This window comes from Typopeltis vanoorti, chromosome 6 (assembly GCF_054136105.1).
Source record: "Typopeltis vanoorti isolate ZY-2024b chromosome 6, IOZ_Tvanoo_1.0, whole genome shotgun sequence".
NCBI lineage: Eukaryota > Metazoa > Arthropoda > Arachnida > Uropygi > Thelyphonidae > Typopeltis > Typopeltis vanoorti.
The window spans coordinates 73,668,985-73,957,342 of NC_143554.1; the positions used below are offsets into that span (position 1 = coordinate 73,668,985).

Consider the following 288,358-nt stretch of genomic DNA (forward strand, 5'->3'; position numbering starts at 1 on the left):
ATGAATTTGTTGATTTAAAAGATGAGATTAGTAGTTAGTTTGTTGACGTAGTCTTATTGTACTCGTATCTTTGGTAAACAGATCAACTGGGAATTATGCAGTACTACTTTTTGGGAATGGGATGTTCTTGGTAATATCCTTGCTTGATTGCAAGATCATATAACGCAGTTATTGGAAATACTAACATAAGAGCAACACAACTAGTTTGGCCACTGTGTGTGTGTGTGTGTGTATATATATATATATATATATATATATATATATATATATGTTTCAATGTCCTCTATCACTTTATGATGGTACATATTCTAGTATTATATGAAACAGGAATGGAGGCTGTTGGTAAACCGTAATTTCCTCTTCTAAAAACTTCATATACGGCATGAACTTTAAACTAGATATCTAAAATCATAAAATTTTATCATAAATCGTACACATTATGTATATTTAGAAGAAAAACGGAAAGATATCGCTACCAAAAGAGGTGGATAGATATAGATCAAGAGGGGGGGGGGGACCAGCTGCAAGATGGAAAGACCAGTGAAACCGGAACGGGCAAATGTTTAATCCTTGAAAAGAAAAAAAAAGAAGAAGAAAATAATATATATTTCATTGCGCTAAGAAAATTAAAACAATAAAATTACTGAAATAAATAATTTTCTAAAATTAGAATTTAACCAACTAGGAAAATAATCAAGTGTAGATAAATTTACATATCATAAATGCTGAATAATGATGGATGGTATACTCGCAGTTCACTTTCAATATGACTGTTTATGCGTAATTTCGATTTGCAGCTGGTAATTAAATCATGTTTCAGAATATCTTCAAACAGGATAACAACGCGAACTCCGATACTTACATGAAATTGCATTAATTTGTGAATACATCCATTTGTTTAAGTCGATGAAAGTAGCGACAAGCAAAGATAAGGTATACTCGCTGCTGAGCATCCAGTTTACCCAAACTACAGTTCACACTTGCAGATTAGAGATAAGTAGTTCGTGACCGATTACTTTAAAAGAATGAATAACGAACTTTTGAACAGAAGTACTTCATAGATGAAAGTGAACCTGACGCCGATCGGCACAAAATGAAACTCAATGGTGCCGATCATCCCGATACAGTTCATACAGTTGTTTATATTTCCATATGTCAATAACCTCCTTATATGTTTCTTTCGTTCTATGAACAAGGTTTGAATTTCAACTGAGGTAATGTTCCTAATCTTTCCACGCTTTTTTGTTTTATCTATATATTGTTCACAGTTATTTTCTCCATTTCCATATTCCATAAAGTATACTGATCTACTCTCTCATAGGAGGTTGCACGGATTTTTTTTTCCCTTCTTTTCCGGAAACTCGAGTTTTTCATCTCGGAAGGGAAAAATCCAAAAGAACCAAAAGATCACAGGCAATTTATTGACATAAAAACATTGTTTTTACAACCTTAGGTGGCCTTCGGTCTAATTCCAACAGCAAAGCAACAATTATTGGTTTACTAGGTGTGAGGGCCCTAGTCGTCTTCTATTGCAAATCAAAAACAAATAGTTCAGGTATGTGTCAGCTTTGCTTTTGGAATCTTGAGTTTTCAGACTTCAATTTGATTAATCAAGTACCGGTATTTATCAGCTTTGCTTTTGGAATCTTGAGTTTTCAGACTTCAATTTGATTAATCAAGTACCGGTATTTATCTACGATTTTTTCAGACATTGTAGTTACTCTTTCCTCGTAAACCCTCAGTGTGTTGCATTCAAAAACGAATAGTTCAGGTATATTTGAGCTTTGTTTTTGTTGTTTTGAGTTTTCAGAATCACGTTTGATTTACCGGTGGTTACCTATGATTTTTTATGGCATTATCGATATATTTCCCAGTAAACTCTCAGTGACTGCATAATTTAATAACCATTGTGTAGAACTAAGTGAAGTATCCGTATAACGTTCAGATGAACGGCTCATGCACTCCGGTTTGGAAAGACGTTTGAATCCCATCGAGAAAGAGAAATTATATAAAACTACAATCAACCAATCTTTGGGATTAAAAAAGAATAAAAGCAAAGTTACGACCTAATTATAGGAAATTAATTTAAATATGTATAAAATATAAAATAAATTAATGATCAAGAAATGTTATGAAAATTGTAATTTTAATAATAACTCTTTTAAAAAAAAACTTCGGGTGGATTCTATTCTTCAAAATTTTTACGTAGGGGGAAGACTCCGTTTCTTTCTTTCTAGACACCACCTGTGTGTGACTAATAGACATATACTACAATATGCACACTGTTCAAAATATATTCGTGTCATTATGAGTACTCGCGACGATACTACACCATACTACTCCTCGCACCTACTAGATCACGTGGGCTTTCCATGACTAATCCGTTTTTGACAAACTCACTGAAACGGCGGCCCACACTAATCTTGCCTCCTCTGGCTAATTAACGATCACGTGTATGTTCTGCGGAATCATATGTGATGTCATGGCAGAAATATTCTGAACAGAGTACAGATGTATAATCTCTGATCTGAACAGCAATAACACAAAAGTAATTCTGTGTTTTTGCTGTACAGGATTTCTTTCAAATCTGCAACTAGCGAGTTCGCCTTTCACCTCATTAATGCATATATGATTTTTTTTCCCTTCGCTAATGGCATTTGATCACTAAAATCTGTAACTCAATAACAAAAAGTGAAAAATGAAAGAAAAAGAAAAGATTTGAATACCAATAAGAATTTTAAAAGAAATTAACTTACAAAATTAACGCTTAACTGAAAATAAAAGAAACCATTTGTGAGAGCTTATAAAATTAATCCTGAAAAATAAACATTCAGAGAGAGTACCGTAAGATATTGCAAATAAAGAATTCGTTTCAAAAAGTATGAGTTAAAAAAAAAAAAAGGAAACCAGTGTTGACAATTTTAACTTATACAAGACCATAACAGAAAAATCCTAATCTATAATTTATATAATTATATAATCACTAATAATGTTTAAATCTCGGTTTTTACATACCGTATGATGAATATATATATATATTAATTGAATGGCGGCGGCGGCGGCGCACGCACGCACGCACGCACGCGCACACACACACACACACACACACACACACACACACACACACACACACACACACACACACATTATTTCACATGCTTCATTCTGTCTTTCCATCGACTTCTTTGACTCCCACAAATTGGCATTCCTTTCAGTTCTAATTCCCAAAATCTTCTTGACATCATTTGATTTCTCTCTATTTTTTTAACATAGAGAAAACTCGAAGGTGGTTCTTTTAAATATTAAAACCTAACAAACTTTTCAATTATCTTCTCGTGTCTTATGAAGTTCTTCCTATTTTTTAATAGCCCTGTCCATTAAAATTTCAAAGCTTGCGTCTTTGATTTTTACTTTTAAGTTTTCAGATAGAAGACTCGGGTATGCATATGGTATGAATTATCTAAAAGATACTTCCATTTAAGCAACGCATCTTTAGACACAGATTTATGATAGAATGGCAAAATGATCATGATTGGCTCCATGTGTTAGATTATCTGTATATATTGCCATTCATTTCTTTATATGTACGTCCCAGATAGTTCAAGGCACTTCCTTCTTTATTTTTGTTTCCTATCTCATCAGGTATACATATTTGATTTATTAGCTTTTCTTGAAAGTGCGAATTCTATTTTATTATTATTATTTATTCATATTTAGGCATATTTATTTATTATGGCTTTTCATATTTATAAACTATTTTTAATTTTCCCCCCTTCCTTAATATACTGTCCGTTTCAATTTTAAGTAAAAGTAAAGTATAAATAAAAGTGAACTTGTTTGAAGTGTGACAGACTGGTTTGTTGAATTCAATTAAAATTATGAAATGTTGAATGCTAATCGTATACAATTAAAATTCAGTTGCCTTACAATTAAAAGCTTAGAAGTTGCTAAAGATAATTCATTTATTACTATTTGTATTATCTGCTATGAGTTAGGACTGTGCAAAAGAATGTAATATCATGGCCAGCTAGTGGGCGGTGTAGTTAGCGTATCCGCTGTTCTAACCAAACTGTGAGTTCGAATGATATCGTGGCCACGGAATGCTGTCTTACTCGCCGTGCACATAGTTACCAAATTTGTGTTTTGGTTGCTTAGTTTACCACTGCTACGCAACTTTTTTGGATTGTGATAGTTTTGACTAATTTTCAGAAGTTAAGAAAAGAAAGTCGAGAAAACAGTCAAACAACAACAATAAAAAAAAAGGCTAATTCGCTCTTTGCTTAATGGCGATGTTTAATGCATTTTGTTTCCTGAAAAATTTCAGCAAAGAGAGCAACTGCATTCTTGGTACATTGTACTAAGTTTAGTCCTTCATAGAGGTGATATAATTGTCTGTTTTGTGTCAAATTACAAATAGCAGAAACGTACAGAGCATATATAAGCAACATTAGATGTCAATCTCTCGCATTCAACACACGCATGCACGTACTCCGAATTCACAGCTCGGGTGACGAGTCCCCAGTTATTGCAGTGACGTGCAATTTCTGTCAAACAGTAGAACCTGTATTTCTGTTTCAGAGACATTGTGTTCAGCATAACTTATACTTACACTGGTACGTTGCAGACAATGCGTTTGTGGAATTTCTGTAAACGCGTCCGTAGTACGCCATTTGCATAGAAAGATTTGGAGATTCAAATTCCGTGAACTCGAGAAACTTTTTCAAACCGACGTCACCTTAGTTAATCTGAGACGATTATAATGGAATTTCCTCCATCAGTGCGGGATTGAGTTTGGTTTGAATTCCGTCGAAACAACTACGATCATGAGATGAGTGAATGAACTGTTTTCTAAATAGAACACTTTTATGTATAAAGCCTTTATAAATGTTCCTATCTCATGCTGAATTCGAACCTGGGTATCTTTCTAAACCAAAAAGAATGTCGTTCTTTAGGTCTATGAAAGTTTTCATCTGCGGAAAATCTAGTACTGTTCCTGAAAATAGATAAATCAGTTCAAAATGACGTAAAACTAACAGATACATATTCTGAAGATTACAATATTCTAGTTGCTGCGTCACTAATCTGATTATCAATGCTTAAGGCTAGATCTTCTCTATTTCATGAAATACCGTGAAAGAGCAGAATTATTGGTTGAAGTCTTTGAGGCTGTAAAATTAGAATTTAAAACTAATGATTCAGTATATACCCAACACAACACTTAGTGAATTGTCCGACACACAAGAGTGCATCATTAATGATACAAATAACAGCCTAAAGTGCTAAATCATGTCAGCAAAATCTCGTGTCCAAAATAGCAATCTCGAATCCAAATATTAAAGAGAATAAGACAACTGCTCTAGTATTCCCACGAAAGAACCCGTCGTAGTGCTCATATCTTAGGGAATTGCACTTATATACATATAACATATCCAGCAGTCGAGTTAATTTCGGTAAATTGATATGCGGCAATTTTTTAACTATGTTTTCTGTAAATTCTTTGCAGTTTTTTAGATTCCTTTACCAAACATTTAGACAATTAATTATTTTTGTGTAGTGCGAAATTCCTACGTAACATTCTTTTGGCGATAATTACAGAAAATATACAAAAAATAGCGTATCCTCAGCGCAGATGAAAAGGCTGAATATTTGGCAAAAAAAAAAAAAAAAAAAGCACAAGTGATAACATAAATCGACAGCATAAAAGAAAGGGAATGATAATCTAAAAATAGAGAAAAATATTCCAATTATAAGACTGAATTCACCTAAAGAAGTCAGCCAATAAAATTTATGAAAGAGGTGAACAACGAAAATTGCAACACTAAGAGAAGGAAACTATATTTCGCGAATGCAGATCAGAACATTTGGTAATGCCAACCGAAGAAAAAGTGGTTATCTATTTCAAGGAAGACGTTTCTATTACAGCGTGAATACATAATCGGAAAAATAATGAACTGAAATAACCAGTACAAGAAAGGTATACTGCTGTTAATGAAATAATTATCGTAAATACTGTAACGTCTTTTAAACAAAACTGATTTTTACAACGGCACTGTCACCGATGCTCTGGATTTAATTTTAATAATAATAAAAAATTGCTAACTACATATCCAGTTACATTTTTTGAACATTTAGTCTTTCTTCTTATCGTATTAGATTTCTTTTTATGCGAATTCGTTACTATATATTCTATACCTACGTGAAATAAACCTAATGTAACAAAAATATTCACTTTCTCGAGAAGACAAAGACAATAATCATCAAAGGATAAAAACATAAAGACAATATTCACTAGAGGAAAATATATAAAGACAATACTTATTAAAGAAGGAAACTGACTACAACTTATACTGACATCGACTACAAGGACACTGCTCCTGGCAGTCAACAGTCTTATGCTAACATACAATGAAAATAATTTAGGTGATAAGCGCTAGGTTTTAGCAAACAAGAAGCCTTTGCAAAATAAAATTTTACTGTTGGGATGAAAATGTAAATGGTAATAGCCTGATTTTATTTTTATTTATTTTATTTACGAGAGATGGATTCTGTCAGTTTGTGAATATTATAAAATAAGTACGATAAAATATTTTAGAACTCTTTCCAAAAACTTTGGTCAAATAAATGTTCTTTTATTTAAAAGTCTGCTTTAGTCTGCGTTACAAATTTTAAACTTTACATTTCACTTTATATTTCACATTTTTTAAATATAAATCAAGTTCTTTTTTTTTTTTTTAAACCAAAAACTGAAACGACCGGTCTCCTATCTATGCATGCATACTTTATATATACATTGCAGAACTCCTAGCATGGACTTTTCGAACTAGCCTATCAGGATTAAAGATTTATTACCAAGATAATGGTTTTGAAAGTCAAAGCTTCAGTCTCTCCCAGAATTCTTATCTTATCTTATCTGCAAGTACGCTGTTGCTAGCATTCAATTCCATAAGGCTAATGTTGCACATGTTCAATGATATTTTATACTATTGCTTAGATATGTTTTATTCAATGAGGTAAATGAATATCAGAATTTTTTTAATTAATCAATTTATTTTTAAAATACCCTTTTCATACCAGTATTCGCATCTCTAACATTATACATAGTTATTTCTTTAAACAATTTATCAATGTGCCAAAATAAAACTTATATGCTAATACATGTGATGAAAAATAAACTAATGGAAATTTTTTGCAGTTAAGCATAAGAAAAGCAAGCAGTCTTTCACCTCAATAACAGGGACAAGAACGATTAAAATTAAAGCGAAAATTATTATAGAAAAGGAGAGGAGAAGTTAAACGTAAAAAAAAATTTTTTTTTTAATTGAATCATTTAAATTTGGATATCCAGCCATTTTAACTAAATATCTCCATATCAATACGAGGCTAGCCTGTATTGATAGTCTTACAATGTCACAAATGGCAACAGTCCATTTGGCATTTTTAAATGATTCTACTCGTGAAAAGTTGAAAACCTGAAGCGAATTTAACACGAGGGGACTAAGGGTTAAATAATGCAAAACCTTGCTTATAGACTAAACGTGATACTTTCTCAGACCACTTCACGCCTCTAGTAAGTACGTGGAGGGTTAACACCGGACTATGAAAATCGTCTAGAACCTAAAGATTTTTATAGCACAGTGAAAGTCGAATCTAATAAAGAGAAAATTTTGTTAGCAAAAAACGGTTCGATTCTCGTCAAGAGCTTTGCCACTACAGGTGAGTTCACCATTCTCATGCACTGAGGAAAGGATGTTTCTTTCACGGAAAGTCTGGTTTTTCATCCCATATGGCATGTATAATGGCTAGAGAGCATGTACTGTACAAATCCACTCGCTTTATAGCTGTTCTTGCTTGGTCGTAATCTAAATAACCAATTAGTCTAAGTGGTATGAATAATAATTAACATTTGCACGAGGATATGCATTGCTACAAATATACAGCATTTCCTTTTTTTTTTCCTTTAAAAAAAAAAAAAAAAAAAAAACTCATTCATATCCATTCTCGAATCTTCACTCCAGTCTCTTACACTCAAAAATCTTATGATGTCCTAATTTGTTATTCTTAGAATACTTATTCTTACGAATGAAAGCTTTTAAAATACGAAAATATGTAATCGTCATTAATATCGTCTTAAGTTCCAAAAAAAACTAGGTTTAAGTTAAAAAAAAACACAGTTTAAGAGAGGGGAGGAGATGAAAAACTGACACAAAATAAAAAAACTTCGGCAGCTAAAAAGTTTTCTTTGACACAAGATTTATTTTTTTATTTGGTTACTTCAGTCAAACCTCATTTTCTTGTATAGGGACGTTAATGTATTCAGCAACCTTCAAAGATTGTACAGTACTATAAAATGTTAACACGCAACCGTTGTGGCATGTAGCAGCTGCAGCAATCACACTAAACTGCCACAGAGCAAAATCGTGAGCATGCATTTGTTTGTAGTTTGCAGCCAGTCGGACAACAAGTCATTTACATTAATAAGAGAACAAGTAAGTTGTCGGAGCCAATCGCATATGATAATACACAAGATATTTTGCCTTAAGAAAGAAACAACATTCCAATATACGTAGGTATACATATAAAAGGAGCAGTGACAGAAAGCAAGCTAAATTTCCTTGTTACTATTTGAAATGATGTCACTTCCCTGTGGTGTTATCTGTTATATATGGTTTCTAAAGGTTTTCAAGAAGTTTGCAAAACGCCACATGAAATACGTACAGTAAAATGGAACAAAAGCAGCATAAATCTCAACGCACGGTTAGAATAAATGTTGACCTCAAAAATAATTTATCGCGAATATTCAGAAAATAATACATTATGATATTTACATTAATTTTATATGGCAAGAACTTCAAGATTTCATTATAATGAATACTCAAATGATTTTGAAGTAATCATTCAACACAGGTTAATGTTCGGTTTCGTTCTCACATATGAGGACGAAAATTCAATATCAATATCAGAATACCATTCCATATTCTAATTAAAGAAACTGTAGCGCCAGACAACAAAGAAGCACAAGGATAACACCAATATGAATTTAAATAATCTTTATATTATTTCATTGCTGCAACCAGTCAATCAACTAGTAGGCTACTAACTGGCTGACTTGTGCCTGGAATTACCTAGTATGAGACAATTAAGGCTACTCACGGCTATGTCTGTTAATTGCATATATCCTCTGTGGCCTTCCACTCGTAAATACTGAGAGTGGATACAGTGTTCTCGTCCTTGAATCCAATTCTGTTCTATCCAAATGAGATGCGTGTATTCCATCCATCAATGCATGAAAATATGAACAAACCGATAATTGTGGCGAAATGCATGTTCGAAACCAAGATGTCAAAATTTTTTGCTTACAAATTACACTAACGTTTTCATGTTAGTCGGGGGAATAATAAGTGCTCTTTGGGTGGAAAGTCTTTAGAATCGTTCTTCTCATCTAAGACGAGAGGAATATTTCTAAGGACTTTTCAACTTTTGTATGTGACAAACGAGTTACCATCAGGTAACTCGTTTGTCACATACAAAAGTTGCAGTTTTTTCTTTTCTTTTCTTCCAAAAATATGGACAAATTGTCCAGAGACCAAGTATTATACTCGTGACTGTTTGTAATACTAAATAGTAACAGCACGTTAAACGCAGCATATTTTATGAATGTGTTCCTAAGGAAATGTATCGTATCATTCTCAGAAACTACACTTTATGAAAGTGATACTTTGGAAAAGTCTGCCACCCGATTAATATGCATATCGTATGTAACAATCGCTTATTTTCAAACAGCAAATTTACCTAAATAATGCAGTAAACTATTCTGAAACGATAAACAATACAACACGAAAACGTAAAAGATTGAATAATGCAATAAAAATATCGTATTTCTTCTAAGTCGAACTACGAAGACAGAAAGATGGAAACTGCTACTAGAGAAGCCATATGAACCGGAAGAGATGGAGAGAGAGAGAGAGAACTGACTTTGTTGTCTTTTCTCTTCGTTCTGTTGAATCATAAATATGAGAGGCAGAGACCGGACTGCATCTGTCATTAATCCGAGCCGCTATGGTGACAGTGTAACTTAACCCTGTAATCTCTGCTATGTTTGCAAATTGCGTGTATTATCTGGAACAGTTTGTACGTTTACGCGATGTAAAAACTCGAGATTTAGAGAAGAATTCTACAAACACAATATGAGAACAGCTAACTCACCACTAGCCAAAAAAAAAGCTCTCGATAAAAGTTCTCCTAATGCGTTAACGGGAATCAAGCCTGCCTTTTGAGGCAAAGGATCGTTGGTACTATGAGTTACTGAAGTTTACGCAAAACTGATTATAATAATATAACTGTATATCTAACAAACACATACGGCTAGCTATGAGAAAATAAAAAAACAATGACAATGTATTTATATGCTAATTAGCATCCGATCCTCGAGAATAAAAGAAGTTAACCAACTGGCTTACTTGTCGGAAAATTTTAGATGATCCTATTATAACGATAACAGAATATTTTTCCTTCACTGTTCTCAAGGTTTCTGAAGTGACAGAATATATTGCATTTATTTATTTATTTATTTTTAATCGCATGAAACAAAATTTGGTATTAGGAAAATAAATCATGAATGTAAATTCTAGCGTTTTGTTCAGCGTTTTAATTTTTATTTAGCTCCCCACTTTTTTCGTTTTTGAATATGCATCAAAGTCATATTTTAAAGTTCAGAAGGTGTAGTGCAAACATATAACATTTTGTTGAGATTATTATGGACTACTTTTAACAGTTTTTGACTATTTATTTTTTTCTTTGTGAAACAAAAATACATTTTTTTTAATGTACTTATGGAGCAAATTACTAACACAATGATACACAGATACTAACTTGGTTATATGCTCAATGTACAAGTTTCATGTATAACGCGTACTTTTGTATAGGGCCAGCCTGGTTGGCCAAGTGGTTAGCGTATCCAATCTCCAGCAAAGAGGCCGCGGTTTCGAATCCCGCGTGAACCGGGAATGAACGTGAGTATCCAACTTTTACCACATGTGCTGCTGTACAATATGACCTTTGATGTCTGTGCACAATAAATATTCAAAAATAACTAACTTTTGTATAGAACACATCACGTTCGGAGAATGTTCTTAGGTTACCAAATTCTCTTGTATAATGTGTAGCGTGTTAACCTTCACGTAGCCGATGTTATTCCTAGCCACTTACTATCTGTTTTAACCAAAACACAAATGATATAACTTCCTCGCATTTGTGGTTTGTTTTGCTAAACCTCAGTTCGAATCACGTTTAGGACACGAGAAACTTTTATATGGTATTTTTCAGCTGAATGAATTAGCTGGTTTAATAAGGACATGTCAATTTTTTTCCTCCTGGAAATCCGGGTGTGTCTTTTCGCCAAAGAGGTAAATTGGCTGCCTTCGTTACTTTGGCTAATAATTCCGCCCAACATAACCCACCAACAGTCATGATCTGAACTCAGCTTTTAAATGAGGAGTGAAAATGATTCGGCTACGTAAGTATTATCATAGACACATTCAGTAGCTTAGGATAATAATTACGTAGCCAAATCATTTTCACTCCTCACTAAAAAGCTGAGTTCAAATCATACAAACTGGATTAATACTTCTAAATTCCAACCTTCTTCTAAGTTTTGCCTAAGATTTCATTTAGTTTAATTATATTAAGCAAGTGGTTCTAGAATAGTAGTATATTGTAGGTACTAATTTTTGATTATCTGACTAGCATCCTTGCTAAACTTTGTCATTTCTTCGATTCCGTTTTCTGTTTATGTTATTTTTGAGCACATTGGATTCAAGAGCGATTCTGTGACCCTAGGTTTAAGAAACGCAATACAGATTCGCAAAGCGTGCGATTTTTCACAGTATGTGATAAATTTTTGGAAACATGAAATTAATATTTTGTAAAAGAAGTTTCGAGCAAGGAACTATAGAGTTCGTGAATGCTGTTTAATTTCGATTTTTTTTTTTTTTTAAACATACAGCAGTCACTGGTTAACTCATGGGAGACCATTTATCCATCATTGAAGTATCCGAGAGCTAGGCGTTGAACTACAAAAAATAAAATAAAATAAAATTTTTCGTTTATGAAAAACAAATCGATCATTAAGTGCCGCTATCGTCTTAATGATTTTTTTTTATTCATAAAAGATGCAAGTAAATAACTTAATTTTTCTGCCAGCAAAATCTTGGTTTTTGTCTTATAGTTTTTGAAAACTTAATGAGCATCGTAATTCTAGATAATACGACAAACAGATTTCATTCTTTATTTTGTAGAAATCATAAAAACGACGACAAAACTGTTCACGTATTGCCGACATATTCAAGTCCTGTTTTTTTTTTTTTTTTGTCGATAATGCACAGACTTTTCAAGTATTTCTCACGAATTTCTACATTCGGTGAATCCATCTTTTCGTTGTAGTATTCAATCACTAGAACTTTATAGTCTGGTTTTAATTCTTAAGTATATTAAAATAAAATGACATGAGAAAAGATATCATAACCGTGAATGTTCCTTTGAGTTTTATTTTTCTAAGAATATTTATTTTACGTATTTTATTCATGTATTACTATTTATCTTTTGTAAGATATTTCTTTATGTTTCCAATAATGCAGAAAAATCTAACTCACGTCCTTCCTACAAAATTCAGAACAGGTTCTTTTGTATAGTCACAAAGTTATTAGTATATTTCATTTATCCTTGAACTAACTGAAACTTATAAGTAGAATTGGAAATGCAAATTCTTCTCTTTTCACTTCCAAAACTCAAGTGTGAAGCAAGTCGTAACTCTTTTGTATTAAATGTGATATATTTGGATGAAATTTGGGATTGGATATCCGAGCCAAAATTTGTCGATTCATTTCAGCCTTAATTTAAACAGGACAACTTTTATCGAAGTAGAGCGAAAAGTACCGCCTTCTTGCTCTTCGATCTTGTTGAAATAAACAATGGCTATCATGTTGTATATCCTACAAACTACCTGTAAATATAAAACGATTCTCTCTCTCTCTCTCTCTCTCTGTGTGTGTGTGTGTGTGTGTGTGTGTGTGTGTGTGTGTGTGTGTGTGTGTGTGTGTGTGTGTGTGTTTGGTCTTTTTGTTTACGCCATTCTCCACAAATATTTTATTGTTCATGGTAGTAAATACTGCATCAAATTACCAAACTCAACATGCAATAATTATAAACACTCACCCTATCCACATCACACACCTCGAAAATGATTTTGCGAAGCCACTTTGTAAAGTCGATTTCAACTGCATTATATTTCAAGTATTTACGATTTATTCCGCACTTGCTGTCAAATAGTACACCGTGTTAAGTATGCGAATTGCAGTTTGATAATACGGAATGCCTGGACATCTTTTCTTTATTTAAATACTCCGAAACAAACATTTTATGCATTTGTCTAACCGAATAATGACGTGACGTACCCAAAAGTAAAAGTTAATAAACTTAGAAGCTGGAAAGAATATATAAATCTCTGTCTCTCTCTCTCTCTCTCTCTCTTCCAATGTGTTTTCTACAGTATACTCCCCAACTTATGTAGAATGAAATTATGGTTTCTACATGCAGACAAGCTAGTTAAGGTATGTAAATATATATATCGTAAATAGACAATCAGTCCAAAAAGCAAGTGATACAATGAAAATAATGCCACTCCTATAATGTTTTCTGTTTTGAAGAAGAAGAAAAAAGAAATAAAGAAAAAATTGCAGTTAACCGATACTAAATCATTAAACCATTTCCGTACTGTTATATATAACTCGAATAAACTCTACATGCAATTAGTTCTATACTGAAAACAGTGTATAGAACTGAAAATACATGCCTAAAGTAATTGTTCACACTGACAAGATTCGAGATACGTTGGGGTCTTGTTCAAGTGAATACTTGACTTCATCGCGTTCGCATGGCACAATACGATAATGTAGCAAAGCAATTTTCGATCCCCTCCCTAAAAATCAGGCAAGGAACATTTCTGAAGGCAAATTCTGCAAATATTAAAATATATTAAAATCTAATTTTTACACAAACAAGAGGAAAGTCAAAATTCAATAATGCAAACCTGTGTGCATGTTAAGTTATAAAATGCCTCGAAAATGACTGAACTAAAGATATTTCATGGTTTCGATTCTCTGCGACACGTCAGAACACCGCACATCATTTCACTGGAAAGATTGTAACTTAAATTATACCTCGGACGCTTTTTTATGTCAATCCCGATCACAAAATATTGGAAACCTATAGGAGTCTGTAGCGTGGATAGGAGGATCAAAATTTAGATTACTGAACTCTGTTTTAAAGGCGACCCATATAGTCTTTTCAAGCTACTAATTCAGATAAATAAGAAGTGATTTCTATCGGGGAAGGGCAAATCATCATCATCATCTAAAAGAACTATCACAAACTATCCATCTCACAGTGGGATCGAAGCCACAGCTTGTTGATGGAATAGTCTATCCATGTGGCTGTCAACAAATCTTAGGTCTTTTCAATGTATTTTAAGGTAACCAGCGTCAAGCAGTGGAGTGAGTGAGAGAGAGAGAGAGAAGGAGGAGGCTCTAATCGATAGCCTGATTTTTTATTAATGCAAATCAGGCAAATTAGTCGAAGACCATTCACGAATATCAACATACGCGTGCGTCCAATACGGTCCAATTACTATCTTAGGCCAAATACCTTACTGATTAATTTTAACTAATCTACACACACATACAGGTCTAAATATTATATATGTCAAACAAGGCGGACATCACTCTACGTTGCCTAACTAGTTTAGCATACTCGACAACGTAATTATATATCTATTAGTGTAAACATTCTGATATGAAACAAACAAAAATAAAGAACTGCATTGTGAAAATATAAGTAACTACTTTTTATACATTAGTAATATAATTAACAATCTAAAAAATAAAAAATAAGCAGTTTTCATGAGGCAACGTACGATAAAAGTAACTTTGTCTCCAGTCTTATGCAAATCTCTTTTTAAGGCTTGCATAACGAGAGAGAGAGAGAGAGAAGAATTACGGAATATAATAATCCTCAGTAATCAGTGATGTGGTGTTCTATGAATATTACATCACATGTCTGAAGTACGCAACCATTTAATACAAATCTCTGCAGAGAAAATAAAATACTGTTAGACACATGCACAAAGAGGTAGGTTACACCTTAGTAGTATAATCGCAGTCCTCTACGCGCACGCACACACGCAAATCAGGTACAGAAAAAAAAAACAGAAATAAATAAATAAACGGCTTTAAAAAAGGTAGAACTTACGGTGTTATTATCATTATATGAAGTGAAATGAATGTTGTTTTCTCTCCTAAAATACTCAATAAAATTAAAACTCAAAGTCAAAAACCGAGTAAAAAGCAACAAAGCTAACCTTGTTGAATTTTGTACTCGATTTTTTTTTTGACCTACGTTTTAATTATAGCGATAACAGTTCTAATTATTGTTAACTAATGTTAATTTAGTATTCGATTGCCTATTAGCAAGTTTTAAAAACCTGTTGCTTTTTATTTATTTTTTTTAACAAAGAAATTCCATTTGAAAAGACGGAGCATTGTTTAGTCTGGAAACCGGAGAAAACTATTTGTTTATTTATGTTCCCTATATCGTGTGCCAGGCAGGTCGGTGTTAGTCGCGACTTATTGGCCGGGGATACATGACTCGCACTTGCATGACCCTTCAAAGGTCATGAAAGCACGACTCGCCTGACTTGAACTAACATATCCAGTAGAAACCTGAAGGAATTAATCGATCATCGAAATAAGACTAAAGCTCAATTTAATGAGAGAGGGGGGGGGGGGAAGATGTCCTAAAATTCTGTATGCACTCAATTTTATAATACTTTCAGTTATCACATGTATTCCGTTCAACGTTGCTGTGTATCGACTATAGCCTATTAGAATTTTCTAGCGCAAGAATCCGCTAACCAATAATTTTCGGTATAAACCATTTCGAGGATTTTTGAAAAGTACGAAATTAAAATTATTTTGCTATTTCGTTTGGTAAACAACACGAATAATTGATTCTATGTCTACCTGACATTTTTAGAAGATTGGCGTAAATAATACACCGTAATACTTACCCTGTATCATACGTCGTAGTATATAATAGAGGGTTTCCTCAAAAGAACTTTTAAATGAAACTATATGTACATGTAATTTGCTTCAATAACAAGGAAACTCAATCAGGCAAACGATATACATTTTAAAGCCATTTATAGTAAAAGCCTCTCAACACAGAAGTTGCTACATCGTCCTATGTAGTCAGATAGAACTATCTGACATAAAAGTAGTGGCTGTAAACGATTTTTTTTTCTCCCTTTATATTTTTGATTCATACATCTAAAAAATCAGTGGGTTGCCGAAAAGAATTCAAAATGATAATGAAAAAATATATCAAGGTTGCAAATTCATGAACAAAATAGCACTACTTTTCTTGATCTATCTGTCTATAGCTAATCATGATACAGTTTCTGAATGCCAATGTGGTTCAAGAAATGAAATGTGACAGGAGGTCTATCACCTGCGGTTTTACTTAGGGTTATAATATACGAGAATTACATACGCAGTATTATCAGTTTTGGCCAACAATAGTCTGAATCCATTTAAGTTAAGAAGGCATTTGAGTTAAAAAAAAAAAAATACTGGACTAAAACGCTGATGATGTTCATTCTTTAAACAATAAATATTGTCGACGTTCGTTTAAAATGAAATAAGAAATATAAAAAATAGTACGTAGTTCCATAAACGGATTTGCCGACATGAACAAGTTCGCGTTCGTTTATTTGAAATCGCTGTCTTAAAAAAAAAAAAATGCAATTCTTCAATATTAATTTTTACTGGAATCTTGCACATTGTTATTTCTAGATGCAAAAATTGTCATGTAAGTTTTCACTTAGAGTACTTTTATTTATTTTTGCCCTGTAAGACATACTCTTCTTCTTCACTCAAAGAGTGAAGAAGAGTATGTCATTTTTTCAAGATGAAGTAATCCTCCCGCTTCTGTAAAAGTGAATTAAAAGTTATACATTTTTTTAAGAAAGTAAGAGGAAGTAATTACATTTTTTTACAGATAATATACAAGGGTCACATAAATATTGTGTGACATATGGCCATTTTAATAAAAAGTGCAAAAGTGCTCTTGCCACCAAGAAACATTATCTTGCAGTTAATGGAATTTTTTGGATTGCCGTTTGGCGTACTTCTAGCAGTGAAAGTGACATCCTATCCTAATTTACGCACAAGCGTAGACCTACACATTTTACCGTGTAGGTATTTGGAACCGAAATCCTATGGAATAGGTTGACTACTCCTTATTCCTGGAGGTGTCCAATGTCTGTAGAAGCATGTATTCACGGGACCGATTTGCCCTGTTCTGGGGGGACGAAAAACTCGAGTTTCTGGGTGAAAAAACTCCCTACCTCCGTATAAGACCATCTCATTCACCTTTAGTCGAAAGAGACCAGATGAAGGTTCCTCACGTCACTGACGGGAATCGAACCCAGGTCTTTCCGACCGAAGGGCTTCGTCTATACTGACTGAGCTACTACGGAGATTCGAAAGTGACATAGGATAATTAATTTGCTATGTAGGAGCCACAGATCATTAAGTTGATATTTAGCTCACTCGGCTTTAACGATGTCCTTTGCTTAGAAAACCCTCGGTTCGAATTCCGTCTAGGGCGCAAAGATTCTTAATCAGAACTTCTCAAGTGAAAGTGAATTGGCGGTCTCATATAGTGTACGGAGTTTTTCTTCTTGGAAATCTGGGTTTACTTGGTTTCAAGGAGGACAAGTTACTTGGCTATCAGAGATCACTGAGTCTAACAAGCAAGGGGAGGAAATGGGAACTGTAATTTGATATTTATAATATTAAGTGATCACCGAAAAACAAAAGTCACTAAGAAATAGATAAAAACAGAAAATAACTCCTGGGAAATACCAGCCTCGTATATCGAATAACCTCAAATATCACATCAAAATGTAAGCAAAAAATGTTTTGTTGTTTCACAGTTTTAATGTTCTCTCTTTCTTTGTGGGTTAATCTGAAAGCTGCTACATTCTTGGTCTAAATTCGCATAACTTCAATTTCAGTTTGTGAGAAAATTAATAGAATATGACAGATGCATTTTTTGCACTGGTTCACAATATGATTTCATCATATTCCAGTTCTCAAATTATAAGAACTCATCTTTAAAAGAAAGCCATGAGTATTTGAATTAAACAGTGAGTAAATTTACACTGCATAACAAAATAAGAAAAGAGTTGCAGCCAATAATTTCTAATAATTTGTCAACATTAATAATTACTAATTATATGAAAAGCCAAAGGCTTCAATTCGGCGACATGAACTTATTTAAGTTAAGGGATATTACATCCCATATTGTTTCTTAGCCGAATAAGAAACTCAAAGAGTTTCATGCCGAATATAGAAACTATATAAAGTTCGGCGATATAGATAAACTTTATATAGTTTCTATATTCGGCATGAAACTCTTTGAGTTTCTTATTCGGCTACGAAATAATATGGGATGTAATATCCCTTAACTTAAACATTAATAATATTTTTTATTACGAAGGCAATAGGTAAACCAAGATAAAGTATTATAAGAGCGCTGAATATCAACTAAGAATAGTCATTTCCATATGAGAATAATATTCAAAATGTGTTTTTGTATCAATACCGATGATTAAAAATATACTGTGTTGTATTTCATATAGCAATGTTCAAATGTAATGATAAATGGATGTGAAAAATTTCATAAGTTTTCTAGCGTCCCACTGAACTTTAACTTCGTGTATAAGCAAACAGGTAGCATGTAAACGAACAGATACGCATTTCCAAGAAAGAAGAGATTTGAATTCATTTTTAAAAGGTATCTTGTTGAACATAACTGATTTCTAGATCACGTATTTTAAAACTATTACTGTTTCATTCCTTTTTACAGTGTATTTTTCTTACACTACACATTTCTTTCATACGGATTTTAGCCCGAAAGTAAAAGACTGCGTTTTTAGGTTATGATAGACTGTTCTCAGTTCTCTAAAACAATCATTTATCATCAAACTTAATATGAACTGCTGGTCGCTGAAAATAAATCTAAAATATTCAAAATCGTAGAAAATGTACATGTATAATGCATGCACATTTCTATTGAAGATACCATTCTTATGTCGCATGAACCTGAAAAAATTGTCTTTTCTTGCTTCATTCATTAATGAAGCAAGAAGCAAGCATTCTGAATGGATTTTATGCTAATTAATCGGAGCAGGGAAAAATTATTAACACTACATGTGTGTGTGTGTGAGAGAGAGAGAGAGAGAGAGAGAGAGAGAGAGAGAGAGAGAGAGAAGTAATTAGTAATTATTAATTTAAAATAACATGAGGACAGAATAAGCAGCCATCCCTTTTAAGGGAATTAAGTATTTCAAAAACAAAAAAAAAGTTCGAAATATGATTTTGATTTTTTGAAAGTTTTTTTTTTTAAGTTGAAGACTTGTTGATTCAGTATTTCCTACATACTTGATAGACAGAAAAATGAATACATAAAATAATAAAAAATAATAATTTACTAATTTCTTCATTATGACTACACGTACAATCAAATAACATTATGCATATTTCGAACTTTTTTCCCCCATGTGCAATTTCAGAGTATTCGTCTCATAAAAATAACGGGGGGAAAGTTGCATACTTTTAATATATCCTTTATAAGCATTTAAGTCAGTGGCGCCACTCGGCTCGATTCAATGGTGCGAGAAACGTCCATTCACCGATGGCAACACGATCAAGACCAAGCTCAACAATCCCCCACTTTCTATCTCCCCCCCTCTCATCGCCGCACGCCTGTACACATACCTCCTGCGTGCTTGTCCCCTACTCTGGCCTCCCTGTGCAAGCAGGAAGCTTGGATATAACCAGACGCTGAGCGCAGCTCTCAGAGCCTTCGATTTGTCGACTCCCCCTGAACAAAAGCAATCCGGGTATTTGGTCACATGACAAGCGCGAGCCAGCCAGCTTGCGCTAGCCCAGAGACGCTGGAACGAAGAAGGCGGACGACGGTGAAGACTACCCGACATTCACTGCATTTTTTGCATCTTTGCAGCCAAAGCAGGGATCCCGAGCCAAACCAACAGGTAAGTGAGATACCTTGAACTTTCTAGTATTAGACTTCGTAATAGCACACAGTCGGGAGATCGCCTGCGTTGCGCTATCAGCTGATTAAAATAACCTCTACCCTCAGGTAGAGCAGACGAGAAACCCAACATGGCGACGACTTATCGCTGACACGACTTACCGCCAAAAAATGCCCCATTCTCCTTAACGTAAAAGGTTTAAAAACTGCGCATGAGTGTTGGCATTTTCTACAATGTTCAGAGTATTTCCGCATGTGCTCCGATGCTTATGTATACCAAACATTATCAAAGTAGAGGTCTTTTCTGTGCACACATACCAATGTACTGTCAGCTGTAGTTCCGTACTAAAATGGAGGCGGAGGATGAAGTCCCGACACCCGATTGATCGTCCTTTTCAAGTTCGCAGCATCAAACTGGTTCATCGCAGGGCCTTCAAACTTTACTAGTTAATCATCCAAACTGTTTGCCACTTACTCATATAACTGTATTGGTTGTAAGAGTTCGAGATGTTGATTTTTCGCTCTACCTCGGTGGGAAGTCGGGTATCAGAGAAAACTAAATTCCGATCGCGGCATCATCGTCATCTTTTGAAGGATTATATTGTTAAATGAGTTGCTAATACGACTTGTGAAACATTATAGACGGGATCGCTACTCTTTTCTAAATTAATTGCGCATAGTGGCTTGAGTTGGACATGCTTTGTTTAGCTGTGGCGAACTTAAATTCGGAACCATGTACAGAAGTCGGCAAGTGACCGACATTGACAGCCATGACTAGAAGCTCGCCGTTGGTATTTTCGTACAAGTCTCCGATGTGGTTGTGATGACGTCGTTCGCCGTAACACCCGACGTCACTGGATACGGGTCTTTACTTGGAATGTCATGGAAAGTAAAGTATCCAGAGTTTGATTGGAAACAGCAATGCCAGAGACACACAACTGCTTTTATATGTCGTCCCTCCGTGAGTCTGCTTGCGCCGTTCCTGTCAGACGGAGTGACACTTTTTTTTTTGAAAGGAATTAATTTAATACTTTCACTATTAATAAATAAGATGGTGCATAATCTTATTTATTATTATTTTTTTTGTTTCCCGGTTTTGTGTACGAACGATATAATCACACATCTGTCTACGAAGGTTGAGGAGCAAACCATAATCGACTTCTGTATAACCCCAGTAAACTATTCGTAACGTGTCACAAAATTTCTTATTTCTGTGACTAAATGCTTCGCCCATCTCCATTGAAAGTGGATTATGTGGTTATTTGCAATCATGAAACTGTTTAAGGATAGAGTTCGATATCTAATGATTAATGCTTGAAAAGAGAGGAGAAAAGGAAAGGGAAATCAGATGCTTTCACCAGTGCTTTCACAGAGTGAAAAAAAGACGAGCTAGAAAAGGAAGTGTAATGGTTCCAACAAATTAGCAGTAGTACAAGGGAGACAGACCTGAGAGAGAGAGAGAAATTGTGGGATGCTGTGATGAGCCTTCCTGTCAAACTTCATGTCGAGCTGTTTATACTTCATTTATCGTCTCTAAACCTGAGTAGATTAAATGTATTTCCGAGACATTTCAAATTCATGTTTTAGGATTAAAAAAAAGCTCACAGTTTAAAAATTATAGCAGAAGACTCTCAGCTTATAAGCTCTCTCTTTTATAAAGGAGTACAAAAAAAAAGTTATATAAATTAAGCCATGAAACTGAGCATGAAGCTGAACAAGTTCAATAAAGAATAAATTACAGAATAACGATGAATACCTATCTGCAAACAGTCTGTTGAAAAATTTTTTTTGGGGGGGGGGGTAGACAAAACTAAATGAAAGTTTTATGTTTCTGCAATGAAAAACCAAGTCATACAAGTGAGCGAAGGGAAATAATATCTCAATGCCTTACACATTCATTTCAAAATATCAGCGTTTCATTCCTGAAGATCGAGTTCTATGTCTATTGAAACAGATGAATTGAAGCTGTTCACTTCCTGTAAAGTTGCAAGTATTTTAATTGTATTTATAATAAAGGTTTTATGAAAAAAAAAAGTTGTTGGTTTTTCTTTATGAGATGTTATATGTTGCGTCTCAAATAACTTTGTATAAGTTTATTGCAGTGTCATCCTATCTGCTGCGGACCACACTTAATCTTATACAGTGCGTATGCGTATTATGATATGCTGGCTGATTTTTTTTTTTTTTTTTTTTTTTATTAAATTCCAGATATTACTAATCAAAATTTGGATTATTAACACCTGAGAGAGGTTTAAATTTTTTTTTTTTTCTAAACCTGGTCACTGCAAGGGTTGTACAAGATCACAAATAACAAGTAAATGTGTGACCCTTGAAAATAGTAGATTTGTAATATTGCCAGCTAGACTGCCTCTGCTTTGTTATTATCATGTTGTTTGCCACGGTAGCATAGATATTTGTGAGTCTTTAGGTAAATGGTTTTCATCACCCGATGTGTGCAACCACCACCAACCTGATCACTGGAATCATAAAAAAAAAGCCACATATTTGGTTTCTAGGGAAGATTATTGCTAACTAATCTAATATCTGTCCCATAGACGGCATTAATGTATTAGACATTTCACAGATGGCAGTCATAAAAAAAATTTATATATATATATATATATATAAACAAAGTAAATAAGAAAGCCAAAATTAAGAAAAGAAGGGCCTATTCGGTATGGATTCGATCGTAATTTAAAAGCTTATAGTAGTTATCGTAGTACGTATTTTACGGCATTACAACGTTATCAAATCAGCCACAGCCAACCAGAATTAAATTAACAGTCGTTCATTACAATTTTGAAAGTTTGACACAGCTGGCAGTTCTCGCTACTTCTTATCAGCCAAAAGGTAAGTGTATTTGGACAAGCCGTTCATCAGTTATAGTTACGTTAAATATACTAGTTTCACAATTAGAGTAGCAAAATATGAATTGGGAATGATTATCGTGGTTAATAACTATATGATAGTTGTCATTCACCCAGTATATATAATTTCCATATGGAAATAAACATATTTCTTATATACACTGCATTAACTGAGTGACGGTAGTAAATAAGATGATAAGTTGTGTCAGTGAATAATGCTGTACTCATTATATGATCAAGATCTTCAGCAATGAATATAGAATAATTCATTCAGTAAAAGACTGAATATCTTCAACAACGAATCAGTACTTCATACAGTTATCAAGCTTGATATATACCCCGTGTTATATATTTTCCTTTTTTTTTTTTTTTCTTTTCCGGATGACATTCGCCTATTTCAAAATTATTTCTTTCAGTTTTATCTCTTACGAATCTTTAATTCGGAGCACAATACGTTCCCTATATATACATATCATAGACTTAAATCACTAGCCCCCCCCCCATAGTCTCAACTTATGAAAAAGTAACTGTGAAACCAGTTGTCCCAACACAGATTTATGTATAATACTCGTAGGCACTCGAACTAACTTATAATGTATTATCTTTCGTTAATTTCATCATTATTGTGTTGACTGGAACGGACCTGATTACACTCAAATCCTGTATGCGATATTCGCATCCTATCACTTATACATCCTATCCTATCCTATCGCTTCACTTTACCGATTCGTTTTTTTTCCTCCTTTTACTGTCATTCTTTCACGCAGGAGTTACTTTTTTTTCCTGAAATGGCAGGCTAAATTTCTGAAAAAGACTGAAACGAGGGTGTGTGTCTGTCTGTGCCAATGACTAGTCTATACTAAGTGCTACATCACTATTGGTTCCGTAATCAAAATCCTCAGCCGAACCTTAAATGCTTAAAAAGAGGTAACGTGTACAAGTATATAATATGAATAAATCGAAAATTCTGTTGAGCAGAACTGTAATTCTAGAGTCTCATGGAGAGAACCGGTCGAAAGCTCGTGCAGTAAATGATATGTTCTATATCAGTTATATGCATGCATTTCAGAGTCAGATGATTGAGTGATTATGTGTATGGTTCGTTTTACATAAGTCTGTTTTACATATAATTTTGCAAACGTTTGTGCCTCTTCTTGCTGAATATTTACAGTTTGAGAGAAATAGATATCAAAGGAAAATAAGTTGGATAGAATAATTCATTGCACTTTAGATTGCAGAATAAATGACATAAATGTAGATTCCTGGTTACCTGAGTAGATATTCATGATCTAATGGAATATTTGTATTCCATTATATCGTAAAATGAATGTCTTTCTTTAAAATATAAATATTTTAAAGAAGAACATTCACATAATATTTTCTTTTGTCTATGTTAATTTTCTATCTTTCGCATAAGAAAAATTAGCGCCTTCAAAAAAAAAAAAAAAAAACTCTCGCGAGAAAATCGAAAGGCTTAATTTTGTCCAAAGGCTGTGGACATCTGAGAGAAACTTTAAATTTGGTTGTACATATTTATAAGCACGTGCTCACTAACCGACATATTCATTTATGATAACAGCGCAAGCGATTTGAAAGATAAAAATAGTAGATAATGGTTGCCATAACAACCATATTGTCAGGAATGAAAAAAAAAAAAATGACGAAGTTAAATTCATTTGCTGTTGATGTGTGCAAACTGCAGCTTTAGCGAGTAGTTATTTTAAAGTAATTCCAGGAGTATCCTTGTCAGTTGAGGCTGGTGGAAATCTGATATCGTGGTCCCTTGAGGCATACCTCGATGGCTTTCTCGAGAAATAAAACTAGAACAAAGGTTGTCACACGTCATCACAGTACGATATCTTGTTTCTTTGAGAACTGCACATGAGGTTGAGATGTTTTGTTTTAAGTAAAGCGAATACATGCACATCATCAATGTACGAGTGCTAAAGCAGGAAAATGATAATACAAATCGACGTACTCTGCGCATTTTTTGGCAGAAAAATCAGCGAAATCGGCCCATGTTTGGCATTCGTTTCAGAGCAACTGTACTCTAAAGGAGAAAAACAATTTTTATAATCGCTAATCCTTACTTAATGTACAGTACTTGTTAAGTTATAGCGTGATTCTGCCCAATATATTGGCAATGATTGTCAAGTGGGTCGAATAGAGCAACACTAGCGATGACGTCTGCGTAACTGACAAGTGGAAAATTTGCTCAGGTGTTATTATCAAGGTCTCCTGACGAGGGATCCAGAATAAACACCTGTTCTTTTTTTAATTCAACATCTGTTGGGAATGACGTTTATTTTGTAGTAGGTCATCCAAACTATACTAATTATAAAAGATAGTGTAGACTGAGTTTATTCACTTGGTTTTTCGTAAAAGCAAAACTTAGCGTTTATCTGTCGTGCAGAGTGCGTGCTTATGGATCTAAAATGTAATGTTTACTTCCACAATTAAAGATTTAATATATGTGTCGAAATGTAGACTTTGAAGCGAATTTCTGGATTAAGAGAGCAGGTAATTATATTTAAATTCAAACTTGCGTTCTCTAGGAGTGAGCATGAACTATGGTTTGATTTCAATAAATCAAATCGAAAGTTATCAATTTGCCAAAGTTGTTTATTTGACCATTGGATGCTTAAAGTTGTATCACACTACATTAAAAAAAAAAAAAAAAAAAGAAATAACAAATGAACACATTTTGTTTTCACCACAACATACGCCTCCCAAACTCCATGTAAGTTCACTGAGATCTTGCGTTAATAAAAGAATTCTGGACAGTATGTGCTCTCTTTTTAAAAAAACAGTTACAAGCAATCGTTTATATATAACAATCTTTCTTCATTTATTTATACCTTGCGAAGAAGTGCAACACATTTGTCACTCGAAAGATTTCGGTATTTTCTAAGAAAATACCGAAATCTTTCGAGGCGAATGGTAGTAAACTGCGTTGTTTCAAAATGATAATCCAAGGAAAACATGACAAAGTCTACAGATAACAATGTATAATTTCGGTATTTTCTTAGAAAATACAGAAATCTTTCGAGTGACAAATGTGTTGCACTTCTTCGCAAAGTATAAATAAATGAAAAAAGACTGTTATGTATAAACGATTGATGGTAACTTTTTTTTTTTAAAAAAAAAGAGAGCATATACTGTCCAGAATTCTTTTATATATACTTCCGCTCTCTTTTCTCACTCTCGCTCTGAATAGCAATTTTGAAAGTGGTATGTTGTGGTTACAGTAAATGAGATATCTCCAGAGAAATACAATTCCCATAACAACTCCACCCATATAAGAGAGAATACAAGCAATTACGACGCGTTTAAAAGCCAGTTCATTTTAGCAAGGCTAATACAAGTCCAACGAATTCCTAGAAGACACAGGATATACCAGGAATTATGAAGAACAAGTTTTTAACAACAATGGTGATATGACAAGAACAAGGAGTTGATTTAACAATCCTTCAAGGCGAAATTTCTAAAGACTATGAGAAAACGATAATTATTGAAGCGAACGGTAGTAAACTGCGTTGTTTCAAAATGATAATCCAAGGAAAACATGATAAAGTCTACAGGATAACACAATGTACAATTAATCAAGAATGTTCCATCTTTAGCTTTAGTTCTAGTGAAGAATGTAGAAAACTGATCATTTTAGTTAAGAGTGAAACAGACATAAGCAGACGTCTTTGTGGGTTCACCGGAGTGTCACTGAGAAGGAAACCTCAGTTGAAACTGTAACGAGAGACTTATTCGTAGTGTTTTTTCAAAAAGAGCTAAGTTAGCGGGTGAGGGACAGAAAGATGGGAATGTTTTCTTTCTTTTTTCTCTCCTGGTGAAGGGGAAGAAAGAAACCCAGTTCGTGAAACTGTCTGATTTTGCAAAATTAGGTCTCGGAAGTTAATTATCTTGAATGTAGCAGGTAACTGTGGTAGGAAGGATAATGATATATATATATCAGAGAGAGAGAGAGAAATAATATGTCGCTGAAGTTCTACTTTAGTAAGTGAGCATAAAGATTCATTAGATGCGCTACGTTTTTCTTATTTTTTTATTCGTTAGGCTGTTCGATAATCATGACTATATCATATCAGCTATGAAGAAAACACAGCTTCTTTACATAGTTAATAATGGAACTAAATGTAATCTCTTTTGGCTTCATGTTAAACGAATCTTGTTAACTACAGATCACTTAATCAGAGAATGCAGATTTTGGATTCAGGATATTAGTATATATGCGAACAAATACTGAGAGGAAGAACATCACTGTCTTTTGTTTTGGTCGATATATTTATTAATGAATTGTCCTATATATTAATATATGTATAATATTTAATGAAATCCACTTTGCTGACTTATATAGTTAATCCGTGAAAAGTGGAACTGACTGTATTACTTTTGCTTTAGCTCTCAACAGTAATAGTACTGGTGCATAATATAAAAATCTAGTGGTTTATTTGTCTCTTCAACTCACGAAAGGTTGTCAACCTATAGAACATTAGTACCATGCGAGGGATAGTTAGGTAAGCATAATGTGGTCTTATAGCAAACATTCAGTGCCACGCCATTTATTCATAAGAAATTCGCAACTTATTGTTGAGTTTCCAAAACGTGTTAATCGGACTTGTGTTAGTGCTTATCCATTTTTTTTAAAAACGTATTTCTTTTTTGGAATAATGTGTGTAATCACATTAATTTGTACTTACTTTTTGGCAAACTTAGAGACAAATACAGTGTACTGAATGAATGAATAATGCAATTAGGCTAAAATTCCGATTTCAGCTTATATTTTGAACAATCAGTACATAGCTTTTAAAGCTGTAGGATATTTCCTCTGTGAGGATAGCGGCTTGTTTCGTGTTGGTCGGCGATATGGTGGTTAAAAGTTTAAAACTCCTGTGATCCACCAACTCTTATGTCGTTTGGTACGGAAGTCACTCGCACCTCACTAGTGGTGGCATCATCATGTAATTATACAGGCAGAATAACAGTAGTTTGGGTTCAATGACATATCAGTGGAACAGTTTTACACCCTAGAGTTGTGCATAGTACAATGTTCTTGTGTTGAGCAGCTTGTCATTAATTTAGATTTCAACTAAGTGGACATCATTAATAGTTAATTCTCACACGAAGAATGAACACCTAAAAATCCTGTGCGCAAACAATCGCTTTGTCCCATCATATTTAATTTTGCTAGTATTAGCGCACTGAAACTATACTGTGGAGGCGTTTTGCAAGACAGACAGAGAGCTTCTTTTAAATAGGCTTTCTGAATAGTTTCATTTAATGTAAATTTCTTTATAATAAACATTCATTTACATTTAGTGCGATTGGTATATAAATATGAGAAATAGCAAACAACTTCAATTTTACTCACAATTAATTAGTATATTTTTATGTATATGCCAAATAGTTAAGTTCCTGCTAACACGAATCGATAAAGATGGAAGGGACGAAAGTAATGTGTGCCGCTAAACATTAGCTTAGTATTTTATATTATCCTCTACAACCCGATTAACATGTAATAAGTATAAAAATACCCAGATACCAATACCTTTTGAAACAACTAGGAAAAAAAAACAAACATTCGGTTTGATTAGGATCATTCTGGTAAAATTTGGGATTTGCAATGTTTACTAAACTTTATGGATAAAACTATTGGCTTAAACTGGACAGTTTTTTATATATAAACATGGAAGCGCTTCATACAGAACCATATTTAGTATTAGCCACCGTATAAACCATGCGTACATCTTGAAATCAGTATAAATTGACTTTTTGTGTTTTTGAAGTGATAAAGTTACAGAAGTATAGTGATGGTGCCGTTAAACTGTGGCTGATATAGAGGTGGTCAAAGAGCTTAAATGTGCTGCGATAATAAATTACGTTACGATGCATAATAACTTTTTCAACGATTGCAGTAGCAATTAAATACGGATCATAGGTGGACATATCGTTTTTCATTCTTGCTTAATTCAGAATTTCGAATTTGCTTTTGTATTCACAGGAAAGTATATTCTATATATAGAATATACTTTTTTTTTTTTCTCTATAGCTATCAGAGCATGTCAGCTCGTCGGAGCGAAAGAAGAATTTTCAATTAATGACACTCCATAGTTGGTAAACGGTTCAGACTCAGAAGGTATGTAGCATATTTTTGTTGTTAAAGGATATAACAAAGGATGATAACAAAGGGTTTTCGTTTAAAATGTAAAACTATTTATATTTGCTTAAAATGTCAATATTTTAAAATCCTTCCTCCGTTTCATATGTGTTCCGATTTCTGATATACGACTATTTCAAATATATACATTTCGATATCTAAAGGAATCAAAATATTTTCACTTTTAAACATTACGAAACAAATAAATTACAACTATTTTCATTTATATTTCACAGAGCTACCCCCTACTTTAAAAACACTGTTTTCACTGTCTAAATAAAAGTTGTAATCAAATGTTTTATCTGATTATATCTGCAATGGGTTCACATTAACACCTGAACCTTTTAAACAGCCGTCATCGTTTGTCTCCACACCAGAACGAGGCGTTCTGATTGGGTTCAAACAACGGCCCATCCCCGGAGAGGCTATCTGTGCTTATACTGTGGGTGGCATTACCCCCTTAGCCGCAGCGGGACGCCATCAATCAGACGCTTGTCTATCTATTGTATTGTCGCGGCACACAGGAAACATATGTTTGCCGTGCGGGAGGGTATTGGCGCGTGTGCTAGTGTGGAGTTTAGAGAATGTAATTGACATGTTTCAAGCGCAGATTGTACAGAAGAGAATTTCCAAAAAAAAATAGCAAAATAAAACAATTCGACACAAGAATAATGGAATACAAATACACAAAAAAGAGTAAGAAAATAACGTAGAAAACAGTTTTAAATTAGAATGCTCATCTTATTTTCTTAACTCAAATTAATAATATATCTCATAAAAATACATTATTATTACTATCATTATTAACGCGGATGGGGTAGCTTGCAGTAACGCTTGGAGCAGACGTGGATTTTTTTTTTTTTTTTTTTAACTGACTAAGGTCATACAAGGAAGTGTTAGTGCCTTTTGGATTGCATTAATGATCGCAGTTGCAACTAATTATTCAATAAGTTATTTCCGACAAAGAAATTAAAACAGTCCTAAAAAGTTAAAAAAGCGATATATATTGTAAAAAAATCTTCCTACGTAATAAACGAATGAATTAAAACTGATTTTTTATAATATAATAATAACAAGCTGAATGAAAATGCATTTTGTTTTGTCTTTTTGTGACCTGATAATTTTATTATAATTATCCACGGATCGCTAACATCTTAGCGATCTTGAACGTATATATGTACATTACAGGAATTGTCTGATATTTTGTTTTTGTTGGGCTGTAGAGCCGAAAGTTGAGCACCTCTTATAACTAAAGCTTCTCAAACGCGTAGGCCAATAGCTCTCAAAAACTTATTTTGCACTCTGGTATTCTTTTTATCTTTTTAAAATTTTACATAATATTACATTTATGCATACGTCATATTTGTAATTGCTATGTTTCTTTTGTAATTATTTTTGAAGTCGCTTATGCGATAAATCAAATATAGAAAATATTTCATCCTGAGTTCACTAATAATGTTTGTTCTATTTCTTTTTTGGTCATACAACCGGTTATGCGACCTAAGTCGTATAGAACAATATAATGGACAAAACTGAATTTTGTGTTTCAAAAATTGAACGGAGGAAACAAAATTTTAGTAAAAGTAACAGGTGCAGCCCGCGTGAATATTCAAGTTAGGGTGTGTGTCCAATGATTTGTTTGAATCTGCGATCGCTTTCTCCCCTTCCTGTGCAGTTTTTACAGAGTGGTCTAAACAGCTTCTCGGAAAAGGAAATACCATCGATTACGCATTAACCGAATTGCTGCAGAAATTGCAACTTATAAACTGATGCTCATGTTATATCAGGACCTTTTTTTTTTTTTTTTCAATTGTCAAATGATTTGTTATGACAGCTTTGCCATTATTATTGAACTTTCAAGCAGTTTGTCCTTTACGAATTGCTGACAACTATACTGCTTCTGGCGATTCATTCTGCAAGAATCCCTTTAATTATAATCCGACAGCTAAAGAGGATTAAGCTGAAGAATGTTATCTGAAATTCTTTCCTGAGAGAGAGAGAGAGAGAGAGAGAGAGAGAGAGAGACCAGCCGGAATTACGATTGGCCGCATTTTATGTTTAGTGCTAACTGTTGCGGACACTGCGAAGTAAGAAACACTAACAATGCATACGCTAGTTATCAGTTAAGATTCAGATGCTTAAGCTTAATTTTCCAAGATACATATAGAATAATATGTAAATATAAGCTGAGCAAGACAGTCGTGCACAGTCTTCAGCAAAAGAATATCAAACAAGAATTTGAAGATAAATGTGGCACTGAAGAGATTCTGAAACATGTTTATCATCAAACTTCTGTAAGATAAATTTTAGAAAACTGAATGCCTCAGAAAAACCGAGATCAACTTGTGGAAGAATCTGTATTAATTTTTTCAAATCAGTTGATCAACAAAGGAGCATTGTATTGCGATTGTTCAAACTGCAAACATCTATCTATTATCTATCTATCTATCTATATACTGTACATATACTTTCTTAAGCGTCTACATTTATTATTGTCTATTTATTAACGTCATTCGTTAGGTTTTTTTTTTTATTCTAGTTTTTGACAGAACCGCGAAGCCATTGGTCTTCGTTATATGCAATATTTGGGAATTATATATGTTCCATATATCAGTTCAGTAGGGTATACAATAGTATGCTCTATCCTCCTGGTGTCACAGATACTAAATCTGCTCTACATCTTACTAAACTCGACCTATTTTCACAACATAATTCATTACAGTTTATTTCCCCTACCCTCCCAAGCTTTGATAACAGTTGGGCAATACTTTTACGTTTCTTTAGTTGGCAGCGACATTTTTTAAAAAAACATAGCTTGGTAGGAAATGGTTAAACGAGCGTGCGCCTTACATTGCTTCCGACTTCGTAGCCGCAAATCATAAATGTAATTCAGTTGTAAAAATTATTTTTGTTATTTATTATTATTATTTACGGAGCTATTTTGAAGTCTTAATTACGTTATCACAATGAAAAGCAAGCTAAGCAGAGTTTTGACTATTTCAGCTATAAGTTGCTAGAGCTGGGATTTTTCATCTAAGAATGCGTGATAAATTATTAGGAATACATAAGCAAAAAGAATTTTTGAGAAAAAGTTGACAAGATTCCTAGCATAAGGTAGATTTGCAAGACTGCTTTTTGTCAGAAAAATAAGAGCGAACTGCATTATAGCAAATCTATTTAGATTTTTTATAACAGACTGTGCTACATTTAACAGAATGAAATGTGTTTTCGCATTAAATATTACAGAACCTTTCATAACAATAATTCGAAAGTAATATAACTTCTTCCTATTTTATACACGACTTTGTATAATTTGTGCTATCTTGGTTTGAAACAAAGTTTCTGATAATTATTAATAAGGAATTAATAATTTAAAATTGTATTACCTTTACAATCTTACTAATATACAGCAATCAAATTATTTTTGGTATAGAACAGCTTAATTATAAGTTGATCTATTATAAATCAGAATATATTGTAAATGTATATAATAATAAAATTATTATTATATTAACTTACAGCAGCGTGAAGTAATGCACGTTAACCGCGAAACTGATTAGTATTCCGATTAAAAAAAAATAGCTTTTCAGAAAAAGGTATTTATTTTGTCGCTTTTTGCATAGTCTCTAAATTTTTTTATTCAATTTTAATTTAATTTTTTTTTTTCAATTTTCATTTTTAATTTTTTCGTCTATAAGAACTATCTGAGTAGTGCTAAAAATAAAGTGTATTATGTGTGGACAGTTACCTGCAAATAGTCATACGAAAACATCTCGTTTGTGAATTCAGATTCAGGAAAATGTGCTTGAAGTTGGGGTAGTGTAAATCTGGGGAATATCATATGACTGAAGGGGAGAAAGGGAAGATAATAAAATCACACTCAAAGAGACTCTGTGAAATAACTGATCAGTGAAAGAGTATAGAAAAACATTTGTACCTTTTCTTTACCCGATGATATTATGGCACAGCATATTTGGAAAATATCAGATGCACGAAAAACGGTGATGAGCTTGAAAGGTTCTTGGTTTGAAAAAGGTTAGAAAACTGCGCTAAGATTTTCTTGGGTAATGATCGGCCTTACACTACTTCGCCCTTGTGGCGGAACAGATCTTTTCTGCTTTAGCTTAAGTTGTTGCGCTTCAACTTCAATGTAGACTGCCTGTTCATCTATTTTTAGTTTCTGCCAATTGATCTTTTCTGTACCCAACTTCCAATTTTTTTCTCTCTAATTTAAGTATTCTTTTAAGTCCATTCCATAAATATGCTCATTCCATTCTATTTTTTATCCATTCATGTATTCATCGTAACCTGACAATCTTCGTAATTTTTTTTTCATTTTTTTCTTCTAATTTTGTATGATTTTAGATTTAATTTTAGAAGAAAAACGCACAACGCACACGTTGTATTTATTTGTTACATACGCATACTAATATTGGTTGTACCATAGATTTATAGATAATCTTATTTTCGTTTTTCTCTTGTTTAAATCTTTATTTTTCCATATAGTTGCATTTAAACACTGTAATATTGTACTAGTATTTTAATTTTTTATTAGCATCACCAGGTTCTAATATAGCAATAAAACTGCTTTTTAGAGAACATCTTCATTCACTGCGAGTAATATTTTATCATCTATGCCTAACCAACCAAATCTAGATCCTTTTTCTTGCGTATTTGTATATTGATTTTATTACATATTCATTTTTTGTGTATATATCTTTATTCATTTCAGTAATTTGAAGTAATGTATCTCTTGATGCTTTTACTTTAGAAATATCTGAAAGTCTTTTATAAGTAAGTGAAACGCAAACATCGGATACTAGGAAATCCAATTCAGTTTAGGTGAACTGACTTTTGTCAGTCTCTCTATCTCAAATTAGTCTTTTTTCTTCTACTACTTGATTTTATCAATTTTTCAGTAGAATCATCTTCACGAATTGTCTTCATCTTCACGCACGTATAGCATCAGATAAATGATAAATTCTGCATTTACCGTATCGTTATCTTTTGTGTCCGCGCAGTTATTCGAGTGGCTATGTGCTTCGCAACCACATGCCTGGGAAAGCAGTGTCCTGGGTTCGATTCTCTTCGCTGACGTGAGCAGTTTAGGATCGTTCTCAGTCATAGCCAAGTTAGCCGGTTTTGGACGTGGAGTGCAGGGTTTTTTCCTCCCGCAAACAGGCAAACCGACCTTGAGAACATAACTCTTCTACAGACATAGGATACACTGGGAGGCATAGGGCTAACCACCTTATCCTTGTATAAAGGTTGCAGTTATAAGGAATAGAAACCTTCGACACCGTAAAGGTAAAAGAGGGAAAGATTAAGAAAGAAAGTTATCTTTTGTAGGGGAATAAAAACATTTGAAACTTACGATCTCAGTAAGATGACATAGTAAACATGCTATGAAATTTATGATATCACCTCTCTTATTTTCACATGACATAAATGGTGACATTGGGATGACTTGTTACGGAGTGTCTTAAAACGACGGCAACTGACTTAGAAGATCATTGAAAACCATGGGGGGAATAACTGCAACTGTGGAACTCATAGAACATAAATTATATAGGATCGCTATATTTTGAGAGCCATAATTCCGCTAATTAAGGATGGCTGCACAAGGTGTACTAGAAGAAGCAACCGAGACATGCAAAATTAATGAGAAGAATGAATTTAACATAAATTAAAAGGTGGCTAAAACTAGAATAGTGTGGCTTCTTTGGCGTTCTTACACTTCTACACAGTAAAATCAGCAGATGAGTAAGTTGCACAAAAAGATGCAACAATAGACGAGGAACGGCAATCATCCCATTGTGAAGATGGCGAAAATTTTGTAATAGTATATTTGAATGGACATTTGACGGACAATTCCTGTACATGTGACAAAAAATGTACAAGAAGAAATTGCTAGGCATATGAGTATCCATATGTGTCATATTGAACTAAATAATTTATTTGATTCATTCACGAGAAGGATTTTCTATATCTGTCCAGAACATCCACACAGTTTTTCTTCCGATTCCTCTGAGTTTTGAGATGCATTTCGGAAGTCCACGTGATAAATCAGTCTGAACACTTTAAAACATTTATAAAATGTCATACGTGGAATAACGTAAAGTAACACTGAGCGCAGAGTCACAGCTTTTTTCCCCTCTCCTCTCATTGAAAAACAAAAAGAAAAGAAAAGATTAAAAAAAAAAAGAAAATCTCATCAGGAGAAAAATGTATCGTATAAACTCGACCGCCGAATAACTGTTGAGTAGGACACCTAAAATCTAAATTACTGGCCCTTTGACTATTTCTAATGTTCGCTTCCAAATACTTGGGATGACAAACAACCGATTTTTAGTTGCTGACAAATTGTTATAATCGAAACATTTTAAAGCTGTTTTAAGTTGTCTGTTGCCGTAAATAGAAAAACCGCCAGCAATGAGCGGTAAGTAAATATATTGTATATACATATGTGTATGTTGCAGCTATCTGGATAAATGGTTCCATTTATCCAGATAGGTTTTCAAATAATTTGTGAAAACAGAAACAATGAATAACTGGTAAATACTGCTCGTAGTAAACAAATACATTATAAAATAGATAATTTCATAGATAATTGCATAAATAGCACACAGACAATACGAAAGTTTTTCCGAGACGTGCGGAAACTACCTAATGACTGCAAGATTATTATTATTATTTAGAAAATGTGCTTCTTTCTTTGTTCTTTATTTTCTATTTGCGAAACAAAAATTATATTTTATCCTCAGTAATCAGGAGGATGATATTAAATATGCATTCTGACGGTCCAAATTTCTGAAATTTTTTTGGGAAAAAATATTTTCATAAACCAATAGGCTTAAGATAAAATTAAAAAAATACTGTCGGAACTGCATTGTAAGTAGTAAAGCCACTTTGGGCATATAATTATTTATACAGTATATCTAATGGGCATACCACAGGCTTCGGTAACATCGTTGGGCAACAATGAGCACGTGCTGTTGCAGGCGTGTGAACGTCTGCAAGAAAAATTTTCCAACGAGATGGGCAAAATGACGCTGGTGTTTATGTATGTGTGTGGATCGATTTACAGGCCTCGTTGACCGCCTCTAATTATTAACATGCTTGCCGTTAGAGACGTCTGTCGTTACTTGTAACCAACGTTCCACAGCGTTGGTAACCTAGTGACACTAATATTAAACAGGTTCCACTTCTAGGTGCAAATACGAAAAGCAGACGAGGAAAATCATACATAGCATTAGGAACCGGAAAACCGAAAAGTGGTATGGTTACTGAGATGATAAAGAAGGAACATCCAAAAATGATTTTTTTTTTTAATTTTCGCAAAGTAACAAACATTTCATAACAATTATACACGAGATATGGTGTTCGTTTCCTCAATTTTCTCCTTTGTTTAGAATATTAGCTGGCCTTTCATTTAACAGCTCGTAACACATGAGCGGCACCATAGCATAAATAGTTTTTTTTCTTTTTTTTCAAGCAGAGCATTTCTATTTTATTATGTTCTACCTTTCATTAGAACCCTGGGGCAGTAGCAAACATTTTCATTTCGGCTGAACAGACCTAGGTTCAGATCCAATCTTTTAAAAAAATTCTTAGAAAGGATTTTTCAAAAGAAAATTCTTCCTCAAACTTAAGTTTTTTGATTTACCGAAAACAAGCATAGCGACCGAAGATGTAATACATGTCTGCATGTAATTAACGGACACTAATTCATGACTTCACAACTTTTTTGTTTCAGTCGTAATTATAAGCAAACCAATCTACATTTCGCTAGTATGGAAACTAATCACAAAGTTCGTTCTATGTGGAAAAAGAAGACACAAGAAAGTTTAATAGCTCTTCAGAGTCTTCTTAGAAATCTATACACTTAAACTCAGCAGTATTCAAAAAAAAAAAAAATAATAATAATAATAATAAAATAAAAAATTAACAACATAAATCAAAAGCAGAAGGAAAAATAAAGATACACTTTTTATTACGTAAATTTATTACGTATTTTTATTAGTAAATCCGATATTTTACAGTTTCACCCCCCCCCCCCCCCCCTCAAGAAAACAACTCAATAATAACAGTGGCATAAAAGCTCTCTAGGCGTCCAAGATATCCAATTTTCGCAGAATCAAATAAAAAATTATTATTATTATTATTTGTATTCTATCAGTATGCTATAATTTAATAACAAAAATTCAATGCAACAATGAAATCTCCAAAATGACAAGGATAAATCGGTACAACATTCGCTATTTTGGTCTGAACTGACCTTACCGTTGAGTACATCACTATATACGCACATATGCTGAGTGTTCTTCAAAAGTCCACGTGCGTGCACGGCTGACAGTACGACTTATCGCCGCTAGGCAATATCCACAGTGTCGCTAAACATTATAGTTTGCAGTGTGTTGTTCGCGTAGATGCTATTTAACTGCTTGATGCTATTATGTTCTACAATTTTCGAAACAAATGACGTGCACGAGCAGAGAGTATGTGCCAAGGTTTGTCATAAATTCTAAAATTTAAGAGTTTTCAGAGATCCTTAATATTGGCTATCACTACCAATATCTTTGAAGAACATCAGGCTAACATAGTGAGATATCAAGGAGATAATGCTATTTTTTCGTTGATTGTGAAGGAGATGTACATTAGGAATTCATTCTCATATGCTGAAATGTTGATGGAAGTATTGCTTACGTGTTTTTAGACATTACGAGAAGAACGTTTATAGAATAAAACAGAAAAGTGGCACAAGCGGAACTGGTTTTTTTGCCAAGAAAATATACGGCAACACGCTAGTTTATCTGTGAAAAGATTTGTATAAGAACACCCTGTGTACAGTGTCTCACATTTCGTACTACCTCGATGTAACTTCTGCGACTTACTTTTCTTCCCAAAAATTATGCTGCATCTCAGAGGCCCGAAATTTGAAACCGTACAGCAGATATAAGCAACAACAGATATTCAAACCGAAATACAGGGTGCTAAACAAGAGATTATCAGAAGTAGTTTCACCAATAACAAAACGACTGCACTAGGTACATAAATTCGTAACAGCTCTGCAGATAACAAAGATTTGTAACTAAGTTCACTTAGTTTTATTACATCTAGTCCCAGAGTTTTTTTACGTATTATTTCGTATACTGCATTTCATGCTATGAATATTTTAGTTGATTAAAAGGGATTTCAAGGGTGTTTTAAGACTTTTAGCGTATTCTTTAAAATTACAGTAGTCCCGAAAGTGGTGAATTTTGTGTATTTCTGTTTTTATGTATTTATTTCATGTTTTTCCTAATTTTTTGTATCACATCTTAAATGGTCATCGAGGATTAACTGTACTGATTTTTTCCCCCAAATGTTTTGATCCGTTTATATGTGTCTTTTTAGGAAAAGGACAGCTACACCTAGGCTCGACAAATTATTCAAAATCGTACTAGTCAAGAAAAAACTGTATTCGCCCATGACATTAAGTCAATAGAAATTCGATAAAGTGATTACTAGAGTTGTATCGTTGTTTAGAGATAATTTCCTTTGTGGGAGAACCATTCGAAAAAAGGAGAAGTCAATAAATAATAAGAATAGGAAGGACAGTCAAAACAACATTGATTTTTTGGAAAATATAATTTGTTACATTAACTGTTGTTACTGTCTGCAGATACTCGCCACGGGCGAACGTATTTTTCGAGCCCTGGTATACACTAATGTTGAAATAAGTATGACACCTCTTGTTTCAGAACGAAACATACTAATATGTAGATCCTTTCGTCACAAGTGGCCTATTGCTCTGTAAGGTAAACAACTATATATATTGTATGCTGTCAATGGAACTTTAAGAATTTACGGACTTCGAATGAGGAGTAATCATAATAATAATCTATCCATTCGAGATAATGATGAAAGACTGCAAATCAAAGATTGCCTAGAATCATCTTAGGCAAGATTATCAGCCGATAAAAATGAGAGAGGACTATTTGAACCAGAAACGCAAAGGAAGATCCAGAAAGGATCAAAGGGCGCAAGAATAGATATCAAGGATGTAAGGAGGGTAAGGAAATCTCAGCAAGCCGATGTGAAAATGGAGTTCACATTAGTAGCAGAACACTACGAAAAGAACTGCATGCTGCATAGTCTCCGGTTTTGACGAAAAGGCAGTTGCACGTGTGTGTGTGTGTGTGTGTGTGTGTGTGAGAGAGAGAGAGAGAGAGAGAGAGAGGTTAAGAACATTGCGACCGGTCCATAGAGAGTTGGTGCGATATTGAGAGACGAATCAAAACACCCATTTACTTTCGGATTGATGAGATGTGCGTGTGGCGGATATCCATGGGGAACACATAATACCTGAATACATCCTCCTAACTGTGAAGTTTGACGGCAGAAATGTAATGGTTTATAGCTGTTTTCTTCTAGCACAGCTAGAAGAAAACAGACTACAAACAGACGCTAGAAGACAAGCGCGTCCACCACTAACACGAAGTACATGGACTAGCTGTCATGTTGAAGAAAATTCATATTATCACATTGCATATCTATAAGTGTGGTCGTGGGCAAAGACCCGCATATTATTGAGGTGTATACAGTTTAGATTTCTTTGAAAAAGTTCTGTCCAAATACTTTTCAAGCAAAGTGTGTTTTGATGATGATGAACGTACATGGATATCAAGGTGTAAATTTTCGTTACACTGGTTCAGTATTTATAGTGGTCTGTTATTCATAGTCGTCGGTGTTGTGAGATAAATCTAGTGATTAGAAGTTTTAATTCCTATTGATTGCTTACTGATTTTTAATTGCTACTGTTTTAATTTTAGTTGTATATATGTCTCGTTATCAGTGTATAATGAAAAAGTTTGTTATTTACTAAAAAAGTTATTCTTCTTCTTCTGTTTGTTAAATTGTCGAAATTCTCTAGGTGTATTAATTAAGCACCACTCAAAATCTCATCTCAAGAGAACTAGAATTAAAAATCATTCTTTTATTCACGTGTGAGGAACCGAACAGTTGAATTTTTGTTTGCAGATATAATGAGGAACCTTCGTAGCTCAGTCGGTTTTGATCTAGCCCTTAGGTGGAAAGACTAAGATTCGATATAAAAAAAAAAAAAAAACTTTATAAGGATTTTCAATGAAAGTTGAGTTAGCTGATCTGAGAGCGGTGGCAAGGATTTTCCCCCCCAAAACTCAGTTTTTCATCCCCAAACCAAGCAAACCGGGAAAGGAAACACACGCGCACGCACAAATATATATTTAGCAAAAGTCTAAACCACTTTATCCTAAAAATGATGATTATGATAGCTAATGAGGTAGCGGGGCTTAAGGATTTGTAAGTACCATGGATTATGAATCGTATGACATTTCCATCCTATTAAAAAAAAGTCAATTAATTAATATCATAAAAATATAGTACGTCAAAACCCGACTTTTCGATTTTCTGCTGTGATTTGGAAATCATGAGTAGTAAGCCTGTGATTATATATCTGTGATCAAAGTTTTAGAAGGTGATTAGCAACAAAAATCATATCTAATTGTAACTCTATTGTTTCCATCACCAGTAGAAAGCTGATTCGTTACTTAGAAATACTCCGAAGTATTTCTAAGTAACGAAAAAATATACAACTAAGAAATATTTCGTGATTAAATATGTTTACTTTTTAAGGATTCTGGCATATCAATTATCAGTGCACGTCTTCAACCGGTATAAATATGTATCAAATAATTACACGAAGTGATTGTGTCCAAGACTTTTCTAAAAATATTTCGTTGTATGTAAGTCGGGACTTTTTTCACCTGCGTATGGTTGGGTAAGTTCCCCGAGACAAATTAGGCTTCCTTGTTAAGCAACTAATAATTTGCATACGTTTTCAGCGTGGGGTAAGAAAAAAACAAAACAAGTTTATGTGAGAAAAATACACTGCAACTTTACCAGAGAGTTTCATTATATTAATTTAAGAATATAACTCAATTTACCGTTTTTCAACCGATGTGCGTGCGTGCGCGTGTGTGTGTGTAAAATTACTAGCTGCATGTTACTAAATGCAAATTACTAGCTTCTTAATAGGGAAGCCTGATCGAATAATTTGTCTCAGGTACTTATACAACCATACGCAGGGAAAAAAGTCCCGACTTACATATAACGAAATTTTTTTATAAAAGCCACTGTCTTGGACACAATCACTTCGTGGAATTATTTGATTTTAGCAAGTGGTTAAGAAGGAAGAGAACACTAATTAATGTTTCTTGAACTGCTGGACGTTGTATCATTTCTTGGGGAGAGGAGGAGGAGAAGTTGTTGGTCTCAAGATGGGCTATGTATGAAGATTGACCATCAGCAAACTACATGTAGACGTCGAATTTTTTTAAGAGAATCTTATTCACGAAAGGTTGTAAACCTATAGCACATTAGTTCTGAATGATCTAGGTATCAGATAACCTGGGAACCTTATTCTAGAATCAGGCATCCAAATAGCACACCAATTATAAAACGGATTTCAATTTCAAAGAACTTATGTTTAAACTTTGTCAACAATTATACTTGTCGATCTATTATACAGGCCTGGACCTGACGTGTTACTGCTGCCAACTCCAGCAAGACCTGATCTTTAGTTGTATAATCTACAACTTTGACTGTTCAATATTTATTAAACAGTCAAAGTTAAAATATTGATTGTTCAATATTTTATAATAAAGAGACTAGTGATTACATGAAGAAAAAAAAAATATTGATCTCATCTTTGGAGATACGTTCAACGAAAGTCGTCTGAAGGGAAACATTTAACTTAGCAGCAAAGAAACGCAAAATGATAGCATGAAGAAAATTCCAAGAATTCTAAATAAAAAGTTATCCCATTTGTTCGTTTAAAGGAAATAGCTTAGTTGAATGTTCAGGAATGCAGTTATGTGGATTAAAGAGAGAGGCTTACTTATGGTACAGCATTGTAAAATATTTTAAACGGAACAATTTACAACTTAATATTGTTTATTGAAGGAAATTTTCAGTTATGTTTCATGACTTCAGCGCAAATTAAAACTAATGATTACAATCGAGTAGAGCAGAATAACGATTAAAATGAATTGATATTAAATTTATATTAAATGATTTAATATGAATATATTCAGGAATGTATCCTGAAAAAAAAAAAGCAAGATATTTTAGGAAAAACTGCGAACAGATGACATTCTACTTTTGTTCCCGAAGAAAATGAGGAGAAAGAAAACGATAAGGAAAAAAAAACTGTACTGATCTGGTTTAATCTCATTTTATATTCCACAATGAAATGGTAATTTCGACTTGCCCGTTCATTCTTTACAAAACGCAGACAGTACGACGTGAAGGTAAACTATCATTTTTCACTGAAAAACTATTTTTCAGCGATTGAACCATCTGAAGCTAAACACAAAAATACAAGTACATTTAAATTTTGTCAACATATGGGTTATTAAATATAACTCTCTAGCTTTATTGGACTCTGTAACGGAGTTTAATAACAATAGCTAATTAGAGATATAAATGGATTTATCACAATATGTGAATAGAATGTTACTAAACAGACCACTAAAAAACTAAAATATATTTTAATTTAATTTTTAAGTTTGTTTATTTATTTTGGTTTAGAAGCCAAAAGGAAAAACAGAGGAGAATCCTTAAAGACATAGTGCGAGAAGATCACACAAGACCCGAAACTCGTGAAAGAAAGACAACGACACGGTGTTTATTTAAATAACTTGTAAAAATATATTACAGGTGTGAATAAAACTATCACTTTTATATGACACACAAAGCAGCAAAACATAGATTTTTTTTTTCTTCGTCAAAACGTGGCAACTTTCCCCACGAAAAGATATTAGATATTATAAGAAATATGGTAATTAAGGATGGCCTCTCAATTGTCATTTATCGGTGGAATTGATTTCATAAGTACAATGAATTATGTAACCCAGGTACATAATGCTCCATATGCGAACAGAAAACTAGAATTCTAAAAATGTATCAAGAAAGAAAGGAAAATTTAAAGTGCGTTCTTAAAGGACAAACTGTGAACTTACTGCTGATCATTGGACTTTGATGGTAAATGATCTGTTCATCACAGTAACATGTCATTACATCAATGATGAATGAGAACTGAAAGCTTACGTGACGACAACCAACAAAAGCACTTCACAGAGAGCATACAAATGCGCGTGACTTTCAGTATTGTGCATATGACTGGAGCTAGAAGTTTGTGCCATTGTTCGTGATAATGCTAGAAATATAGTTAGCACTACTGAAATGCAAGAAAATAACGTCATAGCATTATAGGAAGAAATAATATATGATATGAGCGCGCTTTGGATGGAAAAGAACACTGTGTGAACCTTATAAAGATGTGATGAGGCTTTATAAATACTTTTTTCAACTGGGAATGAGTTAGCCGGTCTCAAACAAAGATAGGCAAGTTTCGGAACATTCTTCTGCCAAACAGAAAAACCGGCTGGCGAACATACGCAACTAATAGACAAAACCACATCTGATGGGAGTCCAGCAGACTAGAGTGGCATTTCGAGATAAGTCCTGACAATCCACGCTTGCTAAATTTATTTAAACAAGAATGAGTTCTTCAACTGCAGCGTTCAGAGTGCTGGCTGCTCGTTAAATGCAAACTGAATGAGCTTGGGTTGTATGGAATTATGGTCGAAGCAAAAGAAACTCTGAGACCCGTATAATTATGTCTCTGAAATTACATATATATTCTTCTGGTTTTGCCTGTTTTATGGGATCAGAAATCTAAGTTTCCGTGAAGCAAACCAAGATCATCTCCACTGAATGATTAAAACTTTGTATTATTCAAGTGTCAATATTCGCTCTTTGAATATTTACAGAGAGAATTTTCTGTTAGTTATTCCTGATCATGTAATATACATCGTTTTAATTATACTCTTTCAGATCTTAAGATGACTTTTACGAGACAATATTTTTCTCGCTTTTAAAACTTATAAACACGTTTTTTTTTTTTTTTTTTTTTTTTACTAATTAAAAAAAAAAGGATTTTAGTATTGCATTTCAAGAATTTCCATAGAAAAGAAAAATGCGAATCTTCTTCATTTTTAATCATTCTGTTAACTATTGTCTTATAACTGTCAATATCAGCTGTCCTTAATAAACTACACTAAGAACAAACTTTTTTTTTTCACAAAGATTTTCTTTCTTGTGCTGAATCTTCTAACACAGTTATATCCAAAGATACTTCTCCTAGGAACGCTTTTTTCGCGTGACTATGAGGAACAAATGTTTTGGTCAGTAGACTATAACTTTTCAAGAAAACGACTTTGCGAATTTTTATTTTCTAATGATGTGAACAGTTTTACACATTCCAGTAATGAATGCACTTCTTTTCTTTAACAATGTACTTGAGATATGCAGGTCGTTGTTAATAAAACTTTGTTTGCATTGTTTGCTATAAACTTTGGTCTTTTCCCCCACGTTGTTGTATCCCCCCCTCTCTCCAACAAGCTAGAAGCTTTCTTTGTGGCTTGAAATGTCATGCAAAGGTACGAAAGATAAAAACGATAATAACAAGAAAAAAAAAAAACTTGATCTGTCAGTCGCAGTAAGTATTACATATTTACTAGGTCGCACGCACATATTCATCAATCATTTTTAGGGTTATAGTTCAGAACGATGCTGTAGGATGCAAACATTATTTTGCTGCGAGTTTCTGCAAGATATGATAAAGGACATTGTTTCAGTATTTCTGTGATAAATTAATTTATTGATATACAATCATTTTCGAAATATAAAAAATATAGTTTGCTGATTGTAAACTGGGGGAAGGGGGAACGGATGAATTCGCTATTGAATTGTGGGGCAAGTTCATCGAAGAAATATTATTTAGTAAGTCTGACAAGTAACATTTTATTTTCAACAGTGTTATTTTCAACATTTTTTTTAAAATTGGAAATAACATTTTAAATAAGCCAAAACGATGAAGGAGATAAATGAAGCTCCTATGTCACTACACTCTTTCTCACCACTGACCTTAAAATGACCCTAAAATGTAATTCAGAGCATTCTAAGGTCTTGCTGTGCATTCATACAGCATGAAAACTAGAAAACTCTGAAAACTAGAATCAGGTTGTTCCTTCAAATCAGCTTGAAGTTATTGTTCGACCCATTACTGTAAGTAAACGGAGTGCAGAATCTAGTTAATGCCATCATCTGCATGCACCTCAGCTGCTCTGAAAACCGATCCTGTGGAGTTGCTAAACAAATGCGTTGTGTTCGGCGGTATACAGCGGTATATCCTTTCAAGAAATTCCATTAAAGGACGAGATTCAAAAGAAATTACAAATGTCACACTGTTTTGAGATACATCTAGAAGGTGAGTATGTGTATGGGATTATTTTTTTACAATGCTGAATTTAGGAAAAAAAACAAATGCTATTTTCAAATATACAAGAGAATGAAAATCTAACAGGATTTTCATAAGCTATTGCGAATTACACAATAAGTTAAGGTGTCTTATAATAAACAAAATTAATAATTAGCTGACTGTGATAAATTACAAGTATGTTTCAAACAGTGAGTAGGGTGGTTACAGTTAATATTTGGATACCTTCCAGCTGCTATCGAAAAGTTTAAATATTTCAGTTTAAAGCCAAACATTTTGTCGGAACAAAGTTAGAACTCGTACATGCTGGTTTGAATGTAAACTCATTATACTGTATCTGGTACTGATGGCCAAAATTTATCTAATAAAATATATATCTAATATCTCGTATGTTTTACAGGGGATAATATGAAATTATGCGGACGTGAACTAAGTAATATACTGATACAGATCGAAACAACTGAATATGCAATGTTTATTTCTGTAGGCTTTATATAATGAACTATTTTCTGAATGGTTCATGTTTCTTGCTTCACTTTATAGAGTAAAAGACCTTCACATTTCCAACGTTTTCCCACTTTAAACAATTTTAGGAGTATCATGATTTTTCAGAAATTTTTCAGTATCTTCATATTTCTTTCCGACAGACATGCTATTTTCAAATTTCAATATTATAAAAACGTTATTACTTAGTGCAGTGTGGTACAACACCGTGAATAGTTTACGAATCTGTTTTTGACATGACGAATATTATTTAACTGAACATGACAAGAGTTAAGTATATTAGATAATAATTTATTAAAACACATATTTCGTGTCAGTGTAACAGTAACGAAATATTACATTAATAAATTGTTTATTATTTACTGTATTATCTTTGCGCGAGCATTCTCCGTTAAATAATACTCATCCTGATGCTAGTACTATTCCATAATTTCTGTCTCTACCACTTGGTGGCAGCCGTAACGCTCGTTATATGTTTAACCTATGGATGATCAAGTGCATGTCTAATGGTAGGTTGTAAAGCGATCCCCAGAACTCGTCATCACGAAGTGTCCACGAAGATTATCTTTGTCATAACTGAAAGGAAATATCAGAGAATGATGACAGCGTAACCATGGAAACAGGATAATTTCGTATTAGGTAAAAGCAGCAGTTGGCGTATTTGGGAGGAAGGACCGTTAAACACTTCGAAGAGAGTTCAAAAGTTGCTCCACAAGAAATATTTGATAAACTGCACATACAGCTAAAATAAAAGTTGCCTGTCTATGAAGATTTTAATTTATTTTTTGTTTTTATTTATTTATTTGATATAAATGATTGCGTGTGCTAATTTAGTGCGTCATTGTATTTTTTTTTTAATTACTCTGACTAGTTAGGCAGATAAATAAGAAAAAGGATAAAGAAAATGTTGTTAGAGGAGAATATAATAAGAACAAGGAAAAAAATGAACGGACGGTCAAAGAACGAGAGAGATTTTCGATTATTATTAAGCAACAATCATACTGAACTGCAAATCATTGAATTAGTTATGCTTATATCACATGATAAAAATGTGCTTGCCTAAATTTAGCTTGAAAATGGAATTCCTATCCATCCAAACCAAACCAAAGTGCTGTATACGTAGGTATATTTACTAGGAATAAAGTTGTAGACTACATCGTACAACACAGAGTGCATCGCATGTGCTTGTGTGTATACACTTCTACCATGCTTCCAGCTTTTTGACAATACCAATACCAATATCCTTTCGATTCGCAAAATGTCCCGCTTTATAACTTCTACTCTCTTTCATGCTTAAATCAATATAGGTTTGCTAAAGTTAATTTTTTTTTTCGAAAAACAATTTTTTTTTTAAATGGTGAATACATTGGCGAAAAAACACACGTAACCTACCACGTTGTATGCATATCTGTATGACTTTTTTTTTTTCCAGTTTTTCTAGGTGTGTTAGTTAGGTTTTGATGAGTGTGGTTCTAGAATATGTGAGAATTTGATGGTCGCTCTGTGTTGGAAATTCTGTGCAAGCAAAACAGCTCTGAACTTTTCAATATGCAAAACGGCATTCGTTCGGAATTTCAAATTCACTTTTAATTTTATAGCGTAGTAAAGTTATCCAATTTGTAGTCCTCAGGTATACATATATATCTCCCGTTCGTATAGAAATGCTACTAGATTTCTTTAATTCTCTCTCTTCGTAATTATCTACCAAACAGGCAAGACTAGCTTTCTGTGATTATGTAACGACAGTGGGTTACGTGTCATGCCCTGAAATCCTAAAATGTGAGGAGAAAGAGAATCAAAACTATATTTGGGTCCAATGAGTGCTGTGGAACTTTACAATGGGGAAAACTAAAATGCTTTATAGGAATTTTAGTTTTTCTCGTTACGGTTTATTTTAGTTTGCATCTACCACCATCACCACCGAACAGGATGGTCTCATTAACGTTTGGGGGATAGATGATATACTCGTTTATCTGACTGCTTAAAATATGGAGCATATTTCTTGATTTCGTTAAGTTTTTGTATAGTTTCTTCGCGTAAGTTACACAAAAGTTTTATAAGCATTATTTTATTTATTTGTTTGTTTTACGAATTACACACAAACAAAAAAAAAATGAAAAAATTTCGCGATTAACATTAAATGAAACGTCTGTTCTCTACAGGGACATCATATATAGTGGTCCGTCATAAGTAAGACTTAAAAGCGTAGAAAAGTTTTAAAATATCCATACCTAAATCAAGATCGAATTCGATTATTTTGCATGAATCGTATACAAAATATGCACTATCTTTTGAAAATTTATTTTCAAATCCCGCTCCCCCCCCCCTTCATTGACACATTTTCTTAACTTCTAACTCATTTACAGTATTATCTATCTAAATAACCATTAGAAGAATAGGAATAACGTATCCAAATAACCTTTTTTAGTATACTTTCCCTGTAAAGGAAAAGGAAAATACTGAAAATAAGAAAATATTACCTGAAAGAAAAGTACAAATATTATACATAATCAGAATAAAATTTACGTAAGGTTTCTTTCAAATTTTATAAACGCATGGTTTTTCATTAATGCGCTAAGCATGCAAGATTAACGTTTTCTGGTTAAGAAGACACATTGTACATAAATGCAATGTCGTTACATAATGACACATCTCTGAAAAGTAAAATTCCAAATTTTGTTTTGCAGGCTGGAATGTGTGTGTTTTAAAAGATCTTTTATGGCATCTTTCTTATAAGATAATCCAAATCTCATTTTCTAAAATGTGGAGAAACACTTCCCGCACACTCATCGAACTGCTATTTTACACTTTTCCCTATCTGACATTTTCTTATAACTTCATACAGTATGCTTTATCACCTTGTTGTTAATTAAAAAACAGAGTACTTGTCGCTGTCGACAGCAAGTTTTCGTTTGGTCTCCGTTAATTTAGCTTTCCTTGCTTGCGTCATCAGTCTGTTCGGTGGTGGTGGTAGATGTCGCTGAACTATAATTAAGTTCACAAGCAAGCGGTGGTGTCAGTGAACTGTATTAAGTTCACGACCGTAGCGCACAAAGTAAAATTACTTTTGTTTAACCATTTCACTTCAAGTACCTCCTCATTACTGAAACCAGAAGTGATTAAATTTTCAATTAGCTTGCGTCGAAAGGCATGTTAAAAAAAAGAGTGTAAATAACAGTATAACTGTTCAGCATGTATTTACGTCTACAGCAGTTGACGGAAATATTCCCTATGATGGCATTATCGCCAAATAATAATAATAATAACCCACTGTTTACGTTCTATCTCATGACGTCTTTATAAATGTTACAAGTATCCAAATACGAAGTCGACTAATTGTTTGGGTCATATGACATAATAAACTTAAGAATAAACACAGTAGTCCGTCTTATTTCCTAATATACCTAATATAATAACTCTGATTACGCATTGATATACGTGTATCGTCATCCAAATACATGCCTTTAAACTGTAAAGGCATGATGCATTTGGATTTTCAATTTGAATCGGCAAATTCTGTATATTAAAACAAAAGAGTTCATTTTTTTTTGTAAAATCAAATCGAAAATTACGTTTTTATCACTGTTTAAATAATAACGAAATAATATATCAGCTTATAACAGTAATAATAATTATTAAGCTGTTCACGAACAAGGAGTTTCTTTTTTTCTTCAAATATAAACGTCCTTAAACATTGCACTAAAAATCACTTGTTGACACTCAATGCGAAGAGGTCTGGCTACAAAAGAGAGCTATCTTATATCGGTTTCCAAGGGTTAAAAAAAAAAAAAAAAAGGATTCTTTTAAAATTTACTCCTTACAAGAATGAGTGGTATATGTTTTTTTTTTTTTCCCCTGTTACAACAAGTTGTTTCAGCTTGGGCTTTTCTTACCATCTTTATTTATTAAGTCTTGCAAGAAATGCAGTATAATGTTTAAGATGATTTATTAATTTAGGTATGCAGTTTAATAGCAACATAATTGCAATATACATACACCCTATACACGGCACCACTGGAAGGTATTTTTGAAATAAGAGAAACAGTATAAAAGAGGAGTAAGAGAATGTAAATAAATGGGATGCAGGGATCCTAAATAACTGTTCTATAACAGAAAATAAGTCAAAAGAATAATAATAAAATCAAATAACAAAAAAGGAGTATGATAATATTAATAGATGGGATCATGGGATGCAGAATCCCAAATAACAGTCAACTGTCATTGCAGCTGAACAACTTGGGTGAGAGCTTCACGTATACAAGACCGACTCTGACTGGGTGTATCATCTATCTATTTACAATAATGAAAGCATGACAAAAATGAGAAGAGAAGGAAAGGGACAGAGGATCGATAATAGTTCTGACAAACTTAAATGAATCTTCAGGACTCTAGTTTACTGTAAAATGACAATATAAATACCAACGAAGCAAACATTCACGATGAAAGCGTTTAATTTTTCTACTAGAAAGGCTAGCTATGAAATAAAGATTAGTACTATCAGCACTAAAATAAACGCACACAGAATGCATACAAACACATTAAAAAGTTCAAAAGTCAATACAATGATAGATGATTTTGTAATATAATCAAGAATCGAGCATTTGATAATTCATAATACAGCATTTTAAGCATATTCCTTAAACTGGTGTTTAATGATGAATATGACGGACTTGTTTCCTTAACACTTTAACTAGGTAGTTTGTTCTTTCGTGTTAACTTACAGGTGCGTATGACAGATACTCTAGAAAAGAGATAATATTCTACAATCGTAGTTAATTTGCAACTGATCTGTTTTGTACAACCTTACTCGCACTTCGTTTTATGCGTCAACGAAGAACAACTTCTATAACGAAGGTCGTGTCCCGTCTCGAGTATACATATTCCGTGACCTCTCCCAGTCCTGGTGTGTTGTATAGGGCGCGGCGTTGTATGCCGCGGCGAAACACAGGGGGTTATATATGGCGCCACATATGATGTGGCTGAGTGCCTGGGCGGACGTGACTCAATGGATTGTATTAGAGGATGGGCCTTTTAAAAATCTCAAGAGACCTGGTTCCAGATAAGAAACAATTGATACTGATTATTTTGATTTTGATTTTATGTGACCGAACTCTCTCTCTCTCTCTCTCTCTCTCTCTCTCTCGATAGTGCATCTAGTAGGTCAGAAAGTACTCTAATAGAGACCAAAGAAGCACTTTATAGACTAATTTCTTCAATGTCTTTTCTAGACACAATAGAAGAGATGACACACCTTGTTCAGTTTCATATCTGATATTAATAATAGCAATAACCCATGGTATTTATAGGCCCATGATCCGCCCCAGACTGGCTTTCGTAATCATAATTTAGGATAAGGTAGGTAAGCATTCTTATACCTAAATATATATTTTTTGTGTGTAATTTGGATGCGTTCTCCTGGCCGCAAAGAAACTGGATCAATAACACAAAATTAATGTATGTGCTAATTACAATGAATTCTTGAGACATAGTACGCACAAGTTTCAAAACATAAATTAACTCGACGTTAATACGAAACCAACTAACCATAACTCTTTCTCTCTCTCTCTTTCTCATTTATATTTCGTTTTCTTTTCAACAGGTTTTCTCCTCCTTTTTGTATAAAAGCGAAAGAAAATATGACATAAATGTCATTTTATTACCATATAAAGATTCTGCGAAGTAGCAATATACGCCTTCTGAATGAAGTTGCAAAATTTGCAATGATATTACTCCCTTTAAAATCACATCCAAGGAGTAATAAATTAATAATTAATATTAGTTCCCTCAGAAAGTAAAATTTTCTCTTAATTTTTCTTGTTTCTTCTAAGTAACTTAACATCTATATTAATTATACGCCAGTTAATGCTTTGTTAATATTTTTGAAGGCTAATCGAATATTTCTGAAATTTTCTATATTTAGTGACGTATCAATGAATATGACGCTTCCACATATTTCGAAGAATAAGAGTTTCTTGTTTTTGTAAATCACTGGAATTCTAATTAGAGTTAGGTATTTCATTAGAGAACATCTTTCAATGCTCCTAAAGTAACTATTTAGATAGCTGCAATAGTAAACATTTTTTCCTCATCGAGATTTAAAGAAACTTAAAGTTTTTTTTATTTATTTAATCTTTTAGGAAAAGTTTATAAGTAGTCGAAACAGATTCTTAAACAAAATTTTAAGGATGTTAGAGATGGAAAACGTTTAGTACTGTTATATATAGCATTATACCATACTGTATAAAGTGCAACCAATAGGATTTTTCTTCTCTAGCAGACGCTTCTTCTAGTTAAACCCCCCCCCCCCCAAAAAAAAAATCCCGGGCCGTTTCCTTAAGCTCTGGAGAGGAAAGTTAATTAGATCTCAATTCTGTAATTATCCGTTCCCGTTTGGATATGTGTCTTAGTTGGAATGAATGATGGCATATTATATTTAGATAAAATTGCGACATCCATTTAGTAAGACACATGCCATATTAAGAGAAAACTGTATGGGGGGGGGGGAAGAAGGAAAAAAGAAAGCACATTTCAAACTCAGATGCATGTTGGTATCGCAGTCTGTAATAAACAAGTATATATATATATATATATATCATCGAATCCAGAGAAATTTCACTAGATTCATCACATATTAACAACAGCCTTAGTTTCAATCTCTCTGACGCACACATTGCCACTGTTCAATATTGGCGCACTCGTGGCAGCTCACGCACATACTCAACTTTAATTGGAACTCAAGCTTGCATTCCTGTTTTTAAATGTACTATTGTCTTTTATACTAGATCTGTTGATGTAATTTTATCATATTTCTGTCATTTTTTGTATAATTCTTTGCCGGTGATACCTGAAGAAGTTGAATCATTCAACGAAACTAGTTGTATCTTAATATTAAACCTTGTTGTTTTTTCATTTTCGGTATATAGTCATTTAAACTAATTTTTTATAATATTTCTACCGAGTAAAGATGAACAATAATATATATATATATATATATATATATATATATATATATATATATATATTATATATATATATATATATATATATATATATATATATATATATATATATATATCGGACACTTATATTGATGTCTGCATGAACAAAACAATAACTTTTAAGGGAAAAGAAAGCTACCGTTTCGCCATTTCTTCTGCATACATCTGAGTCTCGGTATGCGAAGTGAAAAGCAAGCAATCCCTCTACGTTAATGTTCAAGGTCATAGCAGCTAAAAATACTTTGCTTTATTTAGAGTCGAGATATTTTAGTGGAACAAAACCATTCCAATATATCCTGTAGTTCATTCCACTAACATTTTTCATAATATTTGTCTGTAAAGTAACATGAACAATGGAATTAGAAAGTTATATAGAGGAATCACTTTATTACTAAGAGTGTATCCATTCATTCGATTTGATAAAAAAAGTTTGTTTTCAAGTGTTTTTTATATCTTTATACTGAACTATGACGTTAATTTTTTTTTAAAGATTCATAACAAGGGTAACAAAGAAAATCATTATACATCTATATGCTATTTGATGTAAATTCCGTCACCTACAATGTTCCTTTTTTTTAAAAAAAAAAAATATGATAGAGTTTAATTGCATCTAAAGCACGCTGTAATAACAGTTAAGTTTATTTATTTATCCATTATTCTTAGGTTTAATCACGCACATTCGTTTTAAGGTGTGTGTGTGTGTGTATTTACACGTATAAAGATTAATAATCCACATTTAACCCTATTTGTATATTTAGCTCTATTGAGCAACTGAAATACTTATTATTCAATTTTCTGAAGGGTGAAACTCTGAAGGCGCATGAACAAGTCATGAAAGAATGAAGTTTAAGGCAATTATCCCATAAAGTTATCGCTCATTAAAGTCACGGGTCACGAATTTAGAGATTGTAATCTCCCCCCCCCCCCCCTCTCTCTTATCAAGGTGACTTTTAAGTCTCCTGCCTATCTTAATCCAATTTATGAGAAGAAACTGCATTGGTTTCGAGATTATCGACACTCCTGATTTTCACAGATGTGCTAGGTGGTCAGGTGAGTCAGTAAACCACTGTCCGTCACACCTGAAATGTGTTGCGGTAAAAATAGGGGAGACTGATGAACGCTTGTATCCCCAGTGTTGGGAGCTGCCCAAGCGTAAAGTGCGCACAATCACAAAACCAATCTGTCTGTTGGATGAATGAGCTTTTGATCAAACCGGCGTAACACTCTGACAGAGGTCGTAGTGGTTGTGATAGTTTCTCTTTAGTGCGAAAAAATAAAACGACATATCATGGTAATGAGTTCATAACAAATATTTCTGCAGTTATTCGATATTAATTGTGTTATTTTTGTCACGGAAACGTCAAATAGATCATTTCATATTAAAAGCCTGAAAAGGTTAAGTTTGTCTGTAGAGTAGGGTTCCTGCACTGTAATTCTTAGTCCCCTCCACAGTACTAATGCACCATAGAAATAAGTACTCGCAAAAGTGAAACAAGCAAAAGAAAAGGTGTTTTTTTTTTCATACTTTGGAATAACTTAGAACACATCAGCAGATTCTGCTGTTTTATACAGAATAACAAAATATTATTATTTGACACCTCCAGGGAGTCCAAAGACTCATCGAGGGAGGGTAGCCTCGCTTTATAGTACTCTATTAGCTTTACTGTATTGATATTTTTAACAGAATGTGTTAAAAACCGTTTTCAAAACTACGACAGCTTAGTTTTAAACACAATTTTCGTATTTTGATTTTGTGGGAACAGGCAAACAGATGGGATTGTGCGAAGCGTGCAAGGCCGAATTCCCTCTTGGTTATGTTTTTGTCTTAAAGCACAGATTTAACTACACATGCATTTCATTTGTTAGCGATTTTGATTTTTAGCATGTCTCTCTCTCTCTCTTTATCTTTGGTAAAGCAGCTATTCTTCATGATCCCTTCGGTTTTAGAACATCTGTTGTATTATTCCGTTATTGTTTTGTTAAAGAAAAGTGAATTGCCTTTAAAAGAAATCAGATTTCAGACTCTAACATTAGATTTCTGAATATGTGAAAAGTAATAACTGAATTTCAAATCAAAGAAAATAAACACCCGATTATTAAACAACAAACATCCGATATTGTTTAACAGCAAATCAGAAAGCAATGTTTGCTTTTAAACTTAAAAAAATTTCGAATGCGACGAAGAGCATACAAGAATACAACTATCGAAAATCTAGCGTTGTTATCGCACTGTTTAAAAGATAGCAACCCTTATAAAGGGTTCTTCGAATGTAAGCAGTATTCGAATCCAGATCTTTCTTACAAAAGGGCATATTTGTTACCAGCTGAGTTATGAAGGCTCCTCGGCAGCGTTCGTCACTTTTAAGTAATAAAATAACACGACACTCATATCAGGTAGTATTCAAGAGTAAGCAAACAGCCACTTAAATTTCAAATACAGACTTTTTTTTTTTTGCTATAAAAAGATACTGAATATTTTATTATATTTAAAGAAACTTATTTTTAAAAGCCAAAATGAAACCTTTCATAGCTCTTTTCTTTAATACATTTAAAACATTCGATGATTTTGTGTTCAATTAACTGTGTTCAGTTAGGCTACATTTTTATGTAGCCTGAAATATTCACACTATTTATTATACCCGGATTGTTAAAAATGGAATTATTAGTTTATCAGTCCGTACCGACAATTAACAAGATTTGCATACAGAAAATTAATAAAATTTTACAATCTATACATTAAAAAGTAGTTAATAAAAAGCTTAAAAATTTGCTCTCAGGATAAATAAGAAATACGTATTTATCACAATTATTGCTGCAGTATTTCTGCCTAATGAGAGCATAAGAATATATATATATATATATATATATATATATATATATATATATATATATATATATATATATATATATATATATATGTATATATATATATATATATATATATATATATATATATATATATATATATATATATATATATGTGTATATATATATATATATGTATGTATATGGAGTCAATTCATATATAAAGGAACTGTCATTCCTTTGTGTAAGAAACTACTGACCTTGAGGCAACATTTCAGTTATAGTTTTACTCAATGGGAATGGCTGATATCGTTGGAGATTGGCCAAAAATGTTAATAAAGTAATCTGGATGATCCACCTTCCTGTCTGACTTTTCTAATAAAGAAATCAAGATATCAAACGGACGTAATCCTGTTAGCACTACAACATATTCCGACATTTATGTCGCTGTATTTTATATTTGGACAGTACTTACGACCACTAGTCTGTTGAGATCTACATAAGTATTTGGGAAGAAGCAAATAAAATCGACTTGCCCACCCATTGAAAGTTTTGGTTAAACAAACCCCTTCTTTGTATATCACTTTTCACATAATTTATTATTATTATTATTATTATTTGAAGCTCGTCCGTCTTCAAGAATATTTTTTGTTTGTTTTATTCTTGTCAGTATTTTTAATATATCATTTGTGCTTTTTAAAAATGATTTCAATTACTTCTTTTCAGCGATTTCGGAAATTTTATATAATCTGATAATGGAATTTATATATCGTTACTTAAAAGCTGAAGGGTGAAGTAAGAAATTGCGAATCATATTAAATTGGACAACAAGGTAGGTGGTATTATATTTTCTTGAAGTAAATTGCATTTATAGTCCTTTGTATATAGTATTTGGTATTTTAACATTTATTTACAATAATATTTGTATAATCTGTATATTGCAGCATGATCCTGAAGATGGTAATAATATTACAAGACACACTGAATACCGAATTAACAAAAATAAAAATATTATTGCCTACTTACTGCATTCTTATGAATTAAATAATTTTGATTTAGTATCTTGAAAAAGAACAGGTAATCACATGTTCAGCTGCACATTTGGTTACCTATCGTTCCCATCCATTCCATTCCTTGTCAGTCCGAGTCCCATAACTAGTTTTTTTTTTTTAGGTAATTAACACAGAGGATTTGATCCTCCTTTGCTGTATCGCGTGTGTGTATATATATATATATATATATATACAGGGTGTTCGGGATAAATTTGACAGTTTCGTAAGGAAAAAGAAAATCTTCTTTGTATCTATTAAATTTAATGAATTGACAAAAAAACATTACAGGCAGAGTTAATTACAATACTATCAACAAGATTTACTCAAAATAACCACCATTAGCATCGATCACAGCTTCAATTCTGCTTCGGAACCTCGAACAAGCTGATGCTACAGTCTCCCTGGGAAGGGCCGCAAAAACTGTTTTAATTTTATCCATTAACTGGGCTTTTGTATTACTGGAAGTGCGATTGGTGTCTTTTTCAACTGCGCCCCATACAAAATAATCCATGGGGTTAAGGTCTGGGGAGTTTGGAGGCCAAACATTTGGACTGGTGAAGTCGTAGAAATTTTCAGACAACCATTTTTGACTTTTCCCAGAGGTGTGGCAAGGGGCCGAATCCTGCTGCCATACATACGGCCTACCATTGGCTACCCTTGTTATCCAGGGCTTGACTACAGTTAGCAACTCCACGAACAAAGCCCGAATTCCAATGCCAGGGTTCTTCAACACCTGTTCCTGCAGATTTGCGAGGAATTCTGCTGTACGAACGCAATCAGATCGTCTGCTAGGGATCTTTCTTCTTGCTACATCCTCGTAGTCACCATTGCAAGTCTCTAGTTCATGCCTGATTGTTTTTACTGTATTCAGGGAGCATTGGGCAGCAGTCGTAATATCCTTATTTTGATGGCGGGCACGAATCATCATGATACAAGTTATTCTCTTCCATGATTCAGGTGGGTTCCAGCTATCCATCCTTTCTGACATCTTGTATATGAATGAAGAAGGGTCCAAACTTTTAAATGAAGAGAAGTGTGTGTTAATACATGTAACTTACGGAAAAATATAATTAATTATAAATATATCAAATTTATCCCGAACACCCTGTATATATATGTGTGTGTGTGTTTTCACAGGGCCGGTTTTGAGGTGAGTTTCCAAGGGGAAAACTCTTCACGTCAGTTGAAACCGTCTGACTCACCTTCAATTTTAAAGCCCTGATAAAGGCTTTTCGCGCCATAGACGAGATTCGAACCCACGTCTTTCCAACCAAAGAGCATTTGAGCTACGAAGATCTCAAATGATCTTCATAAATCATAAAACAAAAATTCTATGATTTTTTTTAATACTAATTAACTAGTGAATGCCCAACGATAATAAAAATATGCATGTACTTACAGATCTATAGTGCTTTAAGGCGACATTTCCGATGTTGCCTTGTTGGGTGATGCCTTGACGATTCATGAAATTTCCATTTCGCTAATTCATGATATGATCTTGAACCCTCTTTCCACTCGATAAAATTCAGTTTGTACTGTGAGCGATCACAAGAATAAATTTAAATCACTCTGAATAATTTTACTATAGGAAGTGTGCAATTAAGGGAAAGAATAAGCGAAATAATTGCATTCCGGATTAAATTTTCCGATATACCAATAAATAAATAAACATAAATTAATTAATTAAATAAATAAATTACGGAATTTCTTGATAATATATTTATTTCTTGTGGTATCATTTTTATACTAGAATGGGTAGAGATATTTTACCGGTTTTTACACATATTATATACTGTAAAAATAAAACTGCGAACAGATCAAAGCCGTTTAATAACTTAATTTGATATTATCATAAGAACTACAAGGAATTTTTGTAGTTCTTATGATAATATCAAACCATCAAAATTTGGTAAACCTATTAGTACCGTGGGTGGACTAAAATTTTTTTTATTATTTTTAACTACGTGTATATATATTTTAGATAATCCGGAAACCCCGCTCTATAGACAAACTCTTTTCAAGTTACTTTAGGCTTTCGAATAAGCGTGGCTGTAGTTTCACACAATGGTAAATGTTCGCAGGCAGGGATGTTTTTGAGATTGTCTGATTTGGTACAATTTTTAGGACCAAATTTATAAATGTTAGTAAGGCTATACAAGATATATATTCTAAATTTGCCTTATTTGTTGCTTTATTCATACTGGAGTGAATATTATTTTCTCTTCATAGGAAAGTGTATTTCTAATTATATAACTGAAATTAACGAGAAATGATCTGTAACTCTATACAGAAAATATAGTAAAAGTGTCGTCGTCGTCCGGTAGCATCCTCTAGCAAGAGGGTTGCAGCAAATGAGCAGCTCTTCTCCATTTCTCTCTGTCTGCCGCCTCCGTCATTCTTAAACCAGTCCATTCCACGATGTCATTGAACCACTCTCTAGTTGATCTTTCACGTCTTCTCTTCCTCCTCAACTTTCCCTTGTAATATAGTTCTTGTCAGGTGTCCCGAAGAACCTCTCAGAAGATGTCCTGCAAATCTGGTCTTTCTTTGCATAATATTCTTGAGCAGTGTTCTTTCCATCCCAACTTTTCTTAAAACTTCTTGATTTGATATTCTCTCTGCATAGCTAATCTTTTCCATCTTTCTATAACACTACATTTCCAATGCATTAATTCTTTCCATAATCTCTCTTTCTGAGCAAGAGTGTACCATATATAAATTAAAGATGCCAAGAAATTATATTCTTGGTTTCATCCTTTATCCAAGTGTAAATAAAGAAAGTTTGTGCGTGAAGTCACTTCACGACTGGGCTACTTGAATATAGAGGTTAGCCCCCCCCCCCCCTAATGAATTCATTTCCAGTTTCGATCTTTATTGAGGTCTTATCGGTGGGAGCCAGACCAAGAAGTGATACCAATGTTAAGTAATACAGAATTCATATTTCCATATACAAATAGCCGAAAGGTGTCAAAGCCCCTTCCCATAATGCATAGCATTATACATGCCAATAAGAATATGTAATTTGTAATACGGGATGCTAAAGCAATCGATGTGAAGTCATTAGCCTCTATATACAAGTAGTCCAGTCGTGAAGTGATTTCACGCACAAACTTTCTTTGCTTAAATAAAGGATGAAACCAAGAATATAATTTCTTGGCATCTTTAATTTATAGTATAATCAAGTGGAAAAACTTTCATCACTGTACCATGTAGTACAAGATAATATAACGGATTCATACTATATATTTTAGGACAGGCGCGATTCTGCCTCAGCATTTTGCATTTAATGGCGTGCCCCAGTCGCTAAGAACTATTATTTTTGATTAAATTTTACCGCTACTATGAGTGACAAATCACACTTAATATGCTTGGTGCCAAGCGGACACTAAGCATATTATTGCAGTGAAAAGGGTTGCTCTACCAATGCTTATTTATCGTATTGTTATACCTTGTCTCCCCCTCTGTCATGCAATATATAATGCAATGTATTCTAACCAAAAAAATCACTCTTCAGCCACATTACCCAGTCCCATTAGGTAGTGGCATGGTTTTTTATTTATTTTTTATTGCTCTTTTAAATTTAGTATTTTCATCCTGTAAACATGAAAAGTCAGCCAGAAAAACACAAGCAGCATATTAAAACCGGCCTTAAGAGGCTCAGCAGGTAATCACGATGGCTACTGGATGGAAGACCTAAATTCGTATCCCATTCTTATTACGCGAAGACTCTTTTATAAGGGCTTTTCAACTGAAGATAAGTTACTCGATCTCTGACGGTAGTGTAAGGTTTTCCATCCAGAAACGGATTCTTCATCAAACAAAACAAGCTGATCAGCCAGAAGAACAAATTCAATTAACAGACATAATATGCTGATCTCATAGCGTTAGCTGCTTCATCCATAATCACAACCAATATACCAAACCCTTCTGCCAACAGAAGTCGTTACATAATCAGTGAATAAGCTCGAATAGCAACAATGCCCTGTTTTGTAAGCTCGCTTGCACACATATATATGCACTTTTTACTTTTAACGTTATACTTCTCGCTTTACACAAAAGCTTTCTATGTATCCACCATAAATGCCGGATCGTACCAAGCAGTTCAACGTATTTCTCAGGAGTAACGAAAATGATATAATGCTGAAATTTGCTCCTCCTATTAACATTACGCGATTGCTTCAGTTCTTATGATATTATCGTTATGTACTCGTATGTAGAACCTAATGGCGAATAGCTGAAGAGATTTTCGGAAACTTTGACTTCGGTACTGAATCAAATTTATCAAACTTATCTTCTCCTACCCGTCTATACATTAGGAAAATAATATATCGACAGGTAGGCGAAGTAATGCAGCCAGAATGCCACTTATCTACTGCATCCCCCTAAGGGCAAGTATTTATGCCTGTAGATTTGTGTGATCACGTGCGCGATTTGCCTGTTTTCAGGGATGAAACACCCGAGTTTCCTGGGGAAAAGAAAACTCTCTACCTCCGTGATGAGACTAGCTAACTCATAATTTGATTGAAAAAGACTTCATAAAAGTTGCTCACGTCATCGACGGGATTCGAACCCAGGTCTTTTCAACAACTGAGCTACAGAAGCTCTTAGCACACATAGTAAACAGATAATAAAATAATAAGCATGTTTATTAATTACGCAATGCTTGAGAGATAAATAAAGAACAGCCTGAAGTTGGAGAATTGGGTGCTTCCCCCCCCCCCCCTCCCGTATTTTTCACGCAATCCTATTAATTATTCAATATTATCCAAAGCAATCAATTATTTACAGTATTACTTTGGGCAGCGGTCGAATTTAAAATCGGCCAAGTGCAAACAATAATGGAATACACAGAATTTTCAAAAATAATTCTTATTGCAAGTTTCACACACACACACGAAGAAAATAGTCTGGAAAAGATCAATTTTAATTATTATATTAGTATTAATTAATAATGTAGAAATATATTTGAGGGGGCTGAGGACGAGGATTTTTCCTGCTGGTATATTTTTTATTCGTCACTGTAACGTAAAAGTTATTTATTTTTGACTAATTTCCATAATTAATGCATTAAGTTATATCACATTTTTCTAAATTATCTGAAAGGTGTCGTGTTATAATGAATGAAAAAGACAGGTGTATATATATATATATATATATATATATATATATATATATATATATATATATATATATATATATATATATATATATATAAATGAAAATAGCAATGCTATGTAGAAAGATTACTGACATTAATTATTACAGATTTCTTCACTTTCATGCAAAGACTAAGCATAAATTTTTAATGTACGATTATTACTTAAATGTGAGAATTTAAAAAAAAAATCGGAATTAAATTTCGTTAAGCGGATAGTGATGCGGTTTCCTCTGCTCAAGAAGCGGGAAGATAGGGATGTGAAACAGAAGAATATATAAAGAGAAATATAAACATAACAGAAGAATGCAACTGAATGAACCGAAGAAAATATAATAGGAACAAAATTAGAGAGAGAAAGGGCTAATGAGAATTAAGATTAAATATTTTAATTCTTATACTATTCTGAAAATTTTCAGAATGTTACTGTAATTCAATACATTCTGTATGTTTTCTTAACGATAGTTCATTCGTAGTGGAAACACTCATCTCATGATCGAACACAATCCTTTTACATCGCGAGCGTGTTGTGTAGCATGCGCCATCTCATAAAAGCAATGTTTGTTTCATCACGTTTCCGGTGTATTTCAGCACGTTTACGTGCTACGAGTGATTGTTGGAAATGTTTGATGGCAGGGTACTTTTCTACACTATAAAATGCACTATTAATTCATATACGCATCTGAAACTATTCATCCATTGGACCTGTGGATTATAATACAGAACTTGTACAAGTGATCTTTAGGTTTCAAATTCCTCCCTGCAACCAGGCAGCACTCAAACTGAGAACGTTGTTTAATTCAGAGTTCACAGTGCAAGCCGCACCTGCACTTTAGGAGAACGTTAAGAATATTATTATTTCACCAATGACATCTTTAAAAATCAGGACAATTCAACTAACACACGTCATCGTTTCTACATTTGAGATTGTTTCTAATCTTTAGAAGGGCTTGAAGAAACGTGTGGTTAGCAAGTCCTTTGGTAGCTCACCTTCCAATTTTTGTAACTGAGTGGACATTTCTTCCTCAGAGAGGTAGATATGCCTTTTGTTTCTGACTTGCTTGTGGTCTGATATCGGTGTTCTTGATTCGCGAGATGTGAAACCCAAGCTTCTATGATGAAAAGATGCCATTTTTGTTTGAGACTGGTTAACTTATCTTTAGTTGGAAACCCCCTTCATAAAGGTTTGAAGTCAGTAAGAGATGGTCATTTGTAGGAAGAGAATCCTTGGCCATCGTATTAAATGGCTTCTTCTACCAGCGAAGTAGATAGTTTCCTCTACACGGGACACTTTTTCTGAGTGACACAGGACTCTAAACTTTCGTCCCCACTCTTCCTTCTATATACAAATGACCTTCTCTTGTTGACCTGAAATGTTTATAAAGGATTTTCAAATAAAGGTGAGCTAACCGGTCTCATACGAAGATGGCAGTATTTTCATCAAGGGACTTTTTTTTCCCCACATTTCATGAAACCTACTGAACATCTTCTCTTTCATTCCATTATCCTCCGTTGTGTGAAAGCGACTTTTTCCCGCAGTGTTTCTCAAGAACTACAAGCTCTAGCTGTTCATGAAAAACATCCATAGGATTCTTCCTCTCTCTCTTCTCAATCCTCACTCAGCATGTGCCATTTTTTTGCGTGTGTGCGTATATGAACAGAAATTATATAGAGTACTGAGAGCACGTAACCAAGAGAGCAATTCACTAATCGGAATATCTCTAACTAATAATTAGTTAATGACATATTCAGGGTAACATCGTTCTTGTTCTAGGACTCAGCTATTCATCTTCAGAAGTTGCTCATCATTGTAATAGATTTTCTCTGGGAACTTTCACCAAGCAATGCAATTATTCCTTTCTCAGAATCCGAAATTAAGTGAAAATAGGCTCCATCACATGACTATTCAGGAATAGATAAGCTGAGTATGTGCTATAAATTTCTTGCTTGACGAACTCATTCCGCTTTAATTTTCTCCTCCCTTACAAGATTCCAAATATTTTATAAAGATTCATTCCGAACGGATTCATGTTTTAGGACACTTAAGAAAATCCACAGTGACTGACTGGTTAAAATTACAACAGAAGTAACTACGGTTATGAAGTCATTGTATTATGTCTGTTAAGTGCGTGCGTGCGTGTGTGTGTGTGTGTGTGCGCGCGTATTTACGCAGGTCAGTTCACAGTTTTGGAAATGGAAACCTCGGATTTCCAAAGGGGAAAACACTCCCGATTTCGTATGGTAATTTATAAGATGTTCAGTTGAAAAGCCTTATAAATGCCGCGTTAAATCTGCAGACGTTATTATCCCAGAAAAAAAAGTTAATGACAGAGGAATAATTGCATTTCTGTTTATCCAATCGTATAAATATTACTGTAAAAATAACTGCCCCCAAACCTTTGTTTCTGAATTCTGAGATCATGAGTATTTACATGCGCTTTCTTAATATTCTCAGAGGGAAATAAAATAAAACAGAAACCTGCAAAAGTGATTAATTGCTCAAATGGAATAGATAACAAAAATAAATAGAAGCTCAATTACACATATTATTCATTATAATCAAAGTTGTGCTAGAGGTAGGTTTATTAATCAGTGAATTTCTTTTATAATTCTTTAAGTGTTCAGTAATATATAACTGATAATGTTAATTTTTAAACAAAAACCAAGAGATAAGTAATTCAAAGGTAGAAATGAAAACTTACTAATAACAGAAATGTCTGACTCAGCGATGACGATACAGGAATAAATATTTTCATTTTATTATAAATGGCTTTTACTTCACGCTACAATACAACATACAGATAGACCTAGCAAGCTATATCCAAGAAAACTCGCATGATGAATAAAGAATTCCAGTGAATTTGTATAGTTATAACATGTACAGTGAGTATAACTATATTAACTCACTGCTTCAACATACAAAGAACACTTTTCCAGTAGTTGTAGTCGGCAATATTGCAGGTTATAATAATTTAATTCGAGACTAATCATTTTTCTCTCTCTTCCAGTTTTCATAAACTAATAAATTCAATTGCTTTTTTTTTTTTTCATTACATTCTAACATATTAGCCACCTGTTTTATTTGCAAAACAAACTAACATACAATCTGATATCTTATTTAAGAGGGGACAAATTTCAATGGCTCTGCCCGATAGATTTTCATTTTGATCAGCTGCTATACCTTCCTATTGCTGTTAATTAACAATTCATTTTTCGGGAAAAGTTTTTCTCGTAAAGTTTTTAATATTTCCCCTAAGATAAGTTTCAATTGGCATTGGGGTTTCAGTTATAAATTAATAGTTAGTGAAATCACGACATTAAGGTTTCAAGGTTCTGAAACATTTGCACCTCAGGAATTTTTAAATAGGCGTGGCCTATTTAAGCGAATATTTTAATTATTTATTTCTCAGCAAGGTTGCGATACTGTGGGTGGTCTCCAGACCTTAAATAAACCATTGGCGATATTAGTGTTTAGCGTTCTCTGGATGCAAAACACTGGTATCGTTGTTCTGTATTTACTTTGCATTTACTATATTATTATTATTATTTACGTCGTCCAAGAACTGCAACTGTGTACAGTACACGGTTTGGTTTTGATTTAGGGCCGAAATCACTGGCAATAGCTAGTTTATCATGTTTGTTATTGCCTGTATTCTTCAGCCGCTCTGTCTGGTTTACGGGATGCAAAACTCTGCAACCCGCATATAAATACTAGCTAATTCGCTTTTAGCTGAAAAGTTTCTTGAGTCCTAGACAACATTCTACCCATCTCTTTTCATCTGAAGTGCAACAGTCACCGTCTTGTGTTCTCGCGAGTGCGCAATGAATGCGTGTTATATTAATTAAATACCTGGTGCCAAGTATTATGTACATACGTTACATCATGGATTTGTATTTCGCCATTACCAGAAGCACAAACTACATAATTATACTCAGAAAATAAAAGGCAAAATTTATTTCATTTTATTATTATACAAGCAAATTAGTGCAACCTCTAGAAAGGCTTTCCGTTATTTTTTTGTTACTTAGGAGAAACTAGTAAACATATCAACTTTCAAATGCTATTTAATCAGAAGAGCGATATTAGATAAACAGTCTCGTATCTACCTAGTGAGTTGCTTATACGCAATATTAAATGTTTAAGTAGACTTATTATTTTCATGTTTTTAATTCATTTCTGAAGCATCCAGCTGATTCTAAAAGCTTTGAACTGATATTATTCATAAAGAATGAAAAAAAAGTGTGCATATCATCTTTATTATTCAGCTACGAATTGCTCGTATGTGAATACGTAGACACAATTACTAGAGATTACTACTGCGTTCTTCATTTGCATCAAGCTGTCCTCTTTTTTTTTTATTCTACTGTCCGCCTGAAGCAAAGAGCCTCTTTCGCGCGAGCGTCGGCTCCTGCTTGATGCTCTTATCAATGCCGACAGCCTCTGGAAACGTCCCCACCCCCCAAGCTGCAGCCGGCTATGTCTCGCGCTGTTAGACGCTAGACGCGTCCGTGCACACACGTACACACACAGACACACGTTTCTCACGCCCGTCCTTCCGACCCTCCTATCCTTCCATGTCAAGAAGAAGCCTTTTTATCTGCCTCTCCCCTCTTGTAGGGAAATGGAACGTTCCATTGCGTGCAGCATTCCTCCGGCTGATGTAAGGGTACACTATCGCAGCAGGTTCCTGTATTCTGCTCATTTGTGAGCTGAGTTAGTCGTGTGCGCGTGTGTTCGCTCTCCGTGTGCCATGCCCTTGGCGGTCGTCGGGTAACGTATTCCCGAAGATCGGCTGGTGCTATTTGCCAGGTTGCTGCTGTGCAGGGAGGTGTTTGTACTTTTTTTTTTCCCTTTCGTGTTTTTGTTTTTGCCCACGCTTTAGCAGCCAACTCGCTCTTAGTATATTGCTTCGCAACGTTTCCGTCCAAAGGGCACACGTACTTGTAGCCAAATTGTATTCCAAGGCTCGTAACATCTTTCGGCATTTATTGCCAGGCAACATTTTATGGAATGGAATACTGTCTCCTGCATGGTGATGGTTACTTAAACAAAGCTTTTGTGACCCACTGTTTGACCAACAGTGGCATTTCTGCGTGGACGATGTGCGTTTGGATTTGCTTCTGCCCTGTTCCGTGAAGTGTTCTCATCACGAGGATGTACGCAGAAGAGAGAAATCCCCTTTCTTAAATGTGTGAAGGTGTTTAGTGTGTGTTCTTGTGTTCAATATGAAAAAAATGTGCTACTGGATATTACAACAGGAGAGCGTGGACTAAGGAATACGACTGTGAAACAAAACTCAAGGTAGGTGGCTTTGAAGCCGGTATCTTAAGAGAATGGCGCTGCTGTATTCTGCTTTGCTGAAAAGGCATGCGCCTGCGTTGAATCGGGTTTGTTGATTGCGTTTCGTTTTATGCATGTGCAGAACAATGACCCTAGGATTAAAAATAAAAAAAAATCCGAGATATTTTCCTGACTTTTTAGATCTAGGATAGACTGAAGTGCTGAATTTTGAACACGCGTTTCTTCATCATCATCTCCTTCTTTTAAAAAATACTTAAATAGGAAACAAAATCTTCGATGTGTAAGCATCAAAACGGGATCCAGACACCCCACAGCGCACCCTCTCTCCCTCTTATGCACACATATACACACAAAGAAAGATCGGGCTGGTAGCACTATAGCCATGCTCCCGTAATGGCGAGGTTCCCAACAAGGCGGGAGAATGCAGCTAGCTACCACTTATCCAGGCGAGTTTAATGTGTGCGTGATTCAGCGACCGATAGTTTAAAAACATTCTTGAAGAATAGCATAGATACAATCTCCTGATGCCTAGAATCAGGAGAATAAAGAAATCCAATTTTTAGATCCTGCTACTATTATAAACAAAATGACCTAAAGATTTTTTTTTTTGCCATTAAAAATAAACTCATCGAGAAGCAGCCTTTGGAAACGCGTAAATTACTCTTTCCTCCCCTCCTCCTTTTTCTCTTCGTAATTTTTTTTTTATCATTAATATCCACCCGGCTAACTCCACCTTCCATTATATCTCCAGGCAAGAAAGGTCGTATAATTTGTTCACGCTGGAGGAAATAACAGTTGAGTGAATGCACCTTGTTCCCTCTTCTCTCCCTTTGTTGGAGAGGCACAGTTAAGGATGTTCCTTCCGGTTATGTACATCTTTGTGTTGCTATTTTTAAGCAGTAATACAAAGAAATTTTAGATAGCTTCATTCATTATGACCATTGGGTTAGCAGTTGTTATCCACGTGATAATTATTTCCATCATTAATACAAAAAACTCCTGGTATAAGAACAAGTGTCGTTCTTGATATGTTCAGCAAGATATATTTTTCAGGAATAACTACGATATTCGAATAATTAATGCACTGACCAACATTAATCAGTTTCTAGGAGATAAACGTTGGAATAGTATTCCGAGTGTAGGTAACATGTAAGTAAACCATTCAGTATAGGGAGGCATAATAAAAAGAAAAGAGTTTTGAAAAATGGGAGAGAGAATTAACGTACAAAATTAATATTATGAAATGACAGCGAAAAATGAAAGAATAAAGAAATAAAACAAATTGTTAATAATAGAAAATAAAAATAGGAAATACGCAGAATATATTAGAAAGACATACGAAATAAAAAAAGATGAACTTGTGTATTAAACATGGGAAGAAGTGGTAAGATGATGTAAGTAACTCTCTCTGTCTCTCTCCTCCTCACACTTTTCAATTGCACTAACATTTGAAAAGTTCATGCGAGAGAAAGAACCCTCGGAAAGATATTTCGGAAAGTACTTGACTACAATTTCAATAACACAGCAAAGTGCAAGTGAGAAAAATGCTTATTACATGATATCTGAAAAATGGAAATCAGAAAATCAAAATCAACGATTTTCTTCATTTATTAATGAATTTTATAGAGAAATTCCATTATATTCCTCACACTGTATCAAAAGTCTAAATCATGATAAATGCATCCTACATGTGTAAAATATATATAATTCACATATAAGTAGGCCAGTGCTAGTTACTAAATTACATATTTAGGTATGCCAATGCTGGTTGCCTTCTTTGCTGACGTAAATTATTTGCGTGCAGGAGTCCAGCCTTTCCTGGTTTCTGTAATCTCGTTTCAGCAGCTCAACATCCATTTGTATTACAATAAGTTCATTAACCTTTCGTTCTTATAATTAACATAAATCAAAAGTATTGTCACAATTTACTTGAAATAAGGAATTGTTTTTGGGTGTTAATTTTTATTTTTGGTATGTTTCATATTTTTGTATATATCTTGTACATTAACAAGATATATGCTATTGAAACTACACCGTTGATAGATCGAAGAGTGATTGAAAAATCAGAAAAGAGAACTATTGAATTGCGAAAGTATTAGTGATACAAATAGTCTATTAAATTAGAATTATCACATCATATTACTCGGTTATCTCACATTTATCATAGCTCTGATAAATCTGAGGCTACTGGATACTGGTGAGCAACAATATCAAATAGAAAAATTGAATTTTATTCGAATTACTGAATAAAACTCCAATGAAAAAAAAAAGTTTTGGATGGCGATATAGAAATATTTTACACAATTTCATGATGCGCTTAAGGAATTCTCAAGTCAGTAGAATTAATAACAATTAATTATACACTTCCCTAGATAAAACATTAAATGATATACAGGACATCAATTAATATTTTTGTCCTATATATCATAACCTAACCTAACCTAACCTCAGAAAAAAAAAAAAAAACTTTAGAAGAAAATAAAGGTCTGTTAACTGTGTTACTACACTCAGTTTTTACTTCACTTACTTAACAGATTTATTTTACATATGATTCAGTTTCTGTAAGATTCTGTATAATATTTTTATCGTATACTTCTATTCAGTTTTATTTTCGGTCATCTTTCTCTAAAGTTAATTGCATTATCCCTGTCTGACTTACTGACTACTAACATTTTCCCTTGCCTCCTTTTCTTCATATAAAACTTTACAATGTTCTGTTCTTTTTAATTTGTTTGATTTGTTGACTATGAAGAATATGAAAATATTCTTAGTTGAGTTAAATTGTATAGCCATTTAATTAATTAATTCTGCATCTCACAAGACGTTTTCTGCAAGAATCATAAATTAAAATTCAAAAATAATTTCTAAGTATAATGTCTATACATAAAGCATTGCATTATTCTTGAATGGGAAAATAAATAAAAAAATGCGTGGTAAGCAGTTAAATGAACATCTTTTCAAATTTATGTTATAAGCAGAGTCTCCGATAGGTATAAGCAGTAGTAAAAATTGTAATTTCCGATGCTCCAGTTTCCTCTATTCATAGCTATTTCTACCCCCCCCCCCCCCCACACACCACCACCCCAGGATATACCTAGACGCTTGGCACTGATTTATCAGTCGTTTCCCTCTCCCTTCTCCCTCACAGTGCAATCCAATCCAGAGAGACGTCACGACCAATTGGATTGCAGTAGTGCCCAAGGCTTCTGAACCTCCCCACGAACCTATCAATTTTCTGCTCTCTGCGGACCTCCCAAAAATAGAATTGCCCTGGCTCGATTCCATGAGCGGTCTCTTTAGAAAGCAATAAAAAGCAGGGGCACGTGAAATTTGTGCAGCTGTGATTGGGTGAAATGGTGCAAGCAGGTTGGAACTAATGAAGAAATATATTTGCTTTTCTTCGCCTTGATTTTTCATTAAAAAAAAAAAAATCGCTTTTCGCTTGTCGGATAAAGAGGGGTAATTTGCTGAAAAACCGATGCGAGAACACAATGAAAGTTAAATACCGACATTGCGATACCAGCGACAGCGACAGAAACTAATTGTCTAACTTGATATGCATTTTGACAGAACAATGGACCATAAGAGACGTTGCATAACAGCATCCACGGTACAAACCTGAACAACTTCAGATCAGTAGTAGCGGAGATTGTTAAATTATATGGAAATAAAATTCAAACTGCTTAATTTGTGACACAAGTATTTATTTATTTTAATATCTAATTTTCTTAGATCGGAATATGTAGAATTACCTAGTGTGTACAACACGCACGTGATTGTACACACTAGGTACGTTTTGTGTTCCTGCAGAACAATATAAGCTTCCAATATTTTTATGACATCAATTACTACAATTTTAAACAACAGCGAAACGACTTCTCACTTATTTTGTCCATATAGTTTTATTACTAGTCTGTAATTTATAAATTGATCTGTTGTTATTGGGCCAGTGATTTTGTTGCGGATTGAATATAAGGCTCGAAAGGAAAGCAGGAAGGCGGAAATTGAAAACAGGAGTCAAACACCAAACGTAATTACTCAATATCCATCCCCCTATCACTTTTTCCAAGTAAATAAACATTGCATATTTTAAAACGCAGTTATTTTTCACCAACCAAGCAGCAATTATTGACGCAAACAACATCTAGGAGCATGATCATTTTAAGTACGTTCCTTTCCTTGACGTGAAAGCAGTTTTAATTCGATAAATATTCTTATGACGTTGAATAAATTATAACTTTTTTTGTTATTATACTTGCTATGAATAAACCAACAATAACAGAAGGGATATGCGATATACTTTTATTCAAAACTAGTAAATTATACGGAGTTGCTTGAGTTCTTTAATCACTTCAAATCTGACGTATAGCTTACTGTCAAATCCGAAACCACACAATATTTCTGGGTTATGATTTTGTTGTCATGGCTGTTTTGCAAGACTATCTTCTGACAGTTTCTTTTTCTTCTTTAAAAACTTAATGGACCATTTAGGTCACATGCTGCTATCACCAGGTTTCACCATCTTCCTATCGTAGACTGCCTGTGGAGTAAGATGTTCATCCAGTTGTCCTAGGTTATTCATTACCACATCCATCCATCCATCCATCTTGCGTTTTTTTTTCCCCTCTCAATTCCATTTGTAAGTACTCGTTTGATCAACTGTTAATCCACTCTTCAGACATGATCAAACCATTTAATTCTCTTACTTCTTATAAATGATATGTGTTTTCGATACTTTACAGTTTTGATAAGTTTAGTCCTGATTTCTTATTTAATTCAAATTATTGTCGTAGAGATTATATCAAGGAACACATCGTCTAAATCTGAGTCGTAAGTCGGCATTTAGAATCGAGGAAGGAGGTACAGAAAATATTTTGATGGGGAATCAGGTATGAGACAAGGGTCCACAATATTTCGTTGTCATCCATCATCTACGTGAAGGATCACATTATGAAGGAAATTTGCATTAAATCTGATATCAAAATTGAAGGTGTTAATTTCAACTCTTTATGCATAAATAAATTCAGTACAAATCTGCAGGATTTATTAACTAAAACGAAAAACTGTAGTAACAAACTCAGCATTAAAAATACAAAAACTATAAAAATAGCCGACATCAACTGCATCCTGAATAGAAAACCTATAGATCAAGTAAAGCATTTCATTTAGTCATAGCTTTTAGTGGATATAGAAAAATAAATATGGAAATAAGCAAAACTGGTATGAAGGGGGGTCAGCTGAGTAAAATTATATGTAATAGGAGAGAAATTAGTCAAAATACTAAACGAGCTGTATACAAAAAAAGGCATTCAAACCAATTTTAACTTATAGGTCTGAGTGCAGGGTTATAAATAAAATAGCTGATCGACTTTAGAACAGATGTTGGAAAAAATCCTATTAAAAATTAAAATATTAGGAAGGAACTCGACATTGTTAGCATTCAAGAATGTATGAGCAGAGCTAATCTTAAACAGAAGAAGAAAGATTAACAGAGCAGGTATTTGATGCGAGCACGGTAAGAAGAACTCAGAGGAGCAAGGACTTACTGGAGGACTGAGGGTGCTTGAAAATTTCGAAGTTTGGCCTCTAGAACAAGGTTTCCGGATGTACTAGGCTACCAGCTTTTCGTGAGTCGGATTTATATTAAAAAATATCCAGGTGATTGATGCAGCAGTTAGAAGTGCCTTAGATTGAAATATAAGATTTGACAACGGACTTATCCGGAGGGAAATTGTCGAGAGAAATTAGTTAGTAATGATGTCATAGAATGACATCATTACTAATGTTAATGATGTCATAGAATTCCTTTCTTTTTTCTTTCTTCACCCAGTATGAAAACCATCTCGCTTATTGGAGGACTGAAGGTGCTTGAAAATTTTCCATGTTTGTCCTCTGGAACAACGTTTCCGGATTATAATTCTTAGCCTATGTACGGTATACAAATACAAATGCACTATAGGCTAACAGCTTTTCATGAATCGGATTTATATTAAAAAAAAAAAGAAAAAAAGAAATGAACTCTACACCTATATGCATATGAAGAAACAACAGTTGCGCTTTATTTTCTTGTCATGCTGGCTTACTGTTTCTCTTACTGTTACGATGCTCCTCGGAGGGCTAGTTACCTCATCTCGTCGTCGAAGACTAGAGAATCTATGTTTGAAGATACCTAGAAGCCATAATCATTCCCATAAGTGTTTCTATGACTTGTAGAGATACATGTAATGAATCTTCACGGGGAAATGCAGCCTACAAGCCTTTGCTAACAATAACGAATACACAATCTGGACTGTGGAGTGATGGAAGCGAAGCCTCATCTTATAAGTTCTTTCTGTCTTATATTGAGGATGCCCAGAGAACGCTTTTTATGAGTTTTTTTTTTGCTGAGTAATGTACACTTTTAGATTGGAAGTGCAATGATAGAAAGTTGCTTTTCGTTGTGTAAACTAGACAGACTTTTAGTGCATTAAATCATGATTGCTGGATCCTACTTCTGAACAATTTATGTGTCCTGTAATGGCAGTTTTATGAAATGGTCCCTCAAACTTTCAAACAAGATAATACTTTATGTCGCAGAGCATCTTTTGTAAACATATAGTTCGGAAAGAAGAACAACAGCACATTGCAGTAGCCAGCATACCTGACCTGACCTGAACTAGACATACGATCCATAGGCTGAACTAGAATGCAGAATCGGGACACAGCCAAGACGCCTTTTTCATTACTGAAACGTATTAATCCTTTAAGAATGGAGTATACAACATTTGAGTACCAACTTTTTACGAGATATTTTTAGATAGCCAATACTTTAATTTCGGTTAATAAAGACATTTTATTTAATGCCTTCATGTGTTTCGGCTGGATAGTGTATATAAGTTGTTAGTATACATTAGCGATTTTCCTAGAAAGAGCGTTTCTCGACACAATCTAAATTTACATAAGTGTTAAAAAAAGTCACTGAATGAAGTGGCCTTTTTATCACGACTTGGAGCGTCGTGATAAAGTCTGGCGGTAATGCATGTAGAGCATCTTCCACAATTCTGACTTTTTGCACCGATTTTTCCTTTCTTCTTAATAATGAATTTCTTCCCGCAACTCAGTTCTCCCTCTTGGATCAGGATTAATAACAATGATGTTAAAAATTGTATGTGATCAAGCCACGAGTGCTTTATTCTTCACTTATGCCTTAATTCTTTTAACAATTCCATTAACGAATAATGACCTTGAAATAGCTATAAAAACAACACCAATGGTGTTGTTTTTTATATTTCAATTCCCTGATAGTATTCCCTTTAAGATATATTTCAATTCCCTTTAAGATTTCATTTCCCTGATAGTATTTCGACTATTCAAGTTGCTCTGTCATAATTCTACCAACTGGATGACAGTCGAACTTCATTTCCGTATACTTTCCACTGCTAAATTTGCCGTTTGTAAATATCATATTACAACTACATGGTTGTCCCTCAGTTGACATGTACGATACGCTTGTTTTCATTCGACGGGGGAGAAAATAGAAAATTAACACTGTTGGCTAATATCATATCATATGATTAATATAATAAAATATTAATCGACTTAATTGTTCAATGTATTATCTAGCAAGAGTGGAAACAATTGGATTTTATTTTCATTAACCACTGTGTGTTCCTAATGAACAATAAATAAAATGTACATTATCCGTTAAAAACATGGCCAACACGTAATAGATACCACTGAATTATGTAGTAACTATAAATACATAAATATTATTATGCAAAATTAAAATCTTCCAATCAGAGAGAGAGAGAGAGAAAATGAGAAATGCAAAATTATAAAATTCGTGAAAATTATGACATTTGTTTACGTATCTTTCTCTTTATATTCCGCTTCCACCAACCAATAAGCTTCCCGACGTTATCACAACAGAAATACCTCTCACTGCTTTCCTTGTTAATGAACGAAGAGGAAGGGGAAGAGGAGGAACTTTTAATAAGCCCCGCTCCACGACGACAGTGTTATTAATTTTCCGCTTGAACACTAGGAATGACTCTGTATCGCTCGTCCTGTGCAACGGTTTCCCCAAGACACCACAGGCCTGATAATACTCTGTCACTATCAAAACTGTCTATCGTTGTCTCGAGTACCCTTGTATTATCCATCAGGAAATAGCGATAAACTGTACGGAACCCTAAATGCGACTGTTAATTTGATTTTGGTATTCCATTTGATTCCCTCACCCAAACCTCTTTACATACTGCTCCTGTTAAAGACCCATTTCTTTTTTTATCGATTTTTCCACCCATCGTTGTTCCTCTTCTTTTGCCGAAGAAATGGCAAATGGAGCATAATTCGGATTTTAGCTTTATGTTCATTATGAGTAATACTGCAAAAAATTGTAGGAGGGATCCATAAGGAAAACATTCTTCTCACTGTTAACGATACATATTTATAGTAGTAAACCCTACCATAATTTTTTTAAAATAATTTAATTTCATAACCAAATAAAAAGGATATAGGCTATATGCCAGATGAAGATTTGTAGTGAAAATATTCTTCCTTCCTCTCTCGCTTTCTCTCTAAACTGGAATATGCAATTATAGATCAATATTTATTTTCAAACTAGAGCATCAGAACGTCCCCGCGAGAAAAAAAAAATTATAACATCCTAACAATCGCGGTCTGCATATAGACTCGAATACAGAACATTTGAAGTAATGAAATGCATTCAATAGATGCAGACATCTATTTCTTTCTCCGCGATATAAACTTCCACATGAAGCAAGCTGATTTCTGATATGAAAACATGGTAACAAGTGTCGCACTCGTTTAATCAGTAAACGATTATTTTATTATATGCAGAGATAAATCCTTACTCAATAAATATTTTCATTTATACTGCATGTGAAGAACGATACCAAATTATTTTAATCCATCTATAATGGCGGGATGAATCCAGCATTAATTCGCTCATACTCCATTACACGAAGTATGAACATAACGTATATTTTTCATAGAGCACAAACAGGTCGCCCGCATGAAACTGTCAACGGCCTGTCGTATCATCGTAAAACATCATTTAGAAACCTGAGAACGTTGTAAATGATATTTTGCTGCCCAGTTCTACGCATGTTCTAATGACACAGTTAATACTCTCACCGTAAGAGTATTGACACAGTTAATACTCTTACGGTGAAATAAGTATTGGGACAGCAATATATTTTAGACGCACCTCAATATCGTAAGTCTTTCTTCGGCCCGGTTCACTTTCCACTATTCTAAATACTCCACCGATTTCTTTTATTAATGAGCACCGGTATCTGAATATTCTTCTTTGAACGCGATTACCGTGTGTCCCATTGCTGGTCGCAGTTGGTCTGGTCCACCCATTGTTCTAGGTTAGTCTCAAGAACATCGTTAGGCTGAAATCGGTACTCTGTAGGCTAGTCAAGATTTCTACATAATTTTTCTTAACCATATCACAATAGTACATACAATGTGACATTATTCACTGTGGTGTTGATACGTAAAACTGCCAAGATGTAAGACGCAATGCACATCTGTCGGTACTGTGATCAACGGTACAATCTATACCAGGAGAAACAACTTCAGAAAATCACAACTTTCGCCAACAAGTTCACAGTTGAGATGTTGTCGACTTAAGCACAAAACGTTCCCGGGATCCGTCACATCCACACTCGCTCATTCTAACCAAAAAAGAGTGAGCATGATTCGTCTGCGCTGTTAAATGCCATGCCTGATGTTTGGAGTATGCACAGATAGTTTTCTGAAGAAACCCAAAGTGTGTGGCGCTTCACTAGTGCCCTACTACTACCATGAAACCACCCCCCCACAGACTCTGAATTCCTGGATGATCGCTTCCACACTAGATTGCAGAGATTTTCATAATGTCCTTTCTTGCATATATTTAAAACCGTTAGTCTTGTTCAGCTTCCTGGGTCTTCCAGTCATGTTATGTCATAGTTGGTCCGATGACAACTTCATCTCTCTCTCTCTCTCTCTCTATCGGCTAATAATGTCTACAGATGAATTTTTAGGGATGCATCTTTACCAAAGTTAAGAATACACAGACCACGTGTAACGACAGGAATATAAATATTAGTATTTTTTATTCTTAAACACTATACCCGCGCTAATTAGTGGATGTCCATAATGCTCAACTAGAATAAATGACCTGGATAAGAAGGTACATGTTGATAGAACTCCGCGTAAATCTGTAACGAAACGATCTACAAATGATGACAAATACAGTGCCTGTTGGAATATAAATGAACTCAACATATTTGTAATAATTTCAAATTTAAGAAAAAATACTCCCCGCTGTTAAAAATTTCTCCTACAATATATATAACAAAGCATGCCTTCTGTAACTCTTTCTTCAATTCCAGCGCGTGTATTTCTAGGAACTGACATCTTGAATGGCGCCTGGCTATGCATTCTAGATGGTTTTTTTTTTTTTTTTTTTTTTTTGTTTACTCGTTTAGATTTATCTCTCTCTCACTCTCTCTCCCCCTCCCTCCCCATGAAAACAGTAGTAAAGGAGGGATTCGAGTAAATATGGCGAAAGAATTCAGACACTTTATGACTAGCAAATTACCAAGACCTCATGGTTCATAAGGCAAGGTTGCTTCATGAAAATAAATTTATTCATAATTTGAATAAAACACTGAAAATGAATAGCTCCCTTGGTAGACTACTCCAAACATAAACACCGACTGTCCAAAGCGTTAATCATAATGACCATCTCATTTTCTATCCGCTTCTACGCACAGAGAAAGTCCTCTCATTCCCAAAGCTATTTAGTGGACTTGCAGACGATCGCGCACACACTTCTCACCGACATACTTCAGTGCTCTCTCTCTCTCTCTCTCCACACATACTCAACTGGAAGATCGATTGCCTAATGACATACTGCTCCCAGAGAGCATCGCTTTGCTGAGATTGTCATTCCGGGCATTCGTCCCGGAAGAGCACATTTTCGAAGCTGCTGATGACGTGCAATCCACGGGTTACGGGGACGACTGTCTCTTGGGGTTTTTGAGACGGAGTGTGTCGAATGAGGAGACATAATGTAAAAGCAGGGCAGTTTACGGCGAAAAGTTATGGTGTCGTTAGCATTAGTGTGGCTCGAGATAGTCGTAGGTTCTGTTGGCTCATGATGGTCTGATGTTCTTTCATGTACGGTTTTTTTTCTTTCTTTCTTTTTTAAGAAATGGGCTTCAGCGTTTACGTCTGCTTCTGCGACAACCTCGTGATAGCGTTTATAGCTGTATTGTCCCTTGTTTCTTGTACGCACGCACGCACACATACACACAGTTTATATACATTCCTAATACTATAATTTACACATTGACAGCATACTTTTCTTCTGTTTTTCCCCATATTTCAGTACAATTCGCTGTTTACTCGACCCAATAGTGTTTTTTTTTTAAATATAATTTTAATATAATGTCCATCTATCCTCTGGAAAGACAGTGAATTCTAAATATATGATTATCACTCGATATTCATAGAAAAAATAATTTTTTTCGTCTTAATTTTAAAAATTAATTTAATTTAATTTAAAAAATTAAAAAGGATTAAATATTTAAAATTCTCCATTTTTTGTTTGATATCATCCAAACACTCAATAAATATAAAAAAAAAAACTAACAGGGAGAGAAGGAAATTTCTCTTCTGGTAGTTTTTCTTATTTATGATTTAACTACGCTGTGTAAAATATTCAAGATTTTGTAGGACAGTTTGAAAATATTGTGCAGAAATCCGTATTTCTCAAGCGCTTTAAATAACTGTAAAAATGGTTATTCTGTCTTGATCCGTGATTTATATTATCCTGTTAGTGCAGCTGTAAGAAGAGTGACAATAACAATATACCGAAGTATACGTTAGGATTCTACAGAAATTTTGGCATAACAAAATTTTGTACGATGAGTATATGAGAAGCCATCTCATTTCCTTTCAATAAGGTAATGAGCTCTCTCTCTCTCTCCCATTTTAAGTATGGCAATAACTATTTGTTCAACAAACATCTGCTTAAAATGTACAAAATATGTTATAAATAATAATCATGTTTTAACTAATAGAATCACATGTGTTTGTGAAGTAAATGTTAAACATTTATTGTATGAAAAGTAGCAAAGAACTTAAAACAAGATTCGACCAGATTCATTAGAGTACACAAAATTTTCAGCGGCTTCTTTATAATAAAACCAATATGATGCATTAATTAGTCAGTTAAATTTCATATTTTCACAATGCCTTTTAGAAAATATTTCCTGTCATATTTCACCAAAATTAATGCCTTAATATTTGGTCATCGATGAAGCCTACAAAAACAGCAAATAGCATAAACAGCAAGACTTGAATAGCATAAATATAATGTTTTTCTTTTTCAAATAAATTTAGTACTTGTGCTTTCTATCTTTATTGCAACCTACACAGTAGTTTAGGTCCCGATTTTCCTCCTGAATAAAAATAGCATTTATTAAATGTGCACTTCGTTGCTGAATTGTAAACTTTAGATATTTCGTAGCATGCACTGCTTATTGAGCACGATATAAAATGAAGTTGATGGGTACAGTACGAAACACAGCGCCTATCATTGATTAAGAAGGTTCTCGGATTCTTTCAAATTAATCAGCATGTGTGGAAATGATACATTCTTCTGTCCTTAGATATACATGCTTTCTCTGTGAGTGTTTCAGATGTCTTAAAAATATGCAGTTCTTGTATTGTGTGCGTGGGCAGGTTCCACATCCAAGAGAACTAATAAAACATTAATGTTTTGAAAGCACTTTGAACTAGACATGCTCTTAAACTAAAGGGGCTTCGATATATCAAAACACTTCATTCGTATGGGGGAGGCACTGTCGAGGCAACATTATGACATGAAGACCGGATGCTCTCTGTAGGGGCATGTCTAAAAGTCTGTACAGAACGATCCTTTCTCGCTGACCTCAATCCCTATTCACAATTTTGCTTGTGCAGCACTCGACATTTCTCCTACTCATATCACAAACCTTGTAGTGCTCAAACATCTCATGCTTCAAGATCATCTATTATCATTGCCCTAAACAATGATCTCCACACCATCCTACAAAGGGACAATAACAACCTGGTCACTGTTAATACTTTCGAAACACAAGTTTGTCTTTTTTTCTTGCAAGACTGATCTTGGCAAAACCACATCTCTTCTCGAACTCCTAACGCTTATTCCTAGCCTTTCCTAACCACATCATTTCCAGCTTTCATGGCTCTGTCTAGCTGTTAACTCTCTACCATACGCCCCAATCTTGGAATACTGCTCTCACATTCTGGTGATTCAACCTTAAGACTCCTTAAAAATACTTGACGCTGTTCAGAAGACGACAGTAAGATTGTCAACTTCCTCTTTCACAGACCAGACTCTCTACAGCCAGCGTCTCTGAGATGGTCAGTTTCTTCATTGTGTCGTTTCTACGGGTATTTCCATGGGTACTGTTCAGCAGAATTGGCATCCATCATGCCGTTCATTTCTGCTAAACCAACAATAACACGAGCAACAACTACTCAGCATCTTTTATTCGAAATAGACGACTGTGGTTAAATGACCATCCCGTTTTTTTTTTTTTTAAAGAATGAAAACGCATAATGAAATATTTCAGAATCCGCTTGCTTTCCATATAAAATGAAATGTCACTGGCGCCTCTAAATAGCAGCTTCATAATATAGGACTATGAGTGTTGAAAAAGGAAGGGACACCTGAGATAATAAAAAATTCAATAATTCCGTTTCAGTAAGGAAATACCGTCAGTAGATATATTAATTAAAATTATAATAATGGAATTAACTCACGTAAAATATTATTTATTAGAAGAATTTTCGCCGGAGTATCACAGGCATCTTCAGTACATGTAAAAAGCTAATTAACACGTTCATTGCCAATCACGCGATATCGCGCGATGCGAGTTCTCACCAAACGGCCGATTACGCGTTATCGCGTGGACGTCGTTAACTAAATAAAAAAATAAAAAAAATTTGGCCACCACACGAAATTCCAATTTTCAACTTGGCAATGAAAGTGTTAAACAATAACTGATAATTCCAAAAGGCGCCACCTAAGTAGCTAATGTAAGATAACTAAAAATGGTCAATAAATTTCTTAACTTATTTACAAAAAAAAAACAGATAAATAAATAAATAAATTATATATATATCTAGAATTAAAAAAAGTTAAGAAAGATTAGCTGATTTATAAAGTACTATCGCCCACAAAGGGGATAGACGTAGACCATCGGATCTGTTTAAGTTAGGAGATGAAGTAAAGTTTCACCTGTTTCTTTATAAAGCGTTTCATGAGGAACCGACTTATGTGAAGGACTCTTCTTGTTCCAATGAACTCTATGTCTAGTGTTGATGGCATGCTCTGCAAGTCCAGACTGTTCAGGTTCAATGTATTAAATATACGACTTGTGTTCTTCTAGCCGAATAAAAGTAGATCTTCTTGTTTGTCCGAAATATGATAACCCACAAGAGCAAGTAATCTGGTAGACACCCGGATAACTGAGATGTGGAAGCTTGTCCTTTGGAGAAGTGATTGGTCGAAAGGCAACAAAAATATTTAGTGGTTTTAAAACTTTTGCTATGCATTCACTAATGCCTTGCACATAAAGGATAAGAATACGCGTTATTTCTTCTGTATTTGAAGAGGAAGATATATCAAAACTACTCAAAGCTCTTTTGATGAAGGAATTCTTATATCCATTAGTTAAAAAAGAGGAAATAATATAATGCAATTCTTTCTTGAAGAACAAAAGGAGTGGGCCCAATGAACCAGTGTTTTAATAGTTTCCTAAGTTTTAAGTGTTTCCTATCCCTTATGTGCAAGGCATTAGTGAACGCATAGCAAAAGTTTTAAAACCACTGCATATTTTTGTTGCCTTTCGATCAATCAGAAAAATCTCTGCCTTTCCTCACTTCTCCAAAGGACAAGCTTCCACATCTCAGTTATCGATTTGTCTACCAGATTTCTTGCTCTTGTGGGTTATCTTATTCCGGACAAACAAGAAGATCTGCTTTTATTCGGCAAGAAGAACACCAGTCTTATATTCAATACCTTACACTTGAACAGTCTGGACTTACAGAGCATGCCTTCAACACTAGACAGAGTTCATTGGAACAAGACAAGAGTCCTTCACAAAAGTCGGTTCCGCATGGAACAGTTTTATAAAGAAACACGTGAAACTTTACTTCACTCTCCTAACTTAAACAGATCCGATGGTCTATCTGCTTTGTGGGAGATAGTACTTTATAAATCAGCTAATCTACAATTAAACTTTTTTAATTGTGTGTGTGTATATATATATATATATATATATATATATAATTTATTTATTTATTCATCTGTTTTTTTTTATAAATAAGTTAGGAAATGATTGACCTTTTTTAGTTATCTTACATTAGTTACTTCGGTGGCGCCTTTTGGAATTATCAGTTATTGTTTAATTAGCTTTTTACATGTACTGAAGATTCCTGTGATACTGAGGCGAAAATTCTACTAATAAATCATATTTTACGTTTATTCCGTTACTACACTTTTAATTCATTAATTCCATCGTCTAATTTTATCTCTTTTCCTGAAACACAGAGTTTACACTTTTTTCTTTTCAATGGGCCATCATTTCATGCTGAAAAAGTGGAAAAGGTCAGTCAATTAGTTTTCTGATGCAGTCCGGGAACTTTCATCGCATGATTACGGCTGCAGAAATTGGTCTCCTATGGGACGTCTTTTACAACCTTGGCGGTGTAAAAACGGGCGTACTAACTCATGTTAACGCGTGCCCGCCACCAGCAATAAACACTTGGTACGAGTAGACAGCATGGACCACACTTTTTTTGTACGTTTTTTTTTTTTTTGAGAATTTCTATTCGAAGTATTCTACATAATTCGAGACAGTTTAAACAACTGCAAGGTAATATTAACATACGAATGCGTTAGTTTTTTAATGGTAACTACATGTCGTCTCATTACATATGAACTGTTCTTTAGTTGTTATCAGCTTTGAAAAGAAGGGAGATAGTTAAAAAAAAATCACGTAGCAAGAGATAAAAACATAAAATATACATTGTTTCTTGGTTGGCGATTACACGATGGAAGCTTTTCAAATAGCTTTCGCAAATACTACTTTCCATTTGGTTTGATGTATCATTACTCGTATCATATGTACTAAAATATATGTACTACTTAAATATTCCAAAGGTATTTTACTGTTACTTAGCGCATTGGCTAAAATGGCGATAAAAACATGACATAACTTATACTATCACAGAGTATCTGCACAGTTAAAATGAATCCAGTTTTAGCAGTATTATATAAAAAAAAATTCCGAAATATACCAACTGTATGGTAGTACACAGCGAAAACACTTAGTAGTCTATCCTTTTTGAGCTAGACCGACTGTGATTTTTATTATTATTATCTGTCACCTACAGTGCATGCCATGATGGCAACTAGAAAAATCGCATTGTCTTGCATCTGGATACCTATTAAGGAACATACTTTATATATTCATCGTATAAGTTCTGCACAAACCTGGTGCAAATGAGCAAGTGTATTCTCTGATATAAATGTCTTTATTCCTTTCTGTCTAGAAAAAAACTTTCACTGATGAAGAAATCATTCATACAAGTGTGCATTTTAAAGAAAATATGCTTATTTTTCATAGAAACGAAAGGAGAAATGCTTCCGGAGGAAGTTATTATTTGTATTATTTTAAAAAATTGTCAGTCTCAGTGTTCTATTATTAACCTACGAAGTCTCAATTTACTAATAGAAGTGCACAGAGTTTTGTAAAGTTAAAATCTCTAATCTATTGAAAATCAATGTCGTGCAGTCAGATATGTATCTCTTCAACAGTTGTAGTCATCGGAGAAAATAGTATGAGGAAGGTTATTCCAAAGTATAGAGGTAAATGGCATGAAAAAACAGAACAGGAAGCTCAATAGGTTTGGAGATTGACAGTGAATGGATGTTGACTAGCAGTTACTCGTAATCATTGAAAGCTTCAGGGAAATGAAAGGATAACAGCAGCTAATTCAGTGGACCACGGTGCTTGAATATACTTATAGAAAATGCACGGGATAGAAACGTGAGAAAGTGACTGGAAGGAATCTGTAAGAGACTGGTTATTGATTAAATCTAAGTGCCTTTTGGATGCCATTAAGCTTATCTGAGGTGAATTTGGCATTTTTATAGTTAGAATTTGTACAGGTAAGTAATAGGCTTGCGAAGAAAATAATAATAATTAGCGATACTTATAGGCCCTTAAGGCTCACTAGTTGTCAGATATCATTGATTTTCATATCTTATAATTTTAGGAGAGGACCTTAGTCTTATGTCTAAACAGATATTTTTGTGTGTAAATTGCATATGTTCCTCTGGCGCAAACCTTCGTATGAGAAGATGGAAGGATTTCCATCTTCGTATGAGACTTGCTGAATCACCTTCAACTGAAAAGCTTTGATAATGGGTTCTTCGCGTCCTAGCCGGATTTCGAACGCAGGTCTTTATAACGACTGGCTGTGGAGATTGTTGCGGCGAAAAGTACACCAAGCTTTTTGGTGGCTTAAGATGCTATGGATGTGATGTAAATTGGTATGTTTGTACTATGTAGGCTAGAGATATAAGCCAGGCCAAGAAGAGAACCTGATTTAGTCTGGAGATATGGGTATTATCGAGCGTGAGTTTCCGGAAGAGAAGCGCTCTATTTATGAGAAATAAAACAAGACTGCATTTTGTTAACACAAATTCACAAGTGTTGTCCTAGTTTAAGACGTCCGTAATGGAAGAGAGGAATGCGCTAAATCGTCATCAGCAAACCATGAATATATATGAAAATACAGACCATGAGAAAGTCTGGGAATGGTAAAATCTGTTCTCTCTCTCTCCATCTATTATGACACACAGAGAAAAACCAAGGATAAAACTGGTTGCCCTGTTGCGAATGACAGAAGGAAACACCACAAAGTGAAAATTAGTGAGCAGGCCTCTGTGCCAACCCGATCCAATGCCTTTTCAAATAGCAAGAATGATGATAAGAGTTTCTCCATAACTTTCATGAATTGTGTCCAAAGGTGGTGGGTGGCTGGGAGACTGCATTGGATCGAGAGTGGTGGATCGGTAAGGCTGGTCGCTAATTAGCTAGTGGGTCTTCGAATAGTGAAGTTGGTTGTTGATCTTTTCCATGATTTTTGAGAGAACCGAAGTGAGGGCCATCTACGTAAAACGAAAGATAGATAGTTGACTTTTACTGCCTCTTATTCCTACAGAGCAAAAGCGATGAACACAGAGTTACTTCCATGTTGTAGGGTAGATGTCAAAAACAAATGTGAAAGAAAAATTAAATAGAATGAGTGTATAATTCTAGATCTCAGGTGAGGGACAAATGGGATACGATCTGGGCTAAACTAGAAAACACTGATATTTAAGCTGTTCAGGATATTTCAGATTTTTTTTTTTTTCTTGATGAATGACTAGAGAAGGTATAGGGGTTGAGCGAATGAGTAGAGTGGGGGGTAAGGAAATTTGACATGGCTTTCTGAGGAATTGGTGAAGAGAATGATGCCAAGAGGTCAGCCATCTTTAGTGAAGTTAAGTTTAGTGTCACTGAATGAGAGATGTAAGAATTGGAAAGACAAAAATTGCGCCCAACAGCCCTGCGAGGAACCAAAAGGTTCAACTGCATTTCGAGCAAAAATGCAGTTTCTGCACGTGGCTCATTCCAAGTGAGATTTGGATTTCATGATTGCTTTTGAAAACTGCGATGCAGAGAGCGAGAAGCTCGAGTTTATGCCTCGAGTAACTTGTGAGAAGCCTAAATTTTTTCTCACCGTGCACTGGCATATATTTTGGAGAACCATAGCGTGTAGAGCGGTCAGGAATTTTGAGTGGAACGGAAGGAGAGAAGAGCTTTATTCCAGCTAGAAATAATTCTATTATTCTATCCAAACACCTTGCTCCGATCGAATAATATTTCTGTTATTTGATCGGAGCGGGATTTTGGATCAACAGATTGGAAATGATGTAAGACGGATAGTGGCTAGATGAAAGATATTCCATAGGAAAGGAAAAACTGAAAGAAGTTGTTGTGTGAGTTACCAAGAGGATATCTGATATATGCAGTACATGTGGAAGGACAACTGGAACTTATTCTTAAAAGTGTCCTACATCGGTAATTTCAATATTTGGTTATCTGGAAAGATAACCAAATACTGAAAGGATATTTATTGAAAGGATCATCAATTTATTACAAAATACCGCAACGCATTTTTTTAGCCACAGTTAGTTGTTGAGGCTAGTTGAAGTTTTTCGTTAGAAATAAGTCGCGTTTGGATGAATGTAAGTGATTATGAACATTGTATAAATTGGTACAGAGGTCACTTCCACATCCAATTCAACAACATTCGTGTTATTCTGGTTAGATTTTTGTTACTTGTAATAAGGAATTCTGTGTTTTTTAACGATTTTTTGCATTGTTTTTGTGGGAGATGTCTTTCAAGTTAGTGAGGAAGAAGATTAAAGAGAGGAGACATACAATGTAAGTGGCAACTGGATTCATTCGCTAGCTGGTAGGGATGTCTCGTGATTCGTTATCATCAGGTTCAGTCCCGTGTACTATTCTAGCAACTAGCTTGCGAAACAGCTTTACTGATGTACAGGGGGAGGTTTTTTTTTCTTCTTTTTTCTCCACATTATGTTTGGCACTCGAAGGGTATCACCACATTTCATATAAAGGGGGGACGGAAAATATCTAAAGATTCTATATAGAAAGTATCCAAATCACAAGCTCTTCAATTCTCGCCAAGGAAAAGTGATGATAGATTTCAAGATAGTTCAACATATTTAGGTAAGTTGGACCAGTAATGGGTAACCAATTGTTTAAGAAACTCACTTGCATATAATAATTATTATTATGATTCTGTATGTAGGATGTTATGGTTATGTAATTTTTTTTTTACTATATAACATATAGTAAACAAATATTCAACCACTTAAAAAAAACAACAAAAAAACAGATTATTAGGTTATTACTAATGCTGTTACTATTACTATTAAGTTATTACAGATTAATACTAAAACATTATTAGGCTCTATTCGCAACGATCGGCATCAACTATATATCACAATTCTGTTTGAAACTGATGTGATGTGTAAGGAAAGACCGGATTCAGTATTTGATACTCAAAGACTAAACTCTTGACAAGTTGTTATTTTAGTGTGGCTTTATGAATGCTGTATTTCTATATTGCACCGAATAGTTTACTACGAAAACTGCAGCAGAAAATTAATGCTTATACACTCGTCTAAAATCTATGGATGAACGCTATTTCTGAAGATTACAACCAGAAATTCGGACGAATCACTTGTGGTAATTTGCATAACTGACGATTTCGAGTAGAAAGCGGGTACGCATTCAAAATTTCAAATTCCGCGTAAATGAATCATGGTAGCACTCAACAGGATAAAGGGCAAAAGGTTACGCTAAGCGAATTGTATTCGAAGGAAGCTCTTTTCGTGAAAGTTGCAAACTTGGACGTCTTATAATGTCTCAAAGACATCATCTAGATGATTTTCACGAGAAGAATTATTGGAAAGCTTGAAGAAGGCCACAGAATAACTGATATTGCCAAAGAGTTTGGAATCTCAAATAGCGTTATATCCAGGCTCTGGGCAGCGTTTCAAACTAACTGAATGTGTTTTAGACTTTTGCTAAGAGGTCGCCCTCGCTCTGCCACGGAGCATGAAGACAGATTTTTGGTTATAACAGCAAAATGTAATCGACGCAACACTACAGGTCATCTTGCAAATCGGCTCCATTCAAGCGGATATCTCGACAAACTATGGCAAGACGTCTGCGACAAGTAGGCATATACGCCCGAAGGCCTGTAGTTTGCTTCTTTTTATCCACAGCTCATCGTAGAGCACGTTTTCAGTGGTGTTGTATCCATAAAATTGAATAAGACACCAATGAGCTAATGTACTCTACAGATGACAGTAGTTTTAGTCTTTCCACTGATTCTAGACTACATGATTTGACGTGAAAGTGGCACTGCTTGCCATTGCGAGAACGTTCTTGAAAGGGATAGATAGGTGTTGGGATCATGGTGTGTGTGTGGGGAGGTATTATGCTTAATGGACGCACCGAGCTTAAAGTGCTGGAAAAAGGGACTATCACTGGTGAACGATATTTCAACGAAGTTCTTCAACGTCATGTTTGATTGTTCCGTGGTGCTGTAAGCGAAGAATTCATTTTTATGGATTGCAGTGCCACACCGCATCATACACTAGTAGCGGAGATACTTCTGAGACCGAGGATGTTAATTGAATCGAGTGGCCAGTACGCTCCCCAGATCTCAACCCCATAGAACACGTTTGGGACGCAATAAGAAGACGCACTGCTGCCTCGAAATTCCCTGCCAGAAAAAAAAACAAATTTTATCTATGCTCTGAAGGAGGAAGAGTGGGTCAGTTTGTCTTAAGAACTCCTGAATCACTTGGTGTTAAGCATGGTACGATGTTGTGAAAGTAGCATCACAGTTTGCGGTGAACATATTCCTTACTGAAATGTCTCTCCGCATAGTTTTCTGTAAACACTGTACATTAATTCCTTAACTACGTCCTTAGGAAATTTGTAACTTTTGCCAAAAACGTATTGCAATTTAATTTGTACGAAATTTATAACACATTTTTTTGTGTAATAGAATTTATTAGTATGCCATGCAGCAATAAATGCATGTCCACATTTGGCTGTAGTGATGAAAATTTTTTGATATACAAGTAAAAATGTAGTTCGTCCTTAGCTTTTGGATACCAGTATAATAATGCATTTATCAATGAAATGTGAACATGATAATTCTGTAAATCACTTCTAATAATTTTTAGCGATCTGGTTATAGTAGCCTACTGTCTAGCATTCTCTGGTAATCATCTTAAAATACGAGTATCTTATTATTTCCAATACATTACTATCTTAGTTTATTACATTTATATCTTATTACGCGCTTATTATCTTAAAATACTGTAAAATATTACATTTCTCTACTATATACACTTAACTAAATTATCCGATTATAAAACAAACCAATTAATTGTAAAAAGAATGTGTGAAACGATAAGTGCAAATAGGAATAATAATTTGTTCTTTTTAATTCAGTTCTAATTTTTTAAGATTCTTTTATTATGAGGTTACATAGAATCGTAAATAAGAGATTGGAATGGAAATGGATTGGGGGGGGGGGGGGTTATACGTGGTTATCGTAATAGAGAGAAGGACACGTTAATTAGATATGATTATGGAGAATCACTTGATTGTAGCAGGAGACCCCCCAAACATCGAAGCTTGTAATTGGCACATTCCTAGCACGTTGTTATGTGCACGTGACTAGACCTGCGTTGTCAGTAGCTCGTGAGGAGCACGCACTGTAATCACTACTGTGTGACAGGCTAGGGGGAGAGGAGTTAATGAACAGCTGCCACGTTAAGGAAGATTGAAACGCTTTCATTCTCTGCCTTTTTCTTCTTCCCCCCCCCTCCACATCTCTCCGTTTAATTTCTCTGCACTCTTTCAGCAAATTAATATGATAGACCGCAAGAATAAACCACAGGTAGGTGGTTCCTTCAAATGTTTGATGGAAAGGTTTCTTATCCAGGCACATTCTTTTGGATTACTGCATCGCTTTTATTTTCTTGTTTGTCATGAGTGAATATATCGATAAAAATAATACAGATGTACATATTAAGCAATTAGCCTTTCCCATAGTTAAGAAATTACGAATGACTTTCGAAAAGCTGCAGTTGCTGGGATGGAAGTTAAGAATATTTCGGTAAGTACGTGGAACATCATTTACTGATACAAAAGAAGGAAGAGCGAAATGATTCGGACATTTATAAACAAGCTTAAACTACTTTCATGTGCATTATTTTTAACAAGCAAGAGCTTGTCACTTACTAAATTGGTTAACGATTATGGTGTAATTCGAGAAACTAAATATAATCAAGATAGATTTACATTCATTTTAGATTTAGAATATTAAAATAATTAACATACTGAAAATATTATTCCTCGTGAAATTAAGATAAGTTACAAAGTGTACATATTAATCATAGAGAGTATGCGATTTTTTTATTACCCACAGAGGAAAAAAGAAGCCTGTTTGTTATGATGTTGAAGATTTCAATAATAACATTTCGAAGCAATGTTTCTTTCATGCTAGCTTTGGGCACTGTTTATTGTTTTATTTTTGTTAAACCACATACAGGATGTCCATCGATATTTGATCTCTACGTCATTATTTTATTCTCGAAGCTATTTGTGAAGAAAAATGTTATATGAATATAGGGTCCGAGATTTCCAACAGTTAGACAGATATAGGTATTTGAAATGCAGTATATGAGTTGGGATACCAGCGCATCAATTACACTTCGTGCACACAGTGGTGGAGTTAGGTTGTGTTATCACATAAGATTGTTATGCCATTTTTGAAAATAACTATGTGAACATGGTTACAACTTCGGATAGTATATGCATCATTGTACCGATTTTGCAACGCAAAAATTGCTGCCGTTCAGGAATTTTGGCTAGGATTTCCATGACGAAAAATTCCACATTGATGTGTGTTCACTAATGTTTATCGACCTCTACTAAAAAGTAGATGACTTATTTTCGGTATGTTATCGGCTGACATCCAGTATGACAATGCGGATGAGGAGGAAAAAATATTCAAATAGGGCAACACAGAATATATATTAGTATACGAAGAGTTTCTACTTACCTTTCATGTTCTGAGCATGGGGGTTACACAAAGAAGACTGTAAATGTTACATGATGAAGTATCTGTAACAGCTCCAGTGTTCAACAATGGAGAACATTGTTACAGATTCAACACCTTGAACATAGATTGTACTTGTCTGGAATGACGGTCAAAGCAACAAGACACCGTGAAAGCAGTGTATTATTTGTGTGAAGTGCTTCTTCTGACTGGTTTACCTATTTTGCGCGATGAAAAACTACCTCTCTATGAAACTGTCTAACTCATCTTCAAATGAATAAACCCATAGAAAGGTTCTCCGAGTCTTAGACGAGATTCAAACCCAGATGTTTTCAACCAAAGAGCATCAACCCTTTCACCTGTGTAAGCAGTTAGAATTCTGCCATTGATTTGAGAACAGTCCCGCTTGCATCGCTGCAGAGAAGTTGAATAACAGAAACTTCCATTTCTGGAGATGGATTTAAGACAAATCCACAAGGAAAAGTCGAAAGTAATTTATAGAAATTACCTTCGATTTTCTGTAAACATACAATAACGTCGAATTTTCCGTAAACAAATAATACAGTGCGCACTGGATTTTTGCTTACTTGGCTTTATTCCTCTGTGAACAGGAATAAAGATATACTATCCGCGTGACAAGGCTAATAATTTCACTAGGATAGTCCTCAGTCAGTATCTGGATAAGAAAATTGACTCACTGATAGATTAGCCTCGGATAATCCACAGAAATGGGAATCGTAGTAATTGGATTTCATCTGTTGAGGTTATTGTTTCTGAAAAACAATGGTGTATGAAAGTAAGATGGATACAAGTGAGGATCCAATCAAGATCCGTTAATGAGCTGGAGTTTATTTGTAACGTTACACTTCCAACAGAGAAGTCAGGATCGGCATCCAACTGACGATGACAATTTTCACCAATTATTAAAACTATTCTTGTATGTATAATGCATATTTTAAAAATTAATTATGTTTACTAAACTAACTCAAGCTACATTTTAAATTCTTTATAGTTCTCTAACCTATGAAAAATGGACTATGCCCATATCACATTATTGGTTAGAAATGACTTCAAGAATAAGATCTTGAAGCTGTGAATAAAGTTACCGGCCATTCTGTATATAAATACAGTACTCGATTTTATCATGGAGGATGGAAGCAATGCGAATGGTATTGTTATAAGTTAAAACCAGTAGGACAAAACACCAAGAAAAACAGAAAATTGAATCGGTGTAGGAAATGAGAAAAAGTTCACTTTCCAAGGCATTAATTATCTCTCACACACACACACACACACACACACACTCATTGGGATATGCTTTTAAAAGCATATCCTAATGGGGGTATTATGTAGTCTTTCTTCATTGTTTTTCTTATTACTCTAATCGTTTCCCCTTTTCCAAAACTTAAAAAGAAAAAAAATTAAAACGTGCGCGCGCGCGCGCGCGCACACACATACACAATGTAACAGGTTGGTTTAATCTCCAATATAAAGAAGAGTGAGCTTCTATTGGACACTGTTTTACATACACGGTATCTTTGAAGGCCAAACACAATAATCGCATGCTCAAGCTCTTTGTTACGTGAGTAGCAAGGAAAACAGCTACGGACATCTCTTGAGCCCAAAGCTATCCAAAGCACATGTTACCAGGTCACCGTATGGCACTACTGACGTCAGCACTGTTTGTCCTAGCACCAGCTGTTGTCAAGTAGGCGGGGCAAACGAAACAGGTCTCGTGCGTTCCGTGTTCCACGATCACTTAAGCGTGTGAACATACTGTGACCCTCAAGGACGTTTTTTTTTAAAGCTTGATTCTTAGGTTTTTCGAAATAATAAATAGTGATAGAACTCTACAAAGTTGTAGAGGATGATAGTATCGCGCACAACTTATATATTTCTAACGAGCAGTTTAGAAATGCTCCCCCCCCCATCCTTTTGGTTGGAAAGGCCTTAGTCTGAATAACGTCTAGGACGAGAAAAATCTGTATAAAAATCTATTTATCTGAAGGTGAGTTATTCAGATTCAAATAGTAGCAACAGGGTGTTTCCTCCCACGAAACATGCAAACTGGTCAGAGATTACAGATATATTTCACTGGTGTCACAGCTTCAGATCTAATTGTAAGGAACAACCCCTTTCCATTATCAATCCACCGCTTTGTGGGAGACGGTGTTATGCATTTCAGACTAAGACATTGGAACCTCCGTAACTCAGTTGGTATAGTAGACAAGCCCTCTGGTGGAAAAGATACGACTTTTCAAACCCGTCTAAGGCTTGAGAAACATCTATAAGGTGTTTTTCAATCAAATAGTCTCATACGCAGGGAGAGTTTTCCCGTGAGGGGAAACTTTTTCTATTTCTGTTCCTCAAAACAGGCAAACAGGCCAGAAGAATACAGGCAATATATAGACATAAGGCACTACAGAATAAGGATTCACTCTATTCTGTCGGATTTGGTTACGAATGCCTGCACGGTAAAGTGTGGATCTACGCGTGAACGTAAATAGAAAGGAAGACAGGTAAACAAATAAAAGGCTGTGTGTGTGTGTGTGTGTGTGTGTGTGTGTGTGTGTGTGTGTGTGTGTGTGTGTGTGTAATTCAAGGCAATAATCATCCAATCCAATAATCTAAGTAAATGTCAGTTAGTTGTTTGGAATTACGATCGAAGCAGTTAAGGATAAAAAGTTAGTTTATTGAACTGTTGTTGTTTGCCTCAAGTCAGAAAAAAAGTAGCTACTGACCACAAAAACAGAGGGATAAGAGGAAAAGATTACTGATCAGACAAATCTCGCTTTCCGGATTAGTTAAGGCGACAACAATAGTTTGAATCAATGAACCACCGTGCTAGGAGGCCAGACTATAAACTGGTAGAATGATAGTCTGGCCTTCTAGCACCGTAGTTGCATTGATTGGTTGCAGAGCAATCAATCAATGCATCCTCTTTGATTGATCTACAATCTTTTTGCAAACATGGGAACACTTTCACCTCGCAGTGTATGCCCTGGTGAGTTTTAAACTGAAAAAGCCGATTTAAGATAAGAATATCATAAAAATTACCTTTCATAAAACAAATGAAACACTCACATTTTGTTAATGGCATTCATCCTGGGAGACTATTCTATGGAGGTAGGGGTGGAGGGATGGGTTACCATCTTATGCTGCAAACATTGTTCTTCCCAGCAAAAGAAAATCTCCATGATACGCAGTAAAACACATATCTGAGCATGCAATTTCTATACTATCGATCGTTATTCACCATCTATTTTCTACTCACAATATTAATGTTAAAAACGTATTTATCGTGTTATTCAGAAAATTTCGTTATGTAAAAAAGCGTTGCGTTACGTTACATGCGTTAATATGTTGTGTGTCCGCATAGCAACGGGAGCTCGGTGATAAAGATATTTTAACGCTTGCTGCGACACAATAATCAACTTCGAAAACTTCTGAATATAAAGCAGGACATATTATAATAAATAATAATAATTATTATTATTATTTATTATAATATTTCTCACCACGATGGTTAAATAATAAATGTCAATCTAGAATAGCAACAGCATTAACTCTAAGCATGTGTTAGAGACCGATTTTATGTTTTTCGAGGAAATCAGGGTACCCGGGAAAAAAAAATAATCCTAATAATACCACGACTCGAGATATTAATGTCGGAGATAAAAATAATAATAACATAAATGATTAAGTAGTAAGTGAACCATATATCATTTACAACTGTGGAGATTGTTTAGTACACGATGGTAGCCAACAAAATCGATATATGGTACTCTGGAAGCAGAAGCCAATCTTCAAATATGGATTGGCTTGTGCTTACATTCATAACCACTTTCTTCTTTCGTTTTACTCTCAACTTTTTTTAAATTGGGAGTAAAATGAAATTAACTTAATATTTTTTAAAATTATTACCTTAATATATACAGAAAATAACCGACATGATCAATACTGCTTATAGTTCCACCAAAGTGAATCCTACAAATTAGTTAACCAATTGACTTTTATAACTATTATGATACAATCACTCAACATACTTAACGAAACTTAATACCTGAGATTCTCTTTAGCACACATTTAAAATTTCCAAGTGATTAAAATGCAGAGTAGTAATCTAATACTGGCTTGTCCTGATAACTACATAAAGGTTATTATAAGATCCTTCCTCTTGCATGTGAAACTTTTTAAAAGTAGATGAACGTTCTTCTGACCTTTGCTAGTTGTCCTACCAACACAGTCCCTGCCTTTAACTACTTTATCAACCAGAACACCCCCAATCATTTTATATACTACATACTTACAAAATTTTGCATTCAATTTGTATCCGACTACCTTCGTGCTAAATCACATATACTACATTTCTCTTCTGTAAATTTTTATCTCTACTTTCATATCTATTTTTTCCCGATATTTTAAGATCATCCCGAAAAATTTTTCATGTCATCGTACGCAGTCTTGCCTTTTCACTCGCAAAAGGGGATCTCGGCTCACCTACCCTTACCCCCAGTAATACACAACTCACCAGATAGGTTCAGGTCTCTGCTTGGATTAGCATTTACCTCCACCTTTCCTCGCATACACACATCACATTAATTGCTTCCTCGGGATGCTATTTTTCACCCACGAACTCTATAAAAATCCTAAATCCGCCCACCCTAAGAATACTACTCACGTTTCGGGTGGTGCACCTAAAACATCCCTAAAAATTCTCGGTGCTGTACAGAGAAGAGTAATTCGGCTCACAGATTCACTTCAACCTCTCACGCAATGTTTCAGCGCTGTGTCTATTCAAGTACTTTCCATGGTTAATGCTCCACTGCATTGGCAGCCATAATTCCTCCACTTTTTGTTGGGCCTGTTAAAACAAGAGTGGCAATTGTTCAGAATCCCTTTTCAGTGCAAATTCAAAAGCGATCCTGCTTTTCCTCTTCCTCTTTTATTCCATCTACACCTGTCTTCTGAAACAGTCTTCCTCGTGAAGTATTTCCAAACAACTTAAACCTGCAACTCTTCAAAAACTTTCACTAAACGTCTTCTTTCTTAATCCTAACTAGTACCCTCCACATGGCAATGATGGGCTTATAGATTTTCGATTTCTCGTGTATAGGATGAATGCATGTATGTGTATGCTGCTTGCAGAGAGGTTAACGGACACCCCTATGGGCAAGATGCATCGTACCATGTAACAAGTCACGTATGTAACCGGTATAAATCAGAGGAATATGATGCTCCCAAGTCAGTGCAACTGTGTTCGGGTGAAATGGCTGCGAGAAGGGAACTGGCGGGGGTTTGAAAGAGGCGCTGTGATAGGATGGCATGTTGCAGGCATCCTATCACAACGGTTATAGGAAGATATATATATATATATATATACACACACGTTCTTCGACATTTCGTACATGCTTCATCTTGTCTCGTCTTAAGCTTTTCACGAACCATTGAGGTTCTTTAGCTGTTCGGCAAACTGTTGAGAAATTGGGTCATCTCAGGTAAACAATCAGTGATACCATAATGAAATGGCAGGGAGTAAAATGCAAGTGCTACCCACAGTGCACGTCCCACCACATTCGCCGAACACGACCGTAGGAATGCTACAAAGTATAATATGCAAAATCCGCCATTCGTCGGCCGACACGTTAAATATGGCGTTCCAAACATCGACTGAAACACAAATCTGCGCAAAAACATTCAGAATCGAGGCTCACAAAATAGGTTTTCATGGTAGGACCGCAATATGCAGGCCCCACATTACCCGAACCAGCATGCAGCGTCGTCTTCAGTGATGCAAAGAGCGTGCATTCCATATGTTATTATATGGAGTATGGAATATTATATGAGACGCGGAAGCTTGGAAAGTTGTGTTATGGAGCGACGAATAACGCTACCCCCCCCCCCCCCCGTCTACCGAGCAGGTGGACAGGTGCGGGTGTGGCGGATGCCCGGTGAACGTCTCTTACCGGAGTGCGTAACCCCAACTATGAAATTCAGTGGTTGCGATGTGAGAGTATGGTCCTGGTTTAGTCTCGGACCTCTGTTTATGGTGCCACGAACATTCTGGACAATGCAACAATGCAGTGCTTCTTACTTTGTGGCGTCTCTATGGAACTGACCATTGTGTCTTTCAACAAAATAGTGTCTATTCAAATACATAAGGCTGCAGCTGTAACTGCGTGGTTTGTGAACATGAATCTCATCCCACTGGCCTCTGCACAGCCCTGATCTCACCCTTATTGAATATCTATGGGATGAACCAGAGCGGCGGGTGAGGTCAACGGATGTTTGCCCCACAATAGTCCAGCACCTCATTGCATGCCTACAAAAATAATGGTTCAAAATTCCCATTGATCGCTGTCGTACGCTTGTGGAAAGTATTACCCACTAGAATTGCTGCAGTAGGATCTCCTTTCGCAGCGAAAGGAGGTCCTACATCTTATTAAGGTGTAGGCAGTTGCATGTCTGCATGTCTACAGGACTGCATGTCTGTTTGTTCCTCACACTGTAGTATCTACTGACTTCTTTCCAAGCAGTGTGTGTGTGTACACACACACACACAAATATGATATATATACATACACGTTCTTCGACATTTCGTACATGCTTCGTCTTGTCTTAAACTTTTCACGAACCGTTGAGGTTCTTTAACTGTGGACTTCACAACCGCGACCGTCTCGAGGATAAAGTGGTTGGCCCTATGCCACCAGGTGTGTCCTATGTCTGTAGATTCGTGTGTTCACAAGGCCAGTTTGCCTGTTCTAGGGAACGAAAAACCCCTAGTTTCCAGTGAAATAAACCCCCTACCTCCGTATGAGGCCAGCTAACTCACCTTTAGTCGAGAGACCAAATAAAGGTTTCTCACGTCTTGGACGGGAATCGAACCTGGGTCTTTCCGACCAAAGGGCTTCGCTTATACCGACTGAGCTACGGAGGCTCTATAAATGTGTCTCTATATATATGATACAACTGCCTTCAAATGTTAATGTTGGCGTTATAATTTATAGCTATTCTCTCTCTCCAATGTTTGTATGTATTTCTCTTTTATTCATGTAATTTGTGCGGTTTATTTAAATAAAATATAATGTTTCTGTATTTTTTTTATCAGTTGGCTTCCAGTAATTTAATCTACTTCATATATATTTGCAAATTTTACAACAGTTCATTCATAACAGAGGTTCGTCATACAATATGAAGGGGTTATCTCAGGATTCAGTTTTAGGAACTTTATGTTTTTTTAATATATTCATCAGTAATTTGGGTTAACACACACACACACATCTCCTACATACCTCTGTTATGAACATCTCTCATGTATGAACCGTTGTAAAATTTGCAAATTTGAACTAAAGGTGGCTAGTTTGATCGATGAGTGAATATAAACTTTTGTTTATATCAACATTGATCCTATTCTGGATGAGAAGGAGATACGGTCTTTTTATGATTCAACCGTTAGTAACTGTAGCATTATCCAACTATGCATATTGTGTTTAGTAATGTACTTGAGTTCTCGCGAGGTGTCTAGGAACTTCTTAATAGTCTGAAGCGGCTTGAAAAAGTTCTGTTTTGTCTCCAGCGCAGGATAACCAGATTATCTAACTCTTGGTGCACTCAAACTAATATACCATAGGCTTACTGCCTTTGAAGGGAAGGATTTGAATCACATTAAAAAAACTTTGCTATATGAAGACATTGAGCTTAATTAGTGAAATCCTGTATCAATTTCGCTCGCTCCATAGCATATCTCCTAATCAGCCTTATCTTCCTTCGGATACAAGCCATGGAACGGTCTGGGAAAAATCCCGCGGTTGCTCTTGACATTTCAAAAAATTTAATCTAGTCTGTCATGAAGGTCTACTTACCAAGCTACTATCTTATGATCTGCTTTCTGCTATTTCAAACTGCGTCGCCAGTTTTTTCTCTCGTCGTTCACTTCGTGACATGGCAGGTCTTTTCCTCTCTTAAGATTTCACCATCAATACTTGAAAATAACTTTGAGTATCCCAGTGCTTTTGTACTTTCATACGAAGTGTGAAAGAGATCATTAATTTATAAAAATGATCGTCTCTAGTTATCGTCAAATCCTATGGATTAGTGCTGCTGATGACATTTTCTCCTCCTCTTCAGTAGACAAGCCTTGTATTGCTTAAATCAGCCGAGCTTCAAGTTCTTGGAATCTTCAGGTTCCTGTGTTTAACACTGATTATAACAAATCCTAACCACAGTTCTCCTTGAATTCTCAACTTTAGTGTTGCCAAAATACAGTCCTGATTTTTTTTTCATCATAAAACTTCAATCACTTCCTCAGAGACGTTTCTGTTATGCCTCTTTTCTACAGATATTTTCATGTTCCTTGTTCTGTCGAACTGGCCGACATCGTTCCTCTACTTTCCTGTAAGCATGTAAAAATAAGAGCAACTACTATCGCTGTTCACACATAGTTCAGCTGCAAATTTATCCAACCTCGCGTCCTCCTCCTCCTCCTCCTCTTCCATTTCATATATCCCTGTTCTTCGAGACAGCTTTCCTCACACCATTTTTCTTAGGAACTTGGAGGGCCAGCGCTTCAAGAGAAGCACATCAGCAAATTCATACTTTCTCTTTGCCCATACATGGAGGTGTTGTGTTAAAAGTTTTGCGACCTCTTGTTATCGAGTGTTGAGATAATATGCATATATAAATTAGAAATTCATGAAAAACAGTTGGAAATTGAATTAAGAAAAATAATTAAATGCATGCCTTTATACATTGATAAGGTGACTAAAGTTATGTTTACATTATGATCGATGAGAGATAAGCATGGCTAGTTTAATTTGCATTATGTGAAGTGCCTTGTCGTATCACGGTTTATATATATTATGCGAAATATATATACGATGAATTTTGACTTAGAGGTTAGCATAACGCCCAATCAAAAGAAGACACGTTTAGTAATGATTAGTGTTATTGAGGAAGCTAAGAGTATGAGGCGAATGTGTTATATACGCGAAAGGTCTGTGCACCTGGTCGTTTATCTATTTAGTGTGGAGAAAAATTCAAAGTTCGAAAGACAGAACCTTCCACATCTGATGCTGGATAATTCCGCATCTGTTAAAATAAAATTAAGATTAGTTTATTTCTTCATGTAAAATGCTTGATCATTATCAATGTACTGTACACATTTATTTCATAAATTCCGGATTGCTTTTATAGTGATACAGAAAACTTTAGCGACGTAACTAATTATACACGGTTTATCTACTTATGTACTCTCCATTCCTCACCTAGCTTATTCCGTCAATCATTCCCATACATAACCTCATACAGAGTTAGTGCAGTATATTTTATTTTATTTTTTTCTGTAATCCATTCATTACTGCTAAAAGGTATATTCTGTAATCAGATATGGTACGTTACCTATGTTTCAAAAAAAAAAAAAAAGTAATTAATGTTCTGAGATCGTACAGAACAAAGAGGGCTTGGTGTCATTTGTAATATGGCATGCACTTTTCTTATCATAAAGGTAAACGACAGAAGAATGATTTCATACACTAAATTAAATGTGAATGAATGCTGCGATCAACAGCTAAAAACCTGTTAATTTTTTTAAAAATAAATGTTGAAGCGAAAATTTAAGCCAAGGAATCCAAAGAAAAGATCTGCTGTTAAGAGACAAATTTGCTTGAAACCACGTGACCGAAAGACTGGCAAAAGACTCACTGTAAACATTAAACCCTAAATTTAAACCTAGTGGCGTTTCCCTCCCTCCTTGTTCGTACGTTGTCATTTCACCACCCCGTGTCTCGTGTAGCGTGATGGCGTGTCTGTATGCTCCAGGGAAAATTACTGCCGATGTCGGTCGTTATCTGACCACCGCAGATGGCGGAGTCTCACGTTCTCGTCAGGCCTACCGGGCGGAGGTTATTAATGGACCCCATTTCGGTGGCCGTATTAGTGAAGAGGTAGTGCTTTTAGGGAGTATGTAAGTGTATGTGTGTGCGCGCGCTAGCAGTGTTGGTGCTGGCGGTGAATGCAACGATAACAGGAAATGACGATGGATCTCAAAGCGTGAATGGAAGTGGTGCTTAAGGTCAACAGGATAGACACTGAAAAAAAAAAAAAATCTAAGAAAGCCGCGTGCACTTAAAAGTATAAATATACCTAAATTCCTTTCCTTAAGATATTTCTTTAATGGAGTTGTCATGCATGCCAGCATATGACTTCCAACAACTTGCCATTTTGTTTAGTTCCATTTTTCCACAAAGCACATTGAGGCAAAATTATTCGTATATTGCCAATCACAGTAATGGGTTTCAAGTAGGTTTGGGTTAAAGGGGTTATTGCCCCCCCCCCCCAAAAAAAAAAACATCATACTGTATTTTGTATTGGCCTGTTGTCATGTACATATACATTTTTTTATTATTATAACTAACACGAAAATAGAGTAAATTCTATTTATTGTTAATAAAGACACAACTAGTCCCTTTCCCACGGAGCATCTGATACACAAAAATGCAGAAAACAAACAAAAAAAGGGCTACAAAAATTAGAAATATAGTAATTGTCATTACATTAAACATAAATCGCTGTTTGTTTGAATCTATTCCATTTAATTATCATATAGTGATATTCATAACGACTATACACATTTTTACACTAGAAACCATCATAGTCATTTCAATAAGTACCATGTAATATTTTATAAGGAATTCAAATTTTCAATGAAAACACAGTTTTCATTAATATAACAATTGCCTAAAGATGTTCACAAGTATTTGGGCCATAGTAAGATTTGAAGAAATGGCCTGTGAGACTGGAGACCCTTTCACTTGGCGAACCAGGCGCTTTTCATGTCAACGAGTGAATATTTCCCCCTTTCTTTCTTTCTTTCTTTTTAATAAATGTGCGTTATTAAATAAACATTGCTTTATTAAAGTATCCTGATCTTCATTTGGAAATACTTTGTCATCAATTTCCAAGTTTCAGATTTTTATTCGAGTGATAAAGATTAAAATGTGGATATTATTAAGTTCTTACTATATTAAACAGTGTGCACCCCAACATCAGCCAAATAAAAATTAAAATATAGCATTAAAAATAAAGATATATTTACAATGAAAAGAGAAATATATACCTGCATAAATATATACCTGCATTCCGTAAAGATAAAGAAACACGTGAGAGATAATTTACTTTACTTGCGCTACTTTAATTATAAAATCCACATGACTTTTCTTAAAATCAGTCCCACCATGCATAATGAACAAACCTAGCTTTCAAAAAAGCCATAAAGAAATTAAGGTAAGCATTTCTCCCGAAGAAAATGAATATTCAAAATAGAAACGTCAGCTGATATCTTGAATAAACTTTGCTATTATTTGATTAATTTATCATTTCATCAGTTCCTTACTTTTCGATCTTCAAAAGCATTCTGGAGTAAATCACTAGTCTATATCATGGTTTCGGTTCTTTTTCTTCACATTTTTGCTTTGTCATCCGATGAATATATATTTATAGTATGCTAACTGGATCATAATTTATTATAAATCATTATGAATAGTATAAAATCAATATGATATTTTTCATATTGGTTAAAAGACCATTCGAAAGCAGTATTTGAGGAGAGGATTTGCTTATGTATGCTGATTTGTGATGGGGAGGGAGTATAAAAAAATCAAGCCAAAAAATATCTTTTTCTGGTGTACGTCCCGAAATCATGTATTGTCGCATATTATGACAGTCTAACGCAATGTCTCATAACTAGTTTCCTGTCATCAATTTTCTCCAAGATTACATATTTTAAGTCCTCTGATTTGATTAGCTCTTGCATTTCGATCACCTAAGATACCCCGACTGCATCAACCCATCTATATTCTGGTGTTTTTTCTTAGAGTCTTTTTTCCTGACATTTGTGTCAAGTACCTATTTTTTAAATCTTTCGTCTCTTATTGTGTTTAAATGTCTATGTCGTCTTAAGATTAGCTTTGCTTACTTATTAATACGAAAAAATAGGGTTACATAATTTATGAACGAAGGCTTATTGTGATAATGACGATAGCTTTATCGAACAGCACATAGCTTTCATCACCTTTGAGTTGCTTTGGTGAGTATTGTACTATTTGAAAAATTCAATTCCTAATGGGAAATAGAGAATTGCATGTAACATTTCATTAGTGCATTTTTCTACTTCTAACAAATCATCTCATACTGACACGCATGCGACACTTTAGCCACAGCTGTTCTACGACATGATTTTGGCCAGGAATTTATTTTTTAAACATTTCAAAAAATGTTCGTATTTCATATTTTTATGTAAATAAATGCCACTCTTCTTGTTTATTTTTTCCATAAACAAAGCGCATACAATATCAAGATTATTAAAGCTCATTAAAATAATAATAAATCAATTTTCATTTCATTTGCATTTCGTGTATATCGAAATGCAAATGAACTGAGATAGTGGGGAAATCCTCGATTTCCCTCTATCTTTGCATCATCAGCAAATAATTGAACATCTCTTGTCAGATCCTTAAATATCATAAATGTATAGATTGAACAATGGTATAGTTCGCCCACCGTTTGTAGGTCCCTGCTTCGCGTCTTTCCAAGAATAGTTGATTCATACTGAAGGGGAGAAAGAAATGAAGGACGTCCAAATTGGTCGCCAACACGCGAAATCACGTGCTTTATAGGTAAAATTTTCCAACTGTTATACAAGCAACATAGTTAACTACAATAATCATAAAAGAGAAGTTAATTTTCCGACCGGTAATAATAAACAACTCATCCAACAATACGGACTGATTACCCTATTATCGGAATGGATTCTCCTTTTTCTAAGATGCGCAGAAGTGTCCAAGGATCTCTAATCGGTGGGCGAACTATACAAGGACTGATTCTTGGGGTACACCACTGGTAATCTTAAATTTGGCAGATTCACAGCTACCATATAATATTTTTTTCTGATACTTGCCTGCCAACCACCCACTTATCCAAGTCAATAGTTTATATTCCATTCCCACATTCTCTAGTTTATGCAACAGTCTTTTGGTGTTCTATCAGATTCCTTACCAAAGTCCAACAGTAACATAGTGTAGCCATTCCCTTTACCCAAGTTTGCTGTAACATTATTATAAAATATAAACAAATTCCTAAATATATCTCTAGTAAACTCACTGTTGTTCCCTATAAAGTATGGCTTGTCTCTCAACCCATTTCTGTATACGAGTTCTTACTTACCAACTTCTCTAAAATCTTCACTACGACTCCAGATACTGACAGATCGATTGTCAGACAATCGGTTTTAACACAACCCTTATACAATGGAACTATCATAACATTATTTCCATTTCTGTGGTATCTTTCCTGAGCTCAGACTCGTGTTATACAAATATGTCAAGGGTCAAGCCAATTCGGATGAACATTCCTTTAGCGTACGTGATGAGATCACACCTATCCATATTGCAGAATTCTTATCCAGATTATGCAACAGCTCTTGAACTTCATTCTCATGCACTTCTATCTCTTCGTCCAATGCAGTGGCAGAAATGTGCACTATGTTACATACACCCGGTTGATTAAAAAATCTTAGCGAAGTGAGCACTCATTATCTGAACAATCTCATCAACTTCTGACAAAAGGGTACCATTTACATTCGGTAAAGTGATTAAGGTCAATTTTTCTACATTCATTCTTTTTTTTTTTTACTTGCGGTAATAAAATTCTTTCGGATTGCCTGCAGTGGTAGAAATGTGCACTATGTTTACATATAGTTTCTTTCGTACTCCGATTTAACTTTCCGTATAATGCTCGTAACTTTTCTGGCAAGCGTTTTATATATTTCAAACTCCTCTCACCTTAATTCACATACTATTCCTTCCACATCTTCGTCTTCTTATCGATCTTTTGTTTAATAAGGTTACACATCTATTTCACTTCCACCATGTTTGGTCTTCGAACTCTATTGACACATTCAGATACTGCCTCATTTAAGTATCTTTACTAAGCTTCTCATGCATTGCTGATATCTTTCCCATTCAGTAATTGATATTATGGGACCAAAGATAGTATTCTCCTAAGTTTGTCATAATTTTTTATTCAGCATGTACTCCCTAATTGGAACATCCATATGGTTTGCTACCTCTAAGGTCAGTATACAGTCGCATTCTTAACTGAGATTCCTTCTAATGCTATGATTAAATCTAAAAGCTCTTGGACCTCGATTTCCTTCTTTCACATGATGCTTGAGAAAGATGTCTCACAACAACCAGTAAATTCTCCTTCATTCTTATCACAAGTTTTGTCTGTTACCCAGTCAATGTTCGGATAATTTAAGTCATCCATAATGAATTACTTGCGTAGTATCCATCAGGGTAACTTGGCAATACATTTCGTTGCCGCCAGCAACTGAACTACCAGGTCTAGTAACACTCCACCATATATTTCATCCTGTTAGCCTCTACTTCAGTCCAGATAGCCTGAAACTCACTGCTACATGAGACATTATTACTATTATTGCTTTCATAATAGTAATGATGCATTTCTTTCATGCATTTCTATCCTAACGACTCAAATCAGCGGCTGTCATTAGTAATACCCCCCCCCCCCTTTTATCCTATTCTGTACTTCCTAAAAATACTAGACAGCTATGTTTCACTGATGCCAACAATCACAACGTGTTCACCATAGCAACAAACTCGATCTCTTTGTTCCTGATGTTCCTGGCATTTGCGTATAGACATAGCCAAGTTACCACGTTGCTTTTCCTCATCCTTACATTTATCGTCTGCTTGGCCCAGTTGGTCAACTTTCTCTTCCCCTATACACTCAAAACCTCGAATTCAAAGCGTACATTTCCGATCCTTTGCCATATACATAACTGAGTGTATATATAACCTAGTTTAGCTAAAACTAAAAAAAAAAAAGGGGGGGGGGAAAGAGAAAAGTTTCACTTAAAGCAATTTTTAAAAAAAATGTTATTTTATTTTTTTTAGCATTTATTTTAGAAGATGACCCTTGTTTTTATTAAGCCACAGCTGATTCTCTATTAATATAGAGCCAATGAAGTTCGCAGCATGTGTAAAAGCACGACAACGTCATTTTTTTTTTTTTTTCTAAAAGGGCATTTTCCCAAGTGAATAGTAGACACGATATCAGTCGAGGGAAGCGTCTGCCTCAGAACTCCGAAGGTCAGCGCCCGGCCTTGGATCGATGCATCACTCACGTGGCTGTGTAGTGTCCTCCTTCCTTCCCTACCCACAACGCGCTAGTAATTGCTCTTATTACTTTTTATTAATTACAAACGTGCTTTAAGTCGACATAAAACATAAACAACTATGAGCACGCAGATAGAGAGAGAGAATACTGATATACTGTTTAAGTGTTACGCACACTCACGTGCCATGTTTATGCAATAAAGCAGTTCATGGAGTCTATCTTGGCATTGTAAATAATATTCTACGACTGATTATCGTGAGATATACCAGGAATGGATAATTCCATGTTGGATTCCTCCCCCCCCTCCTATGTTTTATCCACTAATTATGCATTAAACTTTGTACTTGCTCTTTCCCAGTCAAGCAAGGAAGAAAAATAACGATGTACTTTACCATTAGACTATCTCATACCAAGCTGCATATATTTACCTTGAGTTAATATTGTTTCTTAGGGTAAGAAATACTCCATAAATCAATGTCAAAGAAATAAGTTCCTCATGGAGAAAAGATCAACTTGGCCTAGGCAATGTTAGAACTGTGGAATCTTTTGCTCAATCTGAGTATAAAGGACTTGTTTTCATATTGAGAGATTAATGACAGATCCCATAAAGGATAGTCATCGATATCTGGGGTAGAAGGTGTGCAATAGAAGCATGAATGAAGTGTACTGTTGTAATGAACTTTGACAAATGCTGTTAATTTTTGTTTAGTATTACGTGGGTAATTAATTAAGGCTGTGAACAATGTGTATCATATTTGTCAATTCTCTGACTGGTTTTCTTTCTTTCCTTTTTTTACTCTTCTTAATGAATATACAATGTTGCGTACAGTTTCTTTGGTATTCCAATTTAACTTTCCGTACAATGCTCGTAATTTACTTTATATTCAAACTCCTCTCACCCTTATTCACATGCTAGTATAAGGTGCTAGTTGGAAAAATTATTAATGGAAAATTTTCCATTATGAGACCTAACTTCAGTTGCAAAGCGCTTACAAACGTTACTTGCGTCTAGATAGAATCGCACCGCTCCATTTAGGATTAAGAAAAAAAAAATGTCCTATATTTCCATCTAGGACATTATTCCTCAACCACAGACAGAACACAATTCATATATATGCCTCCTTTCTGTTGCCACACACCCAAATATATCCATCTAATTAGAATGAGAGCACATCATGACTGTGTCATTTCATTCCATAGCTTTTTCACTTATATAGTCTCTATTCTCTCTGTCTCCACTACACGTTTCAATCTTTTAATAGAGTTACTACAGTTGATCTCGGATGCTTATACCATAATCATGTTGTATTTATACTACTTGATTGATCATACTATAGCGGTTTGTGATAACCTCATTGAAAGCGGTGATAAACCACGTCTTCGTGGTTTAACTTATACTACGAACATTTTTAACACGGTACACAAATACGGTCATTTCAGGGTTCATTCCTTGCCTTTATATCATGCTGTACAGGATCGAAATATTAAAACAGAATATTTCATTTAATCACTTCATGTAACTACTAAATTATAAGATAAAATTTCGGGTATAATAAAACTCACTGCAAAGACCATTTTAAGATATATAAACTTTAATTAGGCACATTAACAAGTGCTATTATTTCTGGAAGGACACAGTTTTTCATGTCTCTCAAGGCATAATAAATATGCTGAAGATATTGCTTTTAAGTACTTTCGGAAAGTAATAAGTTGAATGATAATGATCAGCGACTGTTGCGTGATGAAAACTCAAAAGAAAACATTGCATGGTTACATGCTGAAATTAATTTTGTAAAAGGGAAGGGAGATCTTAATGATTGAATTCGTAAGCAAGTACTTTGTGTTTAACTGAGACGTTACTTGACATTATGGAAGTTAATGATTTTAATTACTTATGTAAAATATTTATTTATTGGTAAAATTTTCATTTAATGTGTCGTGAGCATTTTTATTAATGACATGAAAAACGGAACAACAGCACAAGCATAAATAGCAGAAAGATTAAGAAATACGGAATCATAATATGGTAGAGCAACACTGCACTATATAATTATAATTAGTCAGTTATAATTTAAAGTAAGTTAATATAAGCAAAAAGAAGGGGGTAAGCAAGTTAAAAATCTAACATTAAGCACCACCATTACTTTCCACAATGGGAGAGATGAATAATCCATCGAATCAGTTCTGATCAGGACGATGCGGTAATGTTTCCCAGCTTTTAAATAGTATTTCCACTGCACGCGCGCGCACACATTTTCTAATTATGTTTTCATTTCTCATGCTGTGTGTCTAATACCGTTATTCCTTTCATCAACCACAACTCTGGAATGAAGGCTTTACATTCATTACAAGTGTAATACCAGATCAAGAGTTGTCGCAATGCCTCTAAGCTAAGTACTGTAGCGAGTCATGAGTACACTTATTACAAAAATGATTTAGGGTCAAAATTCGACCTGCTTTAACTCCGGTTGTCAGTTGGATTTTATCGATCCTTCACGTTCATTTTGCAGAGACAGACTGCAGGACATGGCCGACCATACTTGATGCATTAAATCCAATTAATAAAAACTAGAACATTTTGAATGGCGAAAATCTCCCCACCCCAATTTTTTTTTTTTTTCTTATCCTCATCTAGAGACGCTTCTACATATCTGATCAGTCAACAGACCGCTGCCAAATTTCGAAAATATATACAGGGTGGTTCAAAATTACACGTACAAACTTTGAGGGGAGGTAGAAAACATCAAAATCAACCATGTTCACATAGGAAAGCATGACCCGAAACGCCACCGGAAGGTACTAACAGGGACACAAAGATACAGAAGTAGTAAGTAGTGTAAAAAACTTTATTAGGCGTAACTGAACAGTTCAATAGTAGTTGGATACATAATATGGTAAACGAGGTGCATGTCTGCCATCTCAGCGTTCGTAAAACGACGCATGTTCTTCGTACGACGTCGAAAGCTTGAATGAGGAAGCCTCAATTGCTCACCTGGAGTGCTGGCGAACAGCGCCACCTATCACTTTCGGGTGGCCTTTCCGGTCATGCTTTCCTATGTGAATATGATTGATTTTGATGTTCTCTACCTCCCCTCAAAGTTTGTACGTGGAAATTTGAACCACCCTGTATATACAGTTGTTTCTTATACTGCTGAAGTTCCCCTAAGAAATTATTATTAGTATTATTTGTGACACTTCCAAGGAGTCCGAAGACTCACCGCGGGAGGACACTTACTATACAACCATCTCCACCACTACACCGAATCTCTACTACCAATCATCTCCATCCACCGCCCACCACCACAACTAGTATTTTTTGTCTGTAAATTGCGTGTGTTCTGAAGGGCCCATTTGTCTGTATGAGGGATGAAAAACCCTAGTTTCCGGGAGGAAAAAACCCTGCTACCTCCGTATGAGATCGGCTAACTCACGTTCCATTAAAAAAGTCCACATAAAGATTCCTCCCGTCACGACGAGAATCGAATTTAGGTGTATCTATTCCAATCGAAGGGCGCAATGTACCGTCGTTCTTCCAATTGCGCTACGGAGGCGCTTACATTACATCTAAATTCATCATAATAAACCTAAAATGAAGGAAGTACTTCTGTAAACATTTCTACAGGTCGCGTCGTTCAACCGATTTGGACTAACGTCAAGCGGCACTGTAAGGTATATGATTCAATTGTATCCAGATACCTTTTATAACTCGCACCATTCAACTAATATTAACTAAATTTGAAATATTTGTTTCTTACTTTGTTAAAAAGGTATTCCGAGCAATTCGGCGATACACCAAAATCCCGCTGTGGTGTGAATGTCTTGATGTGGTAGATGTTCTTCATTGTCCATTGTGAGACTACCGCCACTTTGCTTATTAGAGGCCCGAAGTTGGATGAAAATGTTCCATATTTGGTTTTAAGAATAGGGTTTCAGAGATAATCTAAACCACAGTACATCGACAGTATACTGTATGTTTTCGACTAACATTTTGTGTTTATGGGGGAAAAGTACTGTTAATAAGAATACATGGGTTCAAATATTACATAATAATAATCAACGGTATTTACAGGCTTGAAGGTCCACGACCTGCCAAATGGCTTTCGTAACCATTATGGTCAGTCCTTGAGAGGAGTGGCCTATGAAGTTCAGTAAGCAAACCAAATCCTAACACTGAATATATATATATATATATATATATATATATATATATATATATATATTAAAAAAAATAACGAACCTTTATATAAGCATATAAATAAATTCAGCCTTGATGGTAATACCATCAAGGCTGAAGAGAGAGAGTTTTGGGCGATGCGTTACTAGTTTAGTCTTAAAGACTTCAGAGCACAGCCAATTAACTTACAAGCGGTATCGAAATTCGATCAATTCATCTGTGCGATCGTTTTACATCACAGTTCTTCCCAGCCTAATCGGCATCGAGAAGTGTTGATTAACAATAATAAAACTTCCAGAACGTTTTATGTGACTAAATACAAGGACCAAATACACTGGCATTCGAAGACTCGAGTAGGCGCTATTGTTCAGATAATCTGACTACTTTTTTTTCGAGATCTTTTTTTATGAATATTATGGCTAGAAAAAAATAATTCAAGTGAGAATAGCAGTGCTGAAAGATCAGAACTATAATCTTCTTTTTTGCGCTGCTTCAAACTGAAATTTGAGGTAATTAAAATAATTAATATAAGAGAAAGATATACTGAAATAACTTGATCAATAGACATTACACCCCTCTTTTTCTTTTCTTTCTTTACAATTGATTATTCAAGTCCGGTTAGTTAAGTTAAATATTCAGGCGTATACAGTTACTATCATAGAATAAGATTTTCTATTTGCTTACTTCATCCCATGAGCCATTTCAAACAAACTTGGTAGGGGCATTGCTCTAATTAGATCAATATAATAGCTAACTTTATTTAAATTTACATACTTATGAAATGTATGATTATTATATAATGCTATATTAAAACTCTGAATAGTTATAATTCAAAATTCGATCACATCTGGCAGAATTTTGCAGCCTATCTTTTATTCAGAATAAAAACCACCTGTGATGCGAGAAGCAAATCAGCTGCTAAAAGAATAACAACTATAAGGGTCGAACTCCTTGGGAAAGAAGAAACTGAGCAAGACAAGCACGGTGATCTGAAAAATTTTAAATTGCGAAATGAATACCGCTCAACCAAGAATGGCGCTATGGAGCACGAACGACAATGCAGAAAACCACGAATAACAAACAAAAAAAAAAAAAAACAGCAACAGTTAAGCGCCAATTCCAGGAGCGCGAGATGTGAGGTAGAGGTTTTATTCTCCTACTTTCCACATAAAAAAAAAAAAAAAAAAGAAGTCCTTCCCGATTTTGCGGCACACAAGAACAGTAACTTAAAAACCCAAAGCTACAAATCAGTCTGCCATACACGAAAATATTAAATATTTCTGGGTGGTGGTGGTAGGAAACGAACTGTTTGATTTTTTTTTTTCTCATTACGATTGGTAAAAAAATGATGGTACAGCACACACACAAAATGCACATATCCGATAGGTTAAACATTCCAACTTCAGAGAGAAATGGAGTAACAATATTTTGTTTCTCGACAACCCTGTTGCAAATTAACTGAGAAACAAATTGTCGATTTCTCATAATAAAGGAGTACGTCTGCATTGAAAATACAAAACATGCACAAAATACACAGTTGTATCGGAATATAATATGTTGTCCTATTCGATCATTGATAGAAGTAGTTCAACATGGAGATCCTTTAGGGATCTCCATGTTGAACTACTCAGCTGTATTCTGAAGGAATACTCATGATTTTTAGTACACAAGAAGTATTTAACCCCCGTCTCCAATACCCATGTCTTTTAAACTAAAAAGACTTATGTTAGTTCATGACAAAGACGACGAAAGCACTAGAAAACGTGTATGTGTGTGTACACAACATGCGATAAAGTCTGTTTTAATAGAGACTGCAACAACAGAAGCTTGAGGAATGTATCTTGCTTTTGGTTCAGAAATACCAGAACTGTTCGATATGAGCGTGCGTGCATCCGTAAGTGTTCCGTCACAGAAGAATATTATACGTTCAGATAGAGGCCTGCATGAAGAAATGTCCCACATGTTCATCAGATTTCGGAAATAATGAACCTATCTAGTTATGTCGTCGGTAGCATCTGTTTTAACGGGCTACGAGCGCACTGAGTCGGAACAGTGCGCTTTCTGTTGCCATGGCTACCATGCTCTGAGCCACTGCGCGTGGCGAGTATCACGTTAATTAGTGGTACTGAGGGAGAGAAAGAAAGTACTCATAGACAAGCAGCAGTTCAGGGAAGTCTGGTGGCACTGTAGTCATTTTCGATGACTCCCGCCTTCCTGCTCTCCCTCTTCCCCCCTCTTTCCTCTGCGACGATGTGTTCGGGGGGAAAAGTGCAGGGAACAGGAGAGGCGTGACAATCTTTTTATTTGCGACTTTTTGAATGGTGAACTCGTGACTGGGATTTGCCCAGTATGAATGAGATTGATGCAAACGACTAAATGTATCATTTATTATCCGCCATGTTTATTGCAAGAAAATAATTATATTTATGAAATGTTATCTGTTCGATGCAAGTTTCCAGTTTTTCTCCTCTCAGAAGGCCTTTCTTCGTATTATTCTGTTCCAATTATTTCCTCCTAATTTTTGTTTCTTTTTTTTCATTAACTCTTTTGTGTTATTTATATTTATTTTTAATCTTTGTCGTATATGTCTGTATGTGGTTTCAAGTCAAATCAAGAGCGAGATTTGATAATCGGATAAAAGTCCGTTTATGCTCGGGTAAAATTTTTTTGGTTCTCAAATGTTACAGTGATTTCATGAGAGAAATCAAGCTACAGAATGCCTTCACTGGTACTGAATACTAATTAAACTTATATATGAATTCATAAGTAAAAGCAGTACATCTACTGTTTACAAATTAATTTAATACAAATAGCAAGCAATTTTAGAACCAAAACTGTGACATCAGTTTCTATTGTCATGATAATTAATATTGTATAAACTACAAACTTCAAATTTGTACCAATTATTACAGCAAAACAATAGCATTTTTAACTCTGCTAAACACGATTTTTTTAATTTCTTTGTAGATTATTATAGAAGAGTCTAGTCCTTTTAAATCTCTTCCATCAAGTGCGTGGCGTGTCGCCATGCACCGTCCAACACGCCTCAAGATCACGGATGCTAACCCTCATATAACTTGTATCCTGTGCGGAGGTTATTTCGTCGACGCCACTACTATCATTGAATGCCTACATTCGTGTAAGTAATGCAGCTGAATCATTTTTTGAAGACATTCTCTCTCACACACGCACACACACACACGCGCGCAGGTTTATCATGATTAGTTTCATTAGTTAAGTATAATTCTGAGTTAGTTGCTGAACATAATGTATGACTTTTGTAAGAAATAAAACTGCAGGCACACTCTGTTTAAAAGATCTTATTTTAAATGAAACGGCGATTGTATATTAATATAACCGGCTACTGATAATACCTCTCTCCCGTTAATCCAACCACTTCATTAGTCATATTAGAGAAAGCAAGAACGTGTTCTTACAAATGCAAAAAGTATATAATATTATAACCTATTATTTCGTAATAAAATATAGGATAGTCATTTCTCAAAGTTCGTCTTGTTTCTGTTATTTTCAATTGTAAAACGAATTGCTTTTCATTCTTAAATTCATCGGTAACTTCGCTTTTCTATTGCCTACATTCGTAGGAATTAACATAGGCAGTATGTTACTACTGGGATTAGTAGTAACATACTGCCATAGTAGTAACATAAGATAAATATTATCGCATATGTGTGCATATGAGTACCTTACACATTAATATTGTAAACAGCGGATGCCTTTTTAATGAAAATTCCATTAGTATAAAATTTCCTGGATAAAATTTTAACATACTTTTTTAAGTACTCCATAGGGCATTTTGTTATGCTTCATGTGTGAAACTGATTAATATTTCAATGAAAATGCTGGATGGTAAGTGACAAATAATGTATCACGCGTCAAAGAAATGGTAGTATCACATAAAAAATGAGGATATTAGGAAAGAACTTGCCATTGTTTAGCATTCAGGAATGTGTTAGCAGAGTTAATCTCGGGTGGTATGACCACTTAAACAGAATGAGAGAGGAAAGATTAACAAAAGAAGTGTTCTCTGACAGGTTGGCAGGGAAAAGGCCCAGAGAAAGACCAAGATGTAGGTGGATTGATACAGTAAACAGCGCCTTAAAAGACAGAAATATAAGATCTGATAATATTGGAATCTTGACAGATAACAGATTAATTTGGAGGAAAATTATTGATTGGAAATTAGTAATGATGTAACTTTTTCATATTGTAGTATAATAATTATACTGTACACCCCTTGAGGGTATATATATTAGGAATTTGATGATGATGTCGATATTAATTCTCTATAGCGATTAGTGACCCCTCCTGGTATATGAGATACTATAACTTTAACTAACTGCTCAACTTTACAAATATTGATGCAAATTGATACTTTATATCGATACCTTTCTGTAATTCATATATAATAAGAATATATATATATATATATATATATATATATAATAGTTTCTGATTAAAAATAAGCACCGCGAAAGTGTATATCGTAAATTAGGAAATCATACAAAATGTTATTACAACGGAAACCTCAATGCAAAACAAATTATATCCGAGTTAGTTTTTTCTCTTCTTTAAATCACTTTTCTTGACACATTTTCGTCATAAGCATCTTCACTACGTTTATTATGTTCTATATCAAAGTGTCTTTTGACAATGCATTAAAATCACCTCTTCCATAATGCACTCAAGTCGCAAACAAAGAAATTACATACAAATTTGAAACTTTCTGAAACTAAATTCATTGTTCTTGTTTGCAATGATAACATGCAATGCAGATATGCTGTAGATTTCAATTAGCCCACTGCCTAATTACTTTTGCATAGTCATTGTCTATCCATAACAATTATTCAATACGTTTCAACGAAAGTTACAGTACTGATAAGCTATGCATCCTCGAGATCCAACGAACTGGTACAAATTGTTTACGACATCAAACCGTTAGGCACTAAAATAATTTACATAACAGCATTTTCTTGGCGATTTTTGGAGAAAATTTTGTAGTGCTTGATCCTTGGGATTCATAGCTCACCAATTTAGGATAAAGTAACTATATGACTTAGCAAATTACATATACTTACAATATGCTATGTACATCATTTTCCAGAGGGACTACAGTGATAAACAATTCAATTGAAAAATCAAAAGTTTCCAGGATCTTTCGTTTCGGCTTAAAGTCATCTGTCAATTTTTTTGTGCTTGCATAGGAACTCTGTAATCTGTACTGTGAATAAAACAGAAAACTCTACTTATAATATATTATCAAACTGCAAAAAATATTCATATATATATTTTTTTAAATTGTTACACAGATAACTATACTTCATATAAATGTGTTGAGTTAATGTGTATTGTATTTAAGGACGAATTCACCAAAAAATAAAAATAAAAGAAAGAAAGCATATTGGAAGTTCTCGATATGATTAAATGGAACATAACATTTTGAACACAAATTTATACTGCTTATTATAAAACAATGCAACTCGTACAAAAAACTGGCTTTAGCTTATTTAAAATAACAGAACATCCAAGTGAAATATAGTTTCAGTTTATGTTTTTGGACAGTGACTCCAATAGAATAAAGATACATCAATTGTTTTGTAGTTCAAATGTGATCCAAATTCTCATTATCGAAGTATTCACATAAAATTAATGTCTTAAATTTCTAACGTGTGAAGAATTTATGCAATTATGACTATGTCTGAATGCGTAGCTTTGTCTTAAATTATGATCTAGCACTTAAAATTTTTTTGTTCGTTAGATGCGAAGTAATTTTCAAATATGAATGCTAACGAAAACCACTCGTTAGACGATTGACGAATTTTAAGATGAGATTTGTGTTTACGAAAATAATAAATGAATTATGATGACTGACAGTAAATTGATGTTAGTCAAACTTTCGAAAGAGATCAGACAAGATATAAAAGCGTTCTCGTAAAAAAAAAAAAAAAAAAAAAAAAAAAAAAAAAAAAAAACCTCCACTGTTTCTTGAAATTATTTTGTTGTTTAAGAATAATGTCGGAATTTAACGAACATCACGATAATTCAACGATGGCAAATCATGTTTCGAAATCTTACTCGACTATGAAGATCAAAACCAGCATTCAAATGAAACGTTTAATGGAAAGTTTCAAGTCACTAAGCTGAACTAAGAAGCGTCTCTAATGATAAATCTTCTGATAGATGGTAACGTCTCCAAAAGCTTCCATGATTTGTTCCTGTAGGACGCAAATTTCAGCAGTATCAACAGGTCTGAGAAATTGTACTGTAACTGCTGACTACCTAAAGAACAAAGTTAACTACTGATGCTAGCAAAACACCACAGCTCTTTAAGAACGAAGTGAAACTGATGAAATGCAGTATTCATTGAGCAGATAACAATGGGTGAAAGAGTGAGAAGATTGGGGAGGAGAGAGAACGAGCAATCTTTTCGTAAGCAAAGGTAAGTATAAAGCGTATACTGTATATTCCTATACAAGAACACAAACAACAACATGAATAGTTTTTTTCTGAGCACAAGTAAGAAAAGAAAAGAGGTAATTATCCATTAATTTACTGTTTAAAGGATATTTTCATCTATGTCCGTCATTATGCAAAGATAGAAAACTATCTCACGCGTTTGAACGGACGATATGTCGCTTCCCCACTCACTTTGTTTAGATGCACATAGTTTTAAATCGCTTTAAAGACAGGATGAACCTTAAGTCGTCTTGTTAACTTGAAGCGTTCAACGAATTCAGACGACGGCGAGTTTTTTTTTTATTTTTTTAAATTTACTTTTCGCAAAGTAAAGCAGCCGAGAAGAAACGTGTTATTAACAACCACAACAAATATTTCGACCCAAACTTGAAATACGCCAGTGTTACATTAAAAACCACGTGTCTCACATGGATTTTTCTATTCGACTGGTCCTTTGCTGCTATGTTGTGATCTTGTCCCTCGAAAGAAAACTTCAGCTCAAATCTGCTGAAGATTGGAGAAATATATGTGGAATTTTTCAGCCGCTGTTAGGCTCCTCCAGTCTACAGATTTTCTCTACATAGAAATTAAACTTCTTTAGTGTTTTAATTCATTGTTAAGTAAGCTTCAGACAACGGTTGGAGATTATTTATGAGCTACCTTTACGTTGCATGCGATGATTTTCAGACATAAGACAGGGATGCATTATAGTTTTTTTTTTATATATACTTACGATTGCCAAACTAAATCCAATCCAGTCTTTTAAATAATCTCCTTTAATACTGAAAATAAGAGAGCCAAAAGGCTCCACTTCGGCGATGCGAAATTATTCAAATCAAGTGGATATTGAATTCAAACATTAATTTCAAAGCCGAATAGAGAAACTACAAGAGTTTTGTGGCGAATATAGAAATAAAAACTATAAAAGTTTCGGTGGATCCAAGCGTAAGCAAACCTTTCATGACAGGGTGAATTGCGAACAAGTGAGCATGTAAATATTAGATGAGTTTAGAACAGGTACATGAAAATATAAAAACAATTTGAAACAAGTGTATATATTTACTTGTTACAAATAAAAAGCATGTCAGTAATTAATGGTGCTTCATTAATTGTCTACAACTAGGTTTACTGGATCTCACTTGTTTTTGCTCTTTCTAGTTTGTAGAACGTGTATCATTCATTACCTCGAGACTAGCAAGTTCTGTCCTATCTGTGATGTTCAGGTACACAAGACAAAACCTCTTCTTCACATCAGGTAAATTATTTTCGTATTTATGAAAGATATTTATTGCCTACAAATTTGTTTTTTTATATATATAAAAGAGAGGAATATTTTCCCCCTCACATGCAATAGGTATTTTTATAATGTGTGTACTTGTGCGCGTGTATTGTAATTATCCTCGTTCTCAAAGTTTGTTTTTCCGATTTTTCTATATACATTACATACATTCAATTTAAAAAAAAATTACAATTTCTTATGCTAATATTTATGAATATCTGATTTTACTATACTTATTTTTCATCCAAACTCGAAAAGAATAAGTTTATATGTTGAACCTCATTTATGTGTTTCGAAAGCTTATTCAAAGACTTTGAATAAGGTCTCAAAAATGATGGATTCCTGAAATCATCCTACAAAGTGCGTAGTTGATTTTTAGTTGCGTTTCATAAATAACTACAGGGTGGTCCAGGTCACGAAGGGATTTAAAATGTGAATAACTCATAACTAATAAAAAAATCTTCAGGTTCTATTTCTCATAATAACAAAAAATAATAAAAATAATAAATAAAAAAGTTATTAAATGTTTAAACCCCTTCGTGGCTCATGGGCCATCCTGTATAAAGGACTTTTTGTCTATCCTTCCTTACTCATGTTATTCAGAACTGCACCTGGACGGACTTTAAATAAATTTGATATTTGTAGTCTTACAAAAATTCGAAACATTCTAATTCTTGTTTCACTCGGACTGTTTGCAAGAACACATAAGCGGTAAAACGAGTCGAAATTATCCATATAAATTGCAATAACTCCGCTCTGGCCGAACGGAGAACCCGCCACTTTAACTGGCAAACTGTTCCACTCCCTCACTGCTATGGGAGAGAAACATCTAGCTCTCATCGCTTTCTTATATGCACAAACTTAACTTCTTTACATTACATATAACGAAAATTTGCATCAACGGATATCCTATAATACTTTCAGAAGTTTATAGACTTCTATTATATCATCTCTCTTCCCCCTATTTACGAGTGTCTGCAGTCCGCATAATCTACATTCCATAATCCGATATCATTTTTGTAGCGCTTCTTTATCCCTTTGAAACAAGAGACCAAATCTGTGCACAGTAGTCCAGGTGCGATCGTAAAGAGGAAAAATGCTTCATTATCCTTACATATCAATGTTCGTTTCAATATCGCAATTATCCTGTTAGTTGTATTTGCAATTTCTGCTATGAGCTTTGAACTTCAAATTCCTACCCACCATAACTCCAAGATCCACAGACTCATACGTTTCTCGAAATATAATCCCACCAATATAATAGACCGCTGGATATCACATCACACCAAAGTACATACCTTTACTCTTACGAACATTGAATTGACGGCAATAATAATAATAATAATGGTTCCACCTCTTTTTTCCCCTATAATTGGAACTATAATGTCAAAATTAGGTAAGATAAAATTACGTCTGTAACACATAAGAAAGAGAAAAAAAATCTAGCTTCGTTTGGTGTGGTAAAGAACGATACCACCAGGCAAGAATTCGATTACGAAAAATCCCGTCTTATGATTTTTTATGATTATTTCATCATTTCCTTTTATGCTTTCACAGGTAATCCACACAGCTGGAAGTAAAATGGAATCTACGTTTGAAATCAATCAGTAAACTCATCAGATATCCGAAAATATCTTAAAATACTTTTCATTGATTTTTTTCCTCTGAATATCGAGATTTGAATATCTAACCATCTGCCATTCAATAAGCTAGAGAGCATATTTCACTACATCAACATTTCCTGCTATAATATGGTTAAAAGATATTGGGAGTTCATGTATGCAGAGAACTTGAAAAATTTGCAAGTTGGATTTCGGCAGCATCGCTGGACTAAAGGGGCATGTCATCACTATTGAACCGAAGACTGAGTGAAGAAATACTGGACTTTATCTTATTATACTCATAATATTATAGAAAGTATATATATATATACACAATGAGAATCGGTTAAGATAAGAGAAATAAGAATGTTTTGACTAATACCATTGGACCGTGTAAAGATCTGAAATGGGACGAGACGAGAAACGTATCACCATTAGTTCTTTAATTTTAAAGAACTAATTAGCAGAGGATGAACGTCTAAATGATACGGTCATCTTCAGTTTAAAGATGACCGTATCATTAAAACAGTTAAAAACTTCTGACATCTTGATTTTATAAACCTCTATATTAATATGTTTAAGTTAAGGGATATTACATCCCATATAGTTTCTCAGCCGAATAAGAAACTCAAAGAGTTTCATGCCGAATATAGTAGAAACTATATAAAGTTCGGCGATTCCAAGCGTAAGCAAATACCTGGATACTGCCGCAACTGACCCTAAAGGTAGTGCAAGCTGAGGCAACTCGTGTCAAAGGTGGAGCAAGCTCCGATCACTATTCTTGATATTTACCCATAATGTGGACTTACAGCTCCTAGGAGCTAAGTCTTAATATTTTGATAAAGTTTATTATAAATAATATTTTTTAGATATAGCACATGAAGAAGTGATATTTAACCATATGTTCATTTCAGATCTGATAAAACATTACAAGACATTGTGTACAAGTTAGTTCCCGGACTATTTCAAAGTAAGTAACACATGTATTTACATTCATTAAATAAATAGTGTATCAGTTAGCACTTACAGGATCAACATAAACTCAAAAAAGGGTATTTTATATAAGAAATATTTATATACGTCTGAGAAATATTATTATATACTTCTGGGAAGTCTATTACGAGTATGAGAAATATTTATATACTTCCTTTTCTTTTCAAGAGAAAAGAAAAGAAAGTATAGTTGTTTATCATTCTTTTCATTTTTGCATGTTAAAATGATACCCATTCACTGTGTTAACGTGCAACTCCGCAGCTGAAGAGACTATGGCTATGAAGCTATTGTACAATGTCTTAATATATTTGTTTTACTTGTTTTGTGGGATGAATGACGTCGGGTTTTCAAGATGCGTTATCATATGAATGAAGCGACCTGTTCATTCAATTATCATGGATGACAAAGAATATTTCTTCAAGAACAAAGAGATTTTTTCAACCGAAAGGTTGGATTAAGTTGTTCCAAATTAAGGCAGAAAAGTAAAGCTGTCAGGCCAGTGAACAGGTATTATGTTTGTTACCTGCGTGTGTTCTTTTGTCTAGTTTGCCGTTTTGCTGGATAAAAAAATCCGATGAACCTTTAAAAGCTTTTGACTTCAATTGAAAAGTCTTTAAAAAATGGTTCTTCGAATTATATAAGGGATTTGAACCCAAATCAAACGGTGAGTTCTATGGTTTCTTGGTTGTAGGGTATTCCTTCAGCAAACAAATAGAAATGATAGCATATATTGAGGTGAAACAAGAACATTTAGCCTTATAGAGGGCTGGCCAGAAGTTGTAACACATAAGGAACCTGGATCTGTATAGGAAGGTGGCTAGGTTGCCCTGAATTAGGGGCTAGAATATCGGAACCTGATCTACGGGGAGGAAAAATAATACAAACACGGAAACCAATTATGGAGGATAGGGTAGGGTGGGTAATTTTGAATTATGGCAGAAAAAAAATAAGGCTATGGGGCTAGTGTATTATTTCTGTTTATTGCACATGTTCTTCTTGGGTTTGCTTGTTTCGTAGGAGTTGAAAAAACTATACCACCTCCTTATGACTGTAAATATGAATCTAAAATCGGGGAGCTGACCCGACCACTAATTCAAGTTTAGTAACTAACTATTATACGTGTATAATGACCTTTGCATTCCCTCTCCACTTTTCATTAAAGGTTTAAAGACCAATATTTTCTATGGAAAGACAATCTATTCTTCGTAAGTCCAGTAGCTGTGGGATCATCCATTAATTCTGTTGCCCTCAAATTTCCTTTCTTTTCATCTTGAAAATGGAAATTCAAGATGAGAAGTATATAAATATTAGCGCATACTCGTTGTAAGCATTAATGAATTTTAAGCTCACAATTTCCGCTCATGCCGCAAAGTGAAAAATTAACTCTTTCACAGATCACTGTCTAATCCAAGAATATTCCGTTAAGGTAGTAACCTCACTCTCTTGTATGTTTCCATTTGAGAGAAACATATAAGTTAGTGACCAAATCACGAAGGTTTCTCCAAACAGCTATCGAAATACCAGTACAAGTATAGACCACTTCCAGCTCCTTCACAAATGCAAAATCTTAATTTGGATGAGGTCATACAGGTATTTTCGACTTCAAATACTACTACAGATATCAAAATGGATATATCAGTACTGAATATTTGTTTAACTTATATGCTGTCTGTTGGAATTAAAATTTGTAATGTAAAAACAAAGTAGTATAGTGTTTCGTACACCACACTGGGCGTCCTCCCTTCCCTTCCCTTCTCCAACTAATATGCTGTTGGTTCGAATCCCAGGTTATTTTAGACGTGGCTATTTTGTGAATGTCTTTAGATGAATTGAATTATCCAATGTGAGACCACCGCCCTGCTTGCTGGAGACCCAAAGACAGCAAGAAACAAGGACGCCCATGTTTGCTGTTTGAAGTAAATTGGTAGTCCACTGATGGTACTAATGTACAATATGCTTCTGTGTAATGCATTAAAAAAAAGCAGCTTACTCAACGAATCGGTTTTTATAACATATTGGCTTTGAAATAATTAGTTCATGTTTATTTAAATTGCTCTGTTCGTGCAACGTTCAAGATGTAAAAATAAACTTTGTCCTATTTGCGTGTGTAAAGCTTAGTGAACTGCACGAAGTAAAAAATTATATGAATAAGTCTATTTTATTGGTATGCTTTTAAAATAAATATTTTCCATATGACAAGTACAGTAGCCGACATCCACTGATTGTTCTAAAGGGAACAGAAAATAAACGTATTACGGAAATGAACTTACTGTTTTTTGGCCATCGAGAAATATTTTATAGAACGAAGCGAAATTTGGAAGTATAAAGAGATTCCAGTAATATAATTGGCATATTTCTCGAAAGATGACTGTCTAGTGAGAGAAGTGAAGTTCCAAACATTTTACCTGATTATGCGTATAGATTTAATTTAATTTTCTTCTTCGAAGTGCTTCAGAGCACTTATTCAATAAATTAAATTTAGTTAAAAATCAGAGCTAGAATCAGAGCTGCCTGCTCCCTTTGGGGAATAAAAAGATGTACAGAATTTAATTACTTTTATTTATTAAACTTCTATCAGTGAATAAATCTGTAATTAAATATATATGACTTACCTCTATTTTATCAGTACCACGTTATAATAATAACTAGAAACTGTTTTTTTTTTGCTAAAGAAATAAAGCTACTTTAACACTTTCTTCCGGAAGTAAGACGGCAGACATTCATAAAGTTACTGACTACAGTGTCTCGTAGCGCAATCTCAAAGACACCGCTTCCTTTTTGCTGGAAAGACTCGAATCATATCTAGGACGTGAGGAACTTTTTTATAAGGGGGTTTCCATGTGAAGATGGGTTTTGCCGGCGTAGTTGTCAGCGGAGAGCATAACCGCCTTCCAACAAATGGGTTGCAGTTCGAATCCAGTGGGGCATGGATGTTTGTGAATATCTTTAGGTGGAAGTTGAATTTTTATCGCACTGTGTGGAACAACCACCTCTCCCTACCGCTTACTGGAGAACTGAAGTAGCATGAAAAGATTCATACTTGGTCTTTACAGCAGAGTTTACCGATTATGCGGGGTGGGGGGAATGTAAAAATACATACACATCAATAAAATAAAACCTTGGTCCACCCACAGTACTTGAAATACTACAGGTTTATTCGTGGATGGGAACTACATAAAAAAACAAGTCTCATACAGAGACTTGTTTTTTAAGTAGGGTTTTTAGAGGTAGGGTTTTTCTTCCTATCAACTTAATTTTTAATACCTCAAAACAGGTAAATCGACAGAAGCATATATGCAATTAATAGATGCAATACAAGGCTACTGCTATCATAAATTAGCTGCATTGACTGAAATTTCAACCGACCGGCCATGCTATTCAACTACATGGGACAACAAATGCGTTGTCCCATCCAACTGAGTTCGACATGAGGGATTTACTACTGTATTTTCACTCATTCTATTACATGACACTCATCATATCCTAGCTTTCCTTTCCCACAAGAGGTAACAAGGGGGAAAAGAATCTATCTAGAGAGCAATTTTTTGAATATCAAGGATAGTATCAGTAGCATACAAATGGACAGTGTGAATTAAACCGAAAAAAAAAAAAAAAGAATAATCTCGTAAAACCACGTATTTGTTAAGTACAAAATATAACGGTGTTTCTTTAAATATGCGGTATAAATTTATATAGCATTATGTTAGGACTATTGAGTGTTGCCTGCTGATATTCTGCAAGCGTTTAAATTACTGACTTACCGAGTTTATGCACGATGGGATTTCGTCTCAGGTTCAAGTGCCATTGTGTTTACTGACAAATGGCATGCAGGACGATCTCGTTATACTGCGTCCACCTCGGAGGTTTGTCATTTTAATAAAGAGATCAAAGCCATAAGAACCTGGGACAGCGGAAGAGGCAGATACTTAAAAGTTTCCCAGTTCCAACAGCTCAGAAGGTATTGAATATACTGTTCTACTGTATAGTTTCATACAGTATTTTATACTACAACAAGCACAATGTCCTATAAAGTTCCAGTAATAAATGCCTAGCAGATATGATGGTCTTTCAACACTAACTACGGAATACCATGCTAAAGAAGAATATCAGTATCATTTAGATTTATTGGTTATTGTCGGAGGATTATTACGTGCTCACCGCTTCGAATGGCTTTCGCCAATCCAACACCAGCAATACATCCTTAATTCTGCAGGCCAACGTAATGTTGTTTAAACTCGCGAGAGCCGTTTCAGTTTTGTGAAAGCTATATAGGTGAATAATCGTTTTGTTTGGAAACACTTAGTAAACCTATATATACCTATATATAAGAACATTTCAGCTGAAGGTGAGTTAGCCGGTTTCATACAGCGACGGAAAGGTTTTTCCTATCACAAAACAGAACGGGCCGGAAAACATAAGCAAATAATAGACCAAATATATTGGCATTAGCTCTGGTTTGCTTCTGCTGGAAACCCAACCAATGTCACAGTCACAAAAACAGCCATAATTCAATCAGTACCAAAGTCATTCTTGTTTACACTTAAATACTTCACTTTAGCTGTCGGAAATGTCACAAACCATATCACTCTGCAATCCACACACACACTCGACACAACTTTAGGTTCATTACTTTTCCCTTAAAACTATTATAAAATTATGCCGTGGGGGGGGGGGGGGACACACAAAAGAAGTGTATTGCAAGAAAAGTGAAGAATATAAGGCATAGAGAAGTCATGAGGGATACCTTTATTGTGGAGGAGAAAAGCCTAATTAGTTTCGGTATAAACAAATCTCTGTTGTTCTAAAACAGTATAAATTTTACAAGTTTGCGGTTTAGATTTCATTAATTTCTTATTTCATCGTAAAGTTAACAAAATTATTATTCGTTCCTATTTCATTTTTTATATGTAAAGTTAATTTCTTACATTTTTTTTTAAATTTATGTTCTTTCAAGTACTTTACAAGTTCCTTGTGTTTATCTTCTAGGTGAAATGAAACGCCGCAAACAGTTTTATTCTTCCAATTCCGAATCAAGTAAGGGCAGTTTATTGAGAGTTCTAAAATCAGTTTGTAAAAGTCTGTTTAATTTTTAATATATATATTACTTCTCATGGAATTAAAATATATAAATACTCTGGACTACTTTCAAACAGTATGGAATTAAGCGATGGAATGGTAAAAAAATAACGATTTCATTAACTTTTTAGGTGCCAATGTAACACCCGAAGACAGAGGAGAAGTTAGTACCCAGCGTTTTATCTACACGCCTGATGAGTCTATAAGCCTCTCTTTAGAATATGGATATAGGTAAGAGATATAGATCTTTCTGAAACGGAGTCATATTTTAATTATGAAAAATATTCTGGAACCTAAATCAATTTTATTATGAATAATTAAATATTAAGATCTAGTACATAAAATGTTATGGGATGTTTATATTTTTAGTGAAGATCAGATCAGATGCTCTTCATTTTTTAAAAAAAAAAAAAAAAAACCCTGATATAAAGTATATTTTTCTGTTGTCGAACTTACTAATATCTATATGAAATTTTTCTTAAACAGTGATAACCATCAGCCAAAGGATGAAGACGGTAAACCTTCGAAAGACAACAATACTAGTGAACGTGTGAGTATTTTCCTTTTGTAAGTTTTTGCTAAATCAATTTCATTTCTTTTGGTAGCGCGTTTGAAGCTGAAATCATACAGGATACTACAAGCTCAAGGGCAATGGAGAACTAAAAGGAAAGAAGAGAGGGAAATCAAGAGCACATCTCGAATGGTGGGATAAAGAAGACAAACGAAAACACGAGAATCTTTCCGTCGATTAAAAAAAAAAAAAAAGTCTACTCATATTCATAATCCTGTGATAAAAAAAAAAAATCGCATGTTTTCCACTCTTCTCACGTGAACTTGCAAATAGTATGCGTGTCAAAATACCGTGAGTTAATGAAAACTGTCAGTTTATTTAACCCTTGTGCTATGTTTTGCTGAGTTTTTGTAAACCTTATGCTAGATATTAGTAACTATTTTTTTCATGGTATTTCTCGACGCTTTATAACTGAGCAAAATTTGAGATGAGGTTTCAACATGATAAAATTTAAGGTTTCCACATAAATATGCTCGGTTTGAATCCACAACTGCATCATTATTTCTGTTCCTCCTTCGACATACTCTAAACTAGTTACAGGAAATAAAAGTTCCTGTTTGCGGCAATTCTAATTTTTCTCAATGAAGGTAATTCATAGCGAACGAATTCCATGCTGCCCAATCTTGTTTATAATAATAATATGACAAATATATCCCTACTAAAAATTATTTGTAACCATAATTATAGGGAGGGAAAACGCTGTTATCTCCATATGAGACTGGCTGCGCAGCTTAGTGGGCTTCAAGGAAGCCCTTTTTGAAAAAGGTCGATAAAGGTTTTACTCATCATAGACGGGATTCGTGTGAAGCCAACTCACCTGCGAAGATTGAACTATACTACTACTACTACTACTACTTATTATTATTATTTTGGTTATGGAATTTTTAATGACTCGCATTCATAATTGTGAAGTTTAAGGCTGAACAGTCTTAAACTTCACAAAGTCGGTTAGAAGTCCGTAACTTTTATGTAAGTTTTTTTTTTTTTTAAGTTTAAAATTTATTTATTTATTTGTAATAACAGGGTTTACTGGCATTATAAAACTCGGTTTATTACGACAACAGCTGTAATAAGCAGAACTAGGGAATTTAATTTTAAAATTAGGTGTTTATATTATTATCATTCGGTAATAATAATAGATATCTGGTGGCGAAATGATCGTTATTTTCCTGTAGGATATTGAACTTTCTGCATAGAGGTATATATCTTTCTTAAGGGAGAGAGAGAGCGTAAAACCATAACCCACAATCCTTGTACACATTACAGCTGTACATACAGTATATCTGAATTCTTAAAAGAAAAAAAATAATAATAATCTAAAATGACTAGTCATTTACTTCGTATCTTTTTTGACTCGCTAATTACTTCAAACTATCTGAATAGCTTGTAACTATTCGATAAATATTCGTATCTACTATTCGCTCATTGTAACCTTAACATTATGCTCTCTCTCTCTTAACAGAGAGAGAGCATAATTGTCATGTCCTTTGACCTAACGTCTAACTACTTAATAACGTTGTATCGTTTGTTTCCTTCAGCAGGGCCCCAAACGACGCTTCCTTCAGTGCCACGCAGCTGTGACTGTTGCTCACCTGAAGAAGTTTGTCAATATGAAGTATGGAGTGCCATCCGCGTACATGGTAAGTAGCAAGATTAATTGTTTCTATTCCGCTGGCCAATTCCGGGTAGCGACAGCCGTAGGGGGTAACACAAAGCCGTGTCTTTTATTGTGTCATTAGAAAAATATACTGCATATATTCTAAGGACACCAAACCACTAATTTTTCGAAAATATGCAAACTGTCTATAAAAATTTCGGGAAAATAAAGATACGTCAGTTACAGACATCGAAATATATATATATATTAAACTTTATTATTATGCATTTTCGGTCGCGTCTCTTCAGAGGGCAAAGATAAAACTTTAAAGATGTAATAACAAGTAAAGTAGAAAATAAAATTTCTGTTTAAAATATACAATAATGACGTGGTGTTGCTGATAAAAAAAAACAAAAAAAACTGTTTTAATTAACATTTAAAAAGGCATGGCTGTCTTAAACTTTCCCAGAATTGGGAAAGTTTAAGATATTACCGATTCGTCATCTTTAATGCTGAATACTAATTACAGAGATAAAATAACTAAGGAAGAAAAGCAGAATATTTCAAGTTAAATTATACAATAATGCAGATGAAATGTTCATAGCACAGATGAAAAATAAATGGTCACACACACACACACACACATATATATATATATATATATATGTGGAAAGTATTTTACCTTGGGTATAATAAATGTTAAGAATACCAAGTAATTTTTAAACCTGGTTTTACTCCATTTCCCAAGTAAGCAAACAGACAAAAAGTCAAGTTTGCGCCTGCAATTGATGCAAGTCTAACTGATCCTACAGGTAGTGCAAGACCAGGGCAACTCGTGGTAAAGGTGGGGCAAGCTCCGATCACTAATCTTAATATTTACCCTTAATGCCAAAACACATCTCCAAGAAGGGGATGTGTGATGTTTTGTATTAAAGGCAAGGGGCCACTACCCAGACCGGTTTCGACCTTTATTGAGGCCTCATCAGTGGGAGCTAGGCTAGAAAATACCAAGATTTAGTAATACAGTTGTCTGTTTGCTTACTTGGGAAATGGAGTAAAACCAGGTTTAAAAATTACTTGGTATTCTTAACATACATATATATATATATATATATAGGTCTTGCACTACCTGTAGGATCAGCTAGACTTGCATCACTTGCAGGCGCAAACTTGACTTTTTTGTCTGTTTGCTTACTTGGGAAATGGAGTAAAACCAGGTTTAAAAAATTGCTTGGTATTCTTAACATTTATTATACCCAAGGTAAAATACTTTCTACATATATATATATATATATATATATATATATATATATATATATATATATATATATATATATATATATATATATGAACTTGAAATATTCTGCTTTTCTTCCTTAGTTATTTTATCTCTGTAATTAGTATTCAGCATTGAAAATGACTTGGCGGAAAAATTCTGCAAGTAATAAAATTTGTTTTAAGAAATTTTAAGATTTTATTAAAATTTGTTTTAATGCTTTTATATATTTTCTACAGTGGATGGATAGGATTAATCATCAGGAAAAGTATTATATAAATGCGTGTGTGTGCGCGCGCGCGCATGAATGTGGAGGGTTATTTCACAGGAAAATATCTAGTAAACGATTATAATGTAGATAATGTTACAGAAGAAATCCGCAGCCTCTTGTCTGGAGAGCGGATACACTAACCATGCAGCCAACCAGACTGGCTAAGAAAATGAATGGTTAAAATAAACCTTCTCATTAATATTTTATGTCTTAAATTTTTCTACTATAACTACAGCATTATAAACCAACATAAGAACCTCTCAGTTAGTTAGTTATTCACATGTGACGTCATTTTGACGCCATATGGTCACTCCCGTACCTCTTAGGATTTGGGGAGTGAAGCCTTCTACTAGAAGAAGTGGTTGCAAATTCCCTGTCCACAAAGAGTTAGTAGGACATGCCCCTGGTGGAATTCGAATCCGCAGCCTCTTGGCTGGAGAGCGGATACACTAACCATGCAGCCAACCAGACTGGCTAAGAACCTCTCATTGTAGTATAAATAATAATAAAAAAAAAAAGACTCTTTATGGTATGAGGAAAACGGCATAAGAAATTTTAAACCTAAAAAAAATTTAATAGAAACTGGCCAAATAAACAAATTAGTAATTATTTTACTATAATTAGCAAAATGGGCCTTGTTACCCAATGAATACAAAGTAAGGTTCTATTCTATTTATACTGATGAAGATAAAGTTCATCACTAAATTAGGTTTCTCGTTTGAAGTTTGCAAGAACGGTAAAGTCACTATCTTTTGATATAAATAAACAGTAAGAATAGTATTCGTTATGAGGGTAGTAAATAACTATCACTGTTCTTGGAAATTGATTTTTATGATGTCCCTGTGTAGTATCTCTGTTGCACATTTTGTGTGCACCATTACTATACAGTAGCTAATATGAATTTGGTTATTTAGAAATAATTATGGCGGGCAAAAACAAATAAAACTATGAGACTTGTACTTTGTTAATTTCGTGCGTTCTAGCCGGTTTACCTATATTGCAGAACAAAAATATAATAAAAACCAAATTTCCGGAGGAAACAACACTCCCATCTCTGTATGATGACCGGCTAACTTCCTTTCAGATGAAAAAACCCTTATAGAGATGATTCGCATCTTAGACGAGATTCGAATCCAGGTCTTTTCCATCTAAAGGCATCAATACCGAATCAACTTTAGAGGTTCGCTGTGACGGTGTATTCACATCATTCAAAAATCACAGATTGAAGTCATATAATTTAGAACTCACCAAATGCACCTTAAATATCATTATCTGTTGAATGAAGATTGAGTTTAAAAAAAAGTAATACCGTTTATAAATTTCAAAAGCGAATTTCGGTATGATAATGTAAATAATTATAGTTATATGAAGAAGTTTAATAACTTTACAAAACTCCCCAATCACAAATAAATAAAATCATAAATACAATATAGTAATGATATTTCATCAAATGAAATGTTATCGATGAAATGTTATCCACAATGTTTGAATCCGTTCATGAAAGGCTTGTAAATTTATCATGCATTTCGGTACTTGAGTAGGTGGGTAAGAGATAATCCAGTTTCCCTAGAAATCAACAGCCGTGCTTTTCACCTCATTTCAGGCCTTCAATACGGCGGGGGGGGGGGGGGGAGTCTCACACTGGACAACAAAAACTGTCTGCTAGTTAAAATCAGTATTGAGAATATATATATTCCAGACTTCAAGATATTCGGAATACTTTTATTTTTATCCAATTTCACTTTCCAGTATCTGCTTTCGCTGGTCATTGTTGTAAAATGAATGACTCTTTTTAATGTCCGATAATGCCATTTTAATTATTTTTCAGGCAACTTAACTTGACTTGCCTCCACTTCGTCTTGAAGTTAATTAATAAGAGGCATAACCCTATTTATAATACCGATACAATGACTTTTTTTCCCGAAAATAAGCAAACATCGTTACCATTAAATACGCCAGTATGATAAACTTCGATTAGTAAATAGCGCTAAAACTAATTTAATATTCTTCAAAAATCTAATAACAAAGTTTAGGCCAAAGTGACTAGATCTAAATGAAACAAAGTTCCAAAGCAAGCGAAAAAACAGCATATTAGTTCTAATGGTCTTGCTATTTTTCTGCTCCACTTGTCAGCCTGGTTGGCCGAGTGGTTAACGTATCTGCTTTCCAGCCAAGGGGCTGTGAGTTCGAATCCCGTCAGGGGCATGCATGTTTAACATGTCCTACTAACTAAGTGTGGAAAGGACATCTACAACCCGACCACTTCTAGCACCAGGCTTCATTTCTAAAACCCTGGGAGGTACGGAAGTAACCATACAGCGTCTAGTGACGCCAAATGTGAATAACCAACTAGTATAATACTTCAATTCCAAAACCCAGCGATTAGATGAAGGGGATTAACACGTGTACAACACAGTTATTGCTACGGCTCTTTTCTTGATATCAAAAACATGTCAGAAAAGAACTCGATAGCATATAATAGGGTAACAAGTATGCCAGTATGAGTATACATGAACCATGAATATACTATAATACAACGGTAAATTGTATTCAAATGTATTTCCTTAGTGGGGAAAATTCTGTTAGTCTTACTTATGACCAAAATAATTTATTTACCGCGGGCATTGGGTTATATTTAAGTCATATGATGATACAAATTATAGCAACAGAAACAGAGACAATAACAGTGCATAGGTATATTATAAACAAATAATAATAACGATCCATTTCAAATCATCAAATTTGATGATTTTAAATGGATCATTACTATTATTTGTAGACCGGATCTTTTTTATTCTGTGGCGACAAGAGTTAAAACCTGAACAGGTCTGTTTCTTTCTGAGGTAAGTACGATTGATCTTAACTTCAGAAAGATTAAGCAGGAGTGCAAGTCTCAAAAAGGAAAACAATATTATGGACTGAAGGAAAGTGTGGACAATAAAATGAATGAAGAAAAACAAAACAAAATGAGCTCAAGTTCATTTTATTTTGTTTCTATTTTGTGTTTTCTCCTTTAGTTTTTCAATGTAAAGTAAATAAGCTATTTTTATTTGATGTTTCTTTCAATTATTATCTGTTCTTTCTTTTCTACTCCCTTCGGTGAATATATTGTTTCCTTCTGAGATTTGAATAATCAGATATTCAATTTTTACTGTTTATATTCCACTTTTATTTTACGGTTTTAATTTTAGCTATTACCACTAACATAAAAAATTATTACTCTTTCAGATTCATGAAAAGCAACACCATTGATGAGTCGCAACACTTGTTGTGACTCATCATTTCATTTTTGTTTTTCTGGCCGTTGGACGACTTGAAGTCGGGTAGTTGGCAAAGGTGGCACGTTGGTTTAATGTGTCACGAAGTGTCGTCTTGGCACTATGGATGAAGTTTTAAGTGAGTGACAGGAATAACCATTACAAGAAGAGCTGGTCAAGGTCGCCCGAGGGCTACATCAACTAGAACGAGACGGATATCTGGCTTGAACAGCACGACGGAACTTTGTGATGTCTCCTGTGTCCAAAGGCGAAACCATTTCCAACGGGTTGTATTTCTTGTGACTAAACTCCGATTACTCCCGTTCTAAACTACAGATTTTAGATGTTGCTTGATCTGGAGAGAACGAAAAATGCGAAAAATGATCCACGACCGCAATGTAAGAAAGACGATTGTATGTAATTGGGATATTGTAACTGCATCGAAGCAGCGAGAACAGTTCATCGAAACCTGTGTGCGACTTTATATCGATGGGGTCGGCTAAGATTATCTCTTCATGCATGACAATGCCACTGCTCATAGTGGTAGAGGAGCATCTTGAAACTGAAGATATCCAACGACTGCCACGGCCAGCACAATCACCAGACTTAAAACCGATCGAACATGTGTGTGTGTGTGACAACCTTTGGCGTTGCGATTTGTCGACAGATACCCCCCCCCCCCCCCGGCTTTGGTGACTTAGTGAGCTAAAGTCTACTCTGGTGGAAGAATAGGATTTCTTACCGCAGAATCTTACAGACACCTTTTCAGGCCTGTTTAGCCGTTAGAGGGAATCATACGTAATACTAATATTATATGACCATATTTTCGAGCATATTGTATCAACTTCTATAATGTAATCTTTTTTGGTAATTTTTATAAACGTCTCTGTCCCATGTAATGCCACCTTCCCGACGTTTCTCGAAGTCTCATTGCATTGTTATTCTATTATACCACCATATCAAATTTTGTCGCAAATTCTGTGCCAAAGTTTATGGCAAACTGTACAAGTTACACCGCAGTTTCTAAGCGTTTTATTAATTTTGTCGAGCAGTGTACTTTGGTCTTTCCATTTTTCTGTCAGTTCTATTTGTGACACTTTTTTATTTATTTTATTTTATTTTTTGCTTGCATCAAAAAGAAAAAACAATATAATCTAAATGCAAACAGAATCCAATCCCATTTGCCAATAGAATAAAGGAATATACTGCGTTTACAAACCATGAAGAGTTAAACTAATATGCTCTGTATAAATTATATACCGATGCTTCCATTTTAAAGTTTGAATTTCATAAAAGCTATCATACTTCTCTCATTTCGCTTTCCAACAAGTATCGATTTATGTAGGTAAGATGAAAATTTATATCTAGTAATTTGGAAAACATTAACTACGATCAAAGTGTTTCGTGTTTCAATATCCAACGTTTGTAGAGCTTATATGATATAAAGATACATTAAACATCCATCTCAAACTCCACGACAGTCCCTTTTACCATACACTCTGTGTGGCGTCGCCATCCTCAGACACCTCCCATGACGAGGAACTTAGCAGTTAGGTGACCACAACATTTACTTCGCCATAGGTGGCATTTGCCCAAAGTCTCCTTCTGTAGCCTACCGCCTCTCTCTCTCTCTCACACACACACATAAACTGGGGCGGAGAGCCAGCTAGTCCTTGACGAGCACTCGTGAGCGGGCACGCATGCACTCTGTCTCATACGTCATGATTACGGTCGTTAAGGTTCAGAGCAGCCGAACCACACTTCTGCGTCTCTCATCGCTTCCTGGAACTGACACTACATCTTTGGGCAAACCACTACCGTCAGCAGGAACAGCCCTTCGATTCAATAATACGCTTGGCTTCATTGTTCGTGTCTTCCAAAGGCTCCTAATAGAGTTTGAGGCTTGGTCGGATGGACGTCACCACGAGCTTGACACAACTGAGAAGCCCAGCATATCGATTGGGCAGTTACAAATCCGTTTCTATCTCTTTAGAAAGAAAAGGAGACTAGAGACCTGAGAGAAACAGGGACTAGAAATAGAAGAAAGGAGACTAAGAGAAACGAATCTATAAGAAGATCGACTCGACTAAATACTGATTGCAGTAGCATGAAAAACGCGTTGTTACTGAATTATAACACAGATAACACATTCTAAATGTTATTTAGAATGTGTTATTTGCATAAAAGCGAAAGTATAATTAGAAGTTATTTGATGAGATCTTATATTGTGTCATTTTAGGTAGATCTTCACATACACACACAGTCTAAAAAAAGAAAGAATTCTCAAAAAATTTTACATCACAGCAGTATATTGAACAGGTCTGCTGTACTGGAACAAAATACCTACAAAACAAGATACTTGTTTATCAAACTTCTATAAGTATCTTTTTTATCTTGCATATCTAAAAAAAAGTAGTGTTGTCATTTCATATAGTTATGTTGAAGAATGTATTATTTTTTTTATTTCAAAATATAAATGTAAATTAAAATGAATTCTATCACAAATAAATATATTCGTGGAAACAATTTTCTACTAAAGAGAAAGTGAAGTTGAAGGAAATAAACATGAATTTGTTATTAATATTTTCCCCCTTTCAATCCACAGGTGGATATAATGTACGATGATGACTCCTCCTTAAGGGATGATTACACATTGATGGATATTGCCTACATCTATACTTGGCGGAGAGTAAGTCAAAATATTATTGTGAATTCACTATGGCATATTTAATTATCAATAATACAAAACCGTGTATACATATAAGCATATAAAATATATTAAGTGGCCAAAAGATTAGTGAACATTATGATAAATTGAATCCATCAGTAACACGTTACTAACGACACGTGGTCGTTAGTAACGTTAGTTTACTAGCTATAAACATGCAGTAAATTGCCTACAGGAGACAAAATAAAGCTATGAGCAGAACGGCTTCACACGAGGATGATAGCCTAGAAACCGTTGTGCGGTTATGATAATCAAGTACAACAGTGTCTAGGATAAAATGAGAATGTGAAAAACAGAAAATATCTTCAATGTGGGACATGTATAATGCTATACATTATGGGGGGGGGGGTCATCACTACCCAGGTATATAGCATCATACATGTCCGCAAGGAGATGTGCTTTACATCGTGGGAAATACTAAGGAAAGTGATCAGAGCTAACACCACCTTTACCAGAGTTGCCCCTGTCCTGTCATGAAAGGTTTGCTTATGCTTGGATCCGCCGAAACTTTTATAGTTTCTCTATTCGGCTTTGAAATAATGTTGGATTCAATATCCACTTAATTTGAATAACTTTGCATCACCAAACTGAAGGCTTTTGGCTCTTTATTTTAGTAAAAATAAAATGTTCAATAAAAATCATTATATATATACGGGGAGGGAGCTGAAAAATTCTTATAAACACCTAGAACAAAAATTATATTAAAGCGACTGATATAACTACAAGAAAGAACTTATCTTACAATCATTTCCCCCCATATTTCATGAAATTGTAATAATTTGTTCATAATTTAGAATATATAAGAAGACATCATGTGTACAGGGCGGCCATAATTAAAGAAGAAGTGTTCAGAGTCCTTTAGTAAAAAATGTATTGGACAAAATTCAACATAACTTGTTGTACACTCTGGAACATCGGGTTTTTATATACAGAAGATAAAAAATAGTACAAAATTCTGCCACCAGGGGATATTTGGTATATAAGAGCGTGGATTGAAATTAATTAAACAGTAATGGCTAGAAGAGACATAACAAATCAATTTTCATGTTCGTATAGCTTACAAATGTGGTTTAATATGTCCTCCTTTCAGATGTTCTAAGAACTGAATTCTGTGAATGACACTTTCTACAGAGGAACGAAACAGATCTGCATCGATCTGCCTCACATGCTACATTTTTCAACATTGCTAATTCAGGAACATGTCCATACACCATCCGTTTCAGATGGCCCCACAACCGAAAGTCACACAGGTTGAGACCAGGCAAACATTATTCGCTGTACCGGAAATGCACTATGAGCTGGTGCTCCATCCTGCGCGAATATAGTAGAGTCAAGGCATCTTCGCCGCTGTAATTGCGAAGAACAAAGTTGAACAGCATTTCTTGATACCTAACAGCAGAGATTGTACAAGTAACTGGTCCTGTTGGGCGAAGTTCTTCGAAAACGTACGGACCGATAATAAACAATAAACGATGCAGTGAAACCACTACACCGCACTGTGACTTTCGGTGAGTGTAAAGGGGTCTGATAGAAGAAATGAGGGTTATTCGCAGGCAACTGTGAGTTAACACCACCGTTCAGATAAAAATATGCCTTCACTCCACAAGATCTTCCACCGCCATGCATCATCCAACTTCATTCAAGCTAAAAAGGTCAGGACAAACTGCAGTTCAAGTTTCCTCATCACAATGAAGCAAAGCTTGAGTATGGGAGATCTTTCGGGGAAAAAAAATCTCAGCATTTGATGCAGGATTTTCAGCAATGTTAATATGGCGAGTGTAGTTGCCTTAATATTGCACGAGCACTGCTGGACCACCCTTGTGTATTATTTATTCCCCGTTTCACAACGGCAGTTGCAATTTCGTCAACTTGTTGAGGAATAATCCGTTTGCGCCCTCGTCCTGGCCTCACTGATAAAGATCCGCTATTTTCAAATCGAAAAATAATTTTTCTAAGATTTGTTATTGTCATTGGATCTTTTCTCCTATCCTTCAAACTCCGGAATTCTTGAATTGTAGCATTAGCGTTACCTCGTTGGTGATAGTAAAGCATGACCAGCAACGCGCATACCAGTAAGGTGAGATCCACAGCACTTTAGTCGTATCAGAATGACGTGAATCAGTTTTCTCGAGTCTGGCGGGGCCCGAGGCGCTAGGTGATCCAGGGGTCCCTCGCCCTTGTTTGGGGCCTTGAATTTACCCTAATTTTTGGGGACCCTCAGCTGGAACCTCATGCGCCTGTGCATAAGGACAGCCCTGGGTCTTCGACTAATTGAATAATCTCGAAAAGCAAAGCTGGCAATGTGGACTTTATTTTATTTATTTGGTTGTGAAAGAAAGAAAGTCATAAAAGTGGGATCTGGTAGATTCAGTAACGATAACTATAAATTTCAACTGTAGGAAGTTTTATTTCACATAATTCAAAATGCAAGAAATATAAGAATTACTTGTAAAATGTTTTCCTTCTTCTAATTTTTTATTATTTTTTTATTTTTTATTATTATTTTTTTTAAAGACTAGAATGAATGTAATTTCTACTTTGTAGAAATTAAATTCATTTCGTATGGAAAATGAAGTGCTAGAAATGCATTTAAATTTAGGGGGCCAAATCTATATTCCAAAGAGAAGGGCACTGCTTATTGAAATAATGAAAATACGCGAAATAAAAATCCTAAATTGATAACTGCGACAGAATATTTTTTGTTAACTTTCACCACATCTTATCTTATGGAAAGTCATAAGATAAGCTTATTCAGTCATGTTAAGAATAATGTACCGAAAAAAAAAAAAAAAAAAACAGGTTGTAAATATCAGAACGAGGGCACCTAAAAATAAAATCGAGCAATTTTAGCCCGTTACCAAAAAACTGCAAACTCTCAGGCACAATATTCATTTAAAACAGGCGAGACCAGCATAAAAGTTACCTATAAACCAAATAATAGTTATTAAACAAAAGTAATTGTTATTAACAACTTAATATTACTTTATGTGTAATAATTATTTTGTACTCTTAATAAATAAATAATAATAATTTTTTCTTATAATTAATCCATTAAAGTTCAAATTTGTCTTCTTGGATTAGAGAGGGGGGGGGGGGGGTCAGTGAGGGATGCTTTTATAAAGGGATCGGCTGGTAAAAAAGGGGTGAGAAGGCCTGATTTAAAGGAAGTTTAGGACAATTTGACTTCAACTGATAATCTGACTGAATGGTTTCTTGATGTCACCACTCATATGACCAATTACTAAACGTTCATGGCGGGTTTTTTTTTGTTGTTGTTTTTTATTTATTTATTTTTTTTTTAAGTGTTCATTACAGTTCGGCGGAAATTATGTATAATGCAATGTCGACAATAATATAACAATAATCCTGTTATACGAAGGGCAAGTACATGATGAAAGATCGGCACCGATGACTTAATTTTCCTGATATGAATTTCAGTTGTCTGTGTAACATAAGTAAGGAAATGGATCGGTCAGAGAAGAATTAATGCTGCAGACTTGCAGGGATTTATTATTCACGTACAAATCGGATTTTCACCATTGGAGGCGAAAAAAAGCTTCTAATAAATTTAAAAACATGATAAAAATTATTAGTAATGTTCAGATTTATTTTAAAACAATTTCAATTTTCATATAAAAAAATACGTTAAAATGAGAGACTAATTTAATTGTATTTTGCAGAGTGGACCAATGAGGCTTTTTTATCGAATTTTGGAGCGCCCACGAAAACGACAGAAAACGTCTCACCCACCGGATGAGGAAGAGGAAGAATGTCGCCAAGAAATGCAACTTGATGAAGAAGATAACGTATCCGCTTCCAGGCCAGAGGATATTCCTATGGAGGAGGAGGAGCCTCCGGAAAAATTAGTCAGACTGGAAGAACCGGTGGAAAGGGTGACTACTTCAACTTCAGAAGATATGGAGCAAACCGAAGAAGCAAAAATTTCGAAGGCAAATAATCCTGTAGTACCTGAAATAGTGCTGGAATCAGAAGTGCTGAAGCCGTTAGATGAGAGTGACAAAATAATAAATGAAAACAACAAACAGCAGGAAGAACAGGAGGTGGAAGAAGAAGAAAAGAAATCTTTAGATAGTGAAATTGATGTGGTTACTACTCCTGTTAATGAAATTTCCACAGAAGTGGTTCATACAGATGAGGCTGCTATGATTGCAAGTGCTACAGAAGTTCCGCCACCAGCTGAAGAAATTCTAGAAGTGCCTGCCAGTACTGAAAATGAAACGCCTACAGTGGAGAGCAGTGATCTAGATGACCGTGATCTCGGTTGTCAGCCTGACCTCGTAGTCGACGAACAAAAAGTGGAGTCATCAGGAGAGGACGGAGAAGAAGGATCAACAGATGTGTCTTCAAAGAAAGGAATAGATAAAGACCAGGTGGAAGACGAAGCAGAGGCAACTGACGACACCGAAGCTGACAGTGGACGTGGTAGCGACATCAGTAGTAGGACTGAAGCCCGATCCAGTTGTGACGACGATATCGGGTCACCTGTTTCTACAGTACAAACACCAGATGCTGACAGGACATCAGCGATCAATTCCACACTTAGCCCGGCACCACCTCCTAGAAGCCCTTCATCACCAGAAGAGGCAGTGGCCGATAATGGAGTAGCTGAAGAGGAACCAGAACCACAAAAAGATCACATTGGCGCTTTGGATCTTTCCATATCTCATAGGCATGGGGAAAGAGAAAGGCCCCCACGGCCTCGTCAGAGGCCCGTTGCTAATCCTCCAGTTCTGGACAAGCACAGATTGCCCACATGCCTACCTGCACCAAAACACCATTCCTTTAAACTATTGCCTGCCACTCTCCCTCATAGCTCTTTTTACAAGAAGTCCGAGTCCAGAAACCACAGGTTTAAAGGAAGCAACCTCACTGTTATTAATCCGGATCCAAATAGTTTTCGACCTAAGATTGTAATCAAGAACTTGGATCCACGACCCAGCCATGGACATCATCACCACCATCACCATCATCACCACCATCGACTGTAAATGAATCACTGATATGACTGTCCCGCGGCCAAAGTTTCAACTTGTTATTCCTCCACCCTGTACTCGTTTTTATAGACTGCATTGCCAGCTCATTCGTTTATTCCTACATCTCGGAATGTGACGTGACACAAAAATATATTGCGTGCAGAAAACAATCGCCAGGTGCGCTATGAAACTGTATTGTTTAGTGGACATAAAACTGATACCAAATGCTTTTCTGCAGACTTCGTGATGTGCTTGAAGCACGAAATTCCCATCACCTTTTATGAACATTGTTGAACTAATTCACAAAGACTGCCTAATACAAATGGCTATCGCTCCCTCCCTTTTCTCTACGCTAAACCCTGTTTCCACTTGGGTCTTTACACCATCATATTGTTACCTTGTTGCAAAAGGGGGTTGGTATTTTCGTGTATCAAATAGATGGGATCCGGTGCATCATCTCTTCCTTCCTGTTCCCTCACCAACCACCATTACGTCTGGGAGCACCGGTCGTTTGCGACCGCCAATGTTATTGTACTCGGAGTAAGTTGTATTGTCATCTTATAATCGTTGATTGTAGTATAAGATGGAAGAGAAAAAAAAAAAAGCAAACAAAAAACAGGAGAAAGTACTTTTTTTCATTTTTTGTGAATGGAAGATTTTTCTTTTCTAATGTATCCGGTTCATGAACAGTAAATTAGTAGAATGGCAAAGATTTCCTTGAAATTGTGTGATTTGATATACGCAATTGTAAATAAATGGCTCCTTAAGAAAACTAGTTTTCATTTGCTAGATTTAGACATCTCCATGTTATTTTCTCCTACCTTATAACAAGAGCATACATATGTCAGTCAGTATCGACTGGAAAGACCTGGATTCAAATCCCATCTAGGTCGTGTGAAGAATCTTTATAAAGGCTTTTCGACTGAAGGTAAGTTAGCTAGTCCAATACGGAGGTGGAATGGTTTTTCATCTCGCAAAACATGCAAGCCAGTAGAAAAAACACACAAATGGCACGTAACAGTAGCTTGAAAACCATTGTTCTGCTAGGATGGCTATGTGCAACTGTGTCTCGGGTATCTCCAAAAGAGGATGATAAATAGAAAACATCGTCCTCAGGCATGTGGCCTGTAAGAGCTGAGTGACTTGAGAAGCAGAATAAGGACAGACAGGAATCATAACGTCTTAGATCATAAAGACTGCTTCAGTTGATCAAATAACTGAGCAGCACAACCAGTCTGCGAGTGAATATATCTGATTGCATTATATTCTGCTGTAACACAGCAGAATATCAAATATAATGAACGACACCAGTACTATGTACTATTCACAATGTGCATTCATTGTCTTCAAATATATCATGCAAAATGGTTATAATAGCAGACAACCATTACGGGGGCACCATGATTGTCTAACAAATGCAAGGAGGTACTAAAATAGCAGAGGAAGAACAGCACTGAACACCAAACGCTTTGCGAAGGGTAGCATGGAATGTATGTATATGTACGCTGATTCTTATTCTGTCATGCAGGCGGAAAGACAATGGTATGGTGACAACAAACGAACACGTGAACCAATCATACTTAGGTATATTTCAAGGGAGGAGGTCGATCGATGGTGTGACATATTTTCCTGGCGCCCAGGCCGTTCTGGTCTTAATATATAGCAATAGCTGAAATTAATGTATAAGAATATCGTTGCCAATCCAACACACCCTTTCATGACCAATTATCCATATGTGATAGCCATGGTTGACGTGCTATGTACAGTATATAGAGAACGTCGTCCACGAATCGTTACAGCGACATGAAGTGATTTACCTGGATGTAGTGGCTTCTTATTCATTAGATCGCAATTCTGTATTCACCACATCCGAAATATCCTTCGGATGTGGTGAATACAGAAGATTATCATGACAGGGATTTTCCACCCCGCCAGCAAAACTGATGGAATGGTAAAATTTAAGCAGAAATAAATACTCCAGTTACAGCAGAATATCAAATATAATGAACGACACCAGTACTATTAGTATGTAGTATGTACTATTCACAATGTGCATTCATTGTCTTCAAATATATCATGCACAATAGCATATGTCCTCCTGTTATGTGGTCTTTATTGTTTCGTAGTACAGCAAACCTGAGGACGGTAAATCTGTATATGAAAGATTAAAATAATAATAAAAAAAAAACACGCTGCAAGGGCTATAGATAGATAGAGCCGTGGTTGCAATATAAAACGAAACTATTTTGTATACTTATACAGGAAATAGTAGCTTGCTATACATCCAGTTCAGAATGGCATGTATGCACCAATACTTCCGGAGTAACTTTAGCTAGAATGTCCCTAATTCTCTTCTGACGCTTACAATGAAGTCACTTTTGATGTAATGCACACGAGGAAAAGAATATAAAGATGTAAGGTCAGAATACAAAGTGGCTAGGAAACTAGTACTTCTCTATGCAAATGTTTATTAGGAAATGAGGGATCCAAGCAATTCCCAGGCTTATGTTTGTAGACTTATGTTTCTCTACATTGCTAGTTTCTTTAAATTGATTATACCACAATTTTATTATAAAATTTATTGTTAGCTGAAGAAGAAGATTCACATAAATTCTCGTTCTGCTCTACTCAATTAATCAATGCCTCAATTTTTGCATGCCACAAAACGCGCGCACGCGCGCACACACACACACACTGGATTTTGTTGAACTATCACAATATTGGTACTTACTGCTGAAAATGGGATTATTCACTGTTTGGTTTGAAAAATATTTGCATTTAAAATATCGAGTTTTTTTTTAATTTTAAGGGATGTAGTTCTATATTTTATTTTATTTTATTTATTTAATTTTTATTTATTTTTGCAGTTTAGTGATATTACGATGCGATCGAGTAGGCTGCTATAATCAAAAGCATACATGTATTCTATGGATATTATTGGTCACTCCAATAGTTGTGTATATGTTTAGAGAACTGTGTTTGCATTATTATTATTATGGACATCTCCATGAGTCCTCAGACTCATCTCGTGAGGTCTACTAACGGTTCCGAAAATCGAATACTAACCTTCATTTGCATAATGCTTGTCATATTTACTTTGAACTCATTTACCGAAGCAGCACTCACAAATGACTGGCAAACAAACTCATTCCATTTATTCACTACCCTCCAAGCAAAAAATCTAGCCCTCACGCTCTTACTAACTAAATTCTTTCTTAATTTTGAGTTGGCAAAATCCTTACGTGATTTAAAAAAAAAAAAAAAAAAAAAAAAAAGGATTTCATTTTTGAAATCACTTACACATTTAAGTATTTAAGTTATTCGAATACAACCATATCTGCTTTTTTAACTGCTGCGCAATTTTTTAAATTACATTTCTATGAATCATTGGCTTTTTTTTTTAACTTTAATACTTAGGCAAATAAATAATAATACTTATTTTTCTAGTGTAATAATTCCTTGGTTTTTTTAAATGACAAAAATGAATTCAAATGCTCGAGAATTTTCTAGTAACTGATTGTGATTTTAGTTGCATAAAGGAGATCCAATTCATTTAATAGAAGATCTTAGGGATCTATCTAAATTTACGAGTTCATATGCCATACTCAGTGTTTTGAATTAAATATTTATCTGAGGAGAACTATAATTTATTTTATATTTTCAATTTATCTAACGAAAGAGAACTGCATGCCCATTACGCTACTTTTTTTTGGGGGGGGGGGGGGAATCACAAAATACTTCAAGTGCCTATTATATTTGTTTTGTCCGCACTAAGCAAGTGATTTCGAGAACTCCAGACTGATTTAATCTAAATTTGGAATCATACAAAAATTCTATACATCGATCTCATTTTTTCACGTGCTGAAATTATATATCGCAATAACTCTTCCGCGATTACTGGAATTTAATCAAATTTAGGAGTTATAACGTATTTTTTATTTCATGTAGCTCCCACCCACGAAACGTTTTTGTGTAAACCTATAGTACATTAGTACCGTGGGTTGGCTAAGGATTTTTTTTTGTTTATTTCTTAATTGTATATATATTTTTTATAGTCAGGAAACCGTGCTCACGTGACCAAATATGGAACTTTTCAAGTCACTTGAGGTCTCCAATAAGCGAAATGGTGCTTTCACACAAAGCGATATGAAATGTCACCTCCAAACCTAAAGGCAATCACTAACATCCATGTCCCCGGCGCGTTTCGAACCCGTAGTTACTTGGATGGAGAGCGGATATGTTAACCATTCAGCCTACCAAGACGACCTATAACATGATATAACATGCGTATAACACGATAATATTCTTTTGATTCATCCTAGTTTCAACTGGATTATTTTAAATGACAAAATGGACAAGACATTTATTATATACACATCGCAGACAAGAATTCTATAACACTGCAATGGGAATGCGGTGTCGTAAATTGTTATCTGTAATATGTATATGAATTTATACTACCATGAATTAGCGGCCTCCCCCTCAAGGAATCGCAAGTAATAGAATGAAACTAATTAAATTCAAATAGAAAGGTAACAAATCGAGAATAATTCCTCATCATTTACTTGCGCCAGTTTAATTTTAAATAATTTTTATTAGAAGAGGTAAGCTCACCAAATTCAGGAAAGGGTCTTAAAAACCTAGAGTAATGGTTAACTGCAATATTGAGACTGTAAACAAGATCGAGAATATAGTATATGATAGTACTATATTCTAGTATACATTTAAGATATTAATTTCTTATTAATATCTTAAATGTTAATATACGTGCTTTGCAAAAAATATCTTAAATGTTAATATATTGCTTACTAAGACAAGTATATATAAAAAAAAGTAGAATAAGGCCAGTTTTAACTTGTCCATCTGAAACAAGAGCTAAGAATAGTTAAGATCAAGCAGTTAACTATTAAAGAAATAAAAACTCTTAAGAAAATTGCAGGAAAAACAAAATTTGATACGGTCAGAAATGAAGAAATATACAAAAAGTGTGCCTTACAACCGATAAATGAGTGGATAGCAAAGGAGAAAAAGGAATGGTTAAAGCATGTCAAAAGAATGCACAGAGAAGGAATAATGAAATAGACAAATGGAAATCATATTTACTAGAAGACTAGTTGAAAGACCACGACAGCGGTAGAAGGATTAATTACAACAGACATTATTGAAACATGTCTACCTAAGGAGGAAGATGAAAAAGAAGAAGATATTAGTTACTAGACCAAATAGCTGGATGTTTTATTCAAAGGCTAAAAATAAGGAAGAGAATTATTAACAATTCTCTTCCTTATTCAAAAAACAAGTGCATTCACACTGAAGAGTGAATGTCGCGTATCCAACAGATTTCTTTTCCGCTATACAAATCAGCTTGCATAACTTCAATTACTGTTTCATTAAAAGAGCAGTGTTTTCTCGATAGAAAGGTTTTTCAATGCAGAGATATATCAGGCAAAGAAAAGAGTATAGTATATACTATATAGCAATTAATTATGCTTATCTATGGCCAATCGGCTCGTGAACAAGCATAACATAATTGACGGAGAGAAAATCGAGTTTCTAGGAGAAACAATAAACCAATTCACTCCATACTATTGTTAAACTTTGGAACTACAGAAACAAACTAAGGCTATGAAGCCAATGTATTACATTAGTTAATTGTTTGTGTTAATCTGGCAGATTGCCTGTTTTGCTGAAGGAAAATTCCTTTCACCTCTGCGTGAGATCGACGAATTCCGTCTAATATACAGTATAAAACTAATTAACCCAACTTCATGATGTTTCCAGTCTGATGGGATTCGAATCCAGTCTTTCCAACCGGGCACTCTTTTTCATCTGGGTGGACTATGGAGACACAAAGGTTTGGTTTAGTTTTGGTTCAGTTTTAATTAAGATCAAAATAAGCGAGGGCAGTGTTTCAGGCATATTAACTGCATTTGTAGTTATGGTCGGTTTGTCTTTTGTGGGATCAAACTGACAAACCACAGAACGAAACACAAAATTCTTACACCTTAGTATAAGACTGGCTAACTAATCTTCAGCTGAAAAATTTCTTATTAAAGGTTTCTCGCCTCTAGATGGGATAGGCATTCTGGTCTTTTCAAGTCTTCTGACTCATATATATACAGTATATATGTGTGTGTGTATTTTTCTTAACATTCTTATTAATATTATTGATTATTATTATTTAGTTTACTTTATTATTATCCCCTCTTTTTTTTACAATAACGCTACTTACTACTACTGCTATTGTAAATAATAACACAGACAAATGTGTAACAAAATATGTGTACTAAACGAACAAAATATCTGAAAATGTGGGAAAATAATTGTATTTCGTACTATTAATATACAAACAATTACGGAAATTATTGCAGAGAATAATACAAAACCCAAGTTATCCCAATGTTGTTTCTGGTTTCTTCAGATATTTCGTCTTAACAAGATTACTGGTAAATCGAGCATTACCTTAAAAGAGAATCATCAACGGCGTCATGTTGAAACTGTACTTCAACTTTTTCTTCAAGAATTGAGCATGTGTGGGAAAACAATGCTAAAAATCTAAAAATACGCAGCTAATAAAACTAAAACCATGATCTTGAATAATATTAAGGTTTCTCTGCTGGAACAACGTTTAAATTTATTAATCTCGCAGTAGTCCTTAACAAAGCAGGAAGCTGTTGTAATGAAATCGAACAAAGAATTGTGATAGGAACGAGTTTTGCATAAAGAATGTCTTTATGCAAAATTTATAAACACAATGCTGTTACCGAAAATACTATACTAAAATTAATTCCCGCCTTGGTTCATTGCATCTTTCTCTTTAGTCTGAATACCATAATATTTTATGTGACTCCCACCCACGAAGGGCTGTAAACCTATATATATATATATATAAGTATCACAGGTGGCATAACGACTGTGTGTTTTCCCTTAGTCTAGTGGTTGGTGGGTTGCAAAGCTATTTATACAATAAATTATAATAGAACAAGGTAGTTTCCTGTTGCCTTTTGGAGTAATCTTGGAAAGGTCTTCATCCAGTAGTGAATCGACAATGGCTGATAATAATGATGATATATATATATATATATATATATATATATATATATATATATATATATATATATATATATATATATATATATGCATGAGTGTGTGTATAAAAAAAAAAAAAAAAAAAAAAAAAAAATCAGCTAATGCCTTTTTATTCCCGTATACAGGAGTAGGCGAGGCCATTTAGCCCTATCTAACTTTTGGAGACTGAGTGGGCAGTTCAATCTCCACTGGTACCAATCAGAGATAGATGGCCCAAGACTATCACTAATTAAGCGGTACACAGTGAAGAGAGACGGCTCAAATGTGCCGCCATCTCGTGGTCCCTGACCCTAACACAATATATTTAATGTGTGAAATAATGTGGGTTCTACGGTCGATTTTCTTGAATTTACGGGACGAAAAACCCGAGTTTCCGGGAGGAAAAACCCGCTTGCCCGTGCCAGAGATCGACTAACTCGGGAACCGGTCGAAAAAAGGCTTAGAAAAATTTCCTCTAGTCGCCGACTAGACTCGAAACCAAGTCTTCCTTCGTGCGGTCAAGCCCCGTGGTGTGCAAACGCCACATCCACTGAGCTACACAGGCTATGAGTGTGTGTATATATATATTTATCAATGGCGAAAAAAAAAATAAAAAAACAGAACACATCACGTAGTTATTTCATTCAAAATTTTAGCTAATAATACCAACTAGAAGTATTTACCAAAAAAAAAATATATATGCATGAGTGTGTGTATATATATATTTATCAATGGCGAAAAAAAAAATAAAAAACAGAACACATCACGTAGTTATTTCATTCAAAATTTTAGCTAATAATACCAACTAGAAGTATTTACCAAAAAAAAAAAAAAAGTGTGAATTTTTGTTCGGGACGAAACTTTGAAGGTAAATTCACGAAATGAATACTATATTGCTATATTTCAAAGTACAAATGCAATGTAAACAATAAGCGTGTCTGGCGGTATTTGTTTAGTTTTTATCTTAATATCTTTAGTCATTAAGATAAAACCAAACAGACGTAGTTTTAATGATAGAAAGACAATATTCATGCTTTTTAACGATAATTTTAGCAATGTAAGAAACCTTACTACAGAGACCAAACATTGACCTTTTCATGCCACTTCAGTCCTTCGATAAGCAAGGCAGTGGCTCCACCAAGTGATGAAAATTATCAATCAATTTTTTGAATTTAATTCTTTGCCTTGTTCTTTTCAAGATTTTCCCATTCCCTAAATATGCCTTCGACTTTGTTCACGACAACATGCTTTTCAACTTCGCAGTTATTTTTGCATTTTCACAAATCGTGAAAAGCATCGTGGGCCTTGGAATGGGTTGCCTCTCTTGTTGTTTGTTTAACTGCCTTTTTGTAATGTAAAAATAAACGCAATAGCTTCTTTTGTGGAAGGAAGCTTTGAATGGGAGAACGTGGCTGACATCCGTCCAATAACCCAAGTTTCCTTCGTCTTCCAGATAGCAATGCTACTCGTCGATGTGCCTATAATTTTTATAACATAACTGAAGAATTTTTAACAACGCTCTGTCATAATTGCGCGAATACGCGTAGAGAAAAGCAGCTTGAAAATTCGAACTGACACTTGTTAAAACATTTTTGGTTGCGGATATGCACATTGTAGATCGCTTATTATGATATTTTTAATGCGCAAAATTTGACATGCCATTCCTAAATTAATTTAGTTTTCACTTTGCTATTTTTTTAACTACATCGCATGTTTAAATATTAAAAACAAAAGTCTAGGTATATTGCAACGAAAAAGTTGAGCACCACTAATCTACACCTACACGCGCTTTGACACAATGAGATTCGAAAATACATCCTGTTGTTAGCAAATCGGAGCACTATTCTCTGTGCTTTTTTGCTAGCATGAATGACTTATACGGGATTAAAGAAAAAAGCAGTGTCAGTAATTTTAAGTGTTTCGCAAAATGGGTAAGCGACTTCATTGTAACTGTCTGCAAGTTATTACAGGACATCGACCGAAATTTATTGAAATTTGTATTAGAAATTAGAAAAAAAAATTTCTACCATTTCGATTTCTTTTTTTCAGTACGATCATTTGCTATATTGCAATAAGTTCGCTCTAAGTGGATAGTATTTAATGAAATTTGGTATGATTAATTTGATAAACGAGTAAATTCAGTTTTATTTGTATGTACTCATGTGTTCAAGGATCGATTCTGCTAATTCGTGAATTAAAAACTGTAGCTTTTTCCTAGAAAGAAACATCCTATTTCTCTGCCTAAAGGATCGACTAACTTTAGAAGGTGGCTAGAGAAGACATTCTAGAAGCAAAGAATAAAGTAAATAAAGAATTCAGGGCAGGAAAACAATATCCGTTTCATTTAAAAATAACACAAATTTGAGTTTCCACATCGAAAGAAATCATTTATATATATTTTTTTAGTCATTTTAAAAGTAGTGTTAATATTCGAGGCGAACTGTGCATGACAAACCACTCAATTACGTCTGAAGCAACTAAAGATTTAAGATCAGTATCCTGTATATTGTTTAGTAATTGCCTACATTCTACTTTTTTTTTTTTTTGTTTTGAGGGATGAAAAACCCGAGTTTCGGGAAGGAAAAATTCTTGCGCCCACCGGATGAGACCGACTGATTTAGAAGTCGATATAAAGGTTCTTCGCATCCCATACTGAATTCGAATCCAGGTCCAAAGAGGAGTCGTCATTATAACGGAGTTTCTTGGAAGAAAATTTTCCGTCTTTGTAGGAGATTAGTAGTTGTAAAAGCTTTCAAATTAAAAGAGATGTTTACCTACGTTTTTGATTCATAAATTTGTATTTCGGAATCAAATATGTAATTGTATTTTTCAATATTTTATTATTTTTTGTTATTTATTATTACATATAAAAATAAAATTATAAAGCCTTTTTTATATAAAATCAATATTACGATTCTGTAACTATTCCAGGATAACACCTACGCTATGATACAGAGTGTTATTCTTGTTGGAAATCTGTTATATTTGGTACACTTGTAAAGTAAATGGTTGATAAGAACAGGTGTAACTGACTGGCAACGACGTTCAGGCACAATTTAGTCTTTGCTCTTCTGATGTCAAAAAAGTATGAGTGTCTGGAAAACAAGTCTAACTCCCATAGCCATATGTTGTATGTTGTTGTTATCAAACACGATGGGTCAATGGCTCAGAGTTACTGTCACCGAGATTTTCTGCCAAGAAGCTTGTATTATTTTTTTCATTCGACGAAACAAGAGAACCGAAAAGAAGAACGTATGCAATTAACAGACATGATACACTAGCCTCAAAGCCTTAGTTGCATCAACTATAATTTCAAACAACCATAAACACAACTGCTGTCGCCATATCATGCCTTCCCTAACACATGAAATAACAGGAACCAGAATTCATCATTCTACGCGATCTTTCTCCAGTCCTCTAGTGTGAATATTGTTGTCTCGCGCCCTGGCTGTGTCTGCCTGTTTTTGGCTGTGCAGGTATAGTACCCTCAATGGCAGTCTGCTGTTATATCCTATTCAGGACAGTTTCCTGAATGGGATATAACACCGTTACACCGCGCAGTCATATGACCAATTGTAGCATATCTAGTGGACTTGACGATCTTGTTGGTCCTTCATCAAAGAGGAGTTATTGCAACATGTATTTTTCACATGTTGACCCGTTGTAGCTTTGAAAATAATCAGAATGCAAATAGGAACGGCTCGACAATTTTTTATAAAGATTTCAAATACGAAATCTGAGTAAAATCTATCTCGTAATAAGTTGAATATGGCCGAACGGATAAAATGCCTTCTAAAGATGCTTATGCATTTTTCAAAACGTGCGTAATACGTTTATTATTATTATTATTATTATTATTATTATTATTATTATTATTATTGTTATTATTATTATTATTATCAGGGGCGAATGCTGGTTTTCAAATTCACGCTTGCTCTTGTTATCATTCAGGGAGTGAGAGGTATGATTGAAGTCTGATCAGTGGAATAATGAATTACTGACCATTTAAAACAATATATTTAGAAATTTATGTACATTTAATTATACAAATGCAACATTTATTTTACAAATGATATTCTATCTTTTTCAATTTAGCTACTTGAATACAAATTCTACCCTACGGTTCTTCTTTATGAACTGGTCAATAACATCGTCATAAAAAGTTGGTTGTAACTTAATCTTCCCAAGCAACACGCACACTTGTAAAGGCTTACTGAAGCTCACTGGCTAGAGCTACTTTCACTGCGAATGGCTTGTGTTTAAGACGACGTGAAGAGTGAGGAAATGGCTATGCGCGCGCATGAAACATAGTGCTGTAGCGAGGACCTGGAAGCTCACACAACCGAGCAAGCCACGGTAGCTTTGACTAGACGAGCAAGCATCGGCCTTCGATATAACGCAAAGCTCAATTATTACCGCGCAAGCTTAAGACGTCTTCTGTCTACAAAAATAAAAGCCTAAATGGAATGCTTATAAATGCATGCATTTATTAACAAATAAATAGTACTTCTTTCTCAAGTAATGAGCTTGCGCAGCAAGCATGGAGAATTCGCCCCTGATTATTACTATTATTATTATTATTATTATTGTTAACAATCAAACTAAACCAAAAGGAGGTCGAGAAACTGATGGCATCAGAATTAAAGATAATAAACAATATGCAGCTAGCCCAGGTCACATCTTACGAAAATTAATATATATAACATGCTGAGTATTTAAAACGGGACAATACCCAGCACGTTAAAGATTACTCGAATCACACCTATATATAACAACAGAAATTCATTCAGTAATTGAAGACGTACAGCTACATTACCAATTATCAACGAAATTATGAAGCGCATTGTTCTTAACGAAATCACAACATATGCAGAAAACTTTCATATCATTCCAGAAGCGCAATATGATTTTCAGAAGAACAACGGAACATCTCTCCTGAAGATTTTACAGACATATCAACGTAGCTTTAGATTAAAAAAATGTAAGTTGTCTTTATCGATGATTGAAGCATTCGACACTTATACCTGAACTTTGATAGAAAAGTTAAGACATGTTGGAACAGGTGAGCCTCTACACACGTGGTTTAGAAATTACACTCAGGAAAAGAAAACAAATCACGCCGAGTCGATCTGTAAAGAGTTACCGGTAACTCGTGTGGGGGGGGAGGGGGAGAAAAAGGGGACAGGGGGGAAGTGTTGTGTTGAAATTAAGAGAACTGCCAATTTCGGGGATTGAAATTAAGAAAACTAGCGATTTCGGATTTGAAATTAAGAGAACTATGGAGGATGACCAAGAGAAATGGACAAAGAACAACTCCCACAGGGAACTGTTCTCTCTCTTCACCATCTATACGCAACGATATTTCAAATATGAAGATGACACAGCTATGGAATCCATCCATAATACTGCAAGCGTAGCCAACCAAACATGCAACATGACATAAATCTGCTCACTAACTGGATCACCAAAAACTCCATATATCTAAATTCTGATAAGACTAAATTAATGATATTCAAAAATCCACTGAGTCAACCAGTTAATAATAATATATAACCATCGAACATCCACTCTCCAATATACAGAACAGACGTCTGGAACAGTAAAACCACCACCATCACTCAGGTTGAAACAACACATCTTGGAATTTACCTTGATGAAGAGAATAACTGGAATAGCCACATACATCATCTGCAAAACCAACTCCGGATAACAACAAGCAGTCTCTACACATTAAAAGACTTAGCTCACACATAAAAACACATAAGTAAATAAAAACATCGATATACAAAAAGCATTATGTGAAAACATATTAAGAGACAAATAACAATGAACGCATTTTGTGCAGACTAGAAGTCGACCTAGTTTAACCAATCCGCTCACCAACCAATAGGCGCGGGTTCGAATTCCGCATGGTGGTCATGAATGTTTGTGATTGTCCATAGGTCAACTTCATAACCCAGCGCGAGACCATCTCCCAGCTTACTAGAGGCCTAAAGTAGCTTGAAAAAGTTATATGAGTGTTCTTAAAACAAGCTGGCCCTTTATTATTATTATGTTGAGCCCATACGCGAGAGGTTGGTTAATCAACTTATAATACATCAGTGTATGAGTAGTGGGTTGAGAAAGGAGAAACTTATTTAGATTCGATTTAAAAGACTGTATATTGTATTCCTTGGGAAACACATAAGGGGAAAACTGTTTCACAATACAGCAGTAGCAGGGATGAAGGAAGAGGAAAAGAAACATGTTCTGTGGGTTACAAGGTATATTTGTGAAGGGATGTTGGGTGGCAGCCGCACGTGTTCCAACGAACATAGTATTGAGTGGGAGAATTATTGATACTATTTCATATGAACATTTGCCATGGAAATATTTATAGTATACACGTATTACAGAAACCAAACACTTGTGCGAAAGTGGAAGGAGTGAGTTGGTAAGAGATAGGTTATTAATCAATCTAATTGCTCTCCTCTGTACTGAGTGAAGCATTTTGAAGGAGCTCTTAGGGAGTCCACTCGAAATGCGAGAGCAGTATTTAATAGCTGGGTGTATTTATGATTTGTATAAAGTTAACAGCTGTTCAGAAGTGAAGTAACTTCTTGAGCGAAAGAGAAATCCTAGTTTTTTAGACGCTGAGGAGGCAATGGGTGTGTGTGTGTGTTATGCCAGAAGAGGCTTGATGTGAGGGTAATTCCAAAAAGAGAAATCTCCGCTTGTCTGGAAATTTGAGTGTTGTCAAAGGTAATACTGGGAGAAAATCGTTCTTTTTTGTGAGAAATTAGGCAGAACTAGGTTTTGGTAGCATTGACATTGACGAGGTTATCTGAATCCCATTGGAGGATGGCTTGGAGATCAGAATTGATGGCAGTGGTGGTAGATGTTCTGTAGGTTGAGGTGATTTGTGGAAAGTAAGCTTTATCAAATGAAAGGGAGGAGTGTAATGCACTGTCATCTGCAGCCAAGACAACATCAAATACTACATTGTCTCTTTCTTCTTTTGGAACAAAGAGACAATATTAGGTTTATCCACACTGCAATGCCAAAATATAAAATACTAACAGCAAAACACATATGCCACTATGTTAAAATATTACTTCAGAATGGCAACAACTATATATATCGTATAACAAGACCTCAGACAACTAACTAACTATACCGCATATAAATATAAAAATCATCATCATAATACTAATTACGGGTATAGACCATATTGTCTGTTCCGGTCTCATTATCCATCCAATATCCTTTTTTGAGGTCTACCCTGCCTTCTCTTTCCAATTGGCTTATATTTTAGTATTTGTTTAGGATGTCGGGTGTTGGCCATTCGGTTTACATATAACAATCACTATGGAAAAGGCCACCCAGAGCTTCTATGTAACAGATATTTAAACAAACTACCTTTTGAAAACATCTACTTATTCCTTTCCATTAATAGGTCTAGTAGCCTGGTTACAGTCTTTTCCCATCTTTTCAAAGGCCATCCTCTATTCCCTCTCCCTTGAGGTCGACATTTTTGTATCTCTCTCTCTGGGTAATCTTCCTGCACTCATTCAGCAGGAATTTTGAGCAGGAATTTCATTTCAGAGCTTATCAGTCTTTTTCTATCTGCTTGAGTTATGGTCCAGGCTTCTGAACCATATGTTAGGATATGTCTTGATATTGAGTTATGAAGTCTTATTCTTTTTTTTCTTGTGTATTAAATTTGGATTGAATATCTGATTAATAGGTTTCGTTTTTCCTACATAATTGGTTATTTTATGTTGCATGTCTTTCGCTCTTTCATAGGATAAGTGGTAGCCTAGATAAGGGCTGTCCAACCTTAGGTAAGCCGAGGGTCGCATTAAAAATATATATATTTATCCGAGGGCCGCATCACAATGCGTATCTAGTATAGTAATTTGGTGAGCAGCAGCGAAACAACCTCGATAGCTAAAGAAACGAACAACACTAATTGCGCGCTTACGTACATTGAGCGCCCGAAGCATGCGCAATGGAACAAAACAGTGTAAGAACACTTCTTTAACATATCTAATATTTGAAAAACACGTGCGTATACAGTGATGTAAAAACACCAAATAAAATTACCAACATCGAGATTATCGATTAGTGCTAGAATTAAAATATCCAATACGCATTTCATTCAGGTTATTTTATTTTTTTCGCTCGTGAAAATCAGAACCCACAGGCGGGCCGCATCCGGCCCGCGGACAGTGCTTTGGACAGCCCTGGCCTAGATATTGGAATGTATTAATCTATTCTATAATATCGTCTTACAAATCTTACAAATCATAAATCTTATAAACTATCGTACCCTAAAAAGCGCTCTCAGGGCATAATACGATGGAGATATATATATACACCACACGCTTTATAGTTAATGAGATGCATTATACTACCTCACAATCTCCAGTTCATCATCGCATCATGGCATTCTTACGAAGCATGTGTGTGTGTGTGATACTACTGCAGTGGTGAACTAAATATCAAATTTATTAAGTGTCAATCTACTTCCAACACAGCAATAAACAGGATGCAAACTGATAAAATATGTATACCTCAACTGGGATCAATATAAAGAAAAAAATCCATTTATTGAAACTACGACATTGTAAATGCATAGAAAAATAAACGCATTAGCGAAAAATCTGTACAACAATTAAAAATAAAATATTGGACACACCACATGTATGTGTATGTACATATTTATGCAATATAAATAGAACGTATGAAAAAACTATCGAATTTTAAAAAATTATTATTATCATGTGTTTTTGATCAGAATGTAAGGATCCATGACATGAAACGCTGCTTGGTCGATGATGCCTAGCGATGATAGCAACTACACTGGTTGTATAACACGGTGTGGAATGTAGGAAAAGAATTAACAAACGGGAAAGATCAATTCTAATACCGATTCACAAAACAAATAACTAAAATGGACTTCAAAAGTTATAGAATAATCGCCCTGTCAGAGTCTTGTGGGAAAACTACTTATGATGATGATGATATTAATGGAGAGAATAAGGAAACTAACAGAAGATGAGAAAAGCAGGATTCAGAACAGGCATAACTAATATATATCAAAAATTGATGTTAAATGTTGAAAAGATTCTATGTAAAAATATAAACGTTCATGCCTGCTTGGGAAAGATATGATAATATATCTGATATATTCTGATATATCTATTGCAAAATATCATCAATGATGCAGAGGCAACTGTCAGAAATTGTGGAGAAACAGAAAGATAGTTCCAGACAATGAGAGGCACGGGAAAGGGAGACACAATAACTCCGAGCATCTTCATCATGCAGTTGGAAAGAACAGTGGATGTTATAAAGGAGAATATAAGGAGAATTTCAGTTTAAGGTACAATAATCGATAATTTAAGACTGCTGATGACATAGGCAAGACTGAAAAAGATTAGGAAAAACTAGACAGAACAGTGCAGAAGTTAAGTGAAAAAGGAAAGAGATATGGGTTGATAATGGGGGGGGGGGGAACAAAGAGGATAAAGAATAAAAAGCGAATAAAGGCTGTACATGAACTGGAAGAGGTTTCGAGCATCGGATATCCAGGAACATGACGTGTGATACTGTAAAAAGGAGATAAGATCTCGGATAACAAAAGCGAAAACAAACCTACAGGTAATAGATAAGAAATGGAAAATTAAAGTGCCCAGCCACGCTGAGAGTGATGGAAACGAGTGGCTCTATACATGTGAAACATGGATAATGGTCAAAGAGTTTGTGAGACGAACACTGGCAGAATATGCTATCGAAAGGTTCTTTTCTACAATTTGGATGGCTGTAAGAGATAACGAATGAAGAAATCTATACAAAAGTAAACTGAAAGAGAAGCTCTTGCTTTTTTACATTTACAAGCATTTCCACTGTTCAACAATTGCCTTATAATTCCCTTCTCAAATGCGAACGGTGATCCCATGAACTTTCTTGCAACCTTCCGGCTCGCACTGCCTCCAAAATCAATCCTCTCCATGTGAGTCGAGGTCGTCCTCTCTGGTGGTGACCAATTCATCACTCTCTTGGGTCACTTTCATGTAGCATACGTTGGACACGACCATACCACTGTAAAAATCGACGTTCCAAGCTGGTCATCACATTTTCTTGCAAATTCAATATCCCATAATGGTCTCATTGCGAACTCTTTGAAAGCAAGATATACAGATGTCGTCGTAAGCCATCCATCTACACACACACACACACACACACACACACACACACACACAAGCATATTATGCTATGCGTGTGTGTGTGTGTGTGTACACGTCTATAATCGTACATTTGTTTATACGAGAAGACACGATCTTTTCCGATCCAAATTTTTATTCCAATTTTTAGTTTCATTTTTTTTTTCAAAAGAAAGTGCACCTTCTTCTTTTCTTGCTTTTTTTTTTTTTTTTTGCCAAATGAGCATCGAAAATAATTAATTAAAAGAACGATATTATTAATACTAATATTCCAACCTAACGCAGAGAGGTAAATCTGTTAATGTACCAGAAATGATGTCAGGAGTAGGTCGGTGAGAGTGGGGTCCAGATCTAGGGCATCTCTAAAGATCACTAAAGACAGTGTCCGAGGCGTTCATCACCTGATAATCAAGGCGACAAATATGGAAATACTTTTGGTTTCTGATCAAATGATAGAACTGTCTACGTCTTACACACAAACTGCTTATGCAAAACACCCATCGCAGCCGTTCTCATCAATAATTTTAGCAGAAGCTTGAGGTAATGGTTACTCTCAGAAGGATAATGAGCCGTGACACAGGGCACACATCCTTCGTAAATGATGCCAGCCTCATGTAGGTTGGATTTTCTTGGCTAGTTTAATTACCGGATCTTAATCCAAGCGAGCATTTGTGGGTCGAAATTGAACGCACTCTTTGCAACAGGGACCCTGCCGCTGTGTAATCTCAGGCAAATGAAATGTGGGAGAAATATGCGCACAGTTGAGGAATAAGAGAGCAAAAGTAATTATTGTCCTTACGCTTATAAAAGATCGCACAACACAAGCAACAATCTGGATCCGCATGAGGTGAAATAAGATTTAACACCTGAAATAAGATTTAACATATTTTCCATCACCACTATGCTGCCAAAAAATAAAATAAAATAAAAGCGAAGAAAAGACTCTGTTTTATAATATGCTATTATGTACAATGTTAGGAGACTGCTTATCTGCAAAAACAGTAAAACAAAGTGATATTCGGATAGACCCAACTGAGGTCCGTTAGCCTTTAAGAAATTTAATATAGTACTTTCTTTGAAAATACTCGAAGATATGTTTTTTTTTTTTTTCCCCTGCTTGAGATTTCGAAAATCCAAATGTTTCTCGGTTGTCATCAGACGCAATGAAGTCGAACTAGTAAGCAATATTTTAATATCCTTAAGATAAATCAGGTCACTAATAATATTAATGAAATGAGTATTATTATTTTCTCCATTACCAGCTTTATACTTCAGTCTTAAAATTGCTAGTATTGAGGGACTACAAGTGATGGTTATTATTTTTGTATTATTTTCATTTAAATGCCAAACGCTTGGGTCTTTATTTTCGTATATACATACGAAAATTAATTTTAAGAATAATTACGAACTGAAAAAAAAAAAAAAACCTAACCGTAGTCGAGCACAGAAACTGATATTAGGAATGAGTAGGATGTGATTTCTTTTTCTGCTAACAAAACGTCTAGAGACTCGAATCCAATAGGACGTACTGTTTTGCTTGGCCGGTATATCTTGCAGCCATGTGAAACGACTAGATTCCATCAGATCAGTACTTGGACATCGTGACAGATGACACGGTGAGGACAGAAACCCCCTATATTGTGTGCTCTCTTGTCTCACTGGTGTTTCGATGTCTACAAGAGAAAAACGAGGAAGAAGAAGAAGACACTGCCTTTACTCGAGCCCAACATAGCTTCAGCAAGTATTTTATTTTCAATAAAAAGAACCAGAAGTTCTGCATTCTTCGGGTGAACACCCAGTGTATGGTCGTCTTTCATAATGATCAAAGGCTCAAATAGTTATATGCCATTTGCTCTATTATTCTTTAGTAGGAACGATTCCATGATTGAGAATGGTTCAAATTACGGAAGGGCAAAGATTAGAGTATTTAGACCGGCATATCATGTGTTTGTTAATTGTGTGCGTGTGCGTGCGTGTGTGTGTGTTTTGTGAGGAAAACCACCTTCATATGCGCCTAATTAACATACTTTCAATTTCAGTCAGTTCCAGACGGGATTCAGACCGAGATCTTGGGAAGAATAATTCTGTTATCTTCGCATCAGCAATGTGGTTGCAATGCAATGGTAAATTAAAAAATAATAATAATAATGTTTAGCAAATGTAGAGTAGAATAAAGTCACTTAGCATGGACTAGTTAATAAAATTACACGTATGAATTTTATTTGGCGTCAGAAAAAAAAAAAAAACCGTTTTCAGTTAAAACATGAAACATGGATGCGTCCGTAAGCGAGTTATTCCAAAACGATTTTATTCATACAAAGATAATCAGCCGAAAGGCTATAATCCCGTTTTATTTCATAGCCGGGTACGAAACTCGGGTCGAAATCCATCGACATCCATAGAGTTTCAATGCCGAAAAAACTATCGGCGGAACCAAGTGTAAATGATCACTTGGGTAGTACAACACCAGGGCAACTCCATGCAAAGGTGGAGCAAGCTCCGTCACTAACTTTAATATTCTCTCATAATGTAAAACCCAGCTCCTAAGAGATGTATAAATACTGTTTTACATTATGAGAAGAGGTCACTACCCAGACCGGTTTCACTGATGAGACCTCAAAAAAGGTTGAAACCGGTCTGGGTAGTGACCTCTTCTCATAATGTAAAACAGTATTTATACATCTCTTAGGAGCTGGGTTTTACATTATGAGAGAATATTAAAGTTAGTGATGGAACTTGCTCCACCTTTGCATGGAGTTGCCCTGGTGTTGTACTACCCAAGTGATCATTTACACTTGGTTCCGCGGATAGTTTTTTCGGCATTGAAACTCTATGGATGTCGATGGATTTCGACCCGAGTTTCGTACCCGGCTATGAAATAAAACGGGATTTACCATCTCCCGCTCAATCGATTTTATTCATATTTGATAATTGGAATTATAATTTTTTATGTCTATCAAATTATTATTGTTAGTTAATTTGTAAGATCACAAACGAGCAAAAGATCTCGAAATTATATGTTGCAATAACTCCGTTGCGGCTTGTTGGAATTTAAATACAATTTAGTATTTAGGATTTAGATAAGATGTCCGAATGCTTCAGTTTTGGTCTAGATAATTTGTGGTGGCGAAACTGGATAAAACAAAATTATGAAAAAACTCGTAATCATGAATGGAACTTTAAAATTCAATAAATCCTGTTTCCTTGTTCATCATAGGGACGTTTTGATTTTGAATTGCAGTGCATTCTTTTATGGTAATGAGCTGGTTAAGTTATAATTGCAGTATACTAATTCTCACTTCATCTCGGCTATCAATGGGGATAAAACTCTGCACGAATAAAACGTAATTTAGTTCACATTAGATGTTTTTAAACTTAGTGAACTATACATATTTACTAGCACCATTCATTTTAATCAATTGAAGAACTGGACATTAATGGTAGTCGTAATAAAAAAAAATTAGTGGGTGCAGTAAAAAATGTCACGCCTTGTAAAAATGGATTACCCATAAGTATATATATATATATATACATTTTTTTTTTTTTTTCCTCAAAATTTTTTTTTCAAATTTTGAGGAAGCAGTTGGCATATCGGAACGTTTCATCGTCTGGGTATTGAAGAAGCGGGGAGGAGGGATACAATGAAAATACATCTTGCTTCATTACTGCGTGCGTGCTTTTCTACGCATGCCCTTTGGTCGGTTATTATTATTATTATTATTATTACGGGCAACTCCAGGGAGTCATTAGACTCATCGAGGGAGGCCCCAAATCATATTCATCACAACTATTCGACATTCGTACAGTATCTATCATACCTCGCCTTAAACTCATTCACTGTCACAGCATCCACCACAGACTCAGGGATCGCATTCCACTCATTCACTACTCTAAAAGTAAAGAACCCAGCTCTAACACCTTTACTAACGACACTTTTGCCCAGTTTCCATGGATGTCCCCTAGTCCTCCCACAACCAGCCCTGTTCTCAAAAATATCTTCTGAATTAATTTTATAGAAACCCTTCAGTAATTTGAATGTCTCAATCATATCTCCCCTCCTCCGCCTATCAACCAATTTTTGCAACCCACAAATCCTCAACCTGTTCTCATACGGTTCATTCCACAGACCTGCTATCATCTTGGTCACTCGCCTCTGGATCCTCTCCACCTCCTCCCCATCAAGAAGAAACCTAGGTGACCAAATCTGAGCACAGTAGTCGAGATGGGGTCTTATCAAGGCTCGATACAGAGGAACAACAACCTGCTTGTCTCTGCTTGTCAACGTATTCTTCAGCAACCAAGTGATTTGATGAGCTGATTTGGCCACTTTTGCAATGTGTCCCCTAAATTTCAATTCCTTATCCACCAACATTCCTAAATCTCGTGCCTCATCAATTTCCTGGAGCACGGTTCCACCAATGCAGTAAACTGCCGCCAATCTTTTCACCCTAAAATGCATAACCTTACATTTTGCCACATTAAATTGACATCCATTCTCCTCAGCCCAGACCTCCAATCTATCCAAATCATCCTGCAAAATTTTGACATCATCTGCATTCACTATTGCCCTACCCAACTTCGCATCATCCGCAAACAAATGAACTGTTCCTCTCAGATCCTTTCCTATATCATTTATGAACAAATTAAACAGCAGTGGTCCAAGAACAGATCCTTGTGGCACACCACTAGTCACAGGCCGTCTTGTGGACTCTACTCCTGAGTAAACCACTCTCTGATATCTCTCCGTCAACCACCCTCCTATCCATCTCACCCTATGTCCATTCCCATATGCTGCAATTTACTGATTAGAATTCCATGTGGTATCCTGTCAAAGGCCTTAGCAAGGTCCAGTAGAATCACTGTAAACCTATTACCCTTATCCAGTTCAGCCGTCACTGTGTTATAATACGTGAGCAAGTTACTGAGGCATGACCTACCCTTCACAAAACCATGCTGTCCCCGATACAGTATCCCATTTTCTTCTATCCAATCTTGTATTTTCCTCTTGACTATTTTCACTAAGACCTTGATAATGATTCCTGTTATGCCTGCTTATAATGGAATACATAACAGACTTCGATTATCCAGAATGGACGGGAAATGAATTTCTTCGGATAATCAATAAAAGAAATATGCAACCAACTATTTGAATTTATAAAACCACATTTACATTTAAAAATCTATATGTATAATAAGAATATAGCTTACGGCAGTGTATCTCAAAGTGTGGTACGCGGACCCCCGGGAGTCCGCGAAAGGTCTTCAGGGGGGGGGGGGGGCGTGGCAATTTTCGGCTATGCATCATTAACGCATGGAATAAAATTTAAGTTTGAGATCGTAAAACGTTCCTATTGTATCACTGAATAAGGTACAGAGACATCTGCAGGTTGTGTAATATGTTTCTCACTGGGTAAAAACGGCACTAACTAATGAATCGCATGAACCCTCCCACATAAAATGCTGTATAGTAGACAATCAAAACCATGTGGTGCACCGGCAACATATGGTTTTGTTTGAGTGAACGTGTTAAAACTAAGAAATATGTAGTGAATGTGTTTCAGATATTATATAAGGAATTCGGTTGAAGAGAATTAGCATTTCAAAAGTCGGCTTGCTTTTGTCAATTAGTAGCGCGATCTTTTGTTAATACCGCACCAATCATATGGACGTCTTCATAGCTGCTTTATCTCTACTGGCCTATCATTGCTGTCTGTTTCGAGTTCTGCTTTCACTAGCCATTTGTTGAAGGACTGTTGGTTAAATACCGTAATTTTTTTTTAGCTTTCAAATTCTTAAGTATGGATCACTGGTTAAAGACTGGATTTTTAAAATGCGCAAAAGAGAGGAACATAGTAGATACAAGTAGCTGTCAGCAACAAGAAAATGTTGATATTGAATCTGGATCAAGTGAAATTGATAAGTGTGTGTCGTCTGACATCTCTAAAGAACCAACTAGGAAGAAGATGAGGAAATTTCGTAAGTACGATATAAATTACTTGAAATATGGATTTTCATGGACGGGAAATGAAGAGGAACCTATTCCATTATGTGTAATTTGCGGTGAAACTTTAAAAAATGAAAGCATGAAACCATGTAATTTAAATCGCCATTTTGAATCGAAACATAATGAATGCATTTTAGTTTATTTTGAAAAAATTCAAAATAAACTAAAAAATTTAAAAGGATCTCAAAAAGTGATGTCGATCGTGTCAGGAGGTGAAAATATGACGGCTTTAGAAGCTTCATATCGTGTGTCGCTATTAATAGCAAAAAGTGGTGCAGCGGAAACAATTGGTGCAACTTTGGTCAAGCCTGCAGCAAAAATAATAGCGGAAATTATGATCGGAGATAATGTAAAAAGATCTTTTGATAGGATTTGTCTTTCAAATAGTACCGTTCATCGAAGAATCACTGAAATGGCTGAAAATATAAAACAAACATTGTTATCCGATATACGTAAGAGTCGTTATTATGCGTTGCAGGTAGATGAATCTACCGACATTACAAATTTTGCAAATCTTCTAGTGTTCGTTAGGTACGAAAAAAAAAATCAAAAAATTCATGACGACCTTTTATATTGCCAACCCTTGCCAGAACATACAACAGGAGAAGAAATATTCAACAGCATAAATACCTTTATGCATCTAAACAAGCCTGATTGGAAAAATTGTGTTGGAATAAGCACGGACGGAGCGAAATCCATGGTCGGATCTAAAAAAGGGCTTGTTTCAAGGATTCAAGCTGTTGCACCAAATGCAAAGTCGGCACACTGCTGCATACACAAGGAGGCTTTGGCTACACATATGATGTCTACAGACCTAAGAAAAGTTCTTGATGAAGCTGTAAAAATCATAAATTATATTAAAGGCCGTCCTCTAAATGCCAGACTTTTCTCTCAACTTTGCAAAGAAATGGGAAGCAACTATACACAACTTCTTTTCCATACCGATGTTCCTTGGCTTTCTCGTGGAAAAGTTCTTACTCGTTTATCTGAACTTCGGAATGAACTACAAGTTTTTCTTGATGAAAAGTTTGAATTGAAAAAGCATTTACATAATTGGAAATGGCTCAGTCAATTAGCATACCTGGCAGATATATTTACTGTATTAAATAGTGTTAATTTATCTTTACAAGGTAAGGAAATTTCTATATTTCATGTCCAAGATAAAGTGAACGCCACGTTGGCAAAAATGAAGTTATGGCAAAAGCGGGTTGGTAATGGAGAATTTGACGCGTTTCCATCGCTTCATGAATTGCTCGCAAGTTCAAATGAACAAATTGATGATGATGTAAAAATTACTATCATGCAGCATTTAAAAAGCTTACAAATGAATCTAGAAAAGTATTTCCCTGAATTGGAAATTAATATTGAGTGGATAAGATACCCTTTCAAGAAAAACAAATTTATGCCAAAGGGTCTATCGTCAATAGAAGAAGAACAACTTTTAGAACTAGCTTCTGATGGTTTCCTAAAAAATAAATACAGCGAGAATACGTTATCATCATTTTGGCTACAAATACAGAATGAATTTCCTGAATTAACAGATAAAGCTCTAAGGTTCATTTTTCTATTTCCAAGTTCATATCTGTGCGAAGTTGGATTTTCGGCCCTTGTAGATATTAAGACGAAGAAGAGGAATCGCATTATAGATGTCGAACCGCATCTGAGATTGGAATTAACAACTATAGAGCCAAATTTTGCTGAAATTTTATCTCACCATAAGCAATTTCACTCCTCTCACTGATGATAAATTATTTCAAGTAAGTAAAACTTTATAGTATCTTTATAAAGTTTGTTCTATTACAAATAAATCATATTTTTGTTTACACGAACATATAAATTCAAATAAAATAGATATTTAATTTTTTAATATTTTAAATTAATTTATTAATGTAAATTAATTTATTCGTTTTAATTAATTAATTTATTTTTAATTAATTAATTAGGGGGTACTTGGTAATAATGAAAATTTAAGGGGTCCGCGGATATCTGAAGTTTGAGAAACACTGGCTTACGGAATGAAAGGGAATGTTATACGCAGCATGGCCAATTAAGTGATTAAAACAAACTTCTTTACTTTCATTTATAAAATGTTATTTACATGCATCGTTTATTTATTTATTTATTAAGGATTACAGCTAGATGTTTAATATGGTAGTACAACAGGGGTATAGGTTTGCTGTTGCTGACCTGATTGGCCGAGTAGTTAACGTATCCGGTCTCTAACAAACATGCTGTGGGTTTAATTCTGCTGTGGGCATGAATGTTTGTGATCGTCATTAGGGGAGAGGTGATTTTCATGATTTTCAGATGTTTAACTGTATGGTAGTACAACAGGGGTATAGGTTTGCTGTTGCTGACCTGATTGGCCGAGTGGTTAACGTATCCGGTCTCTAACAAACATGCTGTGGGTTTAATTCTGCTGTGGGCATGAATGTTTGTGATCGTCATTAGGGGAGAGGTGATTTTCATTACACGGTGTGAGATCACTACCCAGCTTATTGGAGGCCTGAAGCGGCTTGAAAAAGTTCTATGTTTGGTCTATAGAGCAGGATTTCTGGTAAATAATATATATATATATATATATATATATATATATATATATATATATATATATATATATATATATATATATATATATATATATATATATATATATATACACACACACACATATATTTACACAGTCCAAAAACCCTGCTCTACTGGCCATATATATATATATATATATATGACAGAATGATCATTGACTCAGTTAACATACATAGTTTTATGAAGAATTAAATGACTAGAACCGAGATTTAAGTAAAAAGGTTCTAATATAAAGACACTACTAGTTTCGGCCTGTAACAGCCTTTTCAGGTGACATTATAAAAGAAAGAAAAAACACTAAACATTGAGGGTTAAAAGACTATGAACAACACAGACAGTCTTTATACATAATTAGCATGAAAACGTTGTAGTTGTATTTCAAGCTGTTCTTTCGTTTGTTGCATTGTTGGGAGAGTGCGTGTTTGCTGCATCACGTGAATGCCAGTACATGATTACAGCTGAATGACTATCTGGGAGGTTGTAGCTTAAGTTGTTATTTAGATGAACAGTTGTTATTTAGATGATATATATATATATATATATATATATACAAAGTCCTGAAACCCTGCTCTAGAGACCAAACATGGAACTTTTTCAAGCTACTTCATGCCTTAATAAGAGGAGTGGTGCACAATAAATAACGGAAAAAACTCACGTAGAAAGATTATTTATTAGTATAATCTTTCTACGTGAGTTTTTTCCGTTATTTATTGTGTACCGATATGTCTACTCACGGTTTACCTCTTTTAAAACTTAAGAGGAGTGGTGATCTCATACCGGGCAATGAAAATCACCTCTCACCTAAACATATATATATATATAATCAATAAAAATATAAAAAAATCATTAGCCCTCCCAAGGTAAATGTACTATAGGTTTATTAATAAACCTATAGTACATTTACATTGTACTTTCATAAGTGGGAGCCACGTAAAAAAAAAGCACTGTAAATCTTAGCACATAAATATTCAAAAAATGAAAGTAAAGAATTTTTTGCTAAAATAAAGAGCCAAAAAGACTTCAGTTCGGAGATGCAAAAGTATATAAATCAAGTGGATATTAGATCCAGCATTATTTCAAAACCGAATGTAGAAACTATGAAAGTTTCGTAAAGTAAGTTGACCAGAAAGTTTACGGGGTAAGCTTTCTGGTCAACTCTCTGAAAAAGTAGAAACTTTCATAATTTCTACATTCGGTTTTGGAATAACGCTGGATCTAATATCCAGTTTACTTATATAATGAAAGTAAAGAAGTTTTTTAATTACTTCCATATGTTTCGTATCACTTTTAGTAATGCTTCACTTCCATATGTTGTGAACTATCATTTTGTCTGAGAGGTTGCTCTTCCTGTTCTTCCATTAGTCCAAATGATGCAAATCGACTTGATGCAAAGCGGTATCGCAGCTGATTTTCTTTGTGTTGGCACTGAATCCTTTCTTTTGGATGCTCTTTATTTCAGTTAAATTCCTCCTCGACTTTGAATTCTTTGAAACCTGAACAATCAGTTCAGGTATTTGTTCGACTAAAAAAACCATTGCTTTTCTTTTTAAACTTCACAGGATAAATGGTTTCTAAAAAATTGGAAAGGAATTAGAAAAGCATCTGCAATACTGACAACGAAGAATGACAAATATTACTCGATCCTATAAGTAGAATCATGATGACACACAAAAACAAACAAAGCCTTCTCGAGTTTCCACGTGCATATTCATACATCGAATAAAACTTTGTTCGTTTTGTACTTGTTAGTTTTTAAAGAAAGTAATTTCACATAAAATTTATTATGAAATTTAAATCATGAAGTCATATTATCGGTAATGACAGGAAAATATGCACTGATGATTCATGGCGGCTTGTGCTCAGAAATGATCGTCTGATGGTTAGCAAAATTCGTAATATTATTTAACAACATTATAGAATTTTACTTTTTAATTTTTTTATGTATCGTATTTATTTTTTGAGAGTTTAACATTTATCATAACAATTCCTGTTATAAAATATGATCACTTTTCTTATTCACACTTAAGTTGATTGCGAGATTATTTGTAAATTGAGCCATAGTACATAAATATATATAATTGCACTTCTTTTCTTGATTGGAGACTTTTTTTATCAGAGGAAAAATGTCCATAATACTTATAGAATACTGCAACGGCGAAGAACGAAAAAGGCTACTCGACCCTATTAGTAGAACCATGTCTCTATATATAGGGTAATGCATAATTCGTGAATAATACGAATAATTTTAATATGTATTTTATTGTTTAATTTTAAAGATAAAACGCATTCAGTTTTCTACAATAAACCAAACAGTGGAGATACTCAAACTGATCGCCTTCAACACAGGTACATTAGGATAAAAACGGATAAAAAAAAATCCATAGGTATGAGTTTCGAAATCTTGGAGGATATTCTACAGTACTTCCTCTGTGCGCTATCCATTACATTATTCACAAAATTCATGATGGAAAATTTATTGTTTTTCATCCTTTCTATTAGTATCTGCTTTAAAAAAAGCTTCATGTAAAGAAGGGCATGTGGTTTAACTTTAAAATATAGTCATATTAAAATTATTCATATTATTCACGAAATATAAATTTTTCAAGTGTATATTACATACTTTTGAAACATCCCACCTATATAAAAAGTACCAACAGCGCAGTTTAGGCGCATTTCGTAACAATAATGTGCTAACGACCATTACATCTATTTTGCATGTATGCATATAACAGGATGAGGTTTTAATAAAGTCTAGTATTTGGGAATTTTCCAAAATTTCTCTCTTAAATCTGATTTTAAATAAAAAAACTTAAATATAAAATAAATTCCCTAACACCTTATATTCCTTAAAAATAGTAGGCAATTGCGTTTAGTCCTAGCTCTCATTAAAGACTGAGAGACAGCCAATCTCCATTCGCAGCCATCACGAATAACTTGCTCAAGGCCATCAACGATTTTACAGGCATAAAAAAAATTAAATAAATAAAAAAATAAATAAATAAAAACTCAGTGGCAAAATTATTCAAAAGAATCTCTGAAATTTTATAATATATAAGTTACAAATAATAAAAAAAATTTGACACTATGTAAGCCCGCCATAGAAGAATGTCATTGCGAAAAATATATATTTTTATGATTATTATTTCTTTGCAGTATGAGTGTAGAAACATCATTCTTCTACACTGAGCAGGACAACAAATGGATAACACTCTAAAATAAGCTAAAATGAACGCTTGTTTGATTTCAGCTTTTTTTTAGCTTACCACATCTCACTACTGTACCTAAGTACTCTCACTACTGTACATCTCACTACTGTACTCGCCCACAGATGCGAGACCCTTCGACACTTCTGCGCATGTCAGAAAAAGGAGAATCAATTCCGATATTAGGGTAATCAATGCGTTTCATGGGATGAGTGTTTATTATACGTCGGAAAATTAGCTTTCCCTTTATGAAAATTCTAGTTCTTAAAGTGGTAACTATTTTGCTTGTACAACAGTTGGAAAGCTTACATATAAGCACGTGATTTCGCGTGTTGGTGACCAATTCGTACATACTTTATTTCTTTCTCTCCTTCAGCATGAATTGACTATTCTTGGCAGATTGCCAGACTAGGTTCTCTGAAGTGTGGGCGTACAATATCCACCGTTAAACAGCGAAACCGTAATTCTCCAGTTCACCAACGTTTATACAAGCGTATTAATTAAATGAGATCAGCATACAACTGTTTTTCTCATACCAGCTATATGAAATTGATATAATGGATCTTTCCTTGATCTACGAGATTATGCCTATGAAGAACAATGAGTTTATCCTAATAAAATCGATTAGTTAAGGAGTTCTGCTCCTTCATACCCTACTGATCTGTTATATGTTGTTTTACTGGCAGATTTCGAACATCGAAAGTGATAACCAAATCAAAATTTGAAGTTATCTCCAAGGATTTTGCTAACTTTGTGGCGTATTTCTTCTTCATTCTAAATTAAATTTCAGCGTCGTGTTGATACACACATTTTAGAATTTTCACCAATAACTATTAGAAAAGCAGTTTTACTCTACTAGTCCTTTATGAATCTTCTCATAAGCCAGAAGCTATTTCTTACGACACCAAAGGATAAGCTAGATTGAAGTCCTGTAAAAAATAAGTAACTAAGGTAAAATTTTATCTCTAGTGCTGTGAACTCCTAGAATAATAACATCGACCGATAGCTATCGGAAGAGTACTACTGCATACAACGAGAAGTCTGTTTTTGAGTCCTTTTATAAGCATGGTCAACGTAATAATCATAAGTATTGGTTATATTTTTCGGTTCTAAAGATAACTTGACTTTGTTATAATAAGTGATTCTGACCGTTCCATTCGGTTTTTGATACGGATAAACAATACACCTAAAGTGAATTCAAATGCTCACACGTTTGTAAGGTGAAGAGCCAGGGGAGTGGGAATTTTTCTACAGACAATCAGAATATTTTAAATACTTTTAAGGAATAATGCAGATTTTTTTTTCCTAACTGAATTGTGCTGGTTCGAATGCAACGCCAAATGTAGAAAAATTTAAGTTAACATGAAATAACGTGTTGTGGCCCTCCGGAACTACACCAGTAAGCTAAAGGTTTGAGGCCTTAAAAACTTGACAGCATTCATGAATAATATAAGGCAATTTGATGGTGTCGAAAATAGTTTAAAGATATCCATTTAAGAAAGATCATCCAACTTAAATAAGGTTTCCCATTTAAGGTAATAGGAAAATTCTAGTCTTTTTTTTTGGTATAAATGTACAGTAATAATAATAATATTTTAATATCAATTAACAGTTGTTGATCAATATCATATAAGTAGTACTTGCCAAATTGCATAAAAGAAAATCTAAATATTAACTTTTGATTGAATCATCAACCGAGCAGAGAAAGTTGTTATGAAGCACTATTATTTCTTTCCAGAAAGATCATGTACATTCTAAATATATCTAAATAGTTAAAATTAATATAGCAGCCGAAATGATTAAATGAACTACCATTATGGTATTTAATTGTTGTTTCAATCCTTCATGCAATCAACGAAAAATCATTTTTAGTTTTTTCTAACTGCAAAAATTTTTTACAGTTTAATTTTTATTTTATTTTACAAGACTTGGAAAAGTAACACCTGCTAACTCCACTGTTTCAACTAACATTTACTTCTCGACGCTGAACTTCGACTATCAACAGCTATGATAGACTCAAGGTCAACAACGCTGCCAAATCTGGACTCCTACGTTGTAAGTTATACTTACACTGGACTTTATTTGTCATCAAGTACCTTATATAAGGTACTTTAACATTTCAAGTATTCATATTACCATTTATGTGCGTGCGTGCATGTACGAATGTATAGATTTTATCCACATATGGAACTGATGAGCTGTTTTTTTTTTTTTTTGCAACCCTTCGCGCGCGCGCGTGTGTGTGTGTGGATGATAAGTTAATATGAGAAAATAAGTTCATAATGACTAAAGCACAGGAATGGGATCAACACAGAATGTACTGTATCGTTTGTTATGTCAACATGACTAGTTCCTTCAAGAGTATTAGAAATATAAAAATATATAACAGGGTAGACTTTCAAAAAAACAAAATAATAGCATGGTGTCAATATATACAATATTATATATCATTGTGTAATTCAAAAGAGTTGTGCATGTGCTGCTACTGTGTTTGCTTGTAAGTTTCTGTTTCCTAAATAGGTGAATGGATCATATCTTGGTACATTCGGAAAGATTAATTCCAAGACGAAATTAGTAGGGTTGATATTACGGTGCAGTATATTTCGTGTTAATCGCATTGCGGTTTTAGTTATATGAATTTACACCTGTGTATTTCCCTCATGTTTGTATCCTGGCAAAGTTCAAATCCTAGCATATACGTACAAGCAAATCGGTTACAAAATATGAACGATTTACATACAAAAAATTACATTATATTAACCAATGGTTTTATTTGGTTTCATAAGATAATGCAATTATTAAAGCGAATTTGCCCTTACAAGTCGCATGGCCGTTGCATTCTATCATCATACGCTACCCAATAGCAAACGCTGTTTAAGTTAACTATGTAAAGGTACTCTGAGAATGTGTATGAGAAGACCACGCACGTTTTGCGTATGTTATATACTTTAATTAATCTCAGTAGCTGACTTTTCCCGATTGTGATAATAAATATTATATATTCCTTCATTCATTAATAGTTTAAGCGTACAACGACATAAAGCGAGTTATGATTGATCCTCTATTCAAAGCTGACCAGTTGAACTCCCAATATGGAAATTAATGCACTCCTCTGCTGTATGAAACACGTATATTATATCTGTAGACTTGGAGAAGGAATTCTCCAGCCGGTTTGTAGTTATGCAAATATGAAAAACTCTGCTATCCCATATGAGACAGGCTAACTCATCTTTGGTTTAAAAGCTCTTATAAATATTCCTTTCGTGCTACCAAGAATCAAATTCACGCCTTTCCGACCAAAGAGAATTGTAATCATTAACGACACGGAGACGTCAAGTGATTTAAGACAATAAAATGATAAAATGTAATAAAGTTCTTCTTACGTGTGGAAATATTCATCATTGTCTGCGGTTAACATCAAAGTAGAAGGCTTGATTAATTCATTAACTACATATTATATTGTTATTACCGAGTTTTGTTTTGTTTTACTTGTTGGCAGGTGACGTTTATCCTCCACTTAACGCCAACTAAATAATCTGTGTATTCTTACGGTACTCGGAGACCACACCGACAGTGACGGTCTACGCCCGACCTCACAGGACGTGATGTCAGTAGGTGTCCACAGTATATAGTTGACCGCCACCCGGTGGGGGTAAATTACTCTAACCGCACCTTACCTCACAGAGCCTGTCATTCGCAATTCCTGTCGAACGGTTTGGTGTTAACCAGATCCCTTACTGAATTACCCATCCCTGTTTGTTCTGACAGGCAACTCACACCGCCCGTTCCCTTTATGACTTCCTCTTTGATGTACGCGAACCCCCCCCCCCCTCACAGTCAGGCAGCCTGTTAGTGATGTATATTTTTTTAGTAGCAATATTTTTTATGCTATTGTAGGTTGATTATTCATATAGATCAATTATATAATTTAAAGATTCTCAAACTGGATACAGAAACTAAAAAAAAAAAGAAGAAAAAAATAAACGGGCCTCTTTTCTAAAAAAAAAAAAAAAAAAAAAAGAAAGAAAAAAAAGGGAGAAGACAGTAAATATAATTGTTTACCGATACAAAAAATAAATCTTCTCTAATACACTTGTATAGCGTTCTGTTAATATTTACTCTGCAATGGTTATCTTAAAAAGTGTGCAGACAAAAACGCACATTCCCTTTAACAGATTCTGCAGCAGACGCTTTTGTTAGCATGCCATTCTCTGAGGCGTTTATCGGAGCCAACTATGGTGCGCGTAAACCTTAACAAAAATGGGTTCAACGCAGTGATCCTCTTCACGATAATGGAGTTACTATGGTTACACGGACGTCCTCCTGGCTGCACGGAGCCAGTTCATTGCGTTGTAAAGAAACTGCTTCCAAAGAGTGGAGGAAAGACTAGTAATAGATATAAACAAATTAGTACTGTAATGGGTGGGCTACCACCGTAATGGAGTTTTTGCTGAACATCAAATTAGAAGGCTTGTTAGACTGTTGTAGATTGAACTGCATTGCTATGAAAGCAACAGCTAAATTAATTTTAACGAACTGAGTTTCAGAACAGTGCGGCCATGCTTCAAATTACCTAACTATCCTCGGCCAGAATTTATAATACAACGGAGTGTTATGCTCTCCTTCATGTTATGTAATATTAACACTACTTTGCTGGTTAGCTATTTTGCGTAAAAGGGTAAAGCTCGATTAATGAATAACTTAATTCGCTGGCACATTAACTCTTTATAATAGAACTACTGCAAGTACTACTTTTCTTCATTTTAACTGGTATATGCAATCCTTTAAAAAAAAAAAATGCAACACAAATATTAAAACAGCTAGGATTAAACTCGATCGTCATTTTATATTCATTTAAAAAATTTTAGGACAAAACACAAAAAACGGCGTGTTTTGGGTATGCTACTTGTATATATTTTCAATGGTGACCCAAGATCCTTTAAACAAAAATAAAAATAAAACTCAATATACGTTGTTATTCCTAGAAGGAATTATCTGGCTAGAAGACTGATAAATAACCAGTGGGCAGCTCATTTTGCGTATTCTATCTTCGTCTGCCATAAATGAGATTACCAATATATTCGAATCAGAATGAATTTGTGATTTTTTTTTTTTTTTTGGAAAGGAAATAGAGAAGAGAAAATTGTAAATAGAACGATTATATGCTCCCCCCTCCCTCATAAAAGCATTTTATTTTCCTGAATAAAATGATTTTTCATCAACACTGTTTTAAGGGAGGGAAAATCTGAATATTTCAAAACTAAATGTGTAAAACATGTTTGCGAAATCATATGAACTGTAGGTTTTGCCTTTCTTCAAGATACATTTCTAGGAAATTTATTGGCTCTTTTAGTCAAGAAGATTCAACGAAAAACAGCTTACGAAACTTTATTTACAGTAAATGGGACAAATCTCATAGCTTTCTTCTATGCAGGAAAGGTTTTCAAGATGAGAACAGGCCAGTAAATTAAATTCATACCCAAGGATACAATGCGCTTGATGTCGATTGTAGGTCGTATTTGTGATTTGTATAGGGTTAATTTCTATCAGGACGCACGCTGCGTGTGATGGTTTAGTGTTTCTTAGTTGTTTTCAGAGGTAAAGTAACGCCTTGAGCGAAAGAGAAATCCTATTTATTAGATGACGAGGAAGCAACTGTTGCAACCGAGAGAGATCTCATCTTATCTGGAGATTTAGGTGTTGCGAAGAAAAAGAGGGATGGAAACGATGTGTTTTGCTGGCACTGAATTTGACAAATGTCATCCGAACCGCATCGAAGAGTGGTTTGGAGATCAGAATTTAGGGTAACAGAAGTTGTTGTTATTGTTGTTGTTGTCATTCTGGAAGCTGTGGTGTTTTGTGTACATAGTTTGTCGAATGACAAAGAGGAGGAGTGTAACATGCTGTCATCAGCAAAGCTACATACTGGATTAGTAAAACTGGAGCAGGTCACTGATATACAGAAGGAAGAGAATGGGAAAGAGAATAGAGTCCTATGGAACTCACAGCATTAGTTGCACAGTTAGATAAGGAACCCCTCAACCTCAAAAGTAGCATGCATTCAGTCATAAATGAGGACCGAACTATAGAACAGACCAAATGATGGGAGCTTACTTAACAGGCCTTGTGCCCAGAACCTGTCGAAAGCCTTGGATATATCAAGAGCGATCACCTGGGACTGGCCACATTTTTCTGTAGTATTTGTCTAGAGATGGGTGACAGGTAAGCAGATCCCCTGTCGATCGACAGTAGCGGAATCCATATTGGCAATCATTCATTTGTTGTGCGCTTTCAAGGTAACAAAGGAGCTGAATGTCGATGGTTCTCTTCATTACTTTAGAGAGAAATGAAGTGAAAAAAATTGGGCAGTAGCTGAATAGTAAGGATTTGTTACTCTTCTTGGAGATAGGTTGTACGTGGACTAATTTCCATGCTGCAGGATAGATACCAATGGAATATGAAAGCGTAAAAGGGAAACAGAATTTGACATAACTCAGAAGCACCCACCTTTAGAACGAATGGAGAAATGCCATTCCGTTCAAGAGACTTTTTTTAAAATCTAATTTGGAGAAAATTCTTCTGATTTCTTCCTGACGTAAGATCAACAAGAGCATTATGCGGCGAGCGTTTCTAATTTGGTATGGTTAATCATGCATGAGTTAGAGGAAAAGTAAGAGGCCTGGAGGTTAGCTTCTTCTGTGGATGATAATGATGCAACAGAACCATCCGAGTATGATAGTGGTAAAAACTGTGTGGGACAGAAGTTATGGCTGATGGCTTTGGCAAGTGGTCATAAGCAGGACTCGATAAATACTCTCGCCCGTGGCTAGTAGATTTTGCTAGCTAGCGAGTAACATCAGAATACTTATTTAATTAAAAATAAATAAATAAATACGTTCTCCGCCACGATATAGCATTATTAATCATTGTGTTGAACTCCTACTGACTTATTGGGATATATTAAAATACTGAATGATCTTAGATGAGTAATTTTTTTGCGTAATGAATAGGGTTTTGAATAATTTGTCAATCCCTGATCATAAGGCATAACCGCCATTTAGTAAAGGTTAGTGAAATAGTATTGTCAGTTAGTAAAATAATGAGGGAAATAATGTCTATACAAGTTAGATTTTCTCCTTCACAAACTAAAACTACCTCTTCAATGGGAATCGAGCCCAGGTCTTTCCGACCGAACTACGGAGGCTCATTATTGTCATGATGATGATGATGATGATGATGATATATATATATATATATACACACACGCGCACGCACACACAGCATCACACTTCCAATTCAGTATAAATGACAGATGACATCCGGATATTTTCTTAATCGACTCAGTGGAGCTAAGAAGGGTTGAATTAAAATTCTTCACAGGCAGCAGTGGTCATTCACTTACAAGGGGTGACTGTTGAAAAAAAAAAAACTCTTACTATTTCACCGTTGTTTTCGGAATTAGGACATAAGCAATATGGCTATTCGGGCAGTGTATTATGTCTATTAATGGCGTATACTCTCTGGCAGTTTGCCTCTCAAAATCATAGGGTAAAAAGCCCGAGTTTCCGGGAAAAAAACCCTGCCACTTCTGCATGATACCAAATAACAAAAAACACTCTTATAAAAGTTGAGGAGTATATCTTTTTACATCATGTAACATCATTACATCATGTAATGTAATCCGAAGTAACAGCGAACTTAAAAAAAAAAAAAGAAATTTCCGATAGCAAAAAAAAAAAAAATGAATATTTTAGTTGAGGGTGTGAGACTGACTAACTCATCTTCAACTGAAATGCCTATTCCTCGCAACTTAGATTCAAAATCAGCCCTTTCCAATCAAACGGAAAATATATCGTGATATTTTCAAGGCTGCCTCTCAATGGTGAACAAAATAATAGTAATTCTAATCCTGTGGATAAATGATCCAAGTAATTAAAATATCCTGAAAAATAAAACCAGAGTTTTCTTTAAAAATGCACTGATATTAGATTTTATATTCTCTAAAAGTATTTGTATCCTCTAAAGCAGTGTTTCACAATGATGCGTAGTGCATGTCAATGGATGCTGCAAATTTTTAGACACTATCATTTTAGGTGTGCTTAGTAAAATGCGTCAACACGCTGTTCCGGAACTCTGGCTAAATGGATTATAATCCTTATCGAACTTTGTCCAGTTATTCTAGTTTCTTTTTCTTTTCTTTTTGATCATTTAAAGAGATAGTACGACAGGACAAAACGTCTCGAAATTGTACATTGCAATAACTTAGCCGGATGGATGGAATTTCATAAAATGATGTGTGTGCGTGTGTGTGTGTGTGCGTGCGTGCGCGCGTGTGTGCGTGCGTGTGTGAGAGAGAGAGAGAGAGAGAGAGAGAGAGATTATATATATATATATGACAGAATGATCATTAACTCGGTTAACATACATAGTTTTATGAAGAATTGAATGACTAGAACCGAGATTTAAGTAAAAAGGTTTTAATATAAAAACACTACTAGTTTCGGCCTGTAACAGCCTTCTTCAGGTGACATTATAAAAGAAAGAAAAAACACTAAACATTGAAGGTTAAAAGACTATGAACAACATAGACAGTCTCTATACATAGTTAGCATGAAAACGTTGCAGTTGTATTTGAAGCTGTTCTTTCGTTTGTTGCATTGTTGGGAGAGTGCGTGCTTGCAGCCTTACGTGAACGCCAGTACATGATTACAGCTGAATGACTATCTGGGAGGTTGTAGCTCAAGTTGTTATTTAGATGAACAGGATTGAAGATGATTTCTCTAGATTCCACGATTTTTCTCTCTAGTTCGTCACTGCAACGGAAGTTAGTAGATTTTTCTGCAAGCACGCACTCTCCCAACAATGCAACAAACGAAAGAACAGCTTCAAATACAACTACAATGTTTTCGTGCTAATTATGTATAGAGACTATCTATGTTGTTCATAGTCTTTTAACCTTCAATGTTTAGTGTTTTTTCTTTCTTTTATAATGTCACCTGAAGAAGGCTGTTACAGGCTGAAACTAGTAGTGTTTTTATATTAAAACCTTTTTACTTAAATCTCGGTTCTAGTCATTCAATTCTTCATTAAAAAAAAAATATACATATATATATATATATATATATATATATATTGTGAATGAATTATACCCACGAAAATCTGAAAACAAAATAGTACATCATTGATGTAGGCAAGGAGCAAATAATCTAATATCAGATAGTACGGTTCCAAAAACAAAGGCTATCATCCATGGGCTAAACTTAATAAACCCCAATCTAACTGTTGATATGGGATTTTTTAGAAAGTATATCTATTCGAAAATTCTTTGAATAACGAAACTTTATCAGAGACATCATGAAAGTTTATGAAAAAACAGCATGGAAATATCGACAGTTAAACAATAGCAAAATTAGGTAAAACCAAACATATCACGAAGGAGCTCTAGGTTCAATTGCTGTAAACATGAATGATGTCACTATACTATAACTCGATTACAAAATGCATCCTTTCGTAAATGTACACAATCATTTTCTTATGTACATGTGACTCCATCTACAAACGGTTGCACTAGTACTGTGAGTAGCTAAGTAAACATAATCCAGAAATCAGCTCCAGAAACCAAACATGGAACTTTTACAAACCACTTCAGTCTCCAATGAACTGGAAGATGATTTACAGGGAGCGATGAAATTCATCTCTCATCGAAAGACATTCACAAAAATTCGTGCCCACGGAGAGAATTCGAACCTGTTTTTTGGACAGCGAGCACACTATCCACTCAGCCAACAATGCCAGCTAAACGAATTATAGTAATGACTTATGAGTTGTCGATCACTATTACAGTTTGTAAAATTGTATAAATAAGCATATATAATTTTATATAACGAAGTCAGAATATTATAATACACTAGTTTTAAGGTTCTATCAGCGGGCTATCGTCTCCGAATGAAAGGCAGCCGCCTCCTTGCTTTTCTGCTTAAGCACTTACAAATGTGTTACAATGCGAAACCCTTACAAACGTTCCATTTGTAAGGGTTTCACATCGCATTTCAAACGGGGATTTGAATCGAAGTACTTTCCAACTACAAGTGTCGTTCTTTCAAGGCTAAACGAGACACCCACGTGAATACGCTGTTGTTACAAACATATACTTTACATTACAGCCAATGTTTAAATTACGAATATTATAAACTCGATTAGAAATAAAAAGCATTCTCATTTAAGATTGATTTTGCTCTTTCTACATATTTAATCATTTTTTTAAAATATTTATGAGTAAAAAGATACTTTTCCAATAAAATTTTAAACATTGCCTAATGTAATTCACTTAGTTGTCACTAAGTGAATTACATTAGATTCTTCAGAATTATTTCAAAACATTCCAGAAAATTTGACACAGATTTCAATTTTTTATAACATATATATTTTTTCTTACTAAATGACGATATTTTGTTACTGAAAGCTTTGCTGAAAGTGCCCGTTGATCTTTCTCTATCATTAATTTCAAATTTTCATTTATTGCTAGCCTGAAGAAGTTTGTTTTGATAACTGGTAACCGAATTGATGATTGGTAGCTGCGACTCCAAAAAATAAAAGAGGCTATATTCAATAAATACGAGAGCAACATTCATATTGATAATTGTATTATATTAATCATCACTGGATGAAGTTCCAACGCTGGGAATGCTCAACTATCAGCTCAGATTAAATTTAGAATTGCAAAAAACAGGCCATCTGGAATCGCAGAAACTGGCAATTATAATTGTAAATATAACTCACAGCAGCAGGATTCAGATTGATTCAGACTGAAAAAGTGGGACTTTTTCTTTAAATTTTATTTATTTATAGATATAAGAAAAAATCAATTCGCATGCATGAATTAGTAGAATGTATCATAGTTTCAAGAACAAATACGTTATAGATGACAGTCCGGTGTAGGCGGGGAATAAGACAGCAGATCAACAGACGAGTTGCCAATGTCAGAAGTGGAGAAAGATTTCTCGTGGAGATTATGATGCCATGGTCTATTATTTCATACTAATTTTCTTCACTGTATGTTTTGGTTCATATGGAAGAAGCTGTCTTTTCTGGTGATGTACTGATCAAACTGTTTTAATATTGAATCATTATACATTCCACATACTATGTAAAAAAAGCTCCTCAGCATATTATCGACGTGTTCGCTTAATTTCCAAATAGTTTTTCAAATTTGTGACTTTAATTAATGAGACAAAGGAGATCAAGCCGGCTTCAGACCTGGAAGGTCTACTACAGACCATATTTTTACACTTAATAGCCTGACTGAAAAGCACTGGGCATACAACTTACCTATATACAGTACTGCAATTTTATTAACTTCAAACAAGCATGTGATTCTATTGATAGGAACAAAATGATAAACATCGCATCTTAAAATCTATGACGTCAGATGCATACTACAAACCTTTATTACGAATTATTATAAAGATACCAAAAACTGTCAAATTTAATAAAATTAAAACAGACAAATTCAAAGCAGTAAAACGAATCATGCAGGGTTGCCCACTCTCACCAAATTTATTTACTATCTATCTCGAAGAAATATGTAAATCTAGCTGAAGAGCCAAGTTTACAAATAAATGACACGAATATCAACTATATTAAATATGCAGACGATATTTTTATTCTTGCAGAATCTAAAGCACAATAGGAAAAACAACAACAACATTTAAATGAAGAGTGTAAAAAGGTTTGGAATGAAAATCAATCTAAGGAAAACTAAAACAATGAAAATAGGAAGAGATGCGAAAAAAATTTCAATAAACTTATAAAAAAATCATATACTTGAACAAGTAAAGCGATTTACATATCTTGATAGCATCATTACTCACAACCTCGACAACACAGAGACAGTAAAATACAGCCTTAACAAAGGATGATTTAATATGAATAAATTAAACAAAATATGGGAAAATAACAGCATTTCAAAAAGTCTAAAACTAAAACTCTATAAAACCATTATTATAGGTACAGAAATGTATGGAGCCAAGACATAGATAAAGACTCATTGGTCAGAACACAAAACAAATGAACAAGTTAAACATGAACTAAACTACAGAGAAGATATCATAGCTATAATTCTTAAACAACAATTAGGATGGTCTGGACACCTCCAGAGAATGTCCTTTCAGAAATTACTATTATAGTCTTGACTGGAATTACTGGAAGAAGACGATGAAGAGGTAGACCAAAAAGGATTTTGTTACAGTCTTTGAGTGAAAGGTCACAATTATCGAGCTTCAGAGATAGAGCTAGATGGCAAAGATTTGTTCATGGGGACTCAACCAGTCATCTGACGGATGAGAAAGAAGGAGAAGAATATACATATACGTGCGTGAGATTGCCATCCTGCTTAGTAAGAGGCCTGAAGCAGCAGTGAAAAAGGATGATGTTTGGTTTCTTAACAGGGTTTGTAATAACTAACATAAAACTGAAAAAGACTAATACCTGAACCCATCCAACCATGGTACTAATTTCTTTTAGATTTAGAACTTTTGTTTTTCGTTATTAATATTTTTTACATATGCTCAGAATGTCATATGTAAAATGCCAAAATGTTCGACCATGACAATGCTAATTATTTATCAATGATCTGCTCTCTTGGCAATCAATACATAGATACTGAGTCAATAATACAATTAATAATAATAAACAAAATTCATAATAATAATATCAACTTGTTTAATAGTGCTAGATGCATAATAATGATCAATTTACCAGGCTTTATAATTTTTTCATTAAATTTAAAAATAATTAACAATAATTAAATGTCCGATGATACCCGGTTATTAACTGTTGCTTAAAACACCCTAATTAATAATAGTAATTAATAATAATTAACTATATCAACACATTCAAATAACATGCGCATATTAATTACTACTACTGCGATTATCATTATTTAATTAACCTTTATGCCAATCCCTTTACGTAATTATAAATACACCAAATATATCATTATTAATAATATATTAAGTTCGATAATTAGAACGTCGCAGCTGTTTTCATTTACCGTCAGCTGTGTTACTCACTGAGGGTAAATCAGGATTTAGTTCTAAAGCCGAACCTTGGAGTATTCTTCTTCTTCTTCTAACCACTTGATCCAAAAACCCTTCTTTTCTCTGAATACACAATCCTCTGTTGAAGGTCATTCTATATATTTTAAACTGTAAAAAATAAATCTCATATATTAATTATTTTTTCCATCACTAACTTCTACGTCCTCTAATTAGGGCTGACTCAATCAGGTACAATAATATTTGGCAATCAACGTTATATAATTCATGATCATGTAAACTTCAATTTAGTCTCTTCTCCTTTACTAGTTCAGTTCAACAAGTTACAACCGAATCACCTATCATAACTCAAAGATTACAGCCGTAATCTAATACTTCCGTCAGCAGAGAATTATATGAGGGTATCAAACCTCTCTTCTATTAGAAGTGAAACTTTTTTTAATTAACCAATTTCCTAAGTGTAGCTATCTTTCTAGCAAGATTCCTGAACTTAGAAATGATTTGTCAATCAAAACACCCAAACAGTTATATTCAGTAGTCTTCTAAAGCTTTTCGATTCAGTTTATATCCTTCTAAATCTGAAGCTATAATGCTGCAAAAAGTAATGAAACACCAGAGAAATACAAATATCAAAATTTCATTTTTTTTTGATAAACTACGCCCGCTATCACAGTTCGTTAAATTCTGAAGAGTTTCACGAAAATTAACTTCTATTTTTCACACAGGAGAATATTTTTTTTTTAAAGTTTCGTTACCGTAATGATTATTGATCTCTAGGAACGATTTTTCACATAATGTTCCAATTCATCCCACAAGTATTCAAATAGATTTTGGGATCGGGGATTTCAAGCTGGTCAGTTCATTAGAGGCGCGTTGAGATACTCAAACCAAGCCACAACAGGGACTTCATTCTTCAAAATGAACTCTTTCTGTGAATGAAGTGAAAATGAAAATTCTCAATATCAGATCCACATCAAGGATGTTCTGGATAAAAATCGTTATTAATTTTTCTATTACTTTATCAAAACCCTTATAAGACTAACCTTTTTAAGTCTATATTCTATGTTGCTGAGTCACTCTTAAGAAGCTCCATGATCCTAGAAATTTCCAATTGCAAAGAATCTACGTAATTCATTACAAATAACTGTAAACGATTTAATTAACTCTTACATAAATGTTTACTGCACTAAGGTCGATATATCATCTCTGCCTCCAGCCTAATATAATTTAAAATATACTTAAGCAGATTTAATTAGATTTACTTAAATATATTTTAATGAATTTTAACCAGATAAGCGGAAAAGTAAGATAAGAATCTTTTTACCGTATAATATTTATTTTAAAGTAAAAGTAAGACTTTAAATAGATCGTAACATAACTTCCCTCCACCCGAAAGTTCCTTTTACTATAATTAGCTGGTAGATGAGTTCAAGTTATTTTTTAGTAGCTTATAGCTGTAAATCAGCTAACCTGCATTTATTTATTTTAAGTAGTATGTCCTTTCTGTCAGAAATTGATGTTTCTTCAAGAGCCTGATAATTTTTGTCATCTTTTTTAGTTTAACCCTACATCCCGAACATTACTTGAAAATGAAATAAAATAAATATATAATATTAAATCATAGCTGGAAAATATTCGTTCCTGTAACTTGCGTACCGGCTTTCTCTTTCTACACAATCCAAATCCTGGAAACTTAATAGAGTTGGCAAAAAGTTTCTGATGTAACTGAAACATTTTTTTTTTTTTTGCATCTCATAAGAAGTGCTATGTGATGCTTGATAGACATTTAAATAAGTGCAGCGAGTTTTATTGTTTTTGTCAAGCTATTTTTATGAATACTGATGATTATTGTGCCTCTTGACAGAACAAAGTATTTTAAGTATTAGGTCTAATCCATCATGTTTTATGACATTTATGATGTTTCGATAATAAAAAATAAGACGTTTAATGAATCTATGAAAACTGAACGATTACGACAGATATTCTAGTGTGTATGTGTTTTACTAGTACCTTAGTATGATAGGTAGGCTAAGAGTTATAAAATTCGCCCGATAACAAAGACTGCTCCAGAGACCAAATATGGAAATTTTTAAGCCAATATCAAAACCAATGAGCAAAATGAAACTATCAATAAGGTAATGGTGTTACTTCAGATAATGAAAATCATCTACAATCTGGAGATATCCATGAACATTCAATGGCTATACTTCTTCTTCTACGCGTTATTCCCGCTTCCTATGCAGGGTCCGCGTGTTACTTAGATGCGACTTCTTGTTAGTACTGCTCCCAACCGACCCGTCGCCTGGTCTGCCGCTGGAGGGGGGGGGGGATATATTTTTGACTATAGAGGCGTATGTTCACGGGGCCGGTTTGCCAGCTTGCGGGATGAAAAACGCCAGAAAAACTGGCGGAAAAAACCCTACTGACCGCGCCCAAGACCAGCTAACTTGGGTATGCCTGAGGAAGATCCTCAAATTCCTCACGTCTACAACGGGAATCGAACCTGGGACACTCCTTCCCCAGGCATATGGTTGAGAAGCGCAAAGCCACTAGGCTAACCGCGCGGTTTTTCAATGGCTATACTGCGAATGGAATTTATAGCCTGATGGTTGGAAAGTTATCCAGTCGGCCAATAAGGCCGAAATTAAACTAGTTAAATGAGTTCAAGTGAATAGAATATGGCGGGTTAGAAGAGTGATCCGATTATGGTGTCGTTGTAGTGAAAATACTTTATTAGACTGATAGTTCTATTAAAGCTTTGAATTTCAAATGAAATTTGAGTGCGTCGATGCTTCAAGTCTGCAATAAATAGATTAATTCACATGATCGAAGTGAGTAGAAAGATGTACTGGAGATACAATGGATATTGTTAGTATTTCTGAATAACAAAAACTTCCGTATTCAGCAACAATGACGCAACGTTCCAAACATCCGTAAGAAATCTTTAGACATCTTGACTTAGGGAACTCATCAAGACTGCTTCAAGGCTTATCTGAAGTTTCTAACTCCATGCAAAATTCAAATAGAGAACTAGCGAGGATGGGGAAAGCTTTTAGAGGTAAATCTTGATTTTACAAAATACACGGTTTAGTTTGGATAGCTATGGTAACAAAAGAAAAATATGCATATATGGGCCACGAAAATTCAGAGCCATAGTTCCTTCCAGAAACGCGGTATCCATCGTCCAGGTATCCAGAGCTTTCGATATGTGGCACTAGAAGACCAATTTTTGTACTCGATGATACTGTGAATATAGGCTGCTATCTCATTCTCGAAGAACAATATTTCATGTTTCTGACGCATAAGCGTGATTTTCAAGGAAACATTTCAGAGGCTGATCACATAACAGCAAATGTCGTGTTGGATGTTCTTGACAAGAATTTTAGCCGAGTTTTGTTGAATCGATTTCCTGTATCTTTGAGAATATTTTGTACCAGCCACCATACTCTTCAGATTTCAGCCTTCGTGATTTTTTTTTCAGAAGAATTCTCCTTACAAAAAGAATGCTGACACTACTGAAGAACCGAAGCAAGAAATTTCAATAGCGATCAGCATTAGTGAACAAACTCTAGCAACGATGTCTATAAATTGTTCTGGAAGTCAGTGATACACATACTGCAAAAGTTTCAACTGACTTTATTCTCTTCAAGTTAACGGACACAAGAAAAAAAAAAGGTAAACGAATATAAATATGCTCGTGTTTTAAAACAGGAGTATATAATTACAGCCGAGTTTGGACTTTAAAGGAGTGCATTCTTCAAAATCTTTCTGTAATGCGGCAAATATAATTTTCATATTATAGAAAGAGACTAGGAAGTCACACAGCTTCTAGAGATGTATCTCACTGATGTTAGTGAACAAGTTACTGTAAGCTAGTATTTTGAACAGATGAAAGTTTGAAAAAAAAAAAAAAAGATGAATGAAGTCTGTAGAATGTCACTTTAAATTCAGAAGACAGAATAATTAAAATGTTTATCTTGTTTATTTACACGATAGAAATTTCACGCTACCACATATTATTTTGTATTTGCATTATCGATTACCCTTCATATGAACAACAACAAAATGTAATACCCCCCCCCCCCACACACACACATCCATGGTGTATAATAGCACGGACACTAGCATGTTGTTAGATAGCTTTGGGGAGAACGAATGCACACCCTAAGCAACTCTACACACTTGTACATACAGCCTCAAATCCCCCCCCGACACGATCGATGGTGGTTGTAAGTGGTGACCTTGCTTAGCTGCTTGCCGCGGGGCTATCGCCTTACGGGTGGTGCGGGACATCACCGGAGTGATCTATCTTGCACAGAAATGGTGGAATCAATCATTTGGCATTTTTAAACATGTAATATCCAGTGATGCCGAGAGTAACTGTGTGATGGAAAGAGGTGTTATCAAAGGGATGACCACCAGGTCTGCATCAAACAACAACACAATAAGTATATACAGAGTAGAAAATTCAATCTCGATCACAAAAATAAATAAATAAATAAATAAAATAAATTAATTAAAAAGTCTTCGGACTGCCTAGAGACTTGAAAGTAATACTAATGTAATTTCATAACTAAAGTTAAAGATCAAGTTGATCAAAATTCATTTCTGATGCTTCTGACATATTTGAAAAATCATTATCATAAAATATTATTTTAATATTAAATTATTCAGAACACTATTTAATCCAAGTGGATTAAGGGTTGCAATTTTTTCCTCATACATTTTTTTTGGCAATTATGCATCTTTTATTTCAAGCAACGAGTAAAAGAAAAATGTCTTTTAAAAGAAAAATATCTTTATGCCTTACAATTTAATTGTTGAAAAGAATTTGTTCTCGATTGTAAAATAGGTAAACTAGAGTGAGTCTACTTTCACCTTTCAATCACTCTGTGATTGAAAGGTGAAAGTAGACTCACAGAGGTGAAAGTAGATTCAATCAGAGAGTGATAATAAAAATAATAATAGTGTATTATTTTAGCGTATGTTACACTATAAATAAGAATACCCTGCCTTGTAGGAGACAGTTATTCCATTCTTCATTAATCAACTTCATTTCAAAACTGCTTGGATGAAGAGTTGCCCTTTAAGGTTAATTAACTGTTTTCCCCATAGGTTATCATTTGACTACAGATGATAGTCCGTCTTCTCGTTCTCACTTGCTACCAAGTATGCCACATGACTGTGTTGAAATCTAAACTTACTTAATTATTTTCCAAATTTAATTTTTATGTCGATTTTAATTAGATTATATCCCTTTTATCCGATATAAAGTGTACCTTTTAATGTCTTATGTCGATAAAGGCTTTTCCTGTTCTGAAAATACAGGTTTTTCTGAGATAGCTATTATGCTTTAATCGTAAGTTCTATTCATTTTTTGAAGCAATATAATTAATTACCATATAAATTAAGGACTTTTAAACAAATTTAAAATAGTAATAAGCAACTTAAAATGCAAAATAAAATGCTATAAAACTTAACAGTTGCGTTTTAAAGACGTAACTGTTCTAAATACTGATTTTGCAACACTGCTGCATTTTTTGATTGATTATATGATCAATTACTACAAGACAATTCAAGAGTCGACTTTTCTTGTTGCAAAAATATAATATGTTATTGTTTAGAATTAACGCCAAGGCGATTTAAGGCAAGTACAGTATATCATGATTTTCATAACACTGAACGGCTAGGCTTGTCTGTTTTGCGGTTTTAAAAAAAAAAAAAAAAACCTTCAACAGACCATTAAGCAGATCCTACCAATAGTCGTAGGAAGACACTCCTCTCTCTCCTCCACGGATTTCTAGAAACTGAAGAGATGGAAATGAACAGAACTACGAAATAGGCAATTTTGTGGCCTGCAAGGTTAGCGAATTTCTCGGTACACATTTCAACCTTTTATGCCGAACGATAAGTACACAAAAAGGGATAATAACGTTTTGGAAGGAGAATGGCAGTAGGATGTTATTTTGGGTGAAACGCCTATTGTTCAGCATTTAAGCATTCCCAATGAGAGTGACGCCGAAAACGAGATATAACCAGAATAAATGCTTCCACAATATGTGGAGAGAGTTGCATGGCATGAATTTTCACAGATGAGTAGCAGCATCAAGTACCTTTATCATTCCACAGGACTGATTTCCATCAGTCTGTAAAGCGAAGAGCAAGCTATCTACTCTTCTAGTGTAGATAATAGATACTCGTATGTTTGAATACAGAAGGTATCTGGAGCATCATTTTTACCTAACTTCGTTGTTCCGTCGATAAGTTTAGAGGTGGCAGTGTAATTATGTAGGAGTTACTTTTCGCGGCATATATAAGATCAAAGTATCGCATAAAAGTATGACTATTAAATCGAATACTGGTGTACTGGATGTGTGTCTGTGGAAACCTTATTTATCGGTCCCTACTATTATAAAAACACGTGAAGAGAATAACATTGGAATGCCGCCGTATTCGCTCGGGCTCAGTCCTCAGTTTATATGTTGATTTTTAATTAGATAGTGTCTGTCGAATGATGTGGAAACAGAATTAGGCCACTGTCAAGCCAGAGTTCCATTAGTAGAACTTACTATTGCTTTAATGGAAGTAAAGAGCATAACACCACGAACTTTCTATCAGAAATTAGTAGAAAGTCTGCAACGTCGCAGTGAAGCAGTTACTGCAGTCAAAGGAAAGACAATGAGTTACGCCACACAAATAACAAATATGCAGGTGTTCCATGGCTTTTGACAGGTTTGTGTATTCTCTATGTTATTTCGTCTTATGGATAACGTATCAGGGCAGCTGGCAAACGTGAAGCTAACAAAAGCCTATTTTGGTAAAACTCGAAACTGTAAGAGAAAGACCAAGCACTCGGCCTAGCAAAAAGTAGTTAATAAAGTTACAAAACTTTTCACAGCTATTGATGAAATCAGGAAACAAGAGAGAAAAATTATAGTCTTTCTTTAACAAATCAAAGATCTTTCAGTTTTAAGAGAATTTTTCGGACGTCTGTTTCGCATCAGTTTTTATTTATTTATTTTTTTTGGATAGTATTTGTACACATGAAAATTTCAAAACCTGCAACACATTAGTAGTGGATACACATAATTAGAAAGGAGAAAGTTATTAATATTTCTTCAAAATGCTCCAAGCAAGTTTTTTTTTTCTTTAAGAAAATACTACGGAGGAAACTTGCTCCCGTGTTGTTTGTTTTGTTTATAATCAAAGTCTAGATAACTAGAGTTAACAGATGACTGTACTGTTCATTAAATGTGTGTTGACCGAACCGTGTACGTGTACTTTATGAGAAGAAAAAAAACGAGTTTTTTGGAGAACGGGGATTAATTAAGAAGATAGAGTTCATACAGTGAATCCAGTTGGGGGATATCGGAAGCGAAGATCCCTGGGGAGAGAGGGGGGGGGATAAAAAATTTGGACAGTAAGTGATAAAAAGTATTGTCCAAATATTATTGTAATAAATATGTGTCGATTAATATATTTATACATTTCACATCTTCGAATTCTCAGAAAGAAAGGAAAAAAATCTAGAATACCGTAAAGCAGTGGTTTCCAAACTTTTCGCCGTGTGGGCCACATTGGGTACTTCAGCACTGTTCAGCGGGCTGTAGTAAAAAAAAAAAAACTCTAGAACTAGATATATGAGTTTTATTGAAAGCAGATAAAAACTGATTACAGAGTATGTGAGATTAAATTATCGTATATTAATGACAACGAACACTATCAGCAAATTCTCATATTTTTATCGCAAATTATAATAAAACCATTAATGTGAATGATGTAACTGTGTTTGTGTTTTTAAAATCTTATTAAACTCAGGTTCAAATTTTGAAGTGCTAATTACAAGTAGCGATTTCAAATGTTCATCAGATAAATTTGCACTGTATTTTGACTTGATATATTTCATTCAGGAAAAAGTTTGTTCGCAAAGATACGTTGTCCCAAAAATAGAGATAAATTTACAAGCAAATTTGAAGAAATTTGCTTGTAAAATTTTGTAAAATTCAATTTTTTTTTCTTTGTTAGTCCATTTTAACCGACCTTTTACAGTCAGAAAGACCGTAACTTGGATTACGGTTACTTTTTGCTATTCGGGAATATATTTTGAACACAATTTTAATTAATGCATTTGAAATCTATCAACACCCCGTGTTTTTTTTTTTTTTGCGGATTCTTATTGAAAATTTAGTTCAATTGGCGGGCCGGATAAAATCATATCGCGGGCCGCATCTGACCCGCGGGGCCATAGTTTGGAGACCCCTGCCGTAAAGAATAACAGGAACTGTTTAAACTTCTTTGTGCTTTGTACACTAAAGACTTATGTTTTTCTAACTTAAATCTTCCTTTAATTTTTCTTTAGGTTTACAATTTTCAAATTCCAGAAATAAGGGAACAAATGCTGACAGCACGAAAACAGATTCAACTCGATGAATCACGCAACGCGATTGCAAACAATCAGAATCGTATGCAAGACATGGAGTTGCATTCGGTGTAATAGGCTCGCTGTGAGCAAGTGCCAGTTATTTGTTTCAGTGTTTTTAAGTCATGCGGTGGTGTTTTGCAATGGAAAGTTCAGGTATACTTGAATTGGCTACCATGCACTTTATGAACTTGCAAACGGAAACCACATTATGTACGTCGGCTTTATCGAAACGTTTTGTCTTCTCATTGCCGAATTTATGTTCTTTAATGTTTACTAGTTTTCATCATCTCCTTGATGAGTGTGAGAGAGTTTCCGCAAAACGAAATGAAGGAGGCAGGGAGGTAGGGGGGGGGGGACAAAGATTCATGATGGTGTCGGAAACTGAGGAAAACGTACTATGTGTGTAGGGTCCTGCATGAGAAGTAGTTTAATCCGTATCATTTCGCGGTTCAAAACAATTTCACCCGACGATCATCATCGATTGGTATTTTGTCAGTGGTTTCTAAAACCGTGTAGGAAGAACGATTTCTCTCCTGTATGCTTTTTTACAGACCCAGGCAATGTTCACTCGAGATGGTATTTTCAGTTATCACAACAATCACATATGAGTCGATCAAAATTCACATGCATTTATTCACTGACGGCCTGTACAGTAGCAGTTATTTATCAAAGAATACGCAATATCTTTAGGAATAGATTAATATGGCTATAATTTTGTCAAGCATGTTTATAACTGCGACTTCTTGCAAAACCTGCCACAAAACTTCTTCCGTGCTTGATGACGTTTTCCCTTGGCCTGGAGGAGAAACATGATGTTCATGAATGCAGGAGCTCCAGTCGTGAGGCCGGAGGGTAATCTTAATCAAAGGTTTCCTGGAAGATGGACTAATTATATGGCCTCCTCGGTCACCTGACCCAAATCCTGAGAAGTGTTTTATTTGTAGATATTTGAAATCAATGGCGTATACTGTCCTAGTAGGGAATGTTGTAGGAACGTATCATGCCTGCACTACCTCACAAATCAGTGAGGGACTGTGGAGCGTATGAAGCTGTCAATGGGCAGACGTCTCAACGGCTGCGTTGCAGAAAAGGGGAGGGGGGGGCTAATTTCGAACCTCTGTTGTGAGGTACTTTCATCCTGCAGTGGTTCTTTTGCCAGTTCCAAGGGATATGAGCATATTTCTAACACTTTGCTTCTATCAGTAGTCGGGGATCATGCTGCCTGCTACAAAGGGAATCTTGGAAATAGGACGTTTCTAGACCATGTTTATTGGAACCTCTTTTGTTACTTTTCAGGTAGAAATTTTAAAGTTTATAACAGGGGAAGGGACATGTATATTTATTGATTTAAGTTTAAGTTATGAATGCTTTTCCAAATGGAATTTGTTTTTGTTATAAAGATGAATTATACAAAAAAAAAAATTATTCATCCGTGAGTAACTGTCACTGAGATCATTTTGATTTAAGGCATTAATTTCTGTAACGAAATCAATGAAACGGACTAGTATAAAGAAGCACACTCTCTCTCACACACACCTTCAGTTCAAAAGCTCATAAACTCCCTCGCATGTCCTCTAAGGGAGCGCTATCGGTAGTTAGCAGTCTCCATTCCTCACCATAGTCGTGGTTAAGTGCATTCACACTATGTGCTAGATACAGATAATATTTTCTAATACTGTATACTCGTTTATTTTTACAGTCGATTTTTCTGAGAGAAACGGGATTAAAAATGTAAGTTCGTCTTAAGAAAATCCTATTCGCCTACGCCAAAGATCGACTAACTCTGAAATCGGTTGGGGGAAAAAAAGGTGTAGAAAAAGTTCTCTTTAATTATGGCCATCCAGTATATATCTTTTTAGAATATTATACTATACTGGGTCGCTCAAAATAATGCCGAACACTACGACTACAAAATACTCGTAGTGTTCTGCATTATATGCATATCTATTACTCAAGAAAAGGAAAAGGTACCTAACAAGTAGTAAAATGAAATGACCTATGCAAAATATTAAGAAAAACAACGAACATATAATACAGAACCAAACTCTGATATGATTAACTAATCAGTTTGTAAATTAGAACTCCGTTAAATAATGCACAGAGCAATTTGCTGTGTATTTTTACTATGCTGTCAGGGGCATATATTTTTAATCTTGGTTAAGAACAGTTAACATCGCTAAAAATCTCTGAAAGCAAATTTTAAAACTTTCTTTCTTCTAGCCAACTGTCCTCAGTCTTTCGTCTATGGGGATTTATATTAAAACTAAGTTGTTTATTATTATGCAAATTTAATTAATGAAATAAAATAAAATAAGACAGCTCATTACAGTAAATGTTCTATTAAAATAAGACGAAAAACAGTTTGATAAACTACAAATATTGCAGAATAATGTTGTTATAATCTTTTATATAATAACACTAAATTAAGGCCTGGGAAGTGGCATGCATAAGGTCTCCGTTTTGTTACCAATGTGAGAGTTCGAATTCTGCTACAGTATGGACGTTTCAAAAACTAATTAGATGGTCGATGCCGGTCGTCATACTTATTAGAGACCCTGAAATAGCTTGAAATAGTATCATGTTTGGATTCTACAACAGGATTACAGATTATCACATGATAATCTAGCCATGGTATTACAGGTTCAAACTGCTCATGGCTAGAATTATCATAAAGAAATAAAAAATGCATGCAAGAATACAATAATAATAGGTATAAATCTAGCAATTAGATACTCATTCTAGCACTTAAAATCCATTCATCTCTTTCCGTGACTATACTTGACAAATACCTTTTACTCAACATAAGTTCTACATTCTGTCATAAAATTAAATAACAATTTTTTTGGTATTCATAAAGTAATGTAGCGCCTCCGTAGCTCAGTCGGTATAGGCCAGTGGTTCCCAAAGTGGTTAATATCCAGGGGGAATGGTAGTGGCCTCATGAACAAAAGACGTTGAATTGAAGTAAGGGGCGGTGAAAGCATAAAGAACAAAAATTAGGTGCTGAAAAAAATTTATCATCAAAACTTTTGATGGTATAACTGTTGTAGGTAAGTAAAGATCGTAATGTTTGCTTTATTTTCCAAGGAAACGTACAAAATGCAAGTTACAGTCGATCGGCGTTGAAGTCCGACAACAGGTCTTAACAAGCAAAGTGTTGGCGGGCGCGTACTTTCAAGTGATCGGGATTTTTATAAGTCCAGTAAGCATCGGTAGGAACATGTGCATGTTATGACTTGTTTATTGTATAATACTATAAATACGTGAGACGTATGAAATCAGTTTTAGATTGTTTCTGAATTGTGTGACAAGCAGTTACCAATTTGATGTAGTGCATAAAAATTTTAGTGCATATTCGATACCTAGTCGGTAACATTACTTACACCAATTACACAGAAAGCAAATTATTGTTGTTTCAATAATTTGTAGGTTTCACGTGAGTATTTTTATACCCTTTCTCGTAAAAATAATTTGGTTTAGGTATGTGAGAAATTGCATTCTAGCAATTTTGTGAATTTAACTTTTTTTTACAGATAACATCATGGCTGAACCCAAGAAAAAATGCAGAAAATATAATATCGACTATTTGAAATACGGCTTTATTCAGTCGCCTACAAACAAAACATTACCAATGTGCCTGATTTGCCAAAAAGTTTTTTCAAATGAATCTATGAGGCCTTCAAGAATAGAAGAACATTTGACTAAAGTTCATGCTGATAAAAAAAAAAGATAAGGATTTTCGTATTTTCAAGCACTTAAGGAAAAATTTTTGAAACAACCAACATTGGCAGGTATGTTTTCAGCAGCATCCAAACTAGATGATGGTGGATTGCCCGCCTCTTACATTTCCTTACTGATTGCTAGATCGGAAAACCCGCATAATGTTGGTGAAGAACTAATCCTACCAGCTGTTAGTGAGGTCATACGCACTGTACTGCACAAGCTAGACTCTGATATTATCAAGAAAATTCCTTTGAGCAATAATACAGTGCAACGAAGAATTGATGAAATGGCCCAGGATGTTGAAGACTCATTATGTGAGTATTTAAAAACAACCCAGCTCTCTATATAGCTTGATGAGTCTACTTTACCAGAAAATGAAGCCTTACTCTTAGCATATGTACGATACATAAAAGAAAAAAATATCTGTCAAGAATTGTTATTTGCTAAAAATTTGCTAACCGACACTAAAGGAGAACCGATATTTCATGCATTGGAAGAGTTTTTAAAGAAAAGAAATCCCTCTGAATAATATCTTGTCAGTTGCTACCGATGGTGCTCCAGCGATGGTAGGGCGCTATCGCGGTTCATTGCATTCAAAGAGGCGGCCAAAGGTATTCACTGTACACTGTGTGATTCATCGTCAACATGTAGCTGTCAAATACCTGATGATCATACACAGGTCATTACATTATGTAATTACAGCAATCAACAAAATCAAAAGTCATTCATTGAATGAGGGATTATTTGGACAACTTTGTATTGAAAACGATGAAGAATTCAATCGCTTGCTGCTTCACACAGAATTTGGCTGGCTATCAAAAAGTGCCTGCTTAAATCGCTTTTATAAACTCTTTGACTCAGTGCTACAGTTTTTAGAAAACAGAGATGATTCTTTACGCGTCAACTTGATTAATTTCAAAAGTGGCACAGCTTATTTGACCAACTTGTTTAACAAATTCAATGAAACAAATCTACAGGAGATGAGCTGAATTTAATAAAAACAAAAGCTGGTATTTCTGCATTTGTATCAAAACTCAGGACAAGGAGAATTTAGCCAATTTCAATCAACAGTAGAAAAATGTGATGAAGACGTGCTCAGCTATTATCAACACTTGGAGGCTCTCCATTGTGATTTCAACCAACGATTTAAAGATATTCTTGAAATGAAAATACCCGATTATGTTTTGGACCCGTTTTCAAGTACAAATACAAAAGAATCTTTACAATTTCAAGAACTGATAGAAGTAACAACAAATGAAGAATTGAAATTAAAATTCATAAACGGGTACCAACAGCTCTGGTTGCAAAAAGCAGATGCCTATGCTTTATCCTGGATTGCGAGCTGTAGTAAAAAAGTTTCTAATCGCATTTCCATCATCATATTTAGTGGAACATGGATTCGGTGCGGTCACGAATCTTTTAACTAAAAAAGAAACCGACTGCAAATAGATGATCACGGTAATTTAAGAATGCTACTGACAAATATAGAGCCAAATATCAATAAACGGGTATCAGCACACCAGCTTCATCCTTCTCATTAGGATTGTTTTTATTATTACTGATAGTTATTTACTATTTTATGTGCGATTTTCACATATGTGCAATTTATGTTGTTTTCTTAATTTTAATACTTTTAATAAATTTTCAGCTCTAACTTGTTCTATGTTTACGTGCAATTTATGTTTATTTTGTTGATCTCAATAAGTAGTTTTAAAATTTCCAAACTTCAAAAATATCTACTAGATGCATAATAAACTGCAAATTTGTTTCTGTATCTCCCTGTTTGTTCGCTTAAAACTCGAGAACTGCTGATCCGATTTTTATACGATTTTCTTTTATACACGTATGTATCAGGTAGAGCTGGTCAGATCTTAGAAAATAGTTTTCAGGGGAGGGGGGGGGGCTGAATATTTTTTATTTTTGGAAAAGGGTAAGCCAAATAAGTTTTGGAACCACTGGTATAGACGAAGCCCTTTGGTCGGAAAGATCTGGGTTCGATTCCCGTCAGTGACGTGAGGAAACTTTATCTGGTCTCTTTCGACTAAAGGTGAGTTAGCTGGTCTCATACGGAGGTAGAGGGCTTTTTCACCCTGAAACACAGGTTTTTTTCGTCCCCCAGAACAAGCAAAAGAGCCCGTGAACACACGCATCTACAGACATAGGATACACCGGGAGGTATAGGGCTAACCACCTAATCCTCGATACGGTAGCGGTTAAATGTAGAAAAATCCTCGACACCGCAAGGTAAAAGGAGGAGGGAGGGAATAAGAAGAAGATAAAGTAATGTAAATGAGGAAATATATATTTTTTTATTATTTTCTTACCAGTCTTGTTTGGCCGAATGGATAGTGTGGAGTGTTCCCTATCTTCGACCAACAGTCCATGGGTTCGGATCCTACTGTGGATATGGATATTTGTGAATATCCGGGCGATGAGACAATTACTCTACTAATAGGAGTACCGAAGTGTCTTGAAAAGCTCTCCATGTTTTTTGTCTTTCCCAGAGCGAGATTTCTGGATTATCTAATCCTCGGTCCACCAGCGGTGCTAATTTACTGGAGGTTTTACAAACTTTGTATGCAATCAGTTTCGATTACTAAGGTTCAACGAGCTGTACTATGCATTACAATTTCGAAATCGAATAGTCAACACAGTTTGTGTGATCATCTTAAATCTTATTAATACAAAACAAAAGTGCCAAAGCCCTGTTTTCAGATCATTTAGTCCAAATTGCCAGCCGGGTTGGCCGAATGGTTACCGTACGTGGCTTCGAATCTCACTTTGGGCATGGATATTTGTGATTGTCTTTATTTGGGAGATGAATTTCATCGCGTGGTGTGAGAGCACCGTCTTTTTTTTTTTATTTTTATTATTATTATTATTTTTTTTAGCAGCGCTAAGTGACGTGACAACGTTCTATGTTTGGTTTCTAGAGGGCGTCTGGAACGTGTAAAAAAATAAAAACAATATATAAATTCATGAATAAAATTTTAAAAATAAGAAAAAATTCTTTACCCTACTCACGGGACTATGCACTATAGGTTTACAACCTTTCATAGAAGGGGGTGATAAAAAAATGATTTATGAGAGTAGTTGGCTTCACTTACTGAAGATATGCCAGATATTTCAAACCTTTCTGATCTGAAAAAGCGCTACAAGTATGGATTCTCATGCCAGAGTACATCTGCTATCGCAATAAATCCTCACATTTTCGAATTTCACATTTAGGAATGGTAGTTATTAACTACCATTCCTAAAGAAGAATTAATAAAGAAATGTAATGACATAAAAAGAAATACAGGAATCAGAGAATGTAATCTTCATAAACAGCTAAATAGACTAAATAATTAAGCATATACGGCCTTTCGAAAAAACTACATCCAGATTATCTATTATAAATTAGAACTATGCCATATTATGCATAAAACCAGGTAAAAACGGCAAGATACTCAAAAACAAAAATGAAGAACTCACAGACTATAAGACCTACTTCGAAAAACTCTTGAATAATTCACCAGTGAACTTTGTTACAGATGCTTTTACAGAAAACAACATGTCTTCGAAACTCTTCTAAAAATCCAAAAGATGAGAAAATCACCTGGATTGGAAAGTATAACAGCAGGGGCTATTAAATATAGAAAAACCTAGTTCTGGAAATAACTGCTAAACGTCTGCAGTAAGCTCTAACTGTATATTCAACATCTTATCAGGAGCAAAGGCTTTATAGCCATTAAAGGCAATGTAAAAAAATTCAGAAAATGACAGAGAAATCTCATTAAAATCTATAAAAGAAGGTTTCTGAACACAAATGAACCCTACGCAACACTTATGCTCAAAAATGAAGCCTTTTTTGGAGAGAGAAAAAAAAAAGCACTTGAAACACATCCCCTGCCTTAGAATGCTACTAGAAGCAGCAAGAGATAAAGCTTTCTTTTAATCTTAAAGTTCGTAGATTTCTCGAACGCCTTCGATTCAAACAGTAATAAGCAGAGGATGTTCAAAATTCTCAGTTATCATGTCATATCCTTGAAAATAATTACAGCAATAGTAGAACCATACCAGAATTACCACTCAAGAGTAATGGAGAGATGACTGAGGGCTCTTTGATTTACCTTGGTTCCTACATCGATACTTTAACTGACATAGTAAAAAGAAAGCCAAAAGCTCTTTATTTCCATAAAAGCATAATCAATATTTGGAAATGCAAACTCATCACCTCAAACACCAACAGAAACTCTTTGGCACACTATCTTTTTATTATGACTCTTGACTGTGTTTTCAGACTAACAGGAAGTGGGTACGGAACAACTCTTGAAAATGGCAGACCAAACTCACATAAGTAGTCTCTGTTGCGCAGAATAATGTTAGCAGTCTGAAGGTTAGTACAACGTCGTTGTATTAATCGACTCTAACATTCACACTAATCAAAACCTCTAGATAATCTATGTAAAAATGCAGCGCTGATCTACAGCTGGTGTCTGGCAGTCAACAGCAGTAAAACTAAAGTTCTAAAAACAGAATGGAAGAAAACATTACGCTAAACGACTAGAACTCTTTAAATTTTACCTTGGTTCCTACATCGATACTTTAACTGACATAGTGAAAAGAAAGCCAAAAACTCTTTATATCCATAAAAGCATAATCAATATCTGGCGTCCAGCCGGTTTCGACCTAGAGGTCTCGTCAGTGGGAGCCTTACCCAGAGAAGAGATACTAAAGTTGAAGTAATGTAAAAAGTCATATTTTTATATGCGAGTTACCAAAAGGTGTCACACCTTATTATTAAATTACTCTGGATTAGAGAAAGTTGTTGAAATTTTTTCACTTAGTTATACTATAAATTAAAGATACCAAGAAATTATATACTTGGTTTAATCCTCTATTCAAGTGTAAGTAAAGCTCACCAATGTTCAATACTCTCTCTACAGACCAACCAAGGAACACAGAGGAAGAGGAAAGCAGAGAAAATTTTGGCAAAACATAAGTAACATTATTTTTGAGGATGAGATTTATGAACTATCTGACATTTACCAGTTGACGCATAATAGAGCAACTTGGCTTACCTTCATTTAATAGTTTACCTCCATGAGTTGTTATATGAATAATTCTCTACATATATTTCGCGATTCGTGATTCATATTTTAATAAACTATGATAATCTTGGCTGTTCTTAAGAATTAATAACATTATTTCAGTTAATGAATTATTCTAAATGTCTGTTTATAAATGAACAGAATTTAATAAAGAAAAGAAAACATATTTATTAGGAAAATATGTTAACTTGGATTTTTTTTTCCTCTATTATTACCCTGGCTTGAAAATAAAGGCAATTTTCTATCCCTTGTGAAGAGGAATAGAAGGAATTTACTATTCCTCTTCACAAGGAAATTTATCTATGACGATAAGAACAGCTGCACATTTTGCAACTATCCCTGGTTGGGACGTACTGGAGAAGATAAATAATTACGTCCTCCCGTCCCTACCTCTGTCAACACTAGGTGACATATGTTACCAGGATGCGATTGGCAAATACTTGAATAACTCTTAGTGTGACCTGATTGCTCGATGTTTAAGATGAGAAATATAAGCGAATGGGCCATGGGTCGCTGATCAATTTGTTACACAGGACTTGGAGCACGAAACAGTGCTGCAGGTCCGCACGAAGTGTATTTGTTAGGCGTGAATTTTCACTCTCTTCTGAAATTAATTCAATAGCTTCAATTTAGAGACTAATAACAAAAACAAAAAATGTCGAACTAGTCGGCAAGGTAAATATGCGCCACGGAATCAAGATTTAAACGATTATCTGTCAACAGTCTTATGAATATATTATAAAATTTGCTTTAAATACCAATTACATAAATATGATAGGAATTTTTAACTTCCTCACAGCTGTTTCAGTTGCCTGCGGATTTCACTTATCTTGAGGGAATTATCGAAAAAATTCAAAACAAAAAAAAGCAACTGCCATAAATAGCATGATATTGAGCTGCATAAAGAATGAGAAGCCTGGATTAGGAGTGGCACATCTACGAAGAGGTTAAAACTTGCTAAACTTAACTTTAAAAAGCAAAATATAAGTTTTCGGGTACCTTTTTGTGAGCTTTTTGTGTAGAACTTAATCTTAGTAAAAGGGAAACTCACCTAACGAACATACAACTAGTTAATAATTTTTAGAAAGTGCATATTTTTTTCCTATATCGCACAAAGCTTACCGCTCTATTTATTCGCCCGTGAACCTTGAAATAAATTAACGAAACCTTCAACTGTATGGGAAATGTCATAATGATTTTTGAATTTTATTGATTCTTTACTTTTAGACTTATATTTGAAGATCTTAATTCCAATGTTCTCTGGGTGTTCGTCTCGGAGTGTGGAAAGGCAGTGTGATTATTAATGATAATCAGAGCAACGTCTCTCTCTCTCTCTCTTTGTTATCAGGTTAGGGATCTTCGAACTTTTTTTCAAACGCAGAAGAGAATGGGAAACGTCTTTTTCGCCGGTTAAGATATTTTTTAAGTAGACTTAAGGCATCGAACTATTATTTTTTTTATAAGTGCGGCATCTTAGGTTTACGTTTACAATGCAGCATATGCAAAAATACTGCAGGTACACAATTTTAATTTATTTATATCCTTAACACTCACTCCAGCCAATCTAATCGCCATAACTGGCCTACGGACTATACTTCGGAGATCTCTGCTTCAGGCGAAGCAAGTTTTCAACTTTTGATCTTTTTAATTTTTTTAATGTTAAAATATTAATCCATCCTCATAAAATGATATTAAAAAATAAAACTGACATAGCTAAGGATCACAGGCGGTGTGCAATGTCTATCAGATGTGTGTGCGTGTGTGTGTGTGCGCGCACACACACACAAACCGATTTATTTTGCAGAGTGTAAAAACTTGAGTTTCCGAGTAATTAAAAACCTGTCATCTCGGCCTAAGTAAGTACTGGCTTCAGTTGAAAACGAATAGAAAATACTTTTTTTGAATCTCTGACATGAGGATTCGAAACAAGTTTTTTTTTTTTTTTCTTCCCAACCAGAGCACATGCCGTTCTTTAGACTGCGCCATGGAGGGACTATTAAGAAAATAAAGGAAAAGAATTTAAGGATCATAATAAAACTTAAGAATTAGTTCAGTGATCTTGCATAAAAATAATCAGAAAATTATGCAAAAAAAAAAAAAAAGAGAACTTTCTTAGTTTTCCCTTTCTATGTGTATGAAACAAAGAGGGAGAAGTAAAAAAAAAAAAGTTCCAGACGCTAACCCGAAGGCCATATGTTCACTGGGGGGGGGGGGGGTTCCCTTTTCTCATGCTGACACGCTGATTTATAGCCAGGTCTGCAGGTGACATTAGTGAGTTCCTGAACACTGTGTACTGTTTAGGCGTGTGTTTTTGTTCCGTCTAGCAGGTCTGTCATCGAATTTGCACTTCAGCACAAATCCGTAGTAGGTCGAATGGGCGAGCAGTTCAGTAACTTGCAGAAAGTTGGGACTGAAAAGAAATTAAGCGAGCATGAGGCAGACGGGAAGAAGGCGGGAGTGCTTCCCTCATAAATAGTGTAAAAAGACAAACAAGTGTACTAGGATAAATGGGTCAACACTGAACATATATATACAAAAGGAGGAGGGAATGATGTAATATACTTTGCTAGTCCTGATAGAGTTGTATAACGATACTGAAAAGTGAAAATACTCCTGTTGTCAATACAAATAATAAATTGTAACTTACTGTAAGAAAATATATCACACTCATGAAATTTATGATAATTTTTATTCTGTGGCGAATGATGTAAATGTTATTACTGTTATATGTCCAGATTTAATTAAAAATAAAGTGTTTACTATTTTAAACTTAGTAAATATATAATTATATGTTTTTCAAATAACAAAAATGATTCAAATAACAAAAACAACAGAAACTGCCCCCCCCCTCCACACACACAAAATGAAAATGACTTACAACATTTTAAAGATAGTCGCAAGATAAACATTTTTCTACTGCACAAATATTCCAAGTCGAAGAAACAGCTTCCTCACACAATAAATGGTGTTAGTTTATTTTAGTAACTTACAATTTTGCATTCACATAATATAATAAAAATATTTTTATTACTTGTATCAAAACACACTACGTAAAAATCTTAATTCCATTGTTTTTATTTAAATAATGAATTGTTTTCGTTTTCGATTTATTTATAATGCTCCAGTTGATTAATGGTCGCAATCATATTTTATGCGTAGAAAGAATTCAATTACTAGATTGAATTATCTCGATTTAGCTTTTGCTGTTTTAATTTGGCATCATTACGCCCAGCAGTTTTATGTGAATTCCACCCAAGAAAGGTTGCAAATTCATGGTACAGAAGTACCGCGGGCAAGTTAAGAATTAGACAGATAATTCGGAAACTTTTTTCTAGAGAAAAAAACATTGAACTTTTTCAAGCTACTTGAGGTCTCCAATAAGCAGGATGGTAGTCTTACACAGGGCGATGAAACTTACCTATCACCTAAAGAACTTTATAAACATCCATGTAAACTGTAGTATTGAAACTCACAGCCTACTGGATGGAAATCAGATAAGCTATTCATTTGCACACTAGCTCGACGAAAGGTATGGTTAGGTATGGAATTAAAGCTGAAGAAACTAACGCCATAAAAGATGGGGTATTATAGCGCTTAACTTGTTTTCCAACCACTTTGCTTGTTGTTCTTATGAAAAATCCTGCCACCTCCATATAAGAGCGGTTCCTTAAATTGAAATATGGTTAAAAATAATAGCATTTCATTATGCAAAGCAACACCGAAAAGCAAAGGCAAAATTCTAAGAATATGGAGAAGCTTGGCTTTCCCATATCCAAGCTTTGCATGGAATTAATTTTTTAAACCTTGCTGAATACATACTTATTGGGATGCGGCACAGTATGTATAGGTTGGCCGGTCGCCTGTCAGACTTGTTGTTTATTCATTATGAATAAACAACACGAAAAAAAGCTAGGTGAAGCTGAATTTAACCGAAAACAGACTTCGAGTAATTAAGGATCATCTTTTAACAGTTTTCTGAAGAATGTGGAAGAATTGCTAATGCCAATTCAATTAACAATGCCTGCTGAAATACATATATTGAATTGCTAAATCAAATGATTTTGTGCTATTGATCAGAAATATCTGGAAATAGTTAAATCCTAAAGTTTCTAAACAGTCACCCAAATCTTCAAAAAACTACTCAGAAACCGAGCAGTGTAGATCTTTTCAAGAAACCATAAACTTCGCAAAAAGCGAATAATTTACTTCTGTATTTTAGTTTTATTATATAAATTTAACTATATGTAATAATATTACTAGTAGTATATTATTAGTAGTATATATTATTATTTATTAAAATAATAATGCAATAATATATATTGCATCATTGTTTCAATAAATTTAGGCATGGCATTGTAATGATGTGATACTGTTTCTCATATGGATTAAGTCTGGCGGTTATAGTGAATGGAATCTCGACCGCTAGATCCTACCTACAATGCTGCAATCCTTTTATGGTACTGAACCTAACCCTTCCATCATGATAACGTTCACTGTCACTAAATAGTTATTGTAAACATGTGGTTTGAAGAGAAGAACATCATAACATTGCGAGGGCCAACAGAACCCTGTTGTATAAACAGGGTTCTGTTGGCCAAAATCACAGAATTAAATAATGCTTTAAATAAGAAGTGTATGATAATTTCTACCAGATGATTAACCTTCCACGATGCATTTAATCGGTTATTATTGTTAAAGGCAGTCAATAAGATATTAATTTCTATCCATCAAGACACGTTTAGTTTATATTTAAGGTGTCACATAACACTTAGTGGGATAGCAATGTATTATAGAAATATACATTGTAAATTAAAAGAATGTCACGTATTTCTAAAAAATATAAGAATGGGAGTTTGCAAATAATTTAAATGGCCAAGATATTCGTGAATCAGTTCTTATACTTAAACGATATTAAAGGCAGCGGGGTAGACAAATAAATATAGAGCATTAGCTGATGAATTTGATCATCATTTCATAGTCAGAGAAAGTTTTCTAAGGAATACATCAACGAATCAATAACTTTCTATATCTTTACATTACTTGCGAAGATGAAATTATTAAAGCTAGCCTAAAAACTAATAAATTTTCAGACTACAATGGCACTAAAGAATAATGCGTGTGTGTGAGGTGGGTGAGTGGGCATAAAATAAATGTTCACATTAATTTAACACTGATGACGAATGATTTAATCCATTATGACGAAGACTGTAGTAATACAAGTGCATAAAAAGAGAAACAAAGATCATTACTAAAGGTTCAGGCTTTTCAAAAACATTAAATAAATTAATAAAACTTACACCAATAAAATTTTTGGAAAACGTTAACTTCTTTTCAATAAAACCGTGCGGATTTAGACAAAATTTAAGCGCTGAGATTTGCTTAACTTTACAACTCAGCTTATACTCTCGCCAGTTGTTCTAAACTAATCTCAGCAATTTTCCTAGATCCGCATAGAGCATCATATGAAATCTTAATAAAGAAATTAGAAGTTACAAGAATGCAAAGCACTACCTTAAAGTGATTTAAATGCTAGATCCTAAAACTTAAAAAAAGTCACAACTATAGCAGTATCCAATTTAAATTAGTTTTTCATAGGAATCTGTCCTCGGATCAACATTGTTGATGAAATGACTCATGTAATCTGAAGCTAAATAGTAAAATTAACGATTTCACAAATGCCACTGCCTTAATCTTTCCCTCAGAAACAGTAGGAAGAATTCGAACCATGGTGAATCTAAACTTAACTAGTTCCACTCAAATAAGTTGACGTGTCACCAAAACGAAATATGTAATGTTTAACTAGCGAAATGCAATATGTAAATTGAACTTTTCCATTCATTTATTCTTACATGACTGAAACTGTAGAGCAAATTCAACTATAAGTGCATGGAAATAGAAAAGGTTCAGAGTATAAACTTACTGAAATTTAAAAATTAATTGTAATTTAAGTGGGAAGCCACACATCACAGATATAGAGAATGGATTGTTGCTTGCAAATATTCTACAAATCTCACATGGACTGAAATAATTACTGCACAGTATGGAATTCTCAGATGGAGAGGAATCTATTCCACTGAAAATTCCAGTTTCGGTTCAAAATAAATTCAGATATTAATTATAAATAAAGAAAAACAGAAAAACTTATGTCTGATTGATCTTTATAAAAAAAATCAAAAATTCAAAAATTGTTTACTCTTTTGCTGATGTGAAAAATTGCATCTTTAAATTATGTGGCACAAATGATCCTGGACCGTCAGGTATTAAACAATCTCAGAACATCTTTTTAGCTGGGTGTTTAGGAGCTTGTTGAGGGTGGGCGGGAGAAGTCCCCTCAGCCGCTGATTTACGAACATTGTGTACTCGCTCTCCTTGGACAAAGAAATGGCGCTCATCTGAGAATATGACCTTCATCATTGTTCTCAGTGATGAACTTGTAAAGATTAACTTCTGTTTAATATATTATGTACGCAAAAGAACATTTTATTTTATCTGTAATTTTTATGTATATATATACATTTGTTATACATTTGAAAAAAATATAGATTTAATGACTATAAGACCGAGATAACATATAAAGATTTTAATGATAAATACTACTAGTTTCGGCATATAGCAGCCTTCTTCAGGTATTTATAAAGGAAAAGAATACTAATAAACATTGAATTATTTAACAAACTGGAAATTACAGGTACAAATTGCCTCACATAATCGATACATAAAAACATTGTATTTTTTCAAGTTGTTCCAACTGGCATGCCATTGTTTGTTGCAATTGTGCGTGCAGGTTCACGTGAACGCCAATATTGAATAACTGCAGCATGGCTATCTGGGATGTTATAACTTAAATTGTTGTTTAAGTGGCCCGGGTTCAGTAGGATTTCCCTTGATTCTACGATTTTTCTTTCAAACTCATCATCACAGCGAAAGATATTTTCTGATCTAATCCAGCAGACAGAGTGGATTCGTTGGTCATCATTAGGATTATTTGAAAAAAGAACATGACTGGATAACGCAGTTGCATGAGATCTTTTGTAAGAGATGTCTCTCTTATGCTCTTCTATTCGTTGTTCAATAGATTTGTTAGTTTGACCAAAGTATGGGATATTGCAATCGCACCACAATTTATATACTCCAGGGTACTTAAGGTTGTGATGAGAAGGTTTTGGATGGCTGATTAGAGAACGGATTTTTGGAAGTGTGGTGAAGAAGGTCCTGATATTACATTTTTTAAGGACTTTAGCTATTTTCTTAGAGACTGTGCTAATGTATGGAATGGAGATGCTACCTTTAAAATTAATAGTCTCTGTTGTGCACTGCCTAGGAGGATGCAGAAGAAAATTCTTAATTGTTTTTTCAGAGTATCCATTTTGTTTAAAAATAAGAGTGAGGTGATTCATTTCTTTTTGTAGTTCATCTTGTTCATTTAAGAGAGAACGTGCTCTGTGTCGTAAGGTAGATATAATTCCAAGTTTTTGTGGTGGAAAATGATGAGAAAGATTATGCAGATATCTATTGGTATGCGTAGGTTTTCTGTACATAGAGATTTTTAATCTTTCAGAGCATCGTGTAAGCATAACATCCAAGAAAGGTAAGGAGTTATTATTTTCTAGATCAGCAGTAAATTTTATATTAGGATGTTGGATGTTTAGATGACGAAGAAAATCTGTGAGAGATGTGTGCCCGTGATTCCAAATAATGAATATATCATCAACATATCTTTTCCAAGCTTTTGGTTTAAATGAAAAGGAAGATATGGCTTTCTTTTCAAAATCTTCAAGGAAGATGTTAGCTAGCACTGGGGACAAAGGGATGCCCATTGCCAGGCCTTGTTTTTCATTTTCATTACGATGAAAATGACATTCTAGCTAGTTTTGACATTATATCTTTATTTACTAACGTTCCTACGGACGAGGTACTTACATTACTACAGGACAAATTATCCAAAAAAATGTTCACTTTATTAAAGCATTGCATTCATTCTGGTTACTTCAGATATCAGGACTCCATTTACCAACAAAAACAAGGCCTGGCAATGGGCAACCCTTTGTCCCCAGTTCTAGCTAACATCTTCCTTGAAGATTTTGAAAAGAAAGCCATATCTTCCTTCTCATTTAAACCAAAAGTTTGGAAAAGATATGTTGATGATATATTCATTATTTGGAATCACGGGCACACATCTCTCACAGATTTTCTTCGTCATCTAAACATCCAACATCCTAATATAAAATTTACTGCTGATCTAGAAAATAATAACTCCTTACCTTTCTTGGATGTTATGCTTACACGATTCTCTGAAAGATTAAAAATCTCTATGTACAGAAAACCTACGCATACCAATAGATATCTGCATAATCTTTCTCATCATTTTCCACCACAAAAACTTGGAATTATATCTACCTTACGACACAGAGCACGTTCTCTCTTAAATGAACAAGATGAACTACAAAAAGAAATGAATCACCTCACTCTTATTTTTAAACAAAATGGATACTCTGAAAAAACAATTAAGAATTTTCTTCTGCATCCTCCTAGGCAGTGCACAACAGAGACTATTAATTTTAAAGGTAGCATCTCCATTCCATACATTAGCACAGTCTCTAAGAAAATAGCTAAAGTCCTTGAAAAATATAATATCAGGACCTTCTTCAACACACTTCCAAAAATCCGTTCTCTAATCAGCCATCCAAAACCTTCTCATCACAACCTTAAGTACCCTGGAGTATATAAATTGTGGTGCGATTGCAATATCCCATACTTTGGTCAAACTAACAAATCTATTGAACAACGAATAGAAGAGCATAAGAGAGACATCTCTTACAAAAGATCTCATGCAACTGCGTTATCCAGTCATGTTCTTTTTTCAAATAATCCTAATGATGACCAACGAATCCACTCTGTCTGCTGAAATAGATCAGAAAATATCTTTCGCTGTGATGATGAGTTTGAAAGAAAAATCGTAGAATCAAGGGAAATCCTACTGAACCCGGTCCACTTAAACAACAATTTAAGTTATAACATCCCAGATAGCCATGCTGCAGTTATTCAATATTGGCATTCACGCGAACCTGCACGCACAATTGCAACAAATAATGGCACGCCAGTTGGAACAACTTGAAAAAATACAACGTTTTTATGTATCGATTATGTGAGGCAATTTGTACCTGTAATTTCCAGTTTGTTAAATAATTCAATGTTTATTAGTATTCTTTTCCTCTATAAATACCTGAAGAAGGCTGCTATATGCCGAAACTAGTAGTATTTATCATTAAAATCTTTATATGTTATCTCGGTCTTATAGTAGTCATTAAATCTATATTTTTTTCAAATATATATATATATATATAAGAATTTGTAAGGATTTCATCCTAATTACTTAGGATTTCTTCAGGTGTAAAAGCTAAAACTAGTAGACAAATAGTAAAATATTAACGCAGGTGACGACCACTATGCAGATATATAAGAGTATGATGATTTTAAAAATATTTCCAAGTGTGCTTTGCATTGTTGAGCACGTTGTTGGTGTTCACGCACACGGGTTTGGTTAACGATGGCGAGGATGTATTCCGACAAGTTAATACTTGGGTTTATATTTGGATGTTTTGGATCCAAAGCCATTTGTAATGGTTCCCAAATTCTTCTCTCGGTAATATCATAGCAGTGATGTAATAGTTCAGACTTATAACAAGATGTTTCACTGCCGAGGCGTCCTGTGGGTCAACTGAAGAGAATACATGTGTTGACAAAGCTGAGGCCTCATTCTTTGGTATTCAATTTATCGGATGTGTTCTTCAATTGTTAGAAGAGGCAAAACTGAACAGCGACAAGGTGAAGATTGTAAGTCTCCTACCAGGAGGGAAGGAAGGGGGGGGGGGAGATGACGAGGGCGTTGCTAGCCAATTAATCTACGGCTGTGTTTATTTGTGGATCTGTGGTCTGTTTGACGGAAAGAAAGATTTGTACAATGCTGATGATCTAAATGGTTTTGGTATTATGTGTCTAGAGAGAGAGAGAGAGAAAGCTTTGATCACCGAGCATGCTGAAGCGCAAATTCAGGTAAACTTAAGCAATTAGCATTAGGGTGGAAGCAATTAGGTCTGTCTTGAATTATAGTTAGTGTTCGTCTACTAGTCACTGTAGTGTAGTGTAGTTTAGGATTTCTCTTTTAACTAAAAGTGGTATTAATTTATCGAAACTACAATTTCATAAATTGTACTTTCGATATGAGATAGCATTTCAGGTAAAATCGGAAATTAGATCGCTAAATTAGAACCACGGTAGAAGCAACTAGGCTATGAGGCTAATGTACTATGTCTGCATACAATTTCTGGCCAGTTTGAATATTTCGTAGGATGAAAAGCACGAATTTCCAGGAGAAAAAATCCTGCAACCTTCGTATGAGACCATCTTCAGTTGAAAACTAGTAGACGAACCCTAAAGTTAGGGTTCGTCTACTAGTCACTGTAGTGTATTTTAGGATTTCAATAACTAAAAGTGGTAATTAAGTTGTCAGAAAGCTAACAGATACCTTACCACATTTAATGTTTATAGCAAACTGCCGAACATCAATTTATTGTTACAGTACAGAATGGTAAATTTTAAATATTTTGAGCATACGAAGCTGCTTCTTGATGATTGCTACTAACTAGTTTCAGAAATTATTCAGTGAGAAGCCTTAAAATATTTGTGATTTATGTCTTGATTTTAATACCTTTAGTTTATTGTAACTTAAATGAGCTCTCTTTAATAGTCATTCATGAATAGAACATCATGTAAAGATAGCAACAAATTCGCAATATAGTTTATCAGAACTACAAATTCATTTTGACGAGTGGCATAGCCATTTCTAAATATTCCTTTAGCACACGAGAAAAAAATAACATAGTTTCTTTATGTTTTCTTGCAGTGATGCGTTATGTGCCATATTCTTGTAGTTTATTTAAGGAAAAGGTTTGTAGGGTGTAAGGAAAAAAGACAAAAGATGTACTCCTTCATATTTCCCGTGTTTACTGAATTCCGAACAATGACTCCAAATCTACCTAATAATTTATATGTGCTCCTCTGTTCCAAATTCGCTTAAGCATGGACTCTACCAACGTAGAACACATTTTTCTTATTTCTGCATCTCTTTGTATCATAATTTAATTTTCGTAGTCTCTTTTTCACTATGGCCCACGAATTTTCTAATGGGTTAATGTCAGGAGAGTTAACTGGCCACTGAAGCAATTGGATGTTGCGGTTTTTGAGGAACTCGGTCACTTTTTTTTTTAAGTGTGGCATGGAGTGAGATCCTGTTGGAAGATTAGTTCTTCGTTGATTTTGAAATGCAGTTGATGGATTTTCAAAGTAGCTCAATTTGGAGGCAGAAATTTGTTGACCTCAGAGTTGACTTGGAAAATATTGAAAATGAGTGATTAGAGATGGGAATAACAGAGAGAAGTGCAGAAAACAAAGTAATAATGACTTGGAATACTATTCCAGAAATTTTGTATGTTTAAAAACCCTTGCAACAGCATTACTATCCATTTTTGTATCTATATATTCTTGTGAATCATTGTTCTCAGTGATGAATTGTAAAGATTAACTTCTGTTTAATATATTATGTACGCAAAAGAACATTTTATTTTATCTGTAATTTTTATGTATTACTCGTAAGGGATTAAGAATTAATAAAAGAATATCTTTAATTTAATTTTATTTTATTGTGCTTTAGTCAAATAAAATGATTGAGATTGTGCACTATAATATATTAGAAATTAGAAAAACTTATGTCTGATTGATCATTATAAAAAATCAAAAATTCAAAAATTGTTTACTCTTTTGCTGATGTGAAAAATTGCATCTTTAAATTATGTGGCACAAATGATCCTGGACCGTCAGGTATTAAACAATCTCAGAACATCGTTTTATCTGGGCGTTTAGGAGCTTGTTGAGGGTGGGCGGGAGAAGTCCCCTCAGCCGCTGATTTACGAACATTGTGTACTCGCTCTCCTTGACAAAGAAATGGCTCTCATCTGAGAATATGACCTTCTTCCACTTCTCAACAGTACAATCTTTGTACACTTTTGCCCGCTGAAGTCTCTATTTCTGCATAGCCTTCGTCAACAGTTTTTTTTTTTTGGTCTGTGGGCAGTTCTCCCTGCTTCCAACAATCTTCGACGGACTGAAATGTCAGAAACATTAACCCCACTAGGTGCCAAGTCTTTATTTAAGTCTACAGCAAACAATCTTGGATTCATTTTGCTTTTAATAACTAGCAAACGATCTTGAGAAAGTGTATTTTTTTCGCCCATATTTTTCTTTTCTGTCAGAAGAAAAGGTACCTATCTTCCCAAACCTCTTTAAAATCGAATTAACAGCACCCAAACCAACACCACACTCATTGCCAGTTTGTCTTTGAGTCATGGATGTGTGTTGAGAAAGGGTACATATTTTTGAATGCGTTCTTGGAGATGTATTCATTTCATAGCTACACAAAATGAATAAAACACTACGAATGTCAACTGGTTTACACTATTAAAAACGCACAATATTATTAATAAACATTGTAGAAACAGTTAAAACAGCAGCACCCAACCAAAATAGTGAACTAAAACCAAAACCGAAAATAGTATAGTTGGACACCTTACGTGCCATGCAAATTTCGGATCCTACCACATACAAATATTCAGAGTGTCTGCGTAAGTCTAGTAATAAAAGATGCGATGTGCTGTATGTTTTGCACTGTACTCAATCAAGATGCCACATTCAGCTGAACTTCCAACGTGGGATAGTTGGTGGCTACATCAGTGGTGTTTCTGTCCGTGACATTGCTACCCATCTCAGTATACCGAAATCTACCGTTGCTTATCTCATGGAAAGTTGCATGCCATAGGTTACTACGGCAGAGCTGCTGTGAAAAAGCCACACCTCCCCCTCCCCCTCAACGTCAAACAACTTTTGGACTGGTGTCTTTCACAACGTTCCAAGACCGTAGATGATTGGAAAAGGGTTCTGTGGCAGGACTGCATCATTACAACTGTCAAGTTTAGTGGAGGCTCAGTAATGCCATAGGTATGGAGTGTTTCAGTTGGATGGAGTTTGGCCCAAAACCATGAAGTCTGACGATTACCTGGACATCTTCAAGCTTCCAACGCTGTGGAAGTACTTCGGGAGTGACCCCTGTAGGTTTCAGCATGACAATGCTCCATGCCAAAGTGCACTGCATGTCCGAGACTGGTTTTCCACAAAACAATGTTGAAGCGTTGGACTGGCCGGCTCGCGGTTCACACCTCAACTCCATCTAATATCTTTGGGACGAATTAGAACGCTCCTCCAGACCGCAACGGCCGTCATCAGCATCAGCAATGGTGTAGCTTTTGCGCGAAGAGAGGAAGAATATTCTTATTCCAATATCAGATATTGGTTGAAATCATGCCACGAGGTAGTTGCTGTCATTCAGGCCGAAGGTAGTCACACTCGGTAGTGGGACTACTAGAAATGTAATTAAAACGCATTTATTTTGTTTCCACAACTAGGTATCCAAATACTTTTGTTAACATAGTGTGTGAGTGTATATGTTATTACGGTTAAAGTGATAAATCCGGTTATTATTAATAATTACTGGTTAAAGTGATAAATCCGGTTATTATTAATAATTACCGGTTAAAGTGAATAATTTAACCGGATTTATCACTTTAACCGTAACATATATATATACTTAATTAAATTATAATTATAAATTATAATTAATTAAATTATATAAATTGTAATTAATTAAATTAAATAAATTATAAATAATTAAATTTTGGTTACGGTTGTTAAGTTAAGTGCCCAACAGCCGGCTTGGTTTGGATGAACAGAAAATATCTACCTTCTCCAAAGAACAAGCAGTGTTAGTCTGTGGGTTCGATTCCTAATTTAGCACGAAAATCTGGACGCGAGCTATCAGTTTGTCTACTAGAGCAGCACTTCCCAAACTGTGGGCGTAGGTTTTGTTAAGGGGGGGCCGTGAAATAATGAAAACAAATTTAAAATGTTTTAAGACTAAGTAGATTTTTTTATTTTAAAAGAAACGTATTTAACTTTTATTATTTATTATTTCATTTTTGTTATTTTTTATATTTTAATGGAAAAATTCACACATTGGTGTTGGTTCACAAATTTTGTTTCCTGCGTATTTCGGTGCTTAATGAATATTAGTAAATATTGCTTATTCATATGTTTCATTTCAAAGCAGTGGTTAATTGTATTTACTTCGAATGCTCTCCAGGGAAGCTCCAAATCTTCCTGTCCCTTTCATCACGCGTTCGTAATCAGGGACTGTTGATATTGACTTTATATACATATCAAAACGCGTTTTATATTATCACTGTCATCCGAGCTAGTTTTCTGTTACCAATAAAAGTTTCACATATACTTCACACATGAAAAAAAAGCTTAAACAAGTTCATGTGTGGAGATAGTAACTCGCTTGCAGTGGTAACAACATGCCCTCCCTAACAGCCACTATACTGCAGAGGCAGTAAAAACAAGTACTTTTATTATGCCAGTGAATAAGGTATGAGCAGTCTGTGTAATATATTTCTCAACAAATAGTGCAATTAGAGACAACTGGGATAAAAACACACTAATTAATGAATCACATGTCCCCTCATACAGAAACTATGCTGTATAGACTGAAACAAAACCATATGTTGCATGGGCAAACACAGTATCTAACTAAAAACTATTGTTATTAATTAGATGTGTGTGAGTTCTATTTCCCAAGGCAGCAATAAAATTCAACCGAACGTGTTAAAATTGTAAACGTGTTAAAATTCGTAAAAGTGTTAAAACTAAGTAATATATATTTATATATAATGAATGTTATGGCAGTTTCACATATGGAATTCGGTTGAAGAGAGCATTTCAACTCAATTATCAGCTATGCTTTTATCTTTCGGTTGCGCGATCTTTTGTGAATACCGCACCAATCATATGCACGTTTTAATAACCTGCCTTTGCTGTCTGTTTCGCGTTAGGCTTAATTACCGTAAAGGGAGAAAAGTCACAAAAGAGAAAAATGTTCCTGCTCCGGGGATTCCCTTATTCAGGTAATATTCACTAATTTCATGTTATCAGTCTGTGGTGTGCCGGTATCGGTAAGTGGTGATATTATTTGATCTATTCTACGTTAAAAAATTTAACCCTGAGATGGATAAGTGGCTGATAAAAAATTAAAAAAAATTCCCGCGAACAATCAGAAGAAGCAGAAACAGACTCAAAAAAAAGGACAGTATTTCATATGTTACCAGAACAGCCCGCATCGTCTTCAGAACCAAACGGTAAGAGGCAAAAAATGTAATATATGCATTTGATTTTTGCAATATTCGCTGTGTATGTTTTGTATTGAATATAAATACAATAAATATTATAATAATATATCTCTCTATTACGATTTTTTTCGGGGGGGGGGGAGTGAAATATTTTAATTTTTGCAAAGGGGGCCCTGACATCCAGAAGTTTGGGAAGCACTGTACTAGAGGATCGTTCATTGACCTTCGTTTGGGAAGGGCTGAGTCTCTGGTTAATGTCATGATTGCGTTCCAACCGCGTGGTTCGAACTGTCTGAATTTCAACAGTTAATGCAACTAGCGATTGGAACTCCCATCTAAATTTCCGAATCATTCACATTTTAAATTATAGAGGTCCTCAGCGACTGTTTCACCACTCAATGCGTGCATCTATACAGGTTTAAACGGCATTTACTATAATATATTTCATAATTAAGTCCCACATGTGTTAATAATTTATTATAAAATAAATAAAATTATAAAATAAATTATAAAATATTATAATATATAATAAATTATATAACAAAACATATAATAAAATATATAACATTATATTAAAAATAAATATCTTTATAATTATTTGTCAGAATGAAATATCAACTTCTTTCCCCCAAAAGAACTCTTTGCCAGAGAGAAGTACTCCGGTGTTACTAAAATTTAAGAAATCCGCAGATACTGAAAGCTTGGGAAACACTATATTAGACTATACTCGTTAGTGCTCTCACCTAATGAAGACCATAAAGTTTCACTACTAGTATACTCATCAATTGTTACTATAGGTTTTTTTTTTGTTGTTGTTTGTTTTTGTTTTGTTTTAGGATCTGAGTTATGAGATCATTAAGTGACAATTTATAATATAAGAAACGACAAAAAATTTCTGTCGGTCAAAATAGCTGACAGAAACTGCTCTTATAATAATAATAATCTACAGGATATAGAAATCGAGATATAAATAGTCTTTTGATCGACGAATGCAGGTACAGTACTAGTTGTTCCACACTGATGGAAGGATCAAAGAATGGCGAGAGTATAAAATCAATGGATTCATTGGACTAGATCGCAATGCTGGGCTCGCGGTGATGCAGGTAGGATTTTCTTGGCACAAGAGGTCCCCCTAATACCGACCGAGTGACGTCGAACTAACATAGTATATTCGAACATCGCTGTCGATACTTCGTGCAATCAATTCATTCATCTAGTAACAATTAATTATAGCAGGAACGTATTTCTGTCTGTAAACTGATTGTGCTCTCCGTCCGGTTTGTGAGGGATGAAAAACTCGTTTTCGTTAGAGGCATTTCCATACGAAACCTGAAAACCCACTACTGTATGTTGGTATTATGACAGGAACTGAATCTTAGTTTTTTTCCAGCTTCGCCTTCGAGGTACAGAATTGATCTGGAATAGTTCCGGAAGCAGGAAGGGAATATTATCATGTTTTATTTGCCTGCTCAGCTACTGTATCGGAACCCATTAATTATGTGTGGGATACGGGTAAAATATGCTATAAGACGAAGATTCGGTGAAGTCCATTCTAAGTGGAATTCAATAATGTTTGCATGAGGGGCTAAGGGATAAACTAAACTAAATGAGCTCTGATAGGACAGATAAACTGACCGCACGGTGTACATACAGAAAGGTTTTAGAATATTTGTGGAATACAAGCTATTAATTTAAGACTAATAAAAAAAATTCCCTGGAATAACAGTGAACGCGACAATTTTCGTTAACAGTTTATTTGATCACAAGCGACGCTAGTTTAGAAAAGTGGTAGTCCTTTTTTGTTGTTGTTGTTGTCGCGGTTGTCTGATGAATTTTCTGAGAAAAATTTAGCAGAACAAAGCAGGGTGTTAAGTTGCCTAATGGATTTAGGCAACTTAAAATCGATGTGATTATTCTGGTCTTTCTTAATGGTTTAAAAAAAGATATACTGCTAGAATTAGTCAAATAGTATAAAGCAATGTAAATGTTGCATGTAAACAGCATAACTAAGAAAAGAAAACTATTTTACACTCCCATCTAACCACAAAACCGAAGGACAACTTCAGTCGTCTAGGGGAAAAAAATTTCACCCAACATTTTGAAGTGCTACTCCGACGGTAAAAAAAAAAAAAAAAATCATGTATTGTTTTTGTTTTTTTAAGTTAATTTTTTAAATCCCTCAGATCGTTTGTGCTCAACTTGTAGCTATAAGCATAAGGCATAATATAGTAGTTCGCCGCCTGATAACAACTTTATTAAATTTATGATATTTTATTCCATTTAATGAAATGCTAACATAAAAAAAAAAACCTAGGTAGGTTTAAATTGCGACAGCTTCATTTTTTCCCCAGAAATATTAAACCTAAATTAAAAACATTACAAATTACAGAAATATTCAGAATTAATATTTTGAAAAGTTCAATAAACTTTAAAACCAGTTTTATACTTATAAATGGCAATATTTCGAAATGTGCCTTCGTTCAGAATTGTAGCGCTAACATCAATTTCCCACTGGAGATAAACCTATTCCCACAAAAAATGAAGCTATTCTAAAATATCCATCCAAAAACATCCTGGATTTATTTCCCCTCCAATGATTTTCTCTTTACTGAAAGCTATTTCAAATCCATCCTCTTCTCTTAAGTGCATATTTATGGCTTTATCACGACAAAGATAGTGCAGTATAACTCACTGAAACGCTGCACCATCAAAGTTTGACATTCTTTGGTGTGTGTATTTGCTAATAGTGGTCATTTTTCCAACAAGTCGGTTACCACATTCTAATGACTTAGTCGTGAAATCAATTCTTCCATTTCTTTGTTGTACAATTGCGCGATTTTAAAGACCTTTTTATGTCTTTAAAGAAAGACATAAAAGATCATTTTTATCAGAACGTTAAAGAGTCGTGATTTACCCTACAACAGGTAATGTTTTATAGTTAAGTAATTTACGGTTTTCAACAAAGAAATGAGATGCTTTTGATACTTTTGATGAAAGAAATTTATCATAATTTATTATGATAAATATCCGTAGGTGTTTTGTGTCCGTAGGTGTTTTGTAAATGGACAGTTTGATATTGTTACCTTGTCTTTTGACTAGTATGTCAAAGAAGTGTAGCTGTTCGTTGTTTTCTACTTCTAGAGTAAATTTGATTTTATTGTGGAGTGCGTTGATTCTATTGACAAACATATGTAGGTTTTCCATGTTTTCTTGCCATATGATGAAGATATCGTCTACATATCTCCACCATATTGAAGGTTTAGGAGTAATGCTGGTGAAGATTTCATTTTCAAAAATTCTCCATGAAAAGGTCTGCACATGGTGGTGACAGAGGGCTGCCCATGGCTAGGCCTTCTAATTGTTTGTATACCTTGTTGTTAACTTTGAAAAAATTTGATTATAGGCAATGCTTGAACATCTTTATAATATCAGTAGGAAAGATATCTTTGACAATGTTCATGACTTCTTCTACTGGAATATTCGTGAACAAGGATACTACGTCTAGACCGGCCATTATGTCTGTTTGTGTTATCTTCACGTTTTTGAGTTTGTCAACAAAGTGTTGAGAATTTTTATGTAGGATTCTGTTTGTCTAATTTTTCCCTTAAGTAAGTTTGCTAAATCACAACAGAACGATCACCTCCGGGTTAGCACATCACTTTTCAACTTCGAACCACATTATAGACTGGAATAACAGCTCTATGCCCTACGCAGATGAAGATTACAGACATCGATTATTTAAAGAAGCAGCAGTAGTAGAGCTACGTACAGGCAGCAACCTAAACAGAAATCAAGGGGCCATACTAAACGATACTTGGAAAAATCTAATTAATTCCCTCAGTTCAACAGAACTACAGTACACGAATAATCATATTACGCGTTTGCATGTAACGCGTGTTGATGATACTGAGTAGGAATGTCACGTGAACGTGTTAGCTTAGCTACTTAACAGGTACTAACGTTTTTTTTGTATTCTTAAACTTTTTTTGCATTTATCATTTTTTTTTTTTTTTTTGTACTGTGCAAGCCTTGAAAAAGCTAGTCAGTTACTAGCGAAACCGGAAGGCAATATTGTACGATCATACGTACGAATTAAAAATCTATGGTCAGTTTAACAATAAGTTTTATATTTTGTAAGTTTTTATAGTGTATTTACTAATAATATCGCACTATTCATTATAATTTATTCACATCTTTTATTATTTTTTTCTCATTTCTCATCCTATTATTTTTATGTTTTAAACTCGTTCATTCATATCTGTTTTTAAATTTTAAAATTCAATAGAGCCCTGTCTTACTATTCTACCTACCTATCACTAATATCACATTCGTTCATCACCATCTACATTCTTCATTTCAAATTTCAAAGATCGTTATTGCTAAAAGTGCAGCAAAAGTAAGCAACATACATGACTACATCATTAAATTATTATTTTAATTTTTAATTTAAAAAAATGAAGTTGTAGTCAAAAGGAACGATCTGATCCAAGGGTGATCCATAACAGAAATGCTTTGCTAATTTCTTTATATCAAGGAACCTGATATTATATTAGCATTTAGGAATATGCAAGTAGAGCTAATCTACGGTGGTATGGTCATTTAAAGAATGAAGAATAAAAAGCCAAGAAAGCGAATATCTGGTGCCAAGATGGCAGAAAAAAGACCCAGTGGACGGAGTACACTGCTTGGAAAGATGTCAACAGACACCATAGTGTGACGAACAAACAGCCATGGCACCCACTTTAATAAGATGTAGGACCTCGTTTCGCTGCGATGACTGCAGCAATACTACGGAGCATACTTTCCACAAGTGTACGATAGCGATCAATGAGAATGTTGGACCATTCTTCCTGACAGGCATATAATGAGGTCCTGGACTGTTGTGAGGCTGACTTCTCTTGACCGCAACCGACGCTCTAGTTCATCCCACAGATATTCAATAGGGTTAAGATCAGGGCTCTGTGAAGGCGAGTCGAGTATGTGGTGACGTTCGTATCCACGAACCACGCTCTCTGCAAGAATGAAGACGACGCTGTGTTGGTTCGGGTAATGTGGGGTTTGCATACTGCAGTCCGACCATAGAAACCCATGTTGTGAGCCACGGTTCTGAATGTTTTTGTGCAGATTCGTGTTCTAGTCGATGACATAACATACTCGTCGGCCGACGAGTGGCGGTTTTTCATATTATCCTTCGTATCGCCCTACGGTTCACGTTCGATGAGTGTGGTGGGTCATCCACTGTAGGTAACACTTGCAGTACACTCCCTACGCTTTCATTTCAGTATGGCATCACTGATTGTTAACCCGGGATGGCCCAATTTGCCAAACAGATAGGCATTCAACATGATATTGTATCACAATGCCTCTCAAACTCCGTCAGTTTCCTTCTAGCAGCCATTTCACCAGGACACAATTGTACTGACTCGGGAGCATCATATTCCTCCAATTTATACTGGCTAAAAACACGTGACTCATTACATGGCACGATGCACCTTGCTCGTGGTGTCCGTTAACTTCAAGGGTGATCTAACTTCAAAATGTTAGATGCCACAATATTGGGGACCTGACAAATAGGAAACTAGTACTCGTAATAATGCAAACATAATCATCTAGTTCTAACATAGTAACCTGTACATCATTTGGGAATACATATAATTTGATTATGAAAAAAACGAAATGTCTAAGATCCATCGTTTAATGAATCCCCACATCATGAAGTTTTCATTTACAGCTACATGCAACATCAAATTTATTCTTTCATCCCAATGATGTAAAATATGTGTATTTCTTAACTCTTTAAGGTTTACGGAACCTTAAACAATATAAGAAATAAACATATTCTAATCTGATCAAAAACTCCACAGATTACCAAATGTAATCGATGGAGATATCGAGAGAGGGAGAGCGCATCCCTCCCATGAAGGAAGAACTGTTTCTTCCGTAGTCGCCTCTAAAGGTTACATGGTTCAACCGATTTTGACCAAATCTAAAATATAATTATTTCTAAAGTTATTTCTACACCCTTGAGAATTTCAAAGAACAAAAATGAAGAAATGCTGTGAGCGTCAGGGTAGCAGAAACAAAATCCGCACACACTTCTACGTCACATCGTTCGAAAAATTTTGATCGAATTAAATCAAGGTGGGAGAGGGGATTTACTGCCTTTGTAGACACCTTTACAAGTTTTATCGTTCAATCAATTTCGACCAAATTGCGAATATAGTTGTTTCTTGTTTGTTATTTAAGGACTCCTTAGAAATTCAGGAAAGACCTCCGAATCTCGTTTAGGATAAAGTTGAAAACCACCTTATAAGACCTTTTATAAGTGGCTTTCAAGTGTCCAAAAACTCGAGTTTTTCTCGAATAATGCTGGATTTAATATCCACTTAACTTTTATAATTTTTGCATCGCCGAACTGAAGCCTTTTGGCTCTTTATTTTAGTAAATACTTTTACCCGCCGACCGAGAGTTCGCTTATGAAAAATACACCACTTCGACGTTTCAAGTTCCTTAGTATTGAAAATGAGTTTTTGCTCTCTTAAGGTTTCTGCCTGGTCTCTGACGAAAACCAACCAGTTTGAAACAGCTGCCAGGCCAGTGAAACCTTATCAAAATTGACCAATAGGAGGCGAATCGGACGTTTGGGCATAGCGATCGTGATATAAGGTCAACTCGTAAATGCCGGCGAGTGTATTCCCGTAAGTTCTCTGGTCAAATTTCACATGAAACTTTAATAGTTTCTGTATTCGGCTTTGAAATAATTCTGGGTTTAATATCCACTTGCTTTTTATAATTATTATAAATGTGTTGGAGAATGCAAAATTCGACTTAGTTTTGGCTATTCTAAAAGGGGTTTTATACATAACTACTGTGTAATAACTTACTGTTATTCCAGAATCTGAAAGAAATTTTCAACGGGTGAAAGCTGTTCGCGGGGCACATCCGACCAGCATGATAAACATCCCTGGAATAAACTAACTGCATACTTCAAGATCCATTTTTCACCGTCTAACTTAGAATTATGCCATTTCAGCCCTTGTTTCAGAGGTTAGAAAAGACAACTCTCACGGGATCTTACTGTATTAAAAATGTTCCAACGTCGATGAATCCACTGAGTAATCTCTATTCCAGTTTCAACTTTTGGTCATAAAATCACATATTGGAATATAACTGCAGCCTGTCATGTGTTTTTATGGAACTAGTAATGATTTTCTAAACCAAATAGCGACTGGTGACAAATGTAACGAGTATATGTAGTCGATGGAACAATCATTTCTGACAGTGTTTGAAACAGTTCCGATCACGGTGGAAAACAATAGGGTTTGTCATTTCTTATCAAAACAAAGAAAATAACTACTTAAAATGTTCCAAAATAGTAGTAGGAAATTACATAACAGATATCTGCATGGGTTAACTACTAGATCGAATTTTACCTTAATACTATATTTAATAAGAGAAAAACGTTAACAGGGATATTAAATGCAATATTTGCATGAAAGATAATTAACAAGTGACACATTAAGAGGGATAAACTTACGCACCACTGTGGGACTCTTTAAGTGTTCCCTCTAAATATTTTATTATATTTTACTAGATATTTAATTAAATATCTGGTAAAATATTTTAAATATTTTCACCAGTTGCATACGACTATGAATTTGGGAAAGGATCATTCGTTCTGAGGCGCGTGTAGCTGAGCACAACCACCACCACCACTACTGCTGCATACAACCCAAACCTTTCCTAGTGACTACCATTATCTTCGTGTTTCTGATTCACAGTCTCAGAGGACAGCATTTCCAGCCAGACGCTGATGTGCAGCACGCAGCAAGCGAACGGCTTAACCAGCAAAGGAGAGCTTGCAGCAAAGATATAATCGTTAAGCAAAACAACCAATTGCATGTCTTAATGTGTATGGTGATTTTATTCCGTCTGGATATTAATAATATACTGTACTTGAAACCCAAACATATGCCATAATATAAAATACCATATACCAGCATGATTGGCCAAGTGGTTAACATATCCAATCTCCAAGTGTGTTCGAACCGCGGAAATGAATGTTTTGTGAATGTCTTTAGGTAGGAGATGATTATCATAGCCCGGTATGAGACCACCACCGTGTTTATAAGGTTTGAAGTAGCTTGAAAAAGTATCGTGTTTGGTTTCTAGAGCCGGGTGTTGTTAGGATTATCCCACCCATGGTACTAATATTAATATGCTACAGGTTTATAGCTTTTAATGGGGAAAGGATTCACACACACACACACACACACACACACACACACACACACACACACACACACACACACACACACACACACACACACACACACATTCCATTCATAAATGTTCTAAACGACCTAATCAAATTATTTAAATTACCGGAACGATTTCATTATTCTTTGTGTATGAAATCTCTACTAGTGATAAAGTTCTTGGCAACTAAGGAATTTTGCACAGGTCTAGTAGATCATATAAACAAAGCGAACTCGAAGGAAATTAAACAGTTTTAAAATTTTTCTTGCCGAAACTGAAGAAAATAAATCAATAATCTACAGAACTGTAAACCTTGAAGTTCCTGAAACGTTGTGTATTATGAAATAAAATTGCTAAACTTTAGAGCATTTATATGGGTAGATAGGCACCTTTTCAATTAAAAAGTCATCTTCAGAAGAACAAGAGAAAAGAAAACATGCAAGATAGTTCTGCATAATTTACTGATCTGATGACATTCAACGGGTAGGCTGAAGAAAAGGGATTTTTGTAAGTTTCTGAAACAATCTGTACCTCGATGAAAATATCACACGCATGTACAATCTGCTATTCACATGCCTCCTAATTAGGTTGCACACTGGTGTCCAAAACCTAAAGATAAACACTGTTTCTGAAGATGACAACCGTAAATCCAGATGAATTAGCTTGTGGCAATTTGTTTAACTGATGATTTCGAGTAGAAAGCGGGTACACTCACATTTCCAAGTCGCGGGCAAAGGGGATCACGTGGTAGCACTCCACAGGAGAAAAAACAAAGGCTACGCTAAGCGAATTGTGAAAAGGAAGCTCTTTTCGTGAAGGAATAAAGTTGAACTTGGATGTCTTGTAATGTCTTAAAGACATCATCTAGATGATTTCACGAGAAGAATTATCGGAAAGCTTGAAGAAGACTGCAGAATTACTAATATTACTGAGATTCCAAACTCTCTGGAGTTTGAAATCTCACATAGCGTTGTATCCAGGCTCTGGGCAGCGTTTCAAACTAATGAAATTTGTTCCAGACGTTTGCTAAGAGGTCGCCCTCGCTCTACCACGGAGCATAACGACAGATTTTTGGTTATAACAGCAAAACGTAATCGACGCATCACAGCAGGTCAGCTTCCATTCAAGCACAGGCACACGGATATTTCGACAAATTGTGGCAAGACGTCTACGGCAAGTAGGCCTATACACCCGAAGGCCTATACACCCGAAGGCCTGTTGTCTGCGTCCCTTGATCCACTACCGTAGAGCACATTTTCAGTGCTGTTGTATCCATAAAAATTGGACAAATATGAGAGTCGTTTTAGTCTTTCCTCTGATTCCAGGCGAAACTTCATCTGGCGTGAAAGTGGTACTGCATACCATCATCGCGAGAATGTTCTTGAAAGATATATATATATATATATAAACGGCGGTACTGGGCTTATCGTGTGGGGAGGCATTGTGCTTAATGGACGCACCGAGTTTTTTCAAGTGCTGGAAAAAGGTACTATGCCTGGTGAACGATATTGCAACAAATTTCTTCAACGTCATGTTCGATTGTTCCGTGGTGCTGTAGGCGAAGAATTCATTTTTATGGATGACAATTACACACTATATCGTACACAAGCAGTGGAGATACTTCTGGAGACCGAGGATATTAATCAAATCGAGTAGCCAGTACGCTCCCCACATCTCAACCCCAATACAAAACACGTTTGGGACGCAATAAGGAGACGCACTGCTGCTCGAAATTCTCTGTCAGAAAACAAACAAAGCCTTATCGTTGCTCGGAAGGAGGAGGAGTGGGCCAGTTGGCCTCAAGAACTTCTGAATCACTTGGTGCTAAATATGGTACGACGTTGCGAGAGCTGCATCGCAGTTCAGGGCGGACATATTCCATACTGAAATGTCTCTCCGCATAGTTTTCTGAAAGCACTGTACATTAATTCCTTAACTACGTCCTTTGGAAATTTGTAGCTTTTGCCAAAAACGTATTGCAATTTAATTGGTATGAAATTTACAACACTTTTTTGTGTAATATAATTTTTTAGTATGCTATGCTAGCAATAAATGTACGTCCACATTTGGCTGTAGTCATGAAAATTTCTTCAAACTATCTAACTGCCTCTTTCCCCCACTCTTTTATTCCTTCTATTTCCCAGATTCTCATAAGAATTATTATCTATTACTTAAAAAATGCAACAAATTTCATTTTGTTTCAACATCTAACTGCAGATGCAACATTAATGCAATGTATTATAGCCTTCAGTAATTAGAATTGACAATAAAAAAAACTGTTAAAAATCTTCTGCTGAAAAAAATGCTTCTGTTACTCTGATAAGTTATCCAGAAGGCATTTTTTTTTATATGGTATTAACATTCCACAAATCATTCTAAATTATCATATTTATAAAACATACCATTGTAAACTCCTTAGTTAAATCTAAAATCTGTAAAAATAGGAAGCTTCTAGTATGTTAAAGTCTCACTTTGAATAATCAGAACAGTAGTTTTCCTGAATTTTGGAAGTAAAAAAAAAAAATACGTCTTGCATTTAGAAAATTGAATGCAAATCATAGCAAAGAGTTTAAAACAACATGCCATAAAATCCTGAAGAGCACAATTAAAAAATACAAGAGAGTTCACAGTTACCACATGAAAGAAAATTAAGAAAGACAGAAAGACAAAAAAACAAACAAAAAAACATGACAATGATTAGTCTGACTGTCATTTCAATCAATATTATTGTCAGAAAGATGTGGAGTACGTTGCACATTTTATATATAGAAAGACTCTTTTATTAAATGTGTATGAAATGTGTATGGGAGGTTGTGACAAAGAGGCCTGTACATTTTTCTTTCGAGTGCCAAGTAGACGAGAGGAATATGGCCTACGAATGTTTACAGCATGGTTGTCTGTTCGAATCACAATAGCTTCAGAGAAGTACACTTGAATTTCATTCTCTTGGAAATTAATTATGATTTAGTTATAAAATTATGGTCAGTACATGCCACTGCTTGGCATGTGCTGACCTTTCCGTGTAGTTACTGATTTGTTTCCAGTGGAATATCTTTTTTTTTTCTTTTTCAGTTTGTTTCAGGGAGAGGTCATCCTGGGATTGAAATCCTCAATTTTGGAAATTTTTTGGAGAGAGAGAGAGAGAGAGAGAGAGAGAGAGAGAGAAGAAACCAGGCTGCATGAATTATGCACTTTTACGAGATGTACGGCTAGTTGTATTTAAATTTATATATTATAACATGGAAATATATCTAACTGGGTTGATGTTATTTGTTCCATACAAAATTTTGTAATTTTTCGCTTGTTATTAAAACTAGCGTATTATTCTGAATATTTTAAAAATGAATTGTATTACTTTGTGCAGTGAGAATATATTTTCACTGCAAAAGAGAGAATTAAGCGAGAATTCCTCCAGAATGCTGATCCCGAATAATTTAGGAAGTAAAAAGATTATCAAACGAAGAAGAGAAATGGAGTGTATTATCATCACCACCAAAACTATGGATAGGATTTCGGGCTACTGAGAGAAGGTTATTAATGTAAAAGAGTGTGAGCAAGAGCCAGAACCACGAGGTACCTCAGTAATGATAGGAGAAATCTAGTGAGAGGAAACTATCTATCATCGCACGTAACGAACGATCAGAGAGGAAACTTAGTAATCCAATCGTAAATGGTAGAAAGCAGACCATTAGATGGTATCTCGGTAATCATTCGCCTTGAAAATGTCAAGAATGACTGACTACCAGTGTCTTCAAATATTCATGGCTTGTGTCGAAGAGCTCGTAAGATTAGCTAGATGTGCTATGGAACAAGAGTTGGACAATACATATTGGGGATCAGTAATTAATTAGCGGGCCTCCAGGTAGTGAAGAAATTCGCTGTTTCGGTCATTTTTGATAGCAATGGGATGATAGTTTGATGGCTGACTCTCATCTCTCTTTCTCTCTTTTTTATATGCGATTCCCACTCAATAGTGTCCACTGCATATTACTGTATCTTGATTCTATTCAGGAATGATCTGACAGAGTAAGAAACGTGGAATTATTCGAAGCCTCCTCACACGTTACTATCAGGTTCGGTACCGTGTACTACTAGCGGCGTTCTGCTATACCCTTGGATGGGGGATGCCCTGGCTTCCTAGTTAATTACAGTGTGTTGAGTATGCCGAAGAAGGGTGTCACTCGCATTATATATGTGAAGAGAAAGGGAAGGGGAGAGAAATTGGAAGCGAAACATAACATTAGCCACTTCAAAGCTTCAATAAGTAGGGCAGTGTTGTTCACTTAATGATGTTAAGTGATTTAAAGTTATGTATGTAATGATGTAAAGTTATTTATCAGGTAGAATAACAAAATCCTGTATTCGAGTTAAAATCGCTGTTTTGTGATATGTGACAGTTTAATAACATCAGGTTAATACCCGCTATCGAGTATAAAGGACTGGTCGTTCAAAATTATTTTGCCGAAGCAATTAAAGCTATGAGGCCCGTACATATCTCTCATTTGCCGTTTTTCCTAGCTTGAGAGATATCGTGTATAACAATAATTGAATTATAAGGTGGAGTATATGATAATAATTAAGTGATTAACGAAATCATATAATATCATGCACAACGTGATGATTGGAAACAAGAACAGCTGATTGCGAAAAGTAAAAAAGTGAGAAAATTCGAACGTTTTGGGAAAAGATGGCATGGTTGTAAAGATTGAGATCTTCCATATAAAGAATAATAAATCTGATACACCTTCAAAGAAATAAAGATATACAGCGTAAGAAAAGCAATTGGCATACTGCTATTTTTAAACGTACTTCTGGTGTGATTATCAGTTTAATAGGAAAGAAGGTATTTACATTTGATCATATCAGCATTAAGGAAGCCTTTGAATTTCGACAGTATTCAAATTTTATTCACTATCTGCATACATACTAAATAAAATTTGAATACTGATTTCTTGATAAAGGTCTCAATTGTTAAGAAAGCAGATCAGTAATTGACGTGAAATATTGTAGGTCTATCATTCTTCAATCTGTAAGGATAAACTCAAGATGATGTGACTAAGTGATACTGGTGATTATTCTCTCTACTGCTGAAAGGTAGGAGGACTATTTATTTCTTATATCAGTCATTCCTCTTGTTGGAGGAAGAATCGAATGACTGGGCATACATTTTTAGTTCAGCCTTTTTTTCCTAGAAATAAGACAGGACTATGTTTTTCTAGCATTAAAAGTCACCAGAATAGCATCACCCTTTCTGAGAATGGTAAGGACATCGGTGTTTAAGGTATTGGCTGTAGAAGATCTTGAAGTTCGAATTACTTAAGCACAACAAGAAAGAAAGTGAATGAAGAAGAGGAATGGAAATATACTGCCATCAGCAACACTATGAATAGAATTGGATGTTGGTGAGAGAAAATCATCGATGCACAGGAGGAAGAATGTAGGAGAAAGCATAGAGCCCTGGATACTTCGTCACTAACGAAAAAATCTGAAGAGACAAAATCATCCACCACGACACTCAATGAACAACAGAAAGCCGGCAATCCACGCATTCCGCTCACAAAGAGTAAGCGGGAGACCATAAGGTTACCTTCCCCATAGCTTGTATTCAAAGGTGGACGGTTAGCCGGAAGATCTGCTGTAGAAATAGAGCGGTGGAATCGGTATTAGTGATCACAAATTAATTTGTTCGTCTATAAGTAGTAAAGTAATTGGCCGATAATGACTTTTGTCAGAATTATTTTAGAGTTCAATAGTTTGACGGGTAACTTTTATTTTCCTTAAATGATGTTGGATACAAGCCAGAAGACAGTTTGTAAAGATGGCGATGCAAGAATAGTGTCAATTCCGGAGCACAAGCTTTTAGAAATGAAGAGATACCATTATGACCAGGAGAAGTTATTAGTATCAAGGCGATAGAGTATTATCTGATGTCTTTCTTGCGAAAGATCAGAGGAGGAATACTGTGGATAGTTGGTGTAACAGTGGAATTTGGTCGTCTAAACAAGAGTTAGAGGAAAAGACGATGCCAAGAGGTTTGCCTTATCTTTAGATGTTGCCATCGGGATGAAAGACAAGCGGAGATATGAAAGGGCAGATGCTGTGCCCAACAGCCATGACGAGGAATCAAAAGGTTATACTGCCATTAGAGCACAAGAGGTAAGCTTATTGCATTTGGCCATGTTAATTTTTTTTTCTTCATTTGTTAGGGCTTGTAGTGTAAGTTGAGAGAGAGAGAGAGAGAGAGAAGAGGGAGTTTTTAACTTTTTTGTTAGAGAAACGGGACTTGGTTATGGATCGAGAGTTTTGAATGGAGTGGAAAATAAAGACGCCCATTCGTGCAAGAATAATTACGATTATTTCATCGTAGCAGGTGCTTGAACCAGGAGAGTGGAAATAATAAGACCATGGAAAAGAGGCAGAAATCCCGATGATATACAAATGACTGCACTGTAGCGCATAGAATACAAAGCTCAGATTGACTAGCAGAAGATTGAAGAGCTAAACAAAGAAACATGGGAAAGGTTATGGACATAGTTTCCAAAATCATCGGTAAATTTGGAGGTGGGTTTTTTTTTTTTTTTTTTTTTTTTGAATGTTGGGCCCATATACACAAGAGGTTGATTGGTCAGCTTATATTACATTAGTACCATGTATGGGTTAAGAAAACGTCTACGGTGTTGGAAGGATTTTGAGGATTACCTGGAATTCTGGTAAGTTGATGGACGATTTATATTAGATCATTACTGAGAGCAAATAATTCTTTCATTCTAATCCAGCTAGGTCTGTGAAGTTAGAGATAGTTAGCCAGTGTAAATTATGAACACTGAAAACTTCAAGGAAGATTATCACTGTTTGGGTAATTAGACTATATGTGACCAACTTTCAGAAATAAATAATCATAAAGGTGAGTAGAGTTATCAGAATTAGGAGAGCGGTAAAGATAGAAAACGAAGGCAACAGAGGAAAAGAAATCTTGACCCAAAACAGAGCATATAAAGAATATTCCAGGTATGATAACCTCTAGTACGGAATATAATACCTGACAAAAAAGCACAGCTCTTAATACAGGGTGTCCCAAAATTCACGCAAGATTTAAATTTAGCGCCATTTGTGCGGTAAAGTGTTGCCAACGAGAAAAAAAAAAGACAGCGTGACAGCTGACAATTCAGGGTTATTAAAAATGGAGCGGTACACGAAAGAACAACGCATTTTCATTGTTGAGCAATATTTTAAAAATAATGAAGGTTTGGCAGCTACAGTTCGCAATTTTCGTACAAAATATGGTCGGAATAGTGATTTAACTTCATCAACTGTGAAAAGATTAATTAAAAAATTCAAGGAAACTGGATCAATTGGTGATCTTATACACTCTGGCCGTCCTTCAAAGTCGTTCAACAGAAAACATCGAAGCAGTTCGTGAGAGTGTTGCTGAGAGTCCAGGAACATCAATTTGGCACCGTGGTCTTGAATTGGGCATTTCGAGAAGCTCTCTACAGCGTATTCCCACGAAAGATTTGCATCTTTATGCTTACAAAGTTCAACTGACTCAACAACTGAAGCGTACTGACCACACACAGCGAAGAGAGTTCGTTGAATGGATTATGGAACAACAACAAGTGGATGCTTATTTTTCGAACAAAATCATCTTCAGCGATGAGGCTTATTTTCATCATGATGGCTTCGTTAATCGACAAAATTGTCGCATTTGGGGTTCAGAAAATCCACGAGTGATTGTTGAGAAACAAATGCATCCACAACGTGTCACTTTTTGGTGCGGATTTTGGGATGGAGGCATCATCGGTCCATTCTTCTTCGAAAATGCGGCTGGTAAGGCAATAACAGTTAATGGTGCTCGCTATCGCGACATGATAATCCAGTTTTTTGTTCCTAAATTGCAAGATATGGATGTGGACGACATGTGGTTTCAACAAGACGGTGCCACATGCCATAAAGCCCGAGAAACAATTCAATTACTGCATGAGTCATTTCCTGGTCGTGTAATTTCCCGTTTTGGTGATCAGAATTGGCCGCCCAGATCATGTGACTTAACGCCGTTGGACTTTTTTCTTTGGGGTTTTTTGAAGTCTAAAGTTTACGCCAACAAGCCCACGACCACCCACACCTTGAAGGAGGAAATTGAGCGCTGTATCAACGAAATTCAGCCACATTTATGCAAAACGGTCATGGAAAATTTCGACAAAAGAGTGCGTATGTGCCAGCAAAGCCGTGGAGGCCATTTACCCGATATGCTATTCCATACATAACCCTATACTGTATACTTTATGAATCAATAAGAAATTACAATTTTTAATTAAAAACCTGTGTTTTCTACCAAAATTACTTCTTGCGTGAATTTTGGGACACCCTGTATAAACTTGCGCATTTTTTTTTTTTTTAAATGTTGGCTGGTACGACTAATTGCAGACAATAATCGTCATGCGTAGCCGTCTCTTTTCTGGAACTGACGACACTCCTTCAACAGTCTTTCTGTGCGTGATTTCAAATGCTATATAGATATAATATTTGAAAATCGATATCATATATAGCCTCCCTCCCAATATCCGAGAGGGATGCATTTCGCAAAATCCTCACAGCATGAGAGGTTCTTGAGTTCGGTAAGAGCTACGTGGATACCGAGGCTAATGCAGAAGGCAAAATCACAAAACAGGGCTTAGCACTCTAAACATAGATAAAAAATATTTAGGCTTGCTGTAGTAATAAAATGCATATATGCGACGTCTTATTGTTTCCGGTCTACTATAAAAATCAATAATAATCTCTCAAAGTGTATTATGTAAGTGAGAATATTGATACTTCTATTAAAATGGTGTAAATAGGAATCTATCCTATTTACCCCATTTTCGTAGCTAGATCTTTTCTGTTTTTTTTTGTTTTGTTTTAAATTAGTGAATGATGATGTATTATTAATTGCAGAGCCACCGTACCTTCGATAGTGTTTTATTCAGCCCCTTTTCAAAGAAGCGAAGAACTTTTATGAAGGCATACGCAGGTGACAAGGTTTTTATCCCGAAAATTCGGGTTTTTCCTTCGCAACACACTCACACACACACACACACACACACACACACACACACACACACACACACACACACACACACACACACACACACACACACACACACACACACACGCACGCACACACACATACACACACAGAGAGAGAGAGAGTATTAATTTAATTGTTGTCAATCTTCTTACGCCACATAGCTGTAGAACAAATAACCGATTCATGCAGTTACTTCAGACATTTTAAGGATGTTGCGGAGCTACATGAAAGTACTCTATCAGTTGTCATCTTATGATTTACATTTTTTTAAAATTATTATTTTATTTTACTTTTACACTGTATGATGCGTTTCATATCTAAGTGGAACCTCAATGCATGCAAACAGTGGATGGTTCTTTCTTTTCAAATGTTTCCAAAAATGATTGTACGCATAGACATATACTTAACTAAAACAAAAGTTTTACGAAACAATACGTACCCTTATTACATATAATTCAGTAAAAACGAAAACGTAACAAAGTTAATATCAACTGTAATTTATTTCTATTTAAATAAATGCTATTTTTTGACTAAAACAGATGTCTAAATCCGCAAATCCAATCCGCAATTTTGTTGATAACAGTATAATAAATGTGCAAGCAAACAAAAAAAATCCAGAATACCTATCACCAGCAGATAAAATACCAAGCTCCAGATGAATGTCTCAGGAAACTTCAAACATTTCTCTCATAAACGATCTCGACATTTAAGTTTTCCTGCAGTAATACCTTAATCTCCATCTACACCAACTCAGATACTTGTTGCTATATACAGGGTGTTCGGGATAAATTTGACATATTTATAATTAATTATATTAATAATAAATATATATATATATAAGGAAATCATAAACACGTTCTTAGCTTTCTCGATATCCAAAGGTTTACGTTTTCTTCATTCGGAGTTTTTTTTTCCCTTCTTATGTACTATTAATTCTGACTAAATATGTTTACCTCCCAACTAGGAATTCTATATCTGAGGTACTGATCTCCAAAAGATGTCTCTTAAAAATGGATCTACCAATCTCTATCTACAAATCGAAGACAAAGATCCTTAAATAAGTTAATGAATTTCCCTTTTGAACTGATTCACTTCAGTTATAATCCTTATTACAACCAGGACGGACTGGTTGGTCGCGTGGTTAGGGTATCTGCTCTCCAACCAAAAAGCTGCGGGTTCGAATTCTGCCGTGGGCATGGATGTTTGTGATTGTCTCTGCGAAAATACTAGTGGTGGACAGTAGATGGCGTTGGTGTAGTTGCAGTTAGTTGTAGTTGGTGGATTGAGGGGTGGAGACGGAGAGTTGTAGAGCAGGTGCTTTCCCTCGAGGAGCCTTTGGACTCCCCTGGAGGTGTCACGTAATAATAATAATAATTATTATTATTAGGGCAAATTACAGCAACCAGTGCTATCGAAATGGCATCAATAATAAAGCCTGCTGTTCTACCCAGAAGTTCTCAAACTTTTTAAGTTGACGATACCCTTAAACATTATAATTTACAGCAGCCCTTTTAATAGAATAATATACAGGAGATACAGGTATTAAGTTATCCCACAAAATATTTCAACGCGTATATTTTATTTACAAATTATACAGAACAGTTGAAAGTGATAGACACTAACTAATAAGTAACATTCTTCTTCACGTGTTTATTAAGTTCGTATTTGCATAGCCTCCTGATAATTCCAATAACGCTAGGTCTGCTTTATTTAGTTAGAGACTAGATTATGGTCACGGACAGGGCCGTACTTACACTTTTCCTGTGGCGAACGGGGCACGAGGCGCTAGAGTGCCCGCGACCCATCTCATTGTTTGGGACCTTAAATTGGCCCTAATTTTTCGTCCGCAGCCAGAACTTCGTGCGCGTGTGCATAAGTACGGCCCCTGGTCACGGACTAAATAAATGAATTTTTTCTGGACCTTCTTTCAGCCAATTCCAGAGTTAGTCACTTTTGATTCAGGCTAGTAGGGTTTACTTCTCCAAGAAAAATCGGGATTTTAATCCAGAAGGGTTCATTAAGTAATTTATTCTTGCTGGCCTGTTTGATAACATTTATGGGATATAAGTTAACTACGAAAAAAAAAAAAAAAACGTAAAGGTTTTTCGCTTCCTAGACGGATTTAAATCCAGGGATCTTTCTGACCAAAAGGGTATCATCGATACCTACTAAGTCTAAAAAAGAGAAATATTTGAACTCGTCTAGGATCCACGATCCAAAGATATCACCAGAGAATATATCCAGATAGAGTGTTTGTCGATATTTTTGTATATTTAGGAATTTCATGATACTATCAGTTTAAGACATCGGATCCTGTCATCCGCTGATAAAAGACTGAGAGATGCCCTTACGATTTGAATCACCTAAAATTGTTTTCTGGAGTTTTTTGCACATTAACTGGATTTATAAATGGCAGCTTTATTTTTATCTCAGCAGGTAAGTGTATCGACATTGAACTTTTGAAGCTTTTGCCTTACTGCCAGCTCTTAAAACAGCCTTTCGTTCTATTTTTCTTCCACTTGCGATTTCCATTCTTTGGATAGTTCCTTCATATGTGTTTATTAATATTAGAAACAACAAATGTTCAAATCCAGAGTTAACGACTGTTCCCCCCCCCCCTTAAATCAATATTTAACTAGACGGCAGCACCTGAGTCTTATACGTCCAACTCAAGTTTTTTGTTTAGAATTATCACATTGCTTCAAGAGCCTTGATGATCTAGAGAAATCTCACAGTAATTCTGATGAACTTCAATGTTGTTGGTATCCCAGGCTGGTATTCGACGTCAAACATAATGTTGGTTGTGTTTGACGTCCGCTTCATCTGTTTGTGGAAGTTCAAAATCCAGTTTCCTGAGGAATAGCAGTTTGAAAGGAAAGAGTTGATGTCAGCAGCCTTGTTTTTAGCATCTTTTGAGCCTGATGCAAGGAGGGAAATCCCTACTTAATCTACAATGAAGATCGTTGTACAATAGGTGGGAACTAGTTGAAATTATGGTCAGAGCCATTAAGGGTATGAAGCCAGGTATATATCTGTTAATTATGTATACCTCCTGATTGTCTTCCTGTTTTGCGGGACGAAAACAAAATCGAGTTTCCAGGAAGACCATTACTTTCACTTCTTTATGAGACCGGCTAACTCGCCTTCAGCCGAAAAGTTTCTGGCTGCCTAGATCAGCTGGGTCCTTCCAAATGATGGGCAAATGTCTTAACGTGCTTCGCTACTGTGCTAAGTAAGCGCTTTATTTGGGGTATGAAAATGCTGCTTTTTTTGTTATGTTATTTCAAAATTGCTGTCCGTGACATTCTGATTATCGCGGACGTTCCCTCAGTGTTGTTTACCCCTTTTGTTCTGATGTCAAGATATAAAAATTTACAGAGTAAACAAATTACAATTTACGGTAACTTTTTTTTTTGTAATCTGCACGAGCTGATACTCGTGCAGATTGCAAAAAAAAAGTTACCGACAGTTATATAAAATCATCATTATATGTATACAGAACGGAAGCGCAACATAGTATGCAGGAAAAGAAGTGCAATATACAAAGTTAATTTTCTTGCGAAGCAAAATAAACAGAGTGCTTTTATTAACATAAAATCCGAAATTTGATTCTTAAACACTGATCTCATCTACTTATACCATTTCTTTTGCTTATCAATTACTTTATGTAGTTATTCTGAATTAATTGTTCTGATTTTTGAAGGATAAAATTCCATGAATTAATTACATTTCTTTGGAATAATTCATTTCTTATCGATAAAGATAGGTTGGTTATTGAATATTTTTGTAGACGTTCTTGTTAGTTGAAAAGCTTTCAGGCACCACCATGAAAACGATGGCATAAAATATGTATGCTATTACTTTCAGAACTGTTAGCGCAAACGTCAGATAAAATAATAATAATAATAATAAACTAGTAAAGTAATGACTATGCATCATGCATTACATCCACGAAGTGATGTTGACCGGTTGTACCTACCTACCGAGGAGAATAGGTGGACGGGGTCTGCTGCAAGTGAGACAGACTGCGGAAGAAGAAGAAATTAGTTTAAGTTACATCGACAATAGCTCTGAGCCAATGCTTCAAACAATTACAAAAGAGGGCCTTCTAAAAGCAACAGGGAACAAATGCGATTACAAAAAGGAACTACAAAATAACCGATATGTGCGCTGAAAAAATAAACCATTGCATGGCCAATTTCTTGGAGATACTGAGGACAAAATTTATATGAACAAGACGTGGCAATGGCTACATTACGGATACATTAAAAAAGAAACAGAAGGATTTATTCTAGCAGCTCAAGAACAGGCATTACAAACTAATGCGATGAAAGCAAAGATTTTGAACATCAATAATAACAGCAAATGCAGATTATGCGATCAGAAAGATGAGACTGTAGAACATCTAATCAGTGCCTGCAGCAAAATAGCTCAAACTGACTATAAATACCGCCATGATTAAGTGGCCAAAATAATTCATTGGCATGTATGCAAAAAATATAGCTTACCCACTTCTGATAACTGGTGGCAGCATAAGAAGAGACAGTATTGAAAAATGAAACAGCAAAAATTTTCTAGGACTTTTGAATACAAACTGATCGGCATTTGGAACACAATAGACCTGACATCACAATTATCGAACATCGACAGGTTTGGATTATCGATATCGCAGTACCCAGTGATAACAACATTAACAACAAAGAACTGGAAAAAATTACTAAACATCGAGATGTGGCAATCGAATTTGGCCGGCTGTGGCTTAAACACACCAAAGTCATTCCAATAGTTATCGGTGCACTTGGTGCAACGTCAAAGAAGCTGTCCAACTATTTACAGCAATTAAACATCAATGAAGTGACCCCATATGACCTACAAAAAAACAGCATCACCTGGAACAGTCCATATTTTACGACGCTACCTGACGGACTATTCCCAGATTCTTGGGTAGAATCTGAATTGTTCTGTATCATCAGTCAAATTTTTGTTTATATGATATCTTGTTTTGACTGTGTATCAATTATGTGAATAAAATAATAATAATAATAGTTCTGAAAGTGACAGTTTATGAAACTGTACATTATCGTGACAAATGTGGATATTGTTCTAAAAGTTTCTATTACAAATTTTGATAACACAATATATTATATGCATTCTTATTAAATATTGCAGGCCTTCGAAAGTAGATCCGACGGAACGGGATGGTTAATATTTATTCCCGTAGTCTTCTATGGTTTGGTACTGCTTATGTCTGGGCGGTTTGTCTGTAGAAAACATAATTTGTTTTCAACTGGTGTGGGAACAAACTAAAGACACAAGAATCTAACATTCTGCCACAATTTCTAATCTTTTCGCACATCACAGGAAACCATGCAGTTTATTCACAATATCTGTATTCACTGTACCTGTAATAGATATAACAGTGATGCATTTGATACATCATAAATTGTCTATTCTATCCTATCCTCTTCATCCGTTTAGAACGGGTTGAGTCCCCTTCTAATGAGGGGTTACTGGCGTATTAATGCAGCCGGTTCGCCACTCCTCTGCTGCATCCCCTAAGGGCGATATTCATGACTGTATCCGTGTGTGTGTGTGTGATCACGGGGCCGGTTTGCCTGCTTGCGGGATGAAAAAAAAAAAAAAAACCAGATAAACTTGGGGAAAAAATCTGCTGTTCACGCCCAAGACCGGCTAACTTGGCTATGGCAGATCCTTAAGCTACTCACGTCATCGACGGGAATCGAACCTAGGACACTCCTTCCCCAGGCATATGGTTGCGATAATTCATAATATTTTCTCTCATTGAAATCAAACTATCTAAGCGTTAATCCACTGCATATTTCAGAGAATATATTATTTTGTTGCCTAGAATGTTGTCTTAGATTATACAATACTAAGTTCTACTGGAATTTTCTCCTGCAGAATAAAAATACTAGTGTAAGACAACGATGACAACAACACAGGTATTTTCATTCGAAAAGAGAAAATACCAGTAGAACTTAGTACTGTATAATCTAAGACAACATTCTAGTCAACAAAATAATATATTCTCTGAAATATGCAGTGGATTAACGCTTAGATAGTTTGATTTCAATGAGAGAAAACGTTATGAATTATCGAAGTTATAAAAGTTGGCTAAAACAATATGAGTTTGGAATAGAAAGGTGAATTAGAAAACAAATAATGACAAGATATGCTGTACATATCTTCAAAAAATGGTGATAAGTTTTTAAATGGAACGGAACAAGAACCACTCCGTAATTGTCCAAATAAACAAACCTTTCAATTGATGCTAACAACACTTCTTAGTTAATTAATTCTATATTTATAAATAACTGGTAAATCACGCTAAATAAATGGGCAACGAGAAAATACAGCCATTGTCTCTTACATGCACGCGACTGTCTTGAATCTTACGGTCATCTCATTCGCATGCTTCCCAGTATCTTTAAAGTGCCCTAATAATGCCAGCTTGAGCTAGCAAAACGTTCACGTGTAAATATCCCATTTGTTAGTTTTGTTAATGAAATATTTATTTTCATTATAGTCTCGCTTTGTTCCAGAAAACTTCGTTGATTGTAACAGGTACGCAAATTTGAATACTTTTATTTAGAGAAAAGATGTTTAGAAGGAGGATGGCATATCTGGGATATTTTTAAGGTAGTTTTCTCTCACCAATGTGTCAGGAAATTGGCGCGCCACTATGAGCAACCTAAAAATCAGTTATTGCAATTTGACACATACTTTTAAAGCTTTTTTAAATTCATTTATATATATATATATTTTTTTTTTGCGTTTTTTAATCTTTATTTACTTCTATTTTATATCCACTTTATCGTGCGTCATCATGCAAAAACCTGAGAATGAGTACTTTCTGTATTGGGGGGGGGGATCGCAATATATCGAGAACCGTACTATTATATAAGAGTATATATAAGATGTATATATACTCTTCTATTCTTTATAATAGTAAAAGAAAATGGTTTACAAGAAAATTTATATATATATATATATATATGATAAAGATACCAAGTAATACACTGCTACATGTAATAAAAACATCTTAAATATTAGAGACAATGGATATCCTGTTTGGGCTCCAGAAATAGAAAAGAGCAAACCAGTTTGTAATAGCAAAATCTTGCATACTGGATACCTGAAGTGGTCAAATATCCTGTTTGGACTCCAGAAATTGGAAAGAGTAAACCAGTTCTCAATCTTCAAGGGCACAATATATTCTGCTGACAAATGAAGGACAGCGCGCCAAAATATGTGTAGGATCACATCGTTAGTTCTGTTGCAGAAAACTTCGTTGTTTAGTCTTCACTTCCAAGAACAGTCTATGTGTTTTAAACTGAGATTTGTGTTAACTTGCTTTTTTTTTCTACCGAATGAAATGGCATAGTATATTGGCTAATGGGCATTTGGGTCTATATCGAAATATACTTTTCAGTTTTTTTTTTTTTTTTTCTGAATAAGGTGATCCAGCTGCGCCATCCGAAATGCTGGGGCCCCCATATTGACAAGGAATGTCTAAAAGAACATAGAGGACGTTCATACAGCCAATCCAAAAGCGCAGTAGCACAGCAAGGATAAAGATTACCCTGGATAAAGAATATGATTGGGGGGAAGAAAGCAAGGCTACTACACATACCTCAGTTTATAAAGCACACACACTATTCTTGGAGGTGTTTAAGCTCTACAAAATCCGGTAAACTGCAACAGAACTGAAGTATGATCATACACAAATTTTGACGCACCGCTTATCTTACCGTTAGCAGCACTCACGGAATATCACCAAGAAGAGCTCCACTATCGCTTTTTACGTACGCGACTGTTCTGATTCTCGCAGTAATTTTATTCTCAGTCTTCACTGAGTGTGTATTTTTAAAATACCCTGACAATGCTAGCTTAAGCTGGTAAAACATCGGCGCATAAACATTTGAGTTAATAAATTATTTATTTTCCTTCCTGTCCCAGTAGTTTTTTATTCCAGAAATTTTGTATTGAGCGAATAGTGCCAATAAAAGATACTATAAATTTCAGCCTCCTAAGCTTTTAATCTCATCTCGTATTTTGGCTACAATTATTCTTTTCCTCTTAAAACCATTTGTCAAATTCTCCACTTTTTTTCTAGTTCAAAATTTGGATTTTGAACTAGAAAATATCCGTATATTCATTAGTTTGTCTCGTAGCTTATTTATCCCGAAGAGAAATTGTCTGTTACTATACCTGAATGCAGCTAAAGAACAGAATGAAAAAGAAAAACTTGACACTCAAATATCGATTTTAGAAAAACATAATTTAAAGAGAAAAAAAAAAGATAATTTAAAGAAAATTTAAAGAAAAACAAAAACAAAACTCTTCTTGAAAGAAAGTGCATTCACGGGGTATCCTTTTTACAATCGCGAAAAGAAGATTGCAGGTAATAATGCCGGGATGCAAGGAAATTAGTGGGACTTTTCAATCCAACTCCATAAAATGCAAAGAAATCTTGCAATAAATGTTTCTAATGAAAGGAGAAAATTTTTCATTAACTGATATTTTCACATCTATATTCTTTTTTATGTTTTTGAATTACTCGAGAATATCATAAATCACTGCACCAAACAGTGGTTTAGTTATCTCAATTAAGGGCAGTTTTTTCATTAGGAAGTAAAAAGTATAACAGTCTTATTATTCTTTGGGTATATTTGTATAAACTAATTTGCAATAAATTAGTTTATACAAATAATAACGAACTGCATTACACGCGAAAGCCAGTAAATTCAGATTCACAAATGGAAAAATCAAAAATAATTTTAAGGCCTTTATTAAAACTGACATATGCAACCATTACGAGCGCTTGTTATAAAATAAACGTCAAACATAGCAAACCTGTTTTTATTGGCACACTTTATCCGACTTTGTTCCTTTGTATAGTACATTCAAGTAAATAATGTTAAAATGTTCAAAACAAAAAATAACTCGAATTATTTCGTACCTGCCTTCAAAGTCTATATCACTTGCCTACGAATGCACTCAGCCAGAACATGGAACAGTCTTTCGATAAGGCTTCTTTCAAAATGAGCTGTTGCTTTTTTTTTTTTTTCCCTAAACTCCCTCCAACCCCTAAACTCACAACCGCTATATAAGGGATCGAATCAAGTTGCTTTTCCTTTCAACATGTCATCAGTACTGTGGGTGTCGGATGACAGCTTCTGCATATTCCATTATGTCTTTTCTTTTCTTTCCGATTTCTATAAACTTTTCTGAACAGTCAAAAAAATTTTGCTCTTGACATTACCAAAATAAAAAAAAGTTTCTTTTAATTTTCTTTCATTATTAGTACTCACTTAAAAATTTTTGCAAAGTCAGAGAATTCAAAAGTAATTATTTGTTCTAAATGAGGATCAGTTATTTCTTACGACAAAGTGATAGAACATGCGCTCTTTCGCTATGTTTATTATAATAGAGAAAGGATCTGTCATTATTACTCGAAACTCACCCGTTGTATGCAAATACATTGTGTGATAAAACGTCTGATTATTTATAGCCATATCTCGTGCATATTAATGTACTAGCTTCTCTTAATAAAAAAATATGTTTTAAATAATTACTTCTCTTCAATAAGGAAGGCAACAAAAAGAATCTAAAGAGTCCCATTCATATCTGAAATGCAGAGACTAACCTTTTCAGAAGTTTTGGACTTTATTGATAGAGAAAACTGAATATACTGGTAACTTTTAATATTATTATTCGATTTCTGGACGCATATAAACTTTTTATGGATGTGCCTATAGCTATACTACTAACGTGATGTATTAATCATAAAAGGAGAAAAGGTCACACAAAGAAAAATGTTATTTAATGACAACTGTATATACTAGTATATACAGAAAAGACATTTTAAGGTGCTAATTTAATCAGTAGTCTCACTTAGGCCATTTTGCAGTCTCAAGACCCTGCAGTTTAATATTAAGACTTCTATGGTGAAAGGAGAAATTTATTTCAGGTAAAATAACGCCAAAAGTCTTAGGAGTCTATAACCAACGTTCTGGTGATTTCAAGCATAACGTTAAGTATTAAAAGAGATACAACTGGAAGAACCCAAATAGTTTAATCAACGCTGCTCGAAAGAAAAATAAAATAAATTAAGCAGTCTATAAGTTTGACTGAAAAATATAAATTTCTTGTAGTAAGTCTTGTAGAACTGAAATTGCAAATTGCTTCAGGTTTTGAAATGGGATGTATGTCTACTGAAAGTCATTAAACGGGTAAATTTCTCGCACGGTCTCAAGATACTAACCCTTGTCTACCAAGAATATCAAAATTCAAGCCTCATACTCGTCCTGCAAGCTTTGTTTAACGGATCGGATGAACCTGAAAAGTTAATAGTAACCGTTGGCCGTCTGACACTGACATCTCTAATTATACCGCAGCCGGGCCGCCTGAACGACTTGCCCAAACTACCAATCTCCCACCGGTCGCGTTTGTTGCGCGAGCCCTGCCCCTTGCTGCCCAGCAAGAGGGCGTGCCCTCCATGCTCTGGCTGTGTCACGCGAACGTTGTTAACCTGTCCCAGTCACCCCCCCCTCCTCCCTTTCCTTTCTTTTCAACCACGTCGCCCGAAGGCCTTGCTAGAGACCGGGCGACCTCGTATTGGCGGATGCACAACCCCTAGCGCGCCCGTGTCTCCTGCCTGGTGCCGCGTGAAACAGACGGAATGCGTTTTGAATTATACATGAGCCTGTACAGGGTATAAAGTACTTAAAGCCGCTAGGGGATGCTACTTGATAAACAAGGGTAATTGCCTTACTGCTAAAGGCAACAAGACAGGCAGTGCCCTCTCTCGTCACATACCGTTATAATCGGAAGTATTCGAAAGAACAATTTTCCTTAGAGGCCCCTGTTGCTCATCTATATGAAGGAAAAATACAGGACACATAAAAAAAAAAAAGATTTAAATATTCTTCTCAAACATCCAATTAAGTGTACATGAAACTTCCATTATATTTTTGGTCATGATACAACATGCTGTTCGTGATCTCAAGAATACTCTGTAGTTTTTACTCATGTATCTGTTAGATAAATAATATGCTGTTTTATTTTGGAATCGTAACAATTTTCGAATTTGCAACAAGTTCTAAGCGGAAACTTTGTTTGTTTGCTTTCACTTGGATAATGGATTAAACCAAGTATAGAATTTCTTGGTATCTTTAAGTTCTAATTTCGTTAACACTGTAATATAACTAACTGTCTGATAAATATTCTTGATAAATTCTGAATATGCATTACAAATATGCAATATAGACAATAATGTATAATGAAATTAGATATAATTAAGAGCAAAAATATAAAAATTACAACATGAATCAGTTATGTGAAAGAATGAGTAACAAAAATGCTCCATGTCTATTTTTGTCTTTTTTCTTCGGACATTAGTGGAAGTGGTTGCGTTATCACTGTGGCAACTGTAGCCATGAGGAAGCAGCCGGTTTGTTTATTTTGTGGGAGGAAAACCCGATGTTTTAAAGAAGGGGTGGGAAGTCTGCCCGTACTGCCAGAAACCAGCTAATCCAGACTCACTTTAAAAGACTTAGATGAAAGTTTCTTGACCTCACATATTCCAAACCAGCCAACTGCACGATGGAAGAATTTTCTAAACAGAGAAACGTCTATTACTTTCTTAGCACCATTAAGCATAGAAATTTCCATCTTAATAAAGTTCGAGACTTCCTAAGCTGTTGACTACGAAGAAAATGAATAAATCATCAACTAAGTTGTGCTTCACTGATGCATATTCATGGAGCATGGAATTCACCATTTTCTCAGGATCAGTATTCTCATCTGTGTTCTTTAAAATGTTTTGCTAACTATTTAAGACATTTTCAACATTAAAGATGAAGTTACTATTTAACACGAACACATAGTAGATATAATGGCTACCTTATTCCAATTACAGACTTGAAGCATGGCATTACAATGAAAGTATGTTTAAAACTGACAGAATGATATTAGGCGCTATAAAATACAGAGCGCTTATTAGGTGTCATTATATGCGCATCTGATACAGAGAATATTCAACACAGAAGTACAATCCAATAGTTATAATCTACATAACGGTAATTAATAATATTCAATAAACTTTACCAAGGTACAGATTACAAAACTATTACAGAAACGTAGAATGTCGTCATTTTCATAGCAATTTTCTTATAAACGAGGAGTCGAAAATCAACTAACCTCACCTTAGCTAAATCTAGTGATCGTATGAAACCGAAATTATTCTTCTGCGAAAGTTATACACTTTTTAACAATGAGCAATCATTTAATAGTACACTTGAGGCAGAAGTTATTAGTTTCGTCTACGAAACAAAGACTCTTGTGAAAATTAGCGCATTATTGCTGTTTTCATACAACATTGCTGGCAATGTTGTATGAAAATAGTGAAAATGTCGATATCAGAAAAAGCGAAGTCAGATGGTCCCTTGTGGTATACATACTGTACATGGCAAATATTTCAGTGTTCAGGTAGAAGAAAAGATGTGAGATCAGAATCTAATCAGCTATCTATGATTTGATTTACTAGGCAGACGAGATTTGGACTTGAATTTAATGTTCGAGTCCAAATTTTTAAATATAATAATGCTCGATTAATTTCCTCATCTCCGTTAATTCTAACTCCATTAATTCTTTCCAAATCGAAATGTTTGGTAGGAGATAATTAGCCGTACTGGTTAGCCGAGTAGTAAGCGTTTTCACTCTCCAACTAACAGTCTGCTAGTTCGAATCCTGCCGTGGACAAGGATGTTTGTGATCATCTTTAGGTGGTAAATGAATTTCATCGTCCGCTTATTTTTGGCCTGAAGTTGCTTGCAAAGTTCCACGTTTGGTCTCTAGAGAAGGTTTATGTAAAAAAGTAAATAAAAATACAAAAAATACATAAAATTAATAAAAAAATAGAACGAAATCCTTAGCCCACTCATTGTATGAATGTACTCTAGATTTATACAGTAGAAGAAAAACATTTAGCGGCTGGCAGCCTCATAAAAAAAAAAATGTATACCCATATAAACCAAATCTATTTCACAATGTTCGTATAATGGACATAATTCTCATCGTTTTCTCTTCGTCAAGAAGAGACTGTGTGTGTTAATAATACCATGACGCAAATTAATTCTTTCCAAATGGAAACTTTTTGGTGGGAGATAATTTTAACCGACGGAGATGACACCATTATCTTGCTTATTAGAAACCTGAAGTGGTAAAACTAAATTATGATTCCAAAGCAGAGATCCTAGTTTATCCATTCTTGGAATGGGACGGCTGTCAAAAAGTACAGTCAGTGAAGAACAGCGACCCACATATCATAAAGAGAGAGAGAGAAGAAAAAGAAAAAAAAATGGGGGAAGACAGGTTCATATAAAATTTCTTAGGTCTTTACACAGGTCACCTGGATTAATCCGTCACTAAAGAAAACGAAAAATATAAAACGACATACTATGCTTAACAACAAAATTAAGAAATTCTATCTCAGTTATCTTGTAATATCCCCCCCCCCCAAGCCTTCAATTCAAAGCACATGATGAGGTCTAGTATTTATCTGAAGTTTACAACTATTAGAAAAGGTCAGCCTTCAACTTTTTTTTTAATTAGACGTTTCAACTGAAAAAAAAAGCAAAAAAAAAGAGTCTCCTGGGGTCAGAATGTCTAATTTTCATCTTAAATTGGATAAAAAGCAGAGAAAGTTTTCGTGATAAAGGAAATATCAGAACGAAACTTAAAATTTAATTCAACATTCACACGTATGCTAGAGTAAAAAAATTATTTTACAAATATTTCGTCTTACGTATCGCAAGACATCATCAGTAAGAGTGAAGAACAACGGTAAGGAATTTGAACAATAAAACAGTATAGCGTACGTGCAAAAGTTAAATACCTCTGTACAAGTTGTTGCGCGTTTGTTAAGTTAAAACTACTGGACTGAAATGCTAATTAAATTAATTATAATATATCATCTATTTAGCACAACTGAGTATAACAATTTTCCAAACTTTTGGGATGGTAAGATAGTTGTTACGATTAAGGTTTAGTCTATGAAGTAAAGCTTCAGTACTTTTTTTGAATAGCCTTTGATATCTATGCAAAAACTGTATGTTTTACCAGTGGATCCTATGGTTTGCGTTTTCATTTCCATGTTGTGCCAAGCTCGATTTGTGAGGTTTGATAAGCCGGATGTGGTCTTCATGTTAAGAAATGCGTTTATAGACTGATTTTCCCGTTTGCCCTCATAAAAATGAGAGACTGCGTTAACACAGGACTTGATATACTCCAAACAGCATCATTGTTGAGGGCTTGTCTTTTGGAGAGAGTAAAATATGAATTTAGTAAATGTAAATTGGTCTGATAAGTTAGTATTTTTTATAATCTTTGATACTCATTCAGAGATGCCTTTGATGTAAGGTACTTCTCTTGAATGTTGTCTTGGACTAGTGTTAATTATTTTTTGTGTTGTTCTTGGGTTGAATCCATTTAGTAGAGCTGTTTGTTTAATGGTTTCCAATTCCTGTTTGAGTAGTCCTTCGGAAGAACAAATCCTATGTGCTCTGGTCACTAAGGATTTTACGATGCCATATTTCTGAGATGGATGGATGGATGGATGGATGGATGGATGGTATGGTGATGTATTGTGAACATAGCGTCCTGTAAAAGTCGGTTTTCGATAGACAGAAGTAAAAAGCGATCCATCAATCCATCAGAGTTACGAGAAATTCCACTCGATATTTCTTTTTCTAATGCAAATTTAATTCGGGGGTGTCGATTCTTGCTTTTTTGTAAAAATAAATGGAGTTCTAGCTCTCTGTTATTTCATACTGCAAATATGTCATCCATGTATCGTAGCCAAATAGGAGGTGTTGGATCAAAAGCAACGATTCTTACTTCCAGATAGAAATTTTCTAGGTTAGGTGATAGTAGTGAACCCATAGCAGTTACTTCCACTTGTTGGCAGAGCTGTTCTTTCCGACTTTTACATCGCGTCCCTCTTCATGAATATTCCACATACCAAAACAATAGACATTCTAACTCAAGAATTTAAAGCAGACATAGTGGACCTATTCAAATTCACAATTACAATGGTTTTAAATATATAGTATTGTATTACAATAATTAATTTAATTAATTATCATTTCAGCCGAATAGTTTCAACTTAATTAACGCGCAACCACTTGTACAGAGGGATTCAAATTTTGCACATGCGATGTACTGTTTTATTGTTCAAATTCCTTACCGTTGTTCTTCACTCTCACTGATGCTGTCTTACTAATATTTGTAAAATCAATAACTTTTTACTGTAGTAGACGTGTGAATGCTTAATTATGGAAACTTCACAGGTCTCGCTATACAAAAAAAGTTAAAATTTATTGCTTTAGCTAGTAATGTTAAGATTATCAGTAGTAAAAAACAGAGAAATGTTTAATTTTTTAATTAAAAAATACTTATATATTAAGTACACATCAATATAAGAACACATATGTATAAAAAGAATTCAAAAAATTAAAATTGATTCGTATTGCAATAGAGTAGCATTCCTAAAAAAAAAGAGTTTCTGAGTCGACTCGCATTTAATAGGTCAACTGCGAAAAGATACAAGGAATAAAAGCATTTTGTAAAACATCTCATGGATGAGTTAGTTTAAAATATTAACATTAAACTGAATGTTTTTACTATGATCAAAATGAGTGGATGAGTATTAATGTATTATAAGATACAGCAGTAAGCATGGCTATGGAAAATTGCGGGCCACTGCTGTTCTGGGTTCTTTATTCACGAACGAGAGCAGTATCTTAGTTTATCGCATGATATGTTATTATACAACAGATCGCTTCTGGTTTCAGCCAAGATCTAAGAAATGGAGCGAGTCTGTAGCTGCGCACCTAATCGCAAAAGTTACGGGAAGGGATGTCAAATACACGAGCGCCAAATTATTACAATATACACACCCCTTCACTTTTATTCACTGCTTCTCATATAACAACTATATTAATAAACAAAATATATCCTTCAGTTACAAAGTAATAACGTTTAATATCAAACATTCTTTTATATTCTATATACAACACATAATTCTAGTAAAAAAGTATTTTTTTTTTTTGAAATTTTGATTAAATTTTAGCTTGCACATCGTATTTGCATAATAATACGACAATACGGAAAACGATAGCTCCACCGTGAATCAGTATTTTGCTAGGGATAAAAGACACATCCTAAAGTTTATGTATTCATAATCTTTAGGCGTCTACCACTAAAATCATATTAACAAGAAAATGATGAACAACTATGCTAAAGATGGTTAAGCTTATTATTAATCGACATGTTTGTGAGATTATTACGTATTATAAAGGCAAAACATATTCCGGTATACGTGTTGAAAGTTATTTTACCATACAGAATGAGTCGCAATAACAACGCCATCATATCAGATACGTGCTTTTTTTTTCTTTTTGCTCCGGTAGAGCCCTATATAAGCTATACTAATAAAAATTATTCAAATATCTCCATTTTGTAACATTATTTATTGTCGAAATACGTTAATGCACTCTGTTAACTGGTATGCTCGTAACAGAACCTGCCGCTGTGACACAAACATGGAAGCATAACGTTATGTCCGTCTTAGTCAAACGAACGAGGCTGTATTAAAAGTGTCATCGAAATTCTCATTATGCCATTTATCAATGTCAACCGATTTAGCTTGCTGAGTGGAGAGAGTCACCGATCTCCAACAAACAGGGAGTCGAATCCCGATGTGGCACGGATGCCTGTAAATATATGTAGGTGTTATATAGTTTTCACTTCCCCGTGTGAAACCATCATACTCTTAACCGGGGGGGCTAAGAATTCCATGTAACCGCTACAGAAATACACAGAACGGATAGTGTACAGCCTTTCGTATTGGTGGCACATAAAAAACTTACCATTTCGAAGTAATTCTGATTCACAGCTTTGTAACAAGTGGATGCTATTCTCTCTCCACAATTTTTAACACTCGATCATGGGGAACTCCTTATGAAAGCTCTTCGCGTTCTAGAAGGGATTCGAACTCAGGTTGTTACATTAACGTAACTCAGTTACATTAATGTAACTCAGGTTGTACATTAACGTAACTGGAAAAACCAGTTACCAGTTACATTAACGTACTGCTTCAATAGTTTCTTTTACAACTACATGTTATTCCTTAATAGAACTTTCTAGCCAAAAGTTGAAAAGAAACAATATCAAATAATTCCAATTCATTGGCCAACAAGTAAAAAATGCTCCCGATAGTACTCAGCAAGCTAATTTGATCTTTTAGGTCAGAGAAACGGTATTATTTCATTATCTGTTTATTAAAGATAACATACCATTTTATTAATATTATGTAAAAATGAAGAATATTCTACCTTTAGTAACACCACAGTAGTTGTAAATTATCGCTACCTATCGAAAGGACCAAATAGTTCTCCCGAATGCAATCTGTTTTTCATATCAGCCAGATTTTTGAGAAACTGAAATATTGTTACGTCCTTTATTAAATACAAATTTCATTTAGCTTTTATTAAATGAAAATTTTCCTCTAAGCTTGTAATCAAGAAATAATTCATTCATTACTTCCTCGGAAAACAAAGTTTCTTTAATATTTTAAAAAATTCTCTCTATGTGCATCACACGCACGACAATATCGCATATTTAATCCCATGAGTAGACAAAGGATTCGATAAGCAGAAAACTATGCTACAAAGAACAAACCTGAAACTTTTAAAGCTACTTCGAGCCTCCAATAAGCGGAATGGTTTCAAACAATGTCAGAAAATCGTCAATCACCTAAATACTCGAATAAAAATACGATTAATTTATTTCACAAATATACACGTGGTGAAGTTATTTTAAGGTGCTTGGCACCAACTTTGGAACATAATTAATAGAATAGGAAAAGAATTATGAAATAGTACTGATACTATTTTCACTATTTCGGATATAATTCACTAGTTGTTTGTGTGTTTTATGGGTAGAATGGGCGCGCGTGAAACAACCCAATATATCAACTACAACTTAGTAATATATTGAGACATTTAACAAATATTTAATCATTTGCGAATTCATTTCGAAAATAATAATTCAGGAAAGTTTCAATTTTTACAAAGTTTGGTGATAGAAATTCATTGCCAGGTTTGAGACCACCAGTCTATTTATTGTCGGCCTGAAGTGCTTGAAAAAGTTCCATGTTTGGTGCTACTACAGTAGGAGTTCGAAATAATGTAACCCATAACCTGCCCACGGTAGGTTTACAATCTTTTGCGAGTGGCATTCATATATATATATATAGGAACACAATTAGAAGCTCAAAACGCACACTGTTCTTCGATGCTATGTATATTTTCACTATTCCCCATTCTTTTCTTCTTCTGATAACGAGGTATTGTTCGAAACGGCCCTCACATAAGATTCTTTATCCATTCATATCTCCTCATTCTTGAAGAATTGCATGTAAGCAACAGTAGTCGTTCATAGGATCTTTAACATTTTACAGACAACATTTTAGGCATTTATTCTACCACCTTCATCAATTTACATAATTAGTAACTGTCTATTTATTGGGTTGGTTTTATATTTTTCTTTTACTTTTCTTCATAACTGTTTACACTTTATCTATTTTCCATTTTATTTATATTATTGAGTTAATATTCTTGGTTAACTACGCTTTTCATACGAAAACAGACGAAGCAGTTAAACCATCCAATAACCTATAATTTAATTTTTGAAGATTGGTATTTTCTTCCATTAAATACGGGAAAGATATAACATTGTTTCCTCTTCTTAATCTAAAACTAACTGCATCATTTTATACCTTACTCATATTTATTATCCAGTAGCCAACGAGGAAGGTCATGTAGGGAAGCTCCATAAAACACCAAGTTTGCTACATATTTCTATTAGTTCGTGGGAGCAATATGAACATGAAGTTCAGAAAATTGTAAATGCCTTTTTCAGAATGACGACAGCATCTTCTCACAAAAGGTCACAGTGTAACATAATTACAGAATGGCCGAAACACAAGAAAATTATATTAAATATTAACTTTATAACTTCCATAAGATGGTACAGGAAATGTACATATTAATTTTGGTATATGATGACATCTTTGCAAGGATAAACTTAATAAAAAAACACAGAATTTCAAAGGTGTTTTTCAATTAAAAATTATTAACAACTATACGTAACACACAAGAAAATAATAATGAAAAATTCAGTAGTAGGATTCATCCCTGTTATAGCTGTAATTCGGTTAATATGAAGATACGCTACTTCTTCAAGGCAAACAATCACCTAACATATTAAAAGAGAAGGTAAAATGAGATAGGATAAAATAAATAAATAAATAAACTTGTCGCCACAATCAATGTCACCCTGTACCTGCACCTGAAGAGGTGAGAACTATGCATTTACTTATAATATACCACTTTCTGGCAAACGGAAACATATCACACCAATAAAAATTTGTCTTGCACTCTGTCCAAACGAAGCACTCGCGAAATACAGATTTCCACTGATTTTCTGCCAACAATAAACATTCGAAAATAATTGCTAATTCCTTGGCAAATTCCGAGAATATAGGCTCCTTCTCAATATTTTATCTTTGTGGTTTTTATCCTATAGTCCTCAGCAAACATAACCTAAACTTTTAAGTCAAGAAATGTATTATTTTAGATATTCAGAAAGCACAACCTATGTCCTCAATATGTCAAAAAAAAAAAAATATATATATATATATATAAATATATATCTTCAGAGTCAGTACTATGTGTAAGAGTATAAACGTAATGTGAAGATAACATAAGTTTAAATAAGGTGAACCATATACCTCGTTACAACTTCCTGCATTATTATCAAAGAAATGGTCTCGAGACGTGTAGTGCACCCTATACATATATAGGTGCACTAAGCGCGGTTAGCCTAGTGGCCATGCGCTTCGCAACCCTATGCCTGGGGAAGGAGTGTCCTAGGTTCGATTCCAGTCGACGTTGTGAGGAGCTTAAGGATCTTCCCGAGCCATAGCCAAGTTAGCAGGTCTTGGGAGTGGAGAGATGGGTTTTCTCCACCAGTTTATCTGGGGTTTTTCATCCCGCAAGCAGGCAAACCGGCTCCGTGAACACAGGCTACAGTCATAGGATATAGTACGGCAAGAAAGGCAACGGGAAACCACCTTGCTCATAATAATTTTCCTAGTATGGTAGCATATAGCTGCCCCCACCAGCCGTATGGCTGAGGGAATAGAATAGAATAACCAAAAGGGCATCCTCAATATCGACTGAGCTATGAAGATTCAAGAAAGAGTTGGATGGCTAGTACCTTTTAAGAACGGGATGAATAAAACTTTTTCATCATGCTGTTAAGTAGATGCTAGATAAGTTCGACAGCTTGTGTAGGGTATTAATTGTGTATAGAATGGGTATTAATTCTGAAGTACACCTTCTGAGCACAGCTAGGAAAGGGGGACATTATCTGGGCTAGAAGACTTATTGGTATCCACGGAGGAGAAAAGTGATCCAGGATGAGGCCGACATCCTTCGCTAATAGTCTTAGCGAAGAATAGAAGACTCCATTGCATTTTGAACATAAGACAGTTTCAGCATTTGGCCCATTCGAAGCCTGTTTCAGATTTATTTTTTTTACTTTTATTTATTTAGTTTTAATATATAAATGTTGCGGGCTCTAGCTAAGTTGCATACTTGAGCTTTGAATTGGACCACTTAAAAGTGACTCGATTAAAACAAATCACAAGTATGGCAATTATTTTTTTTTTTTTATCTTGACTGCTTTGGCATATTTGTTGGAGAACAACAACTTCGATGCACCTTCAATCCTAGCCAGGATGAAAGAATACAACCAATTTTCAGTGTATGATGTTCACGACCGCCAAATTTTTGAGATCTACTTTTTAACTGAATCTGTTTTTATTCAGAGTATTTCCCAATAAACAGTAATGACACTAAAAGGCTCACGGATATTTCTAACCGTTTGTACGATGATATAAACACGAATAATTTTATAATTTATAGAGTGCTAAAGTAATTTCAATACAAGTAGCCAAAATTTAAGTAAATAACCCGTATAATTAAAGTGAATTAATCCTTTGCCAGTGGAAAATTGAAGATTATAAGTTTAACTGTAGTGGAGATATAGTTGGCGAACATGGACTGGGAACAAGAAATGAGAGAGAGACCGTCTTATTCAATCCTATCAAGAAGAGGAACCAATAATCACAAACACATGGTATACGCTAGCACCCCGAAGGCTATATACTTAGCGATCACAACAGGATAAGACAATATCAGAAACTAAATTGTTTACTTGCTAATTAATCAACAATTTGGAAGTTTCATAAATAGCACAAAAACCTATCCTAGTGAGGATAGGTTTTACTATCTACTGGTGACAGAGTTCAAACTTAGACTGAAAGCTATACTTAAGAAACATCAACAAAAAATGGTTTGATCTAGGATAGTTAAAAAAACCCAGAGATAAGAAAAAAAAAACGAGTCAAGATCTGAATCAAGAGATAGCATTTATCAAGAATGATGACGCCATGAGGATTGATGAATCACGGGAAAATTAAAATCTGCCTTCATAGAGAAATGTGCCAATACTTTGTGTTCTGATAGAGCAGTAAAAAAGAAAGACTGGATAATTGACGAAATTCTCTCTCTCATGGATTAACGCAGATCATATAAAAATCATAGTCCAACAAAATATAAAGAGGTTCAGAAAATTATTAAAGACAAAAAAGAAGCAAAAAAGCAAGACAAGAAGCAAAAGAAATCTGTATGAACGAAAAATGTAAAGAAATAGAATTTCTACAGGAAAAGCATGACAGTTTTAATTTATACAAAAAGTTGAAAGAACAATTTGGACTCCCGAGTTCCAAGAGGATAAAGAAGCTGTGGAAAGGTGCAAAGAAGAGTTACAAAGATTATATCCGGATTATGGGATTTATATTATGAGGACAGATTGCGAGTATGTGGATTACAGACCTTGGTTAACAGGAGAAAGAGGAGTGATATGATAGAGGTCTATAAACTTTTGAATGATGCGAAGCATTTCAAATGATGAAATTTTTCGTTATATGGAAGGCGGGGAGAGAACACGGGGGAATCCATGGAAGTTAAGGTTGTTCTCAGTCAAGAAAGGGTTAAGAGCTAGGTTTTTCTCCCAGAGAGCAGTGAGTGAGTGGAATAATTTGCCCTTACGGGTAGTGAGTACATCTAGTGTAAATGAATTCAAAGGAAGGTATGATAGCTGGGTTGGGTAATTTACAGCCTCCCTCGATGAGTCAAGGACTCATCGAGGGAGGGAGAAAATAAAAATAAAAGAAAATAAGAAAAGAAAAGAAAAAAAGAAAGAAGTGAACAAAATCTCGTACTTTTTGAGCCATTTACTGCTTTTATATAGCAATAATAAAAGTTTCTATAAGAGAAAAAAATAGCAGTTTATATCAAAAAAGCACTTAACGATGAAAGTCAACAAACATTTCTATTGTAAAATTATTTATAGTTTTTAACGGGAAAAAGTACCGATAATAAAAATGCATATTTTAATAATTTATTGAAATTGAAAAAAAAATCTGATATTTCTTTAGCACGTAAGTCTGAAATTTTACTAAAGAAAAGAACGGTACACTAAGTAGCATATTTGTCAAATGTGAATACAGTAGAGGAGTTTCTTTTCTTTTCTTTCTTTTTTTTTTTTACAAAGAGGATATTTTAATCGTTTGTTCACACCGACAGAACACATCAACTTGGTTTTTATTGTTCTACTAGAAATCAATGCACGCACACACACACACACACACACACACACACACACACACACACACACACACACACACACACACACACACACACACACACACACACACACACGACGGTATTATCACTTTTCACAAGTTTTTATTTCACAACATCCACCAGATGGCGTTATTACTTCCTCTCCTTATCGGTATAACAAACAAACCCCCCCCCCCCCAAAAAAAAAATCTATAACTCCTGTAGAGAAGATCGCTATGCCCGTTAGAAATCCTGCTCCAACACAGTTTCATTGCAGAAAAGAAATGCAGTGATGGAAGTGACTTACTCATTAAGGGACAGTGCGGAACGACAAAATCAGAAAACTGTATTTGCAAACCTATTATATCCAAAAGTAACATTTACATATAGCTAGTAATATAATCAGAAGGGCACCGCCAACATTTCGCGAAGAATTGCTGCATAATTAAAAAAACACTGTCTTCATGGAACAACATTTTTCTAATGCCGAAAATTCTTTTGTTTGGTTATTTCATGTATCTCCATTTAGTTCATATTAATTTCATGTTAACTTATCTGAAAGGATTAGATGGATATAAATGTTATATGGATATTAATGTTATAATTAACATTACAATAATAACAATAGTTTAGAAAACAGTGATAAACATGAAATAGTTATATGACATGCAAACTAAAACACATGAATTTTAAATAAATTTACTTCAAGTACAGAAATTTTAGGCAGCAGTTCTCTCGAACTGCTGCCTAAAATGCATGTGAGAAAATTTTTCTTAGGTATTTCATCTGAACATTGTTACTTTTAATGGTTTAAATGAACTTCGTTTCCATTCATGAATAAACTACATTATTGTGATTTTAATCATAATTTTCATCGCTTGAAATCTAGTATTTGCGTGGGGGACTTTATATATAAAATCAAGTAAACATTCGAATCGAATTAAGCATACTAGATCTGCTAAAACATCCAATTACAATTTTAAAAAAGTAAAATAAAATATTTCACGGCATACTTTCAAAACTAAGTCATACATAAATATACAGTCCAGTTAAAAAAAATTATGACCACCACCCTAATAGTTCGTTGAATTGTGGTATGGGAAATACAGTGATTTATCCCCTGGTTAAATTCTACGGTCGGCCATTTCAGTTTTTCGTCTATGGGCTTGCACCATAAGCATTGACGGGATGTCGGAAACCACGATTGGCCTGGCGACTGCTGCTCTACCAAGTATCCTTCCATTCTCTGAACTCCACTAATTGGCAGTTTTCTGGAACTGCCACTCCTTAACGGGTAGTCTACAATCATGTCTTCTTCGAAGTCCGTCAGCTAACATTCCTTGTTAAATATGCCGAGCTTTAAGTAAAAAGTACGTCACACACCTCCAGCATTATGTACACGATTTCGTGATATGACCAACTTGCCTAGGTAGAATAGCAGATTGTGAAATAGTGGTGTTTATCATAAAATTTTGATTAGGCTGTGTAATATCAAAAATGGCAATTATCAACTACATTTTCTGTTCGAGAGGCTCACTAGTCTTGACTCTGAAGAAATGAAAGCGATTTTCGTTATGTACTATATACTGTAATTTTCGCATTTTACTTTCATTCAATATTAATAATAATCCCATCTTACTTTTCATGTTATGCTGAATGGCCTGTCACAGAAAAGTAATCAATGTAGCATTTACGAAACGCGATTACCGTTCATGATGGGCGGTTAATCCTATCTGCATCGTCAGCCATGCCTGTGAATTTTGTGCGTTCTTCTGGCCTGTTTTTTGTGTTTTGCAATGAAAAACCCGATTTTCTGGAGGGAAAATGCTACGCCTCCGTATGAGATCGACTAACTCAGTTCAAAAGCCTTTCCACGTTCAAGAAGAAATTCGAACTCGCAAATTGATCCTGGTAATAATAATCTGTGCAGAGCAACGTGATTACGATATCACGCTGAATTTTTCATTGAGTCAGTGAAGACAATATTCGCAACATACATGGAACTATTAACATATACACAGTTCAGTATATATAGTGTTTAATGTTCTGTTTCACCCTGCAAGCAGCAAGGTTAAACAGAACATTAAACCTATAAAGCCAGTATTTAATGTCTGTCTGTAAACTGTTTTTGCATTAACTGGAAACTTTCCACCTTCGTATGATAACGGCTAGCTTATCTTTAGTTTAAATATCTCTTGTAAATGCTCTCTCTCTCTCTCTTTCAGAATAGGACTTAGGTCTTTCCAGCCAAAGTGAACAGTTTATATTACTATTTCGTTTGCTTTCTGAATTATGCTTGTGCATCCCACTACTTGCTGAGTGCACTTCTACCCGTTGCAATTTGCTGAAGCAGGCAATTCAGCAGTTCGCTTGTTGAAGGCTCACACCGAGAGACAAAATTCATCCCCCGCCCCCACCTTATTTGGTGGGGGGCGGGGGATAAATTTCACATCTGAGCAGCGGAATTCATATCCACGACCTGCTGAATGTCATTATGAGATGTACAAAAGAATTACATCTTCTAATCACTAAAATCCTTTATTGCAGTTTCTATCGCTTCTATCGTTATATTATCTCCTTAGATTATCAGCTGACAATAAAAGAACTGCTGAAAAATGACCTATATATTTCTCACGCCAGTCATATTCTTCAATAAGCTTCGCATTTCACTTATGTTGTACGGCTTCTGTTATCTAGAGTGTATTAATAAAATATCTCGCACCGAGGGAAAGACATGCTGACATGCTATAAAAGTTACTAGTTGCATTGCTGGGCTAGAGACATGGTAACATGAACATTGACAACGGTGTATTTGCTAATTTGTTCAGCTCTGATTATTGCAAATCCTTATCTTTCAAAAAGTCAAACTTTGGCAGTGAAGAGTTGTATCTGAGCAATTATTTAACGAATTTTTTAATGTCAAGTATAAGATATTAAGGCTGTAAATTTCTTGGATAGGAAGTTTAGCCAAGTCAGCGATCTATTGCTGAGATGGCCATTGAACTATAGACTAAAAATTTCGAGGAAACATTTTGAACAGTTTCGGTATTTTTAAAGATGATTTCTAAACCATTTCACTAAATCACTATACAATAGGAAATTATGTAAATATATCACTATAATTTGGCTATATCGGGCGTAAAAGACGATTATGTCTGCCAAAAGACAACTAAATGTCTCAAAAAAAAAAGGGAAAAAAAGCCAGTAAAACCAAAGTTTAATCACATATGGTGGCAAATGAATAAAATATTCCTAAAATACTTCAGAAACTATTTCATAGATATTGAGTAACGTGAATGAACTATGGATAATGAGTGTTGATAGTCCATGAAATTATACTACAGAGGAGGTATAAAGGTAATCTGTACGAGAGTGAGATGAGTTAGTAAATGAGGGATCGTCCATTAAACAAAAAGCTTTCATATAAACAGAATGAGCTTTGGGAATTTCAATATCTTCCCAAATGGAAGAATGTTCTATGAAGGTAGGACGAATTTTTAAAGTTGTTCGTAAGCGAAACAACGGCTTGAATGAGGAGGAAACAAAGTTCTCTTTGTCTGTTTTTGGAGGGCATTTTCCTGACTATACTATCATGTTTTATATCAGGAAAGACAGATATAAATGCTAATCCAAAAAACAAACAAACATATATCTGATCTTGTTTGAAGTTCTCCTTACTTCAGAGGGGCAGTTCAGTTAATTTAAAAAGATGATTAATTCAAAAGAACGATTAATTTCAAACAACGATTTTCACAATGTATTGTATGAAGCAGCTGAAATTCAGCTTAACTGATTAATACAAATGAATGTCTTCAGTGATATCAGTAATGTATATTACCACAGCACAATCATAGCAGTCACCAATCAATCGGGAAGCTTGCGCAGCTCGGTTGATATCGATGTTCTTAGTTGGATAGATCTGGGGTCAAATCTCGTCCGGTGTTCAGAGTTATGGCCGTTAGATGCTTCGCCATAATTCTAAACAACAAGAACCAACCAATTAGTCACTTAAAATTCATGTGATTGTCACAGTTAAATACATTTTCGATTGATTTTTCTTTGTTCTTTGGATTAAACTGAACTACAGGTGAGAGTAATCTACTAAACCACAATATAAAGATTCGTGGAGTGCTATGTGAAGAGCTTCTCTAAAGCGCATATGTATTATTGGAAAGACCTTATTGAAAATATTTGCTTCCAATCCCCCTATAGGCGTGGAAAATTTATAAAGAACTTTTCAACTGAAGAATAGCCGATCTTCTAACGAATGGCTAACAATGTAGTCCTAAAAGTAGCAAATGAAATGGTTTCCCACTATAACCAAAGTTGAAAGGAAAGGTACGTCAGAACTTAATTTTAAAAATGTCGATTGTTAGCTAATTAAGTTATTCGTATGTGCCTTCAACTTAAAATACGAATCTATATGATAAAGTGATTATTCATGGGCCAACTGTCAATGTAATTAGTTCAATTTCAGAGTTACACATACACACACACACACACACACACACTAGTGTGCAAAAGCTAAGAACGAATTACACTTTTACCTGTATATGAAAACATTTTCCTGATTACAGTCAAATGCGACATAAATTTATTTCCAGCATAATAATAAATTATCTTTCTTACACAAAAAATGTGTGATACATTTCGAACAAATTAAATTGCAATACGTTTTTGGCAAACGTTACAAATTTCCTTAGGACGTAGTTAAGGAATTAATGTACAGTGCTTACAAAAAACTATGCGGAGAGACACTTCACTATGGAATATGTTCACTCACTGCGATGCAACTCTCTCGCAACGTCGCACCGTGCTCATATGTAAAGGGTGCTAATATTAGCCCATTGGTGTCCAGTTTTTATGGATACAACATCACTGAAAACGTGGTGTTGTGTCCGCACAAAAACACCAATGTACGATGAGATGTGGATGAAGGGAAACTAGCTCTCTAGATATCCGCGTACCTGTGCTTGAATGGAGCCGACTTATAAGCTGACCTGCCATAATGTGTCGAATTACGTTTTTCTTTATAACCAAAAATCTATCTTCATGCTCCGTGGTAGAGCGAGGGCGACCTCTTAGCAAACGGAATACATTCCATTGGTTTTAAACGCTGCCTGCCCAGAGCCTGGTACAACGTTATGTGAGATTCCAAACTCTCTGGCAATATCAGTAATTCTGCGGCCTTCTAAGTTTTCCAATAATTCTTCCCCGCGTGAAATCATCTAAATTATGTCTTTGAAACATTACAAGACATCCAAGTTTGCAATTTATTCCTTCACGAAAAGAGCTTCCTTCAAATACAATTCGCTTAGCACAGCCTTTTATCCTGTTGAGTCCTAGAACGTCACCCCCTTTGCGCGCGATTCGAAAATATGAATGTGTACTCCCATTCTACTCGAAATCTTCATATAAATTGTCATAAGCTGATTCGCCTGAATTTGCGGTTGTAATTTTCAGAATTAGTGTTCGAACTTAGTTTTTGGACACCAGTGTACATGATGTCCTCTCATCGTCAAAATCATGGCTAGATGTTATTAAAGATGGTCATGCATTTGGAAGAGTAAGATCTTAAGATACTCTGGTATGAGTAAGGAGAGTGCAGATAGAACGTTCTCTCTTATGACACACAGTTATCCCGTTTTTCGGTCACATACCTTGGGGCTGTCATCATGAACAACAGATGGGGTTTCTCCTTTCCATGGCACCTCCAAAGGGGTTGGGGTGATTTATACAATAAGATCCCCCCTGTGGAATGAAATGCATAATAATAATAATCTATAAGGCACAGTAGTGCATACTAATAATATGTAATTAAATGTTGAATTTTCAGGCATTAAAGTTAGATAGACTTCTCCAAGTGAGCATGATAAGATGGTAATTCAGTTTGAATATTCCATTCAATGGGACACATGGAGGTCACTTTCATGATGCAGAGTCTTCTTCTTCTTATTGTGCTATCTTCTATCGAAGGTCAGCTACCATCTTGGCGAACAAACTGCGCTCTTGTGCTAATCTGAGCAGTTGTGCACTGCTCTTTCCTGTCCACGTCTTGATGCAGAGTAAATGCACAGAAAATAGGCGTGTAAAGGAGTGGCACGTATTGAGATTAATTCTGGTACACAGAACGAATCACATTAATGAACTAATTAATTGAGTGGGGTAGCATCGCAATTCTTTTAATTGTATTTCCGATGACAAAAAACGTATGGAGTATATGCAGTTTCTTGTATAGTAGTAGTGAGTTATTTAGATTGTCAATGCGACAGCAGAATGATGCCAAACTCAAGCATTATCCCTTGATGATAATCTAGAGGTTTTTCCAAAGGTTTTAGCAAGAGACTAGGAAACAGAACTATTGGGACGGATACAAGGAATTCTTGTTTTAGGATCTTTAAAATTCTAAATCGGATTTATTCACAGATATTTCTGATTTTTTTTCCAGCTTCATTATAGATAAAGTGTGGTTGTTTTGAAAACATTTAGGACATGCTGCTATGTCAGCTAGAATTCTCTTTCTCTTTCTCTTGGCATTGTGAAACAAATAGCTCTTAATAACGTTATGGGTGAATGGGCGTTAGGATGAATGAGAACTTGTTTGCATTCCAGATACTACATTAACTCCAGTACAACGATAGTTCAAAATAGTAGAATAAATGTCCGAAGATAAATGTCTTAGCGCATGAGTAGAACAAATGCGAATATTGCAATAAAAAGAACAACTGAAAATAAACCTGAAACAATCAACTGAAAGGTCATAGGCAAAGGTCAGTTTCAAAAGATTCGCATTATCATTCTCTATAGAAAAACTGCCACTTTATCTGGTTCATTCCGACTTAGTCACCCTACAAATGTGTAAAGATTTGGATTTGCTACCTTCGTAACACTACGGTTCGGCCATATGAGAAATCAACGAAACATAAATCACCGATAGTCGCGATATTGTACACGGAAGATTCAGAATAGCAGTCGTATTTAACTAAATACGACTGCTATTCTGACGTAATTTAGTTTACAGCCGTAATTTTTAAGCGATCACGGAACACGCATCCCACTCGTTTTGTGAAAATAATTAAACAGCGACTGCCATATTGACAAACATATAATTTCACTATTGTGGAAAATCTAACTACAAAAAGAAGAAAATATTTCCATTTAACATTAATAATTGACCATGCATTCCCGTCCTCCGATGATGCCTCCACCTTGATGCAGTAGCATTGTAATCAGTTGGTTTACCAAGCAGGGACAAGTCAGACGAAATTAGTCATTCTTACCTTCCAGATTGTTGTTGAGAGTGTACTCAACACCAATCTGGAAGGTAAGAAACACAAATCTAGAGGATAATATGTAACTTCACTAATCGTAAATAACTTACTGATAACGAAACAGGAATCTTCTTTGGATGGACTTAAATGGACATCGACCCAAGCCTTATGGACTCGGAAGGGGATTATAGAGACGAGAAATTTATATAGATTTGGGACAGCATTTCAGGAAATTATCCATGAATTAAATAGATATGAAGTGGATAGAGAAGCAGTAGAAGAGATGAGATGGATAAGAAAAGGTAACTAGAAGAAGGACAACTTCTTATTACATGAAATGCTTACAGATTTCATCATCAGGAAAAACTACGGACACCTCTGATTGATTTAAAGTCTTTAATGAAGAATAAAATTTAAGAATAAAAGCAAAATGTTCAAGACAATTCCTTAATGTACATGAAACTCCTTCCGCTCCCCCCCACCCCACCCAAAAAAAAAAAATCACTCGCGGATCAAAAATATGAGTTCTACGAAAAACTGAAAAAAATCCTCGAAAAATTATGACAAAAATAAGCATACTATTAGGAGATTTTAACACGAAAAGTTAAATGAAAGAAATATAGAGAAATCATTGGCCAAAAGGAAGGTGTACACTGCTTCTAAAGAAGTCAATGGACACCATACTATGAGGAACAAACAAACAAACATCCATGACACCCACATAAATAAGATGTAGAACCATCTTTCGCTGCGCTAACTGCAACAAACCTACGGGCATACATTCCACAAATGTACGATAGCGATCAATGGGAATTTTGGACCATTTTTTCCTGTAGGCATGTAATGAGGTCCTCGACTGTTGTGTGGCAGACGTCCCTGGGTCCGATGCTCCAGTTCATCCTACAGATGTTCAATAGGGTTGAGAATAATAGGCTCTGTGGAGAACAATAGGTATCACCTGGCATGGCCTAATTTGTCAACAATTTGCGAACAGATAGGCCTAGCAAAACGCCTCTTTCAAACTCCGTCAGTTTCCTTCTCACAGTCATTTCACCCGAATATAGTTGCACTGACTTAGGAGCCTCATATTCCTCCAAATTATACCGGCTACGAACACGTAATTCGTTACATGATACTGCATCTTGCCCATGGGAAGGGGGGGGGTGTCCGTTGACTTCTTTCCAAGCAGTGTGTATATATATGTAAACACACAGAAAAAAATTATCATTCCGGTATCTTTAGCATAAGAATCTACAACGATACTAGATTACTATAAATTACAAGCAGTTTGCGAAGAAGAGATGCTTCTGAGTACTTGACATAACCCAAATACAAAATGCAACAGTACGCATGTGCGGCAAGTCTACTGGAGAACTGGGAGTAAATGGACGAAGGAGGGGGGGGGGGGATCAGTGGAGAGCTTCTGTTGCTGTAGAAAGTGTTTGGTGTAATCTACTAATTAACTATTAACTTTCAGTGTCCCTGGGAAGCGCAAATTTTACGCGCTTTGAAGCCGTGCGACTACAGATTCGTGTACAGTGAAGAAGCCACATTCATCTTTGTGGCCAGTTCAATCGCCACAATAATCTGCTTCTGGGAGTGTTGAGAATCCACACGAATCTATACATGAATGGAACAGTTCGAAATAATGTTCTCAACAGGGTCTGCAGAAAAAAGGTGTATGGCCCATTCTTTTTCGGCAAGAAAAAGAATGGGCATAACATACCACGATTAATTCTGAGGCAAAATGAGATTTTGGAGCATTATCATCTCCAAGTTATTCTACATCACTGGATTGTTCGAGCTACTGAGTGGAAGCTGAGGTTACTGCGATTTCCAACCAAATATTGCCTGTTCATTCTAACGTGTTTATTTTTCTTTTCCCACCCCTATGGGAAGGATGGGATGTCACGTGTAGAACATTGTACACGTGCCACCACTACTAACTTGATTTGGAACAATTACGGTAACGTATCATCGTCACAGTCGCTCTTATTGATAGGCAGATACTGTAGAATATACGAAGCGAGAGATGAAGTAGGTAGAGTTATCCCTCAGTGTACACACTGAAAGCATGTAAGGCGTAACCAAAACAGCTGTGCTAATATTTGACACAATATTTTCTGCCTTATTCTACACGAATACATTGAAATAAAATGTCAAAGTTTGCGTTATTTATTTCGACTAACTCTGTATACTGTGGTGATTATAGGTGTTATGGGTTTTAAATAAAGAGCAAGGAGAAACCGGAAGTTCCCAAAAGCACCATACACAATTAGAAAGTAGCTACTGGTTTCAGCAGTTATAATAATCCAGCAACTAACATCATCGCTGTCTTCAATTAATGTGGTAGTACTTGCACTTGCGCAATACAATACAATACAATAAAATCCAAGTACAAACCCGCATATATGCGTGAGTATGGGTCAAAGACAATTATATACACTATTTAAAGAAGGGACAGATAATAGCTCCAAAAATGACAAATGATTACACAACCATACGTTTTCGAACTTATAACCAGGGTCGTCGCCAGATTAGATCTCGCCCTGAGGCAAACAATTAAATATCGCCACTGATGGATTGGAATGGAATGGAATGATTTCCTTTCATCCTTAGGGATAGTAGGGGAAGCTATACTACCATACTAGGGAAGTGACTATGAACAAGGTGGTTTCCCGTTGCCTTCTTTGCCCTGATGGATTATAAGACAAAAATATAAGAAAATCTCCAATTGATATTTTGTTTTTATTACAAGAGAAACATTAATGCAAAACGATTACATAATAATATTAATTAAAAGTTTGCTCTACGGGGATATCGCACAATAAAACTGTTTATAAGCGCTTCTAAATTTAAATTATAAGCTATGTCTGCCTCTATCGATATAGTTGCTAGATCAATCAATCTTTCTTGGGTCATTGCTGTTCGCAAATAACTTTTTAATCAGTTTAAGCTTGGAAAAACTTCTTTCCGCACCTGCTACGCTAACAGGAATTGTTAGCGTAGCGACGGCGCCTACCGCAACATGGCTGAATGAGCACCCTTATTAAGCCACGCCGTGAGGTAGGCTGCCTCTATGCTACATCCTGTCGACGGTACTGCTTATAACAGTATTTACTCTGTATTTTTAGGTATGTAGAATTGTACTGCATAGTATTGATTACTCCATCACAGGAAGAAAAGATTGAGTTTATCATCATTTCTTTGTTCTCGGCATAATTCCTCGAACAAGGTATTTTGTCATCGAGTCTGCTCGAAAACCATTATCTCATTCTTGCAATTGTAAGATATGGAATTACTGCAGGCGTTAAAAATATGACATTATTCAGTTGATATTTATATGCTTTTGTATTCGCAGTACTGTTTTTTCCTTGACATTTTTTCTTTTTATTTATTTATTTATTTTGCTTTTATTCCTCCAAATCTGACAAACTTTGCATAAAGTATCTAATTTAGTTTATGCTAAGTATTGTAACTGACCAACTAGATCATGACATTGACAATCATCAGGATCAAAGAACAATGCTCACTTATAAAGTATATTCAACTAAAGCAAATTTAACGGCATTAATAACCATAATAGTGTATCAGTTTCGTGTCATGTTTCTTCAGCTTTTGCATAAACTGTATGGTTGTCAGAATATTTTCATATTCAATATGAATTTCATATCCAGATTAATTTCGTTAAGGAATAAAGCTTCATCTGAAATAATTAACCTAAATAGAATAAGTAAGTATAGTAACTAAGCTTAATACATTTAAGATCCGATCTTTTAAGAGCATATCCCATTTATACCAGATTATTCCGATATCAAATCCCACACACGAAGGCTTCAGAAACTCTATCATTCAATGCCCTGTGTTAGGTAGGGGTTAAGAGAGAGGGAATTTATTGATAATTCGTTTTGATTAGTCGGAGGTTACAGTTCTTGTGGAAACTTCCGGGGAAAAAAAAAACAAGCTATTCTACAAAACAAAAGTAGATGGAATGATAGAGGAAGGAGACAGTTTCTGTGGATTTGAAGCCGGTGAATGGATGTTAAATTGTTGCTGCTTGTGTTATTATAGACTAAATTGAAAATCTGTCACTAAGCAGAAAGCGAAGGAACGGTAGAAGCCATTGCGGATGGGGGGGGGAGTCACAACGTTGGAGAGGTTTCTGCTGTCACTCCATATGCTTGAATAGTATTCTAAAGTTAGGTAGATTTGGGATTTGTAGAGATTTTGATACTACGAATATTATGTATTTGTGGCAGAAAGGGTTAGAGGTAAATGGTCACGAAGAGACATTCCATTTTCTCTTGTGATATGGGTATTATTCTAGAGAGGAGGTGAAATTAGATGAACTGAAATGTTTTTGAAGGAAAGATGTTTGTTAGATTTTGAATCACGACCGAAGGAACTAAGATTATGATGAAGTGTGTTATGTCTGTTGATTGATCTTCCTTTATTCTGGCCGGGTTTGAAATTTGAGCTGCAGTCTTTCGTTATATATATATATATATATATATATATATATATATATATATATATATATATATATAATTGCTATAATTTTCTATTTTGGACTCCTTATATAATTCAAATTATATATACATATGTATATATATGTAATTTGAATTTTTTGACCTTTCGAAACAAAGCGATCGTCATGCTCTTTCCTCGATGTTCCAACTTTGCATTCTGGACCCTAAGATTTCAGCTTATGCTTTGGTAAGATTCTGGTATCTTACAAGATCATTCAACTCTGCTTAGATTATCTAATAAGATACTTGCATACACAGCTGCTTGAAATCTGAATTCGATGCACGAGAATATGATGTTGGTTTCTTAGATTCATTAGAATTGTCTTATCCAGTATGATGTGGTTTAGGCAATGTACTAGATAGCCATCCACTCTCCATCCAATACGATGCAGTTTGAATCTGTGGGCATAAATGTTTGTGAATGGAATGGTGAATGATGTCTTTGGATGGTTGATGAATTGGTATGATGATCACTATCCCTCTTATTGGATGCCTGAGGTGGCTGAAAAACTTCCATGTTTGGTCTTTATTGAGTAAGGTTCCCGAATTATTTGACTTTATCTACCGTGAGTGAAAGTCAAATAAAGCCATTATAGGTTTCTAACCTTTCGTGGGTGGGAGTCACACACACACACACACACACACACACACACACACACACACACACACACACACACACACACACACACACACACACACACATATATGACTCCAGAGATGTTTAACAAACATCCATAGATGTTTGTTAAACAGAAGCGGTGATCACTTATCTGATCTCTAGATTCTCTCCATATGACTGAGACATCAATGTGTACCCTTCATCCATTCTCATAAATGAGTTGAAAACAAGTTTACAAAATAATTTGAAAACGTGTTGCAAAATCAGAGGAAAAGAAAGTTATGAGTCTGGCTTAGCTTACATACAAAGTACAACTCTGACGCTTTCTTAACCAGTGGAGTAAATTCTTGTTTCGAAGATTTTCATCTTGCTTCGCCTCCTCATCCTCACATACAGCAAAATTGGTCTAAGTTGTTCATACATTTATACCATGAACTGCTGACAGTGATGCAAACCACACTTTATCTGTTTTGCAACAATAAAGGAGCAGCTATAGCAAAATACATACTCCATAAATTCACTTTAAATGCACAATACCGGTTAAGAGAAAGCAAATTCTAAATTCCATTGATGTAATACCAGACGTGGTAACCACAATCACGGCATGTGAACCAAACCGTTCCACTGGAGAGTAACAGCAGTGCTTTACGTGTGCCATATATGATAATGTGGAACCTCCGTAGAGAGGCTTCATGTTATCACACTGTCGATACCGACTGAGCTCTTCCCTCCGAGCAAAGACTCTAGCTCATTCAGTATTGACGACACACTTAGGTTGGAAAGCCCGGGTTTAAATTCCACCTAGAAGGTGAATAAATTTTTATAAGATTTTTTATTTTATTTTTATATGAGGGTGAGTTAACTTGTCGCATACGAATATAGAAGAGTTTTTCATCCAGCAAACTGGCCAGAAGGCTACACGTAATGTTTAGACATAATACACTGGCCTAATATCTTGAGTTGCTTCGGCTGTAATTCCAGACAACCAATTACAAATATGACTACGTAATCCTTGTACACACCTGAACTCCTCTGCGTTGTCGACTTGGAACTGATTCACTGTGACTGTATGCTACCTCTGCCAAACAAAAAACGTTTCCTTAAGAAAATTGTGATGCAACAGTATAGATATCACATTGGTACTGCATACAGTTAAAACATTACCTACTTTACCTAAAGCTAAATGTGTTGTGTAATTTTAACTTTTTCCCCAAAGAACTACAGTTTCCAGTTGTCAAAAAAAAAACAAAAACATATTAACAGATTCCTTTTTTTTTTTTTGGTTGTCCAGACGGAGCACTGTGTGTGGTATAGTATAGTTTTTGCAGCCTCTGTGTTCGGATTAATATAAAAAAGAGGGGGGGGGATATTTCAAAAATATATATTACAGTAAATGAAATTTAATAACAATTTGGGATTATATTCAAATACCTGAAATGAATATTGTTTTGAAATAAATTAGTGTTTCAACCCATATCATATGTACCATTTATAATTGTATATTTTTCTCCATATACGTGATCTAATGATTATAACATTTAGTAAAAATAACACTCGGCGCACAATACCCTAATATTAGATGCGAGCTGGTGATAATGCAGATTTCTGAACTTACGAGATCAGTATAAAATTATATCTTTGAAATCTATTAATGTATTACTTAATTTTTTTTTATTTTGCGCCTTTTGTAAAGTGACAAGTATATCAGTTGAGGAAAACAAATTGAAAAGAATGTACTAATTAGTATAACTGTTGCTGATTCATAGATCTTGTAGCCGTCATACTGGAATAATCAAGCTGTACAAACGGTAGGGAAGCAAGGACATGCGCTTAAAACCGATGGTGACAGTCTAGGATGCATTATATAATACTACTGCCTCAACGTACTACTGTGGAACAAATGTTTGCATCATCTGCTACCGCGATGAAATATTGACTATACACAGCTAGACCGTTTTGTTTTGTTTTTTTTAATTGTCATCAGCATAATATAAAAATAGTAGATAAAACAACAGATGAGAAAAAACAAACTGAAACAGACGCTTAAAGGAAGACATCGCTACATTCAACATTCAAATATCATCGCACGCTAAAATTTTCAGTTATATTGAGCTGCATGTTTCAGATGCCTAATGTAGATTATTTAATTAGCAGTGTAACTGATATTTGATTTGGTACTATTATCATGTTAGGCCGTAAATCAACCTATAACGTTGGGTTGTTAGAGGACTTTCCAAAGGTAATATTTGCATTTGTTTGGATAACTGATCACACTTGTGTTAGATTATGCAATGAATTTACGAAGAATAAACAAACCAGTTAAGTGTTTTTAGATAAAATTTGTGTATTTTTCAGCAAAGAAACAATTTTGGTGCACCTTTACAAACTTCTGAAGGTTTAAACATGTAATTTATAAATATTTTCCATGATATAAGGTCCAAGGTGGGTTGCTGCGGTCTTAGATCTGCTATGTAAAATCTTATCGAACTTTATATGCATTTTTCTTTAAATTGTTAAAAAAAAAAACAGTTCTGTGAAGCGAAAACTGTTTTTCTTAGATGTTTACAAACTGTATGAGGGAACACAACAAACTTGACAGCAAAAACATATATCCACTTTTATGATTATTTCCTAGGAATATCTCATAATGAATGCATGTATGAGTCTGAATGAGCAGCTAAGGAAACGGCCGATCAGGAAAGAAAAATAGATGGACGAAATATTTTTTAGCTTTGTGATAATTTTATGTAGTGATTTGTTGTTAGTGATCATGCCTGCCTTTCTTTAAAGATTTCATCTAAGTAATTTGAATATAAGCACCGTACTAAAGCACATCTAATCATATTGTTAGGGAAAGAGTGAAAGATTAGAGAAAGGGGATGCGCCGTTATACCTGCGTTAAAAGGCGTAACTGCGTTGCCGCAATCCCCCCCCCTTCTCCCCTCTAATGTTAGAGATAGGGCAGATAGCTTATTTGATACTAGCGACCGTTCTATTATGATCCCACTAAAAATTCTTTTCCAAAATTTGAGAAAGATAATTTTTAGTTGAAAGCCTTGTTGCAGAAGTGGTGCAAATATCTTCTTACCCCGCTACCAAGACACATTTTACTTCTTTAAAACGAAATAGTTTCTACTTTAAATATTTTAATTAGCAGTCTTTGTTCAATTTTCAGCTTGTAAATAGCAATATACTTTATTGCTATTTACAAAAAGCAAAAGCGCAATTGAATTTCAATTGCGCTTTTGCTTAATTTTATACAAAATTTGATAATGCGCCATTCGCCCATTTTTCCGCCGAAAGCAGCAAACATGCCCGTGCAAACTCTACTACAGCTTGTGAACCGGCTCTATTGTTTTGATACGACTCAATCCAATAGCACAGCCATGTCCAAATATGCATAGTTACATAGTTTTGCCTGACTCACCATACACGCGATAATACAGGCCATTCCGGGAATTTAATTGTCACGCATACATGCATGCATACACACACTATAGAGTTCTTTCAGCTGATTTAATACGTGAAAAAAAAAAAAAAATATATATATATATATATAAGTATGTATTATAATACGAGGGTGGTCTGAAAAGTTCTCGACCTAACAATGAAAAAACGAATTTATAATTTCAAAATTATTTTTATTTTTCAACATAATCTCCCTAAGACTAATACATTTATTCCAGCGATGCCCCAGCACCATTATCCCATCCCTGCAGTGGTTCTCAGTAAGATCTGCAAAATACCCCTCTACAGTTGCAATCACCTCTTGATTCGAAGAAAAACGCTGACAAGAGGAAGAGTTTTAGTTTTGGGAAGATACAAAAGTCAGAGGGAGCCAAATCTCGGGAATAGGATGGATGTTCCAACAATTCATAGCGTAGATCCCTTAATTTTCCCATTTTATAGTTCTGTATCAGGACAATGCACCTGCCCTTTGTGGGAAGGTGCATTGCCATGATGAAATATTTCTTTTTTCTGCAAACCGGGTCTTTTCTCATGATTTTTTTTCGTCTAGTCTGGTTAAAAGATCGGAATAATATTCCCCGGTTATTGTTTTACTCTTTTCAAGATTATTAATAAACAAAATGCCTTTAGCATCCCAAAACACCGATGAATGACCTTTCCTGTTGATGGAACCGACTTTGTCTTCTTTGGCGCTGAACAACCGGCTTCTGTCCACTGTTTTAACTGCTGTTTGGATTCTGGTGTGTAATGGTGAATCCAAGTCTCATCCATAGTAATAAATCGATGCACAAAATCAGTTTTATTCTTGTTAAAACGCTCCAAGCACTGCTCAGAGATTTTCATGCGAGTGCGTTTTTGATCTGCTGTGAGCAAACCTATCTTGCGCAAAGCTTTTTCGTTTGCAATTCTTCATGCAAAATATATCCTACACGTTCTTTTGAAATGCCTATAGGCTCATCAATTTCACGCAATTTGACTCGCCAGTCATTCAATAGCATATCGTGCACTTGACCAATGATTTCTGGTGTTGTTACACTTTTTGGACGTCCTTCACGTGGATCACCTTCAAGGCTGGTTTGGACACATTTAAACTCGGCAACCCATTTCTTAATTGTCGAAAACGAAGGAGAAGAGTGCCCATAAACTTTTATGAACTTCGAATGAATTTCTTTTGGCGTTAAACCTTCTTTTACAAAAAAATGTATAACCGCACGATACTCAATTTTATCCATTTCAAGGGATACAGACAACACTTGCTTCAGACAGCTGCATAAACCAAACTACTTGATAGATGATGATGAACAGCCTATTTTTCTACTCACTGTAGGGTGAAAGCCTCTCCCATTGCGGGAGGTTTTGGGTCTACTGCTCCCATGGTGACCCAGTCCATATTTGGAGAGTATATCTATACTTGGGTGAAGAAATGTATGAAGGTGGAAGACAATCACAAACATCCATGCCTACGCGGGATTCGAACCCGCAGCCTGGGCTGGAGAGCGGATACCACTCGGCCAATCAGGCCGGCTTGATAGAATGACGTGCAATTTCACATGTACCAACTTAGAAAAGAAAAAAAAAATCGTGCCGATTATGTTGCCATATATGGTCGAGGCCGAAAACTTTTCAGACCACCATCGTATTTATATTTATGAATTTGCAATATATATTTCCTTTGTAAAATAAATATCGCAATTACAGCAGTAATAAACATTACGTGCCATATTGTATATCAAAAGCAAATTTTATGAAAGAAATACATAATAACGCTAATACAAAAAGTTAATAGCAAACCGTTTTAACGTAAATAGTGAACCATTTTTATGTAAATTCCATCGACAATGATTTCGCAACAGGCTTAGATATTTATAGCGGAATATAAATATTTCTAAATCTTGAACGCACTCAGAAAACCGTTGTCTTATTGGACTGGTAAATTATATAAGAAACATTTCGTGTGTTTTTTTTTTCCCGTTTTAATTCAATACAGGATACTGTTGAGTGTTATAATATTAAGAGTAGAACATGAAATACATTCTCAAAGTGTACGTGTGATAGCAAACATGCAGTGGCAACATATGGCTCTTTTTTTTTTTTTTTTTTTTTTTTCCACAGGTTATATTGTACATTTATTTTTTCGTTCTATGTTCTTTGGATTGTGTAAACCAGGCATGGGCAACCTTTCCTAGTTCGGGGGATAAATTATCATCCTGTCTCCGAGTCACGGGCCGGACCAAATTATTAAATAAAATAAATTAATATTAAATGAATTAAAACAAGTTGCTACTTCATATTTCATTTATTTATAATATAATGCTTTGGTATAAAGCTCTACATAAATTTTATAATATAATGAAAGACATAACAATTTAATGTGAAGATTGGCCTTGTACTTCAACTACGAGACTATCAATATTGACGTTAATATTACTTAAGGATAATCGCATAGAATTGAGGTTTTCGTCCGTTATTCTTGTCCGAATTTTTGATTTATTGTATTTCATCCTCGAAATAAACTGTCCGCACATATATGTGCTGCCGAAAAGACAAATGATTTTTCTTGAAAAGGCGCGTAAATTTGTATATTTTTCTTCCACCAAATAAAATTTATAAAAATCCGTCAAAGTAATGTTGTTAAATTGTGATTTTGGCACTAAATCCGCCTGAAGCTCAATAAGTTCCATCTGTAAGTTTTCTGGCACATTCTTTACATCAGCATCCATCGGACGAGCAAATATAGCGAATGTGGAGTCTTCGTTTTTGAAGTATGCAAACCTTGTATCAAATTGCTCTATTAGTGTCTTCACTTCATCTCCATAACAATTATAAGGAATATTTTTATGAGTTGCTAGAGTAGGAAAATGATAACAATTTTTAGCTCTTATCTGACTTTCCAACAATCTTAGTTTATTACAAAAAGCTTTGACATGTCCATGCAGTTCATTAACCAATTTTCCTTGTAATTTAAGATTCAGTTCGTTTAGGTATCCGGTGACATCTACATGGAATGCTAAATCACACACCCACTCATCATCTTTTACTTGATTAATTGTGTTTCCTTTTATGTCCATAAAATCTGCAATGTCTTGTCTCAGATCATAAAATCGTTTTAACATTTCACCTTTACTCAACCACCTCACTTCACAATAATAAGACATATCTTCATAATCCGAAAATAGGTCTGCCAAATACTCCTTAAATTGGCGGTGATTAAGTGCACGTGACTTAATAAGGTTAATACTGGCTACTACAACTTCCATAACATTTGTGAATTTAATCGATTTTGCACACAGATTTTATTAGTGGATAATGCAGTGAAAATTTGTTAAATTTTCCGGATGGATCTGTAGTTCTATTGCTCTTTCATGAACTATTCCAATAAATCCCTTCTGTGCACCAACCATTGCAGGGGCTCCATTTAAGCCCAAATCTCTCGAAGACTGTGTTGACTGTTTCAAATATATCTTCACTGGTAGTTGTTCCTTTTAACGGCCGAAGCGCCAATAATTCTTCTGGGATGTTGAAATTCGCATCAACTCCTCGAATAAATATTGCTAGTTGTGCTATATCGGAGGCATCGGTGCTGTCATCCAAAGCAATTGAAAATGCTTCCAAATCTAGCAATCTTCTCATTTAAACTTTTTTTTTTTTTTGATATCATCAACCATAATTTCTATCCGTCGGACAACAGTACGTCTCGACAAACGAATATTCTCGAAGTCTTTTTTCTTTTCAGGACATATTATACTTGCAACATCCAGCAGACATTCTTTGATAAATTCTCCTTTACCAAATGACTTAGAATGCTTAGCGATTGTTTTGCTTACCACAAAGCTGCCTTTGACAATGCTATGGTGCTGCGTTCTTTGCTTGTTGAACATTTGCTGCTGGGTATCCAAGTTCTTCTTCAACTTCTGTATTTCCTCTTTTCGTAGTTGTCCATCAATTTTTGGGTGATCCGCATGTCTCGAAGTAAAGTGTCTCTTCAAGTTGCATTCTTTGTTGACGGATTCGTTGCACAGCAAACATACAGGCAAACCTTTATTCAGAATAAAATAATAATCCTCCTTCCAGTTGTCTTGAAATTGACGATTCTCTGCATCTACTTTTCTTTCTTTCTTTTTTTTTGCAATAACCTCTGACATTGTCCCAAATTTATAAGCGATATTCAGAACTGTCAAACAAAACTGTCTTCTACACCGCAGGCACTGAAAAGAGCACAACATCAACGCAGGCACCGAACAGAACATAACACCAATGCAGGCACTGAACAAAACACAACACCAACGCATGTACCGAACCGAATCGTTGTAACACGTTCACACACGCCGCTAGTCAAAGTGAGAAAGAGGCCTTGGTTGGAGAAAACATAGTGTGTTTTGCGCAAGTCATATGACGTCAGCTTAATGCGAGTTAGTAGAACACACCATGTTTTCTCCCACCATGAATCAGACAAACTTTGCTGAAATAGATTAGGGCCGGATCAAAAAAAAGTGGAGAACAGGATCCCGCCCGCGGGTCAGCGGTTGCCCATTATGTGGTGTAAACTAAAATATGACCCCTAAGGAAGCTAGTTATTAAAGTAGCAAAACTTGTCGGTCGTTTTAATATTTTTAAAACATGTCCTTTACTAATGGACAAAAAAAATCTAGTTTTTCTAATAATTATTACTGGCTTAAAGTTTTCCTGAAGAAGTTATGCTATAATAGCATTAAGAGGCCTGGTGACATATCCGCTCTTCAATCAACAGACTGTGTACTTCTTTGTACTTCTAAAGAAAGACCACTTCTTTTAGAAGTGACACTAAAGAGCCTCAAGCAGTAGTGCATAATACATCAGCAATGCCTTGTTTTGTTTTCAGTTATATCCTAAATATAGAAATACCGAGATTTCTTTTAGTCTGATACAATATTTATGTCAAAGTAGTGTCTTAATTTATAATAATCAAAATTTCACTTTTACTATCGAAAACTTCATTTGAGGTAGTTATTTAAGAAAGAAATATTTGAATTTAAAAAAAAAAAATAGGTGATTGTGATGCATAAGCGTTCATCTTTTTTTGGGGGGGGGGGGGGGAAGAGGATCCACCTATTCATCCTGTGGATGTTGGAAATCATTTATTTTCAAAACCGTTCATAAGACAATTGTTACAAACGTAAATCACCTGGAGCATGTTCATATATTATAGTGTAAAAGTGTAGTAAAAGTAGAGCTACTTTGCCACCTGTTAAACTAGCGGTAATTGTTTTTTTCCAAATATGCGTTGATTTCTTCTTTTTGCTAAAAGAAAATGACAGATAAAATGCCAGTCCTATACGGAATTGATTAAAAAAGAAAATACGTAGTATTTTCTTTTTCATTGAGTGAAGATTTCAGAATGAAGTCTGATTTATAATGTACTTTCTTTGTGTGTTTTTTGAAAAGAAATTGCGCGTGATTATTTTCTTGCTATTTTTGTCAACTGAACATCGGAAATAATGAGAAAGACTAACTGTAACGGATTTATAACGTGTATGACCTATTGACTTAGAAGATTGAACCTGTGTTACCAGTAGTTTCTAATAAGGAAATTCTAAGTCAAAATTTTGGTTGTTTTTACAGAAAATATTGTGGAAATTATTTTCGTGCTAATTTCCAGACTTGTGTTAAGCAATTGTTTTAAAATATTCTGGAAAACAAAATGCTATCAAGCAAAATTTATTGAAATAAATAAGGTTTGAACATTATTGTTATTTTACCTTGCATTGTTGCAAGGTAATGGAAATATGCATTTCACGTTGTTATGCTTACAGATTGCTGCTACTTGAGAAAGATACATGTTAAATTGCATTACATTCTTATTTCAAGGCTAATTTTAAAATATCACAAAATTACATTTGGCAGTACTTCAAATGAACTCGTAGTTGTAAATCGAAATAAAGTGTTATTATTGTTATTTGTAGAGTGCTAATTTCAATTATAATAATGCTATTTCTTTACCGTTGTAAAATAACCTTTCGTTGGTGGAAGCAACATTATATATATATATATATATATATATATATAATGATGATGATGAAATTATTTGAGACATGTCTTATACGGAATTGATTAAAAGTTTGTTTGTTTTTGAAGTATTCTACCCACACCTCCCGCTGCCACGCCCGCTCATAGTAACTGAATTATAAATATCTACTTTCTTCTAATTTCCTATTTCATACTTTTCACAGAATGTACACTTCACAACTGATATAATTCAAGATTTTCATACTATTATCTATAGAGCAAAGCGCATCCTTCAAGCAATCTGTGAAGTATCTTAGAAATTTGATTTTGAACAAAAATAAAATCAACATAATCTGGAACGCACCCCCCCCTTTTTTTTTTCAAAATATTTCAAATAATTATCCTGAATTAAGTACTTCGAGAACAAATAAAATGTAATGTCGACTAAGAGATTTGACAGAATTAGCACAGAAATTAAAAATGACATTGGTTCTCCATGGTAATGAATGCAATATTTAAGTGAAGAAAGTATGCAAGGATCTCTTATTTTGTCTTGCATTAAAATTATACAGTTAAAGGAGAAAACAAAAATAAAAACAATTTCTATAATTTTAGTCTATCCAACATAACTAAAAGTCCAGTTACCCAGCATAGAACAAGAAATTGCGTTTCTTGTTATAGATAACTGAGACTCAGCTATGATCGCGAGATAATCTGGTTAAGTGTTCTCTTCAGCGTGAAGGATTATCGCATCTTCTGGACGTATATAGACGTCCTGGCCAGTTAGGAGGTTATAATATATGTATTTTTCAAAGTACATAATTTTACATAAAACTATATGTCTTTTGATTTTTTTTAACCTTTAAATTTTAAGTACATTTTAAAAAAAAAAAAGAAAGCAAGGGGCGCTCAACTTAAAATTGCATCGGAGCGCCAGAACCCTTAGAGCTGGCACTGGAGAGAGCTAAGATAGATTTTCAATAAAACGCAGAAAGACTTCAACACAAAGATTTAAAGCATCAGTTTTTCATACCTGAAGCATAAAAACGCATTGAAAAAAAAAAGTTTTTTTTTTGTTGTTGTTTTGTTTTCATTTATTTCATTTATTGTGCCTCGCAGAAAATATCGGATTCAATTTACTTTATCGGTATCTGACCAAAAGTTAAAAAAAAAAAAAAATCGGTAATTCGTTGTTGATTTTTGTTAAGTAAGAAATACACAAGAAACTGAAGCAAAAAAAAAAAAAAACATCACCATCAAACTCCTCCAAATAAAAGGAGTATTAAAAATTATCACTTAAATATCTTTTAAAATAAGAGTAGTAACCATGACCGATAGCTGTAATGACAAGCACCTTTGGCCCTGCTGTCAGGGTTCAGGTAAAATGTGATATGTTCACAAGCTGACGGTAAATTTTTTAGTATACTGTAGTTCTTAGTAATAGCGTTTCTCATAATGCGTGTGAGTGTGTGATATTGCTGTGGATGTTTATGCTGTCTAGAGTAATGATATTTAGATTTCGCTGATAGGCCAGCTTTCGCAGCAGGCCGGAGGCACTGGATAGTATGTACTGTTTTTTTTTTTTTTTTTTGTTGTTGTTGTTGTCCTGAGAACGTTACAAAATTTAAAAAAGGTTACCTCGCATTGGGGCATCCCTTTTCATTTTCCGATACTGGCATTGTTATTATCCTGTGATGTACTGGCCATTACCCCAACCTTACATCCGACAAAATAAATAACTAAATATATCGTAACTTAATCTATTCTTGTGAGAGTATCACCTTTTGCATAAACCTCTGGCCGAAAGTACGAACATTATTAATTCGCTTTCAGTCGTGGTTGCCAGTCCTATGAAACTTGTGTCGGTGAAAACATTTTAATACTGAATGAAAAGCCATAACACTTTGTTTAGGCGAGATAAAATTACAAATAAGGCAACTCAGGGATGCCGAGGATTGTATTCTCGTAAGCTTTCATAGTTTCTACAAACATTCGGCTCTGAAATAATGTTGGATCTAGTATCCACTTTGCATATGTAATTTTAATACTGCTTTTTTTAGGGAAATTTTCATTTTTTTTTTGGCATTTCTTTCTTTCTAGTATTTATTTCTTACCTAATAAAACTCAAAGAATTTTTTTCACTTTTACTCAGAATAATATATTTTTTAAATCCTTTCATATCAAGTGGGCAGAAATCTCCCCGTCTGCCATCTCCTGGAATTCATTCTGACCAGTAATTTACCACAGACACACTGAATGGTAAACTCCTCCTCCACCATTTTCATGTTTATGTATTACGCATTGCCAACTCGACATTCAGAATAACTAAATGCACCCTCTGATGCTGACATTGGGAGGAGCTCCTAACGGAACGTATTTGCGTGCTATGTGATTCACTTAGGGGAATGCCGTTGCTAGGTTACACGATTTAACGACGTCGAGTTCTTGCTTTCAAGGTCACGCACTAGATCATTAGAGAACGCTTATGTAACCCGATAATGTAACCGTTGGTGGTGACATCTACCGGTAGTATTGGGAACTCTGTATACAATGGAAATTTTATATACAATACGATACTGTACTAGTCGGAGGAAAAAATATGTAATTAGCTGAAAATCTAACAGTAAAAACTCGCCAAGATATTCATTCTATTTTAACAAAATACTTTTTTAATGCAAGCTACAAATTCAAATCAACTAATACTCCATGAAGTATGCAAGAAACATAGATTCGAAACTATTTAAGTGCCCTGGAAATTGTTTTCACAACAAATCACATAATAAAGTAAACTGCTGATATTCATTAGTATTTTTAATTAAACTGGCATGTTTAGTTTACCTACTGATGAGTTTTCTGTAATAGATAATTTATTAAAGAAAATTACACATGACAATAAAGATTATAACAGAAGTAGTTACAAAACCGTTAGAAACAGGGAAAGTAATTCGAAGAGAGCTCTCATGCAGTGTATAATATCGGCTGTCTCGCAGCGATACCTAATGATAAACGGGATTTACATTTTAAAAATACCATCGAACATTTAGTACTACGTATTGTCTTGTTATGGATTACATAATCTGGTTTCTCTGTTCTAGGAAACCAAACACGTCATTTTTTCAATCCACTTCAGGCCTCCAATACGCAAAGGGATGCATCATACTGGGCAACGAAAATTTACTTCTTAAGACTTTTCAAACATCCATGGCACATGAATTCAAACCACTGCCTTTCTGCTGGAAAGCGGAGATACAATTTACTTATTCGACAATTATTGCAAATCCGAAGTGGCAAAAATAACTAATTAGTGACTTCCAAATGTAGGAGAGAATCGAGCTTTAGTTTTTATTACGAGCAGCATGTGGACACATAAAATATAACATCTTTTTGTTTTAAAATAGAACGATGAAACAAAACATTACTGCGGACCAGTTCACTAGAGTTCTTTCCTCCCCTCTAAATTCGTAGTTTAGGCTGGTCTGGTTTCTGGAGATTTTTTTTTTGGAGGGGGGGGGGGAGTTAAGGACTATTGTCTTTTATGAATGTCTTTTATTTCATTTTACGAAATCCTCTTTGATGAAATGGCATAAGGATAAAGTTCTCGTAAGTAATATTTTTATTGGAATAAGGTGTTAGTTTTTCCAAATGATAATTTTGAAAGAAAATGTGAAATTTCATAATCATCACACAAGATTATGAAGCAAACTTTAAAGCGTTACTTATTAGATTTCGACTGTTAGAAGTAATCCAAATTCACAGAATCATAATATATAATATATATATATATATATATATATATATATATATATATATATATATATATATATATATATATATATATATCGAGCGCGCGCGCACCTACCCACTCACATTATTTTCATGCTAATCTTTCCACGACTCCAACGAAAGTTTTGGTATAATAAATTATTGAAGAACAGAGCATTATGTATTCTAAGATAAAAAGGCAAAAGAAAAGAAGAAACAGATCTTCTATTTAACCAGTATATCATGCTTCCCCAAAGCAGTCAATCAACGAGTTTTACATAGAAACTGCCTCATTTCAACAGTTATTATATTTGAGGACTATTCCTACAGTTCATAGGTAGGATTTCTACTCGCACTGCATATTTATTTCATGAATTAAACATTGAGACCACTTTTAAACCAAGCCAAAAGCTGCGAAGCTTTCTAAGAACTTCAACAGAAAACACCAACCCTTTCTGACAAAAATAAAAAAATACACTCAGTAATAGGAATCAGGGTTCGATTCTGAACAAACAATGCTTGGACATCACGAATGCAATTCTATGGTACCTGCATTCTTATTATTTCAACAATTATCGGCGAATTATAACAATTTCAATAAAAGTCGGCAAAACAGCCGACTCGCTTCTGTAATTATGGTGTGATTCGAGATTGAAGGAATATATAACACAGAGTCCTTTTATATATTATTTTTACGCTCTTCTAGGAAAAAATATGTTTCTTCCGTTTTCCTAATATGAAATGTTTTTTTTCAGTACCGCATGGTACTATTGTAAGTTAAATGTGTAATGAGATCACGAAGGAACACTTAACATCTTTTCAGTGTTAACAGGATAATAAAAACCATATCAACAGTTAGTCATTAGTGTAACATTGTGTCGTTCGGCGCACTAATGATTAGCCGTTGGTGGTGGTACAGCCAGTGTATCTTACAGGTGATTTCATATGAGTCCCAAGAGTTTTTAAAGAAATGGACAGAAACTAAATTTAAAAAAAAAAAAATGAATGGTTTCTTACTTTCTTAAAGTTATAAATTCTCCTGCCTTCTTTTCTCTAAAATTAATTTCCATACTATAAATCCAGCATCTCGGTGGAATGTTTTGCATTACATATAATGCTCTGAAGAGATGAATGCATGTATGATATGTATTAATATACAAGTGAATCACAAGTTTGCTTTTTTTTTTTTTTTTTGAAGCCATGTAATAATAATACTAATAACACTATCCACGCTTATTCAAAATATATTTCTACTTAGATAAACGTTCGACAAAATTTACCTACCAAATTTGTAATTAACGAATGATAATAGTTTCATTCACTGTAAACCGAACGATATGGAAAATATTAACACCAACATTTCAAAGATAATTTACTATGATGAAGGATTCCTAGGGCATACGCTATGCTGCAAAATGCACAGCCAGCGTTTCATTAACCTCAATATATACAACTGGCATACCATTGGTTGAATATGTATTTCGTGTCCAAAGGTATGCCACTTTCCACTAATATGCATGTGTTACTTAAGACATTTAACTGATATTTTTGAAATTAATTTATGCTTTGAATGAGAACAATATACCATACCCTGGATAGTCTTTATAAGAAAAAAAAATAGTCAAATGGCGATGCTGTCTAGATTTTATTGGATTTCAAAATTCCTCAAGAGGAAAATTAAAATTCAATCTAAAATAATAAAATATAAATTTAAATTGCGTACTACTAAGACCTATTCCTATAAAATTTTAATTTTATATGAGTAGATTCTTAGTAAGATCCACGTACTTCGATTGAATTCATTATACTAATACGAAGTCTATTTTGTTTCGGAGCGGTCTGCCAGAACACAAGATTTTGTTTAAAAGTTACATGAATGAAAGATAGCGGGCCTGTGGCTGTTATCTTTCTTGGTAGAGGAAAAACTTTATTGCGGGGGGCGTTAGTAGGCTGTGAATCTCAGAGACTGAAAAACGGGAAAGAAAAGATGAAAGCAAAGGAAAGCAAAAGGTAGGGATGGAAGCGTTCAGGACAGTGTTTCAGTGTTAAAAGAAGGCTTCGGTTATAGAGAGATATTGGTTAAAGTGGCCTATTTATTATTGTTTCCCCTCTATAACACAGTAAAGGAAGTAAGAAAATATGTTTTTAGCGCCAAATGCACAATAGGGATATGTAGCTAAAATAACACGCACATACACATAAACATGCACACCCTAGCGCTATAAAATAAAGAAACCGTAGCTATGCTATGCTATGCTACATGCATTAATTCAATCATTGATGGACAGACGTCTTCGGATGATACTGATAACGGTTGGTATGGTATGTATATTACTTTGGAAGTGTTCCCTATGGAAGATAAAATATGAGGCCTTCTTAACTTTGTGGAATTGGCTTTGTATTTCACTTGTTCTATTACCAATACCTGTAAATACATTTAAAAATATCTGCAGAGCTGAAGTCTATCATTGTACAATATAATGTGTATATATACATGTTTATCTATGGGTATGCATTTTTTTTCAGACAAAAAAATCGGACAGCTTTTTTTCTCCTTGCGCCTAGAACAACTTGGTTGTCCATTCTGCATAAAAACACGTGACTACAAACAACCATTTATTTCTTTGGTGACTTCAATACGAAGACGTGGTTACAGAAGAAAAAAAGTGTTCGCTTTTGCTGATATCTCTCCATTACCACCTCCCCTTTCCTCAAATTTCACATATTTTCTTTTTCTTTCTCGTTTCTAAATCTTACAGATCAACAATGAACTTAGCAACGAGTCCCTCTTCCTCCTCCTGTGCTGTCTTTCATCGTATATTCAGGTTCAAACAAAACGTTTGCTAGACTACTCGGAAACAAAACAGCCTTGATACTAACATAATTTTGATAATTAAAATGGATGCCGAGCATTTTTTTTTTTTTTTACATCCTTCATAAGGTCCTCATAAAGTCCATGGAGGATGTAAAACATCCTCCATGAACTCACTACTGCGTATCACAATGGCACTATACGAACAAAAAGTCATGGGACACATTAGTATTACATTATTAAATCCGATGTAATGAAACAAAGCTTATATAACAGCATCGACGCCAGAACACAAACAGAATCTCATACAACTAATAGTAATGCATAATAAAATGTGTTATATTGAACCAATTGTTAAACACCTCAGGATAGAATACAAGAAATACCAATTACACTTAATTCTTTCTAAATACTTATCTAATGCCCTTTTAAATTTCTCTAAAGTATTTGCAATACTTTAGACAGATATATTACAATATGTACTTTCAGAAGTTTATTCCAGTGATGACTACTTTTTCACTAAATAAGTCCAACCTTGGTGAACCCTTTATTAGTTTAAATCTGTTTCCCCTAAATCGCAAGTCCTGTGAAAATATAATATCCTCGTAGTTGAACTCGTAGTTGAACTTGATCAATTCACAGCTTTATAGATTTCAATCATATCACCTCTTATTTGCATGGTGAAAATATAATATCCCTGTAGTTGAACTTGTTCATTCACTTCACAGCCTTATAGATTTCAATCATATCACCTCTTATTTGCATGGTCTCTAAAGTTTGCAACCTACAATTTTTTCACTAGGCAGGCGAAAAAAAAAGTGTCTTGAAGCGCTATTTCACATTCCTGGCACCAAAAATCTAATTCTCTTAAGGGAGAGCTCAGAAATGAAAAATTGGAAGCAACCTTTACGTGAATATTAATACTATTTCTTGGAAGCCATAAATGACGCTGAAACATTGCTTGTTTTTCTCTAAATAAGCACTACTGGAGTTCAGAGTAGCTTGATCAATGTAAATATGTATATTTATTATTAATAAATAACTATTCTCATGTACAAAACTATAGCGCATACTAACTATTATGTTATTATTATTATCATTATTATTCTTAAATTAAATAAAATAATACTCGGGAAAAGCCACTGTTTACCCGATGTAAATATATAAATAAACATAACAACACATGAATCTTGGATCGATCATTTGATCACTTAGATTCCTACTGTAGTACTTTAGAGAATATGCGCAATCAGTATAGAATTTTAGAATTTTCTAGGAAAAAATCAAATGTATATGGAAATAAATATACGTAAATGTATGTGTAAAATGTAAATGTAATGATATTTTTTAAAATTCATATTAGAAGTGCACTCTAATTCCTATGTCCTTTTTATCTTCTGTTTTGAGTTTATGCTTACTAAAATAATGGGCAACTCATAATTCAAGAACTGTACAAATGTTAATTGTCATTCTGGAGATCAACAAAATGTAATATTCAAGCCAGCCAGAAGCAACAGTCCTTGATCTTCATTATTAACTACCTATCCAAACTGGTGTCATCTTCAAATTTTGACATTATGTTTTTAATTCTATTATCAATGATAAAAATTAATAACAATAATGGACACAGTAATAACTAGTGAGGTTCTCATGTGGAACCTCACTAGTTACGGTGTCTCCAATCAGTCATACCACTCTTCCATTTTCTTCGTAACCATTCTTCAAACCACTTCACAGTGTCTTACTTTAAAGCTAGTGTCTTACTTTTTTTTCGATATCATATATTTGTATTTTACTAAAATACAAATATATGATATCGAAACTATTATCTGCCTCTAATCTTGTAATATAGCACGATAGATAAGTAGAATAAACAGGGCTTACCTTTATCAAAACCGCGTTGCGATTCGCTTAGAAGTTTATTGTCATTTAAATATTCCTGCAGGCTTCCTTACAGATTTCATTTATTTTACCCATTAAACTTACAGGTCTGTAATATCCCATATCAGTTTTTCATTTTCCTCTATGGGTAGGGTAATAACAATAGCTTACAATTCACTAGAACTTTCCCTAAATTCACTGAAGCTCTCATTGTTATAGTAAACGGTTTAACTATATTTTCCTTTGTTTGATATAACATGACAGAGAGCTCATCTAATCCTGATCCTTATTAAGTTTCCTACTTGAAATTTTCGACTTCATTTTCAGTTAACAAGAAACTTCTTAAGTTCTGTTAATCAGGGGCGAATGCTGGTCTTGAAATTCACGCTTGCTCTTGTTATCATTCAGGGAGCGAGAGGTGTGATTGAAGTCTGATTAGCGGAATACTCAATTACTGACCATTTAAAACTATATACAGGTAACCCTCGTATAACGCAGTACTATACAACCCTTGTTGAACCCGGTACTTATACAACGCGGTTTCGATATAAGACAGTCTACAAACTGTAGTAACCCTTTATCTTTTCATATATTTTTCAACGCGCGACTTAAAAATCAAATTTTATCTTCGCTAAATTTGCGTCTACCCGTATCACGCATGTAGTTATAAGTAGCGAATTTATATTAGGGGAAATACCCCTTAGCACGCATGTACGTCAATTGTTTACCGTATAAAGTATTTATTGTTGAAAATTGTCTTCGTTTTCTGCCAGGAAAGCGCATTAAAAATCATAAGTGTGTTAATCTCAAGCTGAGCACTTATTTTTTGGTGAGTTACATACAATATGTAATGCTTTTTTTATGTAAAAAAAATATTTTTATAGTAATGGCCATTTAGAACACTTTTGCGATATGGTTGAAAACAAAATTAGTGAATTAATTGATGGAGAAATAGATTTAAATGAAACAATTAATAGATGACGTCGAACCAAATGGCGGGGAAAGTTCTGCGGAAGATTCTGATTGTGATGAATCCGTTAAAGAATTCGGTTTAAAGAAATTAGCAGAAGGATTGGACTTGGCAGAAAGATATTTTATGGATAATGATCTCCCGATGGAGCGCTCCGGAAAATTCACGAGACAATTGGATATTTGTTTAGCTCCGTATTATGAACTTAATAAAAAATTGCAGCATAGTGGCAAGCAAGATCTTATTGCTGACTTCTTGATAACTAAACCAACCGAAGTATGCAATGAGAATTATACAAATGAGGTCCAAGAGATTTCAAGTGATGACGACGTCCGGTCACTCGTAAATAAAGAACATCTACGAAATGTTAGTTTTGAAGAGAGTGATGACGATTAAAATATACACTTTATTTTATTTTGCCTAAAACATTTATGTATTATGTGCAATGAAGTTTACGTACAATTTATAATTTTTTGTAATTTTATACTATGATTTGTATTACCTGAATTAAATAATTTTTTTTTGTTGGATATGGCATTGTTTATATAATCTTAAAAAAAAAACGATTTCGGAACCTAACCCTACTTTTTCTATGTGATCTGAGCCTCACATAACGCGATTTATATAACGCGGCATTTTTGTGGAACCTAACATTCGCGTTATACGAGGGTTACCTGTATTTAGAAATTTATGTACATTAATTATACAATTAATTTATTTTACAAATAATATTCTATCTTTTTCGATTTAGCTACTTGAATACATATTCTACCCTACGGTTCTTTTTTATGAACTGGTCAATAACATCGTTATAAAAAGTTGGTTGTAACTTAATTTTTCCAAGCAACACGCACACCTGTAAAGGCTGGCTGAAGCTCATTGACTAGAGCTACTTTGACTGCGTATGGCCTGTGTTTAAGACGACGTGAAGGGAGCGGAAATGGCTATACGCGTGCAAAATCACAGTGCTGCGGCGAGGACCTAGAAGCGCCTACAACCGAGCAAGCCAAGGTAGCTTTGACTAGACGAGCAAGCCAAGGTAGCTTTGACTAGACGAGCAAGCATCGGCCTTCGATACACAACGCAAAGCTCAATTATTGCCGCGCAAGCTTAAGACGTCTTCTGTCTACAAAAATGAAAGCCTAAATGGAATGCTTATAAATGCATGCATTTATTAACAAATAAATATTACTTCTTTCTCAATTAATGAGCTTGCGCAGCAAGTATAGCAAGCATGGAGAATTCGCCACTGCTGTTAATAGAGTAGATTACAAGCTTCCTTTATAATCGGCTTCTTTTCTTACGTAAATGTAAATGCAAAAACTTTTAATGAATTAGCCATCTCGTTTGGCCTGTAAATAATATTCCTTTCATTGTTCTCAGAAGGACCAATACGATTTACTTCTTTTCTTTTTGGATATAATATAATGCAAATCGCTCCTTAATTGCTTCCTCTCCCTAGCCAAAACTCTTCATAAGCTGCTTTTACAAGTGATATATTTAGTGATGTTGTTGTTACAAATGACTTTATCACAAGTAGACCAATGTCCTTGAAGTTTAT

The 288,358-nt window shown here is 34.8% G+C and overlaps 1 protein-coding gene across 3 annotated transcripts; it reads left to right on the top strand.

Annotated features, from left to right (window-relative positions):
* The first annotated feature begins 20,080 nt into the window (after positions 1–20,080).
* Positions 20,081–141,444, top strand: LOC150105577 (uncharacterized). Of its 3 annotated transcripts, XM_090394926.1 has the most exons (12): positions 20,081–20,170; positions 29,098–29,184; positions 56,605–56,710; positions 113,529–113,700; positions 118,194–118,290; positions 120,830–120,885; positions 125,895–125,942; positions 126,116–126,215; positions 126,471–126,534; positions 128,094–128,195; positions 135,562–135,645; positions 139,365–141,444. In XM_090394926.1, the coding sequence occupies exons 4-12, from the start codon at positions 113,589–113,591 to the stop codon at positions 140,691–140,693; spliced, it is 1,992 nt and encodes a 663-aa protein (XP_090251052.1). In that variant the 5' UTR covers positions 20,081–20,170; positions 29,098–29,184; positions 56,605–56,710; positions 113,529–113,588; the 3' UTR covers positions 140,694–141,444. The 3 variants fall into 3 exon arrangements, with proteins under 3 accessions (XP_090251052.1, XP_090251050.1, XP_090251053.1); XM_090394924.1 differs by lacking the exons at positions 20,081–20,170; positions 29,098–29,184; positions 56,605–56,710 and adding an exon at positions 66,805–67,387; XM_090394927.1 differs by lacking the exons at positions 20,081–20,170; positions 29,098–29,184; positions 56,605–56,710 and adding an exon at positions 66,805–67,387 and having other exon boundaries at positions 128,097–128,195.
* Positions 141,445–288,358: the final 146,914 nt, after the last annotated feature.

Excerpts from the sequence above, each read along its gene's own strand:
- LOC150105577 (XM_090394926.1), top strand. The coding sequence starts at position 113,589 with ATGCACCGTCCAACACGCCTCAAGATCACGGATGCTAACCCTCATATA. Across the intron at positions 125,943-126,115 it reads TTCTTCCAATTCCGAATCAA|GTGCCAATGTAACACCCGAA; the intron begins GTAAGGGCAGTT and ends TTAACTTTTTAG. Across the intron at positions 126,535-128,093 it reads ACAACAATACTAGTGAACGT|CAGGGCCCCAAACGACGCTT; the intron begins GTGAGTATTTTC and ends TGTTTCCTTCAG.